We start from the raw sequence: 232,490 nt of genomic DNA on the forward strand, positions 1-232,490 counted from the left end.
TGATTTTTGTCATTCCTCCTCTACTACCAGCTAGAGTTCCATTTCTCAGTCCTGCTAAGTCAGTTACCACTCATCCACCCACTGCCAGCTTCCAAATTTTGTCAAAACTTCTTGTCTGCTGTTGCTTCTCCACCCATTCTCTTTGTCATTATGGGTTTTTCTTGTTTTCATTCCTTTACTGTCATTATAGTAGATTTTCGGAGGAAACAGACACAAATGCATGCATTGTATCTCTCTCTTTTAACTGGAAATTCATTATATTCTCCAATAAGATATTATGACATTAAGGAAAGCTATCAACTTTTCATATTTATCATGTATTAACCACTTTATTGAATATATGCATAAGAACTCCAATTAGTTCTTATATATATATTTTTTAGTTAATTGCATTGGGTTTTCTGGTAAACAAAATTATTTGCAAGTAATAATAACTAATAGTTCTTTTCTGGAATTTATAACATTCCTTTTTCTTTTGTTATCGTATTGGTAAGGACTTTAGAAAATGTTGACTAGTAGCAGTGATGGCTGGCATGCTTGACTTGTTCCTGACATCAACGTGACTATTTCTAGTTTTACAGTATATCACTTGTTATCGGTTTGCCGATAATGACCTTTTATAAAGTGAAGGAAATTTCCTTCAATTCTAATTCACTGGAGGTTATTTTCTAAATTAGGAATGGATACTGAATTTTATCAAATGGGTTTTCAGCATCTACCAAAATATTAATAAAAATCTTTATCCTTTTATCTGTTAGCACAATAAATTACATTAATAATTTCCTGATGATCAATTATCTTTGCATTTCTTGAATAGAAACCTATATCGTCATGGTATTCTTTTAATATGTTGCTGGATTTCATTTCCTGATAGTTTATTCCTTGACATTTTGCATCTATAGCAATATACGTACATAGAGATGTGTTTATTGTTTTCTTTGTATGAATCTCTATTCTTTGTTTTAGAGTTTTTCTAGCTTATACAAAAAAAGTAGGAGCGAGTATTAGATAATATGTCCTGCTTTTTTGGAATTTACTGAGATTTTCTGTGGGGCCTATCATATGCTCACTTTTAATAAATGTTCCATACACATATTATGAGATTTGGCTTGTAACTTTCATTATTCAGATATTCCTATTTCCTCATTTATATTTTATCTACTCAACCCATCAGTTTCTCTAAGAGGATTCTTTAAACTCTCCCATATTTAACATTTATCTATGTTTATCATCTCATCACACTCTTGTATTTCTAATAGCTTTTGATTTATGTATTTCAGTGATACATTGATGTCTAAGGATTCATAACCATTAAACCTACTTGAAGAATTTTACTTTTTATCAATATTCACTCAATCAAGGAATATTTATTGGGCCTCTACTATGTGTCAAGCGCTCTTCAAGGTGAACCAAACAGATAAAAATCCCAGCCCTCGGGAAGCCAGCATTCGAGGACACGCAGCCACTTCTCACAGCCACAGGAAGGAGTCCTGTTGAGCTCGAAACCTGGGGTGGTGACATTCAGGAGTAGCAAGCAGCTCTTCATCATCATCCAGCCAACCACAGCCTGTGATCTAAAGCTAACGGGACAAGGACAGGGAGAGAGGAAGGACTCTCCTGCTCACACTCCAGGGTCAATTCTCATGCCCGGGCTGTCTTTTCTCTCTGCCAGAGGAGGTTCTGAAAGCTGCAATTTCCCCAAGAGAGAGCCAAAAGGATGAGGAATTAAGTTCTCCTCAGACTGAGTGGAGCCATCGGGGGAGACAGAGTGAAGTCCTCATTGTCCTGGGGGGAAGTGGTCAGCTTGTCACTGTGGAGTGCCTGCCCCATCCTGCCTCTGCTGTGGGACCCCTGTACTCTTGTGACCATGGACTGCGCTGGTGGCAATAGCAGGCTGTGATAGCCAATTGCCACCACATGGGGAGTGCTGTTGGCACCCTAGTGCCCGCAGTCTTTTCTCCCAGAGCCGTGGTTTCCAGTCTTTCTGGGTCTGAGGACCCGATTGTGGTTTGGGGGAGAGCCAGATTCTAGCACAGGGAGAAGAAGGCATAGACTTTTTGGTTGTCATGAAATGACCTCCCAGGCCTGGTTTTCTAGGGACAGGGGAGAATTTCTTAGTCAGGGGAGTGAACACACTCTGGAGGAAGAGGTCACAGCATTTTGAGGATGATGGAAGTCACTAGTTTAGAGGAAAATGTACACATGCCAATAGTCGGCAACTCTGAGTATCCTCTACCAACAAACATCCCAGCTGTCCATGCTCCAGAATTCTTACAACACTTGCTCCCATATACCCAGATTTGGGCCTGGGCCTTGGCCCAATCACCCGTGTATGCCTACATCATGCCTGCTGGAAAGACCCTCTCCCTTTGCATTGCTCTCACTTATAAGGGTGAGTTATAAGTGGCTCTACCTCTATCTGCGGTTAGCAGTTCCTGCAGCTCAAAGCTAATCAATCCCAGGACCCCTACCACCGATGAAAGCCCTGGACCCCAGTGAGAGCCACAGAGGAGTGAGGAGGCCAGGGTTGCCCTTGGGACAGGTGAGTTAGGATAGAAGAGGGGCCTGCCACTGGGCCTCAAGAAGGCTTCCTCCTGCAGGACAAGGCTCCATGCAGCAGGGAGTCCAAGCACAGCTGTCCCTCTTTTTCCCCTGCCCTCCTCAAAGCAACCTGCACCCCGCTTCCTCTTGAACCTCCCCAAAGCCCAGGTTTTGCTGCAATTTTACTGTTCTAGGCTCTGACAAGCCTTTCCCACTGCCTCCTAGATGTATAGGTCCCAGGACCAGGATTTCAGGTCCTCTTCAAGGGGACCCCAACGGCCCTTTCATGACATGTCCCCTCAACCAACTCTGATCACAGCTTCTGCACTATTGCTCAAAACGTCCCTCTGCCTGAGTCACTTAGGATTTGTCTGTACAATAGCAAGTTTCTGGACATTCTGTCTGGTTCGTAAACCATCATTGCTATGGTAGCCAGTACTTACAATATGGTGGGAGTTACATGAAGTGGGAGAGATTGGCGCTTATAGACTCAGGCTCTGTGGCCAGACTATCTGGGTCCAATTTCAGCTTTGCTCCTTTCTAGCTGGGAAAGCTGGTTACTTGACTTTTGTGTCTCAATTCCCTCTTCTGAGTACATCTCTCTTGAGGCTGTTGTGTGGATTAAGAAAGTTAATGCATATGACAAGCTTAGAGTAGCACATGGCCCACGGATCCCACTGTACAAGTGTTAGCTGTTATTGTTATGCCAATGGCCTGATTGACTCCTCGCTACAATTCCAAGGAAGCTTCTATCACAATGTTGGCTTTACAGGTGGCAAGATGAGGCCTAGAGAGTTTGAATGACTTGCCCAAATGTGTCACAGAAGCTCTTCCTCTCTGAGCCATGACTAACTCTTGGAGGCTGCTTAAGTCTCAGCTCCTCTATGAGGCCCCTTCAGCCCACAGGGCTCTAGGTCTGCATCAGCCCCTTCGCGAGGCTGCCAGGCATCTTTCTGCATCTTGTCAGAGCTCGAAGCTTCTGGCTGCCGCTGAAGCACAGCCGCACGAAGCAGAAGGACTTGAGCTGAGGCCCCTGTGAGGAAACGACCTCTCACCAGTTTTCTAGGAACAAAGCCTGTAGGTCTATTCCTCTTCTTTATTTTTGGAGGAGAAGCACTTCTGACCCACTGTTAACTCTGCTCTGGTGTGGCCAAGATATTAACCCCAGCTCATGCCCATGGGGGTGGAGGAGGAGGAGCATGAAAGAAAGCGAAAGTATGGGCTATGGTGAGCAGGGCCTCAAGAGAGGACCAGGGCCTGTGTGTCAGGGGACCAGTCAGCCAGAAGCCTGGGGGTGGGCCCACGGACCTTGGGATGGAGGCCACTCAGACCTTGAGGAAAAAGAACTGCAGTGGAGGCAGCAAACCTGAGTTCTAGACTCAGCTCCGCCATTGACCAGCAACGTGACCTTGGCTAGTCACTCAACTTGTCTGACATTGATTTTCTCATCTGTACAATGGGAGTAAAGTGTAATTCTCAGGAATGTGGTGAGATAAAATAATACATACTATGTAATAAAAATAATATGAATTTATGTGAATATGAATAATAATCTGAAATTGCCAAATTGATTTGGATAGGAATTCTGGGCAACGTAGACTTGTCTCTTTATAGTTTTTGATCCCTTTTTAAAATTTCATTCTTTGCCTTCTCTCATTAAAGCTGTTTTTTAGCAGCTCTTTCATGTCTCGACTGAGTTAAGGAGATTAAGGGAGCTGTGTCTGAGCCAGGATCTGGTCGGTGTGATGAGGGGCTGCCGAGGGCCCAGGCAGACGTAGGAGGGGGTGATCCTCTAAGCTGATCCAAGGGTAACGAATGGGCAAAGATTGATGAGGTGAAACTAGCGGGCATGAGATGGAGCGAGGGGCAATTTCTCTGTGTCTTGCTCGGGATGGAAGATCCTGTGGATTTGCTCCCTCAATGCCCATCCTCGCTCCCTTTTTCCAGGGTGTCTGTCTGCATTGCAGAAGCAGGAAGGGCAGAGCCCCATTTTTCAGAACCCCTTGTACCCAGGATTCCGAATGCCAATTAAGATGATTTCATTAGGAACAGTTGTGTAAGATTGTGAGCATGGATGTGAGGCAGAGCTCGCCTTCCTGTCCTTTCGCCTACTTCCTGCAGGCAAGCCAGGGGGTTGGGACTTGGCGTTTCCCTGCAGCAGTGGTCCAGAGCCTCTTCTCTAGCTTTGAGTGGGTGACTGGCAGCTGCAGGAGCAGTGGCTTCCTGCTTCCCAGTCTGCAGCTTTGGTGGTGTATTCTCAAACTCAGAGCTCCTCCGGCTCCTCCAGCCCTCCCAATGAATGTGTAAGCGCCTACATCCTTGAATTAAATCCCTAGAAAAGTTTCTGATCCTGCTCTGAACCTGGGGCTCAATCCCTGCCAGGCACCAGAGATGTCAGAAGCATCTAATGGGACAGCTCCATTTTCAGAAACGACACCCAGGAGCAACGATGGAGGAGCAATGATTTGGAAGGAAGCTAAGACCCTGAGTGACCATGAGGAGCAGAGATGCACCACTGACCTACATCTTTCACACTGTTAGAGGAGAGAGAAATAAACCGTCTTGTTCATTAGGCCATTGCATTATTGGGTGACGGCAAGCTATTGGCACTAAGTCACTATTAGGTGTAACGCCTTAGCTCAAATTAGCTCACATGATTGCCCTCCCTCAGAACAGATGGCTCAGTGTAGGAATTTAACTGACAAGAGGCCAGGAAGTTATAGTTGGAGTTGACGGAGGGGAGTATGAAGGAATAAAGTCTGGAGTTCTCACACTGGGTTCCAATGCACACCAGCTTATCCTCTCAAGGGTTTGGCAATAAAATAGAATAACGCCAATAATGTCCTTGGAAAAATAAAGTTCTCAAGGAAAGTTAAGTAAATGGGTAAACTATCTCCATTTTAAGCTTCGTTCCCATATATTTGGCTCTTGTTGCTTTCTATCTGCCTCCCAGCAGAAAATACCAAACGAACTTGGAGCAAACAAAATTATTTTCCTTCTTAAAAAAATATTTTTTTTAATTCTAGAAGTGACCTATGCTTATTGCGAAAAAATGCAAGCAATATAAAAGATGGGATGCATGGATCATATCTCCCCACTCCCAGGCCCACTGCTCAGGGGAACCCCAGTTAAGCATTTGGTGTGTTCTTTTCTCTTCCCCTTGCCCTTCCCTTGGAAGCAGTGCTGTGGTGGGAGCTGAGGAGGGGATGGGTCTGAGGAGGTGGCTAGGAAATTGGTTATATATGAGAATTGTGCAAATAAGTCAATATACTGAGGATAACCAGAGTCAGGTTTCTGGCTGTTGGAGAAAGGAGTTATAAATAAGGAAAGGGGGAAACTAGAGAGAAACCTGAGGTGTTAGTTTGGAATTGGAGGTATTAGTGTGAACTCATGCTTTTTAAATATATCTATCCATCTCTATACACAGATAGACAGATACAGCTGTATGTGTATGTATGCTTGTGTACATCCCTGCTATATTTCCTGTCTGCAAAGGGCTTAGAAGCAATGACATCTCAAAAGGAATGAACAATAAAGCATCCAATTTTGGTTTCTAAATCCCACCTTCCACTAAAAGGAGAATTGACTGATTCCAGGGCTGGGGCTAGGAAAATTCAAGATAAGCCTGGAACACGTTGTGACTTTAGGCACAAGTAAGAGAGTGCTCAAAGAATGATGGGGTCACGTCCAAAGGGCAGAGGAGCCAGCTTGAAGGGGTTCCCACAGGCCAAATCTGGGAAATTTGAGCATAGAAAGAAATAATGATATGAATGAATTACATCTTATTGAATAAAACAGACATTCATGAGCTCATGCTGACATAAATACAAAAGGAATAAGTAAATGGGGAGAAGGGAAAGTTCTTCCCCACAGTAGGCTGTCAACCTTTTGGCCATATTCAGGGAGGTGGTTAATTCAGGCAGAAAGCAGCAATGCATGCTAAGGAATATCTCCTTACAAAATGTTTATCAATTAAAAGGAAAAATTAGTTTATGGTGAAGGAACCTGGACACCACCTTGACCAGGTGATCAAGGTGATGTGATCACTGGTGGGATAGGTCAACATCATTTATCTACTGATGTGATGCAGTTGAAAGGCCCAGCGTCTTTTCTACGGGGTCCCCGCCCAGAGGGCATGACCTGGGTCTGGACATGAGGAAAGATTCCACAGATCCAGGTTGGACATCTTTCGGAAATGAAAGGATTCGACCCTTCGAAATTGTCAAGGTCATGAAGGCAGGACAAGACTGAGGAAACGCTTTAGAAAAAAACCAGTTCAAATAGTTCAGAAAAAGAATAAGGAAAGTGGAAATATTCGTGGAGAGAAAGAGGGTGATGGAGCAAATGTGAAAACAACTTGAGAATCTAGGAGAAGGAGATACAGGACCTCTTTGTTACTATTCTTGCAACTTGTTTTGCAACTTTTATTTATTTTGAAATGAATTTTTTAACAGGTTTTGTGTATTCATCAAATTTTTCTGGTAAATGTGTATGTGCATATGTATATTTGCATGCATGGGTATACATATACCCAAAAGCTCAGGCCTCATTGCAGGCTCATTAAGTCAGAATTTAGGGGATTTGTGCCCAGGCATGTGGATTTTTTTTTTTTTTAAAACTCCCCAGGTGATTCCAGTGTGTAGCCAAATTTGAGAGCCAGCGCTACAATGCAGCGTGCACGATAATCACCTGTGGAGCTTGTTAACCGCAGATTCCTAGCCGGACCTGCAAGAGCCGGACCCGGTTTGTAACAAGCCGGGCAGGAGGATGGGCGCAGGTGGTCCAGGCCCCCGGCGGCCTCGCGCCGCCCCAGGTGCCCCCGACGAAGGGCCCGGCCGCCCGCCGGCCTCCGCGCGCCGCCATGGACGCCTTGCCCGGCCTCCTGGGCGTCCCGCAGGCCGAGGTGCTGGAGGACGTGCTGCGGGAGCAGTTCGGGCCGCTGCCCCAGCTGGCCGCCATCTGCCGGCTCAAGCGGCTGCCCTCGGGCGGCTACTCGTCGACCGAGGACCTCCAGTTGGTGCTGGAGCGGCGGCGCGTGGCCAACGCCAAGGAGCGCGAGCGGGTGAGCTCCACGCCCCGCGCGGGTCCCCGGGCCACCCGGGACTGGGCCAACTTCCTCTCCTCTTCCCGATCCCCGCTGCCCACCCCCGAACACCCGCTCAGGACCAGGGGCACCCACTCACCGCCCACTCGTGGGGCCCCAGGAGACTTCGACCTCCCGCGGGCCGGCTCATGTCCTAGCTTGGGAGTATGACAGTGGCCTTGTCACTCTTCGCCCTCGTCCAGCTGCTCGTTCGCGGCTGCTGGGGTGGCCGCCCCACCTGCTAAGCCCCCGGACTTGTGTGGGAACCGGGTCTGGGGGGCCGAGGAGGCCCCTGACAAGTTGGAAAACATCGCCCTTGGGCAGGTGCTTTTTCAAGGCTTAGAGCGCAGGAGGCGCGCTTTGGTCTCACAACCTTGTGCGCTTGGGTGCACGGCCCCCTCAGCTCTTCGCCCTGCTTTCTGCCTCGAAGCACAGATGGGGTGAGGGGACCTAATGGAGGTTACTCTTTTCCTTACTTTAAACAAAGAAACACAGTGCCCCAGGCTGCCCCCAGACTCCCACTCAATCCCCCCGTCAAGAGAAAGTGTTACAAAGTCAGGCGCGGGCGGTAAACCACCGACCGGAATGGTCCTCCGGCCATGGGCCGAGCGGCATCTACTGGTAGCTTTTAGTATTTCTAACTAAACTGGGGCCCCAGACTTGTCAGGTCCGGTCGCCTTTCTGCCCTTTGCGGTCTGTGGGGTTGGTTGCAGCAGAGGAGATCCTAGAGAGGGAAGGGTGGGCGGTGGAGGACGGAGGGGGCGCACGGCGAGGCCTGGGACCTGAGGAAGTTCTGCTGGGGGCTGCTCCCACCCGCTGCGGGCCCGTTAGAGGTGTAGCTCTGGTGAAAGGACCAAGTAAGAATAGAAGTCTTAGGGGAAGTCGGGAAAATTGCAAGAGTGGAGCAGCATGGTTTTACCAGGCACTATTTTCAGAAAGACCAGTCTGAAAATAACCCTGTGGTCTGATGTGATGACGTGGCCCTCAAACAAGATTCTGATCCAGTATTTTGCATTTTAAGTGGGCCTTCCCGCCAGAAAGGAATTGCTTTCTATGGGGAACTGGCCCTGGTGTTATCCACTATTTTGAAACTAATGACTTTTATTCTTTATAATGATAAAATTAATACACTTGGAAAATATAGAAATGACTAAATAGAGGATGGAAACTCCCATAACACAAATATAACTAGCATGAACTATCATGTACGTATATATCCTCACAATGTTTTTTCTAGCAATGTGTGTGCATATATATAATTTTACAAAACTGTGATTATCTAGTGCATATCTTTGTATATTTTCACTTAACATTATCAAAAGCATTTCCTCATGTTCCTAAGCATTCTTTCAAAGAACAACTTTTGATTGCATAGTCTGACGTATAAATGGACCATAATTTATCCAGTCTCGTATTGTTGGGCATGTATGCTTTTTTTGCAGCTTTTTACTGGTACATAAATCTATGTGCATATCTGATAATTACTTTAGAATAAAATGCTAGAAGTGGAATTACTGGGATATGTACAATTTCATGACTTTTGATACAAATTGCCAATTGCTTTCTGGAAAAGTTTACTATTTTTTATCCCCTTTTACAAGATATAGGACTGTTCCTTTTTTCCATCCCCAGTGCTGGGTATGGTTACCAAAACAAAATGTTACCAGCTTGGTACATAAAAAATGGTATCTAGGGGCCGGCCCAGTGGCGCAGTGGTTAAACGTTCAAGTTCTGCTTCAGCGGCCCAGGGTTTGCCAGTTCAGATTCCGGGTGTGGGCATGGCACCACTTGGCAAGCCATGCTGTGGTAGGCGTCTCACATGTAAAGTGGAGGAGGATGGGCACGGGTGTTGGCTCAGGGCCAGCCTTCCTTAGCAAAAAGAGGAGGATTGGCAGCAGTTAGCTCAGGGCTAATCTTCCTAAAAAAAAAAAAATCTAGTTTCTGTTTTAATTTGTAGTTCTTTGATGAGTAAAGCTGCATATTTTCATGTTTATTGGTCATTGTATTCTGCTGTGAATGGGCTATGTCAGTCGTCCCCTTGGATGTGGGTGGGAGCGGGCTCTCGATATAAGTGAGTATATTGGCTTTGTGGTGGTGTGGGGGCCAGTTCTTCCAGGGCCTGTGTTCAGCAAGGGGGTGATCATCAGAGTTCCAGGCCTTCAGACCCTAGAGATTCAAAAAATAAAAATAAATAAATGAGGCGGCCCATTCTACGCTTCAAGTCTCACCAACATGCAGACTCTCTGGACTCTAACACTTCGTATCATCAACTCAGCTGGGAAAGAGGTTGAAGAGTTGATGGCACGGTGCTTGACTAGATAGGTCTTAGTACGTTTTATTTATTATTATCAGTACCACTTATTGAGGACTTTCTATGTGCCAGGTCAGGAAGAAGTGTTTTATGTGTAACTGTGTCACTTAATCACCCCCAAAAAGCTACAAGGTGGGTATTTTCCACTTTGCAGGTAAACAAACCACAGCTTGGCAATATGAAGTATCCTACACACTCTTGTAAAGCTAAATGGTAGAGCTGGGTTTTAAATCCTGGTGTATTGACTCAGAGCTTTTAGCCCCTACCCCCGCTGCCTCTGCCTTGCACTGCAGTGGGTCTGCCCTTAGAGGAAGAGGAGGAGGTCACGTGGACATGGACACGCCTCCAGCCCATCCGCCCACAGAGCTGAGTTTACGCCACTCCCCTTTCTCTGCCAAGGAATACACTGTATCGTCAGGGGAGCGGTGACTCTTTGGCATGTGCCTGCTTAGATTTGCACAAGACAGCTGTGGAAATGAACCCTCATGACCCCCTCCTGTGGTTTGGGGGGATATCTGTACCAATTAGCTTCTCTGTGTGTCAATGTCCCTTTTTGTTTTCCAGATAAAAAATCTCAACCGAGGTTTTGCCAAATTGAAGGCACTGGTGCCATTTCTTCCCCAAAGTAGGAAGCCTAGCAAAGTTGATATTCTTAAAGGTGCAATTGAATACATCCAAGTTCTCAATGATGTTTTGGAAGGAGCCAAAGACTGTGAGGTAAAGAGTTAAGAAGTTATATCCACCGTTTATTGAGCCCTTTCTATGTGCCAGGCAATGTTATGTATACATTCCAGTTAGTTTATAACACTCCTCTGAGCTGTTTATGATCCTTGTTTTACAGAGGAGGAAACCAAAATACAGGGAAAGGCCATGCAGTTAGGAAATGTCAGCACTGGGGTTTGAATCCAGGTCTGTGTGAGCTTTGGAGGCTAGTTCCTGACCATCTATATATTTAGCATCTGTCACTGTCCAGGGCACTCAGCTCCTAACTGCCGAATCTTTAATAGGACTGTGGCGGCTGGGGCACGAGAGGAGGCTTCCATAAACCCACTCTGTGGTGGTGGTTTCCCTTTAGCAGGACAGACAGCAGACAGGACACAGAAAGGAAGATGCATTTCTTTCCCCAAGGGGCCTCCCCTGGGAGCGGCCCTTCCTGAGGGACAGCACTGCTGGAGAGCTCAGCAATGGTCTGGTGATACCAATCTCGAGGGGTTTTGAGACCATTCAGAAGAACATAAATGAACCTGCTTTGCAAACCGTAAGGCACCATAGTGTCACCACCGCTATCAGGGTCCTCAGCTCAGAAGTATCCATTAGGTAGTGGCAGGTGTGGGCTAATATTATGGGCTTGTTCCACGGAGAGGCAAATCTTCAAGGCCTGAAAATGGATTAGTTATCAGAAGAGGTAAGATAGGAAGAGACAAAGGCCTTAGAAATGAGCACTAAGTGACTCCATTGACAGGAAGGAGGAGCCAACAGAGGGAAGGTGGAGAAGCAAGATGGGGTCCTAAAGTCAGGGAGGGGACAATCTTGAGAATCCGAGGGTGGGAAGTAATGTGAGAAGCTACAGAGAGTCCAGGAAAGGCACCCAGGCCCAGCATCTGAGATGTGGAATAGGAGTGGCCCGGAAGTCAACTCAGAGGGGGCGGAGGGCGTGTTGTTGGTAAAGGTCTGGAGTCCGAGCCGAGGGAGGTGGCAGACTGCAAGTGCGTTCAACCTGGAAATCTGAAGCTGGAAAGAAGGGTCAAAATAAAGGGAAGTAGAAAAGCCGTTAGAGCCAGCGAAGGTCTTTTCTAAGTTGCGGTGTGATCGTGTTTAAGGGGCAGAAGAGAAGGACAGATAGTAGAGAGAAGAGAAACTCATTCTAGAAACTTGGGGCAGAAATAGCCAGTATTTTTAGTTTTTTGCCTTGTCCACAAGTTCAACTTAGGTGCCTCCTGGGAGGCTTCATTCCACCATGATGGGAGCGGATTGTCCTGTTGACTAGACTGGACGGGTGGGTTGTGGCATGGGCATGGTGTTTGCACATGTGCTGGTGGCTGTCTTAGTTTTTCCTGGGATATTAATTGTGTAATAGAAGTGCTTTGTTCTGTGCTACATTCATTATAAAACATAGGATCTGTTCCATGCTATAATCTTCCTGTTGCGGTTGCCCATTGCACAACACTTTAAGGTTATAGAAGAACAAAATACAGTCTATTGAGCAATGATTTTTCTCTCCATAATCACTTAAGCCCTGATCACTTAAGTGAAACTTCATCGGTTAAAACTTTGAAATACGTTGATTTAAAACTTCAAAATCTGACTGTCCTTCTGTTTGACAACTGAATATGATTTCTAGAAACAAGACCCAGATCATCAGAACTATAGCAACAATACTTCTGAACCACAGATATCCTTGGCTAGAGAGCTATCGAGAAACATCACCCAACATGCCGGCTGTGCTGTGGGCTTGAAGAATGAGGAGGAAGGGCCCTGGGCAGACGGTGGCCGTGGTGAGTTGGCATACGCTTGCCGCCAGTGTGTGGTGTCTACTACTGGAGTTACCTCCCCAACCAGGAGTCTGGTAAAGTGCTTCTTCTTAAATCACCATGTAGATGTTAAAAAAACTCAAAGTGCATCCCTTGAGGTGTGTGGTGTTTTCTGTGCTAAAACATGATGGAAACAAGGTCATTTTGCAAAAGCGCCTAGGTGGCGAGGTGGAGTCTGCCAGTTTGGCAGATCTGTTACTAAAATGAACTGGTAAGCAGCTCAAGGGGAAGGCAGCTCCTCCAGAATCACCCAACACAGACCGAAGCTTATTTTTTTATGACCCTAATTAGTACATCAAAAGGTTTTCTGGGTTCTGAGGTCTCCAGAGAAAGAAAGAAGTAGTTTGCCATACATAAAGCTGCATGGTGATACCAAATACAAACACACTCGCTCACATACACACTTTTTTTTTTAATTGGCCTTGTTGGAAGGCAGCATTTTCTACGTGATTACAAAGGAGTTTATTGTGACAGCTCTTAGTCCTTTGCTAAATCAACAAAGCCGCTGGACACAGCAGCCTGCTTCTCCAAGTGTGGAAGATGTGCTTCTTGCCCTGCTGTGTCTCCGTGTTACACAAATGAGACCCCTTGCTCCATCCTACAACACAGTTGCTGCTGAAATGAGAAAGGCTTCTGGAAATCTGGAACCAAGCGTATTGTAACAAGCAAGTGACGTAAGGGACTGTGTGGGCTGTGAAGTCACAAATGATGGTTGGTGGTGGGAGAATGTTTAGAACAGCAGTTGAGTGCAGGCTCTGGAGACAAAATGCAGAGGTTGAAACCTTGGTTTTACCCTCACTAGCTGTGTGACCGGTGAGCTGCTGAATCTTGCCAATCCTCAGTTTCCCCATCTGTAGAGTAAGAATGATAATTGTACCTGCCTTGTACGTAAGGTAACTGTGAAGTTCAGATGACCACGTCAGCTAAGTGTGTAGTGTGGTACCTGGCGTGTCAATGTTCGCTTGGACATACATTATTAAGTCTGCTTGACTCACTGTGAGCCATCAGTATTGATTGGTGAGCAATCAACAGTGAGCCGTAAGCATCCTAGCTCTGTTTGTAACAAGGGTTCTGGGTTTTCTCACTTTGCTCTCTCCAATGCTCCACTCTGGTTTGAGATCTTACAGGCTTCCTGCTGACTGGCTGGCCTTGGCTCCCATTTCTGATTTGATTACTGCTTTCTAAGGATTCCACTTGTGCACATGTTCAGTCTAGATTTTCAAATTCTGGCCACTTGAGAGATAAATCTTCCCTTGCTGGTTAACCCATAGGAGACACAATTCCTGTTGGTACTACATGAGCTGACAGGGAATGACTGAGAACAAGAGTGAAGATATGACCTCAACTGAACCTTGAAGCTAGTTATCTAAGTTAACAATAGTAATTCTTCTACAACTGTAAGTTTCAATATCTTCTAGATATTAAGGCAAGAATCTTACTTGCATTTAGTCCTCACCGATCCTTATCAGGTAGGCATCACCGTGTCATTCTCATGGTGAGCTACCTGGCTATTCCCTCCTGTCAGGCCTGTTGGACCTGGTGGCAGAGCAGGCCTATGCGTGGTAATACCAGCAGCAAGGATGTACGGGAGGTCCTTGTTTTCCAAGGATAATTGATCCCGGGGACAGGTCATTTATAGTAAATTGATTTAAAGTGGCTATTAACGTTTTCTTGTAGGAAATAGAAAAGTTCTGACCGGAAGTTTCTTTTAAAGAGACAACAAGACACTTAAATTTTAGTCTATTAGCTAACCGAGTTTAAGTTATTAGTCAGAAGAGTGTGCTAATTCTTAGACTGAACAAAAAATTAATCATGTATTTGAGATTTTTATATATGCATGTAACTTCTGTCAAGTGTGACTTCCAAGGCCTGAATATAGAGAGCCATTTTTTGCAGAAGCATTTTAGGATTTCATGTTTTTGTCAAGGGTTTCTCATTCTTTGACATTCAAATTATTCATTTTTAAAATAAAAACATTTATTCTGAAACAATCGATTTATAGAAATGTTGCAAGTACAGTACAAAGAACTTTTTTCTTGACCCATCCGAGAGTAAGTCGCCAACCTGATGCCCATCACCCATTCCTTTACTAAAGTAATTACTTTAGTGTGCATTCCCTACCAATGGGGACATTCTCCACAGTGCAGCCATCAAAATCAGGAAACTAACATTGTGGCAGTACTGTCACGTAATCCTCGGGCTCCGTTCAAGTTTCATCAACAGCCTCAATAATGTCCTTTCCAGCAAAAGGACCAGCTGAGAATCATGAGGTGCATTTAGATGTCATGTCACTTTAGCCTTCCGTTTGGAACAATTCCTTGGTCTTTCCATGATTTTTATGACCTTGACACATTTGAAGATTACAGGCCAATTGTTTTGTAGACTGTGTCTTGATTCAAGCATGTCTATTTCCTCCTGACTAGATTCACATATGCATCTTTGGCAGGAATATCATGGAAGTGATGCGTTTTCTACTCATTGCACCCTGTTAGATGGGGGAGATTTTGATTTGTCCCATTATTAGGGATATTCACTGATCACTTGCTTAATGTGGTGACTGCCAGATCTCTCCACTTTAAAGTTAGCCTTTTTCTTTTGTAATGTGTATTTTGTGGGGAGGTGCTGTGTGGGGAGGATATCTAGATATCCCATTACTTATCAAAAATTCCATAAAACTTTTTACTTGGAAATAATTATAGATTCACAGGGAGTTGCAAAGATAGTACAGAGAAGTTCTATGTACCCGTAACTTGGCTTCCCCACATGGCTGCATCTTATGGAGCTATAGTACAGTATCAAAACCAGAAAATTGATATTGGTGCTATGTGTGTGTAGGTCCATGTAATTTCATCAAATGTGTAGATTTGTGGAACCACCACTGCAATCAGGATACAGAACTGTTCCATCACCATAAAGTGCTCCCACATGCTACCCTTTTAGAGTCGTACTCACTCACTGCCCCCACTCCTCCACTCTCCCTAACCCCTGGCATCCATTAATCTGATCACTATCTCTCTAATTTATCATTTTGAGAATGTTATATGCTATATGGAATCATGCAGTACATAATCTTTAGAGACTGGCTTTTTTTGCTTAGCACGATGCCCTTGAAATCATCCCAGTTGTATCAATAGTCAGTAGTCTGTTCTTCCTTTTTTTTTTTTCACTTGAGGAAGATTGTGTCTGAACTAACATCTGTGCCAATCTTCCTTTATTTTATGTGGGATGCCGCCACAGTGTGGCTTGATGAGTGGTGCTAGGTCTGTGCCCAGGATCCAAACCTGCGAACCCTGGGCCACCTGGAAGCAGAGTGCATGAACTTAACCACTATACCACCAGGCCAGCCCCTGTTCTTCTTTTTTATTGCTGAGTATTAGTCCATGGTATGGAAGTGCCACAGTTTAACCGTTCACTTATTGTAGAACATGTTGGTTGTTTCCATATTCATTTCATTTTTATATTATAGACACATGGTTTTATATTTAATTCAGTGGATTATTATGTCATCATATAATATCATATAGTATTTCATGATTTGTTATTCAAATTGTCCTCATTGTGGCCAGTGACAGCCCTTTCGAGTCAAACCTTTCCATTCGACAAGTCACCATCATTCTTTGATCTCTTCCATTCCAGCAGGAGATGTTCCGAGCCGGCGCATCTTGTACCCTCCCACCTCCAGCCCTGGAATGAGCCTTTCATCAAGGACAACCCGTGTGTAACTTGCCTCCCACCTCTGTGCCATCTCCTCCCTATGTGGCTCTTCTCCTCACCCCTTTTGGGCTTTAGCACCTGTATTCATTTGCGAGGGCTGCCATAAGGAAATACACAGGCTGAGTGGTTTAAACAGCAGAAATTTATTTCTCACAGTTCTGGAGGCTGGAAGTCTCAGATCGAGGTGTCGGCAAGCTCAGTTTCTTCTGAGGCCTCTCTCCTCGGCTTGCAGGTGGCCCTTCCTGTGTGTGTGCCCCTGGCATCCGCGTGTGTGTCCAGATCTCCTCCTCTTATAGGACACCAGTCACACTGGATTGGTGCCCACGCTAACAGCCTCATTTTAACTCAATCACCCCTTTTAAGGCTCTGTCTCCAAATACAGTCACAATTGGAGGTGCAGAGAGCCAGTGCTTCAACATATGAATTCGAGGGGGAACACAACGCAGCCCATAACAACACTCACAACAAGCCACCCCTCCCCCCCCAAGAACCTCTCCCTCTCTCACATTCCACTCGGGCCACTCCCTCCCCCAGGCGGGGATGCCCCCTCACTCTGCTCAGCCTCTGGCTCACTGTGTCAGGTTGCCTGCACACGTGGGTTCCTGCCTCGCTTGGCTTGGGCTTCTCCTCCCTGTGCTGCGCCGGCCCTCTGCCTGGACACCCTCCTTACCCAGTTTGGGCTCTTACAACTCATGCCAGGCCGCCCTTCCACAGCCCTTCTCACTCTGATTAGGCTTTACTGCTCTGCACTGGGCCACCCCTCTGGGTGGCCACTCCTCACATCCACTTGGTCTCTGACATCCTGTGCCGGGCCACCTCCTTGTGTGGATGCTGACCTCACCCTGCTCAGGCTCCCATAGTTCACTCCAGGCCACCATGGCTCCCCCTACCTCACTGTGACCCAACTAACAGCCTTAGGACTGAATTGTTCAGGAAAGGGAGAGAGAAATCTTCTTTTCTTTGAAGTGACTATCTTTCTGGCTAGTTTTCTCTTTGTTACTAGATATAACTCTGAGATCCTTATTTGCATGTGGCTTGAGCATTTTGGACATCACTTTTACTAACTTTAAAAAAGCATCCATTTTACAATTAGTAACCAGTATGGATCAAGATAAAGGGCCAAGGAAACAAAGCTGAGGCTGGCCTTTATTTGCCAGATGATCCTCATAAGGCTCCAGCCCAGTTTACCTGAGGGGTTGACTACAGAGGGTTTCCGGATCCTGGCCAGGTACCCTAACTGGAGACCTGGTGACAGCTGGTGTGGTTCATTGGACGGAAATGCATATGTACGGAGGGGTTTAGGATTTGGGAGGCAGGCTGCCTCTTGCTTCTGTTTGCAGGAGTGGCCCCCTTCTTCCCACGCTTGGAGTGGATCTGAGGAGTGGCATCCTGGTGCTGGCAGAGATGGGCATTTTGGGGGGTTTGGGGATGGGGTCAGAACAGGCTGTGCCAGATCAACAACATTCCTGAGAGGCAAAATCCCAAATGAAGTTCATAAGAATCTGCTGATGGCAGGGATGGAGATTAACCTCTCCAGCCAGAGCAGGTTCACTTGGGGACTGAATCAGCAAGTTTGTGTGTGGATGGAGAGGGCCGTGAGCCACGTAAAGCCACAGCATCTGGCCTTGATAGCAATAGGGATTAACGTCAGGGTCCAGGCAAGGCTCCTTTCAAATTGGACTTTCAAGGTGTGAGATTTGCTGTTTTGGGACTGGGCATGGCTGGGTGGCAAGATGTTCACTAGCCCACCCTTGTTTATTCCTTCTATTTGTCACCTGTGGCTATAGCTTGGGCATGTCACATCGTGCAGGGCTCTAATTTGTTCAATGTTGCCTGTGATCCCGTAGAGGTGGTGTCCCAGGACGAAGGCCACCCTTAGTGTTGGAGTGAGATGCCAATTGTCCTGGGGTCAGAGGGGCTCTGGAAAGAGCTACACAGATGAATGTAAGTGTCTGTTATGGGGCCTGGATGTGCCGTCATCGTGTGCTTCTGAATTTTGGCCTGGGTTCTAATTTTGGGGAGTTTCTGAGAGAAGGAAGCCTATGTGGATGGTGGATTTCCAGTACCCCCTCTGCAGGTTGTGGTAATCTGTGTGTGAAATTGATCACTGGGGACATTTCTTCTAATAGCGTGTTAAGCTCTGAAATGAGATGCTCTGGCTAGTTGGGATGAATTTATTAGCACCCTGGGAAAGCCCTGGAGCATCTATCTTCTGTCTTCCATCTCACATTTCCCCAGATAGTGGCTCTATGTGATAGCAAAAATTCTACCACAATAGTGTGGTGTGGCTCTAAGCTTTTCCCAGGGAAGCACATTTGTCTGCCCAATGTTCACTGGTGGCCTAGGGGGCATATTCTGATGAGTTTAGTCCATGGAGTATTTTAAAAAATTGAACTTCCTTTTTGATGGGATGGGTGCTCTCTGGTTTGTCAGTCCCCACCACCCCTTATTGCATCACCAGTTTAGGCATGTAACTTTGCAGCCCCAGACCAAGGGCACTGGGGCTCAGAGGAAAGGCTCCTCTGGTGGTTGCATTTGGCTCTGGGATGTTATCGTGTCTTCTAAACTCTGGCGGTTTGTGGGTTTATGCTGTGATGATATGGATGCTGGTTGTTCTCTCTGGAACTTTGGAAAGGTGAGATCTGGGGCATGCAGAACAGGATCCATCTAACTTTGGAGTGATGCCACCTCTGATGGTGGATTCCCCAGGCTGCAGCTACTCAGGAAGAGATTCAACAGCACCAGAGGAAGAGTCTTAAGGCCCAATCTGATGAAGATAAGAAGAAAATGTCAGAAGGAAGACAAATTTCTATTTCTTTGTGAAAATAAGAGAGGGAGATTTCTTTTGTTGGAACTCTAATTTTTTTATGGGGACAAAAGATTGAATCAATCATGGAATTGAGTTTATTGTGTGTGAGTGAGTGTGTGTGCCTGTGAAGTTTGGTGTGTTTGACAAGATCCCTACCTGGTATGGGCTCCTAACCCTGTCACTGAGCTAAGGATGATTTGAGAAAGCCAGTAATTTCTTTTCCACTTCTCTGACATGTAATGGACCTGGTGGCCAAATTAATTGAAGTAAGACCTCATCTATTCTAGTGGACTTCTTGAGAGAATATTTATGAGTTTTACGAAAGGTCCATCTCATCGGTCCCACAGCTATACAGAGAAGAATGGCAAGAATTGGATGGAAGGGTCTCTGAAGGTGGAGGCAGGACTTCTCTGAGGTGCTGCTCGCCTCCCTTGAGACAGTCAGCTCTTTGGGTTAGAGAAAACCACCAAGTGCTCGGACCACATTAGCTTGTCCCTGAGGGAGGTCAGTGTGTCCTCCCACCCTCCACGCTCTCCCCTTATTCTAATCCCTGGGTTATCCACAACAGATCAGGGATGAAATGGACTCCAAAGGCATAGTGTTAAAGGTAGCTCTTCTAGTGGGGGAGGGTAAAGGGATTTTAAATGCAACTTGATTATTTTTAGGAACTCTTCCGGTCCTCTTTGGAGCACTCTCCTCCTTTTTGGAAGACTTTTCCCTCCAGGAATGTGTCCTTCTAGGAACTCTAGTGTGGAAGATGGGCCTGGGGCACCTGCCTCATTGGGGTACTCTGAGGTGAAAGGAATCCAGGAGCAGAGTCCCCATGCATCTTGTGATTTGGACCAGGTCCCCAAGGGAAGAGACAGACCACATAGGGCTTGGTGGCCAAAGCCCTACTCATTATAAGGGACCTTCATTTGCTGGAAGGTCATCTGTATTGCTCTTCCTCTAGACATGAGACAGTGAGGCTGTGGCCACAATGCTGGGTTCTGATCTATGGGTCCTGGCTGGACTTTCACACACTGATGCAGGATTGACAATTATGAGCACAGTTTAGATGGGAAGAAATGTAACTTTGTACACTGTATTCCAGTTGTTCTGAGAACCCAGTAATACCCTTATGACTCAGATGGTGGGAGAATTCTTTATCTTGCCTCCTTAAGGTCTATCTAGTAAATACTGAATCAGCATCCCTATGGGGGCTCTTTGCCTCTTACTCGATCTCCTCACCCAAGAGGATCTCCCCACCCGCCTTCTCCTCTAGGTGCAGTGGGGAGTGGATGCACTACGGGGGCTGGAATGGGAGCACTCATGTATGTTTCCCCACCTTTGACCCCAGGTAGTCCTCTGGCCCTGATCGTGGGCATTGTTGAGCTGACATCTGCTCCTGACCCCCATGGCCCCATTGTGCCTTCTCTTTTCTTTAGGCCAGGCTTGCTGGGCCTTCTCCGTTCAGAACCCAGAGCTCTTCTGGTCTCCCTGGCTTTCCCACTCCCAGGCAGGCTCAGAGGCTGCTCTCAGGCTCATATACCTGATGCTGTCCCTCAGCTATGTGGCCGCTAAATTCCTGTCAGGCTACATCCTAAGAAATGGATACAAGTCCTTGCTTTCCTCAGAGTCCACTTTACCTTTCCTGAGTCTTATTATCATATGTAACTCTTCCCCATCCCTAGGTCGAGGCCCAGGATGGCCCGGTACAGGGGCCCTTCTCAGGGATCAGGCAGCTTCTACACACTAGTTCCGTCCTTTCTGAATAACTACCTCCTGCTGTTTTAACATTCCTCTCTGGTTTGGGTTGTAGGAGGTCTTCTTCTCATCATTTCTTGCCTCCTCCCTGCTCTGTGACTACCTGATGAGCAGCCATCTAAGCTCTGGTCCATCAGAACCTACATGTTCATTACTCTCCCTTTCAACAGAGTCAGCTTCTTTCAAATGAGAGCCTTGCTTTTCCAGACTATTGCTAAGCTGGGAACTGAGCTCTAAAGCTGAGTAAACAAGGAATTCTGGCCCGTATCTATCTAACCCTATCCCCACCACCAAGCCTTGGCTCAGTAGGTGGAGGGAAAAGTAAATTGGATAATGTGTCAAATTATCCAGCTACACAGCCAACAACAGGAGTGTACCCACCTTACTGAAGGAGTTGAGCAGCAAGCTGGGTTTCTATTCCTCAGACCACCCTCTTCTTGGACCTTCAACTCCTTCACTCAGATGAGACCAACAGGCACTTTTTTCCTAACTGTGAGAATAAGACAACATTGATCAAATTCAAGTTTTCATATTCTGATACTTAAATATTACATTCCTGGGATTTTCCAGTTAACTCTTAAAAGCAAAGACAGCGATGTATAATCCATGAGACTAAATCATTCTTTAACCCTCAGGTAAACACAGCAATATCTGAATTTGTTTCTTAGCTTTAAAAGGTTCTAGACATATAAAAAGTTAAAAAAGTATAAATAAAACTTCTAAAGCTAAATTTGAACTCAAAAAAAGAAAGCTTGATCCGATGTATAGCGGAAAGACTTGATCAAGATCAGAAAAAATAGTGATACTTATTTTGTGCTATTCCTGGCAATTTATACATAGTAACCTATTTAATTTTCACAACCACCCTGTGATGTACAAACAACGATATCCATTTTACATGTCAGGTGTCGAGGCAAATAACCAATAACCATTCTATATATAGGCGAGAGAAGGTGAGTTTTAATTGAGCCAGGCTGAGGACTATAACCTGGGAAGATAGCCTCCACAAAGGAAGACAGTGTTCCAGAGAAGCTTGATTTTTCAGTACAGTTTTTTTTTTTTTTTTTGAGGACAATTAGCCCTGAGCTAACATCTGCTGTGAATCCTCCTCTTTTTGCAGAGGAAGACTGGCCCTTTGCTAACATCCGTGCCCATCCTCCTCCACTTTATATGTGGGACGCCTAGCACAGCATGGCTTGCCAAGCAGTGCCATGTCTGCATCCAGGATCCAAACCGGTGAACCCCGGGGTGACCAAGTGGAACGTGCGCACTTAACGGCTGAGCCACTGGGCCAGCCCCTCAGTACTGTTTTATCCCTTTTTAGAACAAAGAACACACATCAAACACACCCAGGATGCATATTCATCAAAGTTTCAAAGAGATATTCAGTTGCAGATTAGCAGGTCAACATGACCCTGATGGTGGGAAGGGAACTTATCTCAGCAGTACTGGTCCCAGTGTTGTGGAGGCGAAGCATGCATCCTTGTCTTTAAAGAGTGCATTCTTTTACTTTGCAATAATGTTTAATGCATTCTTCACTTTAATGGTTAAAGCAGATGTGCAATGTATGTTTGATAGGCATAAGTCCGGCTTCTTTAGTTCAGGCCAAATCAGGTTCAAACCAGAATAGCTACCCCCCATATACCTCAATATGTGACAATTTCTTATCACATGAAACTGAGGAACAGAAGTTAAGTAACTTGCCCAATATCCAGAGAGTCAGTGAGGGGGTGGAGTTGAGGGATGTGGGTAATAGTGTTAAACCCTCTAACCGCCTTTCATTCTAACAAAACTCACCCTTGAAATGTAAAGAAGAGCGAACTAGGAAATAGGTAAATGTGTTTTTTTAAGCTAAATTAAAGTATTTGATTGTAGTATTTTATTATCCCTGGTGATATATGTCTAGTTTCCAATATCTGAACTGCCTGATCATGATTTGAGTGACTTTATTTTTCAGTCATGGATTTGTTTTTTCTTCAAGTTGAGATTTCAGAAAATTGAGAAGACTCAAATGATCTTACCATCTTAGTAAAACCACTGACGGAAATGTACTAAAATGCTTCCAAAATTTTCTCCTATACCATTGAATTTGCAAATTATACAGTACAAAACATTGTGTGTTCTGTTTTTTCTTATTCTACCATTGGCATGTTTAGAGGTTACTATACGGTCTTTATAACAAGTTTTAATGGGCCATTAAATGGGACAGTGTTCTAATTGTGGGACATTTAAGATGTTGTCAGTTTTTCTCATAAACATGGCAAATAACCTGATATGTTTAGCTCTTTCTGTATTTTATTTTTCTAGGATAAATCCCCAGAAGAGAGACTCCTGAGACACAAGTAGGTACAATCTATGATTTGGTGCATAGTCCCAATTTATAATACCATTAGCTCTGTAAGAGCGCCAATTTCATCATATCCTTGCCAAAATGAGATCTATTAAAATGATAGAATTTTAATAGTAAAAAATGGTGTCTTATTTACACATCTTTGATTACTAATGAAATGAATTTTTTTTACATATTTCTTTTGTGATCGGTCTGTTCTTATTCTTTAGCCATTTACAATGGACTCTTTTCTGTGTTTCAGGCTCCCTCAAGTGTGAAAAGTGAAAAGACCAGCCCAGGGCTACCTTCTTGAGACAAATAAATGCAGTCTTGAAAGTTTTGGAGTCTCTTTTTTAAAAAACTTGGTATTATCTCAATTTTTTTTTTAACAACTACCTTTCAAATGGTCCTGTCTCTCATAAATTTGCTTCCTCCTTAATTTCATGCTTTGAAGAAATAGGCTTCAGGGCCTTCAGCCTTCAGTCTGATTTCTTAACCTCATGAAGTTTCCATCCTCATCTTCTCAGGACCTATACCTAATGTCTTTCATTCCATCTATTTTCATCACTTGAGGAATAAGTGCCTGTTACCCTTCCTGGGGAAATTAACCTTTAATAGGAATACAAACTTAGCCCCAAAGAGTATATGGAGTCGTAAGCATTGGTCAGTGGGAGTGAGAGTTTTCAAGGCTATCTAAATACCCAGCTAAGGCCACGTGGCACCTTTGTGCAAGTTTGACCTTGAGCACAGAGGCAGTCTTCATCTTTACAACAATTGCTCACAAAGACATAGCACTTAATACATGCTGGGTCTTTTCCCCATACTTTACGGATGTTTTGTTCTCATAACAGTCCTATGAGATAGGCATGATTATTCTTGATTTACAGATGGGGAAACTGAGGCACAGAAAGTGTATAGTCTGCTCGGGTTGCCATAACGTAAACTATAGACTGGGTAGCTTAGATGACAGATATTTATTTCTTGCAGTTCTGGAGGCTGGGAAGTCCAAGATCAAGGTCTGAAGGGTTTGGTTTCTGGTGAGGTTGCTTCTCCTGGCTTGCAGACAGCTGCCTTCTCTCTGTGGCCTCACATTGCGGGGAGAGAGTGCTAGAGCATGCATGAGCCAGTGAGAGAGCAAACTCTGGTCTCCATTCCTCTTATGAGGACTCCAATTCTATTGGATTAAGGTCCTACCCTAACGACCTCATTTAACCTTAAGGACCTTCTAGAAGCCCTATCTCCAAATACAGTCACTTTGGGAGTTAGGGCTTCAATATATGAATGGGGGGGGCGGGACGCAAATCAGTCCATAGCATTCTGCCTCTGGCTCCCCAAAATTCATGCCCTTATCACCGCATGCAAAATACATTCACTTCATTCCAACATCCCCCACAGTCTTAACTCATTCCAGCCTCAACCCTAACGTCTGCAGTCCGCAGTCTCATCTAAATATCTCAGTCGTGTAAGGGTGAGACTGGAGATATGATTCAGCCTGAGGCGAAATTCCTCTCCAGCTGTGAACCTGTGAAAACAGGCAAGTTATGTGCTTCCAAAATACAGTGGTGAACAGGCCTAGGATAGACATTTCCATTCCAAAAGGGAGAAACTGGAAAGAAGAAAAGGACGATGGGTTCCAAGCAAGTCCCAAACCTAGCAAGGCAATTTCATTATATCTTAAGGCTCCAGAATAATCCTCTTTGGCTCAGCGTCCCACTTCTAGGCCCACTGGGGTGGCAGTGTCACCCCATACAACACTCTGCAGTGGCCCTACCCTCTGAAACTAGGAGGAAACAGACTTGCCGCCTGGGCCTGTGGTCTGAGTGGCAGTCCCGATGATCTCTGAATCACTTTTGGGGTCATTCTTCTTTTTCCTTGAAGAATAGTGCACGTTGCAACTGAATAGCTCTATGGTCTCGTAGAATCCAAGAAGTCCAACGGCCTGCCTTCATTCTGTCCTGCGTTCTCTGTCCCCTTTAGTTCAATCTGGCAGTGTCTTTGCTGGTATAATCTCGTCTCTATTCCTGGCCTCTGCTGAGATGCTGATTAAGTCCATGGGTTGCACCCACGATCTCTTTATCAAATGGTTGTTCAGCTACACGCTTACTGCTCTCTTCAGAACAAGCTGTCTCACTGTTTGCAATATCGATAGGCTGAGAATTTTCCAAATCTCCAAGTTCTGGTTCCTTTTTGTTTAACAAGTCTTCTTTAATTGATCTCTCTCCTTTTGCATTTTACTGTAAGTGGTAAGGAGGACCCAAGTTGCACCTTCAACAGTTGGCTTAGAATTCTCCTCTGCTAAATATTCAATTTCGCCACTTGCAAGTTTTACCTTCTGTGAAACACTAGAACACAATTGAGCCAAGCTCTGCCAGTTTATAACAAGGATTGCCTTTCCCCTGGAGTCTTGGGCCTCTCCAACGACTGTGTGTGGTGCCTTGCTGCCCTGCGTGGTTCCTCTCATGTGGCTGGGATTAAAGGCGCAGGTTATCTCATTTTGATCAGTAATAATAAGACTGTAAGCACTTCTACCTGGTCTCCCCTTTTGTCTGCATGACAACGCTGGGTGGTAGCAGACGGCATTAGTTTTCTAGGGCTCCCACGACAGAGTACTGCAGACTGGTGGCTTGAAGAGCAGAAACTTATCTGAGATCAAGAGATGAAGGTGTCAGCGGGGTTGGTTTCTTCTGAGGCTCTCTCCTTCCTGTGTCTTCACCTGGTCTTCCTTCTGTGCTCGTCTGTGTCCACAGTTCCTCCTCTTATAAGGCCCTATTGGATTAGGGCCCACCCACATGACCTAATCTTTTCCTCTTAATTATCTCATGTACTTCATTAAGTATCTCTTGAAGACCCTATGTTCAAATACAGTCACATTCTGAGGTACTGGGGGGTTAGGACTTCAACATGGAAATTTAGGGGGCACATAATTCAACCCATATCAGAGAGTAAGCACTGTTACCCTCACTTTACAGCTGGGAAGTGAGACCCCAGGGTCAGAGTCTTTCCTGAGGCCACACAGTCATGGGGACCAAGGCTAGAGCCCCAGGCCCTGGACTCTCTTTCCACAGCAGGCTTCAGCCATGGGTTTGGCTGAACTTTTACTTGTTGAGAGAGTGATGTCTTCAGGAGATCTAGTCTTAGAATTTATCATTGGTCTTGCTTTGAAAGTGCTGTCTTTCCCCCCTCCTGTCTTAAACTTGATTCCCTTAAAAGTACGCCATGATTTGTAGTTTATTTGGAAGGCGAGCCCAGGAAACACCAATGGGGAGCAGGAAAGTAATATAGGGAAGAAAAGCCAGCCTCTACAAGATGCATGGCTGACAGGTTACTGCTGCGGGCAGCCAGGGCTCAGTCCTGCTGAGGCATTCTGGGAGACTATGTGCAACATGCCTCAGAGGTGTCCCCCCAACACGCCTGGCATGAGGGAGCCAGGCTGTTTATCCACTAACTCCTGATAGTCGTTGGTTGAGAGCTGATCTCCTAGGGTGCCGATTCCTCCAGCTCCTCTGGCATGCCCTGGGGAAAGTGGTTGATAAGATTGCCTGGACCTGGAGAGTGCTAAGGCACCGTATTAGTTATCTATTGCTGTGTATCAAATTACCACAACCTTAACAACCTAAAATAACGTGTTTATTATCTCACAGTTTCTGTGGGTCAAGAGTTACACCTGGGCATGGCTTAGCTGGGTCCTCTGCTTCAATGTCTCTCTCAAGGCAGAAATCAAGGTGTCATTCTGGGCTGAGGTCTCAGCCGACAGCCTGGCTGGGGAAGGATCTGCTTCCAGGCTTACGTGGTTCTTAGCAGAATTCTTTTCCTCTAGGACTTTTGGACTGATGGGTTCAGTTTCTACCTGCCTGTTGGCCAAATGTAGCCCTCAGTTCTTTGCCAGATAGATCTTCCCAACATGGCTGTTTGCTTAGTCAAAGCATGCAAGCCAAGAAGGCAATCAAGAGAATCAGCTAGCTAGATGAAGAATCTTATGTATCGTAATTCCAGAAGTGACATCCCATCCCCTTTGCTGTATTCTATTGGTTAGGAGCAAGTCATGGGTCCTGCCAGCACCTAAGGGAAGGTGGCTACACAAGGGCATGAGTACCAGGAGGTGGGGACACTGTGGATGTCTGTTACACTGCCATCTGATCTCTTTACAAGTTATTGCTGGCCAAAAACATTTTTGTCAAGAGACTTGGAGATTAGAAATAATTTTACTGCAGATAAGTCAGAAAATCTAATTTTAAACCCTCTGGTCATTGAGGGCTAGCCAAAGGTGATCTTTCTGGGTACAATGTGGAGTCTCCTATGCTTTCCTGTCCCTACTTAAGGGTCAGGCGTCTTGGGCTTTCTGCAGTGGGAACTCTGAATTCCAGTGATCGTCTCATGACAGCCTGTGGAGCTACCTAGTTATAGTTCCTTTTGTTGGATTTCAAAGTGAATTTGGAATTGAGTGAGTGAGAACTTCAACTATATTCCATATAAGCTATAATATGGAAATTAATATAATGAGGTCTTGTTTCCTTTCTGACATTGAACAATTCCTAAAGCCACAGGATGGCGCCACTCTTCCCGGCGTGCCTCATAGTCAGATGTTATATTTAGATGACATCTGGGAGAAGCTGGAGGGACATTTTTTTTTTTAGAGTCTGTGATGGCTAGAAGAGCAGAATCGGTTTTTTGGGAAAAAGAGAGTATATCAGTCTTATCAACTCTATCAGTCTTGTACTAGTTCTTTTTAAAGTCAATTTTTTGCCCCCTCTGAGAGGCCATGTACAGGCTAGTGGTTAGGGCTCACAAGCTCTGGAGCCATAACGCTTGAGTTTGAATCCTGGCTTGGCCACCCACTAGCTGAGGGACCTTGGGCAAGTGTCATAACCTCTCCGTGCCTCAGTCACTGCATCTGTAAAATGGGATAGTAACAGTATCACCTTCATAGAGTTCTTGTGAGGATTAAATGAATAAAAATACATGTAAAGCCCTCAGAACAGTGGCAGGAGCCAATAAGAATTTTCTATTATTAGTTTGAGAAAACTAAATAATACACCAGGAAGAGAAATTTTTGAGTGATCCTAGAGATGACCAAGTCCCGGGATTTATGAAACGTGCTATTTCTGGACTAAACAAAAATTCTTGATTCCCTTTTGGGGTTCTAGTTCAGAAAAGGGCCCACCATACCTGTGATTTCAGGGCTCTGGAGAAGGCGTTCCTGACTTCCTAGATGTTGACACTGGGCACCAACAGAGCATGGCCACCTGGAGTGTCTCAACCAACACAGCACTTCCTGGTTCTGGCCAGACGGACTTCTGGTCCTGGTGGCTGAGATGCTTGTGGTTCCAGCAGATTTGACAGGAGAATGGGGAGAGGCTTGAGGACTCAGGGATTCTGAAGATGAAATGGGAAGGAATGAGAAGCTCTGAGTGGGGAAGGAGGGTGTCGAGACTGGGGGATGGAGGGGTTGGAGGAGCTAGGGCAGAAGGACAAACTTTCCTCTGGTGTCTGAGATTGAATGCCCGCCAGCTGTTCTGCGGTTGCGGTGGTGGGCATTTTCTTTTTTTCCACACAGGAGTAGCCTGCATCAAGTGGCATTTCTTAAATGTTAGCGTGCAAAGGAATCCCTGGGCATGTGTGTTAAAAATACGGATTCTAGGCCACTTCCAGAGAGTCTGATTTCTGCAGCAGCACTGTGGTGGGTCTGGTGATTTCTATGGAGGCGTCTAAGGCCGGTGGTGCCCTAGAACCTGGAAGGAGCAGAGGGGCCATGATCTGGTTGGGGGTAGTGACCAGGGGCTTCTATGGAAGCTGTACTTGTCCTGCAATCAACATTTTAAGAAACAGAGTGAATGTTGATTTAAAGGAGCTTTGAGGAGCTGGTGGGGATTATGGGGCTGGAAAGTCTCAAGCTACCACTTGATATCCCTACTCTCTGAGGGCCGTGTATTGAGAAACACTGTCAGAAAGTAGAAGTGGGATGTTCTTTAGGTGAACCACAATTTTACAGAGTTAAGATAAGGCCCAGAGAGGTTAAGTGACTTCATCAAAGTCACACAGATAGTTAATGGCAGGTCTGAGAATGTAACTGAGCATTCTGCTTCTCCATTCAGTTCCCCATTCACTAAACACCTGTTCCCGCTGGGGTGGGAGCCTGGGGAGGGGAGACGGTGAGAGCAGGAAGTAGTGAGAATTGGAGGGAGCTGGGCGCAGGGCCCCAGAGGGTGTGGCAACAACAAAAATTTTGCCCTATTGAAAATGGAGTCAGAATTAGGATAGGGAAAATTTTGGCTGGAATTCAAATGGTCAAACGATTGCTATTAAAATACTGATAGAGCGAATCTTTTAAAGGCAACATGTCCCTCCCAGACAAAAAATATTCCAAGTGTAGGACTTTTTTTTTTTTTTTTAATCCCAGGGAGGGTGCATCCCCTAATGGAGCTCACGTTTCAGATTTTCTTCCTAGTACCAGAATCCTCATATTGGCTCTTGGCTCTCGGGGGCAGTCGGTGGTGGTGGCGTGGCCGTGGGCCGAGGGCCTGGGCGGCGGGACTGCGGCAGCGCGGGCGGCGGGCAGCGCGGGCGGGGCACTGCAGCAGCGCGGCCCCCGGCGGCCGGCAGCGGCCCGCTCGAGGGGGCGCTGTGGGCACCGCCAAGCGTCCTTTTGTCAGCGCGCACCGCCGAGAGAGCTCTCATTTCCTCCCCGCCTCTTGCGAGAAATGGATTTAATTCTGACGGCAGGGCTGTAAGGCACGAGCGGGAACGAAAGCCTTTTGTCAAGGAGTCGCAGCCTCTGTTGTCTGGGATTATCACCGACGCGGAGAAGCTGCATTGCTGGTGGAATTCCAGGCAGCGCTGACAAGTGCGGTGCTGTTAGGATGGGTAGGAAACATTGCTCTGCAGATTAGCTGGGTGCATTTATTAAGCAGATCCAAAAAAAGAAAAAAACGCCACCACAAAACAAAAAAACCCAACAGCCCACAGTGGAAGACCAGAGATGGATAAGATGCCGTGCAGGAGGTAAGCCCGTTTGGGGAATGGGCACTGTGGGCTTGCCTTGGTTTTTATTTTAATGGAATTTGAGACCCCTACAGCATCCTTCCACCGTGCGGGAGCTGTTTGGTCCAGATGGGTGAGCATCTGTTAGTGAGTGCGTCTGCGATGCAGCCCTTCCCCGCGGCTGAGGGTTTATGCCTAAAGGTTTCTGTTGATGGAGAAACCTTTGGAGGTTCTTAGGAAAGCGGGGCAGCCGAGCGCTGGCCTCTGCTCGGGGACAGTGGGACCCACTCGCCCGGAGCGCAACGCCTGACAGGTGGGGCTTTCTTCTCGGTCCGGGCGGGCGGGTGGTAAGGCTCGCCTCGCGGGGCCGCGCCTCCCTTCCCTTCGCGCTCGGCCGCCGCCCTCCGGGGAGCCGTGCGGGCGCGCTCGGCGGGGCTGGGCGCGTTCCTCGCGGCCTCGCCATGGCCGGGGGCGCCGCGCTCCGCCGCAGCTGCGGGGCGAGAAGGTGAGACGTCGGCTGCCGCCCGCATTTGGAGCAGGGGAGCTGGCACGTGAGCGCGCCCCGGTGGGTTTGGATCTTTATGCAGCTCCACCAATTTGGAGGGAAAAAAGGCCACTGTCCCCGAGGAGGTCTGGCCACTCATTTCATCTCTTAGCTTCCATCTTCCCTCCTCTCTCTCCTCCGTCTCCCCTCCCCTCCTTCGCTCGGGAGGAGGCCACCCTCTGGCCGGGAGGCGGCGGCCAGCGTCTGCTTGTTTTGAAATCTCCACCACAGCCTACCTGGTGTTGGGGGGCAGGGTGGGAGGGGCAGACTGCTTTAGGATGCTGATCAGGCGCTCGGGGCTAGCCTATTGTCTTGCCTGTTCTCCCCTTCCTTTTCTTCTCTAATCTCCACCCCCTTGCCAAAAAAAAAAAAAAAAAACCAACCCAAAACGAATGAGAGAAAGGGAAGGGAAAAAAAGCCCCAGCCCACATGCTATCAAATTCTTTTAAAAATTGTCATTTATCTGACACATGATTATTTTCCATCTGTTTCTTTACACCCCCTCTTGCCCCCTCTTGCAGTTGCCGTCTAAGATTCAACTGACTCAAACGAGCCTTATGGATAATAGAAATCAAATCTCAGTTTCCTAAATGGACGTTTTGTGCTTTCTGACTAACCCCAAAGGAGGCGTTGGTCTGGCATCCTGGCAGGAGCAGATGATCCGAGGGGGGGACTGCACTTCTTCCACATTTAGTGCGTGGGGCTAGGTGGGGTACATGAGATGTTTAATTGGCGCAGTGAGGGGGGTCCTCAATAATGGGATTTGAAAATGATGTTTCATTTTAAGGGAAAAATAGTGAAAGTTCTGTAAATGAGTCAGACCAGAGAAGATAACTGTGAAGTTTCATACTTGCAAGTCACTCCTCCCAGTAGCATATGAATAGTATCTGTTAGAGATTTTAAAAAGGGGTTTCGGCCATTTACTATTTTTACTTTATAATGTTCTGCCTTCATTCTAGAAAGTGATCAGATTTCTCAATGCCTAGGAACCAGGATGTCACCCAGACCCCCTTACTCACCTCTGCTCCCCATCCCCCCATCCCCAATAGGGCACAGTAAAAGCAAACTTTTCATTATTACTTTGATGTCAATACATTTTAGAGAACCACTAAAGATAAATGTTTCTTTGATCCACAATCCATAACATTTTTGTAGCAAGCCCTATGTTCTCTCTTGTCCGCCCGATTGCATAGCCCTGTTAGAAATGTACTTGTCACATACAAAACACACCACACTGCCTAAAACAACACACCGGGAGTGGTTTCTAGGCTAGGGTGGGATTTGCTTTAAATATTGGTCTGGTGCTAGAATTAGCAAATCTCAGTTATTCTTAAGGGTTTACAGGTGATCAAATGTGTTTGTTGGCAGAGAGTTTAGTGTCAACATTTTAAATATATATAAAAAAGACTTTAATAAATGTATGTATCACCTACCTTGTTCCACAAGGGAGCTAAGACAGTTTACAGGGATTCATAAAATATAGCAAGGTAGACTAACTTAGAAGTAAAGGAGAAAGAAAAAAGGAAACTAAGGGTAGAGACTAAAATGGTATTAAGAATGAGGCTATGGGGCTGGCCCGGTGGCACAGTGGTTAAGTGCACACATTCCGCTTCGGCGGCCCGGGGTTCCCCGGTTCGGATCCTGGGTGCAGACATGGCAATTACTTGGCAAGCCATGCTGTGGTAGGTGTCCCACATATAAAGTGGAGGAAGATGGGCACGGATGTTGGCTCAGGGCCAGTCTTCCTCAGCAAAAAAAGGAGGATTGGCAGCAGATGTTAGCTCAGGGCTAATCTTCCTCAAAAAAAAGAATGAGGCTAGTACACAAATACGAGCATAAGACCCTCTACACCTGCTATGAGGGGGAAACAATCCAGGTCTAAACTTTCTAGCAGCTCATGCGAAAAGGAGAATTGACCAGCCCATGGCTCATATGTTTTATTTATTCGTTGACTCATTCACTCACTCGGTCACTCAACAACCGTTCAATGAGGACCCACTACGCACGAGGCTCTGTGAGAGGCGGTGGGAACAAGGGGTGAAGCAGACAGATGTGGTCTCTGCCCTCACGGCACTTACGGACAAATGCAGGAAACTGGTATTCATCAAGAAAGCTCTCAAATGAATGTCTAATTACAAATGGTGATAAGAGCTGTGCAGGAAAAGCATGAAGCAGGAACGGTCACATGTCCAGAATGTGAAAACACGTAATAAGACTTCTTAAGAGAAGCACAACCATTCTTGATCTAAGAACAGAAAGGAACTTTCTTCAAATATGACGCAGTGTTTGGAAGGATGTCCTCAATCGTGTCCTTGTCAATCACAAGGGTGGATTTCATTCGGCTGTTTCATATGCTGTCCCTCAGCGTGAGCTCATGATGTCACACTGCGGGTCTCTCAGACCCCTGGGCTTCTCGGGATATATGTATTTTGAGGGATCTGTGTCTTCTCTAAGATTATTGGTTTTATTTCAATGATAATCGTTAATAATGAGTAATAAAAATGTGTTCTGGATCATCTTGATGGCAACCCAAAAACCAGCGCTGGGGCCTGTGTTTGCCTCCGTATCCTGCCATGTGAGCAGGGGCAGGCCTGGTGGCTCCCCTCATAGCATGAAGGGTAGGGAGGGGAGTTTAACAGAGGCGTGTGGAGAGAAAGGGCAGTCCACACAGGGCACAGCTTGCCAAACTCGAAAGAACAGCTCCTGGGGTGGCCACTGCTATATTGGCAGCGAATGAAACTCTCATGTCAATTCACCTTCTACAGACTAAGTTACAGCAATTTAGTAGCAGCAGGTGTTGTAGTAATAATGCAATGAAAAAGTTACTGTTGCTGGTTTCAGCAATAATTGGATTAGATCTCCATTTAAGACTGGTTTCGCAACCCCCCAATAAATACCTTATGTCCAAAACAATGAGACAGGTAGTTTGCTGTAATGGTTAAGTGGAGCCAGACTGCTGAAAGCAGTAATTTTTCTACTTATTAGCTGTGAGACTTTGGACAAGTTACTCAACCTCTCTGTTCTTTAGTTTCTTCTTATGATAATATGTGAATAAACATGTGGTACTGAGTTCATAATGATATTATGAGGATTAGAGGTATTACATGGGAAAGACTTGGAGCATATAGTAAGGTTCAACAAATGTTAGCGATTATTACTATTTTTATTAGTATAAAATGGCCCCTCATTTATGTACGCTTTCCAAGATGGTTTGATAGCTGAATTTTAGATTATGGTAACTTATTATCCTCAAGGAGCAAGTGTGTTTCTGAGGTTATTAACATTGTTTTGCACAACAAGCTTGATGCGTTGTCTGCCTTAGTATTGTTGAAGTCGAAATTCCGATAATGATGCCACAGACTAACTGGACCTGAAGCTACGTCTTTCTATTGCTAAACCCAAAATGATGTTTCAGTTTCAGCCAAGCAATATCTGTTGCAGTGAATTCATTTTATTAATTTGACATTATAAAGCTTGATAGTTGTATTTATTTGCACATTCGTTTTGACATCTAAGTTATATGATAGCTATAAAGTATAGGTGTTTAGAACCAGTCTTTATGAGAGTACATATTTAGGTTAGATTTTAATAAAAGTGACTTAGGTCAATGCCGGGTCCATGAGAAATTTTTTTCCTTCCACAGGGATTTCTATATAGTTTAGCTATTTTGGACTGTGTACAAGGACACACCCAAGAGTCTTGGCTTGGAATTTTTGATCTCTAGAAGACAGATTGCAGCCAGTATCTGACTCCATATACCTGGACTGCTATAGTTGTAGCCTGAAAGAATTTTAAGGCAGTAATACAAAAAACCGCCTCTGTCCTCAAGAACAACAGCAAAATGCCCCAGACACAAAGAACACCTGCGGAATGGAAAGCTTCCAGCAAAGGTTCATCCTGGCCTGTCTTCCCAGATGAGCTGCGTGTAGAAGGTTTGCCAATGTTGTTGAATGAGGTGAAAAGAAGGTCTATTCTCTCTGGAGGACAATGTTCAATTGTATGGATTAAAGCAAGTTTATGGATTATATTGTCCAAACCTAATTTTAAATTTTCTTTGTACCTAAGTGATCTGTCAAAGATTACAGGAAATATGTTAGTCTCCCACTGTAATCATATTTTTGATAGCTTTCCTTTTGATATATACATATCAGAGACATATGCATTTATATGTATACACACACATAGTACATGTCATACATGCACACAGTTATATTTGATGCTGTGTTACTTAGGGCCCTGGTTGCCCAGGACTGATGGGTTTCCTGGGATGGGACTTTTGGTACTAAAACCAGGGCAGTGCCAGGCAAAGGAAGACAGCTCCGTTTTAGTTTTAGAGGACAGGGAGAGGACAAACAATGGGCCCAGATTCTATAAGGATTTTCTAGAAGATATGGTACAGTGGTGCCAACCAACATCAGCCAGCCCCTGATTCAACAAGGGGCCCCCCTGGTAAAAGTCAGGGATGTTCTCCCAGCTGAATCCTAGAATAATCTTTGGGCTCATTGCACCAGGCCCCCATGGCTGTGGTGTGCTCGCGGAAGGGTGGGGTATACGACAAAGGGCTCTAGGAGCTCTGTCAGGACCTTCTACCTTGAGTGACCAGGCCCCCATGTGCTGAGGGAGCCCCCAGTAAACTGGGACTTTAACACAGCCAGCTTCAAATCAGGTCAGTTCTGATCACTCCAACGGTTATGGCTAAAAATAAACATATGTAAGTACATAATAAACAAATGCAACTTGTCCCAGCAGTAAATATTCCTAATGTATTTGATCTGACAGAGGACCTCACCCCACCAACAGCCCAGGCAGGACCTGGTGGTCAGGGAGTTTAGGATGTGATTGCCAGAAAACAAATTTCAGTGCTCCATGTGATATCCGGAATGGTCTTCCCTGGACCCAGCCTTCAGGTGGCTGGAAAGAACTTGCCAAGCCAAGTAGCAAATCCCTCTGGTTTTTATGAGCAGTAGCTCTAAGGGCCATTTGGCACCCTCCACCCCAGCCCCACACACATGTAGACGGTTGATTGGACCAGGCGTGGACCTGTGAGGACTTGGAATCTTAGGGCTTGTGGCCATATTAGGCCCAACAGGGGAGGGGGTCAGGGTGAAGAGACCAAAGAAAGGAGAAAAAAGCAACGAACCAACCAAAAACAGACATGAAGGAAACCATGGGCTATCCCCCTACTCCCATCACCAATTTAGAGAAGAAGCCACTTGGCTTCCTGGAGATGGCCACAGTGATTCCAGTTCTAGTAGCTTCCATGAGGCCCAGGTAGACTTTGGTCCCTATGTTGATGAGGTTGCCCTCCATCCTGCCTGGGCTAGTTTGCTTAGGTTTCTGTTTCTACAGCCACACTGCTCCTAGCTAGAACTCTTGATTATTCCACAGCCTCCCACTTCTCTTCCCTGCATCGAGCTCAGCCTTCCTCCATCCCTCCACAGAGATCTTCCCAAAGCAAAAATCAAATCTTGTCATTCCTCTACCCTCAGGATAAAGCCCAAAGCCCTACCTATCTCTGCTGGTTGACATCTTCTCCCTTCACTCTCTACCCCCTAGGTGGGCTGAACCACCATCTTCCTGGACGTGCCCCCTGCCACACATCCCCCACAGCTTCCACACCTTTCACAGGCTCTGTCCTCCACTTTAGATGCCCTTCCACCATTTTTTGTCTGGCAAGCTGGACCTTTTCGGAAGCCAACCAAATAGACAAACTTCTAGCAAGCCTAATGAAGATAAAAAAGAAAAAAATTTCACAATACTAGAAATGATGTATGGAACAAAGGGGAGAAGAAGAGATTTGAAATCGTAAGAACACTACGCATTATTGTATCCTAACATATCCTAAAATCTTGATGAAATGGATCATTTTCACAGAAAATATGAACTACTATTTATTCTAGAAATCAAATGTCATGTTCCTGGATGGGAAAAATGGATGTTGCAAAGACGTCGATTCCTCACATATTCTGATGCGTGGATGGCAGCCTTCCTGGTAACCAGAAGTGATGCAGATTTGTTCCTATTTTTACATTCCTTTGGTAATTTTCTGTGGAATTTTGAAAGGGGTAGTTAACCGCATATGCTCAATTGCAAATCATTTTATTGATGAGAAAGCCAATACATGTGTATTTGAATGTCATTTATAAATTGTTTTTCTCGAAGAACAAATAGAGTTATCACACTTTGAAATGCATGGAGACTTTATGAAGACAGAATTCATTTCACAACCGACGTGATCTTCCGCCCATCTTATTTTATTGAGTATGAATTTCATCATGCTCGCTTTCTTTACTCTGCATGGAGCCCATATAAGAATCTCTTGGCTTTTACTTTGGTGTAAATCTGTGGTGAAAAGACACTGGAAAAGTGAGGGTGGGTTCAGTTTTTTCCTCCTTTATTCGTGTCAGATGGCAGAGCATCCATACTGATCATCTTAGCATTCCCTTATTTAGAATTTATTCTCCTTCCCTCTTAGCACCACATTTCTCTTAGATCCTTCCAACACCCTCATTTGTGTCCTAAATTAGCTACATCTGTTACCATAGTTATGCACTATCCAGCTTAACCCATTCCAAGCTTGTTCCTACCATATTGTGCATGAGACTTCTTTTCTTTTGTTTCATAAAATACACCAGTATTTTTCTTTCTTCTTCTGCCCCCCAATTTTTATTGTTTTTAAGGCAATGCATGTGCATAGTTAATAAATCACATGGGACTGAAGATCTCCTAAGAAAAAGCAACAATCCCTGCCCACCCCCATCCCTTATCCACAGGCAAACCACTTTTAGCCGTGTTTTCCGTTCTGCTGTGGTAACCGCTGTATCTCAAAATAATATGCATATACTGCTGTTTTTGAATTTCATCAACTTCAGTCATTGTCAAGCGATTTTCTGCCATGATAATCAAGGATGTAGCTTATTTACACCATGCTTGCATCTTCTCACCACCTTTCTCCTGGTCATCCCTGCCACTCTAGACAATGCATTTATTAAAACCAGATTTCTTAGTCCATGGACTGTTGATTGGGTCACGTGACTCTCTGCTCCGTAAGATAAGGCTATTACCACCACCTCTCCTTGCCTGCTTCCTCCTTCCCTCTAGCTGTACAATTGCTTTTGCATTATCAATGTTGATGAAATATTCATCCTGTTCCATAGCCGTGGTTGGTTTCTGTGATTTGTCTACAAGGTAATTCTAAAAGCTGAAAACTCTTACAGTGTTCATTATCTGATGGGGTTGATGTTGTTCACCACACAATAAGTAACATGCTAGGATTTCATATCCTTCTCAGGGGCTCCAAAGTCTCACCCCTTGGGTCACTAAGTGGAAAATGCTCCCAGGGTGAGGTGCAAATGGACTCTGTTGTCTGGGGGCACTAGTACCATCAGAGCTGCTCTAGTTTGCCCCTGCAAGATGTGTGGTTTCTCTAAGAAGACCCATCGAGGGGTCCAAGTTGGTAAATTCAGAAACAGCAGTGTGTGCATAGTATTTTCAGATACAGAGGTAATTAGAGCTGAGTGTCTGGCTGTGGGCCATTGTACGTGGGGACAGGAGGGGGAGCGGGCAGGGTCCACTGCTTCATATAGAGACCTGCAATTTGTGCCCCTGTGTTCAGTCTCTTTATTTCCTGCCCTCCGTAATACCTGCCATCTCAGAGCCTGGGACATCTCTAGGGCTCTGCCAGACCCATCTTCTGCCTCCTTGGCTCCAGCATTCTCTGACTGAAATCTAGGCTGAGGCATCTTTTGCTTTGAGGGTCATCAGGGTATGCTCTCTAATTTTGTATATTTTCAAATTTTTCCCTAATTAAAAAATGTCTACTGTTTTGTACTGTTTGCTGTTTTATTAAAATCTGAGCCTTTCATCTTAACCATGATGTTAAACATTAAGTCAACTTCAAACCCCAAATGAAAATAGCTAGAGTATATTGTTAAAGGGCAAATCTGTTAAGTTGATTTATAATAACAGGACAAGTATCCACAGATTCTGCAACTGGGACACCCAGGCAGCAATACAGTACTTAATTAAGTTGACAATGTTATAAAGCAGATCTATAGCTTTAATTATGCAAAGGAGCCTTGTTTTTATTGCTGTGAATTGGGTTCATCAGGATTTTATGGCCAGCCAGGTGGATGCAGCCCTAGAAAGAAAAAGTGTGCTGGGAAATGAGGAGCAGGGCCAAGAAAGCGAGGCTTCTATTTGCAGAGCAAGTCCACATGCTGATCTGTGACTATCTTGGTGTCTCTCCTATTTGAGGTTCTCCATTACCTTTTATCTGCTGAAAGATTCTTTCAAATTTAGATTTTGAGAAAGAAGTTCTCCATTCCCGCTTTGTGATTCCCATGGTACATCATTATGCGGTTTAGCGATGTTTTCGCTGCTGCTCTTGGAAGGTGGTGCAGCTGAGGCTCTTGGACCAGACAGCAAGGGTGGGCTCTCCCTTTCAGGATGTCAGTCATTTTGATTCTGCCAATGGGAGGGCCCAGGTGGTTGTGGATTTAGAGTGAGGTCCTTTGTGCCCTGTTCAAGGAGGGGCTGAGATGGATGACTGCCCAGCTCCCAGATGGCAGCTTGAAATGAGCCCAGGAGTACCATGCAAGGGACTGCATCATATGCGGGTTCTTTCAAGGCTAGAATGCTGCTGCTGTCGGATCTGAAACCAGTTCTTTAAAAATGATTTATTCAGATGCTGCTTATGTTGTTGGTATTATTTATTATTGTGCTCCCCCAGTATAAAACAAAAGGACGTTAAAAAAAAAAACAGGCTTAGTTAACTTTAACTTTATTTTTCTTGTATAAAAACTATGTGGTGGCCACAGCTGGAGCCTGGGTCCTCTGCGTGGAGACTCTGGTGTGGATCTAGAAGGTCACTTTTTAATTTACGTAAAAGTGCTTTTTTTAACTTTTTTTTAAGTCAAGTTTATTGAGATAATATACATACAGTAAAATTCACCTTTCTTAAATGTATAGTTCCATGAATTTTGAAAAATCTATACAGTCATGTAATCACCACCACAATCAAGATAGAAAAAAGTTCCTGCATGCCCCTTTCTAGTGGATCGCTTCCATCCGCCCACAGCCCCTGGCAACCACCCATCTGTTTTTGGTTTTGCCTTTACCAGAATGTCATATAAATGGGTTCATACAGTTTGGCCTTTTGTGTCTGACTTTTTTTTTTTTTTTTTTTTTTTTGCTGAGGAAGATTCACCCTGAGCTAACATCTATTGCCAATCCTCCTCTAATTTTTGTATGTGAGCTGCCATCACAGCATGGCCACTGAAAGACGAGTGATGTAGGTCCATGCCTGGGAACTGAACCCGGGCTGCCAAAGCAGAGCGTGCTCAACTTGACCACCAGGATGCTGGGGCTGGCCCTGTATCTGACTTTCACTTTGCATAATGTTTTGAGATTCATCCATGTTGTTACAAATATTAGGAGTTCATCTCTTTTGATTCTGGTAATATTCCTTTGGATGGCTTGTACCAGTTTGTTTAGCTATTCACCCATTAATGGCCATTTGGGTTTTTCCAGTTTTTGATGATTATGAATAAAGCCACTATATATATTGGCGTACAGGTTTTTGTGGATGCGAGATTTCAGTTCTCTTGGGTGAATACTGAGGAGTGGGACTGCAGTGTGGTGTGGTAACTGTATGCTGAACTTTATGAGAAACTGCCAAACTGTTTCCAGAATGACAGGACCATTTTGGATTCCCACCGGCAATGTATGAGAGTTCTAGTTGCTCTGTACTTGGTATTGCTAGTTTGTTTGCTTTTTTTGATTGTAGCCATATGATAGGTATGGGGTAGTATCTCATTGTGGTTTTAATTTGCATTTCCCTAATGCAATGACTCCGAACATCTTTTCCTGTGCTTGGAAGCCACGGTATCTCTTCTTTGGTTGTTTCTTGTCCCTTACAGGTCAGTCGGACCCTAACATTCTAAGGCAAATGGGGGAAGGATGTTTCCTTTGTCTCAAAGGAGGAGCAGAAGCCTGAGGGGGAGCGGGCTGGAGGGATGTGGGGAGAGTTGCCTAAGACGAAGGTGATGGCAGGGGGATGAAGTCAGGAGCTGGGGTATCTGATCCTTTCCTCCCGCACAGACTGCTTCTGGAGCTCTTCTCTGGAGGATTTCGTGGTTGGTATTATGAGGGGCTGTTCCCTTGGAGAGGGAGGGAGGGAGGAAGGGAAGGAGGAAGACAGCTGTAATATTGAGTCCATTTTTTATTTGCTTACTCCAAGTTTAGTTCAGTAAATATCTCTTTAAAAGAGGTAAGTTTGGCCAACATAACCCCTATTGTTAATTTCTGGGGGTAGAGGAAGGGAGGGTTACATAAAAGATGTTCAAGAAAATGTGTATTTGAATTTGTTTGACGTAGGGGCTCAAAGAGATATTTGTACACCCGTGTTCCTAGCAGCATTATTCAGGATAGCTAAAACAGGGAAGCAACTCAAGTGGCTATCAATGGATGAAGGGATAAGGAAAATGTGGTATATACATACAATGGAATAATATTCAGCCTTAAAAAGGAAGGAAATTCTGACGTATACTACAACCTGAATGGACCTTGAGGACATACACTAAATGAAATAAGCTAGTCATGGAAAGACAAATACTGTATGATTTCACTTATGTGAGGTACTTAGAGGAGTCAAAATCATAGAGACAGAAAGCAGAATGGTGGTTGCCAGGGGCTGGGGTCGGGGGAATGGATGCTTATTGTTTAATGGGTATAGAGTTTTAGTTTTATAAGATGAGAAGAATTATGGAGATGGATGGTGGTGATGGTTGCATAACATTATGAATGTATTTAATGCCACTGAACTATACACTCAAAAACGGTTAAGATGGTAAATTTTATGTTACATGTATTTTACCACAATAAATTACTGTAATTTACCACAATTACATAATACACAATACGTGTATTTAATGTGATTGAGGTATACTAGCAACGAGTGATTTATCACAGTGGTCGGTAAGTTTGTATGGTTTGACTATGAATATCAGTCAGTCAGTTGACAAGTGTTTACTGAACACCCTTTGTGTGCAGCCACTGTTCCAGGTGCTGAGAGGCTGATGTGAACCAGGTGGTCACACTCTAGTACGGAGAGAAAGATGCTAAACATGTGAACAAACAAATGAATAGTGCCAGGCAATGATACTTGTTATGCAGAAGATAAATTCAGGTACAAGAGAGGGTGATTGGAGAAGCCTCTTTAAGCCAGAGTGGTCAGGGAAGGCCTCTCTGGGGAGGTGACATTGAGCCCACTCAGGTGGGTTAAGTGGACCTGGGTTGGAGGATAAGGCAGTGGTGGCTGATTGCATGCGTTTCGTTATGCTATTTGAGACAATAACATTGGCTGAGAGGGAGTGAAGAAGGTGTGAGATTTGGGGAGAGACGATAAGGTGGAAAACGATCCCCTTGAAGAGTCTACACCGAGGAAGGGCAGGTTGCCTGGCAATGTTAAGAAATCATTTGAAAGGTGTGGAGGGAGTTTTGAAATTAGTCCAGTCCTCACAGTTGTGTGCAGGGGTCAATTTGTTCAGATGCACGCCAGGAGCAAGTTCACGTAGTGTTTAACCAAAGGGGGGCGTCTTCGAGGTGAGAAGGACGGAGGACAGAGGGACAGAGGAGTTAGAAGTGTTGTTACCCAGGTGGACCACCAGTTAATTTAAGCCATATTGAAGAGGGATGTGAAGATGGAGTTTGGGGGTAGATAGTGAAAAAGTGAGTAAGAGGTCTTGGAGATGTTGAATTGTTCGAAGGGGGATATCAGAGTAGGTGAGCTGGAAGGGCTGGGTCAAAGAGGAGGATGTGAATTCCAGAAGTTGGAAGTGGTGATCTTATTGGTTACAGCAATATCTATACGACCACAGGAGTGAGTGGCTGAGGCTGAGGTGGAAGGAGAGATGATTGGCATTAGAAGCCAAGGAAACGTGAGGTTGGGTGTTGGGCAGATCACTGCGTGGATGTGGATGTTGCTGTCGAAGTCATCAGGAGTGAATAAGGGTAACGATGGAGAGGAAGATGGGCAGCCAGGAGCTGAAGTCATCAGTGAAGGAGGGGAGTGACCCGGAGAGTGGTAGAGGATAGCTGAAGGGAGGGTGATAAGAAGTCTAGTTGGAGGGAGTGAAATCCCATGGCAATGGGGTTTTTGAGGCAGTGGAAAGAGATGGATGTGGCTGTAGGGCACAAGGTGGCTATCTACACTGCGCCCAGGCCCTGAGGATGTGGGATGTGTGCTGTGAAAGAACAGTGTGCTCAGGAGAGAGCCAGGCTTTAGATTTTTGATTTTGAGATCACAGAAATAGGGCTTATGTAGCTGCATTAGCGAATGCTGCAAAGAATTATGTGATTGTTCAATGAGATTGGTTTCCAAGCAGGAAGAAAGGTAACCAACGAGGCATTATTGATTTTGGGCTTGTTCAAAACTCAATTAAAGGCAATTAACAGTATCTGGTGTTGTTTACCAAAGTACTAGTCCCCTGAGGGATCTCCTAGCACTTCTTGGGAATTGTGAGAAGAGAAGAAAGAACTTCCTCTCCTGAGGCATCTTGTGTTTTCATGTCATTAATTCCTGCGTCATCCCCCAGCCATAAATCTAAGAGAGAGGATGAAGCCTTCTGTCCTTTCATATCACCCTCTTGCTGTGGCTCTGCCATGACTCCCTTGTCTAGCCTTGCTCTGCTGATGGTGACCTTGAACATAATAAACTGCTTACGAGAATAATGAGAATTGATGGGGAAGATGCACTTTCTCATAATTTATGGGTCATGCATCAGAACAGGACATTTTTGGAGGAATGAAGCACGTTATGGGAAAACGGGGTTTCTTAAATGCATGGCCAAAAATCTCAGGAAAGCACCCTGCACTACTGGCAATCCTGAGGCGTTTACTTTTCCACTCTCCAAAATGACGAGTTCGCTCTTCCTTTGTTGAAATCTCCTTCCCTCCCCATCCCTACCCACCTTGCTAGGCCCTAAAGCGCAAGAATAGTGATGAGAACCCCATGGCCTGCCCTGGGCCACCCAGTCTTTCTTACGTAGTCTCCTTAAGGGAGCTCTTCCAGGCCTTAGCTTTAGATTCCATTTGTATGCTGAGGATCCAAAGTTTGTATCTCCCAGGAGCTATAGCTTAGTGCTTCTCAAACTTTAACGCGCATGCCGATCACATGGGGTTCTTGTTAAAATGCAGATTCTGACTCCATTGGTCGAGGGTGGAGCCTAAGATTCTGCGTTTCCAACAAGCTCCCAGGTGATGCTGATGCTGCTGGTCTTGATTTTTTGAGTAGTGTTGAGTGGTGAGGATGCAGACTCGTCTACCCAAATGCCTCCTTGACATTTCCACCTGGATGTCTGACAGGCATCTCAGACCAAACCTGACATGACCCTATTAGAGTTCTTGATTTCTTTCCTCTAACCCACTTTTCTCTGCATTACATCATCCTCCTGGTTGCTCATGCCAAAAATCTTGGAAGTGTCCTTGGTTTCTCTCTTTCCTTCAGTTTCCCATCCAATCCATCAGCAAATTTTATTGGATCAGTCCTCTAAAACATATCCCAAATCTTTCCACTTGGCTCCATAATAATAGTAGTAGCTGAGTACTTCCTGTCAGGCTGTGTTAATGATGGCTATAGATTGAATGTTTGAATTCCCCCCAAATTCATATCTTGAAACTTAGGCCCCATTGTGATGGTATTTGGAGGTGGGGCCTTTGGGAGGTAATTAGGTCGTGAGAGTGGAGCCCTCAAGAATGAGACTGGTACCTTTACGAAAAAGACCTCAGAGAGCTCTCTTTCGTCTTCCGCCATATGACACAGTGAGACGAGGGCCTTCTATGAGCCAGAAAGCAGGCTCTCACCAGACGCTGAATCTGCTGGTACCTTGATCTTGGATTTCCAGCCTCCAGAACTTTAGGAGCTAAATTTCTGTTGTTTATAAGCCACCCAGTCTATGGTATTTTGCTATAGCGGCCTGAGCTAAGATAATGATATACATTTTTATTTATATGTATTTAAAGTTTTATTATCATGACAATCCTGTAAGGCAGATGGTATCATTAATCCCAATTTTTTGAGTAAGAAAAGTGGACACATAATAGGCAATAAATAAATCTTTGTGAATTGAGTAACTGAACAATCTTTATAACTTATAACTTACAGCTAGGTAGCACTACAGAGACTTGCAGTTTATGTTTTTAAAAAATCCAATTCATTCTTTTGGTTAATTTTCTTCTTGGCTGTAAATATAATAGTCAGTAGTGCTGTTAATATACTTAGAGAATTAGGGAGACAGTATCTTATTTTAAGGTTTCTGTGTCCTTGCAAAGCATAAATTACTTGCAAATGTCCACAGGCAAATATCCAAAGGGTATGTGTGTTAGGGAATTTGTAGTCTCATTGCCTTCCTCAAACCAGCTTTGACAAGGGCTTTATGCATTTAAAACATTAAAGCTATTTATGTCTGACAATTACAATATTGTGATGCACTTTATGAAGACATTATGTCTTGTGTGTCCTTGCAAAAAGCAGGGATCCTTTTATTTCTCATTACATCACTGCATATTTTGTAACTTGTAGGATATATTGAGAAAGTGACATTCATGCTTCAAGATGTATTCCTTTCCTAAGCTTCCTTTACATTCATCAATTTCAAGGGTTTTGCGCTGTGTGTTGGTCATTACACTCACAAACCGTGATGAGAAGTGGCTGGGGTTCAGGAAGAAGCAGGCTCCATGGTCAAGTAGATGGAAGCTAGTTCATATGAAGACAGGCGAGGAACTTGTGTTGGGTTAAGCGACTGCTTTGCTATGCTGTTTATTTTAAAGGAAATCTTTAGTAACCTTATTTATAATATAAAGACATCTTTTGTAATATGAATAATTCACTTCGTTTTATAAGCATGAGTTTCTCTTAAGGGTGGCAAAGAGAAACACACATCATTATTGTCCTAGTGATTTCTATCACAGCCTTCTCCTAAGAATCAGTCCTCTCCTTTAGAACTTTCAATATGCCAAGGCAAACATTACACCAACATAACACTGCATTCTTTTCTCTAGTTCAGGTCAAAGGAATATCCTAGAAGTAGGATTCTTATATATAAGTGAATTCTTATACATAAAGGAACTCAGAGAAGTGCTAAGCATTAGCAAGGGTCTTCTTGGCTTTACGTTTCTGAGTAACGTGTGGCAGATGTTGCATATGTGGAACAGTCCCACTGGAATTCCAGCATGTCAAAGCGGAAGGCACCATGGAGATCTTCCAGTCCGACCCCTGAGTTATGGAGCGCAGACAAATGAAGCGGAGAGAAGACAAGGCACTGAAGGCGAGGCTCGTAATTCCTGGCAAATCCGGGGGTCCTGGAAAGCTGCTCTTCGGGGCATTTGTTTCTAAATGTCAACTTCTCCCTTTTTTAATGTCAGAGTTTTCAAGATGCCATTTAGTTTCAAGGAAAAGAGACAGGAGGAAGATGAGTTCCTTACAAGAATCTAAAAGATGGTGGAAGAGATGGGTGGGGCTGAGGTAGGCTCTCTAGATGGCCAGGCCTCCGTGTTGATCTTTAGTTCTCATCCCTGGACCCAGGAAAAAAATTACAACAATTTAAACTTTGTTACAATATTACAAAGTATATTAGTTTCTTTAGGGCTGCCTTAAAATGTGCTGCAAACTGATGGCTTAAAACAACAGAAATTTATTCTCTCATAGTTCTGGAGGCTGGACATCTGAAATCTAGGTGTCAGCAGGGCCGTGCTCCCTCTGAAGGTTCTAGAGAAAAATCCTTCCTTGCCTCTTCCTACCTTGGGCGGTTTCTGGCAATTCTTGGCATTCCTTGTTTGCAGCTGCATCACTCCAATCTCTGCCTCCATTGTCACACGGCCCTCTCCTCTGTGTCTGTGTGTCCTCTGTGCTTCTGTATGTCCAAATCTCCCTCTCCTTATAAGGATCCCCACAACTGGATTCAGGGCCCACCCTAATCCACTGTGACTTCATCTTAACTTGATTATATCTGCAAAGACTCTATTTCTAAATAAGGCCGTAGTCACAGGTTCCAGGTGGACATGAATTTTTGAGAGACACTATTCAATCCACTGTGCAAAGTTACAATGGTTTTATGTTTTAACTTTTGCTAGGAATTTATACTTGTATGTCCTAGAAAGGCATGTTGTTTCCTTGGTCCAGGAGAGAAAGAGAGAGAAGTGCACATGGAGCACTGTTTCCCAAGTGTATCCAGTGGACACTATTCCCAAGAAACGTAACATGAAATAAAAGTTTCAATGGTCAAAAGAATTTGGGAGATACTGTACTCTACCCTCCTCTTGAAGCATCACTGGCTCCTAGGATATCAAAGGTTGGGAGTGGTCCTGTAACGAGGGCCTGTGTCTGTGTAACACTCTACATTGATTAAGCATTGCCTCCAGCTTCATGAAGCAGAAACCCAACCACAGTAGCTTGGTCCGACAGGGGGTTTATTTCCCTCATCTAGAAAGTTCAGAGGTTGCAGTCTGGGGCTGGCACAGTGGCTCGTGACGGCACCAACGTGCCAGGCTCCTTCTGTCTCTGCTCTGCCATGCTTAGAAGGTGGTGTTCTTTCTCCTGACAGTTTGCAAACCAGGCACTCCATTTCCAATCTCCCGGCTCCCTTCTAGATAGGAAGAAGGAGGAGGAAGTGGTGATAGAGAAGGGATAGCATTTCTATCAGGAAATTAGACTTTCCCAGAAATTCCCAGCAGATTTCTGCTTACGCATTGTTGACTAGGATGCTATGAAATGATTGCTCCTAGTCTCAGGGAAGGCTGAGAAATGCAGTTTTTTTGTTGGATGCATTGTACCCTGCACAGAACTGAAGTTCTGTTAGGAAGGAAGGAGGGATGAATATTGCCTAGGCAGCTGGCAGTGACTGCCACGCACATAATTTCCCATGGCATTAGTGACCGCGAGATCGCCCTTGTTAAAATTTGTCCCCATTGTCCTTCACAAGAGAGTGCTTCCCATAGAATTCCAGGTTTTTAGCATCAGCCTCCAAATTTAATCCTTCCAAACATTTTAGCTCAGTACAACTCTCGAAGTTCAAGGGTGCCCATACTTATATGGCACCAGGATACACTGAGTGCCTTCTAAACGATTTAACGGCTTCTGTGTGTTTGCACTCCTAATTTCGTTTTCTTTAATGTGTTCTAGTGGAATTTGGAACTTCCTCTTTACAATTCCAAATCCCTTAGATAGACAGCTGCCATATGTAAAGTAATACACTTGGAATGCATTGTGGAAGCATCGCCGTTTCTTCTGGCCAACATTTAAAGCAGAGAAAAGGCAAAGGCTTCTACCTTCTCAGAGGCAACGGATGCGGCCTTGTGGCTTAAGAAACCTCATTATGGCAGAGGTCTTCAATGATCCCCGCTGTAGTCACACATTCTAATCACCAGGGGAGCCAAAGCGCATGCCTCCATTCCCAGGGAGGACCTGTAATGAGGAGCCTCTTGTAGGAGAAGGGGCCAGAAAGGTCTCCTTGTCCTTTTGGTTCTCCCTCTTTTACTTTGTGTGGTCAGGGAGAGCACACAGGCCAAGGGAGAAGAGGCTGGTTAGTGCAGCATAACATAACAGAAGCTGCAATGTCAAAGAGAAAGAGACAGAGACAGACGGCAGATTCCAGAAAAGGTTTCCTTTTTTATCTCTGCTTGAATATATGACATTTCTAATCTTACCTCTGGAGCAGGGGAGGAGGCGGAAAGGACCCCCATGATAAGGCAATCGGGTCCTCAAACCTGAGAAGAGGAATGTTCTTCGCAAGTGAGGGCCTGGAGGTCTTGGGGGAAAACAGTCGTGGAGAGGATGTCATTCTCCATTCTCTGCTCTGAATACAAGCTCTTTCCCTCATTCTGGGTGGAGGTAACCAATCTGGGATGTCAAAACACCCATCAGCAAAACGTGTCAAGATTTTTAAAAAACCATTAAAATTTTACATCATAATAGATTTCTAAGACAGCACAGGTCACAATGGCCTCATATTCAAAGGGAGCAACTGAAAGGAGCAAATGCTCTTGTACCATTTTGGTAGTTGACCTAGTGTCCAAAAAAATTGAATTTCAAATTGTAACCCCCCCTGAGTCCAAAGGAAATGATTTGTTTATCACTGTGTAATGTTTCAGAAAGGTCAGCCTGAAAATTGTAAGTGGTTCCAAGCAACTGACCCATAAAAAGATACTGTCCCTGGAACGCAAAATGTATGTAGAAGGTATAAGGAAGAGGGTAATGTAGCAGAAGACAGAATGAGTTTCTCTTGCACTAGTGACTGTGCTGTGGCGTGATGGGAAAGCATGTGGCATGATGGGAGAGGATGTGGCATGATGGGAGAGCATGTGGCATGATGGCGGAGCATATGGCATGGTGGGAGAGCTTGTGGCATGATGGGAGAGCTTGTGGCTTGATGGGGGAGCATGTGGCATGATGGGAGAGCTTGTGGCATGATGGGGGAGCACGTGGCATGATGGGAGAGCTTGTAGCATGATGGGAGAGCTTGTGGCGTGATGGGAGAGCATGCGGCATGATGGGAGAGCACAGTTTGTAAACTACCAGGTAAAGAATTGACCCCAGGTATTTTGACACCCAAGCCAGTGATTTACCTTTTTGCCCCAGTCTGGGAGGTGGCAGAGTCAGACTGGCTGAATTAGAATCCCAATTGTTTCCACTTACTAGCAGTGTGACCTTGGACACATTGCTTTTGCTTGGTTTCCTCATCTTGACGGTACCTACTTCATTAGGGTTATTATGAGGATTAAAGGAATGATTGCATGGGGTTAGTGCCTGGCCCCATGCCTGTTCCAGAAGTGTTAGCAGCTGCCAGCTCAATTACTATGAGTGCTTTTCATATTGGCATCCCCTTTAAGGCTCCAGAATGAGAAGGAAGCTGCGTAGTATGCTAGGTACTGAAATTGAAGAGAATCATCACACAGACTCACCATGATAAATAATTCCGCTACCCACTGCTGAGGGCCGTAAGGCGTGGCGGAGAGGCCTATTACTTCTGCCCGAGAGATCAGAGAAAACTTCACAAAGAGGTTGACATCTGAGCCGGGCCGTACAAAGCACAGAATACTCCTGCTTGATCTGATTCCTTCTTGGAAGAATCCTTTTAAGCCCAAAAGCTATTTTTTATTTATTGGGTACTGTTTTCTGAGTAATAATCACAGTTGCAGGCTCCCTAACTCATTATTATTTGAGTTCTGTCAAGGAGATATTTATTATTTACAACTTTCCCCTACTATTTACATAACCTGTAGGATTTAAAAATAGATTTGTTTCACAGTGAATTTAGGTTAAAATAGTCCTTGTTTTGGCCATAATCTACATGGTGAGATATTTATGTAATATGGACAGTTAATCTGTCTCTCTAACAATTGGCCACAGGGGCTGGACTCAATTTATCTCCTCTCTGCAGGGTCTTCTATTATCTTTGGATGCGCACCTCACGTATGTCCCTGAGTGTATGCAACTGATTAATCATAAAAATGATGACATTCCTTGGAGTAATTAGACATTATATAAAAAGCATCTGCTGTGCTTTCTCAAGAGGGAGGGGCAGGCAATCCTCCAGTCAGCACAGATAGCTGCTCTCCCTGGGGGGATGTCTTCTGAGGCGACAGTCTGCCTGGGGATGGGGATCTGGCCCCCAGCACATGGCATTTGTCTGTCTTGTGCTGGGATGTTAGAAATGCTGTGCTAACCTCAGAGATGTGGCCTGTGTTCAGGAGGAGAGCAGCCCCCTTTACATCTAAGTACCATTTCCATACTCGTAAGGCCTCCTCCCCACGGCGTAAACTTGCTCCGTCTCTGGTTCTGTATTTTGTGGCACTGTCTGGAAAATGGGTGTGGAAATAAACAAAACAAAAGAAAACAAAACAATCCCTAAACCTATAGGAAGGGTAGGGTAGGGGCACTTTAATAGTTCACCTGGAATCTTAGGTTCCGTTCCGTTAACGAATCCAAAGCCTGAAAGAAGAGAACCAGAGGGCACATCCAGGTCACCACCAAGTCCTGTTTGATTTTTCGTCTCCTAAACATGCCTAAACCCATGCACTTATCTCCATCTCCCCCATGCCCTGAATCTAAGTCCTAACACCCCCATCTGGACATCTGCAGTAGCTTCTGACTGGTTTCTCCACATCCGCTTGTGCCCCATCCCCTGCTCTCTTGTTCACACTGGTGCCAATGTGAGCTTTCAATATGCAAATTGGGCCTTGCTATCCTCTTGTTTAAAACCCATTAGTACTTCCGTTATTCTTAGAAAAAAGGCTAAACCTCTCTCTGCTCCGGTCTCACAGCACTTGCTCTCTTGCCCACTCTGCTTCAGCCACACTGGACTTCTTTCTGCTCCTTAAACTCACCAAGTGCTTTCCAGCCTCAGGGCCTTGGAACTAGCTGTTCCCTGTGCCTGAACTGCCATTTCACAGAGTCTCCCTTGGCTAGTTCCTTCTTGTCATTTATAGCTCAACCTAAGTATCACCTCTTCAGAGGGCATTCTCTCTCTCTCTCTCTCTCTATGTATATTGAGAGATATATATGTATTTACATACATAATATACATACATACGTATACATCTATATTTGCATACACATATATAATTTTTTTCTGAACTGTTTGAGAATAAAGTGTAGACGTAACACTGCCCATTTACCCCTAAATACCTCAGTGTGTATTTCCTAAAAACACTCATTCTTTTATATAACCAAATACAGTTATCAAAACCAGGCAGTTGGGGCTGGGCCAGTGGTGCAGCGGTTAAGGGCGCATGTTCTGCTTCAGTGGCCCGGAGTTCGCTGATTCAGATCCTGGGTGCGGACATGGCACCACTTGGCAAACGCCATGCTGTGGTAGGCGTTCCACGTATAAAGTAGAGGAAGATGGGCACGGATGTTAGCTCAGGGCCAGCCTTCCTCAGCAAAAAGAGGACGACTGGAAGCAGATGTTAGCTCAGGGCTAATCTTCCTCAAAAAAAAAAAAAACCCCAAAAACCAGGCAGTTAACACTGGTACAATCCTATTGTCGAATCAACTTTATTCATATTTTGCCAGTTATTCCACTAGTATTCTCTATAGCAAAATAAAACAATTTTTTTCTGGTCCAGTATTTCATCCAGGATCATGTCTCTTTGGATCCCTTCAGTCTGGAGGAACTGTTCCTCAGTTTTCCTTTATCTTTTGTAACCTTGACATTTTTCAAGGGTCCAGGCTAGTTATTTTGCTGTGCGTTCTTCACTTTGGATTTGCCTGATGTGCTCTCATGATAGGGTCAGATCATGCATTCTCAGCAGGAATACCAGAGAGCTGATGCCATGTTCTTCTCCCTGCGTCCTGTCAGGTGGCGCACATGGACTTGACTGGCGAAGGTTGTGACTGTCAGCCTTCTCTACTGTGAAGTTAGTATTAGTCTCTTGTAATCACTAGTATCTTGTGGAAGATACATTCTGAGACTGTGTAAACATTCTGTTTCCCATCCCAGTTTTGCCCAATAGTTTTAGCATCCAGTGATGTTTCTTGTTTGAGAAATAATTATTACCAGGTTGGTTGCCAAATGGTGAATACATCATTCTTTTTTTGTTTGTTTTTTCTTGAGAGTCTGTTTTTCTATTTTTTTATTGTGATAAAATATACATAACGTACCATCTTACCCATTTTTGGATGTACAGTGTGGTGATTGCTCTATTTTAATTCTCTTCATAGCTCTCATCACTCTGGGTTTTAAAAATTATGTTATTAATTATCCATCTAGGATGTAAACCCCATGAAAACAGGATACTTACCTGTCCTGTTCATGGCTATATCTCCTCTGGTGCCTGGAACACTATCTGACACATAGAAGGCTCTCAGTAAATATTTGATTGATGAATGAGTGAGTGAGTAAATGGCTGAATGGATGAGTATGACCCAGCACTGTTGGGCTCCCACATGTCACCCTCCCCCCTGCCCCGGATTCTCTAGGCTCCTTGGCTCTGCCCTGGCTACACTAGCCTTCCTTTGATTCCTCATGTTCTGGTCCACCACAGGGCCTTTGTACATGCCAGTACCCCGACCTGGAATACTTTTTCCTTCCTGCTTCATTGCTGACTCTATTCTTCCCTACAATGTCAGGTCAAATGTCACTTCCTCAGGGAAGCTGTCTCTGACTTGCTTTACTAGGAGACCAGATTCTCCAACTACAGGTATTCCTGGCCCAGTTGTGTCTCCTTCATAGCAGCTATCATGGCTGCTGGGACAATAGTTTCTGATTACTGATCAATGCCTGTTTCCTGCACCCAACTGCAACTTCCATGCTTGCTGGGCTGTTGTGTGGTTTTGCTCTGCCTTCGCCCTTCTGCATAGTGTTTGCTGAATGCTTTTTTCCTCAGTTGAATCACTGGCAACATGTAACAACAGTGTTCATTTCCTTCTGCAAGTGTTCAATTTACATAGTGTTGATTGAATGAGCACCTCAGCCAATTTAAATCTTCAGTGTTTTGTAGAAAATTCTTCTTGATGTGATTTTAACACTAAGAAGTGTTGAACAATGCTATTAAAATTTTCTTTAGCTTTGACTTCTGTTAGATATTTACTCAGGATTTTAAAATAGTCAAATGCATTTTGTTTGGAAAGCTAAGCCCAAATGCTTTCATTTTCAGTGCTGAATGATGTGTAAGCAGGTGATATTGTGGACCCTGCATTGCCAAATGAAGCTCTTGGGTTTATTAAAAATATCAACAAGATATACAAGGTAGGGTACTCTTGTTATGTTTCAGAGGTATTTAGCTAAGTTTCTTAACAGAAGAATAAACTCAGAATAATTTCTTGCTTCGTTTGAAATATTTATACCAACACCTTGCCTTGGAGAAGCCAATAAACTTACCAATGAAAAATGAATGTGCTGGATTTCCCTACCCAAAGTATTATAAGTAATTCTGAGAAGGAAGTATTTAAAACATCTTAATTTGCTTGACAAATTAAAACCTTGGTTTGAAGGGCACTGCCACCTTCTTAATAGCTTGTGCTTTTCTTCGCCATGCACAGGGGTGACTTTAAATAAGGTCCAGCCTCAGCTTCTGGGAAGCCTCTACTTCTGGGTTTTTAAAACTGGGTTAATTTAAGAATAAGCCTGACAAATCTTTGAGAATTTTACAAACTTATTTGAGATTTACCCACTTATTGAGAAGAAAAAATATTTTTTTCCTTCTATCACTAAGTGTTTTGAAGCAGGTGTTCTCCCTTACAAATTCCCTGGGTGATTGTAATGTAAAGAGGCAGCAGAAAGAGAAGCGTAAGATGCTGCCTCTGTGAAAGTGAAACGCTGAACATTTCCTGTAGAGCGGAGGTGCCTTATGCTCACGTTTATCTCACGGTGACCCAACTCCTAGAGAAAGAGAGCAAAAATTCGACCAGATTATATTTTGCACATATCCTTTTATGAGTCATACATTATAATGTACATACTCTATACCTGCACTGCACATTATGATGTAGGGCAATACATACAAAACCACACTGTCTTCTTCATGGCCATGGAGATGTTCAAGGATAATTTTGAGTATAGCCAATTTTGGCCTTACTGATGGACTTTGGAACCTAACCCATCATAAGATGTGACTTTGCAGTAACAATTTTGACCTACTTAACGAATTCATGAAATACAGTCTTGACATCTTTGGGGGACTGTGCTATCTGACAGCAGTACTGGTATTTTTGAAGCAGGCGTTTCATTTCACACATGTATAACAAGGTCCATAGTGTAAGATTTAATAACTTTTTTCCAGGGAGCATGTGTTTTTCCCTCTTGGGCAATGTTAAATATGCATTGTCAAACTCAAATATTATATAACTTTTAAAAAAGTAACATTAAGATGTTTGTTTTACAGTGAATGTGGCCAAGAACCTCATTTTTAGGTTCACTAGGTACATGTTCTATGGTGGGGACCCTAGAGCTGTTTTGTCAGATTTCTTTCTACAAAGCATATCAAGGACTTGAGTGGATTGTATTGACCTAAAAGATGAGCCCATGGACAGATAATAGCGACTGTATTTTCTTGTCTGAGTTTTTGTGGCCTTCCTCTTGTTTCACTCACTGTTGTCCTGTAGCCAGCAAGAGTTGAAGGATCAGTAGGTACCAGCTGAGTCTGACTTGATGTTTCACCTTGAACTTGATGACTTTGGCCACAGGCATCATCATATTTTCTTTTAAAATTGCCTCTCTTCCACCAGCAGTCCATTTCTCTTTTTAAGGGTAATTATTTCACTTCACCTAAAAGAAACAATATGTAGAAATATTGAAAGTTAGATAAGACTCTGAGAACTTAGTTTTGCCATGTCAAGAGCTGGCCCCAGATGTCGCTGAGCTGCCCGTGGTGTTTCATGGGGCCCAGTGCTAGTATTCTCCGGTGATGTACTTGATGGTACATTTTCACGTGAGCGGAATGAACAGGCTTTACTCTCCAAAAAATTACCAGCTCAGAAATAGAACTTTCCTATCCAAGGACGTGTCTTAGGCAGTTCTCAAATCTGCAGAAGGAAAAGAAGTCATAGAAAAGAAGAAATAGCACAAGGTACTGGTAGTCTCAGACATATTTAAATTAGAAATATTAAGGGCATGGCTTTTTATAGTCTTTCAGATTGTTAGAACAGATGGAATCAAATGCTTGTAGAATGCCTGATGCGTTTCTTTAGAACCTCCAGGGTTCTCAGAACACAGTGTGAAAACTTCTAATCGAGACCAACATCCTCATTTTATTGCTGATTAGAGAGATGTCAAAATTGATTAATTGATTTGCCTGTGAGTCCACAGCTGGATGGGGTGTGTGGTGGAGGGGCTGGGATTGTGATCCTGGCTTCCTGACTCCAGGGTGGTTAGGACTGGTCTGAAGTGAGAGAGGAAGGGGGAGAGAGAAAGGACAGAAAAGAGAGAGAGATCCAGGAAATGCCAGAGGAAAGCAATAAATAGTGATTGCCAAGTTAGACCTGCGAATGATGGTTACCAGTTAGATTGTTTTAATGGAATTTGTTTTTTTAGAGCATTTTTAGGTTCACAGCAAAATTGAGCAGAAAGTACAGAGTTTTCCCATATACCCCCTGCCCCCACACATGCATAGCCTACCCCATTATCAATATCCCCTACCAGAGTGGTACAATTGACAAACCTACATTGACACATCATTATCACCTAAAGTCCATAGTTTGCATTAGGGCTCACTCTTACCAGCTAGATTTTAAGTAAGGGCTCAAGTCGGAGGAGGTGCTTGACTTAGCCCTGAAAGGAAAAGTAGGGCCTAGATCGTCACCACCCACGAAGGTTTAACACTTAACTGTTGTACCGCATCTTGGGGGCATGTTGTTCTCCCCGTGGCCTGTGGCTCCCTCTCACCTCTCCAAGAACTAATGGCACTTTGTAGGCCAATCCTAGTGTGAGGCGACCCTCCTGATCCAAGGCAGTGTGATGCGAGATGAACCGGTCATGGAAATGGAGCTGTTCCTGTCCTCCCCAACAACTGTAAAGCCAGGGTTGCATTGTTCTCTGTGTGGAGAATTATGCTTGGGCTCATTAAGCATGGGGATTGTTGAAAATATGACTCTCCCTAGAAGTTGCTAGAATAATTGCTGATATCCAAGGCAAACAAGCAGCCATTTCCCAAACGTCTCACATCCTTCCCCAGCGCCATGGGCTGGGCTGGCTTTGCTTGCAGGTGGCCTCTTCCTGCCCTATTTCTTGCTTCCTCCAGCCCTCATAGATTTTTGTTTTCCGTATATATGCTGATATATTCCCAATCTCATTTCCAATTTTATTTATTTGCTGCTTCTCTCCTTTACTGCGTTGTGTAAATGTGTCTATTTATTTATAACCAGCTCTGGGATTAATTAATCAATTTTCTTCTACTAATTTTATTATTATTATTATTATTTTTAAAGATTGGCACTTGAGCTAACAACTGTTGCCAACCTTTTTTTTTTTTTCTGCTTTTTTCTCCCCAGATCCCCCCAGGATATAGTTGAATATTTTAGTTGTGGGTCCTTCTAGTTGTGGCATGTGGGACACCACCTCAACGTGGCCTGATAAGCAGTGCCATGTCCGTGCCCAGGATCCAAACCGGCGAAACCCTGGGCCGCCGAAGCAGAGCACGTGAACTTAACCACTCGGCCACGGGGCTGGCCCAAATTTATGTTATTTTAATTAATTTCTTTTCTCTTTCCTTAGATTTATTCTGTTTTTCTAACTTTTCAAGTTGAATGCTTAGATATTTTATCTTCATTCCTGTTAATAAAAGTAGTAAAGGCTATAAGTCTGTTTCTAAATGTGGCTCTGGCTGCAGCCCCTAATTATCAATATGTTGTGCCTTCCTTGTCATTTTCTAAATAACATGCAATTACAAGTTAGATTTCCTTTCTGAACAAACAATATTTAGGGGAGAGTTTTAAGATTTCTAGGTGGCAGGTTTTTGTTTTTAAAATTTATTACTTGGTTTTAATGTTTTGTGGTCATAGAATATGTCTTTGTCAATTTTAAGGATTTACTGAAAGTTCCTTTGTGTCCTAACTTGCAATAAATTTTTATAAACGTTCCGTTAATGTGTAATTCAAATATCTCTAAGACCTCCATTCTGTTTTTAATATGCAACTTACCTTTTCTTTCAATACGAAATCAAAGTGTCACTCAAGCCCCTGTTCTACAAACCGTGGGAAGGCTCACGCCTTCCACAGATTCCCCAAGATTTTTTGGGTGGAAGGGCATGCATTTCTTGGTCCATCATACTCTGTGTTATTGGTGCTTCTGACCCTGACCTTCCTCATGGTATTAGTCACGCAGGCCAACTACACTGCGGTATCAAGCTGCCTCATGATCTCAGTGGCTGAGCACAGCAGAGATTCTCTCTTGCTCCTGCTGCATGTCTGTTGAGTTTTGGGGGGGACCTGTCCCATGTCTTCCTTACTCAGAGACTTAGGCTGATGGAGTTGCCACCATCTGAAAATTGCTGGTGGCTGCAGCAGGGGGAAGGGTTCTAAACTGCTTCTTTCCAGATGAACTCCTGTTCATATTTCATTGACCACAAAAAGACACATGGCAATGCCAAATTGGAAGAGAGTGGGAAATTATCATTCTTTCCTATACTCGAAAGTAGAGAGGAGGCAGATACTGGTGAACAATAGCGTCCATCATACTTGAGAGCTTGCCTCCCAGAGGAGCTGCCCTCTTTGTTAATACATTTGCCCTCACTAAACACTGTCCTTTCTCCTTTCTTCTCCCAAAGCACCACTAACACAAGGCTCTTCTACATGTCAGACTTTTAATCAAAGGATTAGGCATACAGAAGCTATTTATATGTAGGGCCGGAAACAACTTTTAAATTCAAAGTCAGACATCAATGATTCTCGAAATTTATTGGCCATTCTCCATTACGGAGAATTTCTCCCTGGCTGTTTCTTTCTATAGGCCTCTGTTCTTCGCTGTGTTCTTGTCCCAGGGCCCCTGCCTGTCTTTGCACCTCCCATCCTTCCCCACTCGCTGTTGGTGCACCACTTCTGATTTTCTTGTTACTTCCTCTGCAGGGCAACTTAGCCCTTTGTTTCACCATCTTCTTCCACATCAAGGCTGGGGAGGGTTGGCGAGTAAACGGAAAACACTTCTGACACGAAATGTGTGGGTTTTTTCCCACATTGACCAATTCTCCAACACCAGCTGGATGCCCTATAATTCAATTCAATTCTGACGCTGTCTACCTGAACTTAGTGTCAGATCCTACAAGTTAGGGCTCAGTCCCACAAGACTGCCCCCACTTCAGATACCAACTGCAAGTCTAACCCTCTGCATACTTCTGACTGACTGGCTATGAATCGGTGGTTCCCACAACCCGCTCCTTGGGTTCAATAATTTGCTAGAACAGCTCACAAAACTCAAGGAATCATTTACTTACATCCAGTGGTCTATTATAGAATAACGGACATGATACAGGATACAGATGACCAACCAGGTGAAGAGGTACATAGAGTGAGGTCCAGAAGGGTCTCAAGCGCAGGAGCTTCTGTCCCAGTGGAGTTGGGGGGTACCATCCTCCCAGCACATGGATGCATTCACCAACCTGCAAGCTCTCCAAACCTGATACTTTAGGGATTTTTATGGCGGCTTCCTTGCATAGGCATGATTGATTATTAACTCAATTTCCAGCATCTCCTCCACCTCCTGCAGAGAATCGGGAGGTGGAGCTGAAAATTCCAAGCTTCTAATCGTGGTTTGGTCTTCCTGGTGACCAGCCCCCACCGAGGAGCCATCTAGGAGCCCACCAACAGTCACCTCATTAGAACAAAAGATGTTCCTATAACCAAGGAAATTCCAAGGCATTTAAGAGCTCTGTGTAAGATGCTTCTATCGCCCTTATCACTTAGGAAATTACAAGTCTTTTAGGAGTTCTGTGTTAGGATCTAGAGGTGGAGACTGGGATATATATTTCTTATTATTTCACAGCAAGGGAGACAGGAACTCACTTTTCGCATTTTAAGGAGCCCATCAAAAACCAAACCAAAACAAAACCCCCACTATCTCTCTGAGGATAAATAGTGCTTCTCCTAGAATGAAGAAATGCTTTGCTGGAGTGTTTGTTTTATCTGGCATTTTGTCCTGCTCTAGACACATGCAGTGAAATTGCTTTCTGTAATGTTAATGTATAACGTTAGTGTACATCTTGTCAAAATCTATTAGTTTTCCGAGTTTGTAATGTGCAAATGTGGACAGCGAGGGATACCTTTAAGGCTAATTAATCAACCTATTCAGGTTTTTTATTTCCTCCATCCTTATTTTAGCCTCTTTAATTTGTCATGGACTGAGAAGCATATTAATTTCATCTGTTATTATTGGGATCCTGTTATTTTCTCATCAATTCTCAATAGTTTTTGCTTTATATATTCCGTACAATGCTATGTTATTTGATGCATAACAGTTCAATATATTTTCATTATGGGAATTACTCTTTTCAAAAATAAAAAGAATCTTTGTAGGGGCTGGCCCAGTGACATAGTTGTTAAGTTGGCAGCCCAGGGATCCCAGGTTCAGATCCAGGGTGCAGACCTATACACTGCCCATCAAGCCATGCTGTGGCGGTGTCCCACATATAAAATAGGGGAAGATTGACACAGGTGTTAGCTCAGGGACAATCTTTCTCAAGCAAAAAGAGGAACATTGGCAACAGATGTTAGGTCAGGGCCAATCTTTCTCAGCAAAAAAATTTAAAAAAAGACTTTGTGTCATCTAGAGGATTTTATCTTGAATTTTATTGTCTTTGATATAAATATTACAACCCATAGTTTGTTTACATTTACTTTTTCCTGGTACATATTTGTCCAGCTAGTTATTTTTAATCATATTGTATGACCTCATTATATATATATCTTTTTGTAAGTGGCCACAGGTGGATTTTTGTCTGACTCTCACACCCATCCTGTCACAGCCACTTCTTATTTGTTTCTTCAGATCTCTGCCTGCAACACAGCGTTGTAATCCATGTCTGTCCCTGGCCACGTTGCATGACTGACATTGCAATCCTGGTACAGATGTGTGTGAGAGATGCTCACAGGGGTGATATGTGTGTAAAATAGCTCTGACCGCTCAAGGTGCAGCTTCCACATCATAGTGAGAAGTTTGCTAAATTTTCTGGAGGGTACAGACTCTGAGGCAGGAAGGAGACAATGGGGAAGGAATAAGGCCTCACCTTCTGGCTGTGGAGCTTTCTCTCCTCCAAGCGACAAAGACAAGTGCCTGTATCAGTCACTGTTTGTGCCTGTCCTTTCACTGGTCTTGTGATGAGTATGTGTTCATCCATCGTTCTGACTCTATCTAGTCTAATTGTCAGTCTTCATTTCTGGAGTGCTTATGAGTTACGATCTGATTTTGTGTATAAGTTGATATTGGTTTACAGTGAAAAGTTGGGGGAGGGTGAGTTATGAATCACTAACCAGACACCATCCTAAACTGGAATTTCTTATAATATTTGTAATCATTTAAAAAACTCTGGTCATCCCTTATTGGATTTTTGTTTTCATTTATAAATAAGTCTCTCAAGTATTGTTTAATTAAAAAAATAAACAAACTATAGAAACAATTGGAGGCCTTACAGTACACTGGACTTGGGAATCAGATGAACCCAGATCCAGCATTCAACCCTGCCACTTGTTAGTTGTGTTTTCCTGAGCAATTTAAGCCCTCTGGGCCTTCGTTTTCTTTTCTGTAAATGGGGAGAATAATTCCCACTCGAAAGAGTAGTAGTGAAGATTAGAGTTAATTTGTGGATTTTCGCCAGAATTTGCTCTCTTTGGGCCTCACATGGATGTGAGAAGCTGAATCACAATCAGAAGAATTCTTAGGGAGATAGAATCAGAACAGGGAAATCTGGATGAATTAAATGTTTCAAAACAGTGTCAAGCCTGAAGTATCCCTTTTATATCAGGGTGGGTCTCCCTCTCTCAGGAATTGTGCTTTCATGAGCATTCTGGGTGGACTAATGATTCTGCCTTCCTCCAAGCTGATATTATTTAAGTATCCATTCAGTCTTTCTTTCTTTTTTTAAAAAGCGAGAATAGAGAGAAATGGATTCTCTTCATGTCCAAAATAAAGAAAGCATTAACACGATTTTCTGAACTAGGCAGCTTCTTGAAAGGCATATGAAAGATTCTAGAAGCTATATAATCAGCTAAATAACTTATCTGTACATAGCGCTCTATCATGTCTTATTTGTTTTGGAAATTTCATCTGAATATGGTGACAGATGCCAGGGGACTGTCATGCTTATACCATGAAACCTGGAGGGGTATTTTGCAAAAATACTTAAAAATTGTAGGTCAGCACACTCAGGGAGCTGTCATAAGTTTTCTGTCTACTCAATGGGAACAGAACCAGTTTAAATGTCACCATAATGTGAGGAGTGGTGTACAGAAACTTGAGTTAACTGGTGCTGTTTCTATGAAAATCTGGCTAACTCGCACTGTATTTCTACATAAGCTTGAGTTAACTTGTGCTGATGGCATTGTAATGCTGCTTGATGATTAGGGCTCCAGGCGTCTGTCCGACTGGCCCACCCTTTAATCCAGCTCTAATCCACCTGCTGCCCCTGAGACAGTCTTGTTTATGCCTCCGTTTCTGTCCAACTCTCCTTCCTCCTGACATGGTCTTTCTTTAGGTGTTGGGACAAAAGTCCTTACCATCTATCTGACTGTCCTCAGCCTTTCTGCTCCCCTGGCGGTTGAAGAAGACTCTGGTTTTGTGTACACAGCTTCCTCCTTGCCATGTTGTATGCTCCTGAAGCGGGGAAGAGGGTGGCTGCCAATCACGCCTGCTCTTCTGGCTTCTGGGATGGAAAGTGGGGGACCAGAGACAGGCTTGGGAGGAGAGGTGGGCAGGTGGGGTCAAGGAAGGACAAATTGAATGAGGTTATAAATTTGCATAATAAAGCTGAGGCTGTCAAGCACAGAGTGAGAGGAAACGGGGAATAGGGAAGTAGGAACAAGGTGGAGCTGGCTGGGGCAGAGGAGGAGTTTCCAGGGGTGGGGAGGGTGGAGCCTGAGGAAAAGGCATGTGGCAGCTGTGTAGGTGAGCACAACGAATCAGAGAGGAAAAGGGGGATCTAAAAAGCACTGCTGGAGACTCTCTGTTCTTCACAGTGTTTGAGAAATTCAAGCAAAGGACTTGGGATATTTTAAACTTCATGTTGCATGAACCGTGTCCCCAGCACTGTGACATCCCTCCAGGACTGACTCACATGTGTGATGGCCTTTTGTCGTGCCATTACACTGTCAGATTAAAGTCTAGTCCTACTGGCCAAGAAGTCATTTTCTCTTTCAGTTAATCATTATGTAGATCTCTGTCCCAAAGCATTGTGGATACTCTTAGGGTTTAATTCAGAGGTCACTCTTAATTCCCCCATGTCTCTGTTCAAGTGTCTCACTGTAGCTTCCCTGTGCTGACAAGAATCATCACCATCATCATTATTATTATTATTCTTTTTTTTTCCTGAGGAAGATTTGCCCTCACAGAGTTAACATCTGTGGCCAATCTTTCTCTATTTTGTATCTGTGGCCAGTCTTGCTCTATTTTGTATGAGGGACGCTGCCACAGCATGGCTGATGAGCAGTGTGTGGGTATATGCCCGTGATCTGTGCCTGTGATCTGAACCCGTGAACCTGAGCTGCTGAAATGCAGCAAGCAAACCTAACCACTATGCCACCGGGCTGGCCCCTATTATTATTATTAATAACAATAAAGCAATCACAATAATTGGGACAGTCAGGTAAAGCACCACTAGAAGTAAAAATCCAGCTAATACTCTTTGAAGTCTAGAGACAGAAATCTTCAAATTCTTTCTCGTAATCACTTCAAAATTCTGAACACTTTCTGTAGGTGATTTCACAGGGTCTAGAATAAGCATTCCTTCATTTGTGAAAGCTTGGCAGACCCTCGACAGTCCTAGGATGTGCTAGCTGTTCTCTCAGGGTTGTGGAGGACGGAGGGAGGAGGCAGAAATGGATCCCTCAGAGTCTTGGTTTAAAGGACAGATGAAACGTGTATCCAAGTAGGCACAAGGCCAGGCAGAGGGTGCTCACTCTGAAAGAGGTGCTGACACAACGTTGGCTCAGGTTATTCAGAGGATCAAGCACATGGGGTGTTTTGGGGGCAAGATTGTCCTCAGCAGGTGTCACCTCAGGGCCTCTCAAATTTATTCCCCATGCTTGGTTTTCACAGAGAAGATCCCTGAAGATGCTGGTTGTCCTCTCCCCTCTCCTGCCAGCAGCTGGTCCACTCTCTCCTTCCCTTTTTCCTTTCCATCTTGGACTACCCCTTCATGGTGGTAGCAATATCAAGGCTCTCCTCTCCCCTCCTCCGAGACCCGTGTCCTACCCTGAACTCTCCAAATGCCCCCACCCACCCAGGAGCATTGAACCCAGGCCCTTTACCCCAGAAGGCTTCCCTGGGCCCCCCTCCCTGCCTCAGGTAGAGCACCAGGTTTGAACCATCGGATGCCAGCGGGCTGAGTCTCCCGTGTGGAGGACTGTGGGGGTGGATGTTTTGGAGGGAAAAGTGTTGGGCCGGCTTGGTGGTCAACCTTACTTCCCTAAGCCATTCCTGGTAACACGGGTCACTCATTTGGCACTTGTCCCAGGCCCTTGTCAATTGTCCTCTCCCTTTCTGTGTGGATAAACTCATTTTTTTCTATGGATTTGTTGGTGTGGCCTGTGCACCCACCCGCTGGTTGATTTGGGCTGTCGATGGAGCCCCCACTCCACTGACCAATGCTAGCGATTTTGTGAAAGGGTCTTCAGTGTCCCCAGTGGGGAGGAGATGGCAGCCCTGTCAGGAGAAGTGGGCAGAAGGCACCGCTGAGACAAGGCCCAGGTTTTCTAATTCTAGAGCTAAGAACAGACTGGTTTCCTTGACAACAGAGATGCAGTCTGCTCCTCTGCTCCTGGGGATGGGCTTTGTGTGTCTGTGGAAAGCGCTGGGACTTGGGGACAAGAAAGGCGATCCTTTCTTTATCAGGGCAGCAACCCACTTCTGAGCACTTGCCAATTCTGTGTTATTAACAATATTAAAAACTTCCCAGGTGGCACATTGACATCAGTTATGTAATCTGCACATTGGGAATCCAGATATAGAGCCTTCCCTTCCTTGCCACTGCGTTGCCTCTGATCCTTGATGCATCCTACCATACCTGCAACACCTTTTGATAACATGTTTTAAGATGTCAGTCAAATATGTACTCACCCCTAGCGCTCTTGAAGGCTAAAGGAAAAGCATTTCTTCCTTCTTCAGCTAGCAATGATTTGTGTGGCCAGGCTGTTGGGAGGAATTGAAAATTGGCGCTTGACAAGCTGATGTTGGCTCAAACCTGCACTTGTCAGATGGCATCCTGAGAAAAAGCTTTGGGATCCAAACCCTCATTCTTGATGCAAACCAGAAGTTTCACTCAGGCTGAAAGCTGGTCCATTTGCTTTGCCCACCAGGCCTGATTTCAAGGCAGCACGTCTTGGTAGCTGCGTGGTGTTTAATTCATGCACCGCCCCTCCCTTCCCATGCATTATTAAAGACTCCTTAAAAAGCAGCCGAGGGATCACAGGGGAGAAGACGTGCCAGCAGTGATTTCGGGTCTCCCACCACATCTGCTGCCAGAAAAACTCATGGAAAAGATTCTGCACAATTGTATAGCCTATGGCAGATCTAATAAAGATGGCCCTTAGACCCTGAGCTTATGAAAGCAGCTAATTTATTCAATCGTGTCTTATTTTTGTGTGTCTATGTCAGTGCAGGGAATTCTTGAATGTGAGGCAATATAGATGGGAAATTGTGAGCGGGACTTAGGTGCCAAGAGTGACTGTGATGAGATGGGAATTAATTAGCAGGGGAAGGCGGATCCAGACAGACGGATGAACAGACGGAGCCAGAACCTGGTTCCTTTTCCATGGGATGTTTCAGCGACTCCTTCCTCTTGTGAAGTTTGCAGCACTGTGGCTCGAATTTAGCGCCTGCATGTCCCTCTCCCCCAGTAACCAGGGGACAGGCTGTGGCATTCTAAAGCTTTCCATAAGTTCCTTTGTTTCCTTCATCTTCCTAAAGGAAAGACACCGACTCCTCCAGACAAACAGCGGGGTCCCGGGCTCCGCTTAGAGGAGGCTTCCTGGGCTGAGTTCTTTGTTTAGAGGCTGCCTCCCTGCCCCTGGTGCCCTTGCCACTCTGACTCTAGATGGCGCAGGATCCTCCTCTCCGTCCCCACCACCCACATCCCTGTGGGCCATCTGACCATGGCTGGGAGCAGGTGAGCCCAGGGGCTGTTTCTCCCCTCAGCCCTTCGCCCCCAGGGACCAAGCTGAGACACCATTGGAGCTGTGCAAAGCACAGACTCTCAGTGAAGGAGCACCTGAGAACTGGAAGGGACCTCAGAGGCTGCCTCGTCCCGCACTTTTTTTCATGGATGGTGAAACAGAAGCCCATAGGGGCTCAGTGACTTGCTCTAGATCACAGAGCGAGTTAGTTGGAGATCCAGGACCATTCCTCTGGTCTCTGGAGTCTGTCCAGTGCTCCTTCCCCACGACACAGCCCCGGGAATGAATGCCTGCTTAGTGCCCTGGGTTCTCGATGGTATGGCGTACGGTTCAAGTGTATCCGGGGATTGGGAAAGCTTTCTGTTTCATACATACATGATCTCGATTGGTCCAGACACACATTGCATTCTAATGTTTCTCATTCGGACAGAAATGTATTGAGGACTTACTGTGCACCTAGCATCGAGCAAGGTGCTTCTGCGTGGATCTGGATTTTTAGATGGGCTTTAGGGAGGAGTGTCACTGGCTACATCCACTGCTGTTTTGGATTGGTTACAAAATGGTTTTGCAAACTGTAAAGATCCATAGGCCTCATACTATATATTTTTGTACTGCTTCATGGTTTGGTTACAAAATGCTAACTTTGTCCTACCTTACTACAGAATCATGGCTAGGTTCTCACCTGCTGCCTGTGCCACTTACTCCTCTGAACCCAATGAGAGGGGAGGGGAAAGTTGAAAATATGGCCATGAACATCACCTTGGGGCATTGGGTCTAATAGAAGATCAGCAGTTTCATTTTGCCTGTGGTGCCCCAAAAATGAAGGATGCAAAATACCCCCAAAGAATTTCCTTCAGTGTCTTCTGGTGCAGAGCCTGCTGCCTGTTGAGCAACAGGTTTGGGTAAGGGAAACTTAAGGTTGGTTGGTGCAGCATCTCCCTCCTGCTGTGGGCGTCAGCAGGGAAGATGTGACATGTGGGCTGGCCATTTGGCAGATGCTGCCTAATGAAGGTAGTGACCCAGGGGAACAGCAGAAAGCCAGCAGAGTTCAGTATACATCTCTGTAGGGGTCTGCAGAGGGATCGTCCTTTTCCCCAGAGCCCGTCCATAACTCCAGCAAGAGGTTGTGCAGCCACGAATGGTCAGTGGGCCCTCAGAAATGATGCTCTTAGAAGGGCCTTGAGGGTCATCTCATTGCACTTTGGTCTGTACCATCTTCTTCATTTAGCCAATTCCCAGCAAGCACCTCCTCTCTTTCAGGCAGTATTCTAGGTGCCAGGGACACAGTGATGAGCAAAATCAGACAAGGTCCTTCCCTCTTAGAACTTCTGGTCTATTTCTTTGTTATTTTTACAATTTTGAGAAAGAAGGTTCTACACAATAAGCTTTTCCCCAATGGCACTCAGTCTTTCCTGTTATTTCTGTCCCCTGCCTCAGCGTCAGCCTTTTGCTCATGTCTCTTCCTCTCTCCTCAAAGAGGAAGCATCTTGAGGCTGTAGAGGGTGTGCATGGTGGGAGCCCGGCCAGGCAGGGGGTCCTAGGCAGAACCTTGGACAAGCAGACCTTCTCTCCTCCCTCCCTCCTTGTTGCCCCATCAACCTCTAAGTACCCCATTCCTCGACTCCCCAGGGTCTCAGGGTCCCAGTTACAAAAAGCAAGGCAGCCTGCATCCTCCCGGTGCATCTCCCTAAGTGTTCCATGTTCTCTTCGGGTTCCCTGACCTATTAGCTCCTGATGTCTGCAAAACTCCAGGAGGAAAGCTGTCTCATTAGGTCACACCGATGTAGGGAAGATTAGCAAATATCTGATCAACTCTCCCAGGAGTGCTGGCCTTTAAAAACAGGAGACCTATTTAGCCAAATAAACCTCTCAATGATCGAACTTCAGGCACAGAGGAGCGGGCTGAGGATGTTTAGGCAGCCCGGTGAGATTTGGAGGCAGGGCGCCCCTAACCCCCACTCTGCACCTGTGGCTTAGTTTGCCTTGCTGCAGGCTCACACACGTGGGGGTCATTTTGCTCTACTAACTGCTGTTTTCTTACAAGGGCCGTGTGTACACATATGTGTGTGCACGTATGTCTATGTCTTCTTGTTAGGTCACTGTTTAACTTAGACACTTCTGTGTAACTAATCTTGGCCCATCAGCCCTTTTGAAGAACATTAATGTTCGAGGTGCCCAAGAAGGTGCTATGCTCACATGTCCCCATCATGCAACCCCAGGGGGCTCAGGGGAGTCACACTCATCTTCTCCCACCACTCCATCTGCACAGGGCGCAAGAGACGAGATATTTCACGTATACTATCCCAGGGCTTCAATTTGGGAATGAAATAGAATTCATTTTCTTGATACTATCTTTCACAAGTTACAAATGGTAACAATTGCCCGTGGGATTCTCGAGAAATTATGAAGTGTTAATTAGCAGAAGCACTGTGTATTTAAAATATATGGCATATTTAAATAACTGTTAAATTAAACCTACTTTGCAGAGTTGAGAAACCATCTGGTCCAAAAATTTGAGGAGTTGAATTTTGCTGCATATATTAAGAGAAATATTTAAACGCTTCTGGAAATGGTAATTGTGGGTCACTTTTGTTTCCTTAGATGTGGAAACTGAGGCACGGAAGCAGGTGGTGACCTGGCTATGGTCACAGCCTGGGCCACTCTGATGTGCCTTCATCCCCAAAGTAAAGGTTTAAATTGTTCCTCACATCCAGAGGGTGTGTTTGGAACATGAAAGGGCTGTGGTTTCTATGACTGGGGCTGGTCTATAGAAGTCACGTGTCTCAAACTTGTCTATCCCAATGACTCTCAACTCTTTTGCCTTAAAAGTGAAAAGCGAGCATTCCCTGCCACGTTCTGCAGAGATGAGGAGGACAGAGGCAGGAAACCCAGTCGAGTCCCTAACAACTAAGTGTCACTGTGTCTTTCTTTGGACAAATCACACCCTCTCGGCCTCCGTTTCCTCATAAGTTTAATGAAGGCGGAGGGGAAGATTGGGCTGTGTATCAGTTAGGGTCTAACAAGGGAAATATGAACTTCTTCAAGTATCTCAATAGAGGGAATTTAATGCAGGACATTTACACAGGGCTTGGGGAGGTAGCCCAAAGATTAGCCCCAGTCAAAAGTCTTGAGTCTAGAAGTAGAAGGTGAGAAAGTGGAGTTGTCCCAGCCCAGGGGCCAGAGTCACTCTGCGGAAGCTGGAACATGGTGGGCTTCTCAGGCGGGAGCTGGGGCCATGGAGGAGGAGATGCCACTTGAGGCAGAGAGTGAGGGAGGAAATGCCCTGGCGTCTCTCCCCATCTTGGGTCAGTGCCTCCTATTGTGCCCAAACCAGCAGGAAGCCAACTGACATGGAGCCTGCAGGGGTCAGCAGGGAAAGCTGAGGAATGGTTAGGCAGCCCTGGCCAGGCTGTCTTTGAAGTCCCCTATAATTCACATTCAATGAGGGCTAGAACTTCAGTGGCCTTGTGGGTTTGCCAGTGGGGAAACCAGGCCAATAAGATCAGAGTGGTCTTTAATGAGACTCCCCTACTCCCACCATCAGAAATAAACATTCCCAAGGTGCACCTACTTTTTTCTGCACTGGACTTGCCTCTATAGGGGGAAGAGGAAACAAGTCTTCAGATAAGGTGTTTATGGGTGAGGGGAGGAGGGGAAGGCACAAGACGGGGGAGAGGGTGAGAAACAGGAGATGGGGGAGGGGTCACACCTGTGGGTGGAGAGCTGAACCCAAGGCAGAGGTCGAAGGGCCTCATCCATGACCAGGGATGGTTACTGTCTGTGCAAAAGGATGCTTCCCATCATAAAATAGTTCACAACAGGGCAGTGTCCATAGCAGGCTTTTCTGGAATGTTTAAGGTATTGTCACACAAAGCACTTTTTCATAGAGTGTCTTCAGTCAATACCTGTGAAACTGGATTGGTTGGATATCCGCCAACCTAATGTATTCTCCTCCGGAAGAAGGGGACGTGGTACTAGTCACACTCTGTCATCAGCTCAGGACAAACTGCTCATGCAGGCATTTCAGCCGCAGTGGAATTTGAGGTGCCCACAGACCCCCTTCTCTGGGCCTCAGGCTCTTTATCTGTAAAGTGAGGGGGCTGGGTGTGCTTTCAGGGACTTCCCAACTCTACCACACTGGGATCTGCTCCAGGCCCTGGCAGACAGGTGCAGAAAATGGCCCCTCAAGCTATGCCAGGAGGAGAGCACTCGAGGAGTAAAAGGGACACTTACATGGCCACATCCCACGAGTCCAGGCTGAGGTCACAGCTGTGGCCTGAAGGACGGACTTAAGTAACCTGAAGTCCTTCGTAATAACTTGAAGTCTTGCATTTCTTGACTGAAATGAGGAGTATGTAGACCATAGCAATGCTTCCTACAAATCCTCTTTTCTCTGCCACCTGCTGCCCTCACCTCACATTGGTGCTCTTCTCTCAACATAAGGCCTTAAAAAACCACCAACTTCCTTGAAGGTCCCATCTTCTTGGTCCCTCCCTGTCTCCCTTCCCTGTCAATCCTGCATTGTGAAGCCCAGAAGAACCAATAAGGTGAGGCAGGCTCTCCTTGGAGTTCTGGGAGGAGAGAGGCCTGTGAGAGGGGAAAAGCTAGGAACACTCAGACATTAATCACTTTTGTCCTGACTCATATACAGAGGTGAGTAATAGCAGGAAAAGATGCCAGTTCGGTGATAAATGAGGTACTGGAGCCGAGAAGAGGGAGAGAATTAGGCGTTAGAGAATGGAAAGAACTTGACCAGGAGAAGATGGGAGGTCTGGTCTGAGCCAAGCCACAGAGGCAGGGACATGTGTGGAGCTGGCAGCTGGCATGGGATGGACAGGGTGGTTCTTTCTGCTTGTCTGGGGTGGGTGTTTCATATAGAGGAAGAGTAGGAGATGACGCCTTGGTGCTAGCTTGAGCTTGAAAGCTAAGATGACTTTATCCTATTGTCCAGAAAGAAATGGCCACTCCTCCTTCCCTGAGCCCATGGCAGACACTGGAAATTAGTCCTCACATCCTTTCTGACTGAATGCAGGGGAGGACTCAAGTTCTCCTAAGGCAGAGCCACCAATCCACTGGAGTTGGTACATGATATAAAGCCTGTGACCATCTTGACTACAGAAAACAAGAAGTCATGGATGGCTTTTATGAAGCATTTTAGAGATATAACCATGTGTGCAGAATGGATTGGAGGAGGGGCTCTGGAGAAAAAGATCGGTGGGAAAATGAATGTAGTGAGAATTCAGGCCAAGGGACATCTGTATCTTCTTCTGCCCATTCCTACATTGGACTTAGTGGATCAGCTTATTTTGGTTTTTAAACCTAGGCTCTTTTAGTGGGTAAATCTACCTCACTCCCACCCTCATCCTGAGGCATATATGCCCGTGGCCTCTCTTCTCTTGTCAACTAACCTGAGCTTCTCAATACCCCCAGTCAAGTAAGAGCCCAGGCTTCACGAAAGGCTCATTCTGGTTTCCTTTTTGGACCAAATGTTCTTCACTCTATAAAAACATGTGAGCAAAAGTACTGGTATAAATGTCTCCATCAAGTTAACTGAAATTAAGAAATTGGGATTCTGTCTCAAAGTTTCCATTCTCCCAGGAATTGTTTTGGGCCCTTCATAAGCCAGGGATGAGAAAATATTTTTTCTTTCTTTCATCCAAAAGGATGAGACCACTTCTTGGTTGACCCTGTTAGAGAGTGATAAACTGGATTAACTGGAGCAGTCAGAACCCATTAGCCTTGCCCCAGGGAGCTGCTGTTCAGTTCAGAAGCATCGACAGAGCTCAGGAAGATGTACCACCAGAGGTCAATGACTCGCATCTACTCTTTATCCCACAGCTGAAAGCTGGGCTCCTCCACTGTCACAGTGGTCCAGTGTAGTGGCTGATTGGATCTATAACTTCTGTCCCTTTGTTCCAGGGATCTCCTTTGTTGTCATAGTGCTGCTGATGACAATATGCTCTTAAACCCTTGCTACTCAAGGTGTGGTCTGTGACCAGCAGCATTGGCAGCACCAGGGAGCTTTTGAGAAAAGCAGAATATCAGGCCTCACCCCAGACCTGCTGAATTAGAACCTGCAGGTTAGCCAGATCCTCAGGTGATTTGTATGCACATTAAGGTTGGAGAAACCTCGAGATAGTTCTGGAGTCCGGAAGGCAAAATCAAAGCGTCACCAGGGCTGCGCTCCCTCCAAGGCTCTAAGGGAGAGTCCTCGCCTACCTCTTCCAGCTTCTGGTGGCTCCTGGGGTTCCTTGACTTGTGGCTGCACCACTCTAGTCTCTGCATCTGTCTTCACATGGCCATCTCTTCTGTGTCTGTGTCTTATAAGGACACTTGTGATGGGATTTAGGGCCCAGCTGGATAATCTAGGATGAGTTATCTTGAGATTCTTAACTTAATTACATTGGTCAAGATCCATTTTCCAACTAAGGTCACACTCAGGTTCTGGGAGTTAGGACATGGACATATTTTTTGAGGGGCAACTGTTCAAGCCACTATAGAGCCCTTTGGAACATTCCCAGGCAGCTTGCTTCTGAGCTGCTTGCCAATGTTCACCCTCCTCAGCTGCTCCAGCAGCTTGGGATTTTGATCTACCCATACTGTTGAAAACTGCCAAATAATACAGCATTATTGAATGCCTCTTCTATGACAGACACTGTCCTGTGTATTTTACATGGATGAATCCGTTTGATTGCAACAACCCTTTCGGGTTGCTACCATAATTGAGGTGTGGGGTAGTTCAGTAACTCGCCTATGGTCTCACAGCCAGGAGAGCTGAACCTGGGATACATACAGGTAGTCTTCACCAGAACCTGTGCTCTTCACCATATGTAATAATGCTTCTGAAATTATGGTGGGTTGAAAAGGTGGAGGAGAGAGATGGCATCCAGGCCCTTTGTCACACGTCCCAGGGATGCTGGGCACAAAGAAGGGCGAGATGGAGCGCAGGCAGCTGTCCCGCCCCCACCCCACAGCGCATGGAGGTTGGGAGGCGGGGAGACCCCTAGCTATTATTTATTCCACCCCAAATCCTTTTTCATTTAGCGCTGTATAGGTACACTTTTCCATGAGACGGCTTGGCATGGCTGAACGTCTTGTGAGTGTTTATTATCGAAGGTCTTTAGATGGATATTTAGCATGGCTTCATGCACTTTCACTCCATATCATGCCTTGGCTAACACAGTCCATTTGTTTACTCACCACTATGTGAAACCTCATTTAATTTGCTTTAAATGCCCTTGTTTTGAGTGGTGACAAGTGGGATCTCCCCCTGCACTCACCCTCTTTATATCCTTCATGATTTTCTGCCCTGGTTTGCAATCCTTTGCCCCCTGTATTTTTCCCAGACTGACAATCTCACCCCTTTCTATTGAGTTTTGAGCTTGACTGCTAAGAAGGGCCAGAAGCCCTTCCTAAGGCGCGAGCATGTCAGATGTGCCTATAATAAATGGCTGGGTCAAGGCGGTCAGGGAATTAGCTGGAAAAACCTGCAACCCAGTCCAGGCATTCTCATCAGTGATGCAAGCGGCATTGTTACCAGCACTGGAAGCTCTAGGTTACCTGCTCAGATGGACAAGTGGAGCCCACCGTTTAACACTGTGTATCCGTCAAAAATCCACCTGTGTCTGTCGGACAGAAATTCAGCAGCCAACATAACCTGCCTAATTTTATTAAGCTCACCTTCACAACTTCATTGACATTCCCTTGAGAATATTTTATGGGGCAGTCAGCCCAGCTGTATGCTTGCTGGCAAGATGGAATCCAGACTATGATTTTAAAAATTCAGTTGTTACGATGTCAATAGACCACATGAAGAATGATTTAATAGTAGCACCAAACATTTATTGAGCTCTTAGAGCCCATAGTAGTTATTAGGCTTTGTGCAAAGCCTGTGCCTGCATATATTATCTCAAATAATCCTCTGAGGAGGTACTGTTCCTCTCTCCATTGTACAGATGAAGAAACTGAGGTTCAGAGAAATTAAGTAACTTGCCCGAGGTCACACAGACAGAAAGATGCAAAGCTGGGAATTGATCCTGGGCCCTTAATGTTCTTCAGAGCCTGGATTCTTAGCCATGATGCTGTATCGTGGAGCCAGCTCCCTGGACTCTTAATGGAGTGAGATAGCTTTGGACTCCTACTGAATTGTTTACCACCCTCCAACCCCTGAAGTAGTTCTTAATTTTCTCTCTGCTTGCCCCTCTCTCTCTGCTTCCAACATTGGGGAAATGCAGAGCAGATCCGAATGGCAGATCTAGGAACGTTCTTGGAGGGAGGATATAGGGGATGGGAACCAGCACTGGTTGAGCACCTACCGTATGCTAGTCCCTCTGGAGAGCACTTCCAGCCGTGGCGGTTTTCATCGGTTCAGCAAATCAGAAATCCAGGTAGTGGATCCATCTCCATTTTCATTTCATCTTGTTGTCTTTTAAGCTTTGGCCTTCTCATCCCAGTCTGGTCTTGTCTTCTGACATTATCTCCTTTTCACAGAGGAGGAAGATGCCTCCTGAGCAGAACACGGATGTGCACTGAGTGAAACCTGTTTGGGAGCCTGGCACATCCATCTGCCTTGCTGTCGTAGATCTCAGGACACGGTACCTGGCAAAAGCAGGACTGAAGCCAACAAACCTTGTCTGCCAATAAACCCCGAGTCAGTGTGTCACAGGGCTCTCCTAAAGCTCCACGCCCATTTCTCCTGTCTCTTCCCTTGGCTTCCTGACCCAGTGGATGACCTGCTGCCCCCCCCATGTGAAGGGTAGTCCCAAAGTTGGTGACACTAATTTCTAAGTTGGGTTCCTATACTTCATCATTTCTAAGGAACACATTTTTCCCTTCATGTCAATATCTCTGAAATTGGGATGTGTCCTCCAATTAATGATGACTTACAATTATAATTTGCAGTGGTTTTCCTTTATTAGTAATATTTAAAATAATGATGTGTCTGTCAATGATGTCTTAGATTTGAAGAAATACAGTAATGCCAATGTTGACTTTATTTTTACCCCTCACTATCAAATCAATTCCTGGGCTTGTATCTCTCTGCCATCAAAGGTCTTCCTTGTGCTCGCCTGTATGACTAGCCTCCCATGTCATTTGTTCAAGCAGGAGATGTCTTGGAAGCAAAGCTAACTGAGTCTCCAGTATCTGATAGCCCTCAAATTGTTACCATAATGTTTATGTTTTGTTCCATCCTTCCTAAATTTTATGGATAGTTTTATGGAATCTCATGAAGTTATGAGGTGGAGGGTCAGATTTTAAGATTTGTGGATTCACCTGAGTATTCACTTCTTCGAGTCTGGTGTTAATAGATCGATCACCCTGCCACCTAGAAATGAGTTTGATTGAACTTTATTAAGTTTTCTATAAACGGAGTACCAATTTTATAACCTGGGATGTGGGATGGAGCTGGTTTCCTTGATAATTGTCCTTTTATCTCTCTGATCTTAAGTGGACTGACTATTAAGGTAATTGCTATGGTCAGTTTAGTGCAGAAATTGCCTGGAGGTATTAAAAGTCACCATTCATTGTGTGTGCACCACATTTGATTTCCAGAAGACATGTGGTTTCCTGATCACCTTTTGTTAGAAGCTATTTTTTCTGTAGGTTGTATCTTAGGGGACTTGATTTCACCTTATTTGAGAACAAAGGAAAACAGAAGTGCCTTGAGAAAAGACACTTCAGAGAAAGATAAATGATCTGGAAATCTTAAAAGAAGGACTTACCTCTTATAATAATCTGCTATAGGAGCCAGAAGAAAAATGTCAGAAAACAATCAGGTATCCTTAATATAGTTCAGAAAGAGATGGCTTCTAAGAAAAGAAGAAGGTGGTTGTAGGAGAGAATAGACCAAGGAGAAAAGGTCTGAAGTGAAAATGAAGATAAGGTAAGGAAAGTATGCAAAAAATAAAGTGTTCAATATTAGAATTAAAATCCACATTAATTTTGCTGAGTTAAAATCAGTGAAGTTGGAAAGAACAATGACAAAGTGTCAGAATGCAAGGAAAGTGTCAATGACAAAACTAATGAGGGGAAAAATGAAAAAATTTAGAGAACAGAGATTAAACCTATGGATAATTGGTGATCCTGAAGGAGACACTAGAATAAGTGAAATGGAAGCAATAAGCACAGAGTTAATAAAACTGCCCCAAGCTAAAGAAAAGGTGTGAATATGTTTTCAGGGTAGGGTACCTGCTGTAACAACCTCAGAATCTCCATTCGGATGCTCACTGGGCTGCCTTCAGTGGCAGCCCGACTCCTTTCATTTGGGGCCTGCATCATCCCCAAGGGTCCCAGAGTTTCCACTGGATCTTCTGCATCCAGCAGGGAGGTGAGGAAGGAGAAAGAGTCGGGGGAAGGCATCCTGCTCTTAATTGCCTCGGCTTCAGGTGACAGACATCACTTCTGCTTATATTCCATTGACTTACATTCCATATGGCCCTATCCAGATGGAGGGGCGCTGGGAAACTGGGTGCCCAGGAAGAAGAGGAAGTGGGTTTGGTGAGCACATGACATTGTCTCTGACACATGGATATGCAAACACACAAACGGGTATATAGAGAAGGTGAAATCGTTCTTAATATCTTCATAATAAAATCCAAACCATACAGGATCATTGGGAGGATCATGGAGGAGTGGAAATTCAAACGTGCCTCCTATTTTTTTCATCTTATTCCTGACACCCTGTGACAGCCTGCACCTCACTTCTCAGGCTCTTGGGATGTCTCCACATGCATGTTCCAGAGGCCAGCAGAGTTCCTCATGTGAGCAGTTACGCCTTCTCACACTTTAACATATTTCCTGCAGTTCCCACCATTCCCTCTTCCTGAGCCTACTCACCCTCCTCCTTCCCTTCCAACTCAGAAAGTCCCAAGTCTCATTGGACTTGTGAATTTTTACAGCTTCCTCAGTCTGGAGAGGGGAGAGATGGTGTCAGATCCCTCTCCAGTCCTAGATGCAAGCTGTTCTTATAATTTTATCTGATGCCCAATTAGTGAGAAAAAAAAAACCAAAAACCAACAAAACCAATTTAAAAAAATCCAGCAAAATAACTTTGACCTTAATGTGCTAAAAGAGCATTTATTTCCACCTCTGTGGCCTAGGATATACTTTATTCTATTAGGCAGAGAAGGACACATCATCAGTAGCTGTTTCCTGGACTTCCCGGCTGGAGGTGGGGAGGGGGGAGAGGGTAGTCCTGCCACATGATTCAGTGGGTTCCATTCGCTTTCCTATTGAAGGACAGATGCTCTCAGATTAGGCCAAAAAGCAGAATCAACTGTTTTATGTTTGAACTTGACCAAGGTGAAACTTTTCAAAACATGGCTTCATTGGTTTTAGGTACAGTCTTGCCTGAAGGCAAAAGGTAGACAAGATGACCCCTTAAAAGTATCTGTGACTGAATTCAAGGACAGCCTGAGGTGTGGAACAGTGAATCAGGGCCCGTGTCAGTTCAATTAGACAGGCTTTTTGATGAGCTTTTATCCACATAGTATGCAAGTTTGGCTGACCTTTTCACTGAAGGGACTGAGTATTTGAAGCCTGAGCCCAGTCATCCTGCTAGGTTAGCTTTGTCTCTGCATCACCAGGCCTTCCTGAATCCCCCTTTCTTTCCCCTTCGTTGGAGGCATGAAGTCCACATGGTTTTGTGGGTGGTGGCAGAGGTATATGACAAGCAAGTTAAAGCTCAGCGCTGGAGCCTCGAGGTTGGGACTTGCCTGGAACCCCGTGGTTCATGAACTCTATCAGAGCACTGTCCCCCCCGAGTAGTATAATGATCTCTCTATGAGCCACCTCCTGCTCCTGCTCCATTGTGGGCCTTTTGAGAGCAGGGATTGTGAATTACATCCTTTGGTGTCCCCATGCCAGAAACAGGAACTTGAATTGTCCTTTAAGTTGCCGGCTGAATCCTTGGGGCTTCTTCCAGGAATATGGAGCCTTGGCCTTGGGCTTTGGCCATTTGCCGACCTCCTTCTCCACCTTCCCACCAGGCCGCTTACACCTGCTCACCTTCATTTGGAGGAGGGGAGGAAAGCATGGTGAAGTGAAAAGAGAGGACAGGCTCTGGACCCAGATGGGTTCAAACCCATGCCCTGCTCTTCAACAGCTCTGTGGCCCTGATCAAGTGACCCCGTTTCCTAGAACCTCAATTTTCTCACCTGAAAACCAGGATGAGGGGCCCTTCACTGCAGCGCCAACAAGAAGGGCCCAGTACAGCACCAGTAGCTATTTGGATTCAACAGCCCAAATTTTGTTGATTGAGTAATGTCTTCCTTCAAGGTCTAACTCAGGTCTAACTAAGGTCTCACTCAGGACATAAATGTGGACCCAAGGTTTCTGGTCTCCTGTTCCAAAAACATTGAACACATTCATTCATTTTCAGTTTCTTGTAGTGTGTTGAACTTAGTTGATTAACATTTGCCGTCATTCACCACATAATGATGTTTTCATCCAGGGTGGACCTCATATACGACGGTGGTCCCATAAGATTATACTACATAGCCTAGGTGGGTGGTATGCTATACCATCTTGGATTGTGTAAGTCCATTCTTTGATGTTCACACGATGATGAACTTGCCTAACAAAACACTTCTCAGAATGTACCCCTGTCGTGAAGTGATGCATGACTGTATACACAGGAAACTGAAAGTAAATGTCAGATGTGGTCTGAAATGAATGTGTTCAATGCTTGTTGGAAATATATATATATGTCTATATATGCCTATATAACTATATAGTTTTATTTGTATTTGTATTTTTCACCTTATCATGACCGTAGGCCTCTAGCAGACAGGGACTAAATCGTATTTCTTTTGGGAATCTTCCCTCTCATGCCCAATTCCAGTTCTTGCTCACTCTGGGCACCAATAGATACTCAACCAATGTGTGCTTGTCCAGTGAGAGGAGATGGAACTGATTCTCAGTGGTGAGAAAGAATGCTGGGTCCCTTCATTCCACAGCAGTGCAATTCCTGGATAATAGAAGAATGGAAAAAAATGCCTACCAACGGTTAGGTTTGGGGCCCCTTGCTACAAGAGTGTTAAAATTCACTGGCCTTCGCTAGGACGGTATGCCTCAGAGAAGCTCAGACACCAGCACTTCTCAGGCCTGCTGCAGTTGGGGGTTAAAGGATTCTTCCAGCCAAGGGGGTTTCCAGAGAAAGACAGAGGGAGACTTTACCATCCCTCTCCTTCCTTCCTCTCCCTTTCTTCTTTTAAACTATTTTCGTCCTAAATGGGCACAGCAGTGACTACCTAATGTAGAACTTGGGAAATTCAGAAGCGTGTGAAAAAGATGATGATAAGCTTCACCCATAATCCCACCATGCAGAGGCATGACCTTTCTCTATCTGAACAAACCAGGCAGGGTGTGGTCTAGTCCCTTATTCAACGGTCTCCATTTACTCTGCAAAGTAACAGCAGCAAGGCCACTACGACGTCTCCTCCCTCCCTTTGGGAGGTCTTATTCTGCGATGGGTGAGTTTGAGTTCTGACTTCAAGTCGGAAGCTTGGAGCAAATGCTGTGCTGTGGGGCTGGGGGTCTGGGGCATTCAGAGACTGGCACAACCATGGGGGTGGCTGTGCCCATGGCAGTAGGGGGAGTAGCTGGGAAATGACAACTTGCAGCGTCTTTCCACTTTGGGCTCCGGGTGCTCACACTGTCTGTTCCTGCCTGGAGACCTCCCACTGAAGTAGAAGGAGACAGTCCCCCGCCTCGCCTCAGTGCACACGGAGATTAAATAGATTTTAACAAAAAGTCAGACAACTTGGGCACCTGTTACTCCCCTTCTAGGCCTTGTGGCCTTTTATAGCTACAAGGAACAACCCATAGAAATGCGACTTCATACTCCAGTGATTACATGTACCTGGACAGGGAAGAAAATGACCTGTGACAAGGAGCGTCTTTCATGATTTGCAGTCCCCAGCTGCTCTCCTGGGAGGGTGAATCCCAAGCAGAGTCTTTGCTGAGCAGGGGTCAAGAGTGTGAGGAGGCAAACTGGAGACGCCACCGAGAGCAAGCTCTAGGGCTCCCCTGAGCAAAGAGTGGAGGGCTCTGGGTGGGGGTGGGGGAGCAGCTGCTGGAGGGAAGAGGTGAGAGAAACACATAAAGGGACAGGGCTGAACAAGGGGTCAAGGGGGCTGTGGCTTGTGGTGTGTTGTGTACATTATCTTCTCCTCTGTCTCCCCATAATCAATGTTACAGGTGGAGTTGGATTTGTTAGTTTGAGAGTTGCAATCAATTGCTGGAATTCTGCTTCAAAATAGGCAAGAAGAATGGCTGCCGGGGGGGGGGGGGGGGGGGTGCCCAGGCATTTGGGTTATATAACAAAAGCACATTTTGTTTTAGAGGAGGCGATTTAGGCACTAGGAAACCTGCCATGCAGCCTCCATGAATGCTTGGCGTCTGACCCTGAAACGGGCTGCTCAGGGTTCTGTCTCCCCACACTGCACCCTGAGCTCCCCTAGGGCCTTACTCACATCTGGGACCCCTTGGCCTGGACGGTGCTGCTTTGTGGAACAGGCCTAACTTCCTGGGTTTTAGCCCAACTAACATTTCTTCAGCATCTACCCGGCACCAGGCCCTATGGCAACACAGGGAATAGAGAAATGCCGGACACAGGCCCTGCCTGCTGGAGCTCGTGGTAACAGATTGTTGTTGTCAGATTGTAGGTGAATGAAAGGTAAGTGAAGGTGATGCGAGAGCCAAAGGGACAGTGGTGTAGGGGGAAGGCTTCCAGGAGGAGAGGACAACCTGAGCTAAAGGGAGAAGGCTCCAGGCAGAGACCCGCATTGACAAAGGCGTGAGGAGGGAACCAGCCTGGTGACTTCCAGGTCCTGGAACAGCCCCCGGAGTAGCAATGATTAAGTAGGGAGGGCGAGGGCGGGGACTGAGAGGCCCATGAGGCTTTGCATGCCAGCTAAGAGCTGGGACCTCATTCTATAGGGTGATGATCCTCAAGAGGAAGGAGGCGGGTGGAGAGAGACAAGCATGGTCCCTCAGGTGGGGATGGGCGGGTTTGAATTCCCAACATGGAGCATGCATTCAGTTTGAAAAAGCAAATTCAGATTTAAAATTTTATATTTGATAACTATAAAAAGAATATCTGTCACTTTTGTAGTACAATCTAAATCTGACTAAATTTTGACTAGAGGAGCAGGAATTAGAAAAAACGTGAGGGTACAGTGCCCCAGGTGACAGGAGCCAGGATTGGGTTTTTAGCAGGGCGGTGATGGGCATGGGCCAGATTTGCATTTTTAGAACAGCAACTCTGGCTACTGACCGGAAGGTGGGTATGGGAGAGCAAGAACTGCATAGAGACCTCGAAAGGGCTGGAGGGTTGGCAGCATGATTCAGGGTGCGATGCTCTGGATGGGGAGATATTTAGGACATAAAACCAGAGAACTTGGTGACACAGTGGGTGCACACGGTGAGAAGAGGGAGTGAAGCTGCCTTCCGGGCCCCTTGGTGGGGTGGCTGGCTGGGTGGGGGGCAGGCAGGAGCAGCTGCCAAGGGAGGGAAGCTCTGGTGCAGGGTTGGCTGAAGCGATGGTCTGTTGGAACAGGTCTATTTTAAGGTGGCTGTGGGACATCAAGGTGGGTAAAGGCCCCTGAACGCCTGTCACTTGTCCGGGTTCACAGTCTAGTGGGCATCCAACTAGGGCTGGAATCCGTGTCCTAACTCTTCCCGCCTCACAGCCCAGCTTGACTACACAGTGAGACAAGGAGCAGGTGGCCCCAAGGTGCCATGCCTCCCGAGAGGTGCTGGGGGCCCTGGGGGTTGATGCTGCTGTTCTCACTATCTGGGGTGCTTCTTGCCTCTCAGCTCTGCCTGAGGGGCGTGGGTGGCCAGGACCTGGGGTGAGCTAGGTTCTTGAAGCAGGTGCTGGGGAAACCGAAGGCTGAATGGGTGGTGATGCTGGTCTTGATACTGCAGCAGGCGCAGGCTCAGAGGGTTGTCAGGCCAGGGTCCCCCAAGGCCCACCCAGGGGGCAGGACCCTCCTGAGTGGCCCTTGCATCAAGCCTCTTTCTCATTAAGTCTTGCTGATCTGGTGCTTGTTCTGGCCCTGCTCAACCTGACTCTGCAGTCAGAGATTTGACAGTTTTGCTACCATAAGAGAATGTTTTACAAATAACGCGTTTGCCTACAATACCTCTCAGGGCTATTTTCATTTGAATCAGGGGATAACACCATAACCCAAGGAATGCAGCTCTAATAGTGGAATTTCAACACCGATGGAGATTGGGATGGGAATTATCTTGTTCAGTGTATACCTGTCTGGGGGACAGATGTCTGTCATCTTAGATGAATGGTACATGTCACTTCTAGAGGCAAAGGATTAATTCTCTCAGTGGACAGAAGAAATAGCTCAGACTCTGAAAATCCAAATCTTGGTAGGTTGTGGCCATGGGACAACCTCACACCTTCGTGGCAGGGGCTGCTGGGGAAGGGGAGGAAGCTGGTACTTCAGGTAAGACAACTTACCTGGCTGCAGAATTGGTCCTTGTGGTTCAGTGACCACCTATCAAAAGAATAGCATCCAGAGGTGTGTCAGCAAACCCCACCCTGGCACCAGCCCACCCTGGAAGGGAGGTATTGGAACAGAAGGGAGCCCGTGTTGGTAGGCATTGGCCAGAAGCAGCATCAAGTGGTAGCTGTGACTCTGTTCTAGTTAAAAAATAAGACCAGTGGAAGGAGGGCCCCAGCTGGCAGCTGGACATGCAGAACACAGAGAATAGCTTTTGGAAGCAACTGCCAGCTCCCTAACTAGAGGTGCGAGCATCAGGGCCTGGCTCAGGGGCCAGCTCGGCACTGAAATGCTGAGCCCTGGGTGCCCTGGCTAGGCCTCCCTGAGAGGGAAGCTGTGCCTCAGGGGGCATGCAGCTTTCTAGACTCCCTCAGGCACACCATACCTACCAAGACAGATTCTCCTTGCCCCGCACTGGTGACACAAGGCTTCCCAGATGCTCCCCTGTGGGATGTGGACACATTGGGTCAGGGATGGAGCTGAGCTGGCCAGTGAAGCAGGGCCGGTAGGGCCTGGACCCAGAGCTGTGGTGGGGGTGGGGTGGGGTCGCGGATGCTGCCAGCCCTGGATGAGACAAGCATCCTGTGTGTGAACAACAAAGCACCCACGTGAAAATGGGAAACTGTCGCTTGTCTTTTTCTCTTTTTTTGTAATATTGTGATGATTAACGTTTTGAAGACTTTGATTCTTAGGATTTTTGGAGTAGTAACTCAACCTTGTTTGTAAGATATCAACAACTTTACATTTCTCCTTCAGTAGTACTTTATGACCTGTTACCCAGTTTTAGCTGGGGGCCTTTCTTCCCCTTGAACTCTGGGAGAAATTGTCTTGAATCCACTAATTCATGGCCTGTGCAACTCCAAACCCCTCCTGCTTTCCTGGGCTGTGACATTCTTCAGGCTTCTTCTGCCTTTTGGGCTGCATCCAAAAATCACTTAGACCAGCATCTGTGAGTTTAGTGGCTGTTAGTGATTATTCTTGGGGGGGAGGTCAGGAAGAGGTCATATTCCTCCCGGCCCAGCAGCCTATGACCCCTCTGGGCTCCTGTAGGAGTCCCACATTCCACTCCCTCCACGTGGCAGAGCAGCCTCCCTCCTTGGAGGCCTCACAGCCAACACTCAGCAAAGGGACTTTCCAATTCCTCTCTTTGGAAGGAATTTTGATCCTAATTGTAAAGATAAGAGAGCTTTCTTTACCTTTTTATAGACATAATTTGCTTTTAAAATAAAAATTTATTTCAAGTTCATTTTGAAGAATTTCCCAGCAGTCCTTAAAATAAATCAGCACCCAATGGTGCTGCAAAAACAGGGTGAGGAGTCACCATGGTACAGACAAGACTCTGATATTTGTTGTTTGTGTTTTCCAGTTTCCACCTGGATGTGTGAAATCCTGTGGATGTGGTCGGCGTCCCTGAGAGCAGAGCGGGGTGCACAGGCCGAGTGCTGAAAAGAGGCAGCCTGGGAAGAGGCTGGTCCAGCCTCCCGGTAATCAGTCGATAGTTTTGGGTGGTGATGGGGGGTGAGGCACCCTTTTTGGTTGGGTCCATCTCAGCAGGATGAGCTTCCACACACTTGGGTCATCACCGTGAACTCCCCTAATCCTCCTGATGCCAGAGCCAACATGGAATCTAAAGGACCTTCAGGCTCCAGCTCTCCTTAGAGTCCAACTCTCCAGCAGCGGCAGAAGCCCCTCACAGCCTCCTGTAGTCCCCTGACTCCAAGGAGAGCTCACCACCTGACAAGGCAGCCTGTCCCGTCTTCCTGTTACTGGGCAGCTCTGGCTGGTAGAAAGTTCTCTTTCACACCCTCAGCTAAAGTCTGCCTACCTAGTTCTGGCCCTTGAGGCTCTAAGGAATCAGCCCCATCCCTCTTCCATGTGGCTGCCCCACAGATATCTGGGGACAAGTGGAGTGGAGGAGGGCAGGATCTGGAGCTGGGGACAGTCCTGCTTGAAGCACTGACCCCACTGTTATCTGTGTGATCTTGGGCAAGTTCGTCAACCTCTCTGTGATTCAGTTTCTTCGTCTGTAAAACTGGGACAGTAATGTCTGTCTCATGGACCGGTCCTGGGAATGAAAAGATATCATGAATAGAAGTTGCCTGGTGCTGTTGCATCACCAATTCTCTGACACCGACTGGGTGTCCTCAATTCTGACACTGTCCCGAGTTTAAGGGCACACAAGTTAACTACCACAAGTCAAGGGGCAAGGTCGCCGACCAAACTTCCCTGACTTCAGATGCCGACTACAAGTGGGGTCCCCAGGTCACCCACACTTCTGACTCACTTGGCTATAAATTTGGGGGTTCCCACGCCCTTTAGTTTCTGTAATTCACTAGAACAACTCACGGAACACCCTGAAGGCACTGTAACTGTGATTACAGTTTTATTGTAAAGGATCCAATCAGGAACAGACAAATGGAAGCAATACATAGGGCGGGGGGTATGGGAGAGGGTGGGGGGATTGGCGCAGAGCTTCTACACCCCTCCTTGTGGACCAGGCCCTGGCACCATCCCAGCACAGCAGTGTGCTCACCAACCAGGAAGCTGCCCCAAGACTCGGTATCCAGAGATTTTTAACGGGCGTCCTTGTTGGGGAGCCTGGCTTTATTTCTAGGCATAATTGTTTAAATCATCTGCCATTTGACTGAACTCAATCTCCAGCCCTTCCCCCTCCCGTCCTCCGGGGTTGGGGGTGGGGCTGAAGTTCCAACCCTCTGATCATGTGCTTGGTCTTTCTTGGTGGCCAGTCCCTCATTTGAAATATCTGAGAGCCACCATAAGTACCTTATTAGCGTAAACTCAGGTTTGGTGAAAGGGGCTCATTATGAATAACAAAAGACACTCCTAATGTCTTTTGGACATTTTGGGAATCCCAAGGGTTTCAAAGTTCTGTGCCAGGAACCGGGGACAAAGGCCAGATACATTCTTTATGGTGTCACACCTTGCCCATGAATGCTGGCCTCTCTGATCTTCAGCATTCTGCTTACCCTCTTTTCTGTGATCTCCAGGTTGACATGTTCTCACTTTCTGGTCAGAGAAGTAGGTATTCTCATCAGTCTTTTTCTGGATGTTCTTCCTTTTGTTAACGTTGCTCAAGATTGAATTAGGTTTTTGGACTAAAACATATAATTACAGTTATTTAGCGAGCACCTGTTTACGACTGAATCGTAAGCCTCTCATTACTCTAGTTCCTAATGCCACGGTGATTCTAGCCCCTAATGACACACAATAAGAGCAAATCCGTAACAGCACCTGCTAGGCACCCGGGCTGTTTTACATACGTCACATACATTGACTCATCTAATCCTCACAACCACCCAAGCCCTAGTTTTATATATGGGGAAACTGAGGCAGAGAGAGGTTAGGTAACTTGCCCAATATCTCACAGCTAATAAGTGGCACGGCTGAGATTCTGAACTCATCGTTGTGTTCCAGAGTCCATGCTTTTAACCACGAAGCCACGCTGCACAACTTTGATCACCTGTGTAACATTCTGGGAAGGGAAGGAAGGACCACAAACAGATGCCTCTGGTTCACAGAGCCAAAGGGTTTGCCCAGGCCGCTGTTGTCATGGTGAGGGAGTCAGGGCTTCCATTTCCTACCCACCCCACTGGAGCACCTCGGGAGCAGCCCTCTGGGCTGGGCTCTAAGAAGTGCAGGCAGGCCTGGGGGTGTGGTGGTCCGGCCTCCTGTCCATCAGGCCCAGAACTTCTTTCCCCTGCTTCAGGGAGGGGAGAGCTAGGTCAGAGCCTTCACATACCTGTTCCTGGGAAATGCAGCCCCTCTGAGGGGGAGAGAGGCAAGCTTTTCCTGCCTGAAAGGAAAGGATGTAGGCCAGGAAGGCTCAGGACCAGGCTGCACCGGCTCACATGATCCTAGTCCCAGGGAAGCTGAGAGCTCAGGTGGTTTTGGCACTGGTTGGACCGGAGTCATAATGAACGCGGGGAGCTCCTCCCCATGCTCACATCCAGTGTGCAATCACTGGGGGCATTGCTTGCTGCTGTTTTAAAAATAACATCAAAGATACGGGGCTGTGAAAGTGCCAAAGAGAATTAAAAGGGGCGGAGTGGAGTGCGGCAGTGCCCCTGGAAGAATTTTGGTCTGTAGCACGGTCTGCCCCCAGAGAATCTGGACGGCGACCACGTGTCTGCACGGCTCCAGTACATCCCCATTGTGTTTGACTTGCTACCCTTGTTTCTGCCCAGCTCCAGTTCCGAGGCTGTCTGGGAGCGTGATGGAGGTGAAAGATTCTTAACCCACAAGGCAACTGTCAGTAGGTCTTGTGTGTTCTTTGCAGATGGTTCGCTTTTGGCATTTGGCTTAAGAGAGACTCCCGAGGGAGAGGGGATGCAAGAAGAAGGCCTCTTGCTCCAGGAAACCTAGATCCTCAATCCTTCTGCCTTTTCTACATGAATCTGTCTCCCTCCTTATAGTGTCAGAGCTGGAAGGGGCCCCAGAGGTCATCTGTTCACTCCCTCATTTAGAGATGGACAAAGTGAGACCCAAGGAGGGAAATTACTTGCCCAAGTCCATGCAGCTAGAGAATGATGAATTGGGGCAACATCACAGGCTCTGACTTCTAGTCCAGAGCTAATTCCACCAGAGACATCCCTGATGGACACAATCACTCTTTCTCCATTTAGATGAAGAATCTGGCTTAAGGGGCCAGTCTAGTGGCGCAGTGGTGAAGTGCGCACATGCCGCTTCGGCGGCACAGGGTTCGCCGGTTCGGATCCCAGGTGCGGACATGGCACCGCTTGGCAAGCCATGCCATGGCAGGCGTCCCACGTATAAAGTGGGGGAAGATGGGCACGGATGTTAGCTCAGGGCCAGTCTTCCTCAGCAAAAAGGGGAGGATTGGCAGCAGATGTTAGCTCAGGGCTAATCTTCCTAAAAAAAAAAAAATGAGAATCTGGCTTAAATGTCACTAAGTACAAACTCAACAATTCCAGCAACCTGCCAAATCCGTTTCAAAAATCTTTCTTTAGAGAATTTTTTTTTGGCTGCCACTCCCAGAAGGCTCCCTCCTCCATATCCCATCCCTTGCAGCCAAATATCTCATCTACACGGCTGACAGGCCTGCTGCTGGTTGGGGAGATCTGCTGAGGGCATTCATATGGAGATGACTAATTAGTGAGAGAATAAAGATCAAAGGTCATGGTGTGGAAACCTTGCCAAAGCTGGTTGTGATGGCATTTGGAGCACTCTTGCTGTCCCAGGTCAAGTGTAAGGGGGCAGGTAGTGGTTGGAGTGGGAGGAGGGGTCCTGGACAGCCATGGGCAGTGGCACCTGGCACTAATGATAGAACATGAGGCTTTGTGCCATTTTTGGCAGGCTTGCTAGAAATGGCCGACACCTGGATTGGACGCCTTCCATCCCATGTTACAACCATTGACATCTACTCAGTGGTATTTCAGCCCTAGCTGTCCATTAGAACTATCCGGGGAGCTTTTAAAAATCCTGATGTCCAGGTCACACCCCAGACTAACAACATCAAAATCTCTGATTTCCTTGTTTTTTAAAGCTCCCCACATAATTCCAACGTGCACCCAAGGTTGAAAACCTGGCTCTAGGCCAAGGGTTCAGGCCGTCAGCCAACCCTTGAGGGACCCTGTCCATGTGCCTTCCCTGGAACTTGCTGTTTGCCCTGCCCCAAAGGAGAAGAATGCAAAAAGAAAGAAAAATCACCTGAGTGTTCTGGGCTGATGGGCGGACTCCCACTTCTCTTACCTAGTGCATGCTCCCCGCCCACCCCACTCAGAGGAACTGTAAGGTGGAGGGCAGAGTCCTGAGAGAAGGTGGAAGAGCAGCTCACCGACAAGGAGAATATGCTTTCCTGGCTGTCAGCAAAGCCCCCCTCGTAATGGGCTATTGGCTGGAACGAAGGGGAAGGCTTGGGCTGACAGGATCGGCCGAGGGGAAGAGCAGATCAGGACCCAGGAGGCCAGGAGTGCTCTGAGAGAACAAGAGAGCACCCCACCTCCTGGTGCAGGTGGAGGGGCAGGTCAAGGATGAGAGCCAGGTGTCCTGACCCCATGGAACCCTCTCTTGTTGGTATCTCACTATGTCCAAAAGCTAATTGTTGTTCAATCGAGGCACTTGGCTTCTTTTGCTGGGAAGGGGATCAGCCAAGAGGGAGAAGTCTAAAGCTCGTAAGGCTGCCTGGATGTCGAAGGGGCATTACCCAGATGTGACCGCCTAGCAGTGCTGACACACAAAGGGAGACTGGTGTGGCCCAAGTCCCACAGCTGGTTGGCGGAGGCTGGAACTGCAGCCCACTTCAGAAGGGCTCCAATATACCAATAGAAGACCTTCCTTCTTTCATCATTCAGGCATTAAAAAAGTATGCTTGAATAGAAAAACTAGGGCTTTTCCCCAGCTCAGCTCTCCAAAGGCTGCCCCAGTCCTCACTCCAGGGACCAGGTCTAGATATGTGGGACTCTGGGCATCCTGGCAATGTGGTGCCCTTCAAACAGTGTTTATGCTTTTACTACCTCTCAGTATTCATTTTAGTGGGGTTTGGGAGAAACTAATTTTCCCTTAGTAAAAATTTCATACCTCTTTTAAGATTGGAGTAAGAATCTAATTCTGCATTGAGACACGTTTTACAGAAACATATTCACCAACAATTCTTTTCCAGAGGCCAGAGCAAAGTCCGAGTTGTGTGGAAAAGCACTGTGTAAAATGTTTCCCGCGTTTTAGTAGTTCCTGTTGTCTTTTCAGTTTTCTTTTATGAATTTCCTACCACTCTTCTTCTTTTTTTTTTTTGGTGAGGAAGAGTGGCTCTGAGCTAACATCTGTTGCCAATCTTCCTCTTTTTGCTTGAGGAAGAGTGGCCCATAGCTAACATCTGTGCCCATCTTCCTCTATTTTGTATTTGGGACACCACCACAGCATGGCTTGATGAGTGCTGTAGGTCCGGGCCTAGGATCCCAACCATCCAACCCCGGGCCTCCGAATGGGAAGGGGTCGAACTTAAAACCACTAGGCCCCCGGCGGGCCCCCACATTTTTTAGGAGGCTTATTAGGGAGTTTACATTTAAGATGAAATACTAATTCCTGATAGTTTTACACTATGTAGATATGTCAGAAATGCTCGCAAAGGTCTGCAGGTCATGCTTGCACGGGAGGAACTGTCCAATTCCACTGGAGTGTGGCAGTTTAGGGCTGGCCGGTTAGTCAGGGAAGGGTGGTGGACCCCTGAGCCCGTGCCATATTTTCACTTAGTCGCATGATGCACTAGCGCCCCCTATAGATCAGCAGGTGCCGGCGCCCTGCCCTCCATCCTGAGGCTCCGCTTACACCCTCCTGGGATGAGCCGCATCCCTCTGTGAATCCAGCGGAATCCAGCCTCTCTGCTTTAGGAAACGTGTACCCCGACGGGCATCACCAACCTGTTCGCTCCCCCTCCTCCTTTCTCTGTAGGATTCCAGGCGTGGATTGCAAACCCACCAGGAAAATGAGTGAAGAGACTGTCCCCGAGGCTGCCTCCCCGCCGCCCCCGCAGGGGCAGCAGGACTTCGACCGCTTCTCTGAGGACGACCCTGAGTACATGCGCCTTCGTAACCGCGCAGCGGACTTGCGGCAGGACTTCAACCTGATGGAGCAGAAGAAGCGCGTCACCATGATCCTGCAGAGCCCCGTGAGTGGGGTCTGATCCTGGCGGGCGGGAGAGGCAGAAGGAGGCGCGGAGGGGAGGGGAGGGGAGGGGAGGGGAGGGGAGGGGAGGGGGCGGCGCTGATTCATCCGGGTGAATCTGAAAGATAAATAAGTCCTCTGCCGCTTGCTCAGGGTCGTAGCTATTTTAAGCCCGCTGAGCAAGATTCGTCTGGCAACGTGGGTGTTTGATTCTCTCCCTGGTCACCGGTGGATGGCAAAACCTGGTTTATGTGAGGCGGTCGGGCTCGGTGGTGGGAGGAGGTGGGCCTGAGAGACAGGAGCCTCACCTCCAGTTTCCTGTGCTCCTTCCGAGCCTCAGTTTCCAGTCTTCCCTCTTCGCCAAAAGTTGCAACAAGGAATAACTTGCTGTAAAACGGAGGCCAGCAGGGGGCGCCACGTGGAAGGTTTGAAGCTCCCCTTTCTGAACAGGGCAAGAACTCACCGTCAGGGCAAATAAGGCTTTGATATGTATGAGGTAGGGGTGAAAGCCTGGACGCCCCGGGAGGTGGGAGAGTGGAGGGTGCAGGGGTCACTGGGACAGGGGTCAGGGTCAGGAGGGGAAGACAGAATCACCCCACCAAGGCTCCAGACTTGAGGTCAGTTGGGGCCTGCCTGGTGTGGACGCAGAGCTTATCCTTGAGGCCCCGGTACGCTGAGAAGGACAGAGTGTGGCCTATGGACCAGTGAAGCAGGAGAGTGATACAGGCCCTTGCTAGGGCCAGGGGATGCGGGGAGAGGAAGAGCAGTGCGGAAGGAGGCAAGAGGGAGTCTGAGGGCAGTAGAGCTGGGGGGTCCTGGGAAACAGTGCATGATTCTAAGGGTTGGGAAGCCCAGGAGGGAGCTGGCGTCTCCAGGTGCTTGTCAGGATGGGCTTTGCCTCAGCTGCCATGGCTTTAGGGAGCCAGGGCATGTACATGGGCTGTGTGTGAGCCTGGCTGAGAGCACACAGTGAATGACCAAGCCTCCTAGAGGAGCACTGAGGGGATGGGCCTGAGGTCTTGGTGGTGGGGAGCCTGGAGGAATATGGCAGGTGCTAAAATCATCGAGATGATGGAAGACCCCGAGTGTGACTAGGAGGGATGGCAGGAGTGGTAAGAGAAGTGGCAGTGTTAGTGCTAACCCAAGTTTCAGGGCCTGAATGGGTGGGACTCTATTCTTAGGCAGGAGATGGGGACAAGAAGAGATCATACTTCTGTCCTTTTATAGATTTGCCAACACCTAAGTGGCTCCTGTTTCCTCCTGAGTGTTCCTTGCTGCCACCTGGTGGGTAGGCGTGCCTGATTTATGGCCTGATGGTCTGAAAAACCAAGCTTAGAGTAGTAGGATGTCAGAAGTGGAAATGACCAGAGAGGTCATCAGATCTTTCTGTATATGAGGAAACTGAGGCCCAAAAGAGCCATAGGCGTGGCTAATGGACAGGGAGGGTGGCACACTCTTGCATTCAGTTCTGCTGTTTACAATGACTCCTAATTGCGAAAGTGAAGCCCTGCCATGTCTGATGGGGAGGAGGGGTCTTGGCCATCACTTAGACACAGGAAGGACCTGGAATCTGGATTACTGCCTTTAGGGCAAAGGGAACAGGATCCATTCCCAGTATTTCCTTGTTTCTCCCCACGCAGCAGTTTGATGTGGCTCCTGGGGTCCCAGTGGAATGACCAGTGCCCTCTGGGACCCAAGGATCCCAAGTGTGGCCCTGGTCTAGCTGACCCAGGGGCTAGAGGTGGACACTTGGAAGAGCTCATCAGTTGGCTGCTGAGGTTAAGGGGCCCTGGGTCTCTTGCATGAGATGCACTGGGGGGACCAGCGCCTCGGGCCTGCTTCAGTCTTTCAGGGAGGAGCTGGAAGGCCTCATCCAGGAGCAGATGAAGAAAGGGAACAATTCCTCCAACATCTGGGCCCTGCGGCAGATCGCGGACTTCATGGCCAGCACCTCCCACGCAGTCTTCCCAACATCTTCCATGAGTATGTGGGGAGCTGGGGAGCTGCCAGGAGCAGAGGTGGGGGAAGAGGGGTGGGGAAGAATGGAGGGAGCAGTGAGAAGCAGCTTGGTTGCCAGGCTACGGAGTGAGTGGTGCAGTTGCATTAGCAGACCTGGGGGAGTTGAGCAGCAGCCAGAGGTACCTGGCTCTGCTTCTGTGCGGCTGCAATTTAAAGACCCACGGGAGAATTCTCTCTGATGCCCAGAAATAGGAGGGGTGGTGATGCTGCTGACTTAAGGGAGAACCTGTTTCTGGTTCTGCTGGGGGAAGGGGCAGGGTAACACAGTGTCACTGCTCTGAGAGGCGGGGCAGCCTATAAATGACCTCCCCACTCCCACCCCTCATCAGTGGATTGGCGTAGAGGGAAGAGTTTTGCAGCTCGAGGTCCCTCACCTGGCCTCTGCTTGAAAGCCCAGGAGTAGAGGGTGAGGATTCTGCTCGCTGTTACTCTAGCTATGAGTACAGAACCTAAGAAAAATCCTGGCGTCCCAGTAGCATCTGGCCCTGACTCAGGCTGCTCTTTCCTCAATCCCCAGAGCCACTCGCTTGGAGATGGAGTGGGGGGATGGGAGGAGGCCTTTGAAGCCAGTGTCTCCCTGCCCCACCAGACCGGCCATCCTGGCTTCATAGATGAGGGCCAAGAGCACACAGGGCGAGGCAGGAACCCATGCTCCTGGGCCCCGAGGCTTTGCCCACAGCCTTTAGGAAACAAACATCGAAAAATAATTCCCCTCAACAAGGTAAACACAGGATTATAGTTGGAAATTAGGAAATAAAAATCACTATACTGTATTCTTACAACCAAGAAATGACTATTATCAATATTTTGCAGTGTATCCTTTCAGCCTTTTTCTCTTACCAAACAGATTGTGCACACAAAAGTGGAATCACATGATATGTACGAATTTAATAGCCTTAACATATCTTGATTAATTTTTCACATAATAAAATAGAGTTCTATAATATAATTTTGGGGGGATGTATGGCTATTCTATGGCATGGCTGAATACGCCAAAGTTTCTTTAATCAATTTCCCATTTTTGGACTTTTAGGTTGTTTCCAACTTTTTGTTCTTGGGAATGACGATGCAGTAACCCTCCTTGTAAATCAATCTGTGATTGTGTCCATGACTGTTTTCTTAAGATAAATTACGAGAAGTAGACTCGCTGGATTGAAGTAGATGCATGTTTTAAAGACTTTAATGCATATGCCAAATTCCCCTGGACAAAGATGGAACCAGATTACATTTCCACCAGCGATGCAATGGAGTGCCTGTTTCCTCCACCCTGATCTGTAGTGTGTATTACCATTCCTTTCATCCTCCTGATTTGATAGGTGCTAAGTAGTACTTTATTTGTGTTTTCACAGGCATTTATGTGATTACTAATGAGGTTGGATATATTTTCACACACATATCGGCATGATTTTTTTTTTTTGTAGTAAATTGCCTGTCACATCCTTTGCCAATTCTCCTACTTGTGTGTTCTTTTCTTACAGATTTTCAAATGTTTATAAAGTAAGGCAATTTCCCTACTATCTGTCAAATATATTGCAGTTTTTTTCCAGTGTTGCCTTTGCCTTTTAATTTTGTCCAGGATGTTTTCGTGTTGTAGAATTCTTTAATTTCCGTGTAATTGAATCCATTGTTATTTTTCCTTGTGTGTTCTGCTTTTGATTGCATGCTTAGAAACACCATCACGTGTTTTATCATCGGATAAAATACCCTTAGTTATTCATCTGCGAATTTTTCTCAACTATCTGTACTGTTTCTCACTATTTGTAATGTTCTTTAAAATAAGTTCAGAAGTATTTTGTCAAGTCTCCCCATCTACCTCCAAAAATTCCTTTTAGGATTTTGATTGGAATGACATTAAATGAATAGATTAATGTGGTGCAGAATTTACAAATTTACAATTTTATATTAGAATGTTAGGTCCACCTAGAAAGGGTATTTGTATGTTTTGTTCCCTGCTATATCCTAGAATAGTGTCCTGGACTTAGAAAAGTGTCTGGCACATAGTAGGTGCTTAAAAAAGTTTTGCATGAATGAATTTTAAATCTTTTTAGAATTGATGTGTGTCTTCTATTTAAGTCTTCTTTAATGTCCATCAGAAAAGTGAGTATTTTCATATAGTCCCTACCAATTTCTTAGGTTTATCCTTGAAATTTTATATAACCTGTTATTTTAAATGATTCTTCATTCAACTTTCTGATTGTAGCTGCCGAAAATTGGTGAATATATATATTTATTTAAACTAGCCCCGTATTGAACTCTTAACTTCTAATATCCTCTCAGTTAATTGTTTTGGAGTTTTATATATGAAAATCACATAACCTGCAAATAATGGTCATTTAGCATCCTTTATTCCAATATTTACCCTTTGGTTTATTTTTCCAGTTTTCTCATTGCATCTGTTAAAATTCTTAGTACAATGTTTAATAATAGATAAGAGAGTAATTATCCTTGTCTTGTTTCTGACTTTAATGGAAAAATTTTTTTTTGAGGAAGATTAACTCTGAGCTAACATCCGCTGCCAATCCTCCTCTTTTCTTTCTTTCTTTTGTTTTGCTGAGGAAGATTGGTCCTGAGCTAACATCCGTGTCCATCTTCCTCTATTTTATATGTGGGATGCCCACCACAGCATGGCTTGATAAGTGGTACATAGGTCCACGCATGGGATCTGAACCAGCAAACCCTGGGCCATCTAAGTGCAGTGTGCAAACCTAACCACTGTGCCACTGGGCCAGCCCCTAATGGAATTTTTTTACCACAAGAGATAGTTATTCTTTATCATGTTGAGGACATATCTTTTTATTCTACTTCAGTATGGGTTTTCCTCAGAAATGGATGTTGAATTTTATAAAATGTACTTTGGGCACTTACTGATTTTCTTTCCTTGAACTATTGATATGATGAATTATATTAATAGATTTCTGAATATTGAACTCTTTTTTTCATTCCTGAAATAAATCATTCCTAGTTTTGATGCATTCTCTTAAAAATACTCGTCTGGATTTGATTTGCCAGACTTTTATTAAGGAGTTTTGCATCCATATTTGCACATGAGGTTGGTCAGCAGTTCACTATTGGGGAAGCCCTTGGTACTGAGGCTTCAATTTCATAAGATGAATCAGGGTGCTTCCCACCCTTTCTTTGCCCTGATGGAGTTTAAATAAGATAGAAAGTCTCTGTTCCTTGAAGATTTATTATTCACTTGTAAAGCCATCCAATCTAGAACGTTCTTGATAACTATATTTTTTTTCTCAGTTTCATCTAGGGTTCTTTAAAAAATTATTTTGCTGTTTCTTAGTATATTTTGGTCATATATTTTATATAAAAAATCCATTTCATGGAGCTTTTGAAAATTATTAGAGTGATTTACAATATTGCTTTTATCATGTAAGTTTCTGCTGTGGGTGAGGTGACATCCCGTTCTCATTCCTGGTGCTGTGTATTCCCACTTTCTCTTCATTGGCCAATCCAGGGGTTGGTTTATTCACAGATCTTCTCACATAAGCCAATTCTTGGATTTACACATTGGTTCCACTAATTTTCTTGTTTCCCAATTCATTGATTTTGTTTTTATATGCATTATTTTCCATAACTTTTCTTTGGCTTATTTTGTCCTTTATATTTTTCCTAGAATAGAATAAAATGGATTTGGTTTATTTTCATATTTAATTCAATAGTAAAGTCATTTAAGGCTATGGATTTCTTTCTCTGAGTATAAATTTGGTTTTACCCCATGAATTTTGACACAATACTTCATTTTTTTTCCCCTTAAAGATTGGCCCTGAGCTAACAGCTGTTGCCAATTTCTTTCTTCTTCTTCTCCCCGAAGCCCCTCAGTACATAGTTGTATATGCTAATTGTAGGTCCTTCTGGTTCTGCTATGTGGGATGCCGCCTCAGCATGGCTTGAGGAGTGGTGCTAGGTCCGTGGCCAGGATCTGAACCGGTGAAATCCTGGGCTGCCAAAGCAGAGGGTGCAAACTTAACCAGTTGGTCACGGGGCCGGCCCCTGTAATATTTCTTTTATTGTTAATTTCTAGATAGTTTGTAGTTGCTGTTTTGATTTATTTTTATTCTAAGAGCTGTTTGAGAATGTGCTTTCTCATTTCCAAGCGGTTGAGTTTATATTCTCTCAAAGATTTGTTGATAATATCTAGTTTTATTGCATAATGTTTAGCAAATGTGGCCTATTTAATGTCTGTGTTGGGGGTTTATTGAGATTTTCTTTGTGGCTTAATAATATTTTTAAGTGCTATCTGGGTATAGACTCTATCTCTAGGGCATAGTATTTAATCTATATCTTCATTTATTGGTTTTGATTTTGTAAAAAATGAGAGTTGTGTTGTCTCCCACTGTATTTGACTTCTTTTCCTTCTCTCTGTATTTATAATTGCTTTTGCTTTGTGCGTCTTGATGAAATGTTATTCCAAGCATGAGTCTTCTTTATAACTATAGCTTCCTTATGGGTTATACCTTTAATCCACATAAAATGACCTACAAAATGGCCCTTTTTGTCCAGAAGAATGTGATTTTTCCTGACTTCTACTTTGATAACATTATGGCCTCTGTTTGTTTTTCTTTTTACGTTGGCCTGCCATACTTTTGATGATCCTTTTATTTTTACCTGTTTGTGTCACTTTATTTTAGAGTTTGTCTTTTGTAATTCTCCTATAGCATTGTCTTTTGACATCTGTTGCTGTAACAGAGAAATCTGAGACAGCCTATTTTTTGTTCCTTTGTAGGTAACCAAATTTTTTTTAGATGCTTGTAGATTTCCCCCCTTATCCTTGTGTTTCAGAAATGCTGTCAGGAAGCACATTGTTGTAGGTTTTTTCTTTTTATGGAGTTTTCCCCCCTGGAATGTGGTAGGTCTTTACAGTTTATATACACAGGTCTTTTTTTCAGTTCAGAAATTGTTTGTCCTGTTATAGCAACACTGATGTCTATATGCTGGCTCTCTGGTCTTTGTCTCCCACACCTATCATAGTCTTTCTCATCATTTTCGTGTCTCCGGCCTTATACTCTTCCTTTTGAGAGAGAAACAGGGCTGACCAGCATTCCCACTGCCTCACCAATCAGCCTTTGTTAGGAAGACAGTTGGATGCCTGAAAATCCAATCTGTGCGCGTCCAGGGTGTCTGAGTCAGGGAGTGTGGAGAGGGGAAACGCAAGTGTCGTAAGTTCAAACCCAGATAGGTGGTTCTTTGTCCAATTCCATTTACCTTCAATTTTTTTTCCTCAATAATGTGTCCTTCAGTCTTAGCTTTCAGGAGGTTTGGTGAGTTTTCATCTTTTTCTGCATTTTCTTAAGTACTTTGAATAAACGGCTCAGTTAGATCTGAGTCATAAACCTGGTGCTCAGCCGTCCTAACTTTTGTGAGGCTGGTCAGAGTAAGCATTCTTTCTGTTAAGACCCTGAGAGAAGGGGATTGGGATTCCTGTGGTGCCCTCCAGTCTCTTCTCCCACCTCGGGCCTGTGGGTGGGTAATCCTCTCAGCGAAGCTCCGCAGGTTGGGAGGGAGGACTCTTTGATACAGAACACAGCAGACATGACGGAGTGAATGTCTTCAGACCTATTCTGGCCATCAATAGGACTCCAAAGTTATTTGTAAGAGAAGGATTCAAAGAACTCTGGGTCTGAAGACCCTCTCAGCAGCAGCCCCTCCCCTCCCCCACTTTACCCAGGGGCCTTCTGCTTTGATGTGCCTCCCTTCTTGCTTCCAGGGGTGAAGTAAAGAGGTAATTTCTTGTCTGGGCATGGCCTGGAGAGGAGGAAGGATCTCAGACTGGTCACTTTGCATTAGAAATCCTTGCCTTTGGAATTTCCTCGTTGCTCTTGCCAGTTCAGCCAGGCCTTTGAACCACTCTGTCCCTGTCAACCACATTTACTGGACGCGTGCCCTGGAGGTGTACCACGTCTGAGGGGCACAGACCCTTTCAGGGTGTATTCCTGATGTGGGGTGTTTGAGGCTTGCTCTGCTTGCTTTTTGTGGGCCCAACAGCACCCATACACCCTCTCATTCGCAGACAATCTCATCATTTCGACTAATGGCAAAGCTGATACAGGACATACCTCACATTGTGTAGCAATGAGATTTATAGAGATGGTGGAAGCTTCCAAAGACATTTTAATCCATTAAAGTTTTTAGGGGGATGCTGGGAGAGGCAGCATCAGGAGCCTCCCAGCCAGACATCGTTTTAAGCTGAAACCCTTCCTATTGATTCTTTTATTGGTTCCTAGACACTAACTAATCGGAGCTCTGGGGCTCAGACACCCTCTTCTGCCTTCCTGAAGCGTGCAGGCAGCAGTCATCATGGTTAATGGGACAATTCCTGGACCCTTTGGGTGCCCTGAGGAAAAGACTGTCAAGCTCTCTAGGCCCATTTCCAAATCTCTTTTGGGGGCATATCCCCCCTAAAATTCCCAGAAAGAATCATAGATAACCAAGGGACTGCATATCCAGAGGGGAACAGATGAGGCCCCCCTGAGGCCTCGATCCCTTCAGCCAACCACAGCCACGGTGACTTCTGGAAGTTTGTGACTTGACAGAAAAAATTGAGGAATGTACTTCCTGGCTTATTGGCTTTCTATTTGCCCTGTTTCCCAATCAGAGAATAAGTTGTGTTACAAGGCATAGTTAAAAGAAGATGATGATAGCAGGCCTAATGATCAGAAACTTCTTCATTAAAACCAGCTGATGAAGTGTACCCATATTTCCACTCAGCAAATTATTCTTGATTTTACTCAATGTCCGTCTTTAGGATTTATGGTAAACTTGGCGTTCTGAGAACCTGCATTCGGTGGCCTTGAGTCTTGCCACAATTTTTGGCCAAAAGTATGCTGTTCTTACCCGAATATGCACAGGACTTTTTGGGCACAGCTATGTGTTCTATGGGTTTTCTTCCCCTGGGTAAGGGTCAAAGAATGTTGAATTCCCGGCTGGCAGAAGTCTCTTGTCCAGTTGCAGGGCCAATGAGAATTTGGAGAGGACTAGGACAAGGAAGGTGGCAGATGGGAGCCCCTGACCCTGACAGCTGCCTTGTCCCTGCCCTGTCCCCCGCAGACTTCTCCATGATGACGCCCATCAATGACCTCCACACAGCCGACTCCTTGAACCTGGCCAAGGGGGAGCGGCTCATGCGGTGCAAGATCAGCAGCGTCTACCGACTCCTGGACCTCTATGGCTGGGCCCAGCTGAGCGACACCTACGTCACGGTGAGGACAGCATCTTGGAGTGGGGTGGAGTACTGTGTTTGTGGACCCCACAAAATTCAAAGGGAGAACTCCTGACCCTTGGCATGGCCATGGTACTGCTGGTGGCCTTTGGCCAAAATGCAGGGAATGAGCCCTTCCAAGGTTTCCAACCACCATGGTCACCTGAAATAGATAACCTGCTCAGTGGACATTTCTCTGGATGAAGAGCTGGGTACTCTTGGATCCTACTTCCAGGGCTACCCTTGACCACTGGGAGATTCCTATTATAGCTCCATTTCCCAGCTCCAAACAAAGGCTAAGTCTTCTTCATCTCTCATGGGTTGGGCAGTGGGGTGGAGATAAGTGTTTTTAGGAGGAAGATTTGGGTGTAGTGGATTCAGAGGAAGAGGGGACTCAAGCAGAGTCTCCTTGGAAATGACCCCTCTCCCTCCTTGCCACTGAGAACGTGTCTTTCCTCCAGCTGAGAGTCAGCAAGGAGCAGGACCACTTCCTGATTAGCCCTAAGGGAGTTTCTTGCAGTGAAGTCACAGCATCCAGTCTGGTGAGTATAGTCCAGCATCTCATTGCCCATTCCTTATTGAAATGACAGCACCTCCTCTGCTCCTACAGTGATAGGTCATCTCCAGATTAGTCACTGCCGTCCTGTACCTTGTGGAGCTTGTGATCTGGTGGGGCAGAGAACACACAATGACACAAAAACAAACTGAGTGCCCAGAGCATGACGTGGCCAAGAGACCAAACACAATATGCAGGCAGCAAGTGCAGTAGGAGGGAGCGGAGAGGGAGGGGCCTGGAGTCCTGAGCCTGGGATTGGACCACAAAGGCTGGGAGTGGGAGGCCTTCCCGGTTCAGGGAATACATTAGAATGAAAGCCAATGCTTCATCTCAAAGCAATGCAAGACTCGTCTAGTGCCCGTGTTATCTGGGGGTCTGGGACCACTTTCAGTTCTCCTCCTCCTTTTAGCTGTGGTAGGAAGAAACTTTCAGAAGCTGCTTTTGATCAGGAAAGATTTCTGTGTGGGAGGAGGAAAGCAGTAGAGGGGACTGTCTTAGGAGCAGTTTAGGTGTGTGGGCTGCGGCTGCTGTGCCATGCGCCTGGGAGAGGAGGACACCACCTCGGGGTCTCTGCCAGCCTTGAGACATGCTCACATGTTGAGTCCAGGGACTCAGTTAAAAGAGCAGGCTGACAGAGTCACAGAGTATCTGGGCGTGGCAGGACTTTGAGGACTGCCAAGGCCACTTTACAGGCAGGAGAGAACACTGGTCCCAGGGAGGGTAAATGACTCACACGGGGCCACCCAAGGAGGTCATGGCCAAGGCAGACTGGGACCACAGACACAGGGACGGCATAGGCTCTGTCTTTAAGGCATTCATGGTCGGGTGAGGGAGAGAGGCGAGGTAATCAGTGATTGAGCTCAGAGTGAAGAGTGTTCTGATAGAGACAAAGGAAGCTTGAGGAGCCTAGAGAAGGGGCAGTCAGGGTATTGAAGGAAGTGGAGGGGGCAAAGGAGGAGCTTCTAGGTGGAAACGGTGGTGAAGGAGTGAGTCCTCAGGAGCGCACAGGATAAGCAGACTTAGACCAGGGCAGCAGGGAGAGGCTGGGCAGAGGCGACTGTGTCCTCAGCAGGAACACGGCACATGCCAAGCCCAGCTGCAGGCCAGATCCCAGTGCACTGGGGAGGACAGGTGAGTGGCCGAGTCTGGCTCCTGTATTCAGTCTCTGGATGAGAGGCTGGGAGGGGGACAGGGACCAGATGATAAATGGCACTGAAGGCCTTGTTAGAGCCCTTTGGCTTCATTCTGCTGGACACGCAGAGCCTCAAGCATTGCAAGGCAGATGAGTGATGCAATGAGGTTTCCGTCGTAGAAACTGTACTCTGACAGCAGTGTGGGGCAGACTGACTTTGGGCCAACTGGTTGGGGCTAAGACAGTAAGCCGGGAAGGAAGTTCTGGGCAGCAGGCTTAGTGGGCCTGGTGATCCGTTGGTCTGGGAGTGTGGGACTGAGTTTGAGGAGCTGGTGGGACGTTCTAGAGAGAAGTCAGTTGGCATTTGGTTATCCTAGGTTTGGAAGACATCTAGCCTAGAGCTACAGGTTTGGGAGTCATGGGATGTTCGTGGGGTGGGTGTAGAGATAGGGTTGTTGTGTTTGGTTGTGCAGCTTGTACACTGCAGAGGGAGCCCGGCTGGTGACGGAGAGAGGAGAGGGTAAAATCAGACCTGTGCTCTGCTCACTAAACGTGTCCTGGCCCGGGGCTTGTGTTTTGCATTTGCACAATGGCAGTGTCCACACACCAAGCCCCGTGCCCCTGGGGCTGTCCTCAAGAGGGGGTAGCTGTCTCCTAACATGTATAAAGGCACTGGATGGGATAGTGGCTGCCCTGTTAGGCTGTGATCGATTGAGTGACAACAGATCACACATCCGAGGCCGAGATAAGGAATCTTTGAGATCCGAGAGACCATCCCAGAGACAGAAGTCTGAGTAGGCCACACATCTGAGGAGGTGGGGGAGCTGGCTGAAGGGAAACCAGGGGTCAGCGTTGGACATTCTCAGGTTTAAGACCCGAGGCAGGAGAGTTGCAGCCACTTCTAGGGATCAGCCACCGTGAAGTCATGTTCATTCTGTAAAATTCACTTAAAACAGATTTTTGTAAGAGGGGATTTGTCGAACATCTTACTGAAGCTTCTGCCTAAGCAAATGATACCAGTAGCATGTCCCTTCCCCACAGCAGTCTGTCTCCTTCCTTTGGTATCATCTTGTCTGCCTGGGCTTTCCTGGGTGGGGGAGAGGGTGGTCTGTGGAGCTGCCCCTTGTGCTGCATTCAGGATGTCGTGGTGGTGCAGTTTGAAGGGCCAAAGCTATTCTGATTTTTAGGAACTAAAATCCAGCTTGTTCATGCCCAGGAACACGTGTAGTCAATAAATTGGCTAACTGCCAGCTGCAGGGAGATGGCCCCGGGCAACCAGAGGGCTATTGAGTAAGAGGGTGTTAGGAGGGGCTTGTTTTGGGATTGGAGGAGGGTCCTAGGATGGAGGTGTCACCTTGGATGGTGCGCTGTCAGATGGAAGTTCTATGAGGCAGGCGGGGAATGGAGCAAGGGGCTGAAGCTGCCGTTGATGAAGCAGCACCCATGTCTCCTGTTAGCCAGGAGAGGGGGTGCTGGGCATTTTGGGGCTTGCACAGTGTTGCTTTGTCTGTGCTTAGACATGATTAAGGAGTGGTTTATTTGTCTTGCTGTGTCACAGTCAAAAGTGACCTTCTCTGGTGATGACGTTCTGTGAGATTGCTTATGTTGAGCAGGGGACACCACGGCCTAACTGTATGCCAGGCCAGCCACAGCCGCCAGCAACTATGTGCATACGCACACGCGTGCACACGCTCACCCACGAGTGGGTGATTTTTAGCCATGACACCTACTAGCCACCTGGAGTCAAAAGCAGATTATAGGAGCAGTGACTACTTTCCACTTGTCCTTTAGGACCTAGCCTCTGGATGATTGGTGCGTGTGTTCATTATACTATCCTCTTTACCTTTGTATATGATGAAAGAGAATTTTCAAAATAAAGAGTAAAAACAAAAGAAAAAGGCTCTGTTTAGGTGTTATCTCCCCTAGGAGGGCTTCTCTGATCCCCGTTTTATGGGATTGAAGACTCTTCCTATCCCATTCTAGAGAATTCTGTGAATGACTCTCTTCTAGCACCTTGCTACTCAGAGTGTGTTCTGTGGACCAGCAGCATAGGTATCACTTGGGAACTTGTTAGAAGTGCAGACTCCTAGGCCCCACCCCTGACCTGCTGAGTCAGAATCTGCCTTTTGACAGGCTCTCCAGGTGATTCTTAGGCAGAGTAAAGTTTGAGAAACTGCTCTAGCATTTTTCATGCTGAATTATAATTGCCTGTGTCCCCCGTTAGACTGGGCACTGACTGAGGGCAGGAACCAGCTCTTTTCCCCCCACCACCAAGCACAGACATAGCTCATGGTGTGGTGGAGTGAGTGAACGTGGGTGGGTAGGTGTGCGCTGGTCCACCCACGGGGAGAGGAGTGAGGGCCTCTGCCTGCCTTGCGGCCATAAGTCTCTTCTTCTTCCCTGGCCCAGATCAAGGTGAACATCCTAGGAGAGGTGGTGGAGAAGGGCAGCAGCTGCTTCCCGGTGGACACCACGGGCTTCTGTCTGCACTCGGCCATCTACGCAGCCAGACCTGACGTGCGCTGCATTATCCACCTGCACACGCCAGCCACAGCAGCGGTGAGTGCCAGCTCCTCAGCCAGCGTTTTGCTCCCTGAGGCCGGCAGCAGGCCCATGGTACCGTTTCTCTGAGATTCTCCCTGAGGCAAGACATAAGACCCCAAAGCTGGTAGCAATCTCATCATTTACAATAGTTCTGGAAAAATTTCCTGAACTCAGGCCGAGGTGAGGAGAAGGAATGCCTAACGTGGGCACTCTCATCCTCTCCATTTTTCTAGCTACGGAAGTCTTGGTTTGGAGAGATAAGGTAAAGATGCGTAATGTCTACTCCGCTGCGTCCTCCGCCCTGCCACATACATGACTGCCACCGCTTAGTCAGGTGACAGTGCCTCCTGAGTTTCTACTCAGGTCAGTCCTGTTGGGCCCAGGGCTGGCACCCGCTCCCCACAGCCAGGCTCTGGTAAGGAGAGATCTTGATAGAAGATAAGATGGTGGGAACCTGGACTTGCTCACTTTTCATAGCCCAGGGTGAGCTGAGAGGTGGTGACAAGAGCAAGGAAAACTGGGAGAGAGTAGGAGGAAGACTCTCCAGGAGCAGGTTGTCCCCCAAGCGTCTCTGGTAATTTTTCCGTGTGCCCCTGAGACGCTGCAACATCACTTGGAAAGACAGCAGACAGCCAGTTCTGGGTGTTTTCTCAACCTTCACCCCATCTTACTGACCCCCAGGCCACACACCCACTGGGGCAAAGCAGACTTGTCACTGGCCTGTGGCTCTCTCAGTGAAGCACGCCGGTTACCAGCGCTCAGACCTTCCAGAATTTGGACCAAGACCGAATGATGTATTCATGTCGAGTGTCCATCTCCGCAGAGCCCGGACTTAGGTGTGGGGCAAAATGAGTGAAGGAGGGCAAGAAGCTCTCCTCAACCTCTCCACGCTCCTTGCTTTTAATAAAAGGCAGGGCACGGGGTATGGTGCTTACAGCAGGTTTTAACCCTGTTCCCTGGCACTTGTAGTGCCCCATTCCTGGTAAAATGGGGCTTCTCGATGGGTTCCCTGTCAGTGAGGAGTTGTGGCTGTTTCTGCACTGACCTCAAGGCTAAGGGTCTCCACCAGCCCAGTCCAGGAGACCCTGGGCTCTGCTGCACTCCAGCCTGGTGCCCATTGCACCAGCCCTGCCTCTTCCCAAGTGGGGAGCGGGCAGCAGCACTCGCTCTCTCGAGCACATTCTTTGCAGCAGCTTTCGAAGGTGATATACTGACATGGCTGCTGTGAAAACTGTGATGGAAAGACAGTGGAAGAGCAGAAAGGAAGCAAGACCCCAACCAGGTGGAGAGAGTCAAAGGGGAGAGCCTTTCTCATGTGCTGTTCCCTCCCCACACCAGTCCCCAGAGCAGAACTTAACTGTGCCACTCGGAGGAAAGGGCAAATGTGACAGAGGGGCTGCAGCAGCTGCAGGTGCTAACCATTCTGTCATCTCACTAAAGGTGTCAGCCATGAAGTGGGGCCTCCTGCCTGTCTCCCACAACGCCCTGCTGGTGGGGGACATGGCCTATTATGACTTCAATGGCGAAATGGAGCAGGAAGCGGATCGGATCAACCTGCAGAAGTGCCTTGGACCCACCTGCAAGGTTTGGCTCAGCTGTTCTGGGAAGATGCTTCGGGGTGGGACTGCCAACATCATGAGTGACACAGGTTCACTGGACAATGTTTAGAGGTTGCACATAAATAAATGAAGTAAAATTCTCTCTGCCACACTACCCTGAGATTTTGGTGCACACTCCAAATATATTCACATATATTTACAAAACTAGGATCATAAAATATATTCTCCTTTTTTCCCTTAGCAATATACAGTAAAGACCTTTGTATGTTATTAACTATTTTCTACGTTGCTATTTTAAGTTATGCCTCGTTGTATGAATGGCTGTGCCACCATTTACCTGAACATTCCACTATAGTTAGACATTGGAAGGTTCCCCCCCCTCCGACATTTTCTCTTGATGTAAACAACACTGTGATGAAAATCCTTTCATGTAAATCTTTGTGTATGCTCGAGATGATTTCCTTAGGATAAATATCTAGAGGTGCACATTTTAAAACTCTTACTTCATATTGCCAAGTTGCCCTTTCCTCCCCCACAACATCTAGTATATGAGAATGCTGTTTCCCTGAGATCTCTCCAAGCTTGAGTGTTATCACTTTTTTTTGCTAACCTGAAAGAAAAAAAATGCAGTCTCATCATCGTTTGGTTGAAGCCTAAAGTCTGTTTTATAACAGCATGTAATCAGGGGTGGTGAGCTTAGTGTGGACAGTTTCCGAGCCAAGGCTGGGTTGATGGATGCTCGCTCCTGTCCTCGAAAGGCAGTCACCGCCTGAGTCATTTCCCATCTGAGAGTCCGTGTCTCCCCATCTCTGACACAGAGGAGCAGTCCCTGCCACTGTCTCCTGACATTCTCTAAAGCCTCGTTAGCAGTGCCTGGAGAGGGATGCGATGCTCACATCTATGAAATGCTACAAGTGTTTGAGAGATGAGGCATTTGTTATCTGCAAAATCATTTGTGGGCCAGGGTCTCTTTCCACTTCTCTGGCACTTGAGAGGAAAAAACTCCAGCTGTTTTCAGCAAGAGAAGATGTGATGATTAGGCCACCAGGCCTCAGCCCAGGTATGCAAGGGCACATCTGACACATGGATCTGTGTCCCAGCTCCCAGGTGAGCATCTTCTGGTTTCAGAGAGTTCTTGAGGATAAAACCAACTAAGAGGAGTTTCTGGCACCTGGGCCTTGGAGAGTTAGGCTCTTGGTATAAATTCATTTCTGTTTCTTTCCCTCCTTTCTACGTGCACCTGGCTGAGTCAGAAACATAGCACCAACAGGGAGAACAGCTGGGTTCCAGTTCTGATTCTGCCCCTAATTAGCTGGGAGACTTTCAATTCCTTTAGGCTTCTATTTTCTTTTCTGTAAAACCAGTGAGTTTGATTAGAAGGTCACGACAGCCTCTTTCATAGAACTGTAGGATCTCTGAACTGCCAGAGCCTCACTGAGTTCGTGCAGAAGAAACCTGGGGTCCAGAGAGGTGACGTGACTCCCTTGCTTCTGCAGAGCCATCCCTCAGAGAGCCCCCCTCTTTGGTTTTGACTCCCAAGGTGACTAAGTCACGGGGCAAGAGGTTGCTTGTGAGGCTGGACTCTCATATTGGACATCAAGTAATTTCATTCACTTTAACACAAACACTGGTTTTCCAGATTTCTAAGCTCTCCAAGGCCTGAAAATCCAGGCATTGCCCAAAGAAACTCACCAAGCTATTTAGTCTGATTTTAAAAAGCATCTTCTCTTCCTTAGGGTTAAAGACACATGTAGGGTAGCCTTGGGGTGTTTGTGTAGGGGAATGAGCAAGGAGTTTGGGGGGAGGACTCTGGGATTGGATATGGAAATTGATCTGAATAAAATGAAAAATCTCTCCCTCTTAGTTCAATTTTAAAAGGCTGACAGTTTAATTGGCCATTTGCTCCTCTACAGATCCTGGTGCTAAGAAACCATGGAGTGGTTGCTCTAGGGGACACCGTGGAGGAGGCGTTTTATAAGATCTTCCACCTGCAGGCCGCATGTGAGATACAGGTGAGCAAGGTCCTCTGGGGAGTGGCTCTGACAGGGGCCTGTGGGCAAAGGCCATGGCTCCATTGGCTGTGATTTAGGGAGTCCTGTGAGCCTAGCCGTCTAAAAGCCTTGTCCTATTTCTCTGCTTTGGCGCCACCTTATCATTCTAAAGTTTCACACTTAGAATCCGTTTTGTGGCTTTAAAAAATATATCACCTTTGTCTAACAACCAACACCTAACTCTTGGGGGTCAGTGCCCAGGACGGGGAGCTGCCTGGGTTCATCAATTGGACAGCAGGAGAACCCATAATAGGGCATATGAAAGTTCTTACCGTGCTCATGTATTGCCTGAGGTATGCCTGTTACATCTGGCTGTGTCCAGGAGACACCACACAGGTAGGTCTTCTTGTCTCTTTCTCTTTGGAGGGGATGGTTTGCAAAGACTGTGAACATGGTCAAGTCCAGCAAGAGGAGTGAAAAGCAGGCCAAGGTGGAGTGTCAGCATGGCAGGCTTGAACACCAGGGAAACCCCAAGGTGATATCCAGGGTGCCCACCATGATGTTCTCCTAACTAAGGGATAGGGTGGTGGGGGGGAAGTGTCAGTGGTCATGGGACCCCTAGAGGAGCTGGTGGAGAAACTATAGGAAAACACAAAACCTATAGCTTTACCAGATAACAAGGTGGTGTTGGATATGCCAGGCACATGCTTCTTTTGCTCCTTTCAGCGTGACAGGCGGTCAGAGGTGAGTAGGGGTCCCCAGCTCTGGGCTGTGTGCCCTCGGCTCTGGGACTTGCTCTCCGCGAGCCTCCGTTTCCTCAACTGCAGACGTGGGCCCTGCAGAGTACTTGCGAGGGCAGGGCCTTTCAGACAAGGAGAGGTGTTGCTGATGGTATTTTTAGGACTCAATTGACAGAAGGGGAGGCTAGCGGTTCCAGGATGAGTCAGCTCTTAGAGGGGCCCCTTTGGGTCCCGTCTGCCCTCTCCTGGCTGGTCTGGGCAGAGCAGCACCCCCAGCACGAAGGCCTGCCTTCCTCTTGGGCAAAGAATAGGATGATTCCAGAAGCATCGCTAGTGGAGGCTCTACAAGTGGGACCTTTCTCAATGGTTTTTAAGGAATATGTTGAGAGGACAGTTGCTAAGACAGTGGTGAAGAGGTGTTAGAGGAAGTGGTGTGAGACTCCCCCCACCAAAAAAAATCAGCAGCGGTCAGAAGAGGAGAACGCAGAGAAGGTAGAAGAGGACCAAAGTGGTGCCTTTCTGATGTGGTGGCCTCCTTGCCCCCAACCGGTGGTGCTGGCCCTGAGCACTGACCCCTGACTGATGTTAGATCCTGGCAGAGCTGCTCATATGCCCACTTTCCTTTCCCGACGCCTGAGTTCTTAAGAGTTCCACATCTTGCTTCTGAAGAAGAGGCCTCCGTGAAAAAATAGCTCTTATCTCTTTGCAAAGACAGCACAGCCCTAGGAATGAATGGAGAGAGATGCCCATGTCTGCCCCACACAGTGAGGTACAGCTCTCCCAAGCTCCAGACCCTCAGAGACGGCCGCTGTGCGATGTAACCAAAGGCGGGATGGTTGTCTAGCCACTGAGGAGACGAAAGGGCAGAGCTGCCAGCCACTGGCCCTGATGGCCCTCCAGCTGCTTCTCTTGGCCCTGCTTGCTGTCACTTTCTCTTCGGTGAGGGCTCTTCTGATGTGACCCTGTTAAATTGCATCAGGCAGTGGAGGCAGATAACCCCCAGGAAAGCTCCAGTGGCATTTTTTCAGCTGGTGGAGCAGGGAGGGTTCTAGAGGGAGAAATGAAGCTGGAAGCTGTGGAAGAAAAATAGGCAGGATTAGAGCAGAGGTGTGGGAGGTTTAAGGCATGGAAGACCCCAGGTTCCTGCAGTCTGAAGAAGCTGTTGGGACTGCAGCCCTGGCTGGGTCATTTCTGGTCGAATGGCCAGCACCGAAGTTCGTTTCCATCACAGGCCTAGTTTTCTCCCTCGATGACCTTGGCAAACGAGCAAACGTGGCTGTGGTCTTTCTAGTGTTTCAAGGCTAAGAGCCTATTCTCTTCTCCTGGGGACAGTGTTCTCTTTGCTCCCCATCAGTTTGGGGTTCCAGGAAACTGGGTCATCCCCAGCTGACAAGGCAGCTCCCTGCTCTCCTTAGCAGAGAGGAAGAAGCTCAGGCAGCTCTTCTCCATCTGGTACCCATCGCCCTGGAAACCGATGGGGGACGAGGGAGGTGGGAGGGGGCAGCTCTGGCAAGGGTGAGGGCAGTTCTCTCCTTCACCATGAAAGACCAGTCCCTTGGGGATATTGCTTCTCAGCCTTCCATGGTAAAACCTCAGAATTAATTTATTGTCAACATGTACATGGCACTCCCTGTGCACCAGGTGCTATTCTAAGTGCTCTACAAATATTACCTTAAATAATCCTCATGAGGTAGATACTACTATTTTCATTTTACAGCTGAGAAAACTGAGGCACAGAGAGGGTAAATAGCTGCCCAAAGTCACACAGTGAGTAAGTGGCAGAGCCAGGATTCAAACCCAGGCAGTCTGGTGTCCGAGTCCGTGTCGTTAACACTACATTGCACTGCTTCTCAGGGCAATAAGGGTCATTGGGAAAGGTCAGCTGACAGGCTAGGACCTTTCCTCAGGGAGCTGGCACTTTGAATCAGGGATTCAGGGTCCCGGGGCCAGTTGGAGGTCCAGGATGAGCTCGGCAATTGATCTGCCATCTGGGATTCGCTACCTTTGCAAATATGTTCCCACACTGTCAGCCTCGGTGCTGGGTGTGAGGGGCTTCAGAGTTAGGAAACATGGCAGCAGAGAGCAGAACTGGGACCAGAGAACGGACGTAATAAAAAGGTAGATTTCAACTCAGGGTAATCTACATCAGCTCGCTGTAACCCTTCTAACACCTGGACAGCAGTACAAAGGCTGCCTCCCCGAGCACGGGGCTGACCACCTTCTAGGGATGTTAGACAAGGACTCTTACTTCTGGTGGGAAGATGGATAAATGACCTCTAAGGTCCCTGTCTTTGCCAGGGCATGGAGTCATCCTTTTAAGATAAAAATGGAGCTGTTGATTGGATACATGTTTCAGATGAAGAGGGCATGGAAAATGAGTGTTTTTGCTTCCTTCTCCTCACAGGGTGATGGTGGTCACCGTGGGAAGGTGGCTTGGCTACCCTCCAGGAAGTCTCATAGGGGCCATTTGTTGCACGGTGAATTTAACACACCCTAGGATGTGTCCTGGACCCTCAGGGGTTCATAGACTTGTGTTTGTCAGCAAGCTAAATTGCATCCTTTCATTTTCAGTAAAAAAAAAACTGTCACAAAAACTGGAACACTGAAAGTTTATATAATTGGAGCAATTCCCCACAATAAGCAGGCTTACAGGGATATCAGATATTAATCAGAATGCTGGCATATTGATGTGTAGCACAAAACCCCTGGCTCACGACCTAGAATGCATGGAAACCACCATCCCTCTCTGTAGCTGGACTTGCCCAGGAAGCCAAATGATAACCAACTGCATCTGAGTGACAGATATGGGGAGTAAATAGAATGCACATTAGATGACCATGCAGTTAGAAAATAGGGAGATCAGTTAGATTAAGGAATGTTTTTCAGGATCATTCTAAAATTGCCTGCTGTGTACACACACCTCTTGCTGTAATACTCAAAGTTTGTTGTCTGCAACCTGTATCGTCCCCTCCCCGTGGAGCCTTGACAGTGGGACAAGCACTCTAAGTCATTGGTGACAGCTGCCCAACCCCTACATAGTGCCCACTGTGCGCCCTCAGATGTCCTCTGTCTCCTCTCTGCGTTCCTCGACTCACTGACCCCGTCGTGGACGATGCCTTCTTCCTTTAGAGCTGCCACACTCATATTTCATTGGTCTGGAAGCCAGGCTACTTCTTTCAAGTGACTTTTTTTTTAAATGGAAGATATTTCAAACAGAAAAATTCAGAGAATAATATAATATACACCTGCCACCCACACTCAGATTTAACAAATATTAACAAGCTTTTTGCTTCAGATCTTTTCCTCTTAAAGAAATAAAATATTACAGGCAAACATTGAAGGCCCCTCTGGAGCCCTTTGCTATCTCATCCTCCCACCCTCCCCAGAAATATTCACGGTTCGAAGTTGGTCTGTATCCCAGGTAACCTTCCAGTCCTCTATACTGTTTTATTCTTAGTATTTAACACTTGCTTTTTCCTCCTTCTGTATGGTCTCTAAGAACTGACATTAAGAAAGAAACTACTGGGGCCGGCCCTGTGGCTGAGTGGCTAAGTTCACGCTCTCTGCTTCGGCGATTCACAAATACGGCTCAGTTTCCCAGACATTTCTGTTTCTAATCTTCTCTGATCCCCACTCTCTGTTACACACACGAGCATAGATCAGTGCACAGGTACGTGTGTGTACACACACACAGGGTTTCTCCAGTTCGGATCCTGGACGCGGACATGGCACTGCTCATCAGGCCACGCTCAGGCGACGTCCCACATAGCACAACCAGAGGCACTCACAGCTAGGATATACAACTGTGTACTGGGGGGCTTTGGGGAGGAGAAGAAGAAAAAAGGAAAATTGGCAACAGTTGGTAGTTCAGGTGCCAATCTTTAAAAGAAAACAAAAAGAAAGAAACTACTACTGTCTCTTTCCCTGGATGCCCAACAAGTTTGGTGTGGCTTTTCCTCTGGGAGAAAAAGCCAAATACAGCTCAATTTTCCAGACATCTCTGTTTCTAATCTTCTTTGATCCCCACTCTCTATTACACACACGAGCATAGGTCAGTGCACAGGTATGTGAGTGTACACACCCACACACACAAGCTGAGGCCTTTCTACTCTTTGCTGCAGGTGTCTGCTCTGTCCAGCGCCGGGGGAGTGGAGAATCTCATCCTCCTGGAGCAGGAGAAGCACCGACCCCATGAGGTGGGCTCTGTGCAATGGGCGGGGAGCACCTTCGGACCCATGCAGAAGAGCCGGCTCGGGGAGCATGAGTTTGAGGCCCTCATGAGGATGCTGGACAACCTGGTGAGTCTCCTGCCATTGCCCTTCCAGACCAAACCATTGAGGCTTAGCCCCCGGCGCCAGTCAGTACGAGGCGTTAAGTGGGCATGAGAACTGCCCACATCACAGTTAAGTTGTTAAAGCCTCGTTGATTGGCAACTTGACTTAGAATTTGTGGTCATTCTAATAGCAGTTGAGTTTTCTTAGGCAGTAGCCTTTGTCACCGCCTTTGAAGGGCTGCGGATGTCATCACTCATGCAGGGTGCTCTTTGGAGAAGGGGTAAGAAGACGTTGGCAGAAGAAGTGTAGTCCAGTAAAAATCAGAACCACAGAGCCTTTCTTATATTGTGGCTCAGTTCACTCCTCTTTAGTAGTTAGTTCTGCCTTTCTTTCTAATCTCATGACTTTAATGCAGAAAACACATAATACCACTAATTTCCTTATTCCTGGGGAGCAGGAATAAGGAATAAGGAATATCCTACTATAATGATCCAATGAATCAATCATGTAAGGAGTTAACTGGTATGTGTCTAGGAATGGGCTGGTCCTTTAAAGGAAACAAAAGAATTTTAAGACATTCTTCCTTTTTCTAGGGGTTAACAATTTGGTTGATGTGAGACGTAAATAGGAGACAATTCAAGAAAAAGAGGAAAACATGTGCAATGAGGAGCTAATTGGGAAGAGACTCTAACTTAGATTGCTCAGAGAAGTGAAAGATGAAACCTATCTGTAACATTTCTGTATCTGATTCATCTTCCCCCGCCTTCCTGCTACAACCTTGGACCCTCTTTACTGTGTCTAGTTCTCTGAAATAATCAATCGTTTTCTCCTTGCCTCCAGTTCTTCAAGATCATCTCCACTTTATTACTAGGCTGACCATGAGGGTCACTTCATAATGATGAGAGGTGCCATCCACAATGGAAATACAACTTCCATTAATGTTTGTGTGCTGAGTAATCTATGTGTAAATAAAGCACCAGGACCTGATGGTTTCTTGTGGGAATTCTTTCAAATCTTTAAGAAACCAGCAATTCTTAGGCTGTTTAAACTGTTTCAGAGCAGAATGAAAGGACAGCAAACCATAACAATTATGACACAATCAAACCAATCTTACTTTGAGTTGATAAGAAAAACTGCATGAAAACTGTAAAGAGGTCACTTTCCCAAAATTAGTCGATAAATTCAATGTGATTCTCTCAAAAGCGGGGGAAGGCCTAAGGACTTAGCAAAATATTCTTCCAGGTGAAATGCAGAATGGCTGGGAAAATCCTGTAACAAGAGAATTAATTAAGGATACTTATCCCACGGCTTGGGGAAGCGTGATAAAGCCCTAGTGACTGAAGGGAGGAGCATTAGTGCAGAGTGGACAGGCAAGTCAATGTGACAGCTCAGAAAACTCGGAAATAGATCCCAAATATATGAGACTTTAACCCAGGACAAGCAGGCAGCTTATAAAGCAGTGGGAAAAAGATAAACGATAGCCATTTGGGAAATAAAAGTAAGGTGGATTGCTACCTCACTCCTTTCAACAAGATTCCTAATCTATCAAAAATTTAAACATAAAAAGTAAACTTATCCAGGCATTAAAACACGTATATTAATATTTTTGATGCTCTTGTGTTGCAAAGACCTTGTCAAGCATGGCAGGAAAGTGTGAAATCATGAGGACAAATATTGACAGATATGATTACATTTAAATTCAAAATGAGCATTTTTATAAACCATCCCCCCCACCACCGCAAAAAAGCAAAAAGACAAACGAGGGGGGAAATGTGTGCAGCATCTATGACAGTCAAAAGATTAATATCCTTCATGTAAAAAGAGATATTACAAATCAACGTGCCAAAGAGAAACATCACGACAGAAAATGAACCAAGAACACAAACAAGTTACAAAGGAAGAGATTCAAGTGGCCATTAAATGTAATTAAAAATATCCAATTTTACTGGTAATCCAAAATAGAGCAATGTCTTCCCCAACACAAGAGCATCAAAAATATTAATTAAAATTAGAGGATTATACTTTTAACTCATCTGATTGCCGAAGATTTTTTTAAAACCTTAACAATATTCAGTGTGGGGGAAGGGAGATGAGAATTGGAAACTGAAGCGTAATTGGTGGGAGTGTAAGTTGGCTCAACATATTGGGAAGATGAATATAGTAAATATATAAAAACTTATAAAAATGTGTACCATTTGACCCAGTAATTTTCATTCTAGGAATTTACGTCAAGGAGAAAAATCCCTTAATTGCCTAAAGAAAAATGTGTAAAGATATTCATTTCAGGATTGTTTATAATATTTTGAAAATGACCAAGTGTCGATCAGTTTAGGTTATATAAACTAAAATATGTCCATTCATTGACATATTATGCAGAAGTTTAAAGGTTGCTGTGTGTTTATGGGTTTAATATTGTGAAAAAAATCTCTAACCACTTTAGTAAAGCACTTATAAAGCTGCTTATGTAGCATTATTTACATTATTTACAAGACATGAAAGCAACCTAAGTGTCCATTGATGAATGATGAGTGAATGGATAAAGAAAATGTGGTATCTATATACAGTAGCATATTACTCAGCCACAAAAAGAAGGAAATCTTGCCATTCGCACCAACGTGAGTGGACCTTGAGGGCATTACACTAAGTGAAATAAATCAGACAGAGCAAGACAAATACCATATGATGTCACTTACACGTGGAATCTAAAAACACAAAACAAAGAAAAAAATCCCCCAAACCTAAACTCAGATACAGAGAACAGATTGGTGTTTGGCAAGGGGGTGGGGGGTGAGAGAAATGGGTGAAGGGGGTCAAAAGGTACAAACTTCCAGTTATAAAATAAATGTCGGGGGATGTAACGTGCAACATAGTGACTATAGTTAATAATACTGTGTTGTATACTTGAAAGCTGCTAAGAGAAATCTTAAAAGTGCTTATCGCAAGAAAAAAAATTTTGTAACTATGTGTGGTGATGGATGTTAACTAGATTCATTGTGGTAATCATTTTGCAATCTACACAAATATCAAATCATTTTATTGTACACCTGAAATTGGTATAAAGGTATACATCAATTATATCTCAGTTTTTTAAAAAAGCTGTTTATGTAGTATGGTTCCATTTATTTACTGTTTTATATAATATATAAATATAATATATAATTACATATTACATATAATTATATGTTATATATATATTTACATACGTATATGTATGCTTAGAGAGATTACTGAAAAGATTTTTAGTGTTTGTCTCTGGGGATGAGATTTTTGCATAAAATCCACTTTTTTCCTTATGTATTCTATATTGCTTAATTTTTCTATATGGGTCAGTACTTTCTTTATAGTCAAAAAAATATCTTAATGCCACTCTAATTTAAAACACGCAGAAGACAAGCAGCGCCGAGAATTGCTCTGACAGCCGACGAGATTCCTGAGTGTTGATTCCCACTGAGCAGCAGTCACTTCTGCCTTTGTGGGACATGGTCTTGCTAAGGAGACAGGGATGTCCTTGAGTCAGATTTCGGGGATCCAAGAGGGAAATAGTGAAGAAGCTTCCGCGTTGAAGAAGGGGGTGCTAACTGTTAGAGTCAGCTGGGAAGCTTTTAAAACTCCTGTAGCCCAGGCTGCACCACCGTCCACTGAAGTGGGCAACTCTGAACTCTGAGGTGGGCCCAGGCGTCAGCATTGTTAAAGCTCCCAGGTGATTCCAGTGTGCAGCCAGGGTTGAGAACCACTGGACCAGACGGGAAGTTGGAACCCTGTTTGGGAAGGAGCTCTGTCTGGTCCACAAGGTTCTAGGGTTGTCTTAGCCCTGATCCGAGGGCTTGTTGGGGTGGAGGAAGGTGGGGGTTGGGGGACCAAGACAGGGAACATTTTGAAATAGGCCAGAAGGGCGGCAAGGCCCAGGTTATGTTACGGAGATTTAGGTTTAAACTGAATCCTACAGATGGAAGGGGCAGCCTGCGTGTGTGGCTGTGCATGCAGGTGCATGTTTTTCCCACAAGAAGTTCTATTTTTGTTCTTTTTAGGGTTACAGAACAGGCTACACGTACCGCTACCCCTTTGTTCAAGAGAAAACCAAACACAAAAGTGAGGTGGAGATTCCAGCCACGGTGACCGCCTTCGTGTTTGAGGAGGACGGTGCCCCGGTGCCCGCCCTGCGGCAGCACGCCCAGAAGCAGCAAAAGGAGAAGACCCGCTGGCTCAACACGCCCAACACCTACCTGCGGGTCAACGTGGCTGACGAGGTCCAGAGGAGCATGGGCACCCCCCGGCCCAAGACCACAGTAAGGAGGGCAGAGGGGAGGGAGGGTGCCCGGCTATATTCGTGGGTTAAGCACTTCACGAGGGGAACAGAACAAACCTCCCCTGGGCCTGCATTCATGCAGTTTCCCCTTAGGGCTTCCTATTGGGTGTCTGGGATCAGCTGCTTATGCCCATGGAGCTTCTGATCACCTGTTTCTTGCACCTCTGTGCTGAGTTTTGGGGTCCAGAGGGTGGCTGGACCAGGTCACTCCCACCAGCATGAAAGGCAGGAGCAATTGATTTCTGCTTCTTGCTCCCACATCCAGAGGGGCCTTCTGGGAAGTTCAGGGGATGGGCATCCTACATTGGAACTGCATGTCTGATGCAAACCCAGGAGGCGGATGGGATATTCATTTCTGTTAAGTTGTCCTCTCCACCCGTCTCTCTCTCACACACAAACCCTGACTCTTATTTTTTCATTAACATTAAAGTAGCTGGCAGCCAAATAGACTAGCTCTTCTTAAAACAAAATAATGAAGCCCTGAAAATTCACATCAGCGAGCCATCTAATACTGAAGCTCAAGTGGCTGCGTGTCTGTCAAAGCTGGTTACCAAGGTTCTGACCTCTACTCTGAAGTGCTCTTTATGGCTCTCGACCTGGGGCCTTCTCTGGCAGCTGGGTCACTTGTTGCCCTTCTCCGTTCTGGGAGACAGGCATCAAAGAGGCCTCAGAGGAAAGAACAGATGTGGAGAGGCTTGCTGACCTTCCATGTAGGCTGGTCAGCTCAGATCTCATGGGGTGGACCACTGGGGAGGACACATGGGCCTTATTCTTTTGCCTTGCCCGCCTGGCCTTGTGTGTGTTCAGTGGATGAAGGCTGATGAAGTGGAGAAATCCAGCAGCGGCATGCCCATCCGGATCGAAAACCCAAACCAATTTGTGCCTCTCTATACCGACCCCCAGGAAGTGCTGGACATGCGGAACAAGGTAAGGGGGTAGTTAATTCTCTCTCTGTCTCTCCTCCCTCAAGGGCCGGGGGGTGGGGTCTCCAGGATACACTTGACTTACCAACATCCCAGATGCCTCTTATCGGAAAGAAACTACCATTAATTGGCCATATTCCGGTTACTCTACTTCCCGCTGTACTTCTGTAGTCCTGTATAACCCTCCTACCTAGAGAGGTGCTGCCTTAGACAAGACTTGACCACAAGCAGAGTTTTTACAAATTTTATGCTATTTTTTTGGCCTATTTTCAAGATTTCAAAATTGTTTGCATTTATTTCTCTCTTTTTGCTTTACAGTTTACTCCCTGTGTTTATAATGTTACTTTAAAAGCTTAGGTTGTAGCCAACCACCTCCAATAGGTCAGAGATGCTCACAGAGCAGCGTTTCAGTGTGTGATCCAAGGACCCTCTGAAGTGCTTGTTCAACATGCAGATTCCTGGGGTTACCGTCCATCCCTCCCCCCAAGAGATTCAGATTCAATAGGTGTGGGGTGGCCCCAGGAATCTGTATTTTAAACAAATTCCTCAGGGGCTTTTTAGGAATATTAAAATTTGAGAATCTCCCTTAAGGATCTACTATGCCTCGTTTCACTCTTCACCTCTTTTAATTACCTTCTCAGAATTAATGAGAATCTGATGTTTTACATAAACTACTCATTTACTCTGAAACAGACATGGAGACTGTCTCAGAGTGGATGTACCGTGTTAGGAGTAGAGGAGACAAGCTCCCCCACCATGGAGGACCTTTTTATACCCAGGTCACAGACCACACTGGACACCAGTATGCCCTGGGCATGCCACCTCCCAAACTCCATACTTTGACACTGAACAGCTAGCTCACTCTTCCACTCCCTTTCCATGCAGATTCGAGAACAAAATCGACAAGATGTGAAGTCAGCAGGGCCTCAGTCCCAGCTCCTGGCGAGCGTTATTGCTGAGAAGAGCCGAAGTCCGGTACAGCAGGAGCTGCCCCTGTCTGGAGGGGAAACATGTTTGCCTTCTGGGTCTTCAGTGCCCGGGACTGGGCAGCAGGACCCCTGAGTCCTCATGCCCACCTTCCCCTGTGATCTTGGGTGCTGGTGCTTTTGCTGCAAAACGGATGCTGTGAGGACCGGGCACAGTGTCTAATCATCCGCTCTGGGCGCTGGGCCGGGGAGCTGCAGCCCAGCCTGCCCAGGGGAGTGATGCCGACTTGCGTGCTTTTCCCCATGAAACTCCGCTCTACCCCCTATTAGTATCCTGCAAAGTGGGGATCACAGGAGTATGGCGGGCAGCTCCCAGCTGCTCCAGGCCTGCCCGTCCTGAGCATTTCTGGCCTCTGTGCATGGATATGGCATCATCAGGCCATAGCTTTGGGAAGATGCTCGTGTGCTCTCAGAGAGGAGGCATGTATATAAGGACTAGTGCTCCTACAGGATGGGAAGGGGCGGTTAGTTGCCCATGTAAACCCGAATAGAGTTAGAAAGTATGAAGTCGCTGTTTCCATGCTTTAGATAGAACAGTTTGTCTAGTGCTTAGCAAAAGGGGTGAAGATCAGAATTCTGGCTTATGTTGGAAATCATTGCTGCTCATTGCGAAGTAGCAATGGGCATGGCATCTTCCTTAGCAGTAAGAAGGGGAGAAATACAGGAACCATTCCTGTCTTCAGAGCAAATTGAGGTGATGTAATGATTTCAGATCAGGCTGTAGCCCACAAGGTCGGTGCACATTGGCAGGGAAAATGTGAAGGTTATGTCATCACACCTACCTCCACCCCACCTCAACTTAGCCAAGATGAGGAACACCAAATGTGCCACAGGGTCAAGGGTAGAAATACCCCATGATACTGGAAGAGGTGAGAGTTCAATACAATGAGCAAAATTGTTAAAAACTCTTATCATTTATACCAATTTATATCATTTGGAGTCCTTTTTCTTGGGATCCTGGCCTTGGACTCTCTTTTGAACCCCATGATTCCTTAAGGTAGACCCAGTGCTGCCCCTCTTTTGGAAGGAGCCCATGGGCCCATCGTCAGAAGACCTGACGGGCCAGGGAAAGATGGCCTGGAGTGCATGGTGCGGGCCTGGGGTTCACTTTCTTTGGTTCCTCCTCAGCTTCAGAGCGCTGCATTCTCAAAGGACTGTGGAGTCTGAATTTTAGTCCCTGTCTTGAGCCAGGGGGGTCAGAGGATTCCTGAGGCTTACACAAGGCCCAGCTTGTGAGCTCCCCAGAGCCAGGAGCTCCACAGAGGTGGTAAAATACAGTGATTTTGCCAGAGTCCCCACAGGGACCTGCAGTACAGGCGGGTTGAAGAACTGAGGTTCAGGACCTTGGCTCCCTTGTAATCTATGACTGTGTGCAAAACAGGACTAACAGTCTGGACTGAGAACATGAAGCCACTGTGTGTCTTGCATATGACTTACTGCTGTGTGCTGTGGCTTGTGCTGCTGTTGGGGGATGGGGAGGGGCATGGTGGGGATGGCTGGCATGGAGCTGGTTGAGCCAATGCTTTGCTTGCTGGGTTTTGGCTGACTGACTTTGGGCCGCTGACGGTATTTGCATAGTGATGGCTTGCAAATGTCCACAGGACGGATTGCAATAAAGGTGTGTCTTCCTTCTGCTTGGGAGCATCCTTTCATTTTATTTCTGGGGCAGAGGGTGGACCCCCTGCATTCATCCAGGCAGTTGCAAAGAATCTGGGTCTGGGGGTGAGGTAGTCACGGGGAGGAATGAACAACCCCTACCTGAGGCCTTGAGCTGTTTCCAAGGAGGGGCATGCCATGCTGTCCCTAGCAAGACCACTGGCAGCCACATGAGTCTGAAAGGAAGCTCGGGCCTGGGCCCCAACCACGGCGTTCAGGGAGCGACACACACTCTGTGGTTAACTTTCAGTCTACAGAGAGCCAACTGATGTCCAAGGGTGACGGGGATACCAAAGATGAGTCAGAGGAGACGGTGCCCAACCCCTTCAGCCAACTCACTGACCAGGAGCTGGAGGAGTACAGGAAAGAGGTGGAGAGGAAGAAACTAGAACTGGACGGTAAATAACCCAGGGGCACCAGTGCTTCAGGATCTCCAGGGTGGAGGGGAGGGCTCAGGGGCACCCAGAGAGGCTCAAAGCACCCAGCAACACTCACTCCTGGTCAGCAGCCCTGGGACCCATGTCTTCCCACCTGGCAGGGCCCTCCATCTACCCTTGGCTTGCTTTCGTTTTCAGTCTTCACTTGCTTTTCTCTCTCTCTTCTCTGTCATACCCGCAATTTGACCTTCCTGCCACACCACTAATAATATTCTTATCAGCATCATGCTATTAATCACAATAATGCCCCTTATTGCTCAGTGCCCAACAGTTACATGGTGCCGTCATGACCTCATCTAACCCTCTCACCTGGGTATAAAGGAGTTAATCCTTGTAGATTGCTTAGAATATTGTCTGTAAATATGGCTTAGGTCAGCAAACACCAGAAAAATGTTAGCTATAATAAAATAATAACTAAAATATAATAATATTATAATTAATCATCTGTCGGATCTGGTATAAACTTCATAGCCTGGCAATCAAAACTCTTCACCAGCTGACTCCTTTATGTCTTTTTCTTACTCCTTCTTTATTTTAGAATCTTCTTTCAAGGCCCTCTCTGTGTTGACTCCCAAATATTCATCCTCACAATGGCTTATATGCCCTTGTTCATGCTGGGTCCCTTTTGAGCATGGTTTCCCTTCCCTGCTAGCCTGATCCAAAGTTATCCACACTTCAGGTTCTGTCTCAAACCCCCCTCCAGCTAGGAAGCCCTCTGTGTCCCTCCCCACCTGCTCCATTGAGCTGTCCCTTCTTTTTGCTTCAAGAGCAGCTGAGCTCTGAGACACAGAATTCAGTGCTTGGTTTTGTCCACAGGCTAGGCTGTCATTCCCTCAGGGCAGGGTCTTCTCCCATGACCCCCTCCCCTCCCAGAGCCAGCCATCCTCCTAGGCACACAGCAGGCATTAGGAGAACCCTTACTGGCTTGCTTGGCGTTCTCATGTGCCAATCGAAAAAGTAGATAGAAAAATATGGTGCTTTTTATCCCTAGGGATTGTTCGACTGAACATGTGAATTAGAGAAATTAAATAACAAATGAGCTACATGCAAACAGATCACGGGCAGGAATTCTCCTGCAGTCTTGCCGTCCACATCAGAGGTAACATATTCCATCCGTGGATGTGTTTTGATGGAGGAAACAGAACCTGACTCTGACTCTTCCCTTTTGCCTCCCCTACGATGTAGCAGAAATTAAAAACAGGTTAGTGGAGGCAGCTAATTCCAGCCAGGAGAAATGAAGACCAAGTAGAAGAAAGCAGTTTTCTTTAATGCCCGCTCTCTCTGAGCCCCATCTCTCTTCTGCTTGGCCTCTATCCTGAGGTGGTTTTTCTGTATTTTCAGGAGAGAAGGAAACAGCCACGGAGGAGCCTGGCTCCCCTGTCAAGTCTGCACCTGCTTCTCCAGCACAGAGTCCGGCGAAGTCAGAGACGAAGAGCCCCGTGGTCTCTCCCTCCAAGTCTTTAGACGGTGAGTTGAGCTGAGCAGCCTGGAGGGAGGGAGGCGCATCCACAGGCTGAGAAAGAGGTCTGCGTGGAAGGTGGGCAGGTGTGCACACTACAGGGACCCTGCTTTCAACAGGTGTTGCCCCCCTACCTGAAAAGCTTTCCCTCTGCTATTTCTGAAATAGGTGTCACCAAATTTAAGCTTGCTTCGTTCCCAAGCTGTCACAATACACCTTACAGCTTAAGCCTGGTCTAAGCAATGATGATTAAGTTAATGATTCACCCACAGCTTTCACACTTATGATTCAGACTAGGTTGGCTGATGGACCTTTCTAGATGCCCCAGCCCAGTGCTCAGACTTGCATGTGCATGGGGATCACCTAGGGATCTTGTGAAAGTGAAGATTCTGATGCAGTAGATCTGGGGTGGGACCTGAGACTGCATTTCCAGCAAGCTCCCAGTTGAGGTTGCTGATGTCATTCTCAACCTTGACTGCACATTGGAATCACCAGGGAGCTTTAAAAATCCTGATGCCTGTCTGGGTCCCACCCTCAGCAGTTCTGAGTTCAATGGTGGGGCGTGGGAGTGGGGAGAAGTGCAGGCTGGAGTTTTAAGATCTTTGCAGATGAATCTGCCATGTAGTCAGGTTGAGAACCACATCATTAGAAAGATGCTAGTTTAGAAAATTGAGGTCTAGGACCAAATGAACTGCCAACTAACAGTAACTCAACTGCTAGTTTTAGAAAATCAGACCATCTCAGTGCCTGAGTTTCCTTGTCTGTCAAATGGGGCTACTAATATTTTCCCCTTTTAAGGTTCTTATACGTATAAGGGAAGTTGTACATAAAAACATACTTTGAAAGAGTAAAAGCATGGTTTAAATGTAAGATCTGATTAGGCTTATGATTAATATGATTATGATTATATATATGGTAGATAGAAATACTATTATAGTCCATACAACCTAGATCATAAAAGTGTCTTTAATGAGCTCCTGGATTCTCTCCAGGACATGAGCCTTCCTGCCCTGGGTCCCCCGGAGCCCTCACTAGGGAGGGCTATACCGCCATGCGGAGAGCGACAGCTTAGTAGCGTGTTAGAATCTTCTCCCTCCTGAGTAGAATGGCCACACATGTGGATGCTGCCGGACTCCCCCAAACCCTGACCTCCCTCCATAGGTGAATTGCTGCCTGAGTGCAGGCCCAGTGATGCCAGAGGAAACCCATCTGCTTGAGGCCAGAGCCCCAAGTGGATGTCCCCTGTCAGTACGTGTTCATTGTGTCTCATCGTGGTATTGTCAACCTGTCTCCACAATGTCTTCCTTTCTCTTCCCATTTGTGCCTTCATCCAAGGAGTTTCCTCCGATTCTGAATACTTGTCTCTGTAGTAAGTATAGACAGGCTGTTTACTAACTCACACCAACACTTTCAATGGGGGAGGGAGGACTTTTTCAAAGGAAATATATTTCTCCCCAATTTTTTCTTTTGCAACTCACAACCCTGCCTTTGGGAGGTTTCCTGGCTATAAAATTCATGACCAATTCCCATGTGCTCTGGATGGACTAGGCTTCCCTGTAGAATATACGCATAGGACACACTCATGTACAAACACACACCCATGCTCACTCGGGGCATGCCACCCAGAAGCAACAAGTCCCCACAGTGAATGGGCAGTGGGGCCAGCTCCTGGGCATTGCCTGTGGTGGAGTGCTTATGGCCCTCAGGAGCACACTACATCCCTGTGCCTAGTGCACGGGCTCCTCTGAGGAGCCCACGACCTCTTCTAGGCCTGTGGGCCAGAGCCTGAATGGCTTTGGGAACCAACTGCCTCATAGGGATGCAGAGAGCACCCAGTCTGACTGGTCTTCAGCATCCCTCAGCACATGAAGCTGCAGGCGGGAGAAGAGTGGGACAAGGGGTGACAATTCCATTTCAGCTCCCAAGAGCCCCTTGGAGTGACCTCTGCAGCTCAGCAGGACAGAGGGCAGGAGGAGGGGTGTATGATGGCTGGGGTAACTGCTTACCCACCACCTGACATCATTCCCACTGCAGCAGGATTCCTGCTTCTCTGTGGTCCAGATCTGTGCTCCTGTGGAGGGGCACACCATGGTTGAGTTGTTAGAAGAGTGAAGGTCTTCCCTGAAGACTCTTCCTGTAACGCAGACAGAGCTGGGGAGCATGGGCCTCCTTGGAGCAGATCCCTCGTGATGAGGCACAAGTTGTGCCTTGGGTGCCTGGGGTGACCAGTGTGAAATGGAGCTGGGTGGCCTTGGCCAGGTTGTCCCATGGCTTACCCAGCTTCTCTGGGCATTCAGGGCTGAGCCTCTGAGCAGAATCTGCATTTTCACATTTCGATTTCGCTCACCCATTGGATCAGAGATGGCTTCTTTCATTGTTTGTCATCCTGCTCTCAAGTCCTCTTGTGCTGAGTCACTTCCTTGTCACTCCTCATCTGTCTCCCTGGCTCCTACCCCATCAACCTCTCTAAAGGAGAGTCTTTCAAATCCTCTTCCTTGACATTTGGCCATCCCTGTCATTGCCTTCTCTTTAATTAGCTCCTGACTGTCCCTGCCCTTGCTGACTCCATCCCCCAGAGACCCTGCAGGAGCACTGGCTATGCCTGCAAAGAAATAGCCCTGCATTCAACATCAGACGATCAGCTTTGTCACTTACTAATGTAGCCATCTCAAATAAGTCACTTAAAACACCGCAGAATTGGGGAATAACATGAATCCTTGCCCTTCCTAACTCACAGCATTATTATCAGGATAAAATGAGCTAATGAATATAAAAGGAACTTCTAATGTGCTTACATAAATTAGTTGTCATCATGTGCTGTGTTCTCGGGATTGTGAGAGAGAATGCTCTGCTCGCTGTTTTAAGCCACTAAGTTTTGGGGTGGTTTGTTATACAGCAATAGATAATGATTAAATCATGGTGCATAATAAGACCTGCTTTTATGGAAATTAGCTCTTCTGTGGGTTGACTGGGCTCAGGTGGATGGTTCTTCTGCTCTACCGATGTCAGCTGTGGCTGCAGTGATCTTGGAGCTTGGCTAAACTGGAACTCCAAGATGGCACATTCACATGTCAGGTGCCTTGTCAGGGGCAGCTGGAAGGCAGGGCTCAGCTGAGACACTGGAATGTCTGGGTCTTCTCTCTCTTTGTCTTTCTGTCTTGTCTCTCTCTCTCCATGTGTTCGTAGGGCTTCTCCATGTGTGTTTCCATCAGGGAAGTCAGAGTTTATACATGGTGGCTCAGGGCTCCCCAAACTATAAAAGGAGAAGCTGCTAGGTCTTCTTAAGTCTTCCGCCTGATGCTGGCTCAGTGGCAATTCCTCTACATTCTGTTGGTTACTGTGAGCCACAGGACCAGCCCAGATTCAGTATGTTTGGGGAGACCACACCCAAGTATGGGCTGTTAAAAAGAAAAGATAAATGACACATGCAAGTGTGAAATGAATGTATTGGCACTAGGTTTAGAGGAAGGCAAGATCATTGTCAAATGTCAAAGGAGGCTTGAGCCAGACCTTGGGGAGATACATACTCAGACTAGCGGATAGGAGTAGAGTAGGCTGTCCAGGGATGGTGGCCAGGAAGCTGGGGGAGTGGTCGTTTCTGGAGGGGGACATTGGAGGACTGAGAGGCAAGTGGTTGGAGGCTGAGGGGTAGTGAGAAATCAAGTCTGAGAGGTACAGTGTCCAAACAAACTCTGCACCTCCCTACAGAAGCACCTCCTTCCTCCTCCAGCCTCTGCAAACCTTTCAGCCCTTTGTCTCCCAACCCACAGAGGTCTGGATGTGGACCTTGGCTGCCAAGTCCATTGTTGCTCCAAATCACCAACCCTCCTAATTCCCTCTCTCCCAGCTTCCTGGCCCCCATCCTTGGACAGAGGCCCCCATTTTCTAGGCTTGCCCCACTCCACCCACCCCCACACCTCTTCCTTACTCCCAGAGCTCCAAGTGCCCCACCTGGGAGAGAAAGCCAGTGGTTCTTCTTAGAGGATGCTAAGAAGGTGAGTTCCCATCTGCCCCGAGCTCCTGGGGCCCTTCCCAGCCTGGTCTTCAAATAGCTGATGACCAGTTGAGAGCTCTGTGTGGTTCCAACCTTAACTCTCCTGGGTTATTCACAGAGGAGGGATCTGGAGCCCTCAGAACTGCTCCTTGATATTCTCCAGGAGACTAATAATTGTTTATTTCTGGAGCCCTGCCCCACCAGCCCTTCTCTTGGCCAATAGAACCCTCTAGTGTTCTCTGTCCCCTAGAGCTAAGGGAGTGGTGACCTCGATTTGGAACCTGGCTCCTCCAAGACCTATTGTATCTTCACTTGCTGCTACTCCCCCAAACAATTCCTAGTAGGGGAGCTCTCTCAGTCCATAGTGTGGGTATACCCCATGTGGCCCCATCTTCTGGATGTGAGAAGAACCGTAAGTGCCACTCTCCTAAACCAAGACATGGACCTAGGGCTGAGGCTGTAGGTGAGGCTGACAGCAGGGCGGGTGTGGGTGAAGCACATGGATGAAGGGTGCTGTTGGAGTAAGGATACTCGTCACCCCCAGGGCAGGAGATGGCACCTGGACAGAGGTGGGAGCCCCTCTTATCCACACTGGTGTTCATGGAGCTAGAAAGCAAGTACCAAAATCTTCCTAGAGGGTCAGCCTAGAGAAAGAAACACATCCTAGTGGGCCATCCAGATGAGGGGTCTGCAGTGAGGGACTGAGGTGGCAGAACCATGGGGTGTACCCATGGGAGCCCTGGAGACTGAGAGTGAGGATGGGAGAATAGGTACAAAGATAAAGGCCAGGACTGGGGACTGCTATTTGTTTACATGGCTGGGTCCAGTTCAGCTCTGAAGGCTCAGGCTGGGACAAAGAAGAAAGAAGTTGGAGGTGTGGTGTTAGCTCGTAGACTCGTTGGCTCGTAGGCTCGTTGGCTTAGACTAACACCAGTCACATGTTCTTTTGTTTGCTATGCCTTCAGCCATTCGTGGAGTCCACAGACATTTTTTGAGTACCTCCTATGAGCTAATTACGTAGATAATGAGACATAGTCTTGCCCTAATTTATTCAGTTTTGAGAAGGAGATGGGCATAAAATAGAAGCCTGGTTGTTTTACGGTTGCTCTGATGGCAGTTTATCTAGTGGGGATGGGAAGGAAGGAGTGACAGATTCCACCTGGAAGCAGGGATGGGACCAGGGAAGACTAAGGGAGAGGTAACACTTGAGCTGATTTATTGTATGACGTGAAGCTGTGGGACACAGACAGGAGAGAGAAGGGCCTTCCACACGCACAGAGGGAAAAGGCTGTGATGACAGGGAGGGGTCCAGGGACCAGAGGGTCATGCAGCCAAATAGCAGGGGAAGTGAGGAGAATGGACAGAGAGAAGGTTGTGTCTAGACTGGCTTGCTGCAGTACTGCCAGATGGCAGCCATGGGAATGCACGGTGGGAGGGGGCTGAGGGCTGTAGGAGTCAAGGGCGCTGGAGAACCTGGTAGTTGGATGATGACAGGATGTGGGCCAGACCACAGGAATGGGAGCCAGTGGCCAAGGTCTGTGGTACTAAGAGAGAGACAGCCCTCAGTGGTCATCTGGGCGAGGACTTTGACTTGCCCAGCCAATTTCAGAAGTTACGAAATACCTCGTTACCCAGAGTTTACCCAGAGAGTTAAACTAGCCCATTCTAGCTGACCCCAAATTTACCCCGCTCTGTCCCATCCTCCATGTAAGCATACGTGTCCAGTCTTGACCCTGTCAAGAAGCCTAGCCTTTTCCTGAACCTTATTCTTCACCCACTCCTTCTGTATCATCAGTCTTGCTTTCCCCATTACTCACATTCCTGCGGAGCAGAGCATGTGGGGCTCCTCCATCTCACACTCGCACACCTCACACTCACACACACTCCTCTGGGTTTCACGTAGTGAAAAGAACACTGAGCTGGATGTCAGGAGACTGAGGTCTGCCCACTCTTTTGCTGTTTCCTCAGTTTTCGTGTCTGTAAAATGGGGAGGAGGTGAGCTGGATGATCTTTACGTTCCTTTGTGCTTTCTGAAGTCTGTGGTTGTACCATTTTCCCTCCTTCCAGCATTTCAAAGCTAGAGTCGAAGCACAGTGGGGTGAGAGTGAGAAGGGGGAAAAAGGGTCACAGAAGGGTTTGATTTCTGGGGTCTGAGCAGTTCTGGCCTTGAACATGGTGGCAATCTGAAAGGTGGAATAAAGACCTGAGGGGCCCAGTGGCTGCTAGAATGGGCCAACCAGGCATCTTCTCCTTTTGGTGAATCCTCGTATCTTGGAAACGCAGCATCTGTGTCCCTCTGGGAGTTCCATCCTCCCTCTGCCTTCCCCCTCTCTGCTGATGGGGAAGATAGTCTCCATATTTCCAAAATTTCCTCATTGGGGTAAGAAATGAAATGGGTATGAAAAAACATCATTTCCGTATTTTTATTAATGAAACTGAACCAGTTACAATTCTTAGATGCCTCCACTGAGTTGTACATGATACCGCTCTCCCCCTTCCTGCAGCCTCTGTCCTCACCTGTATCTGTCCCTCTGTTCTGGGCCTAGAAAAGCTCTGAACTGGGCCCTAGCTGGGCCCCTGCCATGTTTGGACATCATTACCTATTTACGTTTGTAGACAAGAGCCCAGAGTTGCTGACCTGCCAAGGGCTCCTCCCCAGGGCAGGCCTTGTGGAAGGGGGTGTAGAGTTTGGATGAGGACCCTGCCTACCCCTGCCTCCTACAGTGTCAGCCTGCCCCTCCCATCGCTCTACATTTACTTTATAGAATTGCCTAGAAATGGCTCTGGTAACCCCAGTTGGAAGCTCTCACCTGAATAAAATCTTATGGGTCGTGTCTTTTGATCTTTTTCTAGAAGGTGCTGAGAAGACAGACACAAGCAAAGCCACCACAGAACCTGAAACAACGCAGCCAGAAGAGGTGGTGGTGAACGGGAGGGAGGATGAGCAGACCGCAGAGGAAATTCTCAGCAAAGGCTTGAGCCAGATGACCACCACTGCCGACACGGATGTCGATACCTCTAAGGACAAAACCGAATCGGTCACCAGTGGCCCCATGTCCCCAGAGGGCTCACCTTCCAAGTCTCCCTCAAAGAAGAAAAAGAAATTCCGAACCCCATCCTTCCTGAAAAAGAGCAAAAAGAAGGAGAAAGTGGAGTCCTGATTCGTAGCACCCTTGGGCTCCCATCTGCATCCTCTCTCTCCTCCCCTCCCTTCTCCCATCTGTGTCCCTGGAAGCACAGGGCCAAGGAGGGATAGAATAGGACCCTGGATCACACTCTGAGGGGGAACTTAGAGATCGCCCGACCAACTCCTCATTTTACAGTTGCCCCAAAGACATCAGGTGACTTTCCCAAGGCCACACAGCTCGTTAGTGGCAGAGCCTGCACTAGAATTCAGGTCTCCTGGCTCCCAGTCCAGTGCTCTTTCCACTACACAACACTGCCTAGCTGTGGGCTGCCTTTGTGAGGATGCTGCCTGCTGATCTGAGCCGGTGGCAAGGAGGCCAGAGTGGGCTGCAGGCTCTCACAGGCTCAGACTAAATCAGACAGGTCAAGGCTCCCCCTCAGCAAGGTCCTTTTCCTCACGGGAACCCAATCTCCTGCTGATGGAGCTGTCACTACGTTTAGAAATCTCTCTTCTCCTTTGCATAAGGTCCCTGTCCTGCTGCTCACAGTAACCAGACAAATTGACCCATCCCCTCCAACAGAAGTTAATCTTTGTTCCCAAGGGCTGATGGCTTAACTTGCACTTCCCCAACACTACCCCTGAGCTTTCTTCATGGAACCTCCTGAATGATGGCTGGAAGACTTGTAAGAGTTGGCAGACAGAAGGGCAAGCTGAGTCAGCCATAGAATTAGGGATAGTTTAATTAATGTAAGAAGCCAGGAACTTGACCCACTGGAATTGTGCATCTCAGATGCTTCAAAACCAAACTTAGCTTAGAAAAAGTTGTTTCGTGCTCAGGGCAGAAACTTGGGGAAATTTAGATCCTCTGTTAGCTTTGGGTTGTCCAAGGAGGATCAGAACAGCACAGAATATGCTCTGCCTTTCTAGCTTTGCATGATGAGCGGAGCAGTGCGGCTCTCCCTGGCTCACTCCTGTCCAGCAGTCAAGTGTTCCCTGACCTCCCTCACACCTGGAACCACTGGCTCACAGACTGGAACTGGCATCTTACCCTTGGCACCTTGACCTTGGCTCCTTTGGGTTCTGATTCAGTCACCATGGGTCCAGCAGAGGAGAATGAGATGAGCCCTTCAGGATTAATCCTCAGGATCAGCTAGCAGAGAAATGCTTGGGTGTCCCTGGCCCTGTTCCTGTCCATCCTGGGTCCTGATATTAGCCACAGCTATTGTTTTAAATGCCAACACTGTCTTTGCAGATTCTTCCATGGGGCATTGATTAATGAGCATTGTTGGCTCCTGAAAACCCGACAATCCATTCACTTTAAAGCACAGTGTCTTCAAAGAATATTTTCCCTTCTTGTCCTAATTATTGTAAAAGTATTTTTGAAAGTTCTAGTCGTAGTTTTCCATTTTTGAGCACTTACTATATATACACGTATATAGACACTGTGAAGGCTTTACAAGCACTATATCCTTTGACCCTCTCAACAATCCTGTGATGTGGGTAAGATTATTCCCAATTTCTGGGTGCGCAGACTGAGCCCCCAAAAGATAATTGACTTGTTCCAGGTGACTTGGCTAGAAGGATCCAGAGTCTGGATTTGAACCCAGGCCAGTCCAAGTCTGGAGCCTTTGCTCTTAACAGCCAGGATGATCAGAAAACTTTAATTGTCAAGGGTGATTGACAAGGACCCATGTCTGTGACTGGCCTCCGCTATGTAATGTTAGCACTTGAAATGAAGGTAGGAAACTACCTGTGTTCTGCCCCAATCAGTGCACATTAAGTTCCTGGTTATCATGGACTGTGGCGAGGCCAGTGTGGACCTCTGACAAAAGAGAGGCAAGAGCCTTTTGGTTGGGACGGGAAATATGATCCATAGTTGGGCTATTTCTTGAGAAGGAAGGAAACTGACATATAACTAAGGAAAACCCCATACTGTGTGTCTATGATGCAGATTCCTAACCACTACCCCAGGCCCCCTCTGTTCTGCTTTCTGATAGACAACCCAACGGTTAGGGGCACTGATGCCCCAGAAAAGTCTGTGATATTGGAAATGCCTTTAAAAGCCAATCCTTTGATGCCTTCTTTTAAAAAATAGATTTCACATTCATTCATTCATCCCTTCACAATATTTGTAAAGCACTCACTAAGCGTCAGACATTGTGCTGACTTTAAAAGAAAACAGTTCTTGTGACTAGAATAATCAGCGGCAAGCAGCGTTAAGGGAAGGGTGGAGTGGACACAACCACTGATGCAGCTTTTTGTGTTTGAGTGGTCGCGTTTAGGGATCATGTTGATTGACTCTGCATCAACAAATTCCCTGTATTCCCTTTACAACAGTGAGGCCTTGTTTAGGTAAAAATGCCTGAGCCTTGCTGGAGCATTGTCCTTGGAATTTATGCCACGAATCTGCGTCCTATTTACCCGTTTGTTCATTCTTCGTGCATGCAAAAAACACGCATGAGCGTGGGTCATGGGCCAGGCTGGAGGGCAAGACATTCTAATATAGGAGGCATGTAGACGAGTTAGAAAATGGGCAAGTGTGCGGAGGCGGCATAGGGAAGCAATGATTTACTGTCTGTCAGGCCAGAGAAACCTTCCTGAAAGGAGTGATGGTTGAGTTAGGTATTTAAAACAAAGAGGAATTTTCCAGGAGAACAAAAGGGTTGGCAGGACATTTGTGAGGAGGGAAGAGCATGTGCAAAGGTGTGGAAGCGTGAGACTCCATGACACGTCCTCTTAGTAATTCAGTACCACCAGAGCATCAAGTGTAAGGCAGGGCGGGTCTGCTTCACTGGTGGGCAGGGCTGGATCATAAAGAAACTTGTAGAAGGTGTGAAGGAGCTAGACTGTATCATGTTCAGGATTTGGAGCCACTGAGGGCTTGTGATCAGGGTAGAGTCATGATCAGAAAAACGTCTTCATTGGCACAGTGGAGAACGGCCTGGAGAGGAGCGGGCAGAAGGCATGGGAGGTCTCCACGTTTCTGAAATGTCACTACTAAAACGTGCTTGGTGGCCTTCCTTCCACTACATTTTCCTTTAGAGCAAATAGCTTCCAGCACGGAATTCATCTCCACAAAATTCTTTGGATAAGGCATCTTAAGAGAGATTTTCAACAATGACAGGGAACTGTTCGAAGAGTTAACGCTTAGTGCAGGTTCCAGTTCTGTTTAGTCTTGGGGTAGAATTGCTGAGAGAATTGTTGAGTCGTTCTGCCAGTTTCTTTCCTTGTGCGTGTAGGACGTGGCCTGCTTAGCTCCGGGCTTGGAGGCCTGGAGGCCATGCACTGAAGGCTGTTGAAGCAGAAGAGCAGTCCAAACAAAATCCTAGGCTTTTAGAGTGAGAGGAGGGGCGTTTTCTTTGGCTCTGGATAAAAGTTGGCTGAAAACTTAGGCCAATATCTGTCTGGAGAAAAAAATATATATGGAGAGCTCAGAATTGGTAGGCAATAGGTTCGTGTCTAGGAAAGCCACTGTGTTTGGATATGCCGCAGAAAAGGGATGAGAACATTTGAACCAATGTGCTGTGCTGTGGCGGCTGAGCTGGGAAGTGGGAAGGTTTTGAGGCTGTTCCCATGGGAAGAATCTGTGCACCCGTGGCTGGCACCCAGCTCTGGTGTGGGAGCACCATCCACACATGTGACCTTTCCTCACACTTTGCAAAAAGCACTGCCAAGAGACAACCCCCTAGTCCAGATCTGGGCTCCATAAGCGCATCCTAGCCTGCAGGTGACCCAGCAGGTGACCCAGATAACTGTCCTACGACAACCAGGTTATTTATGATGATAATAACTTCCCTCAACACTCCTGTAGCTAAAATTGGGTTCTCCCTCTGCAGACAGATAAGTGATTTTTAAAGGACTTGGGGGGATCTGGATGAGGAACCTGGTCCACTAAGAACCCCACTGGGAAGCCTTATACCTCTGATTTATGTACACTGAGCTTTGAATCCTGTTCCCTGTCTAGTACTGTGTCACCCACTCATGAATGTGGCGAGACAGAGAAGAGAAATGCTATAAAGCCACTCTGCTAGTTGCTGTGGATTTGAAAGGACCATTGGCCCAAGAGCCCAATTCACTTCTGAAAGTCTAAATGGCTGAAAAGAAGTTTGCATTTTTTCCATGCAGTTGTGCATAGGGCTAGATAGACACGCAGCTTACCATTGGCGTGTATGCCGTCTTTTGCAAAAGTGTGAAGTTTATGTTCTAGTCCCAGGCCAAGAGTATTCAGTTTTTGACTATTGAACAAATGAAAGGACATATAGTGCTTACTCATGTTACTCCTCTGGATCAGGAGAAACCCTTGAGTCGGTGGGCACAGTAGCAGTTGACTCTGAGCACAGAGGAAACAGGTGTTGTTACATCTTCTCACCACCGGAGCCCAGGCAAGCTCTCTAAGACAATACAATTCAGAGTCTGAGAAGAAATGAGGGAAGGGAGAAATACATGCCCTCCACTCCCATGGAAAGGACAGGGCATCCCAGAATTCAAAACCTGATAGGACATCATATCGCCACTGTCGCACATCTATTCCAAAAAGGAGAAGTCAGATACCTGAAGTGACTGATGAAATGTGCTTATTGGTTATTTCTCTGTGCATAGTTCTACTTGTGCCACAATATGAAAAAGCATACACAGGAGAGTGATTACTTCCAAACGCCCTAACTAATCTGTCCTCTCGGATGGGGCATACTTTTTGCCAGAAATAAGAGAGCGCACATAGAGCCCTGCCACCAACGCACACCCAGCCCCCTTGAGCCTCTCACAGTGCGAAGCCACACTCCCCCAGGAATCAACGTGGCTATTTCAGATGGGGTGTCCTTTAGTGGAGAAAGCTCCTTTCATTGTTTTTATAGGCTGGCTTCTCTTTTTAGGAACAATTAGAAAGAATCTCCAGGTGAGGGTTTTCTTAAGAATACGGAAGTAATGGTTTGTTTGCATTGGTTTGTACTTAAATGGCATTAGGTTTTGCCAAATTGATGTTTGGTGCCATTTGCCTTCAGGATGTCCCCAAAAGTTGAGTCATTGCTTTGAGAAATTGGTGCCTGCAGATGGAGGAGAAATGGTTCTGTTACTGACACAGGGGAGGGACTCAGGTGTAGCTGGATCCAGAGCCTCAGTGTGGGAAAGTACCTGTAGCTTTCCCAGTGTAGTTGGGTCCTTGGCTCCTTGTCTTGCCCAGTGTTTCTCAAGCAGCAGGATGAGGTCAGCTGTGATGTGGCAAATCCCTTATCTCTCAGTTGTGTAAAGAAAATGTGAGGGTTTAGGCGGTGGTGCGAGAATAACAGTGGAAAAACCCTAAACTCTTCTCCCCTCCAGCAAATTATTCTGTATAACTTTTAGAGACTCAAAGGCCAGATCTTCCCTTTTAAAGAGAATCGGAAAGAGGATGACAGTTGGACCAAGGACAGAGGGGCCATATTTAAATACAACAAAGCCCTTATAAATGGGAATATATTTCGGGGACCCCCACCCCCACGTTTCCACCTCACGCCTGTTGGACCTGCTTTGTGGGTGATTGTTGCTCTCTGTGGTCTGCTTGTCGCTCTCCATGGTCTGCACCACCTTTAAATTCCTGCAATCTGTGCTACAACTGCTGAGTCCAGTGTTCATCCTCTCCCGGGAAGAGGAGAGGTGGGCAGAAGAAATAATCCAGAGCCTGGGCTCGCTGGGCTGGGGGTGTGGGGATCTAGGTAGAAAGCGTGGTGTTCTCTAAAGCTGTGGATGGTCTCAGTGAAATGTCTGTGTCTGACAATCGTCTTCCTTTGTACATACACTGTCTGTGTTTAGCTTTTCCTAGTATCGTGAAGTTTCAAATAGGGGTTCCATGTAAATACTCTTTCTGCTACTGACATGCCAGCCTCCTGGATCATGCATCAACCCCACACGGTTTTGCCTTTCTCTATGCTAACACTTTTGAGCCACTGACGTGCAGATTGATGGTTAGTTTCTTGGGCTTTTATTTTGCAATTTTATATATATATATACACATATATAATATATATATATTTATGAGTTGGTTTTGTATAGTTTTCTGTTTGAATCTCTGAGCACCAAAGCTGCCCTTTGATTTTCGAGAGAACTTTCCAAAGCCACTTCCTGGGCCCTCCCGCTGCTTTGGTGTTTGTGGTGCCGGGCGGTACCTCTGCCCGTGGATTTCTGTATGTACGTGCTGTGATCTCACCTGCAGATATTACCCTAGTAAATCTACCGTGCTTGGCCTCCCGGTGTGTGACCCATCTCTGTTGGCCACCCAGGTCTCCCAGCTCCCAGGGGAGCAGACGCCAGAAAGGCAGTCCACGTATGGAAACATCTGACCACATAAGAAACTTGTCTTTGAAACCATTCCTCACATGTGGAAAGCTGAACATATGAATAATTGAGTTCTGATTGGGGTGGGAGGTAATAAAAGGCTATAGTCCTCCAAGAAGAAAAACCCCACGTGGACTTGCAAACATCTCTGTGGAGGAAGATGCATTTAGATGGGTTGGGATCGGGGGTGGGGGGAGTTGCAAAAACGAACATGTGGATGGTCCCTTCAGGGAAGCAGCAGGGGCAGATTTTTCAGGCTGGAATGGAAAGGGGTGTCAGGCCAGAGTCAGAGCTGGGGAGAGCTAAGATGTCGCCCCAGAGTATGGAAGGGGACTGGAGACACTAGGGGAGAGGAAGAAGAGGAAAGAGCCCGTTTTGCCCCCTCCCAGGTCCCCTTCACTCAGATAAGGAGCCCGGGATTTGTTGAACATCCGTGCACGTAGGTCAGGCAAGTATAAGTGTCTTACATATCACATCTGGCTTTATCTCCATAAAATTCAGAAGGCGGTCCTGTTTGTTATTACCCACTTTACAGATGAGAAAAACAGGCTCTGAAACAAGGAGATGCTCATGGGCCGCAGGTTAATATGTGGTGATGCCGAAATGCACACCCAGGTCTTCTGGGTAACCAAGCCTTGCTCTTTCCACCACTTCCCACTGCTTCAATGTCCTAAGCAAAGCTCCACGAAGCAGTTTCGATCATCGCTGTTAGACCCACTGCTTCCTGGTGGAACGGTTCCTCCAGTGCTGCCTCCTACATCCAGCTACCCTGAGCCCCCATGGGCTCCTGTGGACCTACCCACAAGGAGCCCAGGCCCTCCCCTGCCCCAAAGCCATCAGTTTCTCCTCTCCTGAAGTTACCAAGGAAACCGCTTGTAAGCAACGTGACTTCTCAGCTCTGTGATCTCCCAGCCATGTGCACTGATCAGGCCAGGGACCACAGTCAGTGTGCGGACACCACTTTATAAAGCTTGCTGCAGTTGAAGGTGGTGGCACAAACTCACTAGTTGAACTCTTGCTCCTCATCCTCCTAAATTTCCACTGCGAAGAATAAGGGGATACAAACATGGGAGCAGAGTGCCCTCTACCTGTGAGAACACTGAGTTTCTTCGCAGTGTATAGCGCAGGAGAGAAGAGTCTAGGGCCAACCAACCTGCAGTTCGCTGCAAGTGAGAGGGAGTCTGCCTGGAGAGGGAGGGGAGGGGCCGGCAGTGGGAGCCAGCTAGCTGACAGCAGTAAGGAAGGGCTGGGGACACTGGGGAATTGTGGCAGGGGCCAACCCTGGCTTCGAGAGCAGTGAGCAAAGTGCCAGGGTTCACAATGCCAGAACACTGTTTGCAAAGTCTAGGTAATGAGGGGGATGCCTCAGCACCAGGATCCTGGCAAGGGTCAGAGAAGGGTGTCATGACCCCAGCTAATGCCAACTGCCTAATAAATATGAAAAAGGAAACTTTCAGCCAAGTTATTGTGGATTCCACTGCTGCCACACAGCTAGATCTCTAATCTGGCAAAACATAACCAGAAGGAATAGAAATCTTTCCTTTTCTCCTCCTTGGGTCTCTGAACAGGGAGGCCCACCTTTCTGATGGGAACCATTTTTAATTTGGTTGGAGATATTACTGTGTCAAGAATAAGCATGGAGAAAAATAAGGTGGTCAGAATTTAGTAGTTCAAAAGCAGGGGACCCATCTGAGAAATTAGAAGACATGCTCCTCAATGAAGCTGAGTTATGGCAAGAAGCAGGAGGAAGGTTAAGAAAATTTCTATTAATATTCCATTTATCAGAGAAGACTCAGAGAAGACCAGCCGGTCATGAAAAGGAAGTACTTTAAATCAAGAAAACATTTGTTAGTGATGAAAACCTATGCCATATTTTAAAATTGAAGCATAGGGGGTCGACGGCAGGTTGAATACTGTTGATCACGAATGAGGACATAAAGATATGTTTGCACATGTAAGGATCCCAAGTTCACCACTTGAAAAAAATCAGCCAATCATGTCTCCAGTTGACTGGGAAATCAATATAAGTAAATAACTCAAGAATGGGAAAGACATAGGATTAAAAAATGGTAGTGAGCAATCAAATCACATAAATTTATAGCTAAGTCTAATCTTTCATTGTTAATAAACTTTAAGCAATCGTTAAAAAAGCAGTTATTGGAATATATATACACATACACCTTGGGGCAGCAGAGAAGTAAAATAAACTAGTTTTATCATTATTGATGAAAGGGAGCTCATAGATTATTTTGGTTTTTAAATTGTTAGAGGAATACTGGTTCAATTACATATAAAGTTGTGAACTTAGTGATAATTTATGAGTTTATAGATAATTTTCATTAAAAGGCAATACAACTTCCAAATCATTAAAGAGAAAGATAACAGTGAAAAATGAATCAATAGGAATGCAGCCAAGATGGAAAAAAAGAGACCATATTTACCACCCTCCCTAAAATAACCAAAAACATGGATAAAATACATAAAACAATTATTTTTAAGATCCTTGAAAGTGATCATCCACCATGACACAGGAAAGCTGCTTTGTCTGCCACCTACTAAGACAGCTGTATGTCCTACTGCCAGTCCCAAATATGTCCAGTAGGAGGCGACATTTCCTTTCTCTGCTCCCGCTTTGCAGAATCAGTCCCAAGCAGTACTGGGTCCATTTTTTTGGCAGGGAGCCCCTAGCAGTGTTGTCATGGACCTTGATCTCTTTTTGTCACCAGCAGTGAGCTTTCTTATTCATCCAAGACCCAAGAACCTATCTGATTTCTGAGCAGCCCTTAACACTTGTCTAATATCCAGGACGGCTTCTGGAGTCCCCTTCTTTTGGGCAGTCTGCCCAATGGCCCCAGCTCATTGAGATCTGTTCCCCCAGCCGAGAGGCCGTGCACGATAGCGAGTAGGGTTCCAGAGCTCTGGAGCCACACTGCGTGGACTGAATCCCAGCCCTGGTCTCATGAGCTCTGTGCCCTTGGGTAAGTCACTTAACATCTTTAAGCTACGGTTTCCTAATGTGCAAAATGAAGAACTAATCAATAGGGAAAAAAATTAGAATCTGGGGTGACTAATTTTTGATGATTTAAGATATTTAATTTTGAATTGTACTGTGAGAGACACCATAAAATATCCACTTCTTCAGACCTGTAAAGGTCAGCTTCTACTATTCTTAAAACTAATGCATGCACATACACGCAAACACATGCACAGACACCCCCACATACCCCACATAACACACACAGTCATACTCACACACCCTTGGCATCATTCCAAATAAACTTAAAATTGATGATCTCAATTTCCATTTTGTCTGTTCAAGATATCCTGACTTCAGAGCAAGCCACAGGAGTCCCTCCTCCTAGAGTGGGTCTTTGCTTGTACAATTTCAACAAGCAACAAGGGTTGCCCCAAACCGACATAACTGTTTTGCATCTTTGTGGGTATAGGGCCAGGGTATAATTGGAGGCTCACACACGAGATGCCTAAACACTGAAAAGTTTTAAATCAAGCTAAACAGTTTAAGCTAAATATGTTCTATCCTCCTATCTTTACAAATATACATTCATAATGAAGTGGAAGGCCAGGTTCAAATTTAGAGTTTTCAGACTCATTGGAGTTCCACAGAGGAAGACGGCAGAGCTGATGTCCAACCTCTAACCACTAGTCTGAGGCTTGTTACTCCTCTCTTTCCAATGCTGGGTCCTTCACCTGCCACAAGTGGCCTTGTGTGCACACCGGTGGACACCCAGACTTCATGTCCAGGTTCTGTCCATACCTCCCAAGCAAATAGCTGCCCTTTGGCCACTGTGAGTCCTTGGGAATGTGGACTCTGGGAAGAACCTGTGCAGACACTAGAAGTGGGCTCAGGTCTATTTGGGCTGGACATTCTGTGGTCCTGGATAGCCAGGCATGGTAAAGCACCAGGTGGGTGTGTCCCCTTGGCCCTGCTGACTCCACCCCCATGGAGGGTGTGGCCAGAGAGAGTGTCAGCTGACCTGTGCAATGCGGGATGAGGCCAGAGGTCCCTCTTGTTGGGGACTAAGAGCAGTGTGCTGCCTGAAGTCCTAAGCAGGGTGGGTAGCAACGGCTCCCTCTGTGAAGGTCCTGAGAAGGCTGCACGACACCCTCATTCCTGTTCGTCAACACACGAAAGCTCCCCGTGGGCTTGGGTGGGAAGTGTTTTGTTGTAACAAGGGCAAACAAACACTTGACAAGATCTGGGCTGAGACGGTTGGTTGACTTGCCAGGTTAACGAGGGCTGAGAGAAACAGAGCCGCCCTTGGCCTCCTTGCCCGGGATCTGCACCCGTGGGTTTCTGTCAGCGCTTCTGAAATGCCATGGGTCGTGGACCCACTCACGGCGCTAAACTCGCAGTGAGCATCTCAGTTCTCCCCACTCACTCCTGGCTGCTGAAGCACCACAAATGTCGGCAGGAAACTGCGCTGGCCTGAGGTTAGTTCACCGTCCGTCTGGCTCTCCCTGTTGTGGGGGCCAGAAAACTGACTTTATCAGATCCCCCAGGGGTGATCTGGCTCAGAATTATAGCTTGTTTTCCACGGATGCATTCGTGGGTGGTTACTTCCTGGTGACATGGAGGGAGGCACCCTCATCTTATCCTTTAGCCATCTCTCAAACACTGAGGCTCCTTCTGGGAGAATACGGTAGGCCTCTCATCCCAGCCCCCGCATCACAGTGCTTGTTAGTGCCACTACCGGCAGCAGCAGTCGTTGACTTGGCTTCTAGCTCTGGGCCTGTAGCCTTATTGTATTGTCTATAAATGTCACCCATGAACCACGGCCAACCTTGGGGTACAGATGTGATCACATCTCTTATTTTCTTCCCATTGAGTGTTCAGTCTACATATGACCATGCTGACAGAAAGGCCATCAATCTCCTCTTGAGGCCTCCCCCAGCCTCCTCTAGAATTGTCCTAGACCCCGGGGGGATTGGGCCTGAAGCCTGGCATTCAAACACTGGGAAGACAACTGGAGAGACATGAATCTACTTCTGCCATTGTGACTTTCGCTGAGGCTCACTGTGGCTGCGAAAATGGACTCCACATGGTTGGATGGATGCTTGACTACAGTGGTGCTCCACCACTGGCCCAACCCCCGCAGAGATCAAGGGCTTCCCGAGGCAGCCCCTTGTTCCCCGAAGTTTTATCCCAAGCTGGGGAAGCTGGGTCGAGTGGGGCATCCAGCCTCAACCCACACCGGCCCCTAGGGCCTTTGTTGAGCCTGGGACACCAGCCACACTCCCCTTAGGGAGCATTTGTCCTTTCCAGTCAGCAGACCTGGTCACAAGCTCTTCAGTCCACACTAACGCGTTTTCCTCACTTCAGAACTCAGGGAGAAGTAACAAGGTCTCGGCTTCTTCACTTTCTGAGTGCTCCTGGATGTTGATGCAAATGGCCTCTGGCTCTCCCCCTAGTTCTGCAGGTCAAGGGGCACACCTTCTGCTAGGTTGCTGTGTCTGTGTTGTATTCTTTATTTTTTTTTCAAGATTGGCCCTGAGCTAACATCTGTTGCCAATCTTTTTTTTTTTTTTTTCCTTCTTCTCCCCAAAGCCCGCCCAGTACATAGTTGTGTATTCTAGTTGTTGGTCCTTGTGGTTGTGGCATGTGGGACGCCACCTCAGCATGGCCTGATGAGCGGTGCCATGTCCATGCCCAGGATCCGAACTGACAAAACCCTGGGCCACTGAAGAGCAGTGCGTGAACTTAAGCACTCGGCCACGGGGCTGACGGCTGTGTTATATTCTTTTCCCAAGGCAAGGGGTGCATGCTGACCCACATGGTATGGCTAGAAGGATGATCAAAAAGTGAGTTTGCCCCAAATTACAAAACTCTGTCCCCCTGTGACTCACCTTCTGCACTTCTAGTCATTGAAGAATATGGCAGAATTACGCTCTGCTCTTATTCATCTGGGTCTGGCTGCTGTGTGTGGACAGACTGGAGTGGGGAAGAGTGATGGGGTGACAGGAAGGTGGCTGGTGCTGGAGTCTCGGTGAGAGGTGATGGTGCCCCAGGGTGGACAGAGTGGGATGTTCAGGAGCCTGAGAGGCAGCCGCTGTGACAGGTCGGGTGAGGAGCTGTAGCGTCAGGACTTTCTTCAGTCGCTGGTGACCAGAACCTAATGGAAACTAGCTGAAGCAAAAAGGGGCTTTACTGGATGCCTCTGGAGGTGCTCAACAAACCACAGGAAACAATGCAGGCACGGAGGCAGGGGCCTCGGGGGCTGGAGCCAGTGCTTGAAGCCCCAGGACTCTCAACTTTGCCTGGACACATCATTTTCTTTGCTGCAGATGGGTTTTCTCCAGGACCCTCCACCTCATACCCCTTCAGCTCTCATAACCTGGGAGGCTGGGGAGTATCCTCCATCAGATCCAGTTAGAAAAATCCTGGGGAAGGGCTCTGATTGTCCTGACAGAGGCCCCATGCCGATCCCAGGGCCACTTACTGGAGCTAGCGGGTGGCTCTGATTGACCCCACGGGATCATTTGCCAATCCCTCAGGGCTCCCTCAGTAGGGAGCACTGAGATAGGCTAGAGAAGATTGGGAGTTTAGTTTCGACATGCTGTGTTTGAAGGGCCCTTGACATCCAAGTAGAGTGGTCAGACGTGTGACCCTAGAGCTCCAAGGAGAGGTCTGGCTGGAGATACCACCAAAGACCAAGGACCCTGCTTAGGGTACGGATGAGCCCAAGGAAATGGATGGAGGAAGAGGATTAAAAAAGAGCCTTGGGTGGGGTTTTGAGGAGCTCCAAGCCACAACAGAGAAGGATGATCTGGTCAAGGAGGCTGAGAAGGAGCGGCCAGAGCCATAGGAAGGAAACGATAGAGCGCGGCACCACGGAGACCAGGGAGAGAGCATGCCAGGAAAAACGGAGGCACCAACAGTGGCAGAGGCCGCTGCCAGGCAGGTAAGCAGAGGCTCAAACTGCCCACTGAATTTGGTGGCACAGAGGCCGTTGGTGACCTTGACAAGACCTGCCTCAGAGGGACTATGGGGCAGAAGCCAGAATGGGATAGAGTGAGGAGGAAGGTTCAAGATAACGGAATGAAGCTAGGGAGGGTGGACCCCACTGTGAAGAACATCGACTATGAAGGGGGAGAAAGAAGAACGGCGGCAGCTGGAGTCGTATGAGGGCTACGGCACATGGCTGTTTCTATTTAATTTGATTATCATTATATATAATAATATATATATTTTATTAAAGGTTATATATCATATGAAATAATATGGTATGTTATTTATTATATAATATATAATAATAGTATATATACTAGTATATTATGCCATATTTTATTTATTAGTATGTAGTATATACACATTTGTATGTATTCATATACTTAATATATAATGCATAGCACATAACATAAAGATTATGATTAAAATATTTTATAACAAGATTGTATAACAATTATAAGGTAATATTATTAATTGTATGTCTTAGTTCATGACACATTCTCATCTTAGGTGCATGTCAGGGATATTTTTATTAAAATTAATGTTATAAGAAACCGTTGTGGACCTATGACCCAATATAAGAACTAGACTATTGACGATAACTCACCCCCACTCCCCTCTCCTGCCCTCGGCCTCCCCCCACTGGAAGCAACCACCTTCCTGAATCCCGCTTTATCAGTCCCTTCTGGTGTTTTCACACATGGAACATTTAAGAGCAGTTGAAACAAATGAACTGCAGGTACACACAACGATGTGGATGAATCTTAGCAATGTATAGTAAGTGGAAAAAGGAAGCCCCGGAAGATAGCCTATAGCATGCTATCTTTTTAATTGAGTTACGTATCTGTAGAATAAATGTGTTAAGTTAAGAACAACCACAAATGGAGCCCAGGTGGGGAGGACAGATGGAGCGGGAGGCATCGCTGCGAAAAGGTGAGTAAGTTCCTTTGTGGTGACCTGCCATTCCCTTGGAAGCTGGAGGCAAGGCCATCTGTTGGGAGTCAAGGAAGAGACAGAGGGAAGGTTGGAGGTGTGTGGAGAGCAGAGAACGTCTGACACGATTGAGTGGGAAGTAGGAAGACGTGCTCACTGGGGAAATCCCGTAGCACTGCCTGGCAGGGGCGGCATCTCGCGTGTGACCGGTGGGCATTGATTTGTAGTCCTATAAATCTGTCCTGGGGCGCCCTTGCTGCCACCTCTCAGCTGCTGTCTGCAGGCCCAGAACAGATGGAGGTGGATGAACTGTGGTGGGAGTTGGCCTGGCTGGGAATTGAAAAGGTGAAGCAGCAAGGTAGTTTTGTTTGTTGTCAAGAAAGCACGGACATGAATGACTGTGGCCTCAAGCTGGAACACAGGGAGAGTGAAGGCCAAAGGGTCTGGTAAGGGAGGAAAGCGGAGGGGTCACTGGCTGAGGGCCCAGGGAGGGTGAAGGAGGGCCAGGTGGAGGTTGATGGCCAAGCAGCTGGATGGCTAGAGGCAGGCACTTGAAGGACAGAGGCTGGACCTGGGGTCATGACAAGCCCAAGTACGACCTTGGGGTAGGGTGGCTCAGGCCAATGGATGAGGAGTTCCTAAAATGACAGCACTGGATTTTGGAGAAAGAAGTGACATTAAATTCCTGACAGTAAGAACCGAGCAGTGTGGACCCTGTGGTCCAGGCGCTCTTGACGGAGAGGGACATGAGGTCCGGCACTGACTCCAGCAGCGAAGGCAGGAAGGCTGGCACCGCTGGGAAAGAATTCAGGTTTTCTGTGTTTTCACAAGAGAGAAGGGCAATGGTTTGAAGTTGGAAAGGGCGTACCAGGAGAACACCAACCCAGGCTCCTGACCCTGATGAACGTGGGGCATGAGGGGGCAAAGTGTCAACTCCAGAGATGGCTGCCTGGGAAGCAGGGACCTCAGATGAGGTGCAGGGAGCACTCAGAGAAGGGGAGGAGAGGAGGAGCTTTCTGGCTGTAGACGGAAAGAGAAGCCCTAGGACACAGGAGCACAGAGCCGCAGTGATGAGCCTAGTGGGGCTCCTGGTGATATCCACAGGGCTGGCTGGACCTTCGTCCTAAGGGCTGAAGTAGGGGCACCACTGGCAGCATGAGCAGGACTCTGCTCTCAGCAGCCGAGGGTAGAGGTCTCTAGCTCTCAAGGACTCTGCAGCCACCATTGTTCCAAGAGAGGCTCTGGCTCCTCCGCCACCCAGGGTGCTGTCCCATGAGACTTTCCCCTCCCCACGCCCAACTCTTGGTGAAGGAGGCTGGACCTCTGGGCTGTTTCCCCATGGGGCAATGCAAGCTCCTCAGAACGTTCCCTCTAGCCCAGGGCCTAGCAAAATGCCTGGCCCATGCACAGGAGGGGCTCAGAGATTTCTCAAACTAACCCAGAGCAGTAGCGAATGGGAGGTGGAAGAGGTCAGCAGACCTGCATTCACATACCAGCATCTCCCCTTATCAGCCCTCCCTCATTGTACAGACGAGGAAACTGAGGCACAGAGGTGAAGCAGCTTGCCCAAGGCCACATTGCTGCTCAGTGATGGAGATCAAGAAGGCGCCAAAAGTAAAGACTCCAGAAAATGCACTCTCTAGAGAAATGCACGTATACACAAAACCCTTCCTATACGCTCCCAGGTAGAGAGCACACCTGTATTTCAGTGTGCAGTGCTGCCGAATGCTGGCCTGTCTTGGGCTTGTCAGATGATGAGACTGGCAGGTAAGGGGCTGGGAGGGGGCGCTGGAGCCTGTCTGCTTGGTTTCAGTCTCAGCTTGGCCACTTGCAGCTATGTGATTATTTAATGTCCTTGCCTGGAAAACGGAGATGAGAGTGGTACCCACCTCCTTGAGTTGTTGTGGACATTAGACAAGTCGATCTGCTCAAAGTTCTAGAACACAGCAGGACACGTAGTGAGTACGCTCTAAGTGTTCACCGTTGTTGCTATTATCACCCAGTGAACTCCTAAGTGAGGGACAACAGCATCAACAACTTTTTAAAGAAGAATTTAAAAATCCCACAGAGAAGGTCTGACTTCATCTATTCAAGTTTGCAATTAACCGTTACAGCAATCGCAAAACGACTTACTTTTGAGGAAATCTTGCTTCATGGCTTACATTCTCACTAACTACATGGAATATTCAACAGGCAGCCATTTCTTTTGCAGAAAGTTGGCCCAAAAAGGTTAAAAATAACACTCTCGGTCCCCAGTGAGTAGGTCACCCAGGTTTGGGGAAGTGGCCACCCCTCCCGGGCTCAGTGCTCTGCCCCTCAGCCTCCAGGGGGCGCTCTCCCACACATGGATCCAGTCCCTTCTTTCACATCCTTGTTTCAGAACCTCCAAGGACTGACTGCCCGTTCCTCGTGGGACACACCACTTGTTTCACACGACTTACCGGGATATCTTTTGGATCTGGCCCTAAGTGCACCGCCAGCCTCACCTGCTGGACTCCCAGGCACCATGCTGCATCCCAGACATCCTGGGTTCCTATGCCCACCTCGCCTACTCTTCACCTTGTCCTCCAATACTCTAGGCAAGTGTGGGCTCCTATGGCTGCCAGATGAAGCAGGGGGCTCCCCATCCTCCACCCAGCTTAACTGCAGCATCCAGCACGGTGCCCAAAGAACCTGTGTGGAGAGAGGAAGAATCTAGAACAACAGATGCTCAGAGGCACTGCCTTCCCCAGGGCAGGGGGGCATGACACTCCCTGGAGAGCTTTCTCCTGGCTGGTTACTCATGGTCACTCAGGGGAGACTCAGGGCCTTGGCGCTGTGGAGTCCTGATGTCACTAATTTAAAGTGCACCATCACTAATTACAACATCAACCACCTTTTCAATAGCAAAAGGAGAAAAGACGCTTTGCAGCTCACCCCCAATTATTTTCCACCATCAAATATTGTTTCTTAAGCCCTGGGAAGGGGTAGAAAGCAACACATGGAGTAATATTTTTCAGTTATCTTCTTCTCACGTTGACAATTGCTTTCCAAGAACTGATTAAGGCCTTCCTAGACTGAATGATTCAGAAGCTGTGAGGGGGTTTTCAAAGGAGCAAAATAACAGTTTAATCTAGGACATTCTATGCTGTTCCTCCCACATCATCAAGCCACTGGAACTCTGACTAAATCTTGCACCAGTACCAGCAGCACGGAAGTTGGACCCAGAGATACAACAGCCCGCAGCCTGGGGTGGAAGGCAGGGTGGCCGCGCAGGCTGGAACTCTGGTCCCGAGACTCCCTCTTACTTCTGTGTAACGTGGCACTTTCCCAAGCACTTCCGCATCCTGTCTTGTTAGATTTTCTTATCAGCCTCTCAGCCCTGTCTTGGCAGTCAGCTGAGCTGCATTCACATACCGACGTCTCCACTTACTGGCAAAGTCAATCATTCTCTCCAGGCCTTGAATTTCTCATCTGCAAAATGGGCTCCATGGTAGTACGGGCCTTCTGAGGCCCCATGTGGGCCTCCTGAGATAGGGTATGTGTAGCTCTCGCACAATTTCTGACATCAGTAAGTGTTTCACAAAGGTTTCTAATTATTATTATTATTATTTCTCCCATGTTTAATGTAGTGAAACCAAGACTTGGGTCAAGGAATTTGTGTAAGAACCACTACATTGACAGGGCTGAGGCTGGAACCCCATCTGCCACCTCCAGTCCAGTGCTCTTTCCCAGTGGGCTGAGATGTCCTGCCATGGTGACAACCACATGGCTCCTCTTCCATCCAAATATAGGAAGGCTTAATTAATGCTTTCGAGAGTCTCCAGATGCTCAGATGAAAGGCAGCTCAGGCATATCATTATCCAGCATTTTTGTCTTATCGCTGCCTTTGAAGTTTGTTTTGGTGGAAGAACATGGTGGCTTCCCTAGGTCTGGTCCATGTGGACAACCCCCTGGACCCTGTGCTTGCCATCGCTCTTCCAGCCCCTGGGCCTCCCTTCCAGACCCTCCTCCATCTAGGAGATGGAGCTCCTGACATGAAAGCCCACTGTCCTCATGAGCTCTGAGCAGTGTTAGTGGTGGGCTAAGTGGAAGCCCTCCCATTCCCCCAAATCACCTTCTTCACACAAAAGGCTTCGTCCTCCTGAGTCCCTCTCAATGCTTTCCTCTCTAATGTGCAAAGCCTCCTGGGAGGGGTGACACGGGTTAACACAAAGGTGTGGGCTATTGCTTTTAGAAGGACTGCATCGACTTATGACAACTAAGGGGAGAAGGGGAGCCGGGAGGGGAAGTGGAGGCCTCAAGACAAACTTCTCCTCCCTCACAATTACGGGGAAGGCTGAATCATTAGAGAGATGAATCAGATTTATTCTCGTGGCTTTTAAAACAAACACCACAGGGCCAGCATGACCTGACAGCCTGTTCATATCCACAGAGGCCTGTGGTCTCAATTTAGAAAAGAAAAGACAGCACATTCCAGCCCAAAAGATTGTGTCATCCTAAAAGCAGGAGACCCTCAGTCCTTGCTTTTCCATAGCAAGAAAGAGACCTGTGACCGTGGCCTCCTGTTTCCACACCATTGTGGGCTTGGTTGGGTCATAGTGGCAACAGGAGAAAAACAGGCCATTGGATGCAGGCAAGAGAGACACAGGCCCCAGATGACAGGGCAAAGATGAATGTTATGGGAATATGTCGTTGCCACCTGCTTCTTTCAACCTCCCAGCCACAGCCAGGAGCCCCAAGATGTGGGGGATGCTGAGATGTGGGAAGCAGAAGAGAAGAGCTGTCCTCTCGGCTGTGGGTGAGCGTTTCCATCCCCGAGTGCCAGCCTTCCTGTCCGAGCTCCTGAGTACACGGTGGAAACTCATCGAGTGTGACGGAGAGGTTCCGGGAAGGACACTTCCTCAAATGCCTCCCTCACTGCCTTTCACTGAGTTTGAAATTCTGTCTCTCATTTATCACTTGTCCCACTTATTTAGCTCTCAAAACAATCTTTGATTTTTTTTTAAAAGATTGACCCTGAGCTAACTTCTGTTGCCAATCTTTTTTTTTCCTTCTTCTTCTCCCCAAACCCCCCAGTACGCAGTTATAGATTCTAGTTGTAGGTCCCTCTGGTTGTGCTGTGTGAGATGCCACCTGCCTCAGCATGGCTTGATGAGCGGTGCCATGTTCGCGCCCAGGATTCGAACTGGCAAAACCCTGGGCCAGCAAAGCAGAGCGCGCAAACTTAACCACTCGGCCACGGGGCTGACCCCAGAATCTTTGATTTTTAAGAGCCTCTTTTAAACTGCAAACTCACCTTTAAGCAGTAGTATTAAAGTATTCTTATCGGCAAGTTGGAAGAGCTGTCTTTACGGGGTGAGGACTGGGTTAGAGCCAGGCTATCCAGCCTGGACAGAGGGGCCACCATGTGACCCAGTGGTAAACCGGCCAGGCCAGGATTAGAAAATCTGTTTTCCATGCTGTATGGGTTGAACTGTGTGCCCCCTCCAGGTATGTTCAAGTCCTAACCCCTGCTGCCTCAGAATATGATCTTATTTGGAAATAGGGTCATTGCAGAGGTAGTTAGTAAAGATAAAGTCACATTGGAGTAGGGTGGCCTTTTAATCCAACATAATTGGAGTCCTTATAAAAAGATGTGAAGATAAAAGGGGAGAATGCCACGTGAGGACACAAAGACACCCAGACTCAGAGAGAAGACAGCTATGTGAAGGTGGAGGCAGAGACTGGAGTTAGGCTGTCACTAGCTAAGGAACTCCTAGGGCCACCAGAAGCTGCAAGAGGTAAGGAAGGATCTTCCCCAGAGCCTTTGGAGGGAGCATGGCCATGCCCACACCTTAATTTTGTACTTCTGGCCTCCAGAACAAGTTTCTGCTGTTTAATGCCATCTCGTTTGTGGTACTTTGTTAGAGCAGCCCTGGGAGCCTCACACACACACCTACTTCGTATCTAACTCACCAAGCCATCTGAACAAATGTCCACTCCTATCAGGGATTCTGCAAAATGAAGTGGCTGGTCTAGATAAACTAGGATCCCTCCAGCTCTAACAACCGTAGGAGTACCGTTCTGAGGTTAGGAAGGCAACTCATTCGTTCAACTAATTATCTTCGAGTATATTCTGTGCCAGGCTCGGGATGGTGAGCAGGACACTACTCTTAGGGAGGGTATGTCTTTGTCTCTCAACAGGAAAATGAGCCTCCTAGAAAGAAGTGGACACGGGCTGAAGCCAGGAGGAGGCTGGGCCCCTCAAAGTCCCCCAGAGCAGGACCCAAGGAGCTGGGAGGCCATCAACGGACTGAGCGCTGCACTTCCGTCCAGGAAATGCACAGCAGGGGGAAACTAAAGATTTCCCAAGAGGTCAAAAGGAAATTAGCCATGATAAATTAAGATGGTTGATGTTTAGGAACATATTTAACTTGTGCTTAAGTGTTTTCTGCAAACGCTTATAGCTATAATTTTCTTGCCTTTGATCACTTTCTTAATTCTCCCAGACATTTCATATAGGGCATTGTTCTTCGAAATAGCAGCACAATTTAAGAAACCTACACCTATAGAAAAATAAGAGGTGATTTTTGGAGTGTGTGGGGAAGCTGGAACTGTTATTTTCTAAGCCTTACCATTGGGCTAGGGCAGCCAGAAAAAGGTACCACAGCATACAGAGGCAGCCGCGAGACTTACAGCAAAGGTACTAGGAGAAATTAATCAGGTTTTGGAATTCATTTTTGTTTTAAGAGTTCATATAGATTCAAATGTCAAATTGAACCAAAATATTTATAACAAAATATGATTCGCTATTCTACCTCTCCACACGTTCCCCTCCCCAGAGGATACCACTGTCACCTGCTGTTTTCCTGGATTTTCTCATCTCCATGTTTCTAAATAACAACGTACGCTGTTATCTTTTACTTGATCGGTTTTAGATGCTGTCTACTGACTTCCTATTATGGTGGATGAGGATCTAGTTCTCTCACGCCCCCATCTCCATGCCCCCGCTTCCTGCCCCCCCTCCTCCCCACGAGGTTAGGTTACAGTTCTTAGGTCAATATTCCCTGTTGACACAGGATGCCTAGACAAATATCATTCACAGCCGAGCATTGTAGTACACCACGATTATCTTTGCTTTCTTAATTTTTGTTTTACCCATAGTAAACAGTTGCCTTGCTTTTTTATTTACTTAATTTTTTTGGTACCTTATTGCTAATTAACCCCACAACTTCCAAAAGTCTCTCGGAACATTTTTCTGCAAGGCCAACAACATCGAGCAATCTCATTGTTACGCTTTGTTGTTGTTGTTGCTGTTTGTTACTCCATCCCTCATGAAGACCTGCTTTCTCTTATCTGGGCTGGTTGCTCTCTAGACCTGCTGCATAGCTGTCTTCCTGGGACTGACTTCTCTTTGCTGTCATCCTTCAAATTATTTTTGCCTTTGTCTTTGGGTTGGATTGTCTGTTTCTTTGTTGTCTTCATCTTTTTAACTCAATACTTTGTTTGAATGGAATATGTGCTCCAATAGTCTCATCGTGTTAAAAAGATGGTCCAGCAGTGGAGGGCGCAGTGATGGTCATCCTCATCACGCCTGCCCTTTGAGTGACACTGCTTCAATCTGGACAGTTGCCCTATAGATCTGGTTTATAGCTATCATTCTGGGCTCTCCCTTCACCATATTCCTAGTGATTCCTTTCATTTCTTTTCTGGGTTGAAATTAATTTTCTTTATCTCATGTCCTTCTCTCTCTTGCTTTACTTCCAATAGCTTCCTGAGAAAGGGTACATGGGAGGCAGAGTTTTTGAGACCTTGCAGTCCAAAGATGTCTTTACTGCGTCTGTCCTTACACTGCCTTGATTTTTGACTGATCATGGAATTCTAGGTTGGAAATAATTTTTCTAGGTTGGAAACATTTTTTCATAATTCGGGGGGCATTGCTCCACTGCCTTCTTGTTTCCAGTGTTGCTATTAAGAAGCCCAAAGCCATTTGAATTCCTTTTTATGTGATCTCATTTTTCTCTCTGGAAGCTTGTAGGATCTTCTGTTTGTCCTTGGAGTTCTGAAACTTCACAATGATGCATCGTCACATGGATTTATTTTTAACCAATTTTCTGGGATCTCACTGGGCCCTTTGAATCCAGAAAGTCCTGTTCTTCAGTTCTGGGAAATTTTCTTGAACTATTGTTGATTATCTATTCTCCTCAGCCTTCTCTGTTCTTTTTTGAAATTGTTTTTTGGTCAGATTTTGGATCTGCTGTACTACCCTGTAATGGTCTTCTATTGGATCTCCTAATTTTCATTTCTTTGTCTTTTTGCTCCTTTCTCCGGGAAATTATTTCACATTTAACCTTCTACTGAGTTTCTCATTTCTGACATCATATTTTAATTTTCAAGAGCTTTTTTTAAATTATTATTATTCAAAAAAATTTTTAATAACACATTGTTCTTGCTTCATTGATGCAATCTCTCCTGTTTTCCAGGAGTATTAATGACAGCTTTTCAAAAAAAGTTTTCTTCTAACCTGCATTCATTCTGTTTCCTTTAGACTGCTTTTAACTATTTCTTTGTTTGGGCCTCTTTTTTTTTATGCTTTTTGGTGAGGAAGATTGGCCCTGAGCTAACATCTGTTGCCAATCTTCCTCTTTTTTTTTTCTCCCCAAAGCCCTGGTACATAGTTGTATATCCTAGTTGTAGGTCATTCTAGCTCTTCTATGTGGGATGCCACCACAGCATGGCTTGATGAGTGGTGTATAGGTGCGCACCCAGGATCCAAACTGGTGAACACGGGGTGCCAAAGCAGGGTGTGTGAACTTGACCACTTGGCCAGGGAGCTGGCCCCTGTCTGGGCTTCTTTGTTCCACATTAGAGAGCTTTCTCAATGTCTGACCAGCCTTGGCTCTTGCTCTCGCTGAGATTGGGGTCTAAAATGCTGACTAGAAGTTCTGAGTGTGCTAAGGTCTTGACAAATTAGAACTGCAGCCTAGGAGTGATATGAAGAGCTGTGTGTCGGGTGCGAACCTCCAACTCAGGTCCTTTATTCGTAGGCTGGTCAGATTGCCCAAGGAAGACTCTTTTCTCCCAACTGAAGGGAAATGTTCTAGATGCTCACATTTTGGGAGATGAATGGGGCCGGTGGTCTGGGGTCTCAGCATTCCGTTGTATGCGTCTAGTTAATATCCCTGTTTTCTGTGCAGTACTCAAGTCTTTGTTTTCCCTCTTTACAGAGAAACCTCCAGTCTTGTGCCAGGGTGGGAAAAGGACAGTCACTAGGAGCGCAGAGTAAAGAAGGAAGCTAATCCCATCTCAACAGCTCTCACCCTCTGTTTCTTATTTGAGCCTGCTTTTTACCCCCTTTTCTGGAGGTGCCCAGTGCTGCTCACTTCTGAGCCCTTTGAGGATTCTATGGAATAAATCAAGCTGGTTTTTCACTTTCTCAATGGATGACTTAAGAGTCAGCTTTACCAGGTCTGCTAATTCAGGTACCACTCACTCTTCTGATTTCCAGCTTCGAAAACTTGGTAGCTGTTGTCTCTTCTTATTCTCCCTGTCATTGTGAGTTTATGTTTTTGTTTTGTGTTAATTTTTTTTTGAGGAAGATTAGCTCTGAGCTAACATCCGCTGCCAATCCTCCTCTTTTTGCTGAGGAAGACTGGCCCTGAGCTAATGTCCATGCCTGTCTTCCTCTACTTTATATGTGGGATGCCTGCCACAGCGTGGCTTGACAAGCAGTACATAAATCTGTACCCTGGATTCAAACAGGTGAACCCTGGGCCACTGAAGTGGAGCATGCGAACTTAACCACTGCACTACCAGGCCGGCCCTGTGTTAATTTTTTTTCAGTGAGGAGAAACATTAGATGTATATTGTATTCAATCAGGCATTTTAACCCAGAAGCTCTCAAAGCTAATTTTCTGAACTCAACGATAGCCAACATTTATTGATTATTTATCGTAGTCCAAGCAGTCATCTAACTACTTTGCATATATTAACTCAATTAATCTTCATACCAGCCCTAAGAGATAAGTACTGTTATTATCAAATGGGGAAACTGAGGCACAGAGGGGTTATGTAAAGACTCCCAATAGGAAGCTGGGATTCCAAACCAGAATCATGCTACACATCTGTGCATTGCCTTGCCTAAGGAATGTTACTATTCTCCTCTCTTACTGTAAGACCCAGCTACCAAAAGACAAAGAGGGATCTGGATGGGATTCCCTTCAATAGCTCTTTTCTAGTTAAATCATATCTTCGTTCACTCTGCCTGTTGTGTATCAGGCACTGTGCACAATTCCCATTTAATCCTCACAGCATTCTTATGTAGTAAGTATTAATGGGCACATTATACAGATGAGAACACTGGGACACAGAGATGTTAAGTAACTTGCTGAAGTCTCTTGTAGTAACTGGAAGAGCCAAGATTCAAATTCAAGTCCATATGGCTTCAAAGTCAAGGAGGGCTCTGGGGTGTGCTCAGAATTTTGGAAGGTGTCTGTCAAAAATGAGAGACCTGAGCATAGGCCATCACTCCCTTTCCACGTGTCCAAATATTTAACAAAGTAACCATTCACGCTTCATTATTTTGGTTGTCTTCTTCAGGGACTCCAATTGTGTGCATGTTGGATCTCTTTTATCTGCATCTCATATTTCCAGTTTTCTCTCTAATCCTTTTTAACACTAATATTTTATTTAATATTGCTTGATTTTCTCATTTCAATCTTTTATGTCTCTCCTATTTGTTTTCCACAGTGCTTCTTTTCCTTCATTTCAATCATGGTTTCATCTATTTATGTCATTTCTTTCTTGAGTTCTGCCAGTTCACTTTTCATCTCCTCTTATTGTTTCATCCTTTTTTCCCCCAAGCTCTTGTATCTCTTCTTTGTCCTCTTACTTTCTGGAGATGATTGCCTTATTGCATGTTTTAAAACTTCATGGAGAAATATTTGGGTCAAAATTTTCATCAGCTCCATGATAACATTTTCTGATCCTCCATCTATTTGTTTTCCTGTTTCCTTCTTGCTCTTTTCTTCTAGCATTTTTGTATATATTCTATACTGCTTTGTTTTAAATTACTCCTCATGGAAGGAGGTGAATTTTTCCTGGACTAGCTATCTGAATGAGATTCGTGTGTTGGTGGGGTCAGGGCCATATCCCAGACTCACTAGAAGTTGTGTACATCTGCTTATGTAGCTTTTCTCTCTCTCCAGCTAATAAAGAAAGGTAACTGTGCAATACTTTTTATTTGTTTGTTTTGATGTAAAGGCTGCTTTTTCCCTCGCTGCCAAAGAGACAGACCACTTTCTATAATTATGGTTGCCAATGTGACTTCTTGTTCTATCTTCTTTGCATATTGGAACGAAACTAGATTTGGGGAAGCTTCTCCTGACAGCTAGAGTACTCCTTAAACAAATTTAGAACAAAGAGATTTTGGTTCTGCCTGTCAAGGGGACTCTCATCTTTAAGAAGAGTGCTTTTGCTGGCTTTTCCAAGAGCTGTGGTCATGGCACCTTCCCTCTGCAGCATCTTTTCTCTGTACAAACATCCCCTCAAATTCTTTTTTTTTTTAAAGATTGGCACATGAGCTAACAACTGTTCTCAATCTTCTTTTTTTCTTCTTGCTTTTTCTCCCCAAACCCCCCAGTATATAGTTGTATATTTTAGTTGTGTGTCCTTCTAGTTGTGGCATGTTGGACACTGCCTCAACATGGCCTAATGAGCGATGCCATGTCCGCGCCCAGGATCTGAACCAGTGAAACCCAGGGCTGCCGAAGCAGAGCGTGCAAACTTAACCACTCTGCCATGGGGCCAGCCCCCCCCCCCCCCGCCCCAGACAAATTCTGTTTATGACAGGCCTTTCACTCATCATATGGACTGGTGTTTTAGCTGTCTCTAAGTTTCACTTAAAATGGAATTTGCATTTTTGTTTCTCATTCTCCTTGTTGCTTTTGAATAAATTCCAGGGAGAGAGATGGGGGAAAGTTAATTTTGAACAACCGTCTTCAAACCAGTCATCCACTCTAATTCCTTTTTTTAGGCCTGTTGCACAACTTCATGTTTACTGAACTCTGTTACGTCTGCCGTGTATATCTCATGACTTGCTCATTCTGATTTTTTCTTTTCCTTTTTACCCTTGTTGTTGCTGGTTTTTCCTCAATAATTGTGCATAGGAGGTAAACTTTCTATTAGTCTGAGTCCACAGAGGAGTAGATTCCAAAATGGGATTGAGTGTATTTGCATGAGGAAAAATAGGGACAGCGCTGAGTAAGGCCTGGAGAACTGTCAGACCATGGTGCAGGTTGGTCCCTGAGTGACGGAGAAAGGGAGAGGAGGTTGGATGGAAGTATTCTAGACTGCCGTTTAGTCAAAGGAAAGGTTTGGCAGAGACACTGGAGAGTCCCCTGTCTCCCAGAAACAGGTCTGCCTTAGTATCTCTGCTACATTCGTTCATTGGCTGATAAATGTGTCAATGGATTTGAGGCACAAGAGTGGGGCACACATCAGTTATACTACCCGTAATCAGAGATCCACAAGGTGCATTCTCATGGCAGCCACACTTTCTTTGCTTTGCATTTCTGAAAACATTGTATTTCAGCCTGACATTTGATGGACAGTTTAGCAGTCTCAGAATTCTATATGCAAAATCATCTTCCCTTAGAACTTTGAAGGAATTGGATCCACTGTTATCTAGAATCCAGTTGTTGATGAGAAGTCTGATGTCAGTCTGACTTCTGGTTTTTAAAGAATGTTTCGTCTGTCTGTCTGTCTCTCTGTGTCTCCCTCTCTCTCTTCCTCTTCCTCTCTCTGCCTCCCACCCCTCTGTCTCCTTCTCCCTTCTCCTTCCCATCCCCCTTCTCCTCTCCCTCTCTCTGCTTTAAGATAGACCGTATCCTCAGTATGTAGAAATTTGTCACAGGTGTTTGTGGCTGTCAATACTATGCGTACTTTTAAAATCTGAAAAATATGTTTCTTTTAAACCCTGGGAAAGTTTCTTATATTATTTGTTTGATCCACTGTCTCTGTTTTTTCTCTGAAACTTCTATGGGTCAGGTAATTGCCTTTCTGGATTGATACCTTCAGGCTTTTGATCTTTCCTTTCAGGTTTCCAGCTCTTTGCCTTATGCTTTGGGAAACTTCTTTGACTTTATCTTCCAACAATTTTATTAATTTTTTTCTAATCAATTTTCTGATTGTTCTTTTTTAATAGCATCCTGCCCTTGTTTTATACATGTGCATATAACATCTCGAAAACTCTGAGGATATTAATTAGAGGGTTGTTTGGTTTTACGTTTTCTTCTTTTCACCGAGTTACCTGTTTCTTTTGGAGTGATTTGTTCTGTTGGCATATCTTCGTCATTTCGTGCTCAGGTGTTTATCTTCTATCTGATGATTGTCAGTTCCTACTTAATGGTGGGGAATGGTGTTGATTTTCCTCCAGAGCTGCTATGGATTTCCTTGCTTGTATAGGGGTGTGACTATTTTTCTCCTGAGGTCTCTCCTAGGAGTGGGTGTGCTGGCAGGAAGCTCTGCAGCGTTGGCAGGGCTCCGAGGCAGGCCCACTGCTCTTGGATTAGCATATCCTTAGCCAGACTTATGCTGGGGCTCCCCAAATGCACCAGTGGAGGGCTTTACTCACCAGTGCCGAGACCCAGTCTTGGAGTCCTATTTGGCCCCTAAAAGTAAGTTCAATATCTTTAGAGAAGAGGCCTATAGTTTTTGGCCTAAAGGAAAATTCTGAGCTTCCTACAATCTATCTCTTGGCAATAGAGCTTAAAAGGAGAAGTGAGAGGGGCCCACTTTGAATTAACCCTTTCATTTGGGGACCCTCCTTCCCGCTGCTGCCCTCCATCATACCTGCCAACTGTGTCCATTTCCTGGAGCCTCTCTGGGGTTTCTGAGGCCATTGGCTTTACCCTTTGCTGCTGTTTCCTCCTGCATATTCTGAGATGCTTTGTTTCATCATGTTTATTCATCAAGTATGTTACATTCTCTTTTCACCTACAAGGAATTTGTGAAACCTCTCCCCTACTAATGATCTCTTTCCCACTTTCTTCTATAATATGAGTTTTTTCCTTTACTATCGTTTTACTGGGGTCTCAGGTAGTACGGATAAGAATTGTAGCTCAGTCTGCCAGTTTGAACTTTAAAATCCCCGTGCCGCTTTACCTGTTCTACAGTAAGAGAAGAATTAGAATGCTTCCTAATTCACTTTATGAATGATGCTCGAGCTCTCCAAAGGACACTGCTTCTCAAGTGAAGGTGGTTTTCCCTTGCCATCTTGCACCATTGAGTCTGGCAGGGCAGTAGGTGGCCCCCTTGCTCCTCATTGCTGGTATTAGACTGGCCTTTCTTTCCCATTAGTAACATGTCATCAGACTGTAGCACCCACCCGGGAAATCATCTACCACCAGGTAGTAGTTTTCCTCTGTTCCTTGAAGACTTTAGCTCCTGGCTCACCATCGCTCTAACACTACTCCTTTAATAATTCATGTCTTAATAGCCACACAGATGTTATTTCCGATATCCAGCATCTCAGTTCTTTGACCTTGTCTCTTTCAATGATCATGTTCTCCAGCATACCTCATTACTCACTTGACCTTGTCGTTATCAATAACATCAGTTTCAAGCATCCACTCTTTGACCACAATCTAAATATCCAGTTTACTTCTTCTAACACTCAAACTCCAATCATTCTTATCTGATATTCCAGCCCACTGATCCTAGCACGCTTGCCTGCTCCTCGTGTTCTTATTTTGTGTCTTATCTAGCATAAATGCCATGATCCAATTCTATAATCCCTTCCTTCAAACTCCTTTACTCTCTCTTTCTTCATACTACTTACCTGGAAAAATCCCAAACCTGCGTAAATCCGCTTCTCTGCCTACTTCACCTAAACCGACACAAATGACTTAGGCTGGGAGTAAACATGAAACCATGCCGACCGCTTGCACTTTATAACTTTGATTTTTTTCACATCTGTTGAAGTTAGTTTTATGGCCCAGAATATGGTATATCTCGATGAACAACATTCTGTCCCTCAAAAAGAATGTGTATTTTGCTGTTGTGGGTGGAGTGTCCTGTCGATGTCAGTTAGGTCAAGTTGGTTGGTCGTGTTGATCAGGTCTTCCAGACTGTTATTGATTTTCTGTTTATTTTTTTCTGTTGATCACTGAGAGCAAGTGTTGGAGTCTCCAACTGTAACTGTGGATTTGTCCATTTCTCCTTTGAATTCTATCAGTTTTCTTGTCATTTATTTTGAAATTCTGTTGTCAGGTGCGTGCACATTAAGGGTTGTTATGTCTTCATGGTGAATTGACCCTTTGTCATTATGTAATGTCTCTCTTTATTATCCCTAGTGATGTTCTTTACTCTGAAGTCTTTGGTATTAAAATAGCCACTTCGGCTTTCTTTTGATTGGTATTTGCATGGTGTATCTTTTTCCATCCTTTTACTTTTATCCCATCTATGTGTTTATATTAAAAGTGGGTTTCTTCAAACAAACACAGATATAGAGAATAGATAGGTGGTTATTGGAGGGGAAGGGAATAGAGGAGGGTGAAAGGGGTAAAAGGCACATGTGTATGGTGATGGGTGGAAACCAGACTCCTACTGATGAACATGATGCAGTTAATACAGAAGTTGAAATATAATGATGCACATCTGAAATCTGTATAATGTTATAAAGCAGTGCTACTCAAGAAAAGAAAAGTGAGTTTCTTGTAGACAGCATATGGTTGAGTCTTTCTTTACACAATCTGACAGTATCTGCCATTTAATAGGGGCGATTAGTCTACATACGTCTAATCTGGTTATTGGCACGGCTAGGTTTAACTCTACCAACTTGCCAGTTGTTTTCCATTTGTCTCATCTGTTCTCCATTCCTTTTTTCCTTCTTTTTCTGTCTGCTTTGGGATTGAGTATTTTTTATGATTTAATTTTATCTCCACTATTGGTTTATTAGTTATACCTCTTTTTAAAAATAGCTAATAATTGCCCTAGAGTTTATACTGCATGTCTTTATTTACTGCAGTCAGCCTCTAAATAATATTACCCCACGTCACAAATGGTGTGAGAACCTTACAGCAGCATACTTCCAGTTTCTTTCTCTGATCCTTTGTGCTATTTTTGTCTTACACTTTGCTCTTACATATTTTGTAAACCCCATAATACATTTTTTATTGTATTTGCTTTAGACTGGAGGCCAGCAAACTGTGACTCTTAGGTCAGTCACACATTTTTGTAAATAAAGTTTTATTGGAACACAGCCACACCCATTTGTTTACATGCTCTCTATGGCTACTTTCCTGCTACAGCTATGGAGTTGAGTACAATCACGCGACACATAATGATGTTTTTTGGTCAATGACGGACTCTATATACGACAGTAGTCCCATAAGATTAGTCCCATATAGCCTAGGTGTATAGTAGGCTGTACCATCTAGGTTTGTGTAAGTGCAGTCTGTGATGTTCACACAATGACGAAATCGCCTAACGATGCATTTCTCAGAACGTCTCCCCATTGTTAAGTCACGCATGACTGAAGCATCAGAGACCACACGGCCTACAAGCCTAAAATATTTACTATCTGTCCCTTTAACAAAATGTTGGCTGGCCCTTGCTTTAGAAAATTATCTTCTAGAGCAATTAAAAATAGTTAATTTTGCTTTATTTTGAGTATTTCTGGAGCTCTTCATTTCTTTTTGTGGATCTGAGTTTCTGTCTGGTATTATATTTCTTCTGCCTGAAGAACTTCCTCTAACATTTCTACAGGTCTGTTGGCATTGAATTCTCTCAGCTGTTGTTTTTCTGAAAAAGTTTTTATTTTGCCCTCATTTTTGAAAGATATTTTCACTGAGGGTAGAATTCTGGATCAATAGCTTTTTCTTTCAGTATTTTAAAGGTGTTGCTTCACCTTGTGTTGTTTCTGATGAGATTCTACTGAACTTCTTCCCTTTGTTCCTTTGAGTGTAATGTGACTTTCTATGGCCCCCCCCGCCCCCCCATCTTCACCACCCCACCGGCTGCCTTCAAGATTCTCGCTTGAACACTGGTTTTCTGCAATTAGCCTATGATGTGTCCAGGGGATTCTGTTGTGATTTGTTTGGTTGGTGTTTATCCCTCTTGGTTCTCTGAGTTTTTTGGATCTATGGTTTGATGAATTTCGTTATTTTTATGGGATTCTTGACCACTATCTCTTAAAATATTTCTTCCGCCCTGTTCTCTCACTCTTCTTCTCTTGTCCAGAAGACGGATCTGAGGACCCGTCCCCACACAGCCATCAGTTACCTTCTGTGTGCCTGCACTGTGGAGGAAGCCTTTCTCCCGGCTCCTGCCTGCCTGTCATCCTCCTCAGGAGCATCCAGGGGAAGGCTTGTGAGTGAGGGAGCACAGACTGCCCTGTGTCTGGAGCACCCAACTGTTTTGGAACGATGCACTAGCCCACATGGGGCCGTCGGCAGTTGGTTAAAACCTAAGCTTATTTCTCGTTCCCCACTTGCACCTGCTGGCCCTCTCTCCCATGCTCTACTCCAGGTGACACCGTGAGTGAGTTCCATCTCTCCTCACAAGGCCTTAACTCTTTGGAATTCTGGTAGTTAGCTGCCTTGTGATCTCAGCTCTCTGATGGGTTTGAGAAAAACTGATTGCGTAGCAGGTTAAGATGGGGTAATATTTATAGCTTTCTTCATCCCAAGCGGAAGTGGCATCTCCACTGGTTACACTTTGAATTCATGACTCCATACTCTTTCCTGCTGCTGGGCAATCCCACTCCATCTCTCTGGTGTAATCATTCTCTCATTCTCCTGGATGACTGCTTCAGTTTTCCCTCTCTCCTCCTGCAAACTCACTCTCAGCTGATGAATTTGCTTCCCATTTCACTGTAAAAGCAAAAGCAACCTTCCACCAACTCTCACTATGACACCTACCCATCTACCTGTGTCTACCCTCTGCCTTCCCTCCTGTTAGAGGATGAACAGCCAATGATCCTAGCAGAGAACCACACCCTTATTTGTCCATCAGACAATTCCCATAGTCTCTCATCTACTCAAAGATGTCTCTCCAGCATTTCTCTTCTCCCTCTCTGGTCATCAACTTTCCCTCTCTGCCTCAAACAGCAAACTCTGCTCCCTTCTAAACTTGTCTAGGTATACAATATAACAGAACCCTATATTTATGTATTTTACTTTCCCATCATGGTTATGTCGGACTTTATTGCCATTTATAAAAATGGAGGCGGGCCTAATAAGCTTCCTTTGAACTTTTCTAATTCTTTCAAATTCTATTCCTGTAGACTCCTTCAACTTGGCGTGCAAATCGCTGAAAATACTCGTGCTGCCAGCAGAGGGCGCCCTCATTATGCCCATGCTCCGTCCAGGAAGTGCATAGTGGAGTCCAAAGGAGATTTGGTCTGGGAAACATTTGCCCGGGGTTTCTGGTTATCATATTTCCCCAACAGGCACCTGTTTGACTGGCATTTCCTGGCTCACACCCATCTTAGCATATTTCTTTGTTGGTTGATTGGCTTGAAGGAAGGTTTCAGTAATTCATTACTTCACATCATCAGGTAAGTTCAGATTTCCTTAGCTTGGAAACCAACCTAAGCAGAGCGATGAAAATAAACATAATCTTGAGTAACTCTACATGGATATTGCTGTTATACTAATAGGGTGTTAATTAGTAAAGAGCGCTTAGCTTTTTTACTGCCAACCTAAACAAGCTGGCTTTGTTTTTGGCTGTGGGCCCTACAACTGCATCTCAAAGTGATTTGCAAACGTTAATTAAATACTTCAGTGTGCATCCAAGTGGTAGGGATCATCAAGCCGTTTCCGAGATGTGGAAAACAGGTGCCCTAAGCCAATCTATGACCCACTGAAGGTTAGCACCAAGCCCGGGCTGGATTTAGAATTCTGCGAACGGTTCCAACTTTCTGCACCCATTTCCCCAGACCCCTCAAGCAAGTCCTGTGCTTTCAGCAGACAGGAACACCTCTTCCTTTGCCTGCAACTACAGCATCAGAATATTCCAGGATTGGGCTGATATCTTGTGCTCTGCCCGCTTGTCCCTACTGATACACTATTACCTGTCAGCTCCCCACCCTCTAATTTCCGTTTCAGAAAATGTGATCTTCAAGAGAGTGGTTCACTGCATTTGATGCAAAGACTTAGCCTGCACATTTCACAGTGACTACTGCGCTGTAAGCACGTTCCCCATAGTCATCTACTGTCCTCTCTGAAAAATGGGGCTTTGTCTTCTATCATGGTGGCACCCAGGCTCTGGACCACAGGACTTGGGGGGCTCGAACATGGGAGATGCTCATGCTCTGTAAGGAGTAAAGGGCCCCTTCCCAGAGTCTTCTTTTCTCAGAGAACAAAGAGCACAGGGGGGCCCAAAGAAAGGAGCCCCCCATGTATTCTATGATGGTGTGCCCAAGGCAAACTGTTTATTCTCTGCCCTGCCTGGGGGGAAGTGGCTCACAGGCAGACTGGGCAGTTTCACAGAAAAGGGGGTGGAACGAGCTCCCACGCCCAGAGGCCACCCCGGCTGTCAGGAGTGAGCCCTGCAGAGTATCAGGCTCAGCACTTCCGTTCTGTCTACCCCGGACACGTGCTGTAGGTACAAACCTGGAGGCTGCAACCCGCCCTGGGCTTTAAGACCTGGCTTCCAGGTGTGATGTCAGGCTGATCTGTCCAGCTGTGACAGGCTAATCCCTCCACTCTGCTGAGTTAGGAGAATAATCCCCAAAGAGGTTTCATACCGGATGAGTAGCACCAACCCAGGACTGGGCTAGCCATGTATAGCTCACATCTGGCTCCTCCCCCAAGGAAAATGCTCTGGATGAGGATCCCTCCACCTTTAGTTAACTAAGCGAGGGGGAGTTTCAGGAGGATCCTGACCCCCAGCTGGATCCTCAGCAAGGGCTGCCTGGCTGGGATAAGAGAGATCACCTGCAGGGAGCACCGGGAGCCTGCTATTAGCTTCGCTCTCCTGCTTTCATTGTTTTCCTTCCTTTCCTCAGCAGAGCGGAACCCCATAAGCAATTAACCCTTCACAAGCTGAGTCACCGGACTTTGGATAATACAGGATTAGACCATTTAGCTGAAGCAGCTCAAGTCTGTAAATATGCATGGGTTTCTGGAGCCTTTGGCAATGCCTTATATGGATTTCCTGAATCATCAGCAGAACACAGAGGTAGGTAAGAGATTTTTGGGGTCTTCCCATCCTCTAGATGCCTGAGCCTCGCTAGAAACATGAGGTAGTTGGCACACACTGTCAGTGTCGATGCGGACAAGGGCTGGACTGGAGTTTGCAGTATGAATGATTGACTGGCACTCATTCGTGGTGGTCATTGGATCCCAGTTCAATGGCCAGACACTTTCCTCCTGCACAAATTAGGAACAAGTTTTGGTGACATTGAGCCACTTTATTGGCCCTGATAACTATTTCTGGAGCCAAGAGTTCTGTCAGTGTTGTACAGAGGGTTGGAATGTGTTCCATTCATTCTGCTAATGTGTGTTGGGCAAAAAGGAGGAAGAAGAGAAGAGAAAGAGAAGTAGGAAAGGAACAGAAGCTCCTAGAATTTGGTTAAATCAGAATGTTGAAATCCTGAGGTTGCCAGTCTCTTGAAGGCAAGAGATGGAGATAGCGACAGATCTAGGGGCAGTCCTAGGATGTACCAAACAGCATGGAGAGTGTGTACTAATTGCTAGTCAAACCTGCTGTATAGTACAATGTACAATACAGATCACCACTAAACGTTGGATTAAAAAATATTTTCAAATACATGTTGTCAAGAAAGTCAGGAAAGTTTCCAGAGGCCTCCAAAAAACAGGAGTGAGAATACAGAGAGGTGAGAAATAAAGTCAGTGGTGGCTCTAGGGGTTTATGACAATTCCCCATGACCTGGAACTTCATTTCTATGGCCACACATAGGACTGGATGTTCCCAGGCCAGAACATCTTTTTGGAGACCCAAATAAAGAAATGACTTCCAGTGGCTACCCCATCAGCTACGAGAAGAACCAGAGGAAAGTTTGATCCCACAGGAAAGATGACAGCAAGAACACGTGTCTGTCAGCCTTGGCTGTAGGTAAAGGGAAAAGAAAAAAAAACAAGGTCTCTCTCCTCTAGGAATTTATAAATAAAAGCTAGCCTGCATACAGTTTGGGGACTGAAATTATACTATCCAAGTGGTTCAAAGATCTTCAAGCCTCTCTAATTAATGATATGCAGAAGTATTTAGGGGAAAGTATACTGATGCCTGCAACTTACTTCATAAGGCATCCAAAAAATAGATGGATCAATGGCTGGCTAGAGAGATGTGCAGATGCGCAGACATGCATAGACATAGACGCATAGTTGCATAGACATGCATAAAGCAAATATAAGAAAATGTTAATAGTAGAACCTAGTTGGTGGGTGTGTGACATCTTTATGATTTGTGGTTTTCTCATCCATGAATATGCTTTAATTCCCCATTTCTTTAGGCCTTCTTTAATGTCTTTCTATAAAGCTTAATAATCTTCTCCATCGATATCTTACGTATCTCTTGCTGGATTTATTCCTAAGGACTTAATATTTTTAAGTGTTATTATAAATGTACCATGAGGATTTTTCAAGATATCTAGTTTTCCACATTATCAGAAATTCATATTTGAGGTTTTGAAGTTTTTTTCATAGATTTGGCTGCAAACATGTTTTGTCTATATTTGAATTATGTCACTTTTAAAATCTATTTTCTAATGAATTATCCCTTTTATAATTGTAACTGGTATGTCCCAGACCTTCTCAGCCTGTGAGATGACATTTCTGTTGATGCTCAAAATGAAAATGGTCCTCCCCCCGTGATGCTTCACACAGGAAGCCCAGTGTTTGTTTGGTGTCTCCCTCCCTCAGGGACTTCCGAGGCTCAAGCAGGGGTGATTATATGTTCCACAGATCTCTCCTGCATGCTGTGCCTCACTCCAGTCAGCTGATCCACAAGCATTCTTAGACAGGCCGCTGCTCACTGACTGGTAATTTCCCCAAGACCGTTCCCACTCTCACCTGAACCACCTCTTCCCAGTGTGAGCATATAGTCACCCCTTAATTCCTGGGCGTAGTGGCTAAGCCAGGAACTAAAGGTTCAGAGATTGTAGGGGGTGATGTAGAGGGAGACAACATAGTGAGTAGTGGGCAACTGCCCCCAACTGTGGCCCCTGCCCAGAATCGTGTGCCCGGCCTCTGTGTGGCAGGGGCAGCTTCTCTCCACCATAGTCCTACCCTTTAGCCTTCAAGTCCAAACCAACTCTCACAAGAACTAGAGAGAGGCACAGGTTTTTGAATCTCTTCCCTCTGAGGTCTGCCTCCCTATTCCAATTTCCCATCCCAAGGTAAAACTCTTCCCAAGATGATTGACAGTGGGAAATTCCACTCCCTTTAGGAAGAAACCCCATCTCATACCAAAGGATGCAGCCTTGTGCAGTGGTCCCTAACAAGACAATCAAATCAGAACATAATGATCCAACGTGAGTGTATTGGGTTATTCCGTCTGAAATAATTCTGCATCAATAAGATGGATATTGTGGGAGATACTGAAGACTGGCTCATTCGACTCACTTACAAACCCCTCCTCTCGCAGTCTGTCCCACTTCATATACCTTGCCCCCGGAGGAGTGACTCTGGGCACAAGCACATCTGAAGGGAAGAGAGTAAGAGCCCGAGGAGAAGCTTGTTCTGCCAGAGTCCAGAGCGTGGGTTGTAGCAATGTTGGCTGCACTTGGACCATCTGCAAGGGGAGGGCACTGAGTGCCGCGGCTGGTGGGCTGATCTCATCAGATATACATAGTGTCCATCACTGCACTGGTGGCCACAGTGCCCAGGCCCAGGGCAGCCCACCAGGGCCACTGCTCAGCCATGGCCCAAAGGGGAGGGCCACAGAACCAGCCCTCAGAGAGAGCATCCCAACTCCCCTCTGGTCAGGATGGGACTTCTCAGGGTCAGGCTGCATACACAGGTGGGGCGGGCGAATGGAGACAGGACACCTAATGGTAGCTTTCAGAGGTGATGTCAGAACCGAAAGCCTGACATAGCCCAAGAGATGCTGCATTTTCCAGAGGATGAGAAGGGGTGTTCATCATAACTGTCCCAATGCCCAGCATCAGCTGATAACCCCAGAGCCCGGCACAATGCTTTCTAGGTATTATCGCCATTACTCTCCACAGTCCTGTGAGGAAGGCACTGAATTACTCCTGGGATCAAAATGAGAAGGGCAGCAGGTGGCAGCCAGGCCTTGGCCCAGCTCTAACGCTGAAGCCTTTGCTGTTGATCCCTGTCCTGTTCACTTCACTTGTTCAGACAAAAAAAAAAAAATGCAAAACGAAAAAATGCTATTTTTTAGTTATCATATTTGGCAAAAATGTTTTAAATAACAGTGACTGTGAAAGGGGCAGCCTCACATAATCATGAGCCCAGGCCCTCTGGAAATCCTTGCATCCCACGCTTTGAGTCAGCAATTCTGTTTCTGTGATAAAAACATTCAGAGCCTCTGGAATTTATTGTAGGGAAACAACTGAAATGTAGGCAAAGGATAACTACTTTATATAACAGCTTTTCAGTTAATCCTCTTGGATATTCTAGCCACAAATAGGAATATGATTTTTCTCTCCTCCTTTCCAATATCCATGCCTCGTGTCTGGTTCATGTTTACGGCATTGTTTCACAACTTCCAGCTCCAAGTTCAATGATTATCATTGTTATCTGCAATCTTGCCCACTTCTCCACCAACCTGTCTACCGACTCCCCACCTAATTCCTCCAGAAGCGAGAAGTTGCTGATTTGATTGGTCAAAACCAAGGAAACTGGCTGGGCCTTGTGTATTAGTGAGCAGGGTCGCTGTCTCTTGAAGGGCAGGTGGCCATGCTCTGTCTCTTTCACTTCATGCATCTTAGGCGGCACTGTGCTCTGCCCTCACTGAGGACTGACCTGAGCATGCTGCTCACGGCTTTGACTTCCTTTGCATGGAACCCACTAGAAGGGGACAAGACCCCAAGTCTGAGACTCAGCCTTAGGCAGCACCTGAGCTGCATGCTCCAACCAAGCTTTGACTAGAAAGGTCTGCGCTGGAGGTCCTTAGGCTCTGAGCCAGCCATCAAATGACCCTTGAGTGTCCTGCTTTGCTCCTTGTTTGGACAGCTGTCAGGAGCCTCACAGTGGGAGAAGTGATTGGAGAGATGGGATTCAGGCTTCCCTAGGATCCTCTAGACAAGTACTATCAATTTCCGCTAACACCACCCTACTCTGCTCATTTAGGTTTGGCCGGCAGGCTTTCACTGTCATGTCACGCGGCAGGATCAGAGCTGAGTCAGGGCCCCTTCTGGCTACAGCCATCCCTTCTCAGCTTTCTTCTTCTATGGCCACCATGTGGCAAGGAGCCTCCTACCCTCTCTCCATGGCCTCTTTTCATTGTCTTCTCTCACAGTCAGTCCTGGAGGTATCACCAAGGTATGGGCTCACAGCCTTAGGGTGGCACCTGGCACTGGGGACAAACCAGATCTTTTTGTGTGTGTGAGGAAGATGGGCCATGAGCTAACATCTGTGCCAACTTTCCTCTATTTTATGTGGGATGTTGCCACAGCGTGGCTTGATGAGCGGTGCTAGGTCCACACCAGGGATCAGAACCTGCGAACCCTGGGCCGGGAAGAGGAGCAGGCAAACTTAACCACTACACCACCAGCCAGCCCCAGGGCAAACTGGTTCTTTTTGCCCCTCCACCCTCCCTCCCTCCTTCCTCTATTCTATCGCGTGCAGGCAGGAATACACTAGCTTTCCCTCCCTCGCTTCATAGAGGAGGAGACAGCTCCAGATTAAGTCACAGAAAATCAACCAAACAACCAGTCACCCCAACTGTCCGATGGTTTGCAGGAGCTGAGGGTGGTGATGCCCCTCCGCCCACATGCCAGGCAGAGAGAGCGGGGAGAGGGGTCTGGGCGGAGTTCGTGCCAAACGAGTCCTGCTTATTCCATTCCCTAGCTGTCCCTAGGGGTGTGGCCACAGGGGTGCCCTGGGCAGTGTCCTGGGAGCATCTTCCAGGGTTTAGAGGTGGTTGTGGATGTCCATTCTGAACGTCTCCCTCACCCAATCCCACCTCAAAGGAAGCAGAGGACAGAAAGCAAGGAGAAAAACTGAAACTCAGGGGAGAAATCCTTAAAGGCTGTTTAGACAATTTGAAACAGCATGAATCATTATAAACTTGTCATTGATAGAAAAGGGTGTTGGGGAATCATAATGGCCCTGGTGCACGCAGGGTGGGGTGGACCGCGGCCCCTTGTCCCCTGCCCACCCAACAGGAAACGGCTTCAAAGAAGCCAAGGCAACACTTAAGACTTCCAAAAATGTGGGTAATTGATTACCAGGCAAATTAATGTTTTGGTAAATTTGGTCTGCTTTGGAAATCAGCTAAAGTTTGTAAAAATCTTAACAGAGAAATGCCTGATTTTAGCAGGAATGTCGTGTAAGATTTTCTGTTGATTATTGCAGTGGCTGTTGGTTTTATATTTCTATTATTTTTACCATATTAAACAAGTACTCTTCTATATCTAGATTTTAAAGCACTTCAATCAGTATTTTGATTTTGAATAGTATTTATAGTTAAAGTTTAATTTCTCCAAATCTATTAAAGAAAATTACTCTGGCATAACCTTAGGGTTTTTTCCCCCTACTATTAGAACTTCGCAAGTGAGTCTTTTGGGAGAAGATTAGGTGTTTTGCAATTCACACACTACTTGCTTGCTGGGTAAATGACACGATCCAAGAGAAAATGCTTCTATTTCTGTTGTCTTTTGTATATTTGTTAGGGACAGGACATCCTAATAAAGACAACAACAATTCTGGATTTTTTGACTCAGATTTAAATCTTAATTAGTTCTAATTTTGCAAGAGCACATTTTTAACTTATTAATTTCTGATTACCTAGGAAAATCAGATAATACTCTTCATATCTGAAAGCTGTCTAATTAGTAGGTTATCGTTCTGACAAGTAACTAATTGAAATTCACCATGAAGGAAAATTAAAATTAATGGCAGTTTTTCCTGCCAGCAGATTTTAGTACAGAGTTCACAAATCCATTTTAATTGCTCATAGAAACAAAAGAAAAACCAAAATTGCCCAGTAGTTCTAGAAGGAAGAGTTTAACAATATTTGTTTGTCCCTTTTTCCTTTTTTCTTCTAATGTTCCCTATCTAGAAAACACTTTGGAATTCCTTTGTTCTCTATGATAGATTATATCTGTCTTCCCCAGCATACGTTTGTGTGCATCATCCTGTGTTGTGTTCTTGGATATTATAACGGCTGCACCCCCTGCTCTTTCCTGTCATCCATTCCTAAATGCCGCAAAATGCCCGCTGCTAGGAGGACCTCCCCTCCTTCCATGACAGCCCGACAGAAACCCCTGAGAATGCTGGAGTCTTCAAACCAGAATTAGATATTCTAGAGTAGCATTATGTGGGAGCAAAATAAGTGGGCACTCACCATGGAGCCACGAGGCCTGATAATCCACTGTGGCGTTTTATTTCTTTGGGATAAGTTTTGTTCTCTTCTCTCGGTCTTTTTAAGATGCATAGGCTTATGTGTACAATATATTATGCTTTAAGGTTAGTTTGACTCCCAGAGCCCAGCCTGGCATTATATGAATCTCATTGTTCCCTCTATGTTCTATTCTCTAATGTTGGCAAGGACTCCAGGAACCCCTGTCCTCTCCAGACTTTATGATCGGGAAGTTCCTATCAATCTTGCCTGAAAGTCAAGCTGTCAGTACATACCTTAGCCCTACATGCCCAGCTACCCTTTCCTTGAGCAGCCACCATTCACCAGCAGACTCTCTCTTCCCTTTCTGTGTGCTCAGTTCTATTTACACTTGCCAATGGAATTCATAATCGCAATTAGTCTTGATAGTTGGAAAAGAATTTGTGATATTGGAGTTGGAAACAAAGGATCTTAGCCAAGAACATAAACTAGCACTTAGAAACTACCTAACATATCTCATATCACAGACTATAAAACCTTTGACCAACTCACCTTATTTAATTTAACCTTTAAAACAAGCGTGCAAGGTGTTCAGTTTTTACAGAAGCATAAAATAACATTCTAAACCTGCCCAGGGTCACTTGGATGATCGGGAACAAGAGTCTGGGCTCTGAAGCACATGCTCTTTCTCTCACCAAGCTGGGAAAGGTTAGGCAGGTGGAAACAAAGCAAAAGTACTCAAGACAGAATAGAATCAAGCAGACTTCCTTGGAGTAAAAATTTTAAAAAACGGACATTTATAATGATGTGAATTATTGCAAGTAATAACAATAATTGTGAACAATAATGGAAAAGTCGTGATGTTCCGGGCACTGTGCTGAGTATGGAATTATTCTCTCATTACTGTGAGGCGGGTGCTGCTGTTTTTACAGATGACACTGAGGACTGGCAAGGTTAGAGGCCTCACTCAGGGTCTCTAATCTGGGTCTGTCTTCCAACCTGCAGAGTCTGGCTCTCCCCACCACCCTGCTGCTGGTGTGTAGCTGTATCAGAGACATTGCCTGGGAAGACCACGTGGGACCAGCTGTGTCTGAAACTCTGCTGATTCTCAGGTGGGATTATGTGGGGAGCAAAATTGTCAGGCCTGGGATTTAAAGGACTATTCACATCATGAGAGCTCTCTAGTTTTTCAAAGCTGCGTCTTTCTTCCAATCCCACGTCACCACTAAGCCCTCTTTCATGTCAAAGAATTAGGGTGAGAGTTTCTGAAAAACAAGATTTATTAAACCCAGGTGTATTTTCAGCTAAAAAACAAACAGGATTTCCATTTTGGGTAAGGGCAAAGTGATGTAATTCAGACCAACCCTCCCACTGAGAATGATGCAAAAAGTTGGGTAAGGCTTTAAATCCATGAGTTCACTAACGATACTTAAACAAAACAAAACAAAGCTTCATTGTTCACTTTTGGGATATGCTGGGACTCAACTCATTACTCTCAAAACTAGTAAATAGAAGGAAACAATCAATCATTTCTCCTTCCTTTCCTTTACAAAGTAACCAAACAGTTGATACCAAGAAGTTTCTCTTTATAGAAATATTCCAGCTAATAAGAGAAGGCATGATAGAATTAGAATACCACCATTGTGTGAACCCAATGAATTAATGGGTCTGGCTAATAATTATGAATGACTGATAACATCACAAAAAGAGAGACAACCAGACATTATGTGTCTCCTGATGGAAAGGCATACTACCACCTATGCCATAAAAATTGAATACATGCAAAAGTAAAAAGAATATTATAATGTTCTCTAGTATGTACTCATCCACATGGACTTATCATCCAGCTTCAATTGTTATCAGTTCATGGCCAATCTTATTTCATCTTCAGGGCCAACCACTTCCTCCCCCACCAACTGGATTATTGCATTTAAATTTTTATATATATTGCTATATTGCTGTCCATGGAGGTTCTAGAAATTTCCACTCCCATCAGTGATGTGTGAAAATATCTGTTTCTCTTATACTCTTGATGGTATGTGATTAAATATTTTCATCCTTGCCAATATGATAGGTTAAAAATGATATTTCATTACAGTTTTAAACTACATTTCTTGTATCATAATTGAGATTGAATGTCTTTTCATGTGTTTGAGGATACTTTGTGTTTACTGTGAAATGTCTGGACAAAATATATTTTAAAAATAAACAAATCTGAGTGACATCAGTGGACTTGATAGACAAAAACTTTAAATCAGCAATTTAAATATGCTCAAAGAGCTAAAGGAAACCATGTACAAAGAATTAAAGAAAACCATGAGAATGGTATCTCACCAAATAGAGAACATCAATAAGTAGACAGAAAAAATAGAAATATTGGAATTGAAAACTACAATAAGTAAAATGAAAATTTCATTGGGGGAATTCAACAACACATTTGACCAGGTAGAAGAAAGAATTAGCAAACTTGAAGACAGGTCAATTGAGGTTATCCAGTCTGAGGAACAGAAAGAAAAAAGAATGAAGAAAAATGAACCAAGCCTTAGAGACCTGTGGGATAACATCAAGTATACCAACATCTGCGTAATGGGAGTCCCAGAATGAGAGGAGAGAAAGGGAAGGACAAAATATTTGAAGGAATAATGGCTGAAAACTTCCAAAATTTAATAAAAAAAATTAATCTACATATTTGAGAAGCTTTATGAACTCCAAGTATAATAAATTCAAAGAGATCCGCGTCTAGGCGCATCATAATTGAACTGTCAAAAGCCAAACACAAAAACATTTGAGGGTAAATCTCATGTTGTGTTCTTACCACAATGAAAAATTTAAAATATGATTAATTTAGAATTTCAAAAAAATTTTAAATGGAGAAATTAAAGTATTCCAAGATAAACAAGACCTGTGAGTTTGTCACTAGCATAGCTTCTCTACAAGAAATACTAAAGGGAGTTCTTCAGGTTGAAATGAAGGACACTAGATAGTAACTCAAATCAACATGAAGAAATAAATATCACCAGTAAAACTAACTACATAAGTAAGTGTAAAAGATGGTAAAAGTGTATTTTTTGTTTGTAACTCTTTTTTTCTTATCTTACTTAAAAGACAATTGCATAAAGCAACACTTCTAAATCTATATTGGTAGACACAAAATGTATAAAGATGTAATTTGTAACAATAATAGTACAAAGGAGATGGAGAAATAGAGCTATATAAGAGCAAAGATTTTGTATGCTATTGAAATTAAATGGGTAGTAATCTGAGCTAGATTGTTATAAATTAAGATGTTAATTGTAGTTCCCAAGCAACCACTAAGAAAATAACACAAAAATACATAGTAAAAAAAATGACAAGGAAATTTAAATTGTATGATAGAAAATATCTGACACAAAAGCAGTCAGTAACAGAGGAATAGAGCAACAAAAACAACGTATGATACATTAAAAAATGGTAAAATGATAGACATAAACTCTTCCTTATTGGTAGTTACATTAAATGCAAATAGATTAAACTCTCCAGTTAAAAAGACAGAGATCTAAATATTTGCTGTCTAAAAGATACTCATTTTAGATTCAAAGACACAAATAGCTTGAAAGTACAGGATGAAAAAAGGTATATCATGCAAACAGCAAACAAAAGAGAGCTGCAGTAGCTATACTAATATCAGACATTAGTATATTAGTATAGCTAGTTTAAGACAAAAACTGTTACTAGAGAAAAAGAAGGACATTTTATAGTGATAAGTGGGACAATCCATCGAGAAGAAATAACATACACACATATGAAACTAATGACAGAGTCTCAAAATACACGAAGCAAAAATCGGCAGAACTTAAGGGAGAAATAGACATTTCAGTAATAATACTTGGAGATTCAGTACCCCATTTTCAATAATGGTGTGACATTTGGTCTTTGTCCCCAGTTCTTGGCACAAAGCTAGTAAAACCCTTGGAATTTCCTGAGTGATAGGAGTGTCTTTTTTTATTCATAAGAAGCCTCATTTGAGAACACCCAAGTTTATGTTAATGAGGTAACTTAGGGTGGGATCCCTATATAGCCTCAGGATGGGGCTGGTTACCAGAAAAACCAAGTGATTATATGGTTGGAACTTTCAACCCCACTCACCACCTCAGGGAAGGGGGTGGGAGCTGGAGACTAAGATTCTCTAAGAATTCTTGAAGAAGACTTGATGAGTTTCCGAGCTGGTGAATGCATCCACATGCCAGAAGAGTGTCACAACCCAGTTCCATGGAGAATGAAGCTCCTGTACTTGAGACCCTTCCAGACTTTGCCCTACGTACTTCTTCATCTGGCTGTTCATCTATCTGTATCCTTTATAATAAACTGATAAATGTAAGTAAATGTTTCTTTGAGTTCTACGAAGAACTGCTCTAGCAAATTAATTGAACTTGAGGAGGGGTCGTGAGAACCTCTCATTTATAGCCTATCAGAAGCACAGGTAATAACGTGGACTTGTGCTTGGCATCAGAAGTGGGAGCAGTCTTATGGGACTGAGCCCTCAACCTGTGGAATCTGACACTATCTCCAGACAGATTGAGTTAAATTTGCGGGACATCCAATCAGTAGGCACCAAGAACTGGAGAATTGCTTGGTGGTGTTGGAAAACATTCCAGAAACAGATAGAACAACTAGACAGGAGATCATCAAGGAAATAGAAAACTTGAAGAATACTATTAACTAAGTACACCTAACAGACATCTATAGAATGTACCACCTAACAACAGCAGAATACACGTTATTCTCAAATACCATGGAACACTCTCTAGGATGGACCATATGTCAGGCCATAAAACAAGGTTCAATAAATTTAAAAGGACTGGAATCATACAAGGTGTGTTCTCTGACCCCAGTGGAACTAAATTAGAAATCAATAAGAGAAAGAAACTTGGAAAATTCATAATAAGCAGAAATTAAATAATGACCAATGGGTCAAGGGAGAAATCACAAGAGAAATTAGAATATTTTGAGATGAATGAAAATACAATATACCAAAACTTATAGGATGTTGTGAAAGCTCAGAAAGATGTTGAGATGTTGTGCTCAGAAAGATAGTTATAGCTGCAAATGCCTACACTAAAAAAGAGGAAAGACCTCGAATTGAAAACCTAACCTTGTAATTTAAGACACTAGAAAAAGGTCAAACCAAATCCAAAGCAAGCAAAAGGAAGGAAATAATAAAAATTAGAATGGAAATAAACAAAATAGAAAATAGAAGAATAATACAGAACATGAATTAAATCAAAATTTGGTTCTTTGAAAAGATCAACAAAATTGACAAACCTTTAGCTAGACTGACCAAGTTAAAAGAGCGACAATTCAAACTACTAAAATCAAGAAAGAAAGAGGGGACATTATTACTGACCTTCCAGAAAAAAAAAGGATTATAAGAGAATATTATAAACAACTGTATGTCAACAAACTAGAAAACCTAGATGAACTGAACAAATTCCTACGAAGACACAAACTACCAAAAATTACTCAAGAATAAATATAAAATCTGAATAGACCTATAACAAAAGAGAGATTGAACCAGCAGTCAAAAAACTTCCTGCAAAGAAAATCCCAGGGCCAGAGGGCTTCACTGGGGAATTCTACCAAATGTTTAAAGAAGAATTAACACCAATCCATCACAATCTCTTCCAAAAAAATAGAATAAGAGAGAATACCTTCTAACTCATTCTATGAGGTCAGTACTCTCCTGATACCAAAATCAGAGAAAGACATTCCAAGAAAAGAAAACTACAGACCAATATTCGTTATGAATATAGATGCAAAAATCTTCAACCAAACACTAGCAAACCAAATTCAGAAGCATATAAAAAGGATTTATTCCAGGAATGAAAGGTTGGTTCAACATACAAAAATCAATCAATGTAACACACCAGATGAATAGACTAAAGGGGGAAAAAACCCAAATGACCACCTCAATAGATGCAGACAAAGCATTTGACAAAATCCAACACCCTTCACAATAAAAATATTCAATAAACTAGGGGTGAAAGGGAACTTCCTCAACCTAATAAAGAGCATCTATAAAAATTCGCAGCTAACAATATATTTAAAGGGGAAAAACTGAAAGCTTTCCCACTAAGATCAAGAAAAGACAATGATGTCTGCTGTCACTATTTCTACTCAACACTTGTACTAGAAGCTCTAGCAGGGGCAATTAGATGAAAAAATAAATAAAATGCATCTGGATTGGAAAGGAGGAAGTAAAACTATCTCTATTTGAAGATGACATGATTGTGACTTTGAAAAGGAGGTACTAGAATGGTCCTTGGCCATCTTCTAGCCTCATTGGCTTCTGCTGAGGGGCAGCTTGTCCATGGGTCTTGACATCTTCTTGGTCCCCAGTTGCATCTGCTGCTGAAGTCAAGCTACTGATTGTCAGATTCACACTAACTTTATCTTCCTTGTCCCAAACACAAGGCCTCGTTGGGTCTGCTGGCCCTCTTGCCCACCTCCCTGCACCACAGTGGGGGCACATGCCTCTGTGAAACTGTCCTCAGGCCCACCCACCAAGATGCCTCACTCAGCCATGAACACATCACTTCCCAGGTGCCATCTTGGAGGTAAGTCTTTCAACTTCCCAGGCTATACCTGGGGGCGCGAGGCCCCAGTTTTCCCAGAGAGAGAGAGACCTATCAAGGCAGGATATGGAAAGAAGTTTCCTGAAGACATGGGGATATGGAGCAGTGATTTACAATGGGTCAATATTCTAAGAGATTATTCCTATTATTGGAAAGTGTTGGGAAGGACATCATCCATGGTGGAAAGAATCAGGAAGAATCAGAGCGGTGTGGAAGGGAGACATATGAAAACTTTCATTGGCAGAGAGGACTGGACTATGGCAGGGAGGAAACTGGCAGAGGAGCATCAAGGCTGTGGATAGGCCCATGTAGTAGAGGCTTGACGAGGTACGGGGGCCATGGCCTCAGCCAGCAGCATGAAATCTTTGCTCAGGGTTACAAACAGATCGCAGGGACGGTCACTCTGGTGCCCCAAATAGATACACCTGGAGACCATGTGCCAAGGGAACCAGCACCCAGCCCCTGGGACTGGGGAAGGAGGTGCACTTGCTTCAGAGACTCCCTTTCTGAAAGAATAAGCAACACTTCTGGAGAAAAACTTCCAACGTGTCACCCACTCATGGTTATTAATAGAAACTGGTTTTAGACCTCCCTCCTTCAACTGAAGCAGGAAGGGGAGTCCACTTCCAGAGCCAGCAGGGGCATTCCTGCGTGCCAGGGGGTTGTGAAGCTCAATTACAATCAGTTCTACTCAGCACAGACGTCTCCAGTACTCCCGAATTCTCAGCGCTGTGCCATCACCGTAGATTCAGCCAGGATGTCTCATAATTGTGAACCCTTCCATAAAAATCACTGACTAAATGTGCAAATCAGTGGATTTAGCCATTATTTCTTTTATTCAACATGTTTATAAGTTAGAAAAAGGCCTTGGTCAGACCTGACTGACTTTTGTGTCCCAACTTTTGACTCCGAAAAGACCGACACTTCCCTTCCCTGCTCCATAAAGGATGCAGTGACTGAGGCCTAGTCTCCCAGCTCTCTCCGAGTCGGGGCCGGAACAAGCGTAAAAATGGGTGCTACAGGCAGTGAGCACCGTAAGTTCAAAGACAATGAGCTGCACTGGGTCCAAAACCTATAAAAGTGAAAAATGTCCCTCCTACCCCCCTAAGCCATTGGGCAAATACACACTTGCCCTCTAAGGTCGTTCGGTCTTGAGCTGCAAATTTTTATGATGTCTAAATAGGCACTCTGAGCAGAAAGAAACACAAAGCACATTATTTTATGGATTTCTTTGGATATAATGGGAAGAGTATTAATAGGCTTCCGTGCCACGCAGCCTACATCCGAATCCCAGCCCCACTCCTGGTAATCTTAACCCGCTCAACTCCCCACTTTCCTCTTCTGTAAAAGGGGGATGCTCAGATTCTCAGGCATTGCAAAGATTAAGGAAGGTCCATTCAAGAATGTTTGCACAGCGAGTGTCAAATAAATGCCTGTTCTTGTTCCTTCTTTGTGGAAGGAATTGATGACACAAACCAATTTAGGACCAATAGAGGACTCTTTGCACTGCCTGGGGACAGATGGACCACCCTGGGCTCCTCTCACTCCTGGTTTGATTTGGATGACCAGTCTCAAGACTTCATCTAAATAGAATTTACTTGCACAATGGAGCCTTCAGCTTGAAAAGAGACAATTTGTTTTCCTCACCCTCTGCCATCTCAGCCTTTCTCGGCAATCTCCTGAATAATGCATGAACTCCTCAGAAGGCTTATCTTCATTGTTCCTCCAGCCTCAGCCATACTCTGGCAGAAAGCGGGTCATACATCTTCTCTCCATAGAAACTGTCGTGTCCTGGAACACAGCCTGCCTTCTCCGGGTCTGGGCCTTTCGCCTCCCAGGCTGACGTCAGTCCTGCCCTCCCTGGGGCTCTGCACACACTGAATAGGGGTTCTGCAGTGAGTCCCCACTATGGGGCTTTCAATGGGTCTCGTGTGGGGAGCAAGGCAGCGGATGCGTCCATGGCACCAGCCATCTCTGATGATGTGGCCCAAGAACGCTTGGGTCACCAAGCCAAGTGCTGAGTTGGCGGGAATTCCTACAATCACAGAGTCTGGGCCTCCACGTGGCATAAAGAGGAGCATTGTCTTGGGAGCATAAGACATGATGAGATGAACTAAGCTGGTGGCAGGACTGCTTATTATTACCTGACCTCGGTTGATTCTGTGCCCAAGCAGTGAAATATAGGCAATTCACGGAATTCTTTTCTTTCTTTGTTTCACGATAATTACACAACACAAGCTAAACAAGCCTGACACCAGTGCTATTTGCAAATGGATGTCTTACAGACCAAATTTCACAGTAACATTTTTTCTGTGTTGAAAGAACATCACTAAAATGTCTTATTCACTTCTTTCTTTTGCCAATTGTTTATATCTGTCCTGGCCCGCATGTCATGAATCAAAATATAGCTGAGACTAACCTGTGAGTTCAGTTGGAAAACCACTTTAGTCCTAGGAGTGTGGCTACCACTGCCGGTTTCACATGTCCAACCCGAGCTGATTCCTCAGACCCAACTGATGACTGTTTACCTCACCCATAGTCAGTACCTTCTCTCTTTCCAAGTCCTCAGCACTGTCTCCAAGCTCCCTATTCAGTCAACCCCCTTCCTATTATGCCGGCAAAGGATCTACCACCCACGTTATCAAGATAATTGGGGTGGGTACCTGTAAACTACTTCCTTTTCCTCTTTCCCACCTACAAACTTATTCACATATCTCCCTCCTCCCCCCCACCCCAACCCCCCTACCCTACACATACACATCTTTGCCTCCATCTCTTCAGACTCAGAGGACCAGGTGTCTGGTCTTGGGCTCAAAGCCAACCCTTCCCTGACGGCAAGCAGAAGGAAAGAAAGAAACTTGAAAAAATTAATGAAACAAAGAGCTGCTTCTTTGAAAAGATCAATAACATTGACAAACTTCTAGCAAGACTGACAAAGAAAAAAGAGAGAGGACATAAATTACTGACATCAGGAGTGAAACAGGGATATCACCAGAGACCCTGCAGACAGCAAAAAATAAGGGAATACTACAAACAATTCTGCACACACAAATTCGACATGTTAGATGAAATGGACTACTCCTCGGAAAGCACAAACTACCACAACTTACCAATACAAAATAAATTTGAGCAGTCCTGTAACTATTAAGGAAATTGAATCTGTAATTTTTAAACTCCCAAGAAAGAAATCTCTAGGCCCAGATGATTTCACTGGAGAATTCTTACCAAACATTTAATAAGATTTAACACTGGTTCTGCACAATGTCTTCCAGAAAACAGAAGAGGAGGAAACATTTCCCAGTTCATTTTATGAAGCTAGTATTATGCTGATACCAAAATCAAAGATAATATACAAAAAGAAAAGTACAGACCAAGAGCCCTCATGAATAGAGATACAAAAATCCTTAACAAAATTAAATTAACAAATAGAATTCAGCAATCCATGCAAGGAATTATACACCATGACCAAGTGTAGGTTATTCCAGGAATGTAAGCAGGACTGGATTAATATTTGAAATCAGTCAATATAATCCACCACATTAACAGGCTGAAGAAGAAAAATCACATGATCATATCAATTGATGCAGGAAACAATTTTGACAAAATTCAACACCCATTTTTGATAAAAATTCTCAGAAAAAATGAAATAGAGGAGAACACTCTCAACTTGGCAAAGAGTATCTACAAAAAACCTACAGCTAACGTTATACTTAATGTGGAAAGATGGCATACTTTCCCCCTAAGCTTGGGAACGGGGCAAGAATGTCTTCTCTACTCAGGTTTAACAAGTTCTTGAAGTTTTAGCAGGTGGAATAGGGCAAAAACAAGTAAATAAAATAAAATCATACAGATTGAAAGGGAGAAAATAAAACTGTCCCTGTTTGCAGATGACGTGATTGTCTACATGGAAAATCCAGAGGAATATTTAGAAAAACCCTCCTAGAACTAATAAATGAATTCAGTAATGTCTCATATAAACATATAAAAATTACGTTTCTATATACTAGCAACGAACACATGGATGTTGAAATTAAAAATACTATACCATTTATAACCACTAAAAAGAAAAGAAATACTTAGATGTAAATCGAACAAGACATGTATGGGACTTCTATGCTGAATACAACACAACACTCATGAAAGAAATCAAAGAACACCTAAATAATAGGAGAGATGTAAAGTATTTATAGATTGGAAAATGCGACACAGTGAAGATGTCAATTCTCCCCAAATTGGTATACAGGTTTAATAGGATTCCTATCAAAATCTCAGCAGGATTTTTAAAGAGATAGACAAGATTATTCTAAAATTTATATGGATAGGCAAAGGAACTAGAATAGCTCAAACAATTACGGAAAAGAAGAATAAAGTGGAGGAATCAGCCTACCCAATTTCAAGACTTATCTAGCTGCAGTAATCAAGACAGTATTGGTATGACGAAGGGACAGACACATAGATCAGTAGAATGGAACAGAGAACACAGAAATAGACCCTCATGAACTTGCTCAGCTCATTTTTGACAAAAGTGCAAAAGCAATTTAATGGAGGAAAGATAGCCTTTTCAACAAATGATGCTGGAACAATTGGAGATAATCAACAAAGAAAAAAAATGACCCTTTACCTAAGTCTCACATCTTTATACAAAAACTAACCCAAAACTGGGTCACGGACTTGTATGTAAAATGTAAAACTATAAAACTTTTAGGAAAAAAACACACAGGACAAAAATCTTTGAGATCTAGACCCAGGCAAAGAGTTCTTAGACTTGGCCCCAAAAGCACAATCCATAAAAGGAAAAATTGATAAATTTGACTTCATCAAAATAAAAACTGTTTGCTCTATGAAAGATCCTGTTAAGTGGATGAAAAGACAAAGGTCGGGGAAAATATATTCAAACTACATATCTAACAAAGAACTAGAAGCTAGAATATATCAAGAACTCTCAAAACTCAACAGTAAAATAGAAAACAAGCTAATTAGAAAATTAGACAAAAGACGTGGAGAAACATTTCATTGAAGAGGATGTACAGATGGTAAATAAGCACATGAAAAGTTGTTCAACATTGTTAGCCATCAGGGAAATGCAAATTAAAGCCACTGTGAGATATCGCTACACACCTATCAGAATGGCTAAAATAAAAAATAGTGACACCATAAATGCAGGAGGGATGCAGAGAAACCGGACACACTGCTGACGGGAATGGAAAATGGTACAGCTGCTCTGGAAAAACATTTGGCAGTTTCTTTAAAAATTAAACGTGCAACTACCATACGATCCAGCAATTTCACTCCTGGGTATTTGTCCCAGAGAAATGATGACTTATGTTCACACAAAATCTTGTACATGAATATTTATAGCAGCTTTATTTGTAATAGCCAAGAACTGGAAACAACTCAGATATCCTTCAAGGGGTGAATGGTTAAACTGTGGCACATCCTTACCACAGAATACTACTGCTAGGATCTGAATGTTTGTGTCCCCCAAATTCATATATTGAAATCCTAACCCCCAAAGGTGATGGTATTAGTAGGTGGTGCCTTTGGGAGTTGCTTTCCGTCACAGAAGTGGAGCCCTTATGAATGATATTAGTTCCTTACAAAAGAGTCTCCAGAGGGCTCCCCAGCCACTTCCACCATGGGAGGACACAGGGACAAGGCACTGGCTATGAACCAGGAAGTGGGCCCTCATAAGAACAAGACCGTGCTGGCGCCTTGACCTTGGACTGCCAGTCTCCAGAACTGTGAGAAATGAATTTCTATTGTTTATGAGCTATGCAGTCTGTGGTATTCTGTTATAGCAGCCTGAATGGATGAAGATAACTACTCAACAATAAAAAGGAATTATTAATACAGCTAAGTGCACCAACCCGGATGAATCTCCAGAGAACTGTGCTAATTCATAAAAAACAATCCCAAAAAGTTACATACTGTACGATTCCACTTATATAACAGTCTTGAAATAATGACACAATTATAGAAATAGAGAACAGATTAATGGGTGCCACTGCTAAAGAGGAGACTGGAGAGGTGTGGCTATGAAAGGGGAACATGGAGGATCCTTGGTGATGCAAATGTTCTGTCTGTATCCATGACAATATCACGGTTGTGAAACTGTTCTATAGTTTGGCAAGATGTTACCATTGGAAAAACTGAGTAAAGGAACAGGGGATCTTTCTGCATTATTTCTTACAACTGCAGATAAATCTACATTTATCTCAAAAGAAAAAGTTTAATTAAAAAACAAGTACAGAAAAAACAACTCATCCCTCTGCCCCTTCGAGGGCACCTCAGGGAAGATGGTTTTGTTTTGTTGAAGAGAAAAGTAGATGTGATGAAACGCTAAGGGAAAATAATTACACAGAGTAGAGAGAAAAAGCAGCAGAGAGAAAGAAAGATAGAAAGGGATGGAGAGGGAGAGAAAAGGAGGAAAAACTGGAGAGATTTAGATTTAGAGCACTTACCATCAGAAATTGATGAGAAATCAGAATTTGGGCATAAGAAAAATTGTTTAGAAGATCTTAGGATATTTTTGTATGACATGCTATGTAACCCTGTCTTCGGAGTCTAGAAGAAAACTTCAGTTATGACCTGCATTACTTATCAATCTGTTTTTTTTTTAAGGTGGGATTTATGTTTATTTGGGTGTGACACCATGGCAACGGTCTACAAAGCAGCCTGGAACATTCAGGTCCTATTTAGTGGTTTGTCTGGGTTTTGGACCTTTAGATAAATTACCTCCTTAGAACTGTGACAAGAATGAGCTTTCACAATGACCATCCAATTGCTCGTGGTGCAAGGGAACAGAGGTTGGCCCAACAGGAACTGTACAATCCTTAGAAAGTCTCCTTCAAAAAGAGGGAAATGAGGGCTATTCTGAAATCAGAATAAGAACCATGGGGGCATGGAACTTCAGGGCCCAGATGTGTGAAATGGAGAACCACACTTATGTCAGCTAGGCTGAGTCTGAGAAAGTCTGTCAGGAGATGCAGGCTGGGAATTAGTATTAGCTCTGTATTGTATACAAATGCACAAGTTCTGCAGATACTAGGACCTTTCATGGATGAGGAGGTCAAGGACAGGCATGACGGGACATGTTCAGAACCCCCATCAGGCCGCTGGAGAGTAGAAGGTCATGGAGGGGCCAGCAATCAAACAGACCGCCTGCTATACCACATAGGTCCAGTGTGTGGTTAGACACCCTCCAAACTCTGCAGGGGGCGCGGACCCGGAGGCTGGAAGTAGAGGAGGTTGAGAGGGTATGTGAGGCCCAGGCTGAATAATTACCTGTGGATGCAAAGCCACAGAGACCAGCTCTCTGGCAGAAGGCCCGCCAGCCCTAGCAGAGCGGAGAAGTGCTGGAATTCAGAGTTCTCTGCTGCATGTCAAGGGAAAGGGGGGTTGGGAACAGGGTGTGTGGTCAGGACCGAAGGACTTCTGTAGCAGTTCATTCAAGGGCACAGCGGAGTGCTGTTTGGAAAGGCAGGAAAGGCAGATAACTGAGGACTAATGAATGGTCAAGTTCATGAGCAAACTTAGATTTCCCCAGGAAGCCTGATTTCTTGCTGTTGGGGAATCTAATTCAGAAGGTGGAGGAGAAAGCAGCTCCCCTCAGGGAACCTGACAGAGCTAATCGTGGGTTGAGGAGTTAACCGTGGGGCTGGGGCCGGAAGCGGGATGCGGACCTCAGCCTCAGCGATGATGCACGTGTGACTCAGCCTGCTGAGGTCAGATCCTGACAAGACAGGTTTGGTGGGTGGTGATGAACCACTGCAGTGGTAGATTGCTTTACATAAGAAAACACAAGAAGGAACAAGATTTAGGGGGTGGTGGAAGAGGATGGGGAGCTTGAGCAGCTGCTGGGAGGAGAAAGAGATTCTCAGGAGACTCTGGGAAGTACCACAGGGTCACATGTTGTGTAATGAACTCCCTCCTCCGTGTCCTCAATTAGCCACCAGCAAATGCAACCAAACTAGTTTATTGAGAAGCTCGCTGGAGTATGGACATGAAGCATCTCTACTTTTTTAAATAACTGCTCTCCAACTGTGTGCTCCGTCACACTCCCCCTTCCCACTGGGTAGCAGCTCCCCTATCCACAGCTCATCAAGACTCCAGAACTTTTTTTACACCTGTAGTTTTTGAAACAGTCTCAATCCAGTGCTGAACACTCCAGGGCAGGCTAAAGTTGTGGCCCCAGAAGCTAGGAGTTGGGGATGGACTGGGGATGGGCCCACCTCCCCAGTCACTCCCGCTCTTGCCATTCTGAACCCAAACTCTGAGAGGAGACAGGGAAGAGGTCCCCCTTGGGGTCCCTCTGTGGGGACTCTTCTAGGTAACACTGACGGGCCCCTGGTGGCCTCTGAGGGTCAGACACCCAAATGCTGTCCTGTCTTGGGCCAGTAAGGCCTCCTCCACGCAAGTTCTCTGACTCAGGTTGTTCGCCTCTCAGAAGATGCCGCTCGGGTCCCCTCACCTACACGATGGCTCAAGCCTAGCCACCTCCTCTAGTGTCTACTGAACTGTGGGAAACCCTCATATTTTTGCTGAGCCAAACAGCGGGGGTGCAGCTGTCCGGCAGGCACCCTTCTAGAAGCTCTGCCGTCTCTTTGCCACCACTTTCTTCAGAGTCCAGCAGGGTTAGAAGCTCTGTGGGTCCAAAGACTCAGCAAATCTCAGAGAGAGAGTCACCAGGCCCCACCTTGGTGGAGGAGGCTCCATGTTCTCCTGGGCCACCCTCCTTGAGTGTGAGGTGCTCCAGTCACCCCTCCAGCCTCAGCTGCCCTGGCCCCACCTTGCATTTCATTCAACAGCAAAGTGCTTCTATTTTCTGTGCACTGGAAATTTCCACATTTACAGGTCCTTGTGTCTTTCTTCCCCCTGGACACCTGGAAAACACTTCTCTTTTGAAATCACGTCTGTCTTTAGTCCTCTCCCACTCAGACTGGGCTAAGCATCCCTGTTCTCTGCTCAACCCCACCTTGTGAACACACATGTTTCTAGCATGTGTCTCATGATATTAAAACAACACCTTTAAGTATTTAGCTTTCCACATCAGTCCGTACATCCCTTGAGGACAGAAACCGGCTTTTTGATTCCCATATGTCCCGCATATAACAGCTTCTGATTCATAGAAGACAGTCAGTAAGTGCTTGTTGATCAGACTACAGAGAAGAAAGAAGGGAAACCTCTCATCTTTCACAAGGAGGGGTGTGTGCCACAGACACTTCAGTTTGGGGAATGCCAGCCTCTGACGCCTTCCTAGGTTCAAGAGTGGGAGATGAGGCCAGTCTTTCTCGACTGAAGTTAAAAAAGCCACATACTGTCCTACAGCCCAGGTGGGTGGCCCAAGTTGAGCTAACAGGAAGCCCTGCCCAGGATTTAACCCGGAGGATGGGAAGTCAAGACGGGCAGGCCTGTGTCCTGGGGCTGTGATGGCAGCAGCAGGATGCTAAACAGGCTGGTCCTGGGTGTGACCTCGGCCGAGGTTCCTGGCCTCTTGCCCACTTCCCCAGCCTCGCCCTCTAGGCCCCTCACCAATTCTATAATCTACCAAATATGCTTCCACTGAAATCCTAAAACTTAGCAGAGGGCTATTCTCATTTGCCAACAAGGGCCCTGACTAGTACACTTGTCAATAAATGCTAATTTCTGCTTGATCTTGAAAAAGATGTACATACACATACGTGTATCAAAAGGTAAATATATATTTAAGCTAAATATATGTGTAATCTATATATTCCTTTATATATATTTAATTTAAAGATAATCAGTAGTAGAATAAAATGGGATGTAAAACTTACTAATTACTAAACAAAAAAAGAGCAAATGAAAGTTGATCAATATACCAAAAGATAGGAAAAGAAGAAGAGTAGAAACGTACGTTAGCATAAGAATAAAGAAGTTAGATCAATATTGTCAGTTATCATAATAAATATGATGGGGCTACACTGCCCATTTAAAACAGAAGGGCTCTCAGAACTCCAAAGGATAAACCCAGCACCCTTTCTGCACGGTAGACTCTTGGACTGGCTCTCCTGACTTCCATTCCATCCTCCTATCGGAGAGGTCATAAAACTAAAAATCACTTTTTTCAAAGGCCTTCAAAGGGAGGGTGCTGGGTGTAAATTAGGTTGGGCCAATAAGATGCCTTTGAGGAAGCCTCACTACTTTGTAGGTGTAGGTGAGGCGGAGGCCGCTTTCCTAGTGCCAGTTGACAGGAAACAAGTCTGAGCAGACAGGAGCATGGCAGTGGCTAGACCTGTGTTTCAGTGTCTGGTCACTAGCTTGGAAGGGTGAGAGGTGGTCGTGCTGGAAGCAGCATCAATAGCTTCCTGACCCCAGTGCAGTAACTTGGAATCAATAATCCAGCAGAGGCCCCCAACCGCCACTCCTCCAGACTCCCGTAATGCTTCAGTAAGCACCTATTCCCTGTGTGAAGTCCCTTCCCGCTTGAATCATGTAGGGTGGTTTCTACTTTCTCCACAGAAATCTGAGTAATGTATATTGTTTACAAAAGGAAGGCCTAAAATAGAGTGACCCATAAAGCTCTCCTTTAAAATGATGACAAAGATATAGTATATTAATGAAAACAAAACAAAGCAAAAACTAAAGTAGGGATGGCATTATTAATATCAAATGAAGAATTCAAGAGAAAAACATTATATAGGATATTATCTCAATATAAGATGCAAATCACAAAGATCTAAGGCTCCTGAATGTTTATGTTCTGCATAAAATAGCATCTAAATATTAAAAATAAAAATCTTAGAAATCAAGAAGATATGATTGATACGGCTGTAAGCTTAATGGGAACCTTTACCATTTCTTTGTTCTCTTTGATAAATCAAGTAGACACACAAATAAAGGAATTAGATAATATAATCAATAAGCTGTTCAACATTTATATTCCACAAATACCTAATTCATATCGCTTTAAAATAGCCATCAGACATTTATAAATGAAGATAATATTTTAGGTCATAAAAAAAATTTCAATAAATTTTTAAGTGTAAACTCTCTTTGACCATAATCCAGCAAAACAAAGAATTAGTAAGAAAAATATTAAATAATGGGATCCAAATGCCAGGAAATTAAGCAATATTTTTCTAAATAACTCTTGAGTAAGAAAGGAAATAAAACATGTAATTAAATAGTGTTTTGAAAATAACAATAATAACAATACCAAGTTTCAAAACCTCTGGCATGTGACAGAGCTATACTCAGAAAAAAGATCATATTCCAAAACACCATTATTTTTAAAAAAGAATAATGAAAATAAATGAAGTATTCATCTCAAGAAGGAAAGGTTTTTCTGTTGTTTGTTTTTTGTTTGTCTGTTTATTGTGTAATTAGAGAGGGTGGCTTCATCTCTTTATTCACCTGACCCTATCCAATAGGCTTCATTGTCTACATATTCTTTCTTTTTTTTCAGCTTTTTTGAGGTATAATTGACAAATAAGAATTGTCTATGTTTAAGGTATACAACTTGATGTTCAGAGATATGTATGCATTGTGAAATGATCACCACAATCAAGCTACATAACATATCCATCACCTCATATAGTTACCATTTTCTTTTTCTTTGTGTGTGTGTGTGTTGTGGGAACACAAGTTCTACCCTCTTAGTGCATTTCAAGTATACAATACAGTATTGTTAACTACAGTCACCATGCCGTACACTAGCTCTTCAGAACGTATTCAACTTGCATAACTGAAACGTTGTACCATTTGACCAACACCTCCCTATTTCCTCCTCCCCCGACCCCCATTCTGCTCTCTGCTTCTATGAGTTTGACTATTTTAGACTAAGAAGGAAAGTTTTTTATCATATAAAATAAATGTAAAGCTTTTAAAAGGTACTAGTATAATGAAAGCAGAAATTAATTCATTGAAAAACAGAAAAATATCATTAATAAAGTCCAATCTGGTTTCTGTTTCTCAAAAACAAAAACCAAAAATAAATTAGACAACACTCTAGACGTCTAGTAAAAAAAAAGGAGAAAAAGACTATGCTAGTCTATTTGAGGATCGTGATGAAATTAGACGATTTTCAAAGGAACATGTAAGTTACCAAAATGGACTCAACAGGAGGTAGAAAACCTGATTACACTACTAATCTTTAAAGAAATTTTAAAAGTTGTAGAAGAAAACTTCCAGGCACAGTGTTTGGATGGTCTGTTGGACACCTCTTGGGCACCATTCGGAATCTCCTGGGCCTCATCTCTTCCCTCAGTGTGGGATCCCAGTGGGGCCCTGCCTGCTCACCTGGATAAGAAGTAGTTAATGTGCTTTGGAGCAACTCTCCACCAAGGGTAGGGGGAGCCAGTGGGTAAATGTTTCCCCGTTTCTCTTCCCAGGAACAAGGCCCTGAGCTGCACGTCTAGTTTCTCAGCTTGTCCGTTGGGATGGAGCACCCTGTAGCAGTTAGTCAACCTGGTAACACATCCTTGTTTTGACTCTCCCTCTTTCCCTGTTTCATATCCCTATCCTTCCCTCACTCCTATCCCAACCGCTAGAGCTGCACTCCCAAATGAACAATCAGGTGTGAGCCTTGGTCTCAGGCTCTGCTTTTCTTTTTTTCTAGCTGGCTCAGACTTTATTTTCAGTCTGAAAATCTTAGTTTTACATTGAAGTATTTAATTCATTTATGTTTAGTGCAATTACTAATATATTTGGGTTTATATCAACATAATATTTGTCCTTTTTGTTCTTCAAGAATTTATTTTTTTTAGAGCAGTTGTAGGTTTCTATCAAAATTGAGAGGAAGGTACAGAGATTTCCCACATACCCCTGCCTCCACACATGCACAGCCTCCCCTATTATCAGCATCACTCGCCACAGTGATATATTCATTACAACTGATGAATCTACATTGACACATCAGAATCACCCAAAGCCGGTAGTCTACCTTAGGGTTCACACTTGGTGTCATACATTCTATGGGTTTGGACAAATGTGTAATGACACAGATCCATCATTAAACTATCATAGAGAGTATTTTCACTCCCCTAAAAATCTTTTGTTTTCTGCCTATTCATCCCTCCCCCCCACCTTCCACCTCTGACAATTGCTGATCTTTTTACTGTCTCCATAGTGTTACCTTTTCCAGAATGTCATATGGCATGTAGCCTTTTCCTTTTGGCTTCTTTTGCTTAGTAATATGCACTTAAGTTTCCTCTATGTCTTTTCAAGGTTTGATAGCTCATTTCTTTTTGGCACTGAATAATAGTTCATTGGATGTATCACAGCTTATCCATTCACCTACCAAACAGCTTCTTGATTGCCTCCAAGTTTTAACAATTGTGAATAAAGCTGTTATAAACATCTGTGTGCAGGGTTTTGTGTGGACATAAGTTTTCAACTCCTTTGGTTAAATACCAAGTGGTGTGCTTGCTGGATCATATGGTAAGATTATGTTTAGCTTTGTTAGAAACTGTCAAACTGTCATCCAAAGTGGCTGTACCTTTTTGCATTCCCACCAACAATATATGAGAATTCCTGTTGCTCCACATCCTTGTCAGCATTTGGTGTTGTCAGTGGTCCAGATTTTGGCCATTCTAATAGATGTGTAGTGGTGTCCCATTGTTTTAATTTGCATTTCCCTGATAATATATGATGTGGAACATCTTTTCACATACTTATTTGACATCTGTGTATCTTCTTTGGTAGCATGTCTGTAAAGGTGTTTGGCCCATTTTTTAATGGAGTTGTTTGTTTTCTTGTTGTTGAGTGTTAAGAGTTCTTTGTATATTTTGGATAACAATCCCTTATCAGATATGTCTTTTGCAAATATTTTCTCCCAGTCTGTGACTTTTCCTCATATAGATTATGTACATATTTTGTTAGATTTATACCTAAGTATTTTATTTTTGGGGTGCTAAGGTAAGTGGTACTGTGTTTTAAATTTTGAATTCCACATATTCATTGCTTGTATATAGGAAAGTGATTGACTTTGGTATATTAACCTTATATCCTGCAGCCTTGGTATAATTGCTTATTTAGTTCCAGGAGGGTTTTTTTGGTCACTTCTTTTGGATCTTCTACATAGATGATCATGTCATCTGCAAACAAAGACAATTTTATTTCCTCTTTTCCAATCTGTATACCTTCTATTTTCTTTTCTTTTGCTATTGCATTAGCAAGGACTTCCAGATGATGTTGAAAATGATCAATGAGAGGGTTCATTCTTGTCATCTATCTGATCTTAGTAGGAAAGCTTTGAGTTTCACACCATTAACTATGACATTAGCTGTAGGTTTTTTTGTAGATATGCTTTATCAAGTTGAAAACATTCCCCTCTATTCTTAGTTTACTGAGTTTTTATCATGAATGGATGTTAGATCTTGTCAAATGCTTTTTCTGCATCTATTGATATGATCATATGATTTTTTTTAGTATGTTGATGTGATGGATTACATTAATTGATCTTTTTTTGCTCTGTGAGGAAGATTGGTGCTGAACTAACATCTGCCACCAATTTTCCTCTTTTTCCTTGAGGAAGATTGCCACTGAGTTAACATCTGTTCCAATCTTCCTCCATTTTACGTGGGACACCACCACAGCATGGCTTGATGAGTGGTGCTGTGTCCATGTCTGGGATCTGAATCTGTGAACCCTGGGCCACTGAAGCAGAGCATGCAAACTTAACCACTATGCCACCAGGCCACCCCTACATTAGTTGACCTTGGAATGTTGAACCATACTTGCATACCTGGAATAAATCCCACTTGGTAATGGTGTATGTTTCTTGTATACATTGTTGGAATCAATTTGCTGATATTTTGTTGAGGATTTTTACATCTATGTTCATGAGAGATATTGCTCTATAGTTTTCTTTTCTTGTAACATCTTTTTCTGGTTTTAATATTCAGGTAATGCTGGCCTCATAGAATGAGTTAGGAAGTATTCCCTCTGCTTCTAATCTCTCAAAGACATTGTGGAGAATTGGTGTAATTTCCTCCTTAAATACTTGGTAGAATTAACCATTGAACCCATCTGGGCCTCATCCTTTCTGTCTTGGGAGGTTATTAATTATTGATTCAATTTCTTTAGTAGATATAGGCCTATTCAGATTGTCTATTTCTTCTTGTGTGAATTTTGACAGGTTGTATCTTTCAAGGAATTGGTCTGTTTCACTTAAGGTATCAAACATGTGGGCACAGAGTTGTTTACAGTATTCCTTTATTATCCTTTTAAATCATGGGATCTGTAGTGATGTACTCTCTTTCATTTATGATATTAGTATTTTTTATCCTCTTAAATTATTTTTCTTAGTTAGCCAGGCTAGGGGCTTATTGATTTTACTGATCTTTCAAAAAAACAGTTTTTGGTTTTATTGATTTTCTCTATTGATTTCATGCTTTCAATTTCACTGATTTCTTCTCTAGTTCTGTTTATTTTCTTCTGCCTACTTTGGGTTTAATTTGTTCTGCTTTTTCTAGTTTCCTAAAGTAGAAACTTAGATTATGGATTTTGGATCTTTCCTCTTTTCTAATATGCACATTTAATGATATAAATGTCCTTCTAAGCACTGCTTTCACTGTATCCTAAAAATTTTGATAAGCTGTGTTTTCATTTTCATTTAGTTCAAAATATTTTTAAATTTTTTCTTGAGATTTCTTTTTTGACCCATGTGTTATTTAGAAGCATGTTGTGTAATCTCCACGTATTTTGGGATTTCCAGTTATCTTTCTGTCATTATTTCTAGTTGAATTCCATTGTGGTCTGAAAGCAGACATTATGTGATTTCTATTCTTTTAAATTTGTTGAGGTGTGTTAAGGCCCACAATGTGGTCTATCTTGGTGAATGTTCCCTGTGACCCTGAGGAGAATGTGTATTCTGCTATTGTTGGATGAAGTCATCTATAGAGGTCAATTATATTTGGTTGATTAATAGTGTTGTTGAGTTCAACTATGTCCTTACTGATTTTCTACCTGCTGGAACTGGTCATTTCTGATAGAGGGGTGTTGAAGTCTCCAACTATGATAATGGATTCATCTATTTCTCCTTGTACTTATAGGCTCTGCTTTTAGGGGAACCCAAGCTAAGATAGTTGGCACTGGGAGCAGTCCTAGAAAGTGGACCTTCAGGGTGAGTCTTTATAGATGGGTTTGCCACAGGCCATATGGCCATCAGGTCCTGATAGCTGGTGGTAAGTGGAGTGGTGATAACTCCTAACATGCATTGACATCACTATTACTAAGACTCTCACCTGTGGTTGACTGGGATGAGGCACAGGTGCCAGGTGATGTGTTGTGTTAGAAAGAGGGGTGGTACCTGAACTATTGGAGGCAATTGTAATTATAAGGATTTTGAAGTTGTCTAGCTTTTGTTACCTGCATTATAAGTCTTGAAAACAGAAAATGATGAAATCAGGACAGCCAACTCTCAACACACAAAGCATGCTGTGTCAGCTGGATTGCTTCTCTAGAAGTGTTTAGTGAGACTCCTCATTTCTAGCATCTATAGGGCATACCATGTCCAAAAGCAGGCCCAGAATCTAAATGTAAAGGTAGAAAAATAGAAAAGGAGACAACAGGTATCCAAAATAGGTGTCATATGTTAAATTCAGGGCCCTGATACAAAAAGAGTGAACCTGTGAGACATGGGATGGGAACATTTGGATGTATGACTCTAATAATTTTGAACCTCTAAATTCACCTGAATTGCCTGCACTAGGAGAAAGCCTGACTCCTCTTATCAGGGAGAGCAGTCTGCTCCTGCCTGACAGCCCTGCAGTCTTCACCTGAGACAGGTGCCTTGCAGTATAGACCCTTGTCACTCATAGTTATCTATGGGCCAACAACCATGATCGTGTCTCAGACCAACTTAGAGACAGAAATATGGTTCTTGCTCCAGTAGGAACTGCAGGACCTGAACGCTATAGTTACTGGCAGGAACCAGGGAGCACATCTGGGAGAGGACCTTGAAGATTTCAGACCTGGGGATGCACACTGTAAGGGTGGATAGGGAGAACACATTGATGAGGGCTGCTCACCAGTGACTTGGGATGTAATGTTCTGAAAGCACAGATCCAAACAATTTACTGGAGAGTTATTTCACGGCTTAAAGAAAAAAATAATTAAGGAAAATATTTACAAAAACTTCTCCAGAGAATACAAAATTGTAAAAGGCTTTCTGATTTATAAAATAAAACTCAATTTATCAAATAAAATTAACATAGCCCTAAAGGCAAAAATGACAATAAAAATTAGAGAGAAATTTGTTTTATCAACACAAGGGGGAAATTCCTAAATAAAATATTAGCAAGTCTTTTTGAAGAATATATTTTTTAAATATACCACCCAATGTCCAGATAAAGCTTTATTCCAGACTCCAGGGGGACAATCAGAAAGACAATATGTTCACAGGGAATATCTTTCTCTATGTTGTGGAATTTTACCAAACTCCATCTTCAGACTCATCTGCTATCTTTTGGAATAAATTATTTTTCTGCTTTCTATGGAAGAATACTTGAACTAATAAGAGAGTGCTTATTTGTGATGTTCTAAAACATATATTAAAAAATCAAGGGTTTCACTATATATCAGCAATAACTAGTTCAAAATATCTAATGGAAAAAAGATTCCCAACTGCCATAGTAACAGAAATTATAAATTATCTAAGAATACACTTCATATGAAATAAGCAGCAGTTTGTCCAACTAGACAATACACTGTACAACTAAACAGGGTGTGTTACAATAAATAACATTAGTTGAGATAGTCTGGGAGCAAGAAAAGCTAAGACTTAGAGATTGATGAAAAAAATTAGAAAGTCCAGAACCAGAACAAAATATACATAACATTTTAATACCTGATAACAGTGACCCTTCAAATCAGTTAAATAAAGATTAAAATTTTCAATAATTGGTCACATGGCATGCCATTTGGAAAAAAATGAAGTTCCTACTTCACACAATAAATAGACATCATCACTAGATAGATTAAAGATGTGAATGTAAAAAGCGAAATTATAAAAATCTTTAAGGAAAATAAAGAAATAGTTATACATACATTTTTTGGGGGTGGGGAAGTACTTTCTAAGAATGATAACAAAGACAGAAATCATAAAAGAACTAGATCATTAAATTTTGACAATACAAAAAAATGTGTATATCAAAAAATTCTTAAATAAAATCAACAGGCAAACAACAACTTGGGGGGCGGGAAATATTTGCAACTTGTAGAGGAAGCAAAGAGCTGATATCATAATATATGTAATGCTACTATAAATCAATAGGAAAAAGACAAATGGCCCAACAGAAAATGAACAAATAGGAGTGTGCAATTCACAGAGGAAGAAATACAAACAAATGATGCTGAAAAAAAGGTAAAGGTCAATAATGATCAGGAAAATGCAAATTCAAAAATATGAGATGGCATTACATACCTACCAATTTGACAAATATTTAGTAATGATAATAATACCGAGAATAAAGAATACATGGGGAAGTGAGTACCCTCATACCTGGCTGGTTTGAGTATAATAGGCACAAACTGTTTGAAGGACAATTTGGAAACAAATATAAAAAACCTGAATTATTTTTGAACCAGAAATTCTATGTGCAGGGTTCATGTCCAGGGTATCTATTAAAAATATGCACTTTGACCTCAAAAAAAGGCTTTGACTTAAAACACTTCCTTGCCAATAGCAAAAACAATTTGAAGCAATCTAATCTACAACAATAGGGAATGGATTAAGTATTAATATACTTTATATATTAATACATAAATATACTTTGTATAATGCAATCCTATTCAACCATTAAAAATAATGTTTTAGAAGCATCCTCAGTGACTTGGAAAGACTACAATATATTGTTACATTAAAAATTGGTTTACTAAACAACATGTACCACATTTTTATTTTTGTAAACCAGTGTTTAACAAGATACACGTCAATAGTGGTTATCACTGGCTTGTGGGATTCTCATTTAATTTATATGATCTTTCATTGCTTTCTGCCTTTTCTAAATTTCTTACAGGCAACATAGCACTTTTATAATTTTTTTAAAACCCATAAATGGTAAACCAAACATAAAAACACTACTCTAAGGTCACACCGCAGAAGTGGCTAAAGTTCTTTGTGTTGAGCTTGTGAGGTGCCCAACAGCAGTGGCAATAGGAAATAGAAAATGAAGTTATCATTTCTGCATTAATTACTGTTATTACGGAGGCGCAGTTGCAGTCTGTCGTTTGCCGAGTTCCTGTTGTTACCCAAGTCTGAGTCTTCAGCGAGTCCTTGTGCTCCTCCGGCCTCCTCATCAGCAAATCTCTGAGCAGCACACAAACATCCCCTTCCGGGTGGATTAGGAATGTGGCAAAGACCGTCCCGGCTTCTGGATGAACAAACTGAGCCTCAGAGGGAAAAGGGGATTTCCCCATCCCCAAAGTTACAGTCCCTGCACGTCAGAGCTGGAAGTCATCTCAGGAGGCATCTATCTCCCAGCGCACTGAGGTCCCTGGCAGAGCACTGTGCTTGAACCCAGGGCCAGGGAGTGCACTCCTCCCAAAAAGCATTCTTTTCTCTTGTTGGGCCTTTGTGACAGTCAGAAGGCCCCTTGTAATATCAACGCAGAATCTGCATCCCTGGAATGGCCACTCACTGGGCTTGGTCAGAGAGGATGGAGCTTCTCCAGTTGTTCTGATGTGGCCCTGGGCTCCGCTGGGGTCGCCAGTAGTCATCCATCCCACAAGAGAAACGGAAGCATCCCACAAGAGAAACGGAAGCAACAACTCTGCATCTATAATACCTCTCCACGATCTACCTTTCTTCTTTCTTTTTTCATTTAACAGCTTTATTGCGATAAAATTCACATACTGTAAGCGTACAACTCAATGATTTTTAGTAAATTTACAAAGCTGTGCAACCATTACCACAATCTAATTTTAGAACACTCTCATCACCTCAAAAAGAAATCATGCCCATTTGCGTCACTCTCCCCCTCTCTCCCCTTCCTTCCCTAGGTTTCTGTTTCCTACGGGGCCTCAGCTAGGGTGTCTCTTGATCATCTTTGAGGTTAGCATTGCCTCCATACCTTTTTTTTTTAACTGTTTACAACATTGTTCCCTGTTCATTCAGGCCCAGTTCTAAAGAATCCAGGCTAACCCAGGTTTAGAAACTGTACAGGGCTGAAGAGCAAGGAGATAACACGCCCTGGCTTTGCCTGGGGGGGCTACTGTGCTAGGTCAATCTCCACCCACACATTTTGCAAGCATATTTTGAATAAGGTGGGCAACATGCTCCTGAATGAGCATTTAGTATGATTTAGTTCAGTTTACCAGGGATCATCAAAGCCTAGGAGAGGATGGGACCCATGATCCACCCTTGAACACTGCAGATAAATAAGTTTTTTAGAAAATAGAAGATTTTACTTCTTGCTCACCTCACTGTGGTCAGCAATGATGAAGCAAGAACAATGTCAGCCCTACATCGCACTGATTTGTAAGAAGTGCTGGGTGTCTTAGGCAGAAATCCTTCATGCAGTAATTGGAGGCCAACAAAAGCCTTCCCAAGTCCTTGTCCAGGGCATTTGGGGATGCAATGGAGGCAGGCAGAATTTTGTAAAGATGCAACAATTTTCCTGGGTCCTGAAATAGAGATGTGTGTCTTGGCCAATGCTTTCTTCTCCCCCACAGTCTTTCAGGGAGTGAGGCTTCTGTCCTGTTGCTGAATGCATACAGTGAACCAAGGAGGCGCGGAAGGAATGACTCCATCCTGAGGAGTTATTTTCATGTTAACTCTCTAACGAGGAAGAGAAGACTTGGACTGTGAAAATGCCTCTGTAGCATACTATACTGGCCATATGCTTGTAATTAATTCTGTCATGTCGTGCCCCCCCTCCCCCGCAACTTTCATGTTAATATCATCAAGCTAATCCCTTAATCAACTACCCACTTCAACCCACTCCCCCAAGTGTCTTTTGGTTACAGTTTTTAATCCTCATTCCACAAATAAGCCTGCAGCCATTATGTTTAAACTAAACCAAGACGTTTAAGGTCTCTTACCCTCCTAATTTGTTGAAAGATTTTACCAAAACTACCATTACCCAACCTATTTCTCAGAAAATGCTTCACCCTCCTTAAGTCTGAAATTGCTATTTCCGGGGGTGTTGTGGAGGTGAGTGGTGAGGAAACCCTCCGAAAGCAGAAATAAAGCCCAGGAAAAGGTTTGAACTTCCTCTGGGGTTTACATCAGAATCTAAAGTTTCACCAGCCTCAAACCACCGTCTCTTCCTGTCTCTCTCTCTCTCATCTTGGCTGTTGGATGACATTTTTTTTTTTTTTTTACAAAAATAAAATAAAAGAAAGAGCCTTCTCAAAGACTTGAAAAGTAGGAAATGGTAGATCCAAAACCCTCAGAAAAACGTATAGCAGCAGCCTGAAGCTGACGTCTAAACCAAGTGTAAACCCTCGGACTCGGCACCCCTTCCCTTCCTCCACCGGCGCCTGCTCAGGTACACCCCTCGGAGCTTTCCCGCTTTCCCGCTTTCCCAAAGAGATGAGAAAACCACTTCACACTCCTAACGTGAAACCACAGATTCTGATTTTTAAAAACCTCAGAAAAGTAGAAATAAAGACAATTCTACAATGTCCTGCTGTAGCTGCTTCATCGTGAACACTTATAAGAACGAAGATGGGGACTCTTTTTGGTTCCACTGTAAGGAGCCTGGAAATTGCCACTCCATCCTAACAACAAGTAAAGAGCTGAACAGACTGAAAAATCAGCAACTCTTCTCAGATCCATAGGAGAAGGGAGGGCGCAGGGCAAACCACTGCCCCCAAGATTGAAGAGACAGACAGGTGATACAGGGGGTCTCAGCTTCCTGGAGCAGAGACTCACAAGTGAAAACCACCAGGGGAACTGGTGCCAGGATAGGAAAACCCGAACCATACTGGATGAATTGCTGGAGGCTCAGTGTGGACAACTCTGAGAGTTAAAAGCTCCAGGGGATCCAGTCACAATTTTGGAGATTTACCTCCAGGAGTAAATATTGGAGAAAAATCCCCTCATGCTTCCAGCAGGGGGAGGGTAAAAGGAACCACTTTGAACTTAATAAGGCCCATTCTCAGGAGAAACTAGTTAACCAGAGCCTAATCTGGTGGGTATTATCAGAGCCTAACTAACCTAGGGAGAGGGAAATACTCAACTCCAGTCCACTGTAGCCATCCTTTCCCACCTAAAGGGAGGGAAAATTTTTTTTAAATACTTGTAAAGTTCATAGTCCAGAGGCATAGGCTCACTAAAAGATTGAGACCTAATCATAGGATGTAGAATTCCTCTTCTCCCCCCATACCTCACCACTACATTATTAAATGCCTTTTTATAGCAGTTCCTTTTACCCGGTATGTCATGCCTGCCTATCCAGAAAAAATTACAAGGCACACCAAAAGGCAAAAAACACAATTTGAAGAAGCAGAGCAAGCTCAGAACCAGACATGGCAGGCATGTTGGAATTATCAGACCAAGAATTTAAAACAACTGTGATTAACATGCTAAGGGCTGTAATGGATAGAGTAGAAAGCATGCAAGAACACGAACAGATAGGGAATGTAAGCGGAAGGATGGAAATCCTAAGAACTGAAAGAAATGCTACAAATCAAAAACACTATAACAGAAATGAAGGATGCCTTTGGTGGAGTTACTAGGAGACCAGACACAGCTGAGAAAAGAATCTCTGCGCTTGAGGATATCTCAATAGAAGCTTCCGAAACTGAAAAGCAAAGAGAACAAAGACTGAAAAAACAGAACAGAATATCCAAGGACTGTGGGACAACTACAAAAGGTGTAACAGATATAATGGGAATGCCAGAGGGAGAAGAAAGAGAGAAAGAAAGAGAGGAAATATTTGAAAGAATAGTGACTGAGAATTTCTCTCAAATTAACATCAGGCACCAGATGGCAGATCCAGGAAGTTCAGAGAACACCAAGTAGGATAAATGCCAAAAAAAATTATACCTAGGTGTATTATTTTCAAATTATAGAAAAGCAAAGGTAAAGAAAAACCTCCTGACAGAGGCCAGAGGAAAAAAAACACCATCCCTACAGAGGAACAAAGAATTACATCCAACTTCTCAGAAACCATGCAAGCAAGAAGAGAGTGGAGTGAAATATTCAGTGTTGAGAGGAAAACGCCACCAACCTAAATTTCTGCGTTCTGCAAAATTATCTTTCAAAAGTGAAGGAGAAGTAAACACTTCCTCAGACAAACAAAAATTGGGAGAATTTGTTGCCAGGAGATCTGCCCTGCCATAAATGTTAAAGGAAGTTCTTTAGAAAGAAGGAAAATAGTATAGATCAGAAACTCAGATCTACATAAAGAAAGGAAGAGCGTCAAAGAAGGACTAAGTGAAGATAAGGATGGAGCACAAAAGGAGCTTGAGAAAGATGAGCAGGTCAGGCTGGCACCTATAATTTGCAAAAGACACATCGAGTGTGGGTCTGCATTCTAAGAGGAGTCAACTGATGGGAAACCAATTAATTGCAGAGTTCAACATTTGGAAAATGTGAATGATGAGGTGGAGGGGTGGAGAAGGAGAAAGGAAGAGAGAGAGGAAGGGTGGCCCTCTGCTTGATGAAAGCTGTTAGAAAAGCCCCTTAGGCGCCCTGTGTAACACCTTATTATAATTCATAGACTTGCCTCGTTCTGTACGTGACACCATAGCCCACTTAAAAAAATCAAAGCACAGGGCTGGCTCCATGGAGTAGTGGTTGAGTTCGCATGCTCCTCTCCGGCAGCCTGGGTTCATGGGTTCAGATCCTGGGTATAGAGCTACACCACTCATCAGCCATGCTGTGGCAGCATCCCACATACAAAATAGAGGAAGACTGGCACAGATGTTAGCTTAGGGCAAATCTTCCTCAGGAAAAAACAAATCAAAGCACCTATGACATTCCAGGGTTTCCAATGTCAGGCTTATGGCTACTCTTTCCAAAAACATATCTAAAGATGCACATAAACTCAGGAAGTTTTTAAGAAGCTCTAGGTTTGTATTCTGATTTGGCGTTTTCAGATTCTCCTCTTTACTGAGAACTCTACACCCAGCATTGCTGAATCAGCTTTGATCACAGGAAGGGGAAATTATGAGTTTTATGCTTCCCGTTGGACTACTACACTTGGGAGATGTTTGGAAATAAAACTATCCTGCAGATTTTAAACATTTGCTTAAAGTTTGGGAGAAAACATGTTTTTATTATTCTATAGGTCGGTTAAGTGGGGGAATATATATTTTTACAAACATATTTAGAGTGAGCATATATATATGTTTACAAATGTGTACTTTCTTTTGTTGGCACAGTGCAGAAGTGGATAGCCGAAGAACTGCTTTCAAGCTACACAGTAGGATAAAGGTCAACTTTTTTTTTTTATTGAGTTATTGATAGGTTACAATCTTGTGAAATTTCAGTTGTACATTAATGTTTGTCAGTCATGTTGTAGGTGCACCACTTCACCCTTTGTGCCCACCCCGCACCCCACCTTTCCCCTGGTATCCACTAAACTGTTCTTAGTCCATAATTTTAAATTCCTCATATGAGTGGAGTCATACACAGATTGTCCTTCTCTCGCTGGCTTATTCCACTTAACTTAATTCTCTCAAGGTCCATCCATGTTATTGCAAATGGAATGATTTTGTTCTGTTTTGCAGCTGAGTAGTATTCCATTGTATATATGTACCACATCTTCTTTATCCATTCGTCTGTTGCTGGACACTTAGGTTGCTTCCACATCTTGGCTATTGTAAACAGTGCTGCAATAAACATTGGGGTGCACAGGACTTTTGGGATTGCTGACTTCAGGCTCTTTGGATAAATATCCAGTAGTGGGATGGCTGGATCGTATGGTAGTTCTATTTTTAATTTTTTGAGGAATCTCCATACTGTTTTCCATAGTGGCTGCACCAGTTTGCATTCCCACCAGCAGTGTATGAGGGTTCCTTTTTCTCCGCAACCTCTCCAACATTTGTTGCTATTAGTTTTAGATATTTTTGTCATTCTAACGGGTATAAGGTGATATCTTAGTGTAGTTTTGATTTGCATTTCCCTGATGATCAGCGATGATGAGCATCTTTTCATGTGCCTATTGGCCATCAGTATATCTTCTTTGGAGAAATGTCTGTTCATGTCTCCAGCCCATTTTTTGATTGGGTTGTTTGATGTTTTGTTGTTGAGTTGCGAGAGTTCTTTATATATTATGGATATTAAGCCTTTGTCAGATATATGACTTGCAAATATTTTTTCCCAGTTAGTGGGTTGTTTTTTTGTTTCAATCCTGTTTTCATTTGCCTTGAAGAAGCTCTTTAATCTGATGAAGTCCCATTTGTTTATTCTTTCTATTGTTTCCCTTCTCTGAGAAGGCATGGTGTCTGAAAAGATCCTTTTAATACCGATGTCAAAGAGTGTACTGCCTACATTTTCTTCCAGAAGCCTTATGGTTTCAGGTCTCACCTTTAGGTCTTTGATCCATTTTGAGTTTATTTTGGTGAATGGTGAAAAAGAATGGTCAATTTTCATTCTTTTACATGTGGCTTTCCAGTTTTCCCAGCACCATTTGTTGAAAAGACTTTCTTTTCTCCATTGTATGCCCTCAGCTCCTTTGTCAAAGATAAGCTGTCCATAGATGTGTGGTTTTATTTCTGGGCTTTCAATTCTGTTCCATTGATCTGTGCACCTGCTTTTGTACCAGTACCATGCTGTTTTGATTACTGTAGCTTTGTAGTATGTTTTGAAGTCAGGGATTGTGATGCCTCCCGTTTTGTTCTTTTTTCTCAGGATTGCTTTAGAAATTCGGGGTCTTTTGTTGCCCCATATGAATTTTAGGATTCTTTGTTCTAATTCTGCAAAGAATGTCATTGGGATTCTGATTGGGATGGCGTTGAATCTGTAGATTGCTTTAGGTAGAACGGACATTTTAACTATGTTTATTCTTCCAATCCATGTACATGGAATGTCTTTCCATCTCCGTATGTCGTCATCCAATTCTCTCAGAAAGGCCTTGTAATTTTCATTATATAGGTCCTTCACTTCCTTGGTTAAATTTACCCCAAGGTATTTTATTCTTTTTGTTGCGATTGTGAATGGTATTGTATTCTTGAGTTCTTTTTCTATTGGTTCATTACTGGAGTATAGAAATGCCACTGATTTATGCAAATTGATTTTATACCCTGCAACTTTGCTGTAGTTGTTGATTACTTCTAACAGTTTTCCAATGGATTCTTTGGGGTTTTCTATATATAAGATCATGTCGTCTGCAAACAGCGAGAGTTTCACTTCTTCCCTCCCTATTTGGACTCCTTTTATTCCTTTTTCTTGCCTGATTGCTCTGGCCAGGACCTCCAGTACTATGTTAAATAAGAGTGGTGATAGAGGGCATCCTTGTCTCGTTCCTGTTTTCAGGGGGATGGCGTTCAGTTTTTACCCATTGAGTATGATGTTGGCTATGGGTTTGTCGTATATGGCAGATAAAGGTCAACTTTATGCAGTCGAATTAAGTGGCTTTAAGCAGCAGAATGGGAGTTGTTGGAAGAGACTTGATTATGGGACTCACCGGACTGGGGGGTTCCCCAGGCCCCATCGATGTCCTATCAGGGCATTTCTAAGCACCAACTCCCAAACTGAAAAGTGACTTCTGAATCTAAAGTGTCAACCACTTTTTTTCCTCTCTCTTAGCACCAGGTAGTCAGATTGACAGTTCAACGCAGAACTACCCTCAGTTAGAGATTCTAATACTCCATCCTTTCTGCTGTGGTGATCAAAGATGGATTTAGTTAATGTTGTTCAATTGCCCCTTTTCATGCTATCAGCAAGCGATCAACAGCATCCTAGAGAGCTTATAAAGAGTGCTACATTTATCTATTAATTCGTTTGTGGCATCACCTAAATTATGGTGTCAGGGTGCCCCACATTGGCGTATCTGTTTTAGCAAACCCCAGGGTGACAGTATCTACAACCCCAGCAAGACTGTGGAGCCGATATGCAACAGTGCAGCACGGTGTGGACTCTGTGTGATGGTAGAGGCTAGATTATTGTTACAACCATCCCAACTGAACAAAGACAGCCAATTCCAAATGAGCTTGTAGGGTTTGTGGTAGCTTGCTATCAGCTGTTTGGGAAACACCTAAACTAGGGTGACAGCAAGGGTGTGATTGATTTGCTTAAAAGAGCTTTTTATTTCCCCCAGAATGCAAAAGTTGATAAGGTTAAACAGTGTTGTGCAGATATATCTTGTCATGAGGCCATACAGAGAAGGAGATGACCACGATATCTTGGTTGGGTTACACAAACCCCACAAATGGAGCAATATTGGAGGAGATTAGAAGGAAGACTTCTTCCTCTACTCCAGTTAGCTCTGCATGGAGAGGAGGTTGACAAATTAGCTTTTCTAAAACATCAGCACACACCTAAAGACTGCTACTACCAGAAATGAAATAAAATGTTCAAAAGAGAGTAATCAGGATTTATTCAGAGACCACTTAGAACAGGACAGAACAAACTAAAGCTCTTACAGAACAGACAAATTTAATTCATGATCTACTAGAAATAAAACCAATAGACTACGCATATCAAGAATTTTGGTTGAAAGTGACAGGATATAAAGAAAAAATGAGAACAGCCAATGAATATATTTTAAAAATGATCAACTTCACTAGTACACAAAGAAACGCAAATTAAAAGTTGACAAAGGTGAAAACATTGTTTGCAGAGTGCTGGTAGGAATATGGAAAGTGATTATTCATAAGTTTCAGGTGGCAGCACAACCATGATGGCTGCCAAATTGTCATTTGGGTCACCCTTAATTACAAGCTACAGTTGTGTTCAGGGAACCCTAGTATTGCGCTTCATACCCAAACCAGGCTTTAGAAGCCAGAGATAGCAGGGCTGAGACTGGAGACACCCACAGGCATATCCATCACAACCACCACAGACTACTGAAGGGTCTGTGACCTTGACCTTGATCCTCATGGTTTTTCTAATAGGGAAAACGTCTGAGAAAGGCACAGAAATAATTTTAGAGTTGATGCATAATATTAAAATTTTTTAGTTTGTTTTTCTGATGAGTCTGGTGCTATAACATAGACCTATAGCATCTGTGGGTGACTTCCCAGAATACATTGGTTTTGAGGATATTTTTTATCTTCAGCCGCATCACTTGGACTTAACTCACTGCTGTCCCGTTAGTTAAAAACTGGCTATTCATGTGTTTCTAGATCACATGTCAATGTGCTACAGAGCAATAGAGCAATTTCTGTGGATGTTGAGGTTAACACAATTGTGGTCTGAAGCATGGGTGGAACCCCAGATGGATGCGATCTGTTATTTACAGCTGTGCGATGGAAACTAAACCACCTAATCCTAAAACCTTTCATTATGGAGGTGATCATTTGTCTTTTCCTGCTTGTTTTCAGTATGAGTAGGACAAAATCCCAGCTAAAGAAGCAGATCCTCTTGTTTCATGGTTCAAAATTCATACCTCCAGCCTAGACTGGTATATTCAGCTGTCTACTTGACATCTTTGCTTAGATATCTACTCTTAAATGTAGCTTGTCCAAAACTGACTTTCCCCCAAAAACCTGTTCTAGTTCCTGAGCTACTAGAACAACGCCTGGCACATAATTATCCTTGTCTTCCCCATGTCAGTAAATGGCATTTCAAACCTCCCAGTTGCTCAGGCCAAAATTCGCTTTCTCTCACACATCCATCAGCTAATCCTGCCATCCCTATCATCAGTATTTTTCCAGGGGCCAGCCCCATGGCCAGGTAGTTAAGCTTTCACGCTCCACTTCAGCCACCCGGGGTTTCACAGGTTCAGGTCCTGGGCACGGACATGGCACCACTCATCAAGCCATGCTGAGGCAGCGTCCCACATAGCAAAACTAGAAGGACCTACAACTAGATATACAACTATGTACTGGGGGGCTTTGAGGAGAAGAAGAAAAAAAGAGGAAGATTGGCAACAGATGTTAGCTCAGGGCCAATCTTTAAAAAATATATATCTATTTTTCCAAAATTTATCCTCTTCTTATCAACTCCACAGTACCACCCTGTTGCAAGTATCCGTCTTCTTCCACCTGCATTATTGCAAAAGCCTCTGCCTGATCTCCCTGTGTCTCCTTAGGCTCCCTACATTCTGTTTTCTTTTTTTTAAGTATGCTTTTTTTTTTTTTTTGGTGAGGAAGATTGACCACTTGGCCACAGGCTGGGCCCTACATTTTGTTTTCAACACCACAACCAGAGTGATCCTTTTCAAGTATAAATCGGGTCATGTCACTCCTCTGCCTAAAACCTCCAATGGCTCCCATCAACTCACTCAGATAAAAGGCAAAGTCCCAGCGCACCCTCCACCACCAATTCCATCTCTACTCCTCCCGCTGCTTCCCTTTGCTCTCCTGCTGGTCCCCAGAGAGGGCGGGCGTGCTCTTGCCTCAGGGCCTTTGCCCTCACTTTCCCTTAGCGGGGACCACTCTTCCCCACATATCTGCATGCCCTACTCCCTCACCTCCTTTAGATCTTTGCTCAAATGTCATCTCCTAGTGAACTCTTCCCTGACCACCATTTTAAAAATAGTTACTCACCTGTTCCATTCCCTCTCCCCTCTCTGGTTTTATTTTCCTCCATTGTACTTATCACTGGCATCTATTACATATTTTATCTGTTTATCATCTATTTCCCCACTGGAACATAATATTCATGAGGGTAAGAATCTTTGTTTTTGTTGTTGTTCGCTGCTGTGTACTGAGCAACTAGAACAGTGCCTGGTACGTAATAAGTGCCTGACGTTGACAAATGAAGGAATGAGTGAATGAATGAACTTTGATATTTTTTGATAGTAGTACATCAAACTGAGTGTTATGGCTCTCTTTGAGTGCTGTTAGCACGTTTTCCAATAATCAGAGAGGACAGGACATTGTGCGAGGGGAGTCAACAAGCGGCTGAAAGTTTTTATTCTTTCATCACATAAACATCAAGGTGTCCCCAATGAGAAGGCTTTCTGAGTGCATATGGAAGTGACTACAGTCATTCCACGTCAGGGCATAAACTCAACATGGCTGCGTATAATTGTGGATCACCAACAAATTGAAAGGAATATAACCCAATGTTCCGCTATTACTTCCACTGCAGAAATGTTTATTCTGTGTGATAATACACTAAAGTCTGCCAGCTGCCACAAAGACCCAACGGTTAAATACATCTCTTCTGAGAGTCATATTTAGACATGGTTTGTGCTATGAAACCTATTCTAAACATTTTTCAAAATACGTTCATTCTTCAGGTTTCTGCAGTCTGCTAAAGAATCAGATGCTGTAGATGAGCACGTTTATGGCTTTGAATATTGTGGCAAAGCTTATATGTAGGTTGCTCTCTCAGAGCCCATCTCCAGCCCCTTCTCTCTGGCCTTCTTCAGCTCTGGGGGCTGTAGCATGAATTCCAGATTCTCTAGCTGCTCATGCTGCCAGGGGTGCCCAAGGAACACAGTCTGGCTGGTGAGACATAGGAAGAAGTCCACTGGTTTCATCCATCCTCCTCTCCTCCCCCATTTTCCTGCTTGGACTGAAAAGGATGCCTGGAGGTAGAGCAGGCATTTTAGCAACCATGAAATCAAAGAAAAAATGTGAAGCACAGTGAGCCAGAAATGCAGAAGGGACCTAGAACACGAATGGCATTGTGGGGCGGCTACAGCAGCCTGGCCTGCCCACCTCCTGCTGCTTGTTATGTGAGAACATGAATATCTGCTTTGATTAAATGACTGTGGAGAGGGTTTTCTATTACTAACCACCCAAAAGCATTTCTAAGCTTTACAAATATATGTATGGGACAGGGGAGCTCCTCCTACATTTAGGGCGACCAGCTCATCTGGGTGTGCTTGGACCACCTTGGTTTTTAGCACTAAAAGTCCTGCATCCCTGGAACCTTCCGTCCCAGGCAAATTGGGACCATTGGTCACCCTATTTTTGTGCAGCACATACATTCAAGGAAGAATATGGGGGGTATTCAAGGGTGTAGGCTGTCTTTAACATGTATGTATTCATTCAATAGTTCACTTGTGCTAGGTTGAAAATTTGCCTTTATTACTCATAAGTCAAAGTGTCATGATAGACGCTGTTGTGGGAGACAACTATGACTTAGGAAAATAACCTTGACATCATATCACAATGCAGAGGATTGACGCACACACATCTAAGGCTTAAACATCTGCTGCATTTGACCCTTTAAGACTGTTCCCAATAAAGTTGGTTATGGGGTTTCCTGGAAACAAGAGCCATTTTCTACATTCAAAGAGAACAGTCAAGGAGGGGCCAGACCAGTGGTGCAGCGGTTAAGTTCCCACGTTCCGCTTCCATGGCCCAGGGTTCACCGGCTCGGATCTGGGTGTGGACCTACACACTGCTTGGCAAGCCATGCTGCGGTAGGCGTCCCACGTATAAAGGAGAGGAAGATGGGTCCGGATGTGAGCTCAGGGCCAGTCTGCCCTATCAGAAAGAGGAGGATTGGCAGCAGATATTAGCTCAGGGCTAATCTTCCTCAAACAAAAAGTAATAAAATAAAATAAAAATTAAAAATTAAAAACAAAAAGAACAGTCAAGGATCTGAATTATGTGAAACTGATGCTGGTTTAAAGTATTATAGCTCCGTGCAGATTATGAAGACTGTGAGAGAAGGAATCAAGGTAATGGGCTTGATCCTCAGAGAAAGCTGTGTTATTAGCATAACGTCCTGAAAATATTGGTAGTTATGTATCTAGTATATTTCATACTTAGAACAAGCTGGGCTTTTTTTAAATCCTCTCTCCTGTATATAATGAAATTATTTTTAGTAATAATCATGAAATGAAACATGATATTAATAATGACAGAAGAAACAGTGAAAATTTTCTTTTATTGAACATTTTATGTATGATCACTTCAGTAAAAAAAATTTAAGATAGAATATCATTGGAGATGTTGGATACCTTTTCATGTATCTGTTGACTATTTGCATGTCTTCTTTGGAAAATGTCTCTCCTCTGCCCAATTTTTAATCAGGTTATTTGATTTTTTGATATTGAGTTGTATGAGTTCCTTATATGTTTTTATATTAACCCATTATCAGATATATGATTTGCAAATATTTTCTCCCATTCCACAGATTGCCTTTTCATTTTGTTGATGGTCTCCTTTGCTAACCAGAAGTTTTTTAGTTTAATTTAGTCCCACTTGTTTATTTTTGCTTTTGTTGACTTTGCTTTTGATGTCAAATCCAAAAAATCATTGCGAAAATCAATGTCAAGGAGCTCACCTGCTATATTTTCTTCTAGGAGTTTTACAGTTTCAGGTCTGACACGCAAGTATTCAATTCATTTTGAGTCGATTTTCTGTGTATGGTGTAAGACAGAGGTCCAGTTTTATTCCTTTGCATGTGGCTGTCCAGTTTGCCCAACACTATTTATTGAAGAGACTCTTGTTTTCCCATTGTATATCCTTGGCTCCTTTGTTGAAAACCAATTGGCCATACATGCATGTGTTTATTTCTGGGCTCGCTATTCTGTTCCATTGACCTACGTGTTTGTTTTTATTCCAATACCCTACTGTTTTGATTCCTATAGCTTTGTAATATAGTTTGAAATCAGGACATATGATGCCTCCAGTTTGTCCTTCTTTCTGAAGATTACTTTGCTAATCAAGGTCTTTGGTGGTTCCATATAAATTATAGGATTGTTTTTCTATTTCCACGAAAAATGCCTTTGGAATTTTTATAAGAATTGCATTGAATCTGTAGATTGCTTTGGGTAGTATGGACATTTTAATGATATTAATTCTTCCAATCCATGAGCACAGAATATCTTCCCATTTATTTGTGTCTTCTTCAATTTGTTTCATCAAAGTTTTATAGTTTTCAGTGTGTAGATATTTCACCTCCTTGATTAAATTTATTCTTAAGCATTTTATTCTTTTTTATGCTATTGTAAATTTTTTAAATTTCTCTTTCTGATAGTTTGTTGTTATAGTGTATAGAAACACAGGTGATTTTTATACATTTATTTTGTATCCTGCAACTTTACTGAATAGGTTCATTAGTTCTAGTTTTTTGCGGGGAGTCTTTAGGATTCTCTACATATAATATCAAGTAATCTACAAATAGAGACAGTTTTATGTCTTCCTTTCCAATTTGGATGCCTTTTATTCTTTTTCTTGCCTAATTGCTCTGGCTAGGATTTCCAATACTATGTTGAATAAAAGTGGTGGGAACAGGCATCCTTGTCTTTTTCCTGATCTTAGAGGAAAAGCTTTGAGCTTTTCACCATTGAGTCTGATGTTAGCTGTGGGCTTGTCAATATGGCCTTTATTATGTTGAGGTATGTTACCCTCATACCCACTTTGTTGAGAGTTTTTATCATGAATAGATGTTGAATTTTGTGAAATAATTTTTCTAAATCTGCTGAGAGGATCATATGATTTTTATTCTCTATTTTGTTAATGTGGTTGATTGATTTATGAATGTTGAACCATCCTTGCATCCTTGGAATAAATGTCACTTGTTCATGGTATATGATCCTTCTAATGTATTGTTGAGTCAGTTTGCTAATAGTTTGTGGAGGATTTTTGCATCTATGTTCATCAAGGATGTTAGCCTGTCATTTTTCTTTTCTTATAGGGTCCTTGTTTGGCTTTAGTATCAGGGTAATGCTGGCCTCATAAAATGACTTTGGAAGTGTTGCCTCCTCTTCAATTTTTTGGAAGAGTTTGAGAAGGATTAGTATTAATTCTGCTGTATATGTTTGGTAGAATTCACCATTTGTTTGGCTTCCAGTGAAACCATCTGGTCCTGGATTTTTCTTTGTTGGGAGGTTTTTGATTACTGATTCAGTCTCCTTACTAGTAATTGATCTGTTCAGATTTTCTATTGCTTCATGATTCAGTCTTGGTAGGTTGTATGTTTCTAGGAATTTATCCCTTTCTTCTAGGTTTTCCAACTTGTTGGCATATAATTGCTCATAATAGTCTGTATGATCTTTTGTATTTTTTGTGGTAGCGACTGCAATGTCTTCTCTTTCATTTCTAATTTTATTTATTTGAGTCCTCTTTTTTCTTAGTAAGCCTCACTAAAGGTTTGTCTATTTCATTTATATTTTTCAAAAAACCAGTCCTTCGTTTCATTCATCTTTCCTATTTAGTCTTTTTTAGTCTCTATTTCATTCATTTCTACTCTTATCTCTGTTATTTCCTTCCTTCTACTAATTTTTGGCTTAGTTTGTTCTTTTTTTAGTTCCTTGAGGCATAAAGTTAGGTAGTTTATTTGTGATCTTTCTCTTTTCTTAATGTAGGCATTTATCACTATGAACTTCCCTCTTAGAACTGATTTTGCTGCGTCTCATAAGTTTTGGTAAGTTGTATTTCCATTTTCATTTGTCTCAAAATACTTTTTGATTTCACTTTTGATATCTTCTTTGACCCATTGGTTTTTCAGTAGCACATTGTTTAATCTCCTTATGTTTGTGAATTTTCCAGTTTTCTTCTTGTAATTGATTTCTAGTTTCATACCATTGTGGTCGGAAAAGATTTCAATCTTTTTAAATGTATTAAGATTTGTTTTGTGCCCTAACGTATAATCTATCCTGGAGAATGTTCCATGTGCACTTGAGAAGAATGTGCAGTCTGCTGCTGTTATATAGAATGTTCTGTAAATGTCTGTTAAGACCATCTGGTCTAATGTGGTCCAAATGTGGCACCACAGCCAGATGATCAAGGATGCTTTCCCTGCATGGCAGTCACAAATGCTGGGGCATCAGTTGTGTGTACAAGCTCCTTCCAGAAAGCTATTGGCAATTTGGAGTGAGCTTCATGGAGAGTGCAGAGATGGTATCCACAGGCTTTCCTGTTCTCAGGGAGGTTCACAGTCAGCATAGATGTGTGCTAAATCAGAAGCCTGACCCTCAGGCAGCAGCCTTTAAAGTATGCAAATAGGCTTCTTTCAGAGAAAGACTGGGAGATGGGCATTTCTGTCTGCCCCCTCTGTGCTGTGCCCTGGTGAAATAGCCACAGTGAATCCTCATGAGCCCGTTAAGAACTGTTTCTTTATTTGCTATAGTCTTGTGGGTCTCATGGATGCAAGCCCCACTGGCTTTTAGAGATAGGTGTTTTAGGGGCCTGTCCTTCAGGTGGAAGTCTTGAAAGTTGTGGTACTAGATGCTGGATCCAAAGGGAGAAGCTGGGAATTATGAGCTCCCTCCTAAGTATATGTCACTGTGCCAAGGGTGAGGTTTATGGTGAGAGTGTGTCTCAGCCTTTCCTATTCATTTAGATGTGAGTATTTTCTCACTTGCCCAACGTGTGGGAGTCACTCAGCTAGTTTCTAGATTTCTTTCAGAGGTAATTGATCCATGTGTAGCTATAGATTGGGTGTGTCCATGGGAAGAGGTAAGTTCAGGAGCCTCCTATGTTGCTATCTTGGACTGGAATCCCCAGGAAAAAGCTCCTTGATATGTGTCTTGGCAACGGGTTTTTGTAAAAGACACCAAAAGAACAGGCAACTAAAGCAAAAATAAACATGTAGGACCACATGAAACTAAAAAGCCTCTGTGTAGCAAAAGAAACCACCAACAAAATGAAAAGGCAAGCTACAGAATGGGAGAAAATACTTGCAACCATATATTGATAATGTTACTGAGTAAGGGCTTGCTGCTCGACATGCATAGAAGCCATTACCATGGCACTGGCTTTAGAGAAAAGAAAAAAGCTTTATTCTGGGCTCAGCCAGCAAGGAGACAGGAGGCAAGGTTTTCAAATCTATTTCTCCTATCCAGGGTTTGGGGTAAAATTTAAGGGATTGGGGGGGCAGGCTGGTATGCAGAAGTGCTGGCAGGACAGATTTTGATTGGCAGGATTTTAAAAAAGACCATTTATGGTAAGGTATGAAAAGGGGCCTTACCACCAGATCTTCCTGGACAGTGGATCCCTTACTCATGAAAAGTTTCCAGCTTTCGAGTTCTGGTTGTGTCCCAGTCCTTTGGTTCCATAGTGGGGAAGCTTTTGTGTTACTTCAGGTCAAAATTTTCCCCTCTATGCATGCTTCAGCTACATGACTTGCAGTTTTGGCTAGCTGCCCCTACAAGATCACTTTGACATTCTGTTATTGATATAAGGCCAGCCTGAACTGGTCCCTTGGTTACAATAAGGGGTTAATATCCAAAATATACAATGAACTGCTAAACTCAACAGTAAAAAATAATAATAATACCAATATAACCAGATTTTAAAAATGGACAAAAGAGGGCCAGCCCCACGGCTGAATGCTTAAAATTCTGCACATTCTACTTTGGCTGCCTGGGTTCACAGGTTCAGAGCTCAGGTGCAGACCTACTCCACTCATCAGCCATCCTGTGGTAGCATCCCACATACAAAGTAGAGGAAGATTGGCACAGTTAGCTCAGGGCTAATCTTCCTCAAGCAAAAAAAAAAAGGAGGGGGCAAAAGATCTGAACAGGCATTTCTCCAAAGAAGATGTACAAATGGCCAACAGATTTATAAAAAGGTTCTCAACATCACTAATCATCATAGAAATGCAAATCAAGACCATAATCAGATATCACCTCACTCCTGCTAGGATGGCTTTTATTAAAAAAAAAAAAAAGTGTTGATGAAGATATGGAGAAAAGAGAATGCTTGTACACTGAAAGTAGAAGTGTAAATTGGTATAGCCACTATGGAAAACAGTATGGAGATCCCTCAAAAAATTAAAAATAGAACTACCATATGATCCAGCAATGTCACCTCTGAGTATTTATCCACAGTAATTGAAATCAGGATCTCAAAGAGATACCTGCATTCCTATGTTCATTGCAGCATTATTCATAATGGCCAAGATATGGCAATAACCTAAATGTCTATTGACAGATAGATAGGAAAGAAAATGTGGTTTACACACACTGCTATAGATCGAATGTTTGCATTCCCCCCCAAATTATATGTTGAAATTCAACCCCCAACTTGATGGTATTAGAAGGTAGAGCCTTTTGGGATGTGATTTCCTTATGAAACAGGACTAAGAAAACTCCCTTTACCCTTCCACCATGTGGGGACACAGTGAAAATACACCAACTGTGAACCAGGAAGGGGATCCTAACCAGACACTGGATCTGCCAGCACATTGATTGTGGACTTGCCAGCCTCCACAAAGTGAGAAATAAATCTCTGTTGTTTATAAGCTACCCAGTCTCTGACATTTTCTTATAGCAGCCTGATACGTACAATGAAATATTTTTCGGCCTTAAAAAAGAAGAAATTCCTGCCATTTGGGACAACATGGATGGACCTTGAGGACAGTAAGCTAAGTGAAATAAGCCAAATACAGAAAGACAAATACTGTATGATCTCACCTATATGTGGAATAGTCAAACTCAAAGAAGCAGAGAATAGAATGGTAGTTTCCAGGGGCTGGGAGAGGAGGGAATGGGGAGGTGATGGTCAAAGGGTACAAAGCTTCAGTTATGCAAGATAAATAAGTTCTGGAGATTTACTATACAGTATTGTGCCTATAACTAACAATACTGTATTGCATATTTAAAACTTGCTAAGAGAGTAGATCTTATGTTAAGTGTTCTTACCACATGCACACACATACACAAAATAATAATAATGGATGTGGGAGGAAACTTTGGGAGGTGATGGATATGTCTATGGCCTTGATGGTATGGTGTTCTCACAAGTGTATACTTACTTCCAAACTCAAGTTGTATACATTAAATATGTACAGCTTTTACATGTCAATCACACCTCAATAAAATTGTTTTTAAAAAAATACTGTTGTGACTTAAAACAACAACAATCATTTTATTATCTCCCTTGGTTCCTGAGGGTCAGGAATGCAAGAAGGACTTGGCTCTATGCTTCTGGAGTCTCATACAGTTGTAGTTGGATGATGGCTGGAGCTGGAATATCAGGGAACAAGAGCAGCTGGGAGCTGGCCAGACATTCATTCAGTTTTCTCTTCGTGTAGCCTTAGGCCTCTCTAGGTGATCTCTCCACATAGGCTAGTTTGGGCTTCCTCACAGTATGGCATCTCAGTGCAATTGGACTGCTTACATGGCAACTGGAGTCTAAAAGAGTGAGTATTCCAGTAATCCAGGTTGAAGCTGCATTGCCATTTATGACCTGCCTAGGAAGTCATGCAGCATACAAGCCCCTCTAGATTCAAAGAAAGGAAAATTAGACCTCATGTATTGATGGGTCAGTGGCAGTCACATTGTAGAAGAGCACGTGGGATTTGGATGGAGATTGCAATCCAATGTGGTGAGACTTGATAGCTAAACAATATTATGTGTTTTGATCCATGAACATGGTATATTTCTCCATTTAGTTTGGTCTTCACAATTTTTTTTTGTCTTCAATATTTTTTAGTTTTCAATGGAGAGATCTTGAACATCTTCTGTTATATTTATTTCAAAGTATTTGATGATTTTGATGCTGTTGTACCTAGTATTTTTACTTCATTTTAATTATTTACTGCTATTACATAGAAATTAACTGATTTTTATACTGACCTTGTATTCTGCACCCTGGCTAAAGTCACTTATTAATTCTAATTGTTTGTATATTCTTCTGAATTTTATACATATGCAATCACGTTTTCTACAAATAATCAAAATTTTACTTCTTCTTCCAAGTTTTATACTCCACCCAACCCTCCTACCAAGGCTTCAAGTACTACATTGAATAGAAATGGTGACAGTGGACATCCTTGCCTTGCTCTCAATCTCAGAGGAAAATCACTTATTATTTCACCATTAATTACAATATAACCATACATTTTCTGAGATAGTCTTTAACTGGATTAAAGAAGTTCCCTTCTATTCCTAGTTTGCTGAGAGTTTTATCACAAATCTATGTTCAATTTTATCAAATTATTTTTCTTCATCTATTGAAGTTTATTTTTTCTCTATTCTGCTAATACATGAATTGCATCGAGTTTTGCAATGTTCAACCGCACTTGAAATACATCCCATGTTAGTCATGATGTATCATCTTTTTTTTTTTTTTTTTTTTAAATCTTTACTACTTGTAACATTTTTTTTTTTTAAAGATTTTATTTTTTCCTTTTTCTCCCCAAAGCCCCCCAGTACATAGTTGTGTATTCTTCGTTGTGGGTTCCTCTAGTTGTGGCATGTGGGACGCTGCCTCAGCGTGGTCTGACGAGCAGTGCCATGTCCGCGCCCAGGATTCGAACCGACGAAACACTGGGCCGCCTGCAGCGGAGCGCGCGAACTTAACCACTCGGCCACGGGGCCAGCCCCCATGATGTATCATCTTTTAAAAGATATTTTCTATGTTCTATTTGCTGAAATTTTATTTAGAAGTTTTTACCTATTTTTATGAGAGATATTAACCTATAACTGGCATAATTATTAATAGTGCCCCCTTTCACTCTAAATAGGATAAATTAAATGATCACCCTAATAAACACTACATCTTCTTACATTTTATTGAAGTTATAACCTTCCTGAATTTTTCTTTGGTTCTACAATAGATTGTTTCAAAGAGTCTTCAGAATTATATTCCCTTTTCCTTGTTCTGTATGATTTTTAACATATGCCCAGTTTTGAGATGTGAACAGTAGGATTTTTTTTTAGCATCTCCAAATAAGATGAAGTCTTTCTAGACTGGATGCTGGTCATCAGTGAGTGTGTGTTGCCCTTGGCCACACTGTCAGTTCCCTCTGTAATGAGCATTTCCTTTTCAGACCTGGAGCATGAGTTGATGTGCATGGTGTGCAGAACAATTCTGTTTCTGGCAGGTGTGCACCTAACATGGCCCCATTCCACTGAGGTAGCACATTTTCCCACCTAATTCTCTATTCTGATCCATGGAGTCACCTGCAAAGCTGCAATTGATAGTGTGTACTGCTATTAGGGATCTTCCTGTCCCCACCTCTGCCTGTAGTGCTTAACTTGTAAATATTGCATCTCCCAGGATACAGTACAAAATTGCTGGTTCTCCTTCCTCCCACCCCAACCCCAAATACCATACACACTTCCTGACCAGTTATTTCCTGGGAGGTGCTACCTCCAAATATGTGTAGCATCCTCAAAAAGCAACACTTTCTTGGCATATGGGGATCCACCTCCTCTTCTACTTGGTACAGACCTTGAATCTCTGTATGAACTGGCTTCCAATTGACCTCTACTACATGAGACATAAGCTGGATAGATTTGTACCAATCCAATGTGTCCCACTTTATCATTAATGAAAATGCCTCCTACAATCAGGTTAAGACATTGATGGGGTTGAAGTTTCTAATGTTCTTTTGAATTCCTGTCTTTTTCTTTGTTCTCATGAATATCATCGGAAAGCTGGGAGAGGCTGCCTCATACACATTTAAAGCCAGAAGTCATTTCTTTATGGCTGCCTATTTTTATGTGTGTGTTTAGATATATCACTAGGGAGAGAGGCAAGGTGCCAGAAGTCTGTGAAATAGGACTGTTTTTTTTGAAGAAGAAGAAGATTAGCCCTGAGCTAACATCTGCCACCAATCCTCCTCTTTTTGCTGAGGAAGACTGGCCCTGAGCTAACATATTGCCCATCTTCCTCTATTTTATATGTGGGAAGCCTGCAACAGCATGGCTTGACAAGCAGCTTGCATAGGTCTGCACCTGGGATCCAATCCAGCGAACCCTGTGCTGTCGAAGTGGAACATGCAAACTTAATCACTGTGACACCAGGCTGGCCTCAGGACTGTTTGTTTTTAGTAGGTCATGAATGGCATAAAGAAATAGAGTCCTTGGGACTGGCCCAGTTGTGTAGTGGTTAAGTTTGGCACACTCCGCTTTGATGGCCCATGTTCACAGGTTCGGATCCCGGGTGCAGACCTACACCACTCAGCAGCCATGCTGTGGCAGCAACCCACATACAAAATAGAGGAAGATTGGCACAGATGTTAGTTCAGGCCTAATCTTCCTCAGTAAAAAAAAAAAAAAGGGAGGAAGATTGGCAACAGATTTTAACTCAGAGCTAATCTTCCTCAGCAAAACAAAAAATACAAAAGAAACAGCATGCAAACCTCAGAGAATTCTATTATCTTGTCACTTTAATGAGCTATTTACTCAGGACCTGATTTTCTCTGTCCACATCAGAGGTCACTGCATTAATTTCAGCACAAAGAGATTCCCTACCCTTTCTCTCCTCTCCCGGTCTCTTCTTGACAAGTCACGTTTTAACAGTTGGGCCACTGTCTTTCCATCAGTTGAAACCTCCCAGAACGCAGACCTCCACTCGATGTCCTCTGCAAAGTGAAAACTCTAGTCTTGGCTGCTTGTTTCTCAAATCTCCTTCCTGGGTTTACTCTTTCAAAAACATTTGATCAGGCAGTTAAAGCTGGAAAAATACAAGAGAAAGGGGTGGTCTGGTAGGACCCACCAGAGGCAGAGGGTGAGCCCGTGATTAAGGTACCTAATCCATAGAGGCTGAGGGCTACTCCTGGTAAAGGGCCTTTATTCTTACCTTTTAAAGAAAACCTGTTTTCAAAAATTGTGATTTCAGACTTGCAAAGCTGACAGAAATTTCTCAAGAACATGTTGGCTAGTGGTAGTCTTATGACTTTGTTTTGGTAAAAGTTTCTGACAAGAGGGTTTGCGATTACTGGAAAATTTAAGGAGTTTTTCCAAGATTAATTCACTCATTCGTTGAATGAATATTGAGAATCAACTACATTTTAGACGGTGCTGGGTTTACAAATTCTAACGGAGGAAGGCAGACATAAAACCAACAATTTTGGAAGTCCTTATGTAGCTATAATTGTGGTGTGGGTATAATAGTTATGAATTTAGATGAAAGAAAAGACCCTCTACTTTTCCTAGGTCTAATTAAATATTGCTTGAGAAGCCACTTGCCCAGGTTGATGAAGTTCACCCTCGTGATCCCGGCTATCCTTGAGCCCACGTCATCCAGGAGAGTAGGGTAGGCCCCATCCCTCAGGCTGGATGGCTCCCGCTTGGCTGACCCTTACTCTGACCCACCTTGCCCTGCAGGAGCAGCTGTTCTTCTGGAGGCTCCATTCTCTATATCCAAGCTTGATCATGAGACCCCCCACTGAAGGGCCTGAGGTTGTAGTGCCTGGACCCCACAGGCACCTTAGCAGTTGTCTACCAGAGGCCTTACCACTCCAGAGAAGATGCAGTCACATGGTGGGGCTCACAGAATCAGCAACCTTCCCCTCCAGCCCTGATCTCTCATGGTTCTGATGTCCACCTTGGCTCCCACTCTCACCCAGGAGGTCCCTGGCCTCCACATCCTTCTGGGGATCCTTCCACTTACCCCAGAATACTTGTCAGCCCAGGAGAACCTAGTGAGGAGTAGGGCGGAGTGGAAGGAGCTCCATATCTGTACTTTGGGGTCAGACAAAACACCCTGATTTGGGGACAAAGGAAATGCTACAAGAGGCCTTGAGAAGTCTACATGGTACTGTCCCAGTCCCTGGGTGGCCCTGGTCATGTCTGAGGAATCAGAAGAGGCTGCCTGGAGGAAGTGATGTTTAGGCTGATCTGTGAAGGGGAGTCAGGAGTTAACCAGGAAAGTCTCAGACTTGGTGGCATGGAAGGTTTTGTGTGTGTGTGTGTGTGTGTGTGTGTGTGTGTGTGTTTTCTGAGAATATAGTAAGAGTCGGAAGTTTATTACTAGAATTAGAAGGATGACATTTTAGTTGCGAGTATAGCTTGGTGAATAGGGCTACGTCAACTAAATCTCATGTTTAGATATTTCTTACCTTCTTGGGACTTTTGGAGACATTCCTAAGGGAACAGGTGTTGGTTCTACTTCCCAGCTGAATTCTGTAAGAGCCAGGGAATTCGGAGATGTCGCCCAAATTTTAGGTTGTTTAGAATGATCAACAGAGGTAAATCATTAAACATGTTCCAGACTCGTCTTTGTTCTGACTTTGATTTCTTTCAAATCATTCACCACCACCACACATGCGAGAACACGTTTGGTGTCGGATTCCTGCACAGGTGGAGCCCCTCCCAAAAGGAGGGCATGCTCCTCATTCCTCATCCTCTTAGTCACTAGGTTCTCTATTTAGCTCCTTTGTAGCTTCTTTTGGCTGTAATGTTTTCAAACAGTTTTAAAAAATTGTTCCTCTCTCTCTCTTTTTTTTTTTTACAAGTTTTTTAAAATAAGAAATGGGCGAAGCCAGCTTTCCTTTCAGAATCAAAATGCAGAACAGATGGAAAAAATTACAGTATTTAACCTTCCCAAGTTTGAGCCCCCACAAATAATGCAACCAAATTTTACATTTTCAACACCCCTTCTACATACACTCCATTTTCTCTAACTTGGTTCCAAGTTTTATCTTCATTCCCAATCATGCTAATTCCATTGTTAGTTAAAAAAAAAAAAAAAAAAAAAAAAAACCTTCTTGGTTATCGTCAGAAACTATTATTTCTCTTACCCATCCTCTACCCAGCAAACTGCAGAGAGGGTGACGTGGCCTGTGAGCAGTGCAGAGTCTGATGCAACTCACAAAGGCTACTCAATCCTTACATAAATCTAGTTGCTAACATTTCTATTATATTGTGACAAGGACTCCCGACTGTTATTTTCTGTGAGAGATGGGGAGATTCTTTTCTTTTTCGTGCAGGTAGTACATAAAACAGCAGTCTCATCGGCTGAGCTGGCAGGGAGAATCCAAAGAGGCCAAAAGACCTCTGAGATCTGAATAATTAATATCACAACAGGCCAGGTCTTTAATTCCTCTTTGCAGAGGGTCCTGGTGGTGTTAATGACCAAAGAGAAGCAATGACTTTTGGCAGGTGTAATGGGAGGAACATGTTCCCGAGTCCACTCTGGGCCAGGCCCCAGATTGGGAGTTCAGAAGGCCAGAGTTCAGATTCTTGCTCTGACGCTTTCTAGCTGTGTGACCCTAGACAAATCACTTAGTCTCTGTCCATCTCAGTCGATACATCTGTAAAATGGGGATACACGTTGGTAGCTTCACCACATACGGTTGATGTGAGGATCAAACCAGATAATTATTCAGAAGCTCTTTGTAAGTGGTACCATGGAAAGGAAATGTTTATCTTATTCAGTGTGATCCAACAGCAACACCGGAGAACCTGTCCCATGGAGGAGGTCCCATCCAGGGGAATTCCAAGGTCTCGCTCAACTGGAGAAGCAGGTCGCCTGGCAGATTCCTGTCTGGCATCAGGAGGCCTGTGAGAGCGGGCAGGCTAGACCTCTAGTGATCCTGAAGTCAAGGACGGGGCAAGAGACACCGTAGGAGGCGCCTTTGCTCTTAGATCTGGGGTGTGGTTTCAGGACGTAGGTAAAGGCTGGGTCATGGGCAGGAACCGGATTATGCTGAGCTGTTCGCTGCTATATTTGTAAACCCGCGCCATCCAGTTTATACGAATGCTCACAAGAAAATATTTTAAAACCAGAGGTCCAGTTATCCGAGATTTTTTGTTTTTTATTCAGAAATAAAGTGACAGGATAAAGTATCTTTCAGAACAGGACAGAAGTCAAAGGATTTTTGTTGTTGCTAGTTGAGAATGACATAACATACTGAAAGGAAAAAGATTAAGTGACTCACATCCGAACAAGGGCCAACTAAATTTAGATTTTTTTATTTAAAAAAGATACAATGGCAACATACTCTCTTAAAACTAAGGACAAAATATAAAACCTCATTCACTAAAATTAAGTAAAAAAGGGGCTGGCCCGGTGGTGCAGCAGTTACGTTTGCGTGCTCCATTTGGGCAGCCTGGGGTTTGCCGGTTCAAATCCCAGACGTGGACCTATGAACCCCTTGGCAAGCCATGCTGTGGCAGGCATCCCACATATACAGTAGAGGAAGATGAGCACAGATGTCAGCTCAGGGCCAGTCTTCCTCAGCAAATAGAGCAGGATTGGCAGTGGATGTTAGCTCAGGGCTAATCTTCCTCAAAAAAAAAAAGATTAAACAAAAAAATCATTTGAAGGCTTAGTTTTTCATATTGCTGGTAGACAGAGAGAGAAAGTTAGAGATGGGCAGAGAGTAAGGAAAAGAGGGAGGAAAAGTGGCCAGGAATGTAAGGCAAGGTGAGAGGCTCTGTGAGGCGGCAATGAGGGCAGGCTAAAAGAGGGAAAGAGGAGCAACAGAAAGTTCTAAAGTCAGCGTGCAGCCAGAGGAACCGCTCTTGTCACTCAAAGCACGGACCTCCAAATAAGTTCTTACTGACTTTGGCTTCTGATTATTTCTCAGAGCAGTCCCGTCTGTTCTAAAAATAACTCATCTACTTGTTTTAGGAATAAATGCTTGTTTCCACTGGAACTCTGAAATGTTTGTGATGAGTGACGGAATGGCTTAAGTTTTAGGAATTTTCTTTGTGTCATCTTACTTCTATCTTAAAATCTGTTCACTTACTTTTTTCCTATGTTCCTGCTGCTGGCCAACAAAAACTCAGTGGATAAAAAGAAGTGGGAATGTGCTGCCCCTTGGACGCCTATTCCACCGCTTGGTGTCAGATCCTCAGAGATTCAACTCTGAATAGCATTCCTGAAAGAGCTGACTGACGAATCCTTAGGATCTGGGATATGACAAGCAAATGTCACTTCAGACGTTTGCCTCCACTGATGTTAGTAACGGGTTAGATCTCACAGGGCAGAGGATGGAAACATGGATATAAGTTAGTGGTCTCGCCTCCCCCCTTGCATACCGTTCATAGGCACACCGCACCCTTGTTGGGGACATCTCTTATCACAGGTGGCTATTCTCAGTCTCACACTGCAAGAAGAGGACCTCAGACTCTCAGGGCAGGGTCAGGTGGGGAGTGCAAAGCCCTTCCCAAGGTTTCTATGTGCACCCACCTGGATAGTTACTGATATTACGGTAGTTACTCAAGAACAAGCCGGCATGGGACGGAAGACCCCTGCCCCTACAAGCTGTGCTTTGCCAGTCCTACACATGCACCAGTTCACCCCCATCTGCCCGAGTTAGGCAAACGCTGCAACTGCCTATTCCATACAAGGTGACATAGTTGCAAGTCACAGCAGTGACAGCCACCATGCATGGAGTGGGTTCCATGTGTCAGGCTCTGATTGTACCCTTAACACACAAGGCCTCGTTTAATCTTCATTAATGACTCTATGTGCTGAGTGTGGCAATCATCTCCATTTTCCAGGTAAGAAAACTGACAATCAGGAAGGTTCAGAAAGTTGTCCTTGGGTTATTAGTGCCAGAGCTAGGATTTGAACTATGAAAGTCTATACAATTGCCACCATGCCACCATGGCCTTCAAGAGCCCACTCCTTACACTGACAATCCCCGATTTACGGTGGTTCAATTTACAACTTTTCTACTTTACAGTGATGCGAAAGCAATACACATTCAGTGGAAAACGTACTTCAAATTCTGAATTTTGATCTTTTCCCGGGCCAGCACTAGATCTCTCTCGTGATGCTGGGCAGCGGCAGCCACGGCAGCGGCGGCAGCTCCCAGGCAGCCGCGCGATCACGCGGGTGGACAACCCGCACACTCACCCCCACGCTGCACCCGTACATCTGTTCTTCACTTTCAGTACCGGCCTCAATAGATTAATGAGATATCCAACACTTTATTATAAAATAGGCTCTGTGTTAGATGGTTTTGCCCAACCGCAGGCTAATGTAAGTGTTCTGAGCACGTTCAAGGTAGGCGAGGCTAAGCGATGGTTTTTAGCAGGTTAGGTGTAATTAGGTGCATTTGCAACTCATGATATTTTCAATCCACGAAGGGTTTATTGAGATGTAATCCCATCGTAAATCGAGGAAGAGCTGTAGTCTCAGGCACAGCTTTTCAACGTAGAACCACCTTGACTTGTATGATGTAAAGACTCCTTTGTGTAATAACACGTTTATCCCTCTGTAGGTCTAATTTCCTAAGAGACAGGGGTTTGAATGAGCATCTGAAAGGAAAAGAGTATTCCACTGTGTGGGAGGTTGGATGGAAGGGAGGGAGGGGGAGGCGGGGCCGTGAATATGTGGGTGCTTCCCGCCTCTGAGCTTATTGCAAAAGGTCAGAGGTCACTTGTTCTAGCTGACCAAGGTACTGGGAATGCCCCATTTCCTGGGAAATGAATGGACAATTCAGGGGCCTAGTCAGTGAGCGCTACTTCTTAGCCTTTAAGCCATAAATCTAAAAAAAATAATAAACAAAGGAAGCTCTTTTAATTCCCCTCAGCAATCTAGTCTGATTGAATTTTATTCAGGGAAGATGCCAAAAAATCTCCACTCACTACAATTTGTTTTTTTGTAAGAAACTGAAAAGAGGGAAAACTCAAATGTTTTTGCTGTCCCTCATTTGAACGTTTCTAATCCAAAGTAAACAGGGGACCTCTGTCCTTTGTGTTGGACGGTGGCAGACACAGGGCCCTTGTTTGAGAAGCGCAGTATCGGCCCATCGCGGCCGCGGCGCACACTAAGGCCCCTGTGTCCGGGCAAATGAGATGGGCCCCGATTCCTGCCACGCTGGTGCAGCCGTGAAAACAGTTGATGTTGGAGTGTCGTCTCTCCCCCAACAAAAAAGGAGAAACCTTCTCCTCTCTCATTCTTGGCAACTCTGAACCCCACCTAACTGCCTTTCTTTCTGAAAGAAATCAGTTTGTTTCTTATTACAACAGTGAAATAAATTCATTGTGGAATATTTAAATCAGGAGAAGTAGAGAGAACAGACAAAGAATCACTCAATTTAACCACCCAGACATAAGTGTCAAACATTCTGGTACATCGTTAGCCTTGTTCTGTTTCTCTACGCATGTATATTAACGTATTTATGGGGGGACGGACGACATTTGGGTCATGGTGTACATTTCTTAGGGATGTATTATAAATAATCACCAAAAATAGTCAGTTGGATTAAAGAATTAAATGTAAAAGGTGGTGGAATCAATATAGATTAATATTTATTTCAGCTGTTAACCTGGGGTCCAGGCATAAGCTTCAGAGAGTCTATGAATGCACAATTTGGCAATAAATATAGATATAGACATAGCTATATGGGGGGGCATGGAAGGCTGTTCATAGTTTTCATCAGATTCTCCAAGGTACATGTGACCCCAAAAACCAATGATTTATATTAACTTGGCTCAGGGAAATATACCTAATGTAGGAAACCGCCTACCACACAGCTGGTAGGAATGTTAATTGGTTAAACTTTTCTGTAGGGAAGTTTGGGTACACTCGTGTGTGTGTGCGTGTGTGTGATTTAAAATACCCATAAGAACATATGATGGAGTTAAAATAATGCAGAACAATGTAAACTGAGGGGAAGAGAGAAACAAACAAATTATTAAGACAGAATGTAAATCCTGGGTTGCGGGTGGGACCAAGAATATAACAGACTTGTGGTATGATAAACGTATTATTTCAAATTAGTGAGGAAAGAATGGATGAAGGTAATGCGTATCAAAAACCTTGAGATTCTTCACCACCAAATCACATTGTACAGAGAATGTTACAGAACAGTGGTTAGATGAACATCCTTGTTTGGCTCCTGCCTCTAATGGGAACGCTTCTAATGTTCTCATACAAGGAATTTCATCCCTGCTGACTTGACATGGGTATTCCTTATGTCAATGCAGTAGCCTATTTCTAGTTAACTAAGAGCTTTTCCAACTATAAAGATAACCACGATTTATCTTTGATTTTAAAACATAAAAAAATTGTCACTATGTGTGGGATGGAGGTTACCTACACTTATTGTGGCGATCATTCTGAAATAGATACAAATTTCTAATCGTTTGCTGTGTGCCTGAAATATCCATCAATTATATCTCAATTGTTTAAAAGTAGTTGTTTATGTTAATAAAATATCACCTGAATTATCAGAACTCTACTTGGTCATAGTATATTGTTTTTAATAACATTTTGGATTTGATTTGCTAGCATTTTATTTACCTTTTTGCATCGTGCTCTTCAGGCAGATTGGTTTTTAGTTTGTTTTTTTTTTCTTTTTTGTTTTTGCCACTTTTCTTAGTTTGGGATATCAGGGTTCCTTTCATTTGAAAAACTGAATTGGGACACTTGCCATCCTCTTTTATATTCTGGAAGATTTTAAACAGCAAGGAAATTGGCTTCTTTGAGGGCTAAAAGATGTGTGCTTTCTAACTCTGTGGAACAGGCATCTTTCATGGAGCAATTATTTAACAATTTCTCCATTTCTTTATTAGTTTTTTCAAGTTACTACTTCTTCTTGAGTCAATGTGGCAATTACATTTTCCTAGAAAATTCATTCATTTTAATGAGTTTTTCAAATTCATTGAGTCATAGCTTCTGTTTTCTTATAATTAAAAAATCCTTTTGGCATATCTTCTCACCCACTTCTCCTTCCCAACATTGTAAATTTTTTATTTTCTCTTCACTCTTCATGATTACCCTTGCTGTGCCTTTATTATTCTTTTCAAAGATTCTCTTGCATTTATTCCCTGATTATTGCCTTTGCTAATTCATTAATTTTTGCTTTAATCGTGACCCCACATTTCTGCTTTCCTTAGATTCCTTTTTCCTTTTTTATTTCCATTTTGATTAAATTGTTACTTCATTTAGTTTTATTATTTCTTAACAACAAAAGAAAATTTGTGGCTACAAATTTTTCTTTGCACAGCTTTGGCAGAATCCCAAACATTTTGATTTTGTTCTCATCACTATTTTGTAGCATAATTTTCATTTTCTCTTGGATTCAAGAGTAATTTAGGAAAAAAACTTTTTATGTCTAAGTGATTGCATGTTTAAATTGTCCTTTTGTTGTTTAGTTCTAACCTAATTTATTATAGTTAACAACCAAAGCTTAAAAAGTTTTTTATTCTTGGAATTTACTAAGGTTTCATTTGAAAGACAGCATATGATCTAAGGATATTCGAAAGGAACGTATTTATATTTGTAGAATAGAAAATCTTGATTTGCATATATTAAATTAATTATATTAAATAAATCATTCAAATTCATCATACCTTTACTTAATGTTTATCCTTTTGAGGTGCCACAGACACTCAGGTTTCACGAAGTGTATCCATTATCTATTGCTGCATAACAAACCACCCCAAAATTTAGTGCGTTAAAACAAAGACATTATTTCTCACAATTCTGCGAGTTGGCTGGATTCACTCTTACAGCCAAATTCAGCTGGTGGCTGGGATCAGGGCTGGCTTCAGCATTGGTGAGCTATCTCTGCTCCATGAACCCTCTCATCTTCTACTAGACTAGATCGGGCTTCTGCCTATGGTGTTGGAAACATTCTAAGAGCGTAAGCCCTAATGCACAAAGTTTTTTAAGTCTCTGCTTGTATCACCCTTTTTGCTGAAGTCCCATTGAACTAAGCAAGACACACAGCCAAACCCAGACTCAATGTGGGAGGGGACTACCCAAGGGCATGAGGTCAGGAAGTCTTCGTTGGGGGCCATTAATATGACAATCTACTACACAAAGGGATTATAATTTGTCCTCATAGCTCTCATTATATTTGTAGTAGTTTTAACCAAAAGAATCCTGTTTATAAATTAATTTTTTGCAACAAATTTTAGTTTTCTCGTAATTACATTACCTCCCCAGATTTCTTTTGGTTTGCATTTACAGGGCAATTGTTTTTGCTTCTTATGTCACTGTTACGTGCATTTCTTAAAAGCTTCTAGTTGGATTTTGTATTTTAAAAGGGGAGTCAAAACTATTCATGTTTAATGGGAACACAGAAGCATTTGTTCGTACTTCTACCATCTGATCATATATACACTTTCTGGCTTTCACATTTCTTGGACTTTTCCTCATTCTTCTTGCTAACTCAATCTCTCTCTCTCTCCCCCCTCCCTTTTTTCCTCTAAAAGTTTGGATGTTATATGTTCTATTTTTATTCTTTTAATAGTTATCTTTAAATTTTTAAAATTAATTTATGTGTCTATCAAAGAAAAGAATTTTACAGTAGGTATGAATGCTCTTCAATGAAAGATGACAAAATAAGCACATTTTTGCTTTCCCTTCTCCTATGCCATCCTGTCCTCTCAGTTTCTACAACAATGATCTGGTCTTTAGATTTAGATTATTATGATAATTTAATCCCAATTCCTAATCCATTTATATGTGTTTTCTTTCAAGAATTATCTTCAATAGTTTTATTAAGGTTCCAACCATACCTTCAGCTTCACATATCAGACTACCTAAAAGTGGCTCAGACATTAAGGACATTTAATTACACCATATGGAAAGGAGGGTAATGGGAGGCATATCCAGGGTTGGTTCAGCAGCTCTTAAAGTTCTATGCGGGCATCTCTCAGATTCTCTTGGCCTTCTCCTCATGGTCACAAGATGGATACCACACTCCAGATATTTCATCCTTAGACAATCATCTTAAAGGCAGGAAGAAGGGTCAGGCTACCTCACTGCCTGTCTTTATCAAGAAACAAATTCCTCCCCAAGCCTAACAGGAGACTTTCTTTAACATTTCATTGGCCAGAACTTAGTCACACGCTCAGTCCTAAGCCAATCATCAACAACGGGCAAGGAATTTTCTTGCTTCATCCTTCGGGTCAGGGCATGTTGTCAATCACACAAAATTGGGATTCTCTTAGTAGGAAGGAAAGAAAAATGTTCATCCTATTGGCATCCAACAATGATGCCACAATATATTAAAAATCAGGAGTTAGGCTCAACATTAAGTTTTACTGCTTGTATCATTCACTGCCATTTCTTTTACATTATTGAGTTTATTTGCTTGGCTTGAATATTTTCTGTGGAGTCTTTTTTTCAATTGGGGTGGTACATGAATGGTTTACTTTTTTACAGCTGCTTGTCCAAAATATCAGAATTTTGTGTAAGGAACAGAATCTTGCATCAAAATCACTTTCCCTCAAAATTCCACACATATTGCTTTGTTGTCTTTGGCATTTATGTGGCAAACATCAAGACGATATTTTTTCCTTCAGAGGTAACCTGATTCTTCTGCTTGAGTGGCTTCACGAAGCAGCGAACACTTTTCCTGTCCATTGTTGAACCCCTCATGCCTAACCCAGTGCCTAGAACACAGGCTCGTCATAGATGTGTGGAATGAATGGATGAAAGAAAACAACGAAGAGCCAGTTGTCGGTGGAGGATCCCAAAGGAGCAGTTCCGCCTTCATGTTGAAGACTTTCTTTGCCCTGCATGTTGTAACCACATAAAGCTAGCTGGGAGCCACGTGGCTGCCCTCATTGTTGCTCCTTGGCAATGTTCTCTCTGTGCCAGGCATCAAACATGAGCCCCTCAGTGGGATCCCTGCCCTGTGTGCGCCCCAATACCTGGACACTTCCTGGATGCTCCAAGAGGATGGAGATTTGCCCCTCCCGACTTTCCCATGATTAATGTTTGTCCGTAGCCTTGTCGCAACCAACCTTGGGAGTGTTGCTGGGTTCTGGTGGGGGTCCCTCCTGAGAGAGGCCTTTCTATTCTGTGAGGTGAATTGAAGGCTGTCAAACCTTTCGCTCAAACTGGTCTCATCTGCATCAAGTCATACAGAAATTCCTTGAAATGTCTGGTATGTGGGTGGAATCCTTTTTCAGTTTTGAAGAATGACAGATTTTCCCCTATCATTATTTTCCTTTGGCTGTGTCAATGGGAGTTTGGAAGAGAGACAGGATGGGAAGTTCAATGTGAGGATTTGAATGCCTGTCACAGAATAGAAGTCTGTCCTTGTACTTTTCCTAGTCTCTTTAGACAAAGTCCCCTCCACCTTATAGCCCTATGTATGTATAGCCCTATGTATGTATGTATGTATAACTGCCCCCTTCTCATCACCAAGCCCTCCCGTTTGGAGATACAAGAACAGTTTCTCTTCTATCAGCTCCCTGCTCCCTTCCTGGGCTCCCTATTAAACATATTTTGGATATCCTGGCTTTGTTTTTCTCTGTCTCATATCTTATGTCTCATAATTTTTTTTCCTTTTCCTCTGAGCTTGGGGAGAATTTCTTTCATCTCCAAGTCTTAGAGACTCTGACCAGTCTTTGTAGCTGCTTAGATCACCAGTGGAACCATCAACCTTCAAACTTTTACTGGGCTTTACACCCATCCTGTGATCTCTCTCGGGAAGGAAGGAGTCAAGCTTAATACACAATATCAACATGCATTCCCAAGGCAGACCTGAGAGCTGGGGGATGGAAGATGTTAAGCAGACGGTCAGACCGTCTTTGGACAACACTGTCCGTGAAAATTACCCAGGTAGCTGAGGACAAAGAAAATGCCTCTATGGCTTCTTGCCCCACCCATTATGCTGGTGATGAAAACCATGAAAATGGATTCAGCATAAGGTTTCCTATTTTTCTTTGGCTAGAGATAAGGAATACACTAATAGCTGAGGCCTCAGCGGGGGCGGATCCTTGGACAATACCTTACTTTGGATTAAATTTCTTTTCCTAAATCCCTTAACACATTAAAATCTCCTCACTCTGCCTAAACACAGTTCTCCAGAGCCCTTTATAAAACCTCTCTTTCTCTCTCACACACAGATGACATCTGACCTTTGCCATCCTACTGTGCCAGGCACCCTTTACTATTTTCCCTCTGGGTCCCCGTCTGCCAGTGCCACTGAGGAAGGCCCTGCAGCCACCTGAAGTCAACTCTGGTCATTGCTCTCCAAGGCCTGCCTGCAGCAATTGAAACTCCTTCAATGCTGTGGCTTATGGCTGTGCTTCCTCCATAAGAGTGTCTGGGCCATTTAGTCACTAATATCTTGGGTAAGTGCCGAGCTAAACAGTGAGCTCAGCTGGCCTGAATCATTCAGGGAAGACTCTGATGCTTGTGGCCCCACAATCCCTTCCACAAATGAATCAGGAAGGAGGGGGAGGCTGATTACAGTGAAGAAGGGGACTCTTTAAACATATGCTCTATAATGAGTACGTAGAAGAAAGGAAAGGGAAAACTGACAGAGGGATTTTACTAGCCTCTGAGTAGAACATACCTAGTTCTCTTGTTTGCACAGGGAGGAGAGGCTGTGATTCGCTTGTTACAGAAGCGATTATCTTTGAGTTCAAGGCCAGCTGAAGTAAGTGTGTGCAAAGGCAGCCCAGGCGTATTCCTAGAGGGGAGGCCACATATTCATCAGGCTCCACATCACACGGAAACAGGACCTTCAGTGGCCAAGTGAACTGGCTTCTGTGCCTGTAGCTGAAGGAATGCACCCACATCTCCACATGGCTTCCAGGGGCCACAGCTGGAATTTCACTCAGCTTGGAGAGCAATGTCTTGCATACTCCTAAAATGCAAAAACGTCACACCACCCTTTAGGAAAAATGATCCTTGCTCTAATTTGTATCTTTTTACTGTTTTTTTCCCCCTCATTCCTCTTACATCACAGGCTGAGAAACAAATTCATAGCCCTGGATTACCTGTGAAATGACCCCCCCATAGAAGGTGCATACGCACACATATGCATATGCATGGGCAAAGGAACTGATATGGAAATGATAAAACAAAGATGATGGTGGGAAATTGAGAGAAGGCAAAAGTATGTCGACAGAGTTTTTCTTTAAACAATAGCTATGTTCATTGATATCAAATACTATGCTAAGCATGCAAATAAGTTCTTGCATCTTGTCCATACATCAACCCAACGAGTTCAGTATTATCCTTATTAAAAATGTGGAAACTGGGGCCGGCCCGGTGGCACAGTGGTTAAGTGCTCACGTTCTGCTTCAGCGGCCTGGGGTTCACCGGTTCAGATCCTGGGTGCAGACCTACACACTGCTTGTCAAGCCATGCTGTGGTAGGCGTCCCACAGATAAAGTAGAGGAGGATGGGCACGGATGTTAGCTCAGGGCCAGTCTTCCTCAGCAAAACGAGGAGGATTGGCAGCAGATGTTAGCTCAGGGCTCATCTTCCTCCAAAAAAAAAAAATGTGGAAACTGAGGCAGCATAGCATGGAAGCCTTGGAACGAGCTCATTTTGCTTTCAAAATCAGGCTCTGCCACTTGCTGGGGAAGTTACTAAATTCTGTTAGTCCGTTTGTTTTCACATAAAAGGGGGAGGGACTCTACCTCAGGAGGCTGTTGTGAGGATTAAATGAGATATATAAGATGCTAAAGGCAGAGTGTTAACATTTTAGGAGATTCATTTCCTCCTAGTTCTATAAATAAATGTTCAAAAATTAGTTCAGTCCAGTCACAAAAAATTGTAGATTTCTTTAAAAAAAAAAACCCAACCCCGATTATCTGACTTGAATGATTTGGAAGGTTTATAAAACCATAGATATAGACTAGCTCTTGAAAATGTTGAGGGAGAATTAACGGTTTCCAAGCACTAGAGTGTACTTTGATTTGGGTATTCTTTAGTTTACAAGATATCAGATTAGCCTTGATTAGAAAGATTTCACAGTCCCAAAGGGGACAAACTCATTTGCTTGATTCTGCTGTTTCTTCCCTCCACCCACAAGTCTGTGTGTAGGAGTGGGGCAAAGACGGAACTGCTGAGCCTGACTCCCACCAGCTTGGATGGCCAGCCCTCAGCCACAGTGAACTCGGTATGTGTGTCCCAGCAGGAAACACAGTGACAGGTCCATTCTCCAGTCCTAGTTGGGGGTCCTGGAGAAGAGGAGAAGGACTTGGAGAGCTCCTGATTTCTTCCCTCAGGTAGCCAAGGCAGACTAGTCTAGGAAGGAGACAGAAAGCCGCCCGCACAGGTCAAGACCAGTCTGAAGGAGGCAGACACAGGTGCTGAAGGGAGCGAGGGACAACTTACTAAGAGAGTGTGTGTACCCTGTACATGCATGCATGTGGACACAGGAAAAGAGCTATCCCCCTCCCCCTTACCATGAAACTCTCACCGTGGATCATTAAGGGTTGAAAGACCAGCAAAGTATCCTCTGACAAATGTACTGAAATGAATGGTTTCTCAAGGTAACTTTACACTGTTTTCAAAATCCCTTTCTACTCTGATGTTTCCTGCTCAAATGTTGAGGCCAATGGTCTGGTGCTTCCTTTTTGAAAGTAGGCCCCTCAGCTCATATGAAACTAACTTAAAAGTCAACCCTGAGAGTCTGAGCCTTGGGCCAAGCAAACGGCAAGTGATTCCCTCACTGTCATCCCCCACCTTCCGGAAGAGAGTGGGTCTACCCTGAGCAGCTAGCCCGGAGGGGTCAGGAGAAGAGAGTTCGTCCCTGAGCTCGAGGCATCTGAAGACTACTACTGGTTACTGCCTCTCGGGGGCATACTGTCCCCTAAGTACAGCTCCCAGGGAACCTATGGTTCTTCCATTCTCTGGCCAGACCGTCTTCCTTCCACTTCCCCGACCTCCAGCACCAGGGCCCAGCTCAAGGCCACAAATCCTGAAAGGGCCAGCCAGGTGGCTCCAGCCCATACAACCCCCTCTCGCGGCGCACGCTACCCGGTTCTTGGCCTCCGCTTGCTGTAGCAGGGTGGAGTGGGGTGGACTGGGCATAGTGGTGGCTAACCAGGCGCCCCACAGACAGGAGACTCATCTTCATTACCAGCCACAGTCAAGATGTTTGTACGAAGGCCCGCTGATCTTAACAATGTGCCCGCCTGGGAACGTGGGGTGGCTGTGCTCGGGCGGCTGGCGTCCCTAGAATCGAGCGTTCTTCGCTGGGATGGGGGCGCAGGTGGGAAACCCGGTTTAACAAATTCTTCGCTTGATTCTGGGGAACATGTTCGTGGCGCCAAATCTTGGCAGGCGGCGGCCGAAACTCGCAGGTCCCGTTCCGGGCCGCGGCCCCAGTCCCTTGGCGGGGAGAGCCCTCTGCAGCGGCGGTCGGAGCAGGTGACGGGCCGTCCGGGCGGCTCCGCTCCCCTTCCTGGAGCCTAGAAGCAGC

General features: G+C 44.7%; 2 protein-coding genes across 2 annotated transcripts; both read left to right on the forward strand.

Annotated features, from left to right (window-relative positions):
• The first annotated feature begins 7,402 nt into the window (after positions 1 to 7,402).
• On the forward strand, positions 7,403 to 12,673 carry FIGLA (folliculogenesis specific bHLH transcription factor). The gene is given in 4 exon segments (XM_046661833.1): positions 7,403 to 7,603; positions 10,500 to 10,652; positions 12,277 to 12,537; positions 12,539 to 12,673. Coding segments are annotated over 4 exon segments (750 nt in total).
• A 17,151-nt stretch (positions 12,674 to 29,824) lies between these two features.
• ADD2 (adducin 2) lies at positions 29,825 to 128,934 on the forward strand. Its single transcript, XM_046662415.1, has 16 exons — positions 29,825 to 30,063; positions 83,283 to 83,400; positions 89,342 to 89,558; positions 91,399 to 91,537; positions 98,630 to 98,781; positions 99,242 to 99,322; positions 102,878 to 103,027; positions 104,453 to 104,596; positions 106,485 to 106,583; positions 111,424 to 111,600; positions 115,605 to 115,862; positions 116,690 to 116,809; positions 117,691 to 117,780; positions 119,698 to 119,845; positions 121,226 to 121,351; positions 128,191 to 128,934. Exons 3-16 carry the CDS (start codon positions 89,376 to 89,378, stop codon positions 128,496 to 128,498), a joined length of 2,175 nt encoding a protein of 724 aa, XP_046518371.1. The 5' UTR covers positions 29,825 to 30,063; positions 83,283 to 83,400; positions 89,342 to 89,375; the 3' UTR covers positions 128,499 to 128,934.
• The last annotated feature ends 103,556 nt before the right edge of the window (positions 128,935 to 232,490 follow it).

Source organism: Equus quagga, chromosome 5 (genome assembly GCF_021613505.1).
Source record: "Equus quagga isolate Etosha38 chromosome 5, UCLA_HA_Equagga_1.0, whole genome shotgun sequence".
NCBI classification, from domain to species: Eukaryota; Metazoa; Chordata; class Mammalia; order Perissodactyla; family Equidae; genus Equus; species Equus quagga.

Coding starts and splice junctions, on each gene's coding strand:
- ADD2 (XM_046662415.1), top strand. CDS start 89,376: ATGAGTGAAGAGACTGTCCCCGAGGCTGCCTCCCCGCCGCCCCCGCAG. Junction 89,559..91,398: donor CCATGATCCTGCAGAGCCCC/GTGAGTGGGGTC, acceptor GGCCTGCTTCAG/TCTTTCAGGGAGGAGCTGGA. Junction 117,781..119,697: donor CTGAGAAGAGCCGAAGTCCG/GTACAGCAGGAG, acceptor GTTAACTTTCAG/TCTACAGAGAGCCAACTGAT.